This window comes from Colletes gigas, unplaced genomic scaffold, assembly GCF_013123115.1.
Source record: "Colletes gigas isolate AHSC1104 unplaced genomic scaffold, ASM1312311v1 Colletes_gigas_Sc00003, whole genome shotgun sequence".
Taxonomy (NCBI): domain Eukaryota; kingdom Metazoa; phylum Arthropoda; class Insecta; order Hymenoptera; family Colletidae; genus Colletes; species Colletes gigas.
The window spans coordinates 1,033,626-1,321,983 of NW_025106632.1; the positions used below are offsets into that span (position 1 = coordinate 1,033,626).

General features: G+C 41.1%; 1 protein-coding gene, 1 long non-coding RNA gene and 1 other non-coding gene across 5 annotated transcripts; 1 reads left to right on the forward strand and 2 right to left on the reverse strand.

Annotated features, from left to right (window-relative positions):
• Window positions 1-219: 219 nt before the first annotated feature.
• On the forward strand, window positions 220-164,645 carry LOC122404565. 2 transcript variants are annotated; one of them, XR_006259715.1, is made up of 5 exons: window positions 220-317; window positions 7,578-7,873; window positions 40,873-40,982; window positions 101,509-101,658; window positions 162,298-164,645. It is a non-coding gene; the product is annotated as an uncharacterized LOC122404565 (long non-coding RNA). The 2 variants fall into 2 exon arrangements; XR_006259716.1 differs by lacking the exons at window positions 220-317; window positions 7,578-7,873; window positions 40,873-40,982 and adding an exon at window positions 99,757-99,858.
• On the reverse strand, window positions 71,200-71,272 carry Trnav-cac. The gene has a single exon. It is a non-coding gene; the product is annotated as a tRNA-Val (tRNA).
• A 28,052-nt stretch (window positions 164,646-192,697) lies between the features above and the next one.
• LOC122404467 (nuclear hormone receptor E75-like) lies at window positions 192,698-210,018 on the reverse strand. Of its 2 annotated transcripts, XM_043408420.1 has the most exons (5): window positions 209,775-210,018; window positions 209,361-209,449; window positions 200,908-201,052; window positions 197,296-197,537; window positions 192,698-196,986 (listed from the first exon to the last, which is right to left on the reverse strand). In XM_043408420.1, the coding sequence occupies exons 1-5, from the start codon at window positions 210,016-210,018 to the stop codon at window positions 194,980-194,982; spliced, it is 2,727 nt and encodes a 908-aa protein (XP_043264355.1). In that variant the 3' UTR covers window positions 192,698-194,979. The 2 variants fall into 2 exon arrangements, with proteins under 2 accessions (XP_043264355.1, XP_043264356.1); XM_043408421.1 differs by lacking the exons at window positions 200,908-201,052; window positions 209,361-209,449; window positions 209,775-210,018 and adding an exon at window positions 198,062-198,509.
• Window positions 210,019-288,358: the final 78,340 nt, after the last annotated feature.

A 288,358-nucleotide genomic window follows, 5' to 3' on the forward strand; every position in this document is an offset into this window, starting at 1 on the left:
GCAATAAAGTTTCTTTATTGCATTAGGTTTTCAAGAGATAAAGAGATATTCATGTTCATTATTGACTATTTTTTATTTTCTATGCAATGAAACAATTTGAAATCATTTTTGTATTATTGTACGTTACTTTTTTACAATTTTTTTTTACAGAACTTGAATCTTCGATGCTGGAACATGTGGGTGTTAGTCCCATCGCTACTTTTAAGTTGCCGGTCGAGACTGATGCGAGGTCGTCGACGATTGTTTCTGGATAAGCTGTATCTACTATTAACGTCTGCCCCCACCGAACAACTGTTTGCCGCCTACGCTGTGGCACGGTAAGATGAATTTCATCGGATTATTGAAAAAATAACGATATTAATTAACACAAAAAAGTTACGATTCGTTAATTTAATGGTTTCACATAGCACGATTAAAGTAGCCTTTCATCAGTGTTGTGCATTCATTGTATTTAATTGGGTTCTGAAACACCCTCAGAGTTAAACATTTGGTCTTCGTCTGTAAGTTACCTTCACGAATTATCAGTCTTTTAAAAGTTTTCTCGCGAAGTGGAATCCACCTCCATCTCCGGGCAATATTAGTCTTGAGAATACTACGATCTCTTTTCTGATGTAACCTACTTATATCCTTGCTATAGAATGTATTTTCCAATGCATTCGCTGCTCGAGTACCTATCAGGGGAATTTACACAAATCTCGCGTCAATAGAGCGCTGGATATTGTACTCGGTTCTTTATCCTATAGAAAACTGGAATGAAGGAATATTGATGCTGTATTGGCGTGCTCGTATAACTTAATCTGATAATCTGATTGCAGCTTGGAGCTATTATAACACTCAACGATATTCGATCATTGCGTAAGCCCTGTTTGTCGATTTCTACGCGACGCAATGTAAGGATCTTTTCCGTTTATAAGAAACTTTTGCCACGAGTACTATTTACGGAATATAAAAAACGAAGACTAAAAGTGTTTTCGTTAGTCCATCGTTAATAAGATATTAGGAAATTTTAAATATCTTAATAACTAGCTCAAAGCAGATAAATTTAGATAGCTTTGGGTAAACCTATTCATATAATTAAAATAAATCAAATCAAAAACTATTAATTGCGGCATTTAACATTATAGCTCACATTTTACGTTTACCAGAGGGCATAACTTTTGCAGTTAACTCCCAGTAAAGTGTTAGTATTCAGAAAAATTTAATATGCAAATTAAACGTCGAGCGAAAATGCACAGTATTCGTTTTTGTGTTTGTTTTTTCATTGCGAAATTACATTGCTCCGAGCATTATACCAATAAAACGCCACGATATGCGACACTGTGACCTGCAAATAATAATTAATAAATAGCTCCGGTAGAAGCTTTCTTCGTAACTCGTGTTTGTTTTTTTTTTTTCCTCTTAAATTATGGCTTGGAGATAGGTTCATAAAAGGAGCAAATGCGCGCAACGCGGCGCCTGCGTCACGACACCCGGTGTACATCCATGGCCAAGGTCTTTCCCGGTCACGGGCAACCCGTTATACGTGGCCGGGAGCCGACACTTGCTCGAGGTCGTTCATGATTGTCTTGTTCGTCCCAAGGCTCGAGAAAGGTTGATCTGGAGGTAAATCCACCTAGGGCATTATGAAAAGATACTAGGCTTATAAAGATAAGCGTTATTTTCATAGGTCGACACCGATAGGTAGCAGTTGTCCTATGTACAAACAAATCATTTAGATAGGGAGAGCTGTCCATTTAAACGAACGTGTTCCGTAAACAATTTTAATTAATATTTCCATATACGAAGAGAAGTATTATACATTCCATTTGTTTCTCCGTCGTTCATGTTTTTAATTTTTAATTTTTCGTGAAACGTAAATTCTTTGGTTTCTAGGAAAAATTTGAATGGAGGATTCTAGAGCACAAAATAAGACGAAAATCAAGAATACCAATTTGTTGATGGAGGCTTCGTTAAAAAGTTATTAACAATTAAATTCAAAAATTTCAAATCGTTATGGAAAAATTATTTTCGGTTGCGGGGATCGATTACGATCATTTTTGGTGAATACACATACCTTCGAAATCCTATCCACTTTCGAGAAAAAAAATCGGTTAGGTGCTGAAATTTTTCGGCGAAAAGAAAATTTTTCAAATCGTTCCGGAAAAATTATTTTTGGTTGCGGTGATGAATTGCAATCATTTTTGGTCATTAGACATACCCTCGAAATCCTACTCACTTTCGAGACAAAAATTCGAGAAGGTGTGAAATTTTTCGATAGAATTCAAAAATTTCAAATCGTTTTGAAAAAATTATTTTCAGTTGCGGGGATGAATTGCAATCATTTTTGGTCATTAGACATGCCCTCGAAATCCTACCCACTTTCGAGAAAAAAATTCGAGAAGGTGTGAAATTTTTAGACGGAAAAAAAAAATTTCAAATCGTTCTGGAAAAATTATTTTTGGTTGCGGGGGTCAATTGCAATCATTTTTGGTGAATAGACATATCCTCGAAATCCTACCCACTTTCGAGACAAAAATTCGAGAAGGTTTGAAATTTTTCGATAGAATTCAAAAATTTCAAATCGTTTTGAAAAAATTATTTTCAGTTGCGGGGATGAATTGCAATCATTTTTGGTGAATAGACATGCCCTCGAAATCCTACCCACTTTCGAGACAAAAATTCGAGAAGGTGTGAAATTTTTCGATAGAATTCCAAAATTTCAAATCGTTTTGAAAAAATTATTTTCAGTTGCGGGGATGAATTGCAATCATTTTTGGTGAATAGACATGCCCTCGAAATCCTACCCACTTTCGAGAAAAAAATTCGAGAAGGTGTGAAATTTTTAGACGGAAAAAAAAAATTTCAAATCGTTCTGGAAAAATTATTTTTGGTTGCGGGGGTCAATTGCAATCATTTTTGGTGAATAGACATACCCTCGAAATCCTACCCACTTTCGAGACAAAAATTCGAGAAGGTGTGAAATTTTTCGATAGAATTCAAAAATTTCAAATCGTTTTGAAAAAATTATTTTCAGTTGCGGGGTTCAATTGCAATCATTTTTGGTGAATAGACATATCCTCGAAATCTTGCGCATTTTCGAGAAAAAAATTCAGTACGTGCGGAATTTTAAACGTTAATAACTTTTTAACGAAGCTTCCATCAACAAATTGGTATTCTTGATTTTCGAGTTATTTTGGCCTCTAAAATCTCCCATTAAAATTTTTGCCAGGGTTGGCCGAACACCCTGTATGTTGAGATCCAATAATCAGCGACTGTTAGAAATTGAGTCGAGGTCGGGTCATTGTATAACACCGAAGGATCTTCCTTCAGAGTAGCTTTTCTTCGACTTATTGTTTTCAGCGCAGGTTATTAGTTTACGCTACGGAATTGCATTGAGCATAATTATATCCACGATTCGCCAAACACAAACACATTTAAAATTGATTACTTATTTCAGAGTAAAGTAGATGTAATTTGCGAAGCCAGGAAAGTTAACTCCACAATACTATATTATTTACTTTATAGTCTATTAACAATCAGGACATAAATATCTACGTTTTATAGATATAAATCGGGGAATGCAGTATAATATTCCAGGGTTAAAAATGTTCCAAGCTTCTAAGCTATTCCACGAATTCTCCGACACAGAAGCACCTTCAACAGGTGACAACGCTATTATTATATTTTTATCTTGCCGCTATCTCGTTGGATCGTGACCAATTTTTAATTCAATTCATCCCGGCCCCTAGATACGTGTTTTCATCGATGTTTTCGCGTAGGTCAGTTCTGGATTTTGGCTGGGATACTTTCCTCGTACCATTTCCCATCTTTTATTCATTCTGAGCAAATGGTACTTGGTGTACAATATTTAGTAAATACGGTGAACGGATGAGATTCATCAATTTATATATTTAGTTATCCGTTTTCAAAATTCGAGATTACTGGTCAATCTAATACATTGTAATGCACGATAGGCTTAGGGAGGTTGAGTCTGTGTTAGTTTCCAAGGGGTGGGAAAGGAGAGAAACCTAACTTTGAAATTGAGGAGTAAACTCCCTCTGGTATCTTTAGATTTCCGGTTATTTTCCTCTCTTCCTGAAACGTATCTCCCGTATCCATACTTTCCCCGCGATGAAAGAGGGTTGGGGGTTGAGGTTGGGCCATCGGAGGGTGGCAAGTTCAAGGTCGGTACGCCTGGGCCACGTCCGGGCATGCTAACCCAAATACGATTACGGTCTGAGGACAGCGAAGAGTCGAGACAACAAACTCGAGATCTAGTTGGAGTATGCCGGGGCCAATAGTACAAGGATCTAACACCCAATTCTTCGTTCGAGATTCTACCGAGTGGATCCTCGATTAGGCTTGCTACCAATCATACTCTCCTAACAATAAGAGGTAGTAAACACGTATGTACTCAAAACAATACTCTCATTTTTCATGTGTCGAAAACGTTTGTAATTTTGTAATTATCGACTCCTTAGATCATCGCCCATCTTCGAAAGAGCGTTTTGAGTAGTTTTTTCTTATGATTCGAGAATAGTAACCACGTCTGTGGATTTTATATTTTTCACAATGATCGAATAGCTCGTGTGGTGTACCAGAGGGTGTAATTGGATCGTCGATATTGCTAATGACGCAAGAGATCTTAATTGAATGGGCGAACTAGACTACTTTTCGTAACAAGCAGGTCCATGAAGTATTCGTACGACTTGACCTGGTCTTCTTACCTCAACGTCACCTTGTTTTCGAATATTTATAACGGACATTTTTACACTAAGAAGCAGCCTAACCTATTCCTTTAAATCTGATTTCATGCTTAATCGCGATTCATGCAATTGCATCATGCTTGCGGAAGAACAATTCTACGTAGTAGCGAGCACTTCATGTCGATTACCTTGAACACAGAGTCCGTACATTGTGGATTTCAATATTTTAACGTTATGATCTGCCACGACACGTTAGTATTACTTATACCGTGTCGAAATTTACGAATGATTAGTTCCTTCAGTATTTATAACGAAGAAAACAATAATTATTTACCCCGTTGCGTAATGTGCTCGATTTGAAACCGAATAAAAGTTGGATGGATTGCGTGAAAATAAAATTTTGTTGCTGTTTTATCTTTTCACGTGATTGATAAATGATTGGGTGCATGATAGTTGAAAAATACAAAATAATTTCGAAGAAATATCTACCTTCTCTCGATGTAATAGCAAATTCCTGCGGATGATGGCTAATTTTTCTTCCGACGTTGATCCATAATGCAATTTCGTTCCAATGAACCAATTTGTTTAGAAACGGTGAGCAAGAAAAGATTTATTTAAGAATATTTCCCAAAATTGATTATTGGATATTAATTTCTGCATAAAAATGTAAACTAATATATCGAATAATAGGAATAGGCGGAAGACATAGATCGCAAATTGGGGTTAGAACATTTGTAAGACAGTTTACTTCGTAACTTAGCGGTTTATCATTTTTTTATTTAATAAATTCAACCTTTTGGCAACTACGCGTTTCGAGTTCATACACTCGCGTGTGCATCTAGACGCGTGTCTATGTGGGAGGATGCAGTGCGCTGCAAGTTGGCCGAGACATCGTCATTACGCTTAGTCACGAGGATTATCGCCTCGTAATAATGTCACCAGGACGTCTCATTACAAAACGCCCACCGAACATGCGACTCTCGGAAACGAGCGAATCAGGCGAGCAAATATTCTTGTTTATCACTTCCTTGAATTTACCGGTTGCTCGTGGCTTGCTCCAGGTGCACCATCATCGATGTCATCACCGACACGTAATCATAATTAATGGTCTTACGTGTCCGTAATTACTCAATGAAAACGAAAAACCTCTCAACATTTTACACGATTCACTCGATAACACAACAATTCAACGAATATTATTTGGTAGCTCGTACATCCGATTGAAAAAATTCTGAGATTTACACTTTGCATCCGTTTGTTAAGATTTTAGTACCCAATAAAATCGATAGATGTACTCTAAGTTAGATCGAAACGTTCAAATTATTAACGAAGATATTTAACTACGCACTCGCGTCGGGCAACGCCATTTCTTAAATCGACCTTACATAAACTTCCAGAAGCATCGAATCGCACGAGTCACGTTAATGTCGTAAGATGCAACTCGTTATCGCATCGAAAATACGGGTTTAATGCTTCTCTTCGAACCGAGAGAAAAAAAAATCGTGGATTCCATACTACCTGAAATACCGAACGAGCAATTTTATGCTAATGTCGATTATTATCTAAAAAGGAACTAGGAAAAAGGGTATCCTCGAGTGGGTTTCGTGTTCGATCGATGCACAATTGAAACGGTCGATTAAAATTCCGAACGGCTAATCGGAAAATTGTGGTGTCCCTCGGGGAATAAACTTTTAACTGCGGATTTCCTCGCGGAAATTATCCCGTTCGCCCACCATCCGGCCGGCGTTTTTCCACGGAGCTGGAAAATCCATTCGCTCTCTTTTCCTATTTTCCGCGTGGGACGTGCATTGAAACGCGGTAACCTTGAACTTCATCCCGACGTGGCCCCCTCCCCCCCACCCCCCTTCCGCGCCACCCGTCATCGTTCCGTCCTCTCTTTTTGTATCGTATCTTCTCTTCCCTCTTGTCATCGCTTTGTCTTCCTCTCTATAAACAACTTTTCCCTCTCTTATCGTTCCATCACATTCTTTCCTCTCTCTCTCTCTCTCTCTCTCTCTTCCGCTCTTTTCACTCGGCTCGTGTGATCCACTGACGTCACGGCTATCGACTCGAAATCCCGAGCTTGGGTACATCTATAAATACAGATTCTATTGCACGTGGAACGTTTGCACGTGTCGTGCGTTCTCTCGATACGTCCTCCCATTTCCCAACTGAAACGAGTAAAACTTCCCCAAATCGTACCTTGGACGCTCCGTTATTCGTGGCACAACATGTCAGAGGGTGATTTCTTACGAAATACACTGGACAAAAATAACAAAACAGTCAATTTTTAGCATCGGTAAAAAAAGGAAAATTTCCGTATATTTTTTCGTTCAACTTCGTTTCATCTTACTCTGTATAGGAATCTGTAGCGGAGAAAAGGAGAAAATAGTTTGGATAGGCGTGGTCGGAAAAGAATTCGTTACTGCCCGGGTTCCGTTTGTCCTTTCTTCTGTTTACAAGGTTTCACACGCACTCTGCTTCTCGTTGAGAGTCCGCGCTATTTACATACCGAGTTGTACATCTATCGCCACCAATATTATAACTTCGACCTGTATCGCCTACAAATCCATGTAACTCCATTCGCGGAGACCGATAAAGTGCATCGAAACTCGGAGTAATTTCTAAGATTGTACGTCAGAACTTTCTTCCCTGTACCGTACAAATCCGGAGCAATTTCGGCGATTGAACATGGAAACTCGCGCGCGCAATCTTCCGGATTGCGTCCGATATTCGTTCATTTTCTTTTTCGTCTGGTCCTTGAAACATCTGAAAAGAGGTTAACTCGTAATAAAGAGATATCCGGATATTTTGCGTACGGTTATGCTATGATCGTTGGAATTAACGCAATCACGATCTCCATTGCGTAACGATCGTTTTATCCAATTGCAGGTGGTTCATCGCGGCATCTTCAACCAGCCGACGACCAACGTTTCCGGGACAGTTTCTCCGTTGCGTTACGAGCGATTTTTGTTGACGCATGTGAAACCACGCGCTGTGTATTCATGCTCCAGCTAGACGTCATATCCTCGTGACCTGCGAGACCAGCGTGTGCGTACAGTGCACGTAAATGTGATCTTACATACGTGCCATGTCGGGACACATCAAGGGCACGGCCACAGAAGCGAGGATCCGCGATGGAAAATCACTATCGCGACGGCGGACAAGAAGCTCTCCGTGAAAATTAGGTAAGTAATCGCGCGTGCTCTTCGAAGTTACTAATCGCATTCGACAGAAGAGTGTTTGTCTTCTTTAGTTAGTTTTATCTTTTGCGTACACCCAACGCATTGTTGTTTCATGGAATGTAAAAACATCCCCGATCTTGAAATTCTTTAACCGAAGGTCACGTGTACGAGGTTTTATAACTCGTTCTTGTTCCTTTGTTTTATTGTTTGATCTACATAGGATACGGAACTGGTAAATTAATTATACATACGACCAGTTGCTAAAGCATTATTCTACGCACAGATAAATTACATATAGGATAGGTACAACTAAGTGGTAACTGTAACTGTTTATTCGCTATTATCGTGAAATAGACGGTGTTCTCAGAATAGAGACCTAGCAGATTTAATTCTCTACGAATTACCCATGTATTAGAAAATTGTTTGTGCATAAGTCACAAAGGAGAAGAAGAGTTTAAGATTTAAAGGATTCAAGAATCTCACCCTTAGAAATTATAAAAAGAAATAAAAATCAAATCAAAATCGAATCAAAAGATCGCTTTGTATGATAATGAAGTATAAAACTTGTAGTCAGCACGTTCGAGCGCGTAATACTGATGGTAATCGAGTAATTTTCCGGTAAATCGCCGCGATATCCGATCAAGTTATGTTTTCCTTTTTCCCCGCGTTTTATCCCGATAGGCTCAGGGAATTCCGATTTCAATTAGCATCGAAAGTGCTCCGGCGGACGTGGAATATGCTATGATGCATGGCGCGGGAGAACAAAGGAAGAATAACGAGCGACGGCGCTTCTGTTTGCGAAACGGGTGTCGTAGGAATGCAAAACTTCCGATCGCTAACAATGCTCGGGCGGAGAAAAGATGTGCATCGATTAAAACGAAAATCAACGATCAAAGGATACGTTTTTCAAATAAAAGTTCACCGGTGAAACCTGGACGAAACGACGATTAATGTTTGCAACGATAAATGTCCCAATTATCGACATAGTTTTGGGTCTTTGCAGCCGAGCTGTAGGATTTTCCTTGATTATATTAGAAAAGGGAACTATTTAATTACAAAAATATAGTACAATAATAGTAAATAGATATTAGATTGAAGTAAATGTTGGGTAAAAAGAAAATTATCGACGATCGGACTCTCTTACGCACGCAAGTCAGGTGGTAGAGCAATGCATGATGCATCCTTGACACCGACGGCCTTGTCAAGAATTTTTCTGCATTTGATTGTTGTTCCAAGCATGTTCCGCGAACTGCACTTGAGCAGATCTAGGAACGAAACATGCAAAGAGAGGGAGATGGAAACCGGAAAACCGAGGAAGATGAGGCGATAGCCTATCGAATGGTAGACGTGGCCCGACCTTCGGAGAATCGTAGGATAGACAATGAGGCAGATATAGTTGGTGGAACAAATATAGCGATCTCGTAAAAACTTCAGGGTGCCAAGGCGGTGGCGATCTTGACTGCTGGCTGCCAGCAACTCAGGGCCAGCTTCGAGGGATCTTTTTCGAACTTTAGAATTTTAAGGGCTTGAACGTTTCATAAACCGTTAAATGGGATCTGCTAGCCAACAGACCGCCATCGTCCAAGAAAACACGTATTTAATCGTTTAAATCAAACCACAGTATCGCTTAATCCACTAACACAAATTGGGCAAATTTTATTTCCTAGCAAAGAATACAAATTTTAGATTCATTCGTAAACTAGGATGTCTCCAGCGATTAAACTTGTAATCGTCACAGACATCATATTTGGTATTTACGTTTTTCTAGTCACGTGACATTTGTATCGAGTATGCTTTACGAGTAATCGTGATACACGGTTGCTTGATGAAATTTGTTGTACTTTTATTATAAATACAATGGCTGACGAAACGAAAGTGAAGGACAGATTATAATGAGTTCACATTTATGACTAAAAGATTTACAACGGAATTTGTTATTAAAATTTACGTTTAATTCGAACAGAAGGTACAGTTTCTAAGAACTATTTTTAGTTGGCCGGCCGACTGTTTGCCATTTCCGAAAGCGTCACAAAGGACCGTAGAACAGACCGGCAAACGTTTACGACCCCAACTTTTCTCTCATAATCGACTACACCTGAAACTGGGAAAACATCATGTCCTCCTCTTTTGACCGTTCGGAATTTACGACTCTTCGCGGACCGTTACGCCTTGAATACGCGCAAAGTTTCGGCCCTGAAATGTCGTAATGGATTTCGGGGAGAGGTCGAAGGGTAAGTGGAGATGATTTACAGCCACAGTTACTTCTTATTCTTCGTCGTATTTTCGCGCGTAAAACAAACTCTTCCGACGTAAAAATGAACATTTTCTTTTTAACGTCAAAGAGAAACCTTGAACCGCTATTTGTCGCGTCCGTTCCAATGCGCGAGAATCTTTTTCACTCTGAATCGTTCCAAAGAGTTCCAAACCGTTCCGTGGATGTTCAATCGTTGCAAACGGACAAATTCGCAGTTATTTTTGAACCTCTTACCTGTTTTGTTGTACTTAACACTGCAGAACGTAGATTATTGAAAATAGGGGTAGATCTATCATGAAATTAATACAATTTTTGCCTTCGATCTTCACGTAGAAAGAGTTCTTTGTCGATCTTTTAATGTAACTATTTGATACTTTTTCTTTATCGTTTTTCATTTTGCAATTTGTGGATCTCTTCGCGATCTAAGTAGGACATTTTCTAAGAAAAGGAGGACATAAGAGTACACGTGGTAGCTCTGGTCGTCGTATTAGCGATAAATAGTTGTAATAGGGGGATAAATATACTTTCAGGAAAAGAAAGAGATATGCAAAAAAAAAAAATTATTGAATGTGTACGTAAGTGCGTATAACGGGCATTAAAAACAAAAACAAAAATGTAATCTACGATAATCTACGTTATACTGAACTTGTTCCCATTCAAGCAATTGTTTCGCTCAAAAGGTCTTCCCAAAATAATTTTTCCTCCCCGAAAACGGATGATTTACGAACGAGTCGTAAAAATTGCTCGAGCGTGGCCTTCGACGTTACCTGTAAACGAAAATCATCGTTCCGTTCGGAGCTGTAGGGTCTTCTAATGTTTCTCGATTGACATCGAACAGATTGCTTTATAACTGGCATGATTTTTCGAACAATGGCTCGTAAAATGTTCGATGACTCCAGGCTCGTGTCACGGTCGCTTCGCCGCTGATATTTTACAACGACAATGAGACTGTAAGATTTATTCTCCAATGTTTATTCAGCGAAACAGTTATACAAATAAGGCTTTATTCGTTCGACTTGAAATATCAAATGAGACACATTCTATTGGAGTGGGTAAAAAATTCCTGCTTAAATCTTAAAAGCACATTTGATTATTAACATTTGACCGTATATTTCTGGTACGTGCAAGTATCGGTTAAAAAAAGGGACACGATCTCTGCGTTGTGCGGTACGTGAATCCTGAAATCGTTCTCGACCTCTGTTTCACACGTATATGCTCCTTCCTGGCGTTCGAATTGGTCGGCAGATATCGTCGTATTCAAGGTTAATCTGTTATGTGCTTGTTATTAATAACCGTGGTCACTAGCGAAAGTCACGCCATGTCGTACCGGGATACCCTTGCACCGGAAATAGTCAGCTTTCTGAATGAACCGTCGTCATCCAGACCCGATAGAACTTACGGAACTCCCACTGAAAACGTCTATTATTAAGCGTGACTTCAAGAAACTTGGTCGTTACTCGGAATGCTGGCCAATTGTTATAACATTCGTTGCGCTTACTTTCGATAGCGCCCAGGGTGGACGATGCAAGACAGCAATTTTGCAACCATTGCATTCTTTTTATATGTAACAACACAAGAACAAACCCAACATAAGAATAGTACAAATGTTTTTGTTGAGTTTCGTAGTTTGTTTAAACGGAACATGTTATTTCTGTGGCTTTACTTTTCTCTGCGAAAATGACACTTTGTTTCTCTATAAAAAATTCTTGGTACGAATTAGTAAGCAAGTTTAGTCGTTCGAATGAAATACGAATGATTATATTTAAAATCTAATTTTAAAGGGATGATCGTGGAATCTTAACATTTTTTTGAAATTATAACGCAATATGTGGTAATTTCTATTTCCTCATAAGATCAGAAGGTAAACAGGACGTTCAGATATCGCGGGTTAGGTTCGTGATTCTCAGAGCGGGCCGCGTGAGCGAAGAACTATGACGTGTTGTACCAATTATCAAAGTAGGTTCGATTTCCGTGTATGTACCGCAGATATTGTTAGAACAACGAAGTTACGTGCTCGTTTACTCAAGTGGTTGATGTGTACCGGTTTTAACGGTGTAAGCACGTGTGTGTAAAACAGAGGCCAAAGTGCACCTATGCCCGCGATTTCAGGCTAAAAACGGAGCCAAGGATATCGAGACAATAAGCAGGGCTAGAGTAATTCAACTCTAATACCGCGCTGGTTCTTTGTTGACCAAGGACTGTCATCAATTCTAAAATCGTTCCTCCAGTTTGTTCCACGGCTTCACACGCCAACAGTAAATACGTCATTGCAGTCTTTAACTTTTCTGTTATCAATGACTTCGAGAATGCTTTTAGCGAATGTTAAAAAGCACAATGTACGTACGAAGCGTTGGAAAAAGCTGGTTCTTGCTCGAGGAATGTACCTACTAGTTGAACAACATACTTTGAAAATTGGATTAGACTAATTAAAATTATTTGGTTCAGGGGAGATAAATTTTGTTCAAAATTGTCAAGGTTAATTTTTATTTTTCAACCTATAAAGAAAAGGGTTTAAAACAATATTTGTTAAACTGTGTCGAATGGATATAGAAAAAAGCGGTTAGTATGTTGGTTAGGTGATCATACAGTTGATAGATATTGCTACTGGAAAGGTATACCTCATTTTATGGGTCAATGTTGTGTCAGTAATAAAAATAATTGCAAAAGTAATTGTAGATGTGGCGAGAATAGGGGATATATCGAGCGAGAGCTCTTCGCTGGAAAGCACGTGCAATCATAATCGATCTGTAATGGCGACTGCAAGGAGAAACACAGGAAACGCGAGGAAAAACTTTTATCTTCGAAGCTGTACGTGGCTCGGTGCACATGTTTACCAAGACTTATTTCTTTCGACGAGTCCTAGCAATCACCAAAGCTCGCACCATCGGTCTATTTTTATTGTGTGTCTCCTCATTTTCTTGACAGAATCGATCGTAATTGCTTTTAAGGTCAAACCCCGTGGGACTTCCCTTCGCGCATTCATCTATTTACCTTTATTCTTCGGTCGTTTAAAATTACTTTTCCGCTTAAGCGTCCTCGGTTAAGGCGAGGGCCCGCCAAGGTAATCCGAACGATTCGTCAAGGGTCATCTTCGTTCCAGAGAAAGCGTGACTTTCTAGAGATGTTTACGAAAGTCATAAGGCTCCAAGGGCAACTTCTCGAAACCGAGTTTTCACCGCACGGGCTGCCAAACAGACCTCTCTGCGGTTTCGTACCTAAATCTCGGATGCATGCTGCGAACCAAGCACGATTTCACGGTTTCCGGGAACATTCGTCGCGTGAAAACGGCTGGAAAACGGCTGTTTCCAATCATTAACAGTTCCTTCGTGAATACTTTTTATTTGAAACAACCAGTACGAAAAATCAATTAAAAACCAAGTGCTGTTCAGAACACGCTCTAAATTCACGGTTGACTGAGTTCAGGAGTAACTACGATTTTCGTACGCAGAAATCGTGTTTCGTAGCGTTCGTCACGCGCTGGAAATCGACCGTTTCACGCTGCTCGTATAACGCGGTGTAATTGGATGAAATACAATTCGTCAGGTACCGACGGTCGTAAATCTCGGCACAGCTATAAACGGTCGATTCTTTTCACTTTCGTTGAGACGAGCGGGAAATGTGTGTCAGGAGGTCATCGTGCCACTGGCCGTGTTCCACTTTCGAGTCTCCTTTCCCTTTTCGAGAGCGAACGACATCGCGTTTACACGGTGTTCGCGTTTCGAGAAAGGAAACCAATAAGAAACAACTTCTTTTCCTTCCTACTTTTGCGTCACGCGAGCATCCCAGGAAGTGGCTCACAACTGGCTACGAAATATCCGCCATTTACGTCGGTTATTAAAAATTGTCGATTCAGTCATTTGCACTTCCAGGTTATTTTATCAATATTGTTAACAGTTTGGTAAATGCATTGTTTTTTAATTTTAATTATATAATCTTTCCCTTTGGAGCATTTTGAGATGATATATGTACTTCATAGAGATATTTCTTTTTTTTATATTGCAAAATATAGTACCTAGAATGTTCCATTACTTGTGACTTATTATAGTCGTAACAATATTTTGAGAACGTCGGTATAACATTTGCATCCTGTTCATTACCGTTTTCAGTCGCGTTTGAATACCATTGTACTTAAAATACTGAACACAGGCGGAGATAAATCCCGCAATAATCGAGCAGTCATTAATATCAGCCCACCTTTTCTGTGCGCAATTCTTTTCTCTCGCATAGTTACATAAATTCATCTCGATGCAACGTCGGTAAACTGGTAATGCAGGGTGTGTATTGTCACACTTTCTACCGTAATTACTCCATCGACCAGAAACCAGATTTATCTTCTCGTTAGAATCACAATGCGAGTAGAGTGTCTCTGAAATAGCAAAGCGTAGGCATTCGGTGGTTTGGTCGACCTGAAAAGTACATTGTTCGAAAAATCGTGAGCACCGCTCGGTAGGCGAGTATTTATTTATAGCGCGACGAAAATTATTAACAGTCGGATCAATTCTGACCCACGCTTTGAACTTTACCGAACTTTAACAGATTTCTATTATTCTATTATAATACCTATGTTGATAAATTTTTAGACTCCGGGAAAAAATAGCGTTCTTTTGAAATTAGTTAATTATTCGCGTAGCGACATGAATGAATTCTGGTTCGTACTGTCTCGTTTTCTTAGGCGGAACAAGTACTTGGGGGCCAGTCTCGAAACTGGCGTAATCGGGTAGCTGTTAATACTGGTCTACCTACCGGGAATAATAAATTCCACGCCGGGACACGCACCGCCGTTATATAATATTAGTTTACGAACCCGTAATGACACCGTTAACACGGAGACACGGTGGTACGTGTCCTAATGCAGTTATCGTACGTTCCAGACGTCGTAAATACGATCGCGGATGGACAGGAATCGTGTAATCGGACGGTCATTAATATCAGTCCGCCTCCTCGATACAATTTCAAGCTCCGCCCGCCACGGTTATCCCGGAAACGGCTTTCACTTTCTCCCCCTCCCGTTCCGCCCAAGGTAACTTTCACTAACGAGAGGCTCGTGCGCGCACCTACGATCGCGGATCGAGAAAAATGAGAGGAAGAAAGAATCGGGTTTCTGGGTCGACGGGGAGACAAAGAATTCCCGTCTTTTCTTTACTCCGGACGACCTCGTGAACTTGTTTTGTACCTGAAACGCCGTCTGCTAGGGAACCGCTCAACTTGTCCCCCTTCGATTCTAATACGTCGGGTTTCCCATCGGGAACGATCAAACTTTCAGTCACCGCGGCCGCCATATTTGTTTTTCGGTTTTTTTTGATCGAAAGCGCTCGAGGATCTGCAGAAACGTAAGAACGCAAATATTTGTAATAAATCTCTTATTACGAAGATCAGATTAGTCTAAATATTAAATTGTTCCTAACATAGCAACTATTTGAATAGTGTACGAGGATCAAGGAGAGCAAAAACCAACCCTCGTTTCTATCAACCCCTTGTCGTACAATTAGTCTGACTTGTTACAAGTTCTCGATGTCAAGTTTCACAATTATAAGGCTACTCATATTCAAATCAACATATTCTTACATTCACGAGGTATTCGTAAAAAAAATTCACACAAAATTAAATAGTATACGTTGAAAAAATTATTTGGAATTAAATCGTACGTTAAGGGGTTTAAGTATAATAACTGTGGAACTAGTGTATATTATTTTATTTTCGTTGGAAAAGGTTGTGCATCGCTGGTGTAAGGGATGCCGGGTAGCTCGCGCGAGGAAATTGATATTTGAAATGGCGGAGGGGGGAGAAGCGTGGAGCGTGTTTCCCAGTGTTGTGCAGGTCCGTGGGCTACGACGAACGGTTGTAAAATCAAATGTACTCCGCGTCAGTGACAGACGGTCGCAATTATGGCCGGCAATCGAGGCCCGTGTCAATAATCGTAAATGCATAAAGCCGTAAATGACGGGCACGAGGAGGCACGCGAGGGCCACGCTCTAGTCGGCCTCGCAAAAGCGGGAAACGTTCCGCGTGCCTTTCGGTCAGTTTGCGAAGAGACGTCAGTCGGTATCGATCGGCGCGACCTTTGCTTCTTTCCTTTTTCGGGGTCTGACGCTTTTACGGCCGATAGGAACGTTCGCTTTTAAATTTCATTTTCAGACCTGCGAGCACGACAGATGTTTCCCTCACCGACCCGGCCCATTAACGACATTCGTATTCTGACGTTTGTCGCGCGACAATCGAGCGTGGTATCATAGTAGACGGTAGCTTGGTAGATGTATCATAGATACGATCATCGATTGTCAAATTTTCATACCAGCGATGTTAATCTTTATTTCACGTTTGAAAAATTCGTGTATAATGAGAAATAAAAATTGTTGTAAATCATACGAATCGTGACATCTCTTAGGAATGTATATAAACTCTATGTAATGTGTCACGTGACCTTTGCTCTGTACTCTTCCTCGCTCACTCTTTCGTCTCGTCAGCCGAGCTGTAAACACAACAGCGACTCTTTGTACAACAGTGTCCATAAATATATTTACTTATAATAAACGAAAAACTACAACAAAAATTAATCGTGTCGATGAGAATGAAAAATTCGAAACAACTAAATTTTAAATTTCTAAATTTGTACGCCACTACGCTTACCTTCGATACACATATAGAGCGTATTTTGTCGCAGAAATGTAATCGGGTCGGTCGAATGAACCGCGGCAGAAGACGGCTAGGCGAGCATAGCGGAGGTCGATGCTCGTGAAATACAAAGACTGTATTATGCGAGGCCGGAGCTGGAGTCGAATCTAGCACGCGTATCAAGATGTATTATTCGGACTAATATCGGAGGTATTATTCCGGCGGTTCGTGGCCTTCGTAAGGGATCGAACAGGGACATGGTAGCACGCCTCGAAGAGCCAAGTGGGTCACGACCCCGAAATATATACCACCGAACTGTCTACTCGCACGAGTTCTATAACACTCTGGTTTTAGGCCGTCTGCCTTTCGAGGTTAAAGGTCAACCGGCTTCTACGTCTCACGGAAAATATATTTATAGAGGTAGGATTGTTTCCTATCGGAACGATCTTTCGTCCACGAGGGGATGGCTTCCAATTCGAATTTATTACCTACACGGAGGGTGTCTTCGATCGTGACTCGAACAATAATTTTCGTTGAACTTAGAAAATCAAAAGCAAGATGGCGGCCATGACAATCGAAAGTTCTATCGTTCTAATTACAGAAACTATACATCGTGGATGTCGTTGATTATTGAATTTCTGTAATGAGCGAACACGTGGCGAGGATTTATCGATCATCCAAGACCACTCTGTCTCGCAGCAGACAACAGTCGCCTTCCACGACCAAGTTCAATTCACTTTCTACACAGTTCCATAAATAGTTTTATGGTCGTTCCCCGTGCAAATGGGATTGATGCATGCCCCGGTGTCTCGTCAGCGAGGAAAACGATCCCTCGACCTTGTTTCCGATCGTCGAAAGTAGAATCCGCGCGGGTCGCGGGACGAATTCCTTCGGGCGCATTGTCTGTCCGCGAACAATGGTAGGGGGAATAAGCTAAACGCGAAGTGGGTGAATAGGTCAGAGAAGCTACGGTAGAAGCGGAGCACATCGTCTTTCTCCTCGGGCGGAGAGGACTCGCGAGACACGGGGCTAAATCGAAAGTCGACGTGTGGGAAAGCTTATGGAATGATACACTATTGAAATTCGTCGTCGATTGCTCGCTCGCTCGCTTTCGCCCGTGATACTTAACTGAATGTAAAAGTTTTCGTCACCGTTTCGACGACCTCCTCTGGAAGGGCGTACAGGTTCGAACAGAATTCGAAAATTACTCGTCGATCACTCACAGACACGATGCTCAAAATAATTACTATATACGCCACTATATAAGGTGATTTTATTTGGGTGAATATGATCATGGTTTAACTTTGGTTAAATTCAAAGTTTTATAGAATATTTGGTCCCAACAAGAAGTCGAGAAAGGGTCATTTCCATCCATTTCTCTCCAACTCGATTTTCAATTTTATTTACATATTTTTAACATTCTTTGAATCGTCCACTCTTCCTCTGATTGTTAAACAACTTTTTGTTGTACGTACCTTGGTCCGTTTGATACTCTGTAAAGAGGTGCTGCCCTCTGGACGGCGTTCGCCGAGTGAGAAGTCGCGGTAGATCCCGATCCACGAGATCACTCGAACCAAGCAGCTGCATCGCGATCGCAGGAGGTTCGTCGATCGTACTCTCACTTTCTCTGCGATATTCCCGACGACCCGGTTTCAGGCGACACAGTTTGCTCCGTGAAACGAGAAAGTGAACGCGAGTCCTCCTTCTTGTTTTCAGTCTCCTTTCCGCCGGGAGAAATCCTTTCGCGTAGGTGAGACCGTCCGCGAAAGCTTTTGTCCACGCGGTGCAGCGCGGTAATAAGTGACTCGGGGGAATTATTACTTTGGAGAAACGACGGTGATAAATCTGTTTTAGCGACTTCCTAGTAAAACGATAGACCCCGTTACGGAGAAAGCTCCGAGCCCCGGCTGCAAGCAGCTTTTCTCGCGTGGGTATTTGCTTTGATATATTATTCGAATGCTGCGCATACTCTGTTACTCTCTCTTGTTACATTCAATAATGATATCCTTCGGTATGCCAGCCTACCACGCGTGTTAACCATCCATTAAATTATGTTTACCGATTGGAAACCTAACGAAACAATTCCATTTTCTTGTAGAGCCATTTAGTACTGCTTTTCGTTACTGTATTTTCGAGCGTAGAAAAGTGTAAACAAAAGACGAAGGGGATGTGCTTGGTTACGGGTCAGAATTTGAAGCAGAAATTTCAGAGCGTAAAAATACGATTCCTCCGGGCAACAATACGCTGGCGTAAGCTGGTATTTTCAGCGGGATGACAAATGCAAAGACAGTCTGACGTCAGGGATCACAAAGGACGCTGCATTGTCACGGAGGTCGACGGTTCGTTCCGTCGTACGAGGAAAGCACGAAAGTCATAGAGGAAGTAGTTTATTAGGGAGGTCGCTGGAACAATGTGCATTCGATACGTGGTGCCTATATTTAGATTCTACCGAACGTTACGACAGAAAGGACGATCTCTAACGACAATTTATTTTGGAGCACAAACGTTAGGGTAAATTAAGTTTGTTACAAACCAGTCTAAACCTTCTATTCGTTATTCGTTGTTCGTGAATAATATTTTAAAAAATTTCTCGATGTACACCGTTCTTGAAGGATTAAATCTGCATTTCCGGAGGGACATCGCTACATATGTGTTAAACGCGGAAGACTCGCGTCGACAGGTTTTGTCGCATCGTTCAAATCGTGTCACCTAATTAATATAACGATGACAAATGATTGTTTGATCAAATGACTCGTAAATAATATGACAACATTGCTCTGCAAGCATAGTTAATCATTATTAATGCCACGTTTCGTTACGGATAGTTTATACCGTTCAATATTGTTGTCTTTATGTTACATCTATTTTACTTTTTTTGTTTGCCCCATAATTATTTGGGTCATTGCTAAATCTGAGATAAGGACATTTAATATTATTATATGTTGTGCTCGTGTATGTATTGTCTAATTGATACTATGTATCAGACACGTTTCCTTCGTTTCAACGAATGCACTTTCGTTCGGTGACGATAAAAAAGTTGATATTTATTCTGTTCTCACTACACGCTTCTGGAAACGCTCATAACACGCGCGTGTGAGATCATCCACACATTAAGCGTCTTTCCTACGTGAGTCAAGGTCGGTTTCCAAGGTTTATCGAAGCGTTTCCTAGTTGATTACGTCCAATGGAACGTATTATGTATGTGCGTTCGACTGGATGTCAACTGATAGCTGGCTGTCCTTAAGCGCTTCAATTGGGCCCGTCGGTAATGCCAAATGCAAGTAAACATACCTCGCGTATCGTTTCGTAAACGTGTCTCTAATCGAATCGAACCAAAAATTCACGTCACTTTTGCCAAGCCAGTTGAATTTTGTTTAGTAAATTATCCTACACTTAGCAACTGGTCTTGTCAAAACCTTTGTGTTCTATATGCATGCAGCAGAAACCACTGAATTTCCTGAACACTGTACTTAGTAGTAACCACTAGATGTCTTGAATACTGCATTCAGGAAATCCAGTGGTTAGTACTGAATAACAACTAGGATATGGTAAAACGTGATAACTTAAAAAATTTCAACCACATATTACATATCTCGTAAACGAAGAGAAGCGTGGATACAGGGTGTTCGACCACACCTGGGAAAAATTTTAATGGGAGATGTTAAAGGCCAAAATAAGACGAAAATCTTGATTGAGGTTTAAAAAGCTATTAAAAAATTAAATTAAAAAAGTACAAATGATTCTGGAAAAATTATTTTCGGTTGCGGGGGCCAATTACAATCATTTTTGGTGAATAGACATACCCACGAATTCCTAACCATTTTCGAGGAAAAAAATCGTGTAGGTGGACAAAGTCGACAAAATTAAAAAATTTCAAATGGGCCTAAAAAAATTATTTTTAGTTGCAGGTGTCAATTACAATCATTTTTGGTGAATAGACATACCCACAAAATCCTACCCAGTTTCGAGAAAAAAATACGAGTAGGTGTGAAATTTTTCGACAAAATTGACAAATTTCAAATCGTCCTAAAAAAATTATTTCTAGTTTTGGGGGTTAATTACAATCATTTTTGGTCAATAGAAACACCCCCGAAATCTTAACCATTTTCGAGAAAAAAATTCCTTACCGAAAATCTAATGTGAGGCCAGAAATGCACCCCAGAAATTTCTTGCGAATCTTTAAAATGTCATAACTTCTGAACGGATTGGACGATTTTAATGTTTCAAAATGGAAACTACGCGTATTTTGATGGAGAATATGTAGAAATTCCAAAAATATTCGAAATGTTAGTCCTTCACCCTGTAAAATGATAAAAAACTCCACAAAAATGATTCAATTTCCAAACAGCCATAACTCCTACAATAGTGAATATATCTCAATGAAACTTTTTTCTGAAGTGGAGTTTATGGGTACCTACAAAAAAGTATTAGACAACTTTTCTGTAGAGTGTCAGACAAAATTATTAAAAATCAGAAACGAATTGTTAAGAAAAATCGGCAGGGGGTAGGTGCCGAAATTTTTCGGCGAAAAAAAAACTTTCAAATCATTCTGAAAAAATTATTTTCGGCTGCGGGGGTCAATTACAATTATTTTTGGTAAATACACATACCCACGAAATCCTAACCATTTTCGAGGAAAAAATTCGTATATGTGGACAAAGTCGACAAAATTAAAAAATTTCAAATCGTTCTAAAAAAATTATTTTTATTTGCAGATGTCAATTACATTCATTTTTGGTCAATAGACATACCCCCGAAATCCTACGTACTTTCGAGAAAAAAAATTCTTTATCGAAAATATATTGTGTTGTCAGAAAATAAAAACTTCTGGATGAATTGAAGGATTTTAATGATTCAAAATTCGAACAATGCGTATTAATGAGGCTCCAGAGCCCCAGAATAATGGGCCAAAAAAAATAAGGTTTACTCGTATACTTCGCCTGTGGTGAGACCTACTATCTTTAAACGTTAATAACTTTTTAACGAAGTCTCTATCAACAAATTAGTATTCTTGATTTTCGTCCTATTTTGGCTACTAAAATCTCCCATTAAAATTTTTCCAGCGGTAGCCAAATAATTGAGTCTGTCAATTCTACGTTTGAATATCTATTCGTTGTCGCTCATAACGCATAACGAGCTCCAAAAATGTAGTATTCGCAGCAAGAGAACCTACCAGACTGATTTACAGAACAGAATAGTTAACAAAGTTGACTGACATTAAGAATATTGTTAGCAAACAGTTTAGTAAACCTACCAGAGTACAAACGAGGCTCTAACTTGGGAACAAGGCCAAATAGGGCACATGTTCGCAGGAACTTTTTTCATGTCGTCTGTCCCCAATTCAACATTAAAGTGGGTCCCACGTGCCACGATATATCCTGGATAAAATTGACGGCAATAATCTTTCTCTTAAAAATCTAAGAATTTGCTTTCTATTTGCGTACAAATAGAACGCGACACGTTACTTTTGGTCCGATCAGTTGGTCGGTCGGGATTGAATTCCAGATACGCGAAGAATACACGATATCGACCCGAAGAGTCGCGTCGAACAAGTAAAATGCAACGGAATGCCCGCGCTCACCGATTGCAATGGTATACGGATGTGTAATGGCGACAAGGTCTACGGCTCGAGCCGTTGAACGAAACGCGTAGACAAAGGAGTCGCGATCGAGGCCTTCGTAGCACGTGTGTAACTGCCTTTGACGTTATGGGGAAACATAAATAAAGTCAGGGTCGAGTGACCGCGCGTCATCGTCCCTTCGTGGCACATTGCCGACCCGTTCCGCCCAGTAAATGATGGTTATTTACTATCAGCCTCAAAGAAAGTTTTACAACACGGACGAACTTCCTCTAGAATACGGAGTCGAGCCGCTGCTATCGATTATCGTCAAGTTATCGATATCTTAACGATATTATTGACAATTATGGATGACTATTCCAGAGCCTCCAATACAGAGCATATCACGAGTGCCAAAGAGGAGGGTTCAGGACGTATTAACACGTTCACTGCCAGATGAAAACCGTGTAATATTCTGCACAAGTAAAATTTTGATTTTAGACCATTGTAAGCTTCAAAACTTAAAATTTGCTTCAGTACTTATTTTTGTAACCTTGTTGAAGTTCACAAATTTTATTATTTCCCTTAACGTCTTAACTTGAGAATTAATTTTTCTAGTATCATAATGGTAAATCCTGTCACCCATATATGGGTGACGTAGCAGTCAAAGTGTTAATAAAAAATAATGCATCGTACATTTCTTACTCGGTGAATCATCGAAGCGAATTTGACCTGTTATTCGTGAACCGATCTTCACGAAATCGACTCGGTTTCTCCGGCAATTAAACGTATCGTAGTAATTCGAATTAGAGTCGGGATCGCGTAATGGACGGGTTAGCAAAGTTTGCAGGGAGTTACGCGACTAACTAGGACAAAGACAATTTGCGGCGTCGGAGGACATCTGCTCGTTTGTATAGACCGAAGGTCCTACGAGGCTTTTGTTGCACACAATGCCGTAGTTGTTCGGTTAGTTAGACGAAGGGGAGAGACGCGCGATATTTGCTTTAGCCTTTGCGACGCGATGATCGGCCGTGGATCGGGCCGTGCCATTAAGGTGATTGTTACAGGTAGATAAACAGGTGTGGTAAGGCCGTGAGCGAGTCAAATCTTACATGGAAGTTGACCCCGATCGTTTTCAATACGCCTTATTAATTATGTGCCTGAGATATTTATTCGCCGAAGAAAAACCAATCGATTGTTATCTCGATACCGAGTATCGTTTACAGCCTCGTTAAAAGCTCGAAGGTGTCGGGTGATAATTACTGCTCCCTATACTTCGTTAGTTTCCTCGGCAATGTTCTCAAAATATATACGTTTAACTTCTAATTTGAGCTATGGATAATTTCTTTTTAACTTTTCTGAACCAACAGTGGCGAATTTTAGGGAACGGAATTTCAGAAAATTTTGTAACACGCATTCTTGGATTTGCTTCGAGTAGCCAAAATAAAAACACCGTAAAAACTTAAGAGATTCAAGAAAGAGGAAAAGAATGTCGTTCCTGCTCGAAAGCTACCGAGTCAAGTAATTCTGGTATTTTCAACGATCGGCACCTGTCGAACGCTATTATTAGTTAGAAGCTGCGAACGACAGCGACCGTCAAATAATTATCGGTGTGTTGGTATCGATATGTATACGTAAGGACGCCTTGGGCAAGGATTGTTCCCGGTTTCTCTTTGAGGCCACTTTTGCCCCAAGGACGCGTGCGTCGACCGATTAAGTCGGCGCAATTATCACACGGGGACCAGTTCCCGCTATTCCAGTTCTACTCTTCGTTACGTAATCCCGATTGTCGGATCGCATAAATATTCTCGCGGGATCCGTTATGCCGTTGCACGCGTGAATGAGCCAACGCAGCCTTTATGCAACGACCTTCTTCTGATTTCAAACCGCGCATTCACGACTGCATTCTTCCACGACGATTGCTCGGCTTCGAAGAGGAAACGGTGATTTCATCCGCTCAAGTCTTCTTCTTTCACTCGGTTCTACAGCCCGCGGAAACGTTCGTCAAAACGCTTCCGACTTTTCTGTCCCATCCTTGACGATTACCAAAATTTCGAGACTTTTTTTACATCTCGATCACTAACACTGGGAAATCCTGAACTGTACCTAAAGTATTTCATTTATTTTTTTATGTAGATCTAGAGGATAGGTTGTATGAAAACTAGCAAGGAGCACGTCTCTTCCGGGTTCGAGAAATAAATTCTTAAAAATGTTTTGGTAAAAGTTTTAGAAGAAAAAATTGAATCCTGATAGTTTCTATGAAAACTAGCAAGGAGCACGTCTCTTCCGGTTTCGAGAAATAAATTTTTAAAAATGTTTTGGTGGAAGCTTCAGAAGAAAAAATTGATCCATTTGTAAGAAAATTACGTGGAAAACGATCACGCGTTTCACCTAGAATTTCCGAGTATTCGGTACTGTGATAGATCATGTTTCGATCGTTCTCGAACCGGATGCTAGATAGAAATATCGAAAATTGAAGTGTCTCTATAGTGCGGAATTTGGGTTAAGTATTTTTTAAAAAATGACAATTCATTAATGGTTACTGGTGTGTGCTATTGAGATTCGTTGTGAAATTTCTTGACACGTGACACGTATGAGTAGTGCCTGCAACACATGTGGTTTCAACAGAACGTGTGAAAGACATAATCCTAGCACGTTTGATGATGTCCAAAAATTATGACATCGATCCGCTGAACCAAGCATAAGTAGAAAGAACGAGTAAAGAACAGACACGTTATAAAATTTCATTGCACATTTCGATTAACGTTATGTAAAAACAAAATAAAGAGATTCTTTTTTGAGAAACACTAGACGCGAGGTACGCGACTTTGGTGCATTTTCTTTGTCGTACGGGTTATGTCTGAAAGATAAACCGTCGATCGTCGCACAAAAACGTTCTTACGTAATTGCGCTAATCGTTAATTGCGGTATTGGAAACTGCATCGCTGGTAATGTTTTGTTTATGGTAGGTGGGTAGAAACAAAGGTGGCGTCGAGACGGTGAGTAACGTTAGTTCCAGTTTTTCGCGAAAAAAAATCTCGATATAGGAATCAGGAGGTCGTGGTGACGTGTTGCGAGTACCGCTATCCTCTCACCTCCGTGAGAGGTGTCCTTCATCGGCCTTGGAGTCTTGTCCGTTTTCTTCAATGACAGCCGTGAGTTAATTATTCATCCGTGATTGTTCTACATTTCTCTCGTTTCCATTTCCATTTCATTGGCTCCGTTATCGTTGTCGATTCCCGTACACTTTCGTCCGCGATTTCGCGGCTCAGCCTCTTGCTCCGTTTCACGTTGAGCGACGTCTTGCTTATTAACGCGTTGGACAAGAGCAAATCAGTTTAGATCCACCGTATCGTGAGTAACGCGCCACGAATACACACGGTCAGCGGAAAGTATATGTTTGAGTAACCTGTGGTCAGAACTGACCATGGTCTACATTCCCAATGACGTGCGCGATCTTGAAAATTGTTTCAGCGTGGCTCGGAGGAAAAAGGCGGATGCTTTTTGCGATTAGAAGTAATTTTTATTTTGTAACTGTTTCCATGTTGCAAATTCGCGTTAGTCGCGCATGGAATGGTACAATTGAAAAAATTTAGTAGACACACGTCGCATAAACTATTAGAATTTAATCCTGTAACCTTATTTTGGTTATGATAGTTAGGGGCCTTGAAAAGCGTTCCTCGCAAAGGAGACAGATTGTTACGTATGTTGAAGCTTGTTTGGCTAGAAATATAGGTTTACGATTAAGCAACAGCGTCGAGGATATTTTAGTAATGTTTATCTCCATCTACATCTCGAAGGACACTGCATAGAGAATGACACGATCGATATCTTGGAATTGTGCTTCGTATTGTGTGCAGTTTGCTATAACGGACCTCCAGCCAACAATCATGCTGACCTTTGTCACGTTACATTCTTTTCATCGTAATTGAAAGATATTTACTCGGCAGTTCTCTATCGTGGATTTCGCGAGTATCGCTTGGCATTGAAAAAGATCGTTTTCCTCAAATATTTCGTGCCACGGACTTTGAAAGTTTACTGTCATTGTTCTTAAATTGCAAACTTCACGCATTGGTGGAACCACTCGATAGAAACTTGAAATTTACGTGTTGAAAATTGGGTTACGCCGTCGAATCGATGGAGTCGTGTGCATGTCCTTTCGACTCGTCAAAGTGTCAAGGATATCTTAACAATTAATTGCCCGCAACGTCCAGATTGTCGGCTTTAAGGAAGTGTTCGCGACTCGTCTAGACGGAAATGTTGGTAAAAGGAAGGTATCTATCAACCGCAACGTCCTGTGTCGCATTACAAACTTTCAGGGTCGTCGCGAACGCGAAAGAAAGCCATTATACTTGCCAGTTACCGATCATAGTTGCTCGCGTACTTTTAACGAAAGCATTTAATATCCGCTGTGTTCCCCAGCGAAGCAAAGTTTAACAAAGACGCCTCGTAACGAGACATTTGATACTCGCGAGCAGAACTTCCGTTTAAATTATCCTATTTATAACGATCACTTTGATATCTAGCAACTCCATCCGCTATTAACGATCGAAACCTTGCAACGAGACGTAAACATTTACCAGTGGAATATTTAAATAGCGCCGAAAGACTGAAAAATGTAATTTCAGACATATTTTTTTTGTATTCTCGAACGCACCAATCATTTACTATAGCAAAAGAAATTCAAACATCACACTTCCAGCGCGAATAGGACGTGTGTGTCGACGCGAATAAACATTTAACCGTTCTGTTGGATATTACGTAATGAAATTTGAGGTTCAACAGTTTTTGCGAGCAAATATTAGGTTGCTGCATTTGCGAAATAAGAATTTTTGCCGTTTCTAGGAAGCTCGTGGTACAAATATTAACTACAAAGAGTAAAGAAACTGATTGCAATGGTGTCGAATTCGGTTGACCACGCAAGGCTATCCAGAGATTAATTCTACAATTTTCTTCACGTTTTCGCGCAAAACATCGACCGTGCTCTTTTTGTCTTTGACTCGGTTTCTTAGCAATCTACCGCTAATCTTTTCTTTTATACGTTCAAAGTGACGAAAGAAGTCTTACATCTATCTTGGAGCAAGATACCTTGCTATCAAACTTTCGGAATTATTTACACGACTCTGTATTAAAAACCTGTTAAGAAAAAGTATTATGGACCGACACTTTTGATTCCACGTTGAAAGAGGGAAAGTACGGTGTCCCCGAATTCGCTAGCTGCAGGAAGCTGCGGTTTTTAAACGCAATTGTCGTTCCCACCGTCGATGGGACTCGACACTGAACGGCCGTTGGTGAAATGTGACACAGGACATTGTGGCCATACTCGACAATGTTTACTCCCTGCATAAATGTAATTCTCACCGCCATTGTATCGATCGAGGGTTTTCAGACTGCATTGTAACTGGTACTTTTCGATATTTGAAAAAATGGAAGATGAGGGGCTACAGTCGTCACCTTAATCTGCGTCTACCGGTAACGCACGATTAGTGTGGCAATGCTTGAGATTTATTGTTTTATATATCAATATTTATTCACACAGACTTACACGACTTACATTCAATTATTTTCTACGGCTAACTCTTTCTATACTAATTGTTCTTCGTACAATTGGCACGCGCTGTCGCTAATTATCGCAACCATCCCTAACAATTAGAATTTTGGACAAATTTTTATTCACTGCTCCAGAAATTGCTTCATAATTCTTATTCTCGGAGTGAAATTTTTTGGTAGGAAACTTACATTGCTTGGACGTTATAGATTCGTGTCCGTTTCAATTGGATCCGCTCCTATTGATCGCGGGGGTTCAACAAACTCGGCGAGCCGCGGCGATAGGAAAATAAAAGAAGAGGAAGCTTTATCTCGGTGATGAATTATCAGCGAGCGAGCGATTCGAAGTGATCTCGGTCACCCTTCAAGATCTGACCTGACCTCGGATCAGAATTGAACGTCGGGACTTAAAGCGCGCGAAGTAGCGCTGCAATCCTAACCAATCAGCGAACAAACAGACACGCCGGGAATAAAGGTGAGCCTAATTGGCGCAATTTATATTCAAACGAGGTCCACGTCCTTGACTGTTCATCGCGCGCCAGTAAAATTGATAACCGTTCACGTAAGGGTTCAGGGTACGTCCAGACTCGAGTCGAGCGCTGAACCGAGTCGCTTAAAGTCACGTTTCTACTGAAATATACACGTAAAATTTCTTTTAATATTATACAAATAATAGTCGTATATTAAAAGCAAAATTTAATTAAATTCAGCGGCGATTCTATAAGAGAAATTCATTTTAGCGGATTCCGTCTGTTTTGTTCAGCGTAGAAACGCAATCTGGAAGATACTGGTTTAACCAACACCGAGAGTCTTTCTTGCTCGGTCTTCTATTCGCTCCCACGCTGGCTTTTATCGAAAGAATAGCAAGCATAGCTGGGAATGTGGCTTTAGTTGGTTGGGTCGGGTCTGTGTGCGCCCTGTAGCGGCGACAAATTCTGACGAGGCATTCTCGGTTGTCGACGACGACGACGACGCGACGTCGGGGTCATTCTACGCCATTATCAGCCTTTTATTTTACTTTCGCGGGGACGTTGCACCCTGAGGAAGGTCAGGCTGCGGCATCGCTGTTCTCCTCGCGAGGAAAACAAGCCTCGAAGAAACCGCGATCCATTATCGGAAATTTCAAACGCATACTTGGAATTGCACAGCCGTGATCCCTCGTTGTGCAACCATTTTCATGGTTGTGGTGGTAGATCATTGGGGCTAGCGGGGAATTTGGATTAAAAATAAAAATAAAGAACACCGAGAATAATACTCCTGCAACTTTCGTCTTAATTTGTTTATTAGCACGATAGCGCGATTCAGGGTAAACAAATTAGCAAATTACGCGGGCAGCAGACCGGAGAAACGCTGTATCGGAAATTTGGCCTTGCTTGAGTCACGAGTTACAGTATCTAATTTACAAATATCACCGTTAACGCCGCCTTTGTAGTTATCGCGCCAGCTATTATTGTCTCTTTATTCGACGCGTTCTGATAACACACGGAGGGGTCACCCTGCGAGGCTGTTAGCATTTATTTCGCACCTATCAGTAGGATATCGCCCCCTGAGAAAGGTCAGTCATGGACTTTGATCGAGTTCTCACAAAGAGGTGGTTAACATTGTTGTTTATAAACCGAAACCGCTTTATCTCTCTCCTTATTGTCGTACGAAGACACCGTAGATTTCATTTCTTTTCGGTTTTGTTTACAATGATATTTGCACATTCAGACTTGCACGGAGCGGCTAAAATAAATGTAATGTACGTATAATATTGTCGAGGGCACCCTTCTTGAACAAAAACGTTGAAAAAAAGGTTGATTCATCTAAAGTATAGAGTTTATTATTAATTATATATTATACAATTATTGCACATGTTTAATTTCCTAACCTAAAGTATAGAGAATCAACAATTAAATGTTCGTGTTTCCTTATCTTCTCCATATTATCGAAATTTGTACTCTTAGAAATTTATACTTAGAAATCTTTGTTCCTCCGTCACTCTGTCTATCTGCTTATCTATATTTAACTTCTCAACTACAAAGCTTACGTACATTTCTCGAAATCAGAATTTTATTTCTGCTGGACAAGCATACTATTTCGGTGAAATATTCGAAGACCTCGTTTTGACGTAATTTTCATTGAAAAGAGACAAAGAGAACGACGTCTGACTACATAAACGATTAAGAGGAGTATGGTCAGGGAAGAATCGAGTTTGTCGATTTAAATTCGCTAAACTTAGATCGGCCGGTGGTCGTTCAGACGTGAAACAAGTTTTGAAATTCATGGATATTCGGTTGTCATCCGCAGACCGGTCATTTCAGTCAAATATTTGAAGATCTTGTTTCGACGTAATTTTCATTCAGAACGGGACAAAGAGTCCTTGTCTCGCGATTCCCTATGAAAGACGTGTTTTTCATCGCGGAAGGTGAAGTTACAGCGCGGAAAATGGGATTACAGAAGACGTCCCCGAATAGCTCACGGGTACATCGTGAACTCGAAAACGGTCCAAGGTCCGAGTATCCGACCTTCGTTTGATTATTTGAAAATGGTCGCCGTGCCGAGTAGCGCGTGGACACACGATGAAGATGTCCTTCGACCGTGTTCTTTCAGCATTCCATGTACTCGTAAGTATGTACACGCGCACGTGTTTGTTCCGCGCATGCACGAACACGCGTTTGCGTCTCTAACAATTATGGGATCGAGTAACGCGTACAGTGGACGAAATTAAAATCAGGTGTATTTAAAATAAGAAAGCAATACTAATTCGTTACTAAGATCGGATGTTTGTTATATGTATATTTTGGAATTTAATTCTGTCACTGCAAAAATTATTCGTGGCTTGCTGTGCACGGTGGGAACACGTAAGCAGCTCGGTTTACTTGTAAATAATAAACAGCTTCGATAACCTTTGGTATCGGGGCTTGCGTATGACACTCGTTTGCATTTCAGATTTGGTCCATTCAATCAGGGCTAATTAAGAAATTGAAAAAGTCGGTCGAAAATTAATAGAGGTCGTTACAAATTCTGTTAAGATACTTGTCAATGGATAACCAATGCTATATTTTGATCGTTTACCAAATGGTGGTACTACACTCATGTATAAAATAAATTAAGCGTATCAATTTGGCATTGGCGATGAGTAAGGATCAAATGCTCCAAAGATATCTTTGAATAGTTGGCTTCAAACAAAATTCAAAATATAAGTAAGCTAATTAGAAATGATCGAACAAGAAGTTTTCGACATTGATGACACTGATCCCATCATTGTCCTCCCGGCGGTGACTAAGTTAATGGAAAGATTCCAACATTCAATTAAACGGACGAGCATTTAAATATTATCTGACATTGCTCGGACACGATAGTGGAATGTAAACAGTCATAGTTACACACCGAGCGACGATAAGATTGATGGTTGGCACTTGGCGTCGATATCGCCTGCGTAAATAGTACAGCGTAGCAGTTTTAGTTAACAGATAACAATAACAGTAACTGTACTTTCGTAAGCTAGCTTTTATTGAGTGTTTGGGACACTGAAACAACCCATATCTGTTAGCATTTTTATTTCTAAAGGGACCCCTGAAAAATTGGTCGAAGTTCGTAGAATATTAACAAAGGTCAAACAGTTCATCGACACAGTTTCGTCCATTTACAATGGAAATGTCGGACAGTTTCAATGAAATTTGGAGCAACGGTATATCTACATCTGCAATGTAAGCTGATGGTAATTTAACGAGAAAATTAACTGTAATAAAGTTATAGCTGTGTTAATTTTTTTTGTTATCGACTAATCATCTTATCGAAGATAAAGTGGTGTAAATTCGAGGTTTCTCTTGTCTGGTGTCGTTGTCCGTTGAAGAGCAACGTACAACGTTCGCGTTTCGTCCTACAGGGTGTGCCCATTGCAATCCCCTCGACCTACTTTCGACCGTGTCTAGTGGAAATCGAAGAGGGTCAGGCTCGATGACAGGATATCCTGGGATCGTTATACGCGTCGCGAACGAGCGAGAACGTAATTTGCCGCAATATAATTTGCCGCCATTCGTGAGCGTTTGTTGCGCCCGTTGTTAGGCGGAGTCAAGTTCACGGGTGGAAAAGACAATGGCCAGTTTCTTATCATATCGTACGGTCGATGCCACTGCATTCTTCTCCATTCGCGATAACAAATTCCCCGAATGTGCTCTCATAGCATACTTTCGAGAAAACTTGACGTTTGTTTAAAAAAAATTTGTTTAAATTCGTCTAATCGCTTAATTATCAGATCATTCCATGTAGGTAATTATCGACAGAAATTGTATTGTTTTATATACGTATGTTAACAACAATAGATGGCGAATAAGTTTGTTTATCATAGTAAAAAATGAATCCTAGCAAAAAGCATTGTCTTGTTTTTCTTCAAATATACTTAAAAATATGGGTGGTGCTATAGTTATAGCAGAGTAGAAACTAACTTCTAACATGAATCATGCGATTTTGAATGCATCGAAGTATGTCAAGAGTCAAACTCATCCAAATCTATGCAAATAGATTCATTTATTAACGAGCAACCTTTGTAATTTAGCCATTTTGAGAAAGTCGAAACGTGTTGTTAAATTGTTACAGTCCAGACCATCCAATAACATCAACTGGCAGCTATTGTTTCGAATGAATAATAGAATGAATAAAGTTATTTATTTCATAAAGGTTTTAACTCGAAAACGAGGTCTATCTATCTATTAACAAAAAAAATCGTTAAAGCCTGCGTTCAAAATAATAGTATCGACGTTAACGAATTTGTAATTAGTTACAATTAACACTTTGACCGCCAGTAGCCGTAAATTTTTTTATAATAAGCTCTACCTTCAGCCTTCTTCGCCATTTTCTACCAGACCGAAAGTACGAGCACTTAGAGAAAGAAATTCAGCAGAGAGGAGGTTAATTGCACACCGGTTACAGGTTAATCGAGCGATACTTGGTCGATATCTACGCGTCTACTTGCATAATGGATTTTCTCAGTGTCAAGGTAACGCGGTACCAAGCGCGTGAATAAGCTTACATTACACGGCGAAGTGTCTCGCTACCAGAAACGATTGACCTTACGATACCGAGAACTTTGGTACTCGTATTACGCGAATAATACGAACGTACACACGTAGATGCGTACCAGTTGGCTGTTCAATAAGATTCACGTGCACGTCGAACATGTGACCGAAGAAGCTTCGCGTGTCGTAAGCAAGTTATCGCGATGGCCGCGTCTACTATAGTCGACGAAGGCCCGATTTCAGCAAACGGAAAGAATAAATGGGGAAAATGTTTAGGAATCGCCATCTTGGAAAACAGTAGAACTTTATTCTTCATTTATGATCCCACGTACGTTTCGAAAAATCTTCAGCTATCTTTAACGTAAAAATTCTTCGAATCGAGCCTCGTTTCACGCGATAAATTAGCTTCTCCGAGTTAATCGTTTCTTTGTGTCGCTTTTATTTTTTTATTGCGACCGTTTTCTTTTTCTTTTTTGGTACGGATAAGCCGATTAATTTATATCGGTCTTAATTCGAGCGGTAAGATTCCCTTATCGTCATTGTTCGTTCTTGCATCGGATTAACGCGACGCGCATCCAGGCGCCCGGTTTTTCATCTCGAGTTCTTTTTTTTTTGCTCGTCTCAGATAAACGGTCACGTATATACGCTCCTCGTTGAAAAACGTTAATCGCTGAGTAATGTATCTTTGTACACAGGCGTCCGCAATTATGATTTCTGCGTACATGTGTCGCGACGCGCCGTACTCGATGACTTTTTACTTTCTTCGTCGCCAATGTCACTGAGGCCTTGAGTTAGTCGACGATTAAAAACTTGATAGCGTCGATTCAGTTTCCTTGAATCAGATACTGATCAACGAATTATTTTAACACTTTATTCCAACGATTTCACACAGTGTCGTTGATTGAAAAACTTTGTAGATAAATTGGTTCCGTTTTCAATATTAATATTTGGAAAATATTGTTACTCGATAGTTGATTTGGAATTCAATACCTATTGTTGGGTGATATTTTGGTCAAATTCACATTGTGTTAATCAGCAATTAAACGCCAGAGAGTTAAGTATGTAGTTGAAAATGGGCCAGGAGTGCTGAATCGATGCGTTGTAATAAAGGTACAAAAGGCCTTTCTACGCGAGCAATTGCAACGAGGATTGGATGCAATCAATTGTGTCAAGGTTATTAACAAAAATTAACAAAGACTTAGCTGGAAATTATTTGGATTAGAGTAGCCAGTGATCTTGCCTGACATTAATCCGACCGAAGACGTATGGGGGGATCAACGGCGCGAAGAATTTACGACGATGAACGCCAATATTCGAACAATTCGAAAAAATTGAGTCAGTATCGAAACGTGTAAAATGTGACAAAATACATGTGTTTGAATATTTCAATGACAAAACTGAAAAATTGCATGACAGACAGCAGAAGGTAATTGAATAAAATGATACGTACATCGTTAAATATAAAAAAATAGTCGAAAGTCAATTCAGGAAAAATAATTCCAAGTTGAAATTTTTCGCGGTTAAAGGTTCGAAAGAAAATAGTTGTAAATCGGTGACAAAATGGCCGATTTTTGTAATTTTCGACTTGCTATCTTTTTCGATGGATTTCATACCATTGTGCAATGGAAAAAAAAAAGGTGAACGAATAAGCGACGAGTTTCGCGTGTCAAAAGACAAGACCACGTTGTTTACCATCTTGTTTTCATCGAAATTGTCATTTCCTTGAATAATTCGAGCGCGAAGATAGACGCGATCACGTGTCCGCGTATCCTTGAACTTGGCGTCGGTGACGCACCAGCTCTTAACTCTATCGCGACTATTTGCGCGACACGGCTGATAACGCACGATTGTCATTCACGTGCCGTTTTTCTCTGTCCTTCAGCGACGAATCTATATTTTTCCGTTCAATCTCGGCATTACGTGCCAGTACGCGGCTAAAGTTGCACAAGCCGAAACGCCGGTAAACAAACGTGGCGCGCGGGACACGCTGAAGGGACCAGCGAAATTTCGTCGAACATTTGCACGTAAACCACCTGTCTGGTACTGTTTATCGTTAACCTAGAAAATAGATAACACAAAACGAATGCAAATATGAAATATTACGCAAGGCCTTTGTTTTTGCATTATCTAGAACCGGACATCGCAAGGTAATCTTTAATGTCTCGGCCGCATAGCTTATAATCGACCGATGTTTTCGTAAAAACAATGTTTTATTCACCGTTAAGAAGAACGAATAGACCTGCGAAATAGACTAGACAATCTTCGAATTGTAATCCTTAATCTTCCGTGGGACGAGCAACTTTTGTTAAAACGTTTTCGATCCCATGATTTTGGATCCACTTAAGTGTACGAAGATAAGATAAAGTATCCTAATTAAAAAGGAAGTGTTGTGGACGTTTCGTGACTTTGTTTTCTTCGGTTTAAATTACACATAATTGAAATTTACATATGATGTATATAAAATTATGTGTAATTTAAACCGAAGAAAACAAAGCCACAAAACGTCCACAACAAGAAGGAAACACTTTTCTCCGAAAATTTGCTATATTAATATAATTCTTCGTGCTACAAAAATTAAGAAAAGTTTGTCACATGGAAATAACAAACGAACGCGATCATTCTCGCGATATTACATTAATTAACGCCACGGGAACGCATTCGTTGATATACCGATAGATTCCCTCTCCGTTTGTTTGAAATTATTTGCGAAAGAATTCGACTTTCCTGTAATTAAGATACGATTCTTAATAGGACGCGCCGAAGCGATGGGAATTAATTAATCGGATTACACGATCCACGAGGTGTAAATTTTGTACGCTCGATGTATTCGCGATAATCTGCATTGATTAAACCTGTCCATCGATGGGGAATAACAATTCTGACGATTACTCAAATTAAACGAAGGTGCGTGGAGTAGATATCTGCGTGTTCCAAGGACGTGGAACGAAAATCAATAAAAGGTGGGATTGCACAATGTCGTTGAAGAATTAAGACGTCACACGTGTACTGTCCGCGACTCATTCAGACTTTATCGTAGTCACGTGGAACGTGAAACATCGAATTTTTGGACTGTTTAATAAATTAATGCGATCTCATCAACTTTGTCGATTTATAAATTATTATTTATTTGGCTCCATGGAGATATTCATCATGCAAGAATAACAGTTTCTCGTGACTTTTTTATTAATAGAATTTTAGATAAACCGATTTCATTAGTCTTTGTTTAACTTTGGCGAAATAATAACGATCCTCGTTAAATTAGTTCCCCTTCCGTATTTTTATGTACAGTTTATTTCTATACTATTATGCTGAAATAGCTCTCCAGGTGGTGAGAGTGGTGTTAAGAAGTCGTGAAGTCGTAGAAAAGATTCCGAATGAATACGCGGTACTCCCCCGACGAATTTCTTTGGCCTTGACCTCCGACCTGTCTCTCCCAACCACGTTCCTCTCGATCCTAATTCGAGTCCAGCTTTTATTCCCATTTCGTTTTTCCCCGCTAGACAGCACTGTATCGTGTCATGGCGAGCAAAAGACTTTCAGGATCAGAAACTCGGGAAATACCTTTGTACATACACACGTAATTCATCGGTATTTTTCGCTTGATTTATTCTCAAAGCATTTGGGAATTAAAGCAAAATTAATGACATTGATTTCTTTCTAGTTTTAACGCGTATGGACGACTTTTTATCGTTTAATCGGTTTCAGAGAATTTTTATTTTAGCGCGAGGTTTGCTTAATTTGATGTTATTATTAAAATTTTGGCGTTTAATCATCCAGAAGAATTTCTTTGTTACTTTACCGTAATAAAATTGATGCGGTGGTTCCATTACCTAAAATTACGTCCGCGCCCTATTATTATCGTTGTCCCCAACGCCATCGTGAATCTGCCAGAAACAAATCGTATTTCAACTGCTCCCCCACACACCTTCCATTTCTGTTGCTACACATCATCTTTTCGAGTTGGAAATATTTCTCGAATTTCGGAGCAGATGCAATCTCGTCAGTTATTTTGATTTCTTTAAGTAATTCCTCTAGAATAAAATTTTATCGTAGAAAATGGATTGAAAAGACTTAGAATAACACAAATAAATTCTATCATATTTAGTCTTTGGAACAAAAAACTATAACGCATTATGATATACAGAGGCCAAAATAAGATGAAAATCAAGGATACTAATTTGTTGATTGAGGCTTCGTTAAAAAGTTATAGAAACATCTCCGGCCACACGGTATATGTTCGGTAAAGAATTTTTTTTCTCGAAACTGGGTAGGATTTCGGGGTTGTATCTATTCACCAAAAATTATTGTAATTGACCCCTGAAACTAAAAATAATTTTTTTAGAATGATTTGAAATTTTTTAATTTTGTCGAAAAATTTCACACCTACTCGATTTTTTTTCTCGAAAATGGGTAGGATTTAAGGGGTGTGTCTATTCACCAAAAATTATTGTAATTGACCCCTGAAACTAAAAATAATTTTTTTAGAATGATTTGAAATTTTTTAATTTTGTCGAAAAATTTCACACCTACTCGATTTTTTTTCTCGAAACTGGATAGGATTTCGGGGGTGTGTCTATTCACCAAAAATTATTGTAATTGACCCCTGCAACTAAAAATAATTTTTTTAGAACGATTTGAAATTTTTTAATTTTGCCGAAAAATTTAGGCACCTACCCCCTTCGATTTTTCTTAGAAATTCGTTTTTGATTTTTAATAAATTTGTTTGACGTTGTACGGAAATGTCGTGTAATACTTTTTTGTAGGTATCTATGAGCTCTACTTCAGAAATAAATTTCATTAAAATATATTCACTATTGTAGGAGTTATGGCTGTTTGAAATTTGAACCACTTTGATGGGGTTTTTCCTCATTTTACGGGGTTAAGGAATAACTTTTCGAACATTCTTGGAATTTCCACATATTCTCCGTCAAAATACGCGTAGTTTGCCTTTTGAAACATTAAAATCCTTCAATCCGTTCGGAAGTTATAACGTTTTAAAGATACGCACGAGATTTTCGAGTGACATTTCTGGTCTGAAATTATATTTTCGGTAAGGAATTTTTTTCCCGAAAGCGCGTAGGAATTCGAAGATATGTCTATTCACCAAAAATGATTGTAATTGATCTCTGCACCCAAAAATAATTTTTTTAGAACGATTTGAAATTTTTTAATTTTGCCGAAAAATTTCAGCACCTACCCCCTGTCGATTTTTCTTACAAATTAGTTTCTGATTTTTAATAGTTTTGTCTGACACCCTACAGAAAAGTTGTCTAATACTTTTTTGTAGGTACCCATGAGCTCCACTTCAGAAAAAAGTTTCATTGAGATATATTCACTATTGTAGGAGTTATGGCTGTTTGAAAATTGGATAATTTTTGTGGGGATTTTTCTCATTTTACAGGGGTGAAGGAGTAACATTTCGAGTATTTTTGGAATTTCTACACATTCTTCATCAAAATACGCGTAGTTTGCACTTTGAAACATTAAAATCCTTCAATCCGTTCAGAAGTTATGATATTTTAAAGATTCGCATGAAATTTTGGGCAAACATTTCTGGCCAGAAATGATATTTTCGGTAAGAAATTTTTAATCTCGAAAGTACGTATTACAAAAATGATTCTAATTGACTCCCGCAATCGAAAGTAATCTTTCCGTGAATTAATTAATTTTTTAATAACTTTTTAACGAAGCATCAATCAACAAATTGATATTCTTGATTTTCGTCCTATTATTGCCTCTAGAATCTCCCATTAAAATGTTTTCCAGGGGTGGCTGAACACCCTGTAATATCGAATCGAGTGAAATTATTTTTCCAAACAAGAACCGTGTAATTGAAACGTTTCTCGAAAACGCCTGAGCTCGCATCCTTGGACCAAACCTTTCCACCTTCGTCATCAGTTCATTCCCAGTTTGTTTTCCAGCTAACCGTGATTAATAAACCCTTCTGTCCCTTTCATGCCGGGGATTCCAGATTTCAATCTCTGGAACCCTCCTCGAACGACTACGCTGTCATTGTAGGCGACGAAAATGTTTCGTCCTTGGAAAGGAAGAAGTTGGAGCGTACAGGGCCACGCACGTGTTCTTGGGGTATTTGGAGGTCGTTCAGGAGTGAAAACGACGCTAGCCACCCTTCTCCGCTAGGCTGCCTTCTGGGTATATCCTCGTCCCTTTTCTATTTACACGCAACGTCGTCGCTCTTGCTCGTGCCTGGAAAACTCGGGACCTTGAATTTTCGGGACCTTGACTCTCTTTCCACGGCTGTCCCTCCGTTTCCCCAGAGCCGTTTTACACCGAAACCCAGCCCCTCGGATTCGTCTTAACGATTTAAACCAAGGCTGATCTCTGATTAAGCTTCGCTGCGCCCTCGAACCTTCCCCGAGGCTAATAAAATCGCCCGGCTCTCTGTTTCCGATTTTTTCGTCGCGATTCGGAGACCACCCTTCGCGCAAAAACACGCCCGAGAGGTGTTTAGTTCTCGTTACCAGGCAAACTGTACCTCCCACTCGAGCTTTCTTGTCACGTTACCGGCAATAAACACGGGGAAGAGTGTGCTCGATAATTTATTGCGAGGGTGGTCCCGTCGGGAGTGTTTAGGGATGAACGCTGATGAAGACACATAGCGGGCGTATTTTTAGAGGCAACATCTCCTCGTTCGCGAGGAAACTTTTCCTCTTTGAGACCGGGGGACGATCCCGCCACTTTCTCTTTGTAAAGGTAAATAGTTTACAATCCACCCACGCGCAGGATGCTCTTCGGAGCTAACATTTCTGCGAATCGGGCTCTCGGATCTCCCACGATTTCGATAAGCTCGAGCTCCATTGAAACTACGTTTACCAGAAAATGTTGAACGTAAGAATCGTGGTTTATTATTTAAAAACACTATTATAAAACTTAATTTCATGCTTTATCAATACTTTAACAAAGCAACCAAAGGGTGAAGGAAAGACACTTTGTTTATAGTGGGTTCTTATCGCGAACATTTATTAGACTCTATATAATTTTATTACCATGGAACTATTCCTCACTAAAGCTTTGGTAATCACTAGACTGCGGATCTTTATGCAAATTCACATTTTTATTAATTGAATTAATAAAATGGGAGCTTTGTAGATGATTGTCTCAACCCTTAAATATAATAATTCGTATTTCTTATATTTTTGCATATTAAATGCATTCTGTAGTTTTTTGAGGATTCAAATTTCCCATAAATGCATAAACATCCGCAGTCTAGTAATCACAGATCATGCATGACTTTATTCATGACTGATTCTAATCGTTGTGATACGAAAGCATTAGACTCTGAGGCTCCCTTGGCTGTTTTTTTTAATTATTTTTATCGTTACAATACCATCTATGTTTGGGAGTCAATAAAAATAAAGAATAGTCTCGGAACCCCTCATTGCAATTAACTAAAACAAGTTTCTAGGGTTGGAACTTTCCCAAAGTTTCTAATGTACGTCTGAACGTGACATACGAATTTGATGTGATATTTTCGTCGGTCCACGACTCCCTTAATAACTCCCACGTCAGTACGAACACCTCTAATGGAAAATGTAGTTTAAATTCAAGAAGGGGAGCTGGCTGTCCAATAAATACATTTTCATAAATAGTATCATTACGTATCCGTTTCACGTTTCATCGAGCATTTAACGTTGTCTGGTCGAAATTTACGTACTCTGACGTTTTCGAACGTTTCTCGTTAAAGAAGTCTGCGAAAAGGTGACATTTGATTCGATTTCAAATACTTTTCCTGGGTCGCGAACTCTTGTTCCTTTCGCACAAATCGAATTATTGAACACCTCAAAAAGTCAGTTTAAATATAGAGATACGTCGAGTGAGTTTCTGCTATCGAAACAGTGAAATCGATTTTTGCTAAAAAAGCGAATTTCAAACCACCGCGAGCAAAATTTGAAAATTCTGTACAGTTTGCATGCAACATATGTCCTTTTTTTAGGAAACTATACAATTATCGCTTACTTTTGAAGAGTAAGTGTAATTAAAATTCTATTTGAACGATTAATTTGTGTTCCAGCTGCTTCGAGATCAAAGCACCCCCCAAGAAAGCTCTCTTCACATGAAAACTGGCAGTGATTTGATTGCAAGATTGGAAGCAAAGGTGCACCAAAGGAATAACGTCGAGACGTGAGTGCATTCAAAAATTATTAAATAGAAAAGTAACTCTTAATTTACACTTCTCGTGTACATAAGCTTGTACAATGATATGCTGAGAAGATCAAGCTTGATACATTTTCCATTTAGGCGTGATTCAATTAGTATCACGAAAAATGAAGTGTACCCTTGCACACGGGTTGACATCGCGGCGAGGAAATGAAAAATTAAAAGGAAAAAATCGTCGAACGTTAAAGGGGAAAGCTGCTACTGACATTGAACGCTCTTTTAATATTTTGCGTTTTAACGAAACTCTTAATTACCTTGATGTTTGTACCGCCTTGGGAAGCTCGAGGGCTTTCTTATTTAAACATCAAATTAGCCACTCTGTTCTGTTCGACCATGGAAACAGATCTAGCATGCATGTTCACGGAGGAATAGGAGCTAATTAGGAATGAAAGTCGAATATTAATTAAAACTCTGACAATGGAAATCAGCTAAAAAGAAAATATATTTATCTAAATTCATTCTTATTTATATTTCTCAAAGTTTCGCGCAAACTTTACTCCAAATCTTTATAATTTCAAACGAAGAACAAACGCATGTTTAGGATTGCAATCGTTTGAGAAACGAAGGAATGAAAAAAAAAAAGTGAATTGTTTTCTCAGAAGAATCCCTTAAATCGGTAAGTCTGAGATCCGATTTCTCCGTGAACCGGAGACGCGTAAATAGCTGCCTGTTGCTATGGTTGTGGGGGTGGAAAGTGACGGGTCGTTGCTAGCCGGGTTGTGCACCCCACTGCAAGCTGCATCGATCCGTCGTTCTAGCCGGTGCAACAACCCACGCGTACTGACCCCACACGTCCTTGTAGCTCGCGGAAGGACCGCTGGCACATGGTGTTTTTGAACCTCGACATTTTCCCCGATGAGAACGCGATTGGCATCGATAAAGCTGACGCTGCTGATAAAGGCAATAGGGCGGTTAATTCGTTGAATAAATTTACTTTACCTTCGGTGTGTCTGTTTAACCCTCTGACACTTTTAGGGGACGAGTTGCTCGCTCAGAAACTCTTTTACTTCCGATTTAAGGAAAAAATTTGTTTGACAAAGAAACACGAGTGTGTTTCAAACGAAATTGTGGGCAACAGTGTCGTAAATAGATGGTTTAACCCTTTCGAATTTGATGGAAACATATGTGCACGTTGTACTTTGTTCTCAAGTTAGAGCCATGTTTGTGTTTTGGTAATTCTTAGATTCGGCTGCACGATAGTATTTAGGCCAACGGCCACTGAGTATGGCACACTGTCGGAGAGCTTACGAGTGGAGTAATGTAAAATGTGTGGTCACAGCTACCGCAAATTCAGACAGTATACATACGGTTTTCCAATAAGAGCGGCAGAACTTTTAATTGCCAAAGTCGCCGGTATTTGTTTCATTCCTGGTCTGGTACGTTAGTGTAAACTAATTTCATTAATTTTTTTTTCAAATTGATCGATTAATTATTGTTTGCCTATACGCCACCGATTCTACTAAACTTTTTGCATACAATGCTCGATAACTTGATGTCTCTTAAGCTTGTTGACTGTGTTTTGTTTTTTAAACCAATCTAGGTCGATTTCTTCTCACGAGAACTTGATGTTTCCGCAACTTGTTGTGTGTTTAAGTTGGTAACGAATAAATATTCAAATCAGGAAATGACAGACACTCTTATTCGATGTAAATGCAGTTGAATTTAATATTTATCCTCCACTGTTTTAATCCGCTTATTAAGAGCGAATATGTAGTGTGTAAATTAAGTATCTATATCACGGCGACCGCAGGCTACCATTCGGACCAAAGGTGGCCATTTTGAGCAGTTTTTGTAAAGGTAAGCAGCTGCATATACCGAATTACAAAAATGGCTGTAGCTTGAAAACACGTTTAAACAGGACTCAGGTTTATATCAACATTCTCCATTGTTTTTCGTGCCCCTAATCGTTGATGTGCACCCCATATGTTACATCGTTTATTTTTCAGTTTACTCAAAACTGAACAAAGATTCGAAAGGGTTAATTTCGAGATAAGATTCGAGATATCGAGACGATAAACGAAATTTTAATTACAATTTTGTGTTACATTTCGAAATGACTTTCTATCAGATTTTTTAATACTATTTTCTGCTGTCGAATTTATCCCGGAAGTTGACACACTTTATCGAAATGTTTCTTGTATATCGTAATTAATTTTATGGAATTAATTCGCTCCAATATACAAGCTGTTATTTGGAATTTATTCTCTTAATTAATTATTAATTATTTTCACACAAGAGTTAACAATTACGTACTATGTCGTTCAAATATCGACATCATTTTCTTTTTTAAATTAAACGGTTCGAGATGGCTGTCTCTGCAAGTCAATTTTCTTTTAGAAACTTTCGCGATTAACCATTTTTACATTTTTTAACTGTAGAATTCGATAAAAGTATCAAGATTTTTTTTTTTGAAAAGGTAATATGTTTTATAAATATTGAACGAGACGTTGCCGGAAGTTAATTTAATTCTGTTCGTTATTAAGGGCGTTTTCTCGACGCCCACATCGCACCTGCCTGATAACGGTCTTGTTTACAGTTCTGTTAGAGATAAATGTAGAATTAATTCCTGAAATTGTATAAATTGCATCGTTAAAAAAGTTGCGCGTTAATTGCTCGCGAGTTTATTCGAATTGTTTTTCAATATTGCCTGTTTCGAAATGGGGAAATGAGTAAACAGTATTGTACTCGGTAATAACGTTGTTGAAGCGTACGACGGGGGTGATGTGAAAATTTGTTTTTGGGATGCACTTAGTGGCATCGATGGTAGCGACTACGCGTCTGTAATTACATCGAGTGTTTGAGTATATTAACAGTGAACGTGCAATTAAGAAACATTGACAGTAAGAGAACAGCTGTTTTGGTCGTTCTGGCCTGAAGTTTGCTTTGATCAAATTTGACCTCTTGTTATCGAACATGCGAAACTTATATAACGAACTCCTGAATATGTCAAAGGTTATTCCGCGTGAACGCTGAAGCAAGGATATGTGAGAACGATCAGGAAGTATTTATATTTATACATATGTGGGCATGTTACATTTTATCGATTACATTTCACGACACTGTTTAACCATCATCGTGTTTAGATTCTAAGAAAATAGTCCTTAATTTATGTATTTTAGTACCAAATATATACAAAAAAGAAACAAATATTTTTTAATTAACGTTGCGATCTCTATGTGAATTTTTTTCAAAATTTAATGGATTATAGTAAATTTGTAAGAGCATATAATTTATCATTCCTGATCATAATATTTTATAATATTTGTTTCTTTTTTGTATATATTTGGTACTAAAATACATAAATTATTTGGTACTTAATTTATTAAATAAAAAAATTTATTAAATAATAAATTAAGTACCAAATATATACAAAAAAGAAACAAATATTTTTTAATTAACGTTGCGATCTCTATGTGAATTTTTTTCAAAATTTAATGGATTATATTAAATTTGTAAGAGCATATAATTTATCATTCCTAATCATAATATTTTATAATATTTTATTTCCTGATAGAAACGATTTGAAACACTGTTTAGTGCAGTAATATCAGAGTTCTTCCAGCACTTCCAGACTTTGGTATTTTGAAGGAACGCGTGACATTGTTACTTATTCGAGGTCCTTATGCAACTTGCTTAGAAATTCCTTTGATCACAAATGACCCCTCAGGTGTAATCACTTACGTCTTAGCTTCTGATAGCATATCCTAGGATACGTCAAAGGGGAACATTGTATCGAAAGCTTCTCGAGCCAAGGTTATCCAATACAAAATCCAATTTTTACGCGTTAATAATGCTTAACGATACTTTCGTGTATTCTATGGATAAGTCATTTAATTTTTGTATCGATTTGAATTAATTCTTATTAAAATGTTTCAGAGACACGATCGTGCCACTTGATATTGTGTTAAACATTTTTAACGATATTAGATGTATTATACGATTTGAACATCCGTTAATTGTGTTTATCAGAATTACTTGCAAACAGCATTTCAGGTTTGATAAACACATGGTGCGTTTGTATTCACGTTTCTGGAGGACGGTATATTTCGATCGACTCGTTACTCTCGTTTCGCCGGAAGCTGAATATTAACCTCAATTAACACCGATATTCCTATGCCATGGCGCTTTGCCATGAATAATGTGCGGGTGACTAAGAATCCTTCTTCCTCTTTCTACCACTGATTCCTAAGTGATTTCATCGCGTCGACCCAGCGAGACCTCGAATTTGTATCGCACGTCATGCTGCTCCATTTACTCCTAACTAACTGAAACTTTGGTTATAATCGTAATGTCTCGATGTGTATTGATGCACGAATAAATAATCCTTGGGTTCAACACATAATAGCGAGTTTTTAAATCTTATTTAAGTAGCTTCGAGTCTAGTCTCTCTAGATTGACGTGGAGTTGCTTCGAGCAAAATTCTCGAATCTTCATTTTCCACTTTGTCGTTTCTAGCATTGGCAACGACAACAGAAAACTTGGGAATTAATATTTAGCACTATCGATTTGCATCTCTTTACCTGTTGAAGGTTTTGTATAAATAACGTTGCCTGGTGACTATGCATTTATGACGCTGTTGCATGATTCTCGGCGATTGGAGAATAATACGAACTGTGAAAACAGAAGTACGAAAGGGAGTAAGTATTTTTCGTTTAAACAATCAAACTGTATCAATACGAATAAAACTAAGAAAGAAATGTTGCATACTGATCGTTAACTACAACAGTCGACATTTTGAAACAAAATATTAACAGTAAAACGATTAATAGAAGTTATATGAATCATCTTCAGCGATCTCAATTAGCAAACAATGGTCGCATGAGAAATTAGATAAGTATCTACAGCATGCTTGTTACTGTTTTGTTTGTGTTACGACTTTTAATAAAACATTACTCGATCCATATTCACGTAACATTTTCTTCTTATTTCTATTCGTGGGGTTGCATTAAACGCTTAGGAAAGTGTAGAATAATTAGAACCAAAGGTGGTGGATGTTACTTTTGAATACAGTAACGACACGTGCTATCAAATCGCGACTGCTGACAATAAGCAAGGGGTTGAATTCATCGTTCCTCTTTAATATTTGCGCAACAAACACGTTAACGTGCACGTGTAAATTTACTCGGAGTGATACGTATCGCGAATAACGTACGGCGTAATTATCGTCCGCTTCCCGAAATTCTGTACGATCGTGTCAACAAATTTCGCGTGAAAAATTTATCTTTCTTTCCAGCTGGCTAGCCACCCTTCGTTTTGCTTCTACGCGATGTTGTCCATTAGCACGCCCGCGTTCTCTGCTACGTATGTGTGTGTCTCCTGGATATATACATACATATAATATCGAAGTTTAGTCCAGCGAGAGGCCTTGGCACCGTTTCTCGTTGGTCAGGGTAGCGAGGTGAAACAGCGGCCAACAAGAATGCCGCGTAAGGTCTTACAATTAGTTAATAATTCTTGGTCGACCGTAATTTCGTATCAACACGAACACGGGGCTGTTCACTTAATTAAACGAACCCGATCGAAACAAAAACTGCTCGGCTACTTATCCACGGTTTCGAGAACACGCTCCAATGGAAATATTACGATCGTTATTTTTATTGTTTTTATATACGGAATATTACCTGACGATTGATTTCGCTCCAGGTAAGGGTTTTCCACCATTTTCCAGTTTAACCCTTCGACTACGGTCGATTTTGACGCGTAAAACTTATCACTAGACTGCGGATCTTTATGCAAATTCGTAGAATTAATAAAATGGGAGCTTTGTAGATGATTGTCTCAACCCATAAATATAATAATTCGTATCTTTAAGTATTTCTTATATTTTTGTATATTAAGTGCATTCTGTAGTTTCTTGAAAATTTAAATTTCCCATAAATGCATAAACATCCGCTGTCTACTTATCACGCTTTGACTGACTGAGCATCTATAGGCGTTTTTAGTAGTCAACTTTGTTTTTATAATGCAAAATATATTCTGTTAAATGGTGCAGAACGCGTAGTTGGACGTTAATCATGTTTTACTTTTTTAGATTGAAATAGATCTAACGATCTCAGTACTCTTAATACGTGAATTTCTTTTCTTACTTGTTTCAAGATTTATGCATTAATTATTATAATGGAATACTACCTGACGCTTGATTTCGCTCCAATCAGGGTTTTCCACCACTTTCCAGTTTAACCCTTTAACTACGGTCGATTTTGACGCTTATCTTATCACGCTTTGACTGACTGAGCGTCTATAGGCCTTTGTAGCAGTCAACTTTGTTTTTATAATGCAAAATATATTTTCTCAAATGATGTAGAACGCATACTTGGACGTTCGTCATGTTTTACTTTTTTAAATTGAAATAGATTGAACGATCTCAGTACTTTTAATACGTGAATTTCTTTTCTCACTTCTTTTAAGATTTATGCATTAATTATTATAATAGAATATTACCTGACGCTTGATTTCGCTCCAATAAAGGTTTTCCACCACTTTCCAGTTTAACCCTTTGACTACGGTCGATTTTGACCTGTAAAACTTATCACGCTTTGACTGACTGAGCGTCCATAGGCCTTTTTAGTAGTCAACTTTGTTTTTATAATGCAAAATATATTCTGTTAAATGGTGCAGAACGCGTAGTTGGACGTTCGTCATGTTTTACTTTTTTTAAATTGAAATAGATTGAACGATCTCAGTACTTTTAATACGTGAATTTCTTTTCTCACTTCTTTTAAGATTTATGCATTAATTATTATAATAGAATATTACCTGACGCTTGATTTCGCTCCAATAAAGGTTTTCCACCACTTTCCAGTTTAACCCTTTGACTACGGTCGATTTTGACCTGTAAAACTTATCACGCTTTGACTGACTGAGCGTCCATAGGCCTTTTTAGTAGTCAACTTTGTTTTTATAATGCAAAATATATTCTGTTAAATGGTGCAGAACGCGTAGTTGGACGTTCGTCATGTTTTACTTTTTTTAAATTGAAATAGATTGAACGATCTCAGTACGTTTAATACGTGAATTTCTTTTCTTACTTGTTTCAAGATTTATGCATTAATTATTATAGTTTCACGATAGGTGTCTTTCACTTTTTCTTATTTCTGTTTTATTCTCCCCGCTGTGTCTAGACGCGGTAATGTAATGTCACGCATCGCGGGGTTGAGAAAGTGATGTTATAACAGTAACCGGCGCGAAGTAGCGCGTCTAAAATTTCTACTTTCCGTTTCATTCTACAAACCGATTTGAACCGTTCGATACGCTGAAATTTCAAACGATTTTTGCCGGGAGCAAAATCGAACTGCAAAACGTCTGCAACGGGGTGTCGAGTTCTAGGGGAGAAAATCGCAGGATCGATCGGTAGTAAACGATTCCCGATTGCGTCGTGGCTCATTGTAAGTCGCTTTAAAGGGTATTCCATCCCCATAAAGTGCAACCTTGGCTGGGAATTACCGTTCAATGCGGTATAGCTTTTAGGTATATTCGCTGGCTGGCTGGAAGGGTTAATGGTTTAATTAATTTTGCGCCGCTTTCGCTCCGTAAGTCAATTAAGCACAGCACTTTCGTCTTCCTCGGATAGAAGAGCTAAATGACGAAGAAACAGCTGGCACGAAAAATTCCGCGTAACCGTCAATCGAACGCGTAATGACGATTTTCTAGTACTGTTCCTGGCTTCGTTGCCTCAATAATGTCTTAACCCCACAGATAAGTCAAAACGATCGTTTCTAACGTTGATTTTTTCCGCCTGTAATCTTCTTGATTAAAATAAGTAAAATTGAAGTTAAAAGCGAGGCAATCGCTCATTTTTTTTGACGAGGCGTTCGCGTTATCGGCGCAAAAAATGCTTGAAAACAGAGTTTATATATAGAATGAAAATTATTATATTATCTTCCACTGATATTAAATACAAAATTTGGCCAAATGTCCTCTCACTGGTATAGTTGTTCTGTAGCGTTGAAACAACGTTCTTAACTTCTATCGTTCCGCGAAATCTCCCTCGCTCGATAAGACCAGTTGACAAATGAAAGGCAGCGGCGTACAACATTTGTGCTTTCGTTGCAAGATTCTGTCAACAGGTTTTATCTGGGTTCGTTCATCTCCACGAGTGTGCATAAGGCGGTACGACCGCCGTACTCTCTACATTAAATTTCACTCACCTTTCCAAATCATTTACATTTACTTTCAGCCGCCAAATGCCTCCAATTAATTACTGTCAGATACGGATCCATCATCGCCGCCATCGGTATAAATATGTAACAAAACTTAAAGAATATGCACCAAGTGGATCTCTCCCTTCCTCGTGCATCCCTCTTTTTATCATAAAGCACCTTTGCACGCGTTAAGAGTTTTGTTTAGTTAAAAGTTCGAGTAACCGTCAGTTTCTGTACTTTATAACTCGATAATATACAAAACACGGTTGCATAAATTTACAAAGTTAATCCTCGACAGGATTAGGATCAAACGTAATTATACACGTACGTGTACAAGTTGACGATACCAAATTTAGTCAGTGTCTTCTTATCCTACATTATTTAGATTCCTATCTTATTTTTAGAAAGTATAAAGGCAAAAGTTCGTGGCGGAGGGGCTTATTTATAACGTAGCGAGCCTTGTACGTTTTACAAGGTGCAGATAACGAATGTTTTTTTCCCCCCAAAAGCGTCACCTGTTTGCTTCGGATGACGATCATCTGGTATGCGAGAGATCGAATGGTTCGTTTCAAACGCGAAGGACGATTTCTCCTCCTTTCGTCACCCGAAAGAGTCTGGGCGCAGAAAGTATCAGGACCTTGAAAAGGGGGTCGCACCTGCGACCGGACTCTGGTCTTCAGGGTCTTTTGGTGCCTTCCACCTGAGATAGACGAACTCGAATGTTCTTTAGCCGATTAACATAACGAGGCGGCTCTTGCGCAACAATCCTTTATTTATCGTGGCTGTAAAAAGTTTTTTCGATGCCTTTGACAGAATTCTGAAAGCCTGAACGCGATAATTCGATCGAACCAGATGATACGTTTCATTTTTTAACTGGGTTTCAGAACACGTGGTGTCTTAATCTCATTGTTTTTAAGTTTCATTTGGATATCTTAGAATTTATGAGAATTTTGAGGTTCCTTTGTTTGCCAGCGACGAATAAAGAGGCAAATCAGAGTTCCTTTCATCCTGTAGCTATTTTTAGACGATTTCGGCCCTAAGGATTACACGTTCGAACCGAACAACGGTAAAGTAAGGCCCGTGACTGGTGGCACGTGGAGGGCAAACTAGGACCCCGAAGTGTGAATACAACGTGTGGAATACATTCAATAAAAAATGGGCAGGTGGTTGGGAGCACGGACAACAGCGGTTGCCCCGTAACACCTGCCAGAGTGAAATGCTTTTTATGAGGTATCAAACTCGTGCCTGACATCTTGCCTCCGCGGGATCTCGGTCATCATCGATCCACTTTATTACCCCGCGCGAAAACAAAAAGCAAAGTACGGGTAATTAAAGAAAACATTTTTATTCAACGGCGTTATCGTGCATCGAAATCTATCAGTAATTTCCATTCGAGCTGAAATTTATCCCATCGCGTTTCCGACCTTGCAAACAATTTTTGTACATAATTGTCTTTCCACAAAGGTTTCTTTTAAACGAAATTTATCGTTTACATAATAAAAATAGTCGGAATTGTCAGGAGTACCAAGATAAAGCCTAATTGTAAGTTTCACTTATGTCGATAATATTGGATCTCGTATTGATCTATAGATCTGTCTCAGAATGTACTAACTGTAACACGTGTCATACCGCTTTGTCCTTCTCGTTAGTTAATTAAATACTATATATTAATTATTAATAAACGTTAATTAAAATAATATACTGTGCAATAAAGTTTCAACAGGAATAGCAGAGAGTGTTTCAAAAAGGACTTTTTTACTTATACGGACAGTATTATTCTGGTTATTATATTTGAAGAGTTACTCTTAAAAATACAAGGCTATTATTTTCCTTTACTAGTAGAGTTTATATTTGTAGTGAATGTGAATAGAAGCGTGAAAAAACTGGTTGCCATTTGATCGAAAGCGTTAGAATTCTCGTTCATTGTATCCCCGCGTGAAATTAACAGAGTGGTACAATTCAGTCGAATCTGTTGTTGACCTATTATTTATGGTCTGAAATTTCAATCAACGGGATATGTCCGATTTCTCGAGCTGCGCGAATAATTGGGATCTGATAGTACTCGCAGTATGCGCATAACGTGCACACAAGCGTATAATGTACGTGCATGTTCGTGCAAGCTAAAGTGACCCCGGAGCTCTTTCAACTACAACTACGTTCTAACCCCATACAAGATTTATGACCTACATAACAATATAAATACTCTGCTACAAATCATCCGCCAACGCATCGATTATCCCGCCACTATTTGTTTCGTCGTAGATTTTATTCCACGGGCGGTTCAAATTCGAATTTTAATCGTTTAGTTTTTATTCGTTGAGGGATATTTTGATGATCGAAGCTTAAAATTTGATAACTTTTATTATCGAATTATCCGGAGATCGGCGGAATGCTTCAATCAAACCGTACATCATAGGTCCACTCGCGGCGCGTGTGACCTACATCGGGGGGGCAGTAAAATGTGTTCCCGACAGTCATTTGCCAAACGCAGGATTCGGTGTGTCCGTCTGGCGTGACGACCCAGAAAATCGGGCGTTGTTGCGTTGCCTGCCTGAAACACCTGGCCGCCTTCCTGGCGCTGGTGCGTTTACGTGATCCCCGACAGTCGGGCCAGGCCTTGACCAAATACGAGAATTATTAAAAATGAAATACTTAATCTGCCCCTGATAATAGCCGGCTGGCGCATCCGCTTCAGAAATTGTCTTTCCTTTCCGTCGATCCAATTATTCGTTTCCGTCGTAGGACTCGTCCTTTCCTTTCGTTAGCCTTCGTTCGCCCGTCGAAGAGTTCGTTTACTTCTTCCGATGGCGTCGGTTCCTTTTCTTTACGAGATCGGTATTTATTTATTCATTTATAAAAAAAAAAGAAACTTCATTTACCTCTTTCTTGTATCTCGATCCTCAGTTTTCCCCAACGTTACTCGAAGTCACAGAAATTATTTTCTTGTTTCATCTTATTATTCGGAGTAACGGGTATTTCAATTTAAAAATTATACAGGGTGTTCGGCCAACCCTGGGAAAAATTTTAATGAGGGACTCTAGAGGCCAAAATAAGACGAAAATCAAGAATACAAATTTGTTGATGGAGGCTTCGTTAAAAAGTTATTAACAATTAAATTCAAAAATTTCAAATCATTCTGGAAAAATTATTTTCGGTTGCGGGGATCGATTACAATCAGTTTTGGTCATTAGACATACCCTCGAAATCCTACCCACTTCCGAGAAAAAAATTCGAGAAGGTGTGAAATTTTTCGATAGAATTCAAAAATTTCAAATCGTTTTGAAAAAATTATTTTCAGTTGCGGGGGTCGATTACAATCATTTTTGGTCATTAGACATACCTTCGTAATCCCACCCACTTTCGAGAAAAAAATTCGAGAAGATGTGAAATTTTTCGATAGAATTCAAAAATAATAACTTTTTAACAAAGCCTCCATGAACAAATTGGTATTCTTGATTTTCATCTTATTTTGGCCTCTAGAATCTATTAATTTTTGGCCATTAAAATTTTTCCCAGGGGTGGCCGAACACATATAAATATGTAAATATTATAAATATAAATATTATTGAGACATTTTCCTAAATTGAAGTTTTATTTATAATTGCTTGTACACGGAATAAAATTTGAATTATTCCAAAACAAACAGACAATAGAAAATAGTATAATTATAATTATTGTCTCGGTTATTATTTTTACAGGCTATGTCTTCAAAGAACGCTTTAAAATTAACCATATGAAAATTAATTGAAGCCATACTTTCCGCTATTATGTAACTTTATATGCCATGGGTTAAGGTCAAATAACGATACCGTAGAAATTGTTCGATTGGACGACTGTTAATGTTGAAAAAATTAATTTGTGAATTCAGCTCGGTGGAAGAATATAACGAGCGTTCAAAAATATCAGGAGAAAGGCGCGTTGTTGTTAAAACAATTCGTGGAACACGAAATTTTCATTCATTTACGTGTTCCAGGTTTGTCAAATCCATTTTTTGCCCTGGGCGCAATTTGCACTTTGCTGTCATTAATCATCATTTCATCAGTCATTACACGTTTAAATGGCAAATAAATAATCGTAGAATTGAAAAGGAAACGATAATTATCGCAGATATAACCAAAATTTACTTGTAGGAAGACGTTTATTGATGAAGTAACTATCTTTCTTAAATAATATTATTTAATTTTTGTCTTATACTTGTCACTATATTACAGATACCGAGATATTAATTTCTGTTATTAGATTGTTCAAAAGTAAATCAAATTTGAGGGAAAGTAATCGAATTATAAGATTAATGAACACTATTTGGCAAACTGTTCTCTTGTTTATACAACATTGTGTGAATATTATCTGAGAAAATGAATTCTGAATGTGATCGTGCAATTGAATGGTCACAGAATTGCAATTAAATGGAACAGATTTACTTATGCTCCAAAGAGTGCAATTCTTGGGATTCGATATTAAAAGAATTTTATAGTTTCTTCATCGAAAACTCATTAAATACTCCAACAGAAGGACCTTTAAGTGTAATCGATGAAATCTCTACAAAAATTGTATAGTTCGTTCAACGAAACCTTCCCCGAGCATTTGAATACAAGGAACCTTTGAGCGCGATCGATGAATTGGTTCTCGAATCCCCGCGAGAATCGTACAGTTTATTAATCGAAAGTTCACCGATAATTTAAGTAGAGGACACCTTTGAGCGCGATCGATGAATGCTCCTCGAGTCTCGAGTTTGGATCTCCTTAAACTCCTCTCGTCTTTGAAACCGAGCAACGACCTCGAAACAGCAGGATCGTGGGGCAGGTGGTCGACCTGGAGTGTCCCGAAAAACGAGGATGGCCAATCGCTACTTTAATCGGTGCTATTCAGCTCGATCTGGTCCATACTTTCGCTTTCGACTCCAAAACTATGGAACCGATTGAAATAAAACATGCCTAAGTTTCTATCAGAAATTCAAGGTTTATATCATACTTGACAAAAAGAAAAACAGATTTTTTAAATAAAATTCACCAATATTTTAAGGATAATTCCTTCAATTTCGAAACGCGAACTGTATCCGTTTCTCAGGCTCCGAGTTCCATTCGGTAAGGAGATATCGATCGCTCGATCATACGTTCGTTGCAGACGTAACCCTCTCCACACTTTCGAACTCTTCTTCCTTTTTCGTGATTGGACCACCCGAAAGCGGTGCATCCATCCGGGTGGACGAGGGTAACTCGAGATTCTGAGATGCTCGTGCTGGTACCCAATGTCAGGGCTCTTCCGTTGCTCTTTGTTTCACGGAGGAAGCTTCGACGATCGCTGAAGAGGGAGGGCTTCGTTCGGTCCTGCCAGCGTATCCTGCGGGATCCTCAATACATTCTCCATCTTGTTTTGGACTTTTCCCTTTTACTTTCTCACCTGCCATGTACAACCCCTGGCAGAAAGTTTCCGATCATGCAACATTAATGTCGAAAAACTGTCGTGTTTCTCAGCTACCCCAAGTACAAAACCTTTGTGTTTTATTCTATATTCGTGGTTTATCAAAATTCTCCCAAAAGTTCGACTTAATAGGATTTTTCACTTTGCTATAGAGTTCGTTATTAAAGTGCAATCAACGAGGAAGTGATCACGAAAATTGCAACCGGGGTTACACTTTCCAGGCCCCCCCCCGTTATTTTTCGCGTCGACATACTTTTTCCTCGAATCTCGTGCATTTCCCCGAACGAGGTCTGAAGATCGAGGCCGATTCAAAGGCGACGCCGACGACTCTGTTTTGTATTCGGTGCGCGAAGCCAATTATCGGAAGAGCTTCCACGGTGTTCCTCGAGCTTCGACCTTGGACGAATGAATAGTCGATCGGAGCCTCCCCGGGGCAGATACGATTAGAACGTTTCAATGGCGTTGCTTCCCTCCCAGGCGAGAACCAATTTGCCGATGCCACATTCTGCGAAAGACAATGGCTTTGGTTTAAACTGGGATAAGCGATATCGCTCTGCTCGAAATCTGCTTCTTGATTCTCTCCCCCCGCGCGTTTTATTTCAAGGCCACCGTCTCGGTACCGTTCGTGCCAATAGAAATATGCTTCGCTCTCCGAAGGATAAATTTTCTTCGTCGACGATAGCTCGTTTAATTCGCACGGAAAGTTGCTATCGCGTTCATGTTCGCGAAATTGACGATACGACGCGAACGGTATAGCTTTTCCACGAACATTGAATATAGTTTGATGGAAATGTTCCGCGTGCTTGTCGGTGATAGCTGAATATCGAGAGCATCAATGTCTGTTTGAACATGCTCGAACGTGATTTAACCTACTTCGCGAAACGGCGTACGGAACACTCCTTTCCGCGTCTACGTTCCATTTAGCGAACTTTGATTGCCTCTTATTATCCAATTAATATTGAGATTTATGCGTTACTCGCGCGTCGTAAACAATTTGGAAGTGCCAATTGTCCGTGTGTTTTTTTTAAACTGCAGTTCGCGACAAAGCTATAAGACTTCTTGTGTTCTCGATTTCTTTCAAAAATATACAATAAATTTATCAAATAAGACTTCTTGTGTTCTCGATTTCTTTTAAAAATATACAATAAATTTATAAAATAAGACTTCTTGTGTTCTCGATTTCTTTCAAAAATATACAATCAATTTATCAAATAAGAGTTTAAATTCTCAATGAATTTTTGTATATCAAGTATTTCTGAACGCGTTCGTTAATTAATGAGACAAAGTTGGGGAACTGTAGGATCTAGACTATATCCAGGCTATACCAAGAAACTATAGACTAATGAAGATAATTGGCTAAAAAGTGTTGCAATGAACTTGACACTGCACGTCATAAATTAGTATAAACTAGCTGACTTTGATAAGTAAAAGGTCAGTTTTAGATCTTCGTAATGCAAAAATTGAATATCTTCTTTATCCTGTCCATTCACAACTTTGCCAATTGACAAAGTTTAAATAACGATAGTAAAGCACAGAAAAATCAGGAGTAAAATACAATAATAGCTTTTCGGTATTGTTGACACTCGACAGCGCCTGGGTTCGTTTCGACCCCACTCTAAACGTAAACGCTCGCTTCTTCGATGCTCGACGTACCTTGTGTTTACGTTACATCGATAACAGGACGAACACGGCTCAGAGGACGCATTTCTCGACAGTATTCTGCGAGACCTCTAAATATCAAGTCGTATTCTAGGCTCTGTACAAATTTAAATCGTCGTTATTTGAACGTGTTTCAACGTTTTGCATTTATTCATAACTAGACTGCGGATCTTTATGCAAATTCACATTTTTATTAATAGAATTAATGAAACGGAAGCTTCGCAGAGGGCTGTCTCAACCCCTAAATATAATAATTCGTATCTTACTTTAAGTATTTCTTATATTTTTGCATATTAAATGCATTCTGTAGTTTGTTGAGGATTAAAATTTCCCATAAATGCATAAACATCCGCAGTCTATTCATAACATCACGGTGTCTAAGAACAATCGTCAGAGAATAAAGAAGTTTCTCACAAGCTGATAGCGAAGGTAAGAGTAACAGTGATATTTCATCGCTGATTCTAACCCAGAATCAGAAGATTATCAAAGTGACTAACTCAAAAACAGATGGTTTTTTTAGGTATCGCGGAGGATATTCGCGTATCCGAGTCTCGGATCTACCAATACCAAGAATTATAACGGATAGCGGTTTAAATAGGGGCGTGGGACGAAGAGCTCGATAGAGTTAATTTTTCCCCAATCCGTTCGAAACCTCAGGCTTGATAGAGTTTCTAGTTTCCGGTCCCCTGATATGGCTGCTGAGGTTGGGCCGTCATGGTGGTAGTACGTAGCCTCCTATCGCGGGGCAAAAGTTTCGACTTGTCGTGTCAGTTGCGGTTAATCAACTCGCGTATCGACCGGCATGGAGGGTAAGGTTTAGAAAGGACACCAATCAGTGTCGATGCATGGGGTTTGCAACCCGGTATTATACTGGTTCCGTTTCCTCCATGTGCATGCATCGATTGCGTGTATTCCAATCGCAGATCTACAGATACCATCCTATAACTAGACAATAATAAGCACATAAAACGTTGCACAAAGGATCCACTCGAGAAATTGACGGAGAATCTCTTGTGTGAGAATTTGGCAGTTTCAAATAGATAGGACATATTTCGTAACTCTCACATCAGTCGATCAGTCATTCGACATTATGTAATGTTTGTTTTTTAACGCAACCAAATTGTATACTACGTTATTTACGTGTTACCAACATGGCGGCCATGACGATTGAAAGTTCCATCGTTGGGGAATCGTATTGGGTTGTAACGTAAGTTCGTGCCGCTCTAGTTGCTTGGTGGCGTGACATTGTTTATTCGACTCGTTATAACTTCACGCAGTCAAGTGAAAAGGCGTTGCATTTTTACATGATAACACTAGACCACATGTTTCATTAAACACAATTGTGAAAAAATTATTGGAGTTTGGCTGGGATGTTTTGGTGCATTCACCGTATAGTCCAGATCGAGCTCTGGTTTCCACTTATTCCAGGAATTGCAGAATGCACCAAACGATAACAATTTCACGGATCCAAATATGTGTAAAACGTTCTTGGATGCATTTCTTGCAAAGAAGACCAACGAGTTTCACGAGAAAGGAATCCTTCAGCCGTCAGAAAGCCGGAAAAAGGTCATTAATCAGAATGAAAGATACGCGAAATAAATGATTGCACAAAACTTACGTTACAGCTCGGTATAAATAGATAAAAAATGCAGGTGCTGTCGCGTAGGGTGTCAGTGGGAGTGCGAATAGATAAGTTATTGACATTTAAAATTGTTATGGGTGTAACACACCCGGTCGACCGCGGCTGGAGGGTTAAGGCCGCCACCCAACGACCCTCGGCGTCGCGTCCATCGATCGCGGTGCACTCTCGGCTCTAGGGATCCCGGTATTTTCCATAATGAGGGCTTGTGTTTATTCTCGTCTAGATCAACAGGTTGGGCCGCCTCGGTGGGAAAGCAGGAGGACGAGGCGCGGCGGTCGGAAAAGGCCAGCGCGGTCTGCTCGGGTGTCCCGCGAGCTGGGGAATGAAGGAGCAGAGGCAGGTCGTGCAAGGGCAAACCCGACTCGAAGGAAGCGTACACCGAAGGGGTTGCTCTGACGTCACGATGACGCAATGCCGATGCAACCCCTCTCGCCTCTGCGCTCACCTCCGCCCTACGACTGACATTGACACTGCTCGAGGCATCGATCTGTCCTCGAACGAGGTGAGAGTCGACCGACGAGGGTCGCCGCGACCGTTCCGCCAGCGTTGTTTCATCGGAGGTCAACAGAGTGATTTACCTCCACGGTTCTATTGCTCGTAACGCTATCGACCTCCTAGACGTACCTCGCGACTCGATTACCATTACATTTCAACGCTTCCCCTATCGCCATTCAAATGATTTTCGAATCTCTACGTTTGCCTTAAGGGTGTACACCATTACCCAAAAATCAGGCATTTTTCAGGAATTTTTTTTATCGTAATTATCAACATTTTATTACCGTGTTAGGGTACAAAAGAAATTTTTTTATTTTAAAAAATGACGGCTTTATTTTACAGTCTTGTAGGCGTGCTATCTCGTGACTTATCATTTTGCGTAATTTCCTTAATTTTTTCTATGGATCTGAAACAGAAGAGACATGAAAGTATATTTTCTGCCCAGAACCTAAATTTCTCGTTAAGATCGATCGTATCGAAGCATTTCTGTCGGATCAAAAGTTGACGTTTATAGAATCGCATTTGAACTGTCAGTCATCGTTTTCTTTGTTCTCGTCGAGGACTCTTGAAATGTTTTGCCTCTCGCGATTCTATTGCGGGAACACGATCGATTCGTTGACGATAATGACGAGAATATAAAATGACCGATTGTATTTAACGCGTTACCGTCACGTCAATTTTCCTCGTCCGCGCTTATCCCCGGCCATTTTTCAAATTATAGCGTGATAAATAGAAATACTTAATAAATTAATAGGGTGTACTTGTTGCTCTGCAACACTCGTAATGTCAGTGACGCTGTTCCAAAGATTATAAATATCAATCACCGTTTTTCAAATTGCAACGTGACAAATAGAAGTACATAGTAGACTAATAGCGTATGTATTTGTTACTTTGTAATATTTCTAATGTCAGTGTTCAGTGACGCTATTCAAAAGTCTACAGTGACACGCGGAAGATTGCATATCTCGTGTTACTCTATTTCGTTTAAATCTTAGTATTTAACAAGTTTCGATGCAATTATATTTTCCAGTTTTCGATCATCGAATGATACGAATATGTGCACTCTACGATTTAAGTCCTTGGTATTATAGTTCAATGCTTTTCCTTCGGCGTGAAGTTAATTATAACGAGTTCAAGGCTCGTCTGCGCCACAACTCGCGCCGCTTTTGTTAACATTAGAAACACCGTTAATTTTATGTGCATTTCATTATGCAAATACTTTTCTCCGACTGTGCAATTTCCCTTGATACGTCGCACATACATTAGCAATCATTCTAGCCGAGATTTATCGCTTATGCTCGCGTCCGCTTTCCCCCAAAACCACAAAATCGAATTGCACGACTTGAAGGTTTGGTAAAATTCTTATCACGTGAGAATACTCTCCAAGAGGAACGGCCAATCTTAAATACTTAATTCCAGTAAAATAATAAATCTGACAGTTGATTAAAAATTAATGAAACTTGTTAATTTGGACCGTAAAGTACGACAATATTTCATAATCGAGTCGCGTTTTCTACGTATTTATACATACGCTAACTTTAGTAATGTTACTCGTCGACGGAAATACGTCCGCTATAATTATGCAACCCAGATTTTACTATAGAATAATCGAGAAGACACTATTAATGGACAGCCGATAATTCTAACGATCGGATAAGCAAATTCTCTTGTTATTCTCCTTTGTTGCTAGGCCGAACCCTCCTATTTACGGATCGATTCCGAATCCGATTAGTCAAACCCGGTGAAATTTTCATCGAATGGTAATAAATGATAATGGAGGCGGCGTTCAGGAAAAGACGGAAACGGAGAAAAGCCCCTTTGTTTCCTCTGAGTCACGCAGCGTCGTCGTTTTTTCGCTGAACCGCGCGATCGCGTTTGAAATGCAAATCCACGAGACACGACTACGCAGTTCACTTTCTTCTCGTCGCACTTTTCTCGAAGCGGCCGTTTGACTTGGCGATAAAAGGAAAATACCGTCGAATCTTAGTCGCGTCTCGATCAAATATTTGTTTATAATCGTAACTGGTCACGCAATACGTTACAACAACGCGCGGGTAACGTAAACGAGGCGATTTTTTCGATTTCTTTTAAGCTACGCTCGTTCCAACGAGTGAACGTTCACGATACGGGGATGCAAAAGACGTTTCGAGGGGATGCAACGCACTGCATGGTAATCGCGAGCACGTGCCAAGGTCAACCTGCTCGAGGATGGGTTTAAGGTCAGAGGAGCGTCTCCTTTTCAAGGGTAGCGCGATGGAACTTGCGAGATCGTGAGCAGACGCTGCTATTATAATAACATGGTGTATACATAGTTGCGCCGTGCTCTTTGCATTTAAACATTCCCAAGTTGATCCTCTTCGTAAAGAAAATTATAACATTCACCTCTAGAAACGGTCGAAGCAATTCTACGCATTGTTTCTGCAAATTTACGTCAAAAAGTATATGCTATCTTGTCGACAATTTATTGGAAATTAAATTTGTCTATTTTGATCCATACGCGATAGAAAGAATCGTCGTACAATAATTGTTTCGTACTCTCAGGATATTTACTTTTAGAACTGTCGCGGGAGTCTTCCTGCAAAGTGGAAAACTGATCCTCTTCGTAAAGAAAATTATAATATTCACATTTGGAAACGATCGAAGCAATATTTATCTTGTCGACAATTTATTGGAAATTAAATTCCTGAAAATTTTTCTATTTTGATCCATACGTGATAGAAAGAATCATCGTACAATAATTGTTTCGTACTCTCAGGATATTTGCTTTTAGAACTGTCGCGGGAGTCTTCCTGTAAAGTGGAAAACTGATGATCCTCTTCGTAAAGAAAATTATGATATTCACGTCTAGAAACGATCGAAGCAATATTTATCTTGTCGACAATTTATTGGAAATTAAATTCCCAAAAATTTTTCTATTTTGATCCATCTTTTAGAACTGTCGCGGGAGTCTTCCTGTAAAGTGGAAAACTGATGATCCTCTTCGTAAAGAAAATTATGATATTCACGTCTAGAAACGATCGAAGCAATATTTATCTTGTCGACAATTTATTGGAAATTAAATTCCCAAAAATTTTTCTATTTTGATCCATCTTTTAGAACTGTCGCGGGAGTCTTCCTGTAAAGTGGAAAACTGATGATCCTCTTCGTAAAGAAAATTATGATATTCACATTTAGAAACGATCGAAGCAATATCTATCTTGTCGACAATTTATTGGAAATTAAATTCCCGAAAATTTTTCTATTTTGATCCATACGCGATAGAAAGAATCGTTGTAAAATAATTGTTTCTTATTTCTTGTCTTCCTGTAAAGTGGAATTGATCCGGAATCCCAGTTTCGATCAGAAGAAAACATCGGTATTTTTATATTAGATGCGTCACGCATAGTCGCGGATACGGGATTCTTTTTTTTTTTTTATAACAATCCGCGTGGGCGTCGAGGCATAGGGGAACATTAATTTAGCTATTGATAACCACTCACGACCTTGGCCTTGCTCGCTACAGCAAACTGCTCACATTCAATCAAGATGATTCACATGTGCGCTCGAGCGGACTCGTGCCCCCTGATATTTTTAGAGACGGCCACGCTCGTCGTTGTATTTTTCGATCGAGCCTTTTGATCCGCTTGATAGAATCCGGCATAAAGTAAAGCCAATTCGTTAATAACATTTAACCAATATCAATCTATTAGCTATTCTATAGAAAATTATATTTCCAACATTCTGGATCATCCCACAATTATTTGCTCTTAATCAGATTTTTAACGAAAATACGTAGAAACTTGTATCATTGTTGGCTCGCGAAAAGGAACATCGGAATAACTTGAATACGAAAGTCGACAAAGTCCGTCTGTTTAGAAAATTATACGAGCAAAGGTAAATGTCGAGTTGTTTCTTGGTCGATGACAAAGCGGTTCTTTCGCGAAAACTTTCTTCCGTACGCAAGGACTTATGATAAGGAGGAGCAAAGGAAGCTTCAGGACTGTTTCGGTAACACAATGACTCCGGAGGGGCAATTAACGTTAAGAATTTAACAGAAGTTTCTCAAGATTAAGTGCACGATCGTTCGGAGACGATGCTGTGTGGCTTCAAATGAAGAGAAATATGCTAATTATTGTGACTGACGGGCGAAAATTTTCTTGTACCTGGAAAGTGAAATTGCTAGATCCATAGAAATGATTCTTAAGAAATTCACAAGGTGCACGTACAATTCTCTACGCGTATATTTCTGAATAAATACGTTGTTTACTGTAGTTAGCGTTGACGATGATGATTACAATTGCGTTTATTTTTAATTCATGATAGTATTTTAATATTCTGCAGAACGTTATGTTGTAGTGATGGACTTTTGGGTGAAAATTACATTGACTGTTATCGAATAACAGTGTATTTTAGCAGCATTATAGTGACTGACGGACGAAAATTTTCTTGTACCTGGAAAGTGAAATTGCAAGATCCATAGAAATGATTCTTAAGAAATTCACAAGGTGCACATACAATTCAACAAATACGTTGTTTATTGTGGTTAGAGTTTTCTGTGGTAATCAGTGTGCACGTGTTGACGATGATATTTACAATTGCGTTTATTTTTAATTCATGATAGTATTTTAATATTCTGTAGTGATGGACTTTTGGGAGAAAATTGCATTGATTGTTATCGAATAACAGTGTATTTTAGCAGCTGTTAAAACAAGGCAATTTTAAGACGAGACCCTCACCGTAAAGTCTAAAGTTTAAAGTCTAGTAAGAAACTGACGAGTGAAAATTGTATTTTTCTAGCCGCGACGACGAGAAATCGCGAGATCCTTAAAAGCAAACGGCTCTTTGAAAATGGCCGGGTGTATATATTTCTAAAAATGGGCCGGCGAAAAGTATAAATTTCCGTGCAGACCGTCCGCGAAACGTTTAAGTAAACTCGGCTCGGGAATACGAAATAACACTCGCCGAAGATGGAAATACAGGGAAACGAGACATATGCGATTCATCTAGATGTTGATTTCTCCAGAAATAGTGACGAAGGAGTACCGTAAATGCAGGATGCCGGTACGCGTCCATATAGCGAAGTGCCATTGAATGCTCGCGTGAACCGCAACGTTTACCCGCTATCCTTTTAAAACCCGCTTTTAGTTTGACATTGAAAGCCAAAGGGAGCAAGGAACCCTCGGATCGCGGATAACGCTCCGCAGCTGGCGATCAAACTTCCTTCAATTTATCACGCTCCGATTAAGTGTGCCTTTCGCGGGGAAAGATGTCGCGATTACGACCATTAATATTCGAATAGCCGATAAGGGATATCGAATTTTTAAGCAGCTGACGTTTCCTACAACGAAAACTCAATCGACGAAATAAACTATTTTTCACCGACAGTCAAAAACAGAATTCTTTGAAAGATATTTATTAATTAATATTTTATTAATTTAAAGAATTCATTTTTACATTGTACAGCTTGGGTTGTTTAGAAAGTAATTTCGTTTTTCTTCTTATATAAATATTTTATTGAATTCTATACTGGTCCTTTTGGTCCAACACCTTTTGCCATCTTCCTGATTAATATAGTAGCATGATTCAATGCTCACAAAAATTTCTGATCTTTTTTTTTTTGGTCTCGATTTTTGTCATTTAGTAAATGGTTTACCGTTTAAGAAATTTTGTAAAGATTGGAACAAGTAATAATTGTAAAAATAGTGCCAGATTTTGGTTCCTGATTTTCCATATTTGACAGGATACAAAAAAGATACAATTGCACAGAGTGAAACAAAATTATTAACAAACAAGCTTCGAAGTTGTGAAAATATGAGAATACGGTTTGGAATAAAGTTGTAAACTACCGTTTAAAAATACAATTAACGTTTCTGTTGGTAAGAGAACGAAGCTACTTTCCAAACAACTCGATATAACCGGCGTTCGGAGCGGAAGGAGTCGAGTGTTGGATCAATTGATACTCGGATGTAAACGTTGAACTTGATCCCCGCCCACTCGTCGCGGTTTCGTAGGTAACCGTCCCGTCAATTCCCGAAGAATGCGTCGCCGGTTAACGAGCATCGTCCCCTTTGGTTATCCGACAATAAAAATAATTTGGCAATGAACGAGGGTAGACGGTGTTTAGGAGGGATCGACCGACGTAAGATATTTTTATTGGACGTCTGCAGTCTGGATGCACAGCCGGCCGTTCACCCGATGCACTCGTTGCTCCGTGGCGATCCATATGGGATCCCCCTGCACTCGATTCCTCTTCGTCGAGCTCCATCTTCTTCGGCTTCTCTGCACGCCCTCGCACTTCGTAACACTCGTGCAGAAGCTGCGCGTCGCGTGACTCCCAACACCCCGCTCTCCAGATATACATTTAGACAGAAGGCTGACATTGAAACCGAACGCAAAAAGTTCCAAAGCTCTCAAACTCGTGCGCGAGAAAAATGTTTCCTCTTTACGAAAATAAAAAATCTAGTCACTTTTATGCGTCACATTTATATATAATTGGGGATAATTGGGGTACCTGGCTATCTAAACCTAAATTACAAAGATTTTAGCAAAAAGATGTTTTGTAGGATTCGAGATCTTCGTAATATTTTTCAATTTGAGGTACTATAGCGTGCTTCAAGTTTATTATTAAGATTTTTTTTTATCCACATACACTGCGTGTCATAACTAAATTCAATTTTTATGTGTTGCTGTTAAAATAATAAAAAGTAAAGTGTACCAGGTTTGAAATTATGTTAAGAAACGATATTCTGATAAATATGGTATATTTCGTTTCTTTAAATATCAATAAAAATATATTTAAAATTGAAAATTTTAGGTTTTACAGTTGTGGCACGCAGTGTATACTTCTGAGTGCTAGCTCGATAATTACGAATAAAATCACAAGAAACCACAAAATGATACTTCATTACTTCGCTCTTCAGACACTCCTAAGATGAATTTGATTTACAATAAGATAAATAAACTCTGCAAAAGGGTTAATTTTTACACGAAATACAGAACTCGACAAAAGTTATTTTATCGTATAAAAAATAGCAATTACATCGTCGTAGCCCAGGGTGAGTCACCAACTCGCGAATGGGTTGGTCCCATCGCTAGCGAGTCGCCAGTTACGCTGTTCTTCGCGTCTGATTTGTCGGTCCCGTTATTACCACTGTTACGACCACGATGATGACGGAGAAAATATTAGGTAGTTCGGGTTCTTCAGGGAGGGGGTGAGGATTCGTCTCGAAACATTGAATCATCGTAGTCGTGCGTCTTACGCAACGGCGCGAAAATTACGGTCGCCGTTTAATTGCAACAGTCCGGAAGAATTATAGACGCCGGTCTCTACCCTTGTATCGTTCGTAACGACGCGAAATTTTAATTTACCGCCGACAGCGGGACCGCGAATTATCTCGAACGGTGCGAATCCGACGAGGCCCCCGTTCTCCTCGTCTTGTTCTTTGCGTTTCCCGTTTAAATTCGTCGTCGTTTTGCGAGAGGCGAGCCGAAAATCTCGCCCCGGGTGGTTTCGGATTCCCCTGCCACGTAATTCGTGTCCCGCTGTCACCCCGCGACTTGGCGCGCGATTTACGAACGCGACCGTAGTCGAACCGCGAACAACTTCGACGTTCCTCTTTTCTCTTTTCTCTTTCCTCTTTCTTGCGCGCGTGATTTAGCTGTAACATTGTCGGGACGCTGGTAAACAGGGAGTTGGCAATAGTACAAATGTCGGTGGGGGCCAGTGGCAGGCGATATCGTTACTCCCCGTAATTCGTTTCTCGAAACGTACGATAGCTGGGGGATCAGGATCGAGGAAGAGGAGGTCAAAGATGGCCGATTCTGCCATCGACTGGAGATGAAACATTCATATCGCATCTTTATGGGGATATTGTAGTCTGGAACTTTCGGAAAATCGATCTCCGAAACTCGGAATTCAGATGTTTGTGAACAGTCAAGATACATATGTATCGCCTTGTTCGAAGACGTTTATTTTGGAAAGAGGACTTAGAAATAGATTCCAAAAGAAATACGATTTAGTTGCAGAAAGAATTTGTGACTCATAGGTTTGATGTCTTTAATTTCGTTAAGAAGTTGGTATGAAGTTACCAACAAACAATTTGTACTCATTTTATTTCAGTCTGTCTTAAAACTGAGTGCTAATTTTTCTTTCCATTAGTTCGTATAACAGAGGCTCTGTTAATTTTATTCAAAATACTTCAGCGACTGATAATGCAAAGAAAAAGTTCCGACTACGAAAACCTAATACTCGGGGCATCTCGAATAACCACGAGAAACAAAAGTGAGCCCTTTTTCGAGGGGTTCCATATGTTTCCTAGCCTCCTTTCCGCTCAAATGCGTCGCGTCCACGTTCGAGGGAATGTATTCTTACTCAACTGCGTTTACTCAGTTCCATATAATGTTAACAAACGTTTGAAACCACCAGATCAACTAAGCGAGAAGAGTAACTCTTAAGATAACATTTATGGAGCACCTGATGATTTTTAGGATTTTCCTGCAACGAAAAGCTTTAATATTTTTGAAATTGTCAAAGTGTTCTAACCGTACAATTTTCAGGGAAGTATTCGATCAATTTCGGGAGTCACATGGTACTATACGAATCAAAATCTACCTCTGGCTAGGACCTAAATTGTCGCGATTGGTAGGGAGTCAGAAGACCGAGGTCACATGTTAAATAATTTAAGATCTATCAAGTATGCCATAGAATAATGTAACCGTGATCGAATATCAGATAATTAGGTAACTTTTTCATACAATGATTTTTATTCCAAGTGTAATACTTTTTGGAGTCATTGTATTCCAAAGTGAAAGTGTTACTATTGACCCCCCAGTTTCTGTCCTAGGCCTGTGCCCGCCAATTAGGGATGTCAGTTTTCCTCAACAAAGGGAATTGCATTCCCAGATTCGTTTTTCGTCTCCGGAGGCATCCTCGAGGCGGAGGTATAGCTCCTCGTATCCCTCAATCACGTCAGCCTCGTTGCGTCGGTGATTTCGGCCAATTGGAGGGGATAACTCACCGCGGTCGGAGGTGGTGGGGGTCGAGAGGGCGGGTCGAGAGACGGTCAACCGTGGTACGGGGTACCGATAGGGATGCACCGACCTTGAAGGGATTTTTGCGTCTACCGTCGTACGTTCACCCCGTCAGCAGCGGAGCGAACGTACCCGCGTTCTCCCGTGCCGAGAAACGCGACTCCCTCTTCCTTCGCTCTTTGTCTCCCCCTTTCCTTCGCGGCCCTTCACCCCACTCTCCTCTCTACTACTTCTGTAGCCGGCCCTTTTTTTTTTATACCGTCCTCGTTCCAGGCTTACTCGACGCTCAAACTCGCCGGGAATCGGTCGCCTCACCCTCGGACATCCTCCCCTGGCGATCCTCCAGGGGCGGAATTTTTCCACTCAAAGTTGCACCAACTTTTATCCTAGCCCTTTTATTCATCTTAGCAAAATAACAGGAAAACAGTAGGAAGTGTCTCGCTCAAAACTAATGATGATAAAGTTGATAAGTAGTTTTTAATTTACTTGGACTGAGAAATTAAGTTAACGTTGATTATAAAAGAAAAATGTAAATAGTCTTTTAATGCTATTACAAACTTTGATTTTGCGTATCGATCATTTTGCAAATATATGATCTACGAGATTTGGGTCTCTTGGAAAAATTATTTATTTTGAATCATTTAATGTCGTAGCTTTCAAATTTCTTTCTGATGTTTATTGATATTTTAATTAGAATTGATTGTCGATTTGTACGCGTGCATGGTGAGAAATATTTATGCATCGCGTTGGTGGCGCGTGGGTACCACGAGTCATCCCTGGAGTGGCGATGCATCCTGTAGATTAGGCTTGCACGTACTCACACGCACGTGCGTGGCGTGTGCCTAATAGTGCGTGCATCGCTCTCTGTACAAAGCCGGAGGTCGTGACCTTGATAGCAGCTGTAAAAGGGTCGGCGCTTAGGCTGGCGATTTACGTGATCTCGAGGCGAGATCTCGAAAATTAATTACGCTGCGTTTAATTGGCGATGCTTTTCGCGTGTCCTCGTATCGGTGTGTTCGTGGATTAAAATTGGACGAATTCTGGCTTATTAATTTCTCGAAGACGACGAATTTTTAATAACCAATTATAGAATCGAACGTTTGCTACTTTGTCTAACTTCCAACCAAAGACACTTCTATCAACAGGAAGACAAAGTTTATTTATTTTATTAAGCGTCCAGTCTCTTTGAGGAACTTCGAATCTTATCTTCCGACAGATTGAAGCGCGAACGTGAAGATAACAAATACTCTTGACGCGTTCCTTTCGCTATTCCTTTGTCAGTTGGCTGCGCAATATTGTAGCAAATTTAACTCGCGCATACCAAGTTGCTGCAATGTCGCGTGACGCGGAAGTACGATTGGTTCAAAATGGTCGAAAGTGAATAGACTTGGGAACGTTGGAGAAACCAAAATGAAATTTATTAGATTACCGTACGACTAATTTTTTTATACGATCGTTGTATTTGGCTCCGTATTAGCAAAATCGTTGAGGCACCGGGTGTGCCCTTGTTGGAAGACTCGTCACTGATTCCAGAGGTCAGACTTAATTAGTGCGAGAAGCACGACGACCATTGTCGTTGAATTAATCGGCCGTCGGGCGGAGCCAGATAAACCCGCGGGCGTATACCCCCCAAGAGCTTCGAATCGCTTCATAATCGTCCGGCACGCGATAGGGAACGACGAACGGATCAAGGTCCTGCCGGTTAAAGAAACGAGATTGGCTTCGAGAGCCGACTATTTTCAGTTTGCGAGCTCCGGAACGATCCAAAGTAATTTTTACCGTTCGGTGCGTCTTTTTCGTCGGGATTTTCGTCCACCACGAAGGAGACCGATCGATCAGCGAGTGTTTTTTGCTAATCGTTCCCACGATCGAGGAATTTTCTGACTCGTTAGGCAATTATCGTCGATCGCCTTCGCTACCTTTCTTCGACGAATATTGAATCACGAAGACTGGCCTTGTAATTATCCCGAAATTGTTCCGATTCCCAAGGCCTTTCGGCAGATAGCAAACGAACGAACGAACGAACGAACGAGCAGATAACAATGCCACGATGTAACATTTTCGTCAATATTTAACGTGTTCATTATCTACGATGAAGTAGAAGTCGTGAATATGGACGACTAATTGTAATAACTTCGCATATTTACGCGAGAAGATATTCGTATTATGTTAATTCGCTTCGGACAATCGTGTTCGATCATTCTCGATCTATCCGCCATGCGATTATTTAATATGGATCTCTCAGCGTTTTCCCATTAAATTATAGATCGTGATCGTGCACGTGTATTTTCTTTCTTTCATATTTTTCGCTACTCCATTTTAATATCGCGTTATTTCCATAAATATATGTAGCGCTGTTTTTTTGCCACGAAGGTAAGAAAAAAAATTAATCCTCAAGGTGAGATGTTAAACAAAATAAATCTCGATAAGATTCATGAATTTCGACGAGGTTAAAGAAACCATTACCATGACAAACGTCAGGCTGTGTAGTTTTCAATTGTCTGAATAGAAAATGTCGGCCTTGCGGGAAGCTTTATGGATATTAGACTGGCGTAGATTATGTTTATCTCCTCGGTCTGAAGTTTTTTTTTCCTTTAGAAAAATATTCCTCGCGTTATTTGGGATTCAATAAACATAATTAAAACGATTCCTACTAATTACGGTACTGTGTGAATAGTAGACTTTAAAAGGCTTCTACAATAAAAGTATTATTCACGAAGATACGAAGATACATAATGGAACGGAAGAGGAAAAATTTATATCGTACATTAGTTTTCTAGAAGTATTAAAATATTGCCAAAGGATGCATTCAAGGGTGAACAGAGTATGCTAGTTCGCGCTATACTTTCTGAACATTGAAACTTTGGATGAAACGTGCGAAAACACTGAACGCGTATGTATCATCAGCGGCGGATGAACGTTGCCCTCGCCATTTTTCGAACCCAAGAAACAAAGGGTTGAACGGTGGAATTAATTTCAATTGAAGCAGCAAGCTGCATAAGAAAACGACGACCGTTAACAGGCAATTAATAAAGCCGCGGACAGAAAAAGAAATAAAGCTGGACGTGTGGGAACGAGATGGCACGACCTCGAAGGGCGCGGTCGAGTTCAGGCTAGACTGAAGCTGCCCTTGTGCCTAACCGACCTTGAGACAGCCCGTTTCGCCATACCCTGACTCCACCGGGCCCCATGCCACGGACGCATCCTCTCTTGCAACACAAAGACTGTCCTCACCGGGAGTCACCTTCGTCCCTACGAGGAATTTTGCAAATGGAATTTCGTCGTTTTGCGAGGACCGTCCTCTAGGAATCTCTCGGACAGGTGTCCAACCAACCCCCTTCTTCCTTTTCTACACGCCAGTTTTAAGACCACTCGCTGGACCAACGCATAAGCTATCTCGCGTTTTCGATTCATTTTTATAACTTTTTTTTTTCATTTCTTTTCCATTCAATAGTCAATTCAGTGCATTTACAAATTATTTACAATTTTACGAGTATCAGGGCCCTTTCATTCTAAACAATATTACGTTGTGAATTCAATGTGCCTTTAATCCTTTCATCCTATTGTCACGTGTATTCTGCTTTTGCTTTGTTCCAATTGTAAATAGTTAATTGGGTCGTCAGCGAGCAGATTTAACGTTGCAATTTGGTTCTTAATCTCTACAAATTTGATCCCTTAAAAATTCATTGCATTCGCGTGGTCGGAGCATTTTGCTTCGAAAAATATATCTCTTCCGCAAGCTGTTATTTCGAAAAATGTAAAATTAATAAATGCTCGTATCATAGTGCTGTGATACGTAAAAAAAAAAGTTACATGTTTCCGCCCGGGATCGAACCGGGGACCTTGTGCGTGTGAAGCACACGTGATAACCACTACACTACGGAAACGTTGTTGATGGACTTTCTTCTCACGAGTGAAATGTCATTAATATTGCTCGAATATATATCACACGGCGATGAAGGCTCGCGATTATCAAGAATTCAGAAAAACGAATCGAATATCGTAAAAAAAATAGATACTAGATATTTAATATCACGATATTTCTAATAAATGGACTGCGGATGTTTATGCATTTATGGGAAATTTTAATCCTGAAAAAACTACAAAATGCATTTAATATGCAAAAATATAAGAAATACTTAAAGTAAGATAGGAATTATTATATTTAGGGGTTGAGACAGCCCTCTGCGAAGCTTCCGTTTCATTAATTTTATTAATAAAAATGTGAATTTGCATAAAGATCCACAGTCTACTAATAAATAACAAATTCAGGGCTTTACGAGTATTTGTTTACAATTATATATTTCATCGAGTAGAATTGTTTACAAAATTGTTCTATCCACTTTGATTGGTAAACGCACGCCTATACAGGGTGTCCCGTAAATAGTGTGAGAACCGGAAATGGGGGGTAGCTTAGACGATTCTGAACAATAATTTCTTTTGCAAAGATGTCGGATGGGGCTTCGTTTTTGAATTATTAACGAAAAACACTGTACCATGATTTCAGCGAACCTTTTCCAAAAGTTGCGATCAGTTCGAATTGATTTTTTCGGGCAAAATTCAAATTTATTCAAATTCGTTCGCTTTCTCTTTCTGATTACGTTGTTTTGCGCAAGCGATTTTTACGATTCGTCGGTCCCAGTTTCGCGGAAAAAGATGGAATTCGGACATAAATAGAACTGACCTGCGCTATTCGGGTCCGATGCGTTATCCTTTGTCCGAGGCTCTCCGGGAGCATCGTCATTGTTCTTTGCAGAATATTGATCGATTGGTTTTTGTCGTCCATGGAACCGCGAGTTCTCGGTTTATACGGGAAAATCGCGCGCCCTCGAGCAGGATTTAAAATGTTTTTTTTTTTGGAACGCTTTAAATTTCTAAAAGGAACGGGAAACCCGTACGAGTCGAAGCAGTGGATCGACTCACGGCTCGGAGAATTCGTTTTTCGTGTTCGTGTGATCGATTCTTTCGACGAAATTCCACCCGCGAAAGGAAACAAAACCGCAAGTTAAACCTCTCAGCGTCGAAATAAAAATTCTATCGCTGCACCTACATTTTTTACACCATCCGTTGCTTAGAATCGTTCCATGCAACGAAACCGCAATTCTTAGTCAACGGATCCGCTCCCCTCGCATTCTTGGATAAAAGATTTAGTTAAAAGACCCTGAAAATTCATGATTTTGAAAAGGGGGTAGATTCTCTGTGGGCATGTGCCTCCGAGCTGACTCAATTTTCGTATTCCTGAGAGTGTTCGCGTGCGAACGAGCAGCTTTCGAATACAGGTAATCCGATTTGAATAAACGATTCTGTCATTATCTCGATCAGTGTACTTTCCGTGTGCAGGTTCGAATTTGCAGAGCTGGCCTGTAATAAGTATCGTGGAAATCACGAGGCAATCGAGGGTTGCTTTAATATCGAGCCAACGCGGCGATCGAGGGAATCTTCGAGTTACGTTTCCGCATTAAAGTGACTCGAAATTGCTACATTGTCGGGTCGTTTGGACGCAAAGGATAGGTTACCGAAGGTAGGCTGCAACGTCGGTCCCGCGGATCGTTTGAATTTAGCATAATCGAAAGCCAGAGCGATTCTGGCCGGAATGAAAAGCTGCAGCGAGAGGTTGACGTTCTTGCAATAATAGAAAGCCGGTATTCCCCCGACTGCACGGCAAACTCGTTGTTGCACCGGGTTGTCGCCGTAGACGCTGGCGAAACTTTTACTTTTACCTAGGGAGAAAGTGCACTGTGTTGCTGCACCTATCGCGATTCCGCTTAGAATGCAACGTTCCGTATAATTCGAGCTGGTCTCGCGTTCCCGTCGAGCACACGTGCCGACCGTGTAACACCTACCGCGCGTTAAAATCACCTATTTTTACTTTCACGACTATTATTGGACACGATCGAAGTGTCTCTATACAACAAAATCTCGTTTCTTTGCGTTTCGTATATCGTTTCTAGAATCAATCTATACAGCGCTGGACACAAGTATTGGCTCAGCATGGCTGTTTCGGTATAAATGCTTATAACAACTAAACAAATTGATTTGAAGGAAAAACTTTTTGATGTATTCATTTATTATCTATTTTAGTTTATTACATAACAGAAGCAATAATATAAATACATTGATTCACAAAACAATAACAATCTTTGGTCACACATTACATTTTCGTTAAAGAATTTTTTTTCTCGAAAGTACGTAGGATTTCGAGGGTATGTCTATTGACCAAAAATGATTGTAATTGACACCTGAAACTAAAAATAATTTTTTTAGAACGATTTGAAATTTTTTAATTTTGTCGAAAAATTTCACAACTTTTCGAATTTTTTTCTTGAAAATGTGCAAGATTTCGGGGGTATGTCTAATGACAAAAAATGATTATAATTGACCCCTACAACCGAAAATAATTTTTTTAGGACGATTTGAAATTTTTTTTTTCGCCGAAAAATTTAGGCACCACAACCCTTGCGATTTTTCTTAGAAATTCGTTTTTGATTTTTAATAATTTTGTTTGACGCGCTACAGAAAAGTTGTCCAATACTTTTTTGTAGGTACCCATGAGCACTACTTCAGAACAAAATTTCATTTAACTATATTCACTATTGTAGGAATTATGGCTGTTTGAAAATTGGATCATTTTTGTAGGGTTTTTCTCATTTTACGGGGTGAAGGAGTAACATTTCGAATATTTTTGGAATTTCTACATATTTTCCATCAAAATATGCGTAGTTTGCTTTTTGAAACATTAAAATCGTCCAATCCGTTCAGAAGTTATGACATTTTAAAGATTCGCATGAAATTTCAGGGAAGCATGACATTAGTTTTTCGGTAAGGAATTTTTTTCTCGAAAATGGTTAGGATTTCGGGGGTGTTTCTATTCACCAAAAATTATTCTAATTGACCCCCGAAACTAAAAATAATTTTTTTAGAACGATTTGAAATTTTTTAATTATGTCGAAAAATTTTACACCTACTCGAATTTTTTTCTCGAAATTGGGTAGGATTTCGGGGGTATGTGTATTCACCAAAAATGATTATAAGTGACCCCTGCAACCGAAAATAATTTTTTCAGTACGATTTGAAATCTTATTTTTTCGCCGAAATCTTCACCATCTAATCGAATTTTTTTCTCGAAAGTGAGTTGAATTTAGCGGGTATGTCTATTCACAAAAAATGATTGCAATTGACCCCTGAAACTAAAAATAATTTTTTTAGAACAATTTGAAATTTTTTTTTTCACCGAAAAATTTCACACATACTCGAATTTTTTTCTTGGAATTGCATACAATTTCGGGGGTATACCTATTAACCAAAAATGATTGCAATTGACCCCTTCAACCGGAAATAATTTTTTCAGAACAATTTGAAATTTTATTTTTTCGCCGAAAAAGGCACCTACCCCCTGTCGATTTTCCTTGAAAAATTCGTTTTTAATTTTTAATAAATTTGTTTGACAGTGTACGGAAATGATGTCTAATACGGTTGGACGATATCACCAAACAGGATTCGTAAATCTGCTTTGGTACATTGTCGATAGCGGTTCTTCTTAAAATTCATTTCTCATCTTCAGTTGATGGTTCAGGAAATGTTTGCATTGCGTGCGAGAAGAAACATACATCCTGTCACACGATCATTGAGGTCCCGTAAGTTGGCGTGGAATCTATACTTTTTTCGAACTTTACCCTCGCGAGTCTGAAAAGGACAAATGACCTAATACATAAATTAAAAAATATACTCAAAATACTATTCTTCTATCTATGCCTCGTTAAAAATATACATATCAATACTGAAACGATATATAAAAAACGTTTAACGAATAATGAAATTAAATTAATTATGTTTTTTTGATTATTGGGGCAGAAAAATTAGACGAGAAGTGAGAACTCCGTTTATGACGCGTCGATAGAAATCTCGATCGATCCTCCATTAATCAGCGTGCACGATCCCGATCTCTGAGTCACTTTCGGTTTGACGTTAATGAGTCTCCCGGAACGTTAACGGCATTGTACTTTTCCCATTTAAGGGGCGACACACTTTCCGCAGCCACGATCGCGTGAAATACGTACAAACTTCACGGCGGTTCATTTCATTTCCTGGTTGGAGCAACGATCTGGCCGGTCGTTAGCCGCGGCACGTTGCATCGTGTACACTCTATTGCATATTGCATCGTCCGATTGTCTGGCTCGCGATCATACTGAAATATAGGAAAGCTGCGAATCAACCAGTCATCTCGTAACCGACTCCATTTTTATGGAGCAAAGGAGCCCCGTTAACGTTTCCTCGTACCGTCCCGGTCTTCGAACAAGGATGAAAGACGTCGTTGGACAGTGGACGTTACGAAATCCTTTCGTTCACGACCAAAGAGAAAACAACCAAAGCGAATAAACGGCTGAGTAACATTTGAACGATTTAAAATTTACAAATAACAACGCGTCTATTGAAAACAGCAAATTCAATGGCAACGCGTGCTTTCGAGAATCGAAAGTTTTTCGTTTCCGAGACTCGCCAAGCTGATATACACGTGAATTTAATTTTACGGTGGCCCTTTAGTACGGTTTATGCGTACAAATTGCTCACCACGCGTCCACGTCGAGACGGTATTTATCGTTTTGGCTCGCTTCGTTGCGTCCAAAGATCGCGGAGGTTTTCCTCGCCGGAATCGGAGTCGATCTGTTTCCCCGGGGCGACGAGAAAATTGAATAGCGACAAGGTAGACGTAATATTTACGGTGAACGCGACTCCGAATGACGCGAAATTCGATTTAATACGGGCTATAAATTGACACTCGGACCGCGTTTAATACGGGTCGATAATTCGATTTAGCCGGGGGTCGTAAATTGGCAACCGGGCCGCCATCGAGCGAGACAGATCGGGCAAACCTGCTGGAACGCGGGGCTAAAAACAATTCCCGGGTCACTGTATGAATGAAAATTATAAAAAATGAATGAAATATCGCGTTCCAACCCAGGCAACAGGTTTCGTAGCGGGGATTCTTGGTGTCCTTAGCATTTTTTTAACGAAGATACAAAGACGCGGGAAGCCACGCAAGATCCGCGTCTCGTCGGTCTGGTCGCTTTCTTGTCGGCAGTTACGATCGAATCGTCGGATTAGGTGAAATTCAGGTTATCCCGATGGCTTTTCACGCCGTGCTCCGATAGTCGTCGAGATCCAGGAAGATGAAGAGGGTCTGGATAGGCTCGGAGTTTCACAGGCTACTCTCTCCTGTTCGCTCGGGGTCATCGGGTCACCCACGCCTCAATTACTCGAGTTCTATCGATGCAGACGGTGCCCCGTCGCGGTTGCGACACCCCCCGCTTTACGATCGGCCTGGTTTTAGAAAACTTCGCAGATGCCACTGGGTCAGAGCGTCGTCGTCGTCGTCGTCGTCGTCGTCGTCGTCGTCGTCGTCGCTCGTGCACTTTCTTCGGGACTCTTACTTTTCTTCGCGACGCGGGCTCCTTGGATCAACGACACCGTCGATCCAGGAAGATGAGCGGCTAACTTTCTCCGCTCGAACGGGCCTCCAACGAGTTCGCTTCATTGTAACCGGGCCCCTTTGTCCCGTAGAGAAATCAAACGTTTGTTTACCAACCATTTATAACAACATCCCAAGTAACCGATATTTAGTAATTTTTTTATCGAAGAAACTATTCTCAACGCTAGATTTACGGAAGACGTCAATGTTACGGGTGTCTGAGTCCTTATTTAAAATTGCAGAACGCGTAAATATTATTTTTTAATATTGGAAAAGGTAGGGCTATTGGGACGTGTGATTCGAATGAAACGACAATAATTACTGGTAGAATGTACTTTTTATTAAATCATACGTAAAAAGGTATATCTAAGAGTTCAGTTCTGTTGAATTTGATCGATGCACTGGCATGAATACATATTCTAATTAAAAGAAAAATCGTAATGTAAGGTAATCGTCAACATGAAAGGTATCAATACATGGACCGTTTATTTTGTAAGTCTATTTTCTCTTGTTTCGAGAAAGTTAAAGGTTAACATATCTCTGTTGATTAAAAAATTTATGCAAATTATACGAAGTCTGGCAATGTTTCTACTGTTTTATCAATACGTAATTTGGTTATATAAATTTGTTTTATATGCAAATGGACTTACACCACTTTCAAAGTTAGACAATTGTAAAAATCGTTTAATTTCAATTTTTAAAAATGAAATGTCACTTAATATATACTTCATATTGATCCAATTTTGTTTACAAATAATGACACGACATGAAATAGAAGTAGTATTTTTAATTTTAGACGCTAATTACATTGTTAAAATTACAAGATATTGATAGTAGTTACTTATGCTCTGCATGTGGTATATAAGGTAATAACTGCTTGATGTCTTTATATTTTTCATAAGTAATAGGCCTGGCATCTTGGTACAAAGGCGCCAGCGCGATTTTTTCAAATTTTAGCGGTCTTCCAGGACGCGTAGGTAATAAATTTATAGTTTTAAATTCTGTGTCCTTCGATCGATGTTTTATATAAAATAGTGTATTGGTGCACTTTCGAGAAACCTCATCCAACATATTTGCAACCAATTTACTTGTTCTCCATTAGTGTATCTTGGGTACAAATAAACACACTATAATTTTTGGCAGTTCTAGTGTTAAAAAACACAAAATTGTTGAAGAAACAGCTCTGAACACAAAAAAATGATTTTTGCAATAAATTTCTAATTTAATTATTTAATAAATATAATAATTAGATTAAAAATCATTGAACAAGATGTTCATTTAGTTCCATTATTTTTGGCGTAATTTCTGGATTTTGGACAAATTTTCTCACTGTATATATTTCGATTATTTGTGGAATCGTAACCTGGTCGATGTTCATCAACTAAAATCCCTAATTCTTTTTCCGTTATTTTTGGCGTAATTTCTGGATTTTTGAAAAATTTTCTCACTGTATATATTTCGATTATTTGTGGAACCATAATTTGGTCGAGATTCATCAACTAATATCCCTAATTCTTTTTTCAAGTTGTCTATCATATCTTTCTTTCGATTTTGTACAAGAAGTTTATTATTTCCTGTCTTGATACACTTAAATATGTCGTCTGTAACTAATATACAAACGTACCGTACATTGGTGAACGCGATAACTCGAGAACGATTCGACCGAATTTACTGAAATTTAGTACACGTATTCCCAATCATAGTCTTAAAAAATATGAACAATTAAAGTTAAGTACCTCTCTCGACGCGCTGCAAGTACACATTTTACGGAAGTTGCAACAGGAAAGCGAGAGGATTGCGTGACTTGTAAATCGCAGTCCGATCGATTCTCGTTAAACGGAGTGTTTAATTTTTTGCAATTTTATTGTGGGAACATCGTTTAAGACGCAGCGTGGCAATTATCGTACTTGCGTCGGAAACGCAAAACAATCCTGCACCGGGTGAACTCGCGATCATGATTTGCTTATCGCACGAAACGGTATTAATTAGTTTTCGCTTCATTGGTCAAAAGCGAAGCAAACGTCGAGGAATTATTTTTTTAGCGGGAATTAATTCGAGCATGGGATCGTTCCGTGAATCGAATCGTTCGCGCGTTTAAAACTGTCGATGATCGATCGCGAGCCTTCGACGCGTGTTTGAATTACCTGTGCTCTCGCGGTGCTATAAATTCGTCCTCGTCTTTAATATATTTATAAACCTTAGATTTAAAAACGTCGCGACGTCCCGTTATCGCGAGCAATCAAAAGTCGCTGGCTAATTTTGGGCACGGATCTTTAAAATTACGCAATCGAGATAACGAGAGGATCGGTGACATTTCTACGGTTTCTTTTAAAAAGAAATTTTAATTTACAAGCTAGCTTCTCTTGCACACGTGCCCGTAAAAAACAGTTTAGCGTCGCGTTTCTCGCATCGACGAGAGACATTGTACGGGATCTGCCCGGTTTACGGTTTCTTGATTGCTCCATTTTATCGCGCGGCAGTCCTCGTTTTGCTTTGGTCGTGGAAGTTAACGAGGAAGATCGAAATCAGGTGTTGCGATCGCAGCCAGCGAGCAAATCGGCGAAAAAGTAGGGATTAATCGATTCGAAATGAATCACGAGGCAATTTCGAGAAAATAATTGTTGCCAGTTAATGGCGCCAAGGTCCCTCGCGAGTCGTAAATATGCGCAAGGCCGTGATACGTGAATTACAATTCTTATCAATTCTACGCACGGCAAGGTCATCACGTTTATTATCAACAGTTGTGTCGCTCCTAATATGCTTACGTACGTTCTTTGCGGCTAAGAAACGAAAATATTTATCTGACGAACCGAGACGGACTCCAATTCCTACCGTATTAATCCACGAAGATATGCATATGCATCGTCTCATCACAGTATTCGTATCAACTTGTTAGCCCTAAACTTTAAATGGATGGACAATGTAACATGTTAAATAATTTAAGTACATATATATCCATGTCTCAACGATACAGTTACTCGATAAACAAATATATCGAACGTAATGACTTTTGACTTAAAATTGTGATATAAATATTCCTCGTGCAAGCAAGTACTTCTTCTTTCTCTTAATCTTTGGTCTGATCCTTTAGAATGAAATATTGATCGTTAATTAGCACCTTTGATAACGTTCACTGCCAGACTAAACCCTTCAAATTGTCTACGAAAACGATACTCTTTTTTTGGACATTTGGAAACTAGCATATCCTCAATTTGTCGTGGAACTTATTTTTACAGCCTCTTTAAAATTTAAGTATCCTATCAAGATTTATTTTCTTTAAGATCTAATCTTGGGAAATAATTTTTTCAGCTCATCGGTGTAAATTCATGTCGCCCATATGTGGGTAAAGTCAAAGTGTTATTATTGACAAAATTTGCCTAGCATCGTCTTAAATAAAGTTCATTAATTATACACGGTACGTTGCTCCATAATAACAGTGATATTAATGTACTAGATTAATAAATGATCAGAGTTCTGATCGTATAACGATGCTCGGGTAACGCAAAAGGTCAAACGAGCCGCAAAATTAAATTGACCGTGTGTTTGGCGTGCCTGTTCTACAGCTTCTAATTAAAAATAACCGCGATTATAGTAATCCAGAATTCTAAAGATTCCAGCCGTGATAATTAATTTTAATTAAACGAAATTCAAGGATCGCACGCCGCGGTAGCTACCGAAATACACGTATCGTTTCTAATATCAATTTTCGGTCCCACGAATGGGACATTCTTATCGTGAAAATTCATCAGTGTCGACTCATCGGATACGAGCATCGTGTAAGCCCAATGAATTTCATTATATCTAGAGCTGTCTACTCGTTACACTAAGCTTGATATACGTTGCGCAAAGTAATTGGGTGTCATCGTCTATTCAGACTTTGTTGCTTACTAAAAAATTTGAATATCGACTATCCTTAAATTTTCCAATATTTTGTTGCTTTTTTAACTCTTTGACTGCCACGTTACCCATATATGGGTGACAAGACTAATATAATTATTAATCTATATTTTATTTTTTTTCTATAATATAATTAAAATAATTATATATTTTCCCACTATGGGATTAAAACAATTTATTCCGAAATTGAAATTGAAATCTTAAATAAATCTGTATAGGACGAAGTTTAAACAAATTTTAAGTTATGCAGTTTACAATTGTCTGAAATCCAAGTTTTGGACTAGAAAATTGTAGAAAATTGTACGGTTTTGATGTGGCAGTCTACGTGTTAATGCAGCAATTTAGAACGAAACACCATTTTTAGGACACGAATCCTTTCACGCCATCTTGGATTGTACTAGGTTAGAAGACGAACGTAGTATTGATTTTAAATATTCAGTAAAAATTCTTTGGGTATCCTATGCCTTTATGAATTATTTCTAAAATCATTTCTCCTTAAAGTTGCATCTTATTTGATAAATACAGCGTTGCTAATTAATAGAAATTAGAGGCTTTAATGGCAATAAAGATTGTTTAGGCGAAGGGTGAATAGTTTTTTTGGGGCATTAGCCCCGGCGTCGGGCGTTGACGTAATCAGTGTCGCGAGCCAGGGCGACAAATCGGGACAACTAGACGCGACCTACATATTGTTTCGACCGCGTTACACAACATGCAAACGAGCGTCGAGGAGGGTCAACGTCCGCGTTTGTCGCCATGTTGTGAAAGCGGGAGCCGGCACCACGTGTACCACGTGAGCGTCGCGTAACGTGGCGTCTCTGAAATTGTCTGACAGGTCTGACAGGGAGTGTCCATTGTCACTGTTTCGAGGTCGGACAATGAGCCGTCCAATTGGTGGGCAACGATCTATACAACGATCCGTTCAATGCCTCTGGGAACAACTCGTTCGTCGCATTGGCTAAAACAATTCTTTTTTTTTTATTTGCAACAACTTTTGCTCGATGACATTCTTTATTTTAATATCCTTTTCAAAAACTTTTACAAGCAGGTGTTTAAAATTAGATCAATTTTGAAAATTCGTTTTTCCTGTATAATAATCCTAGTTAAAAGTTTGCACACTCACCAGTGTTGTTAAATTTGAATTTTAATGATCGACGTTTCCAGTTTCGCGAGATTATTTTCCTCGAGCCTTTTCTATTAGCGATCAATCTTTGTCCGTATCGGTTAATCTCATTTCCTGATTCAGTTTGCGTACGAAGGTTGTAAAACTATAATACATTTAACTCCTTTGTGATTGCAATAAACAGGTGCTTCTGTACGGACCGAGTTGTGCATTCAGATGGACGCATAACGAAGAATTCCTGTGACTAACAGAGGTATATTTTACAAACGAAGTCTAGGTTAAATGGAACAAGGAATGCCAAGGAAAAGTTGCTCGCACAATGTATTAATCCATTTTACATTCGTCGAACGTGAAAGTAATCTTCCTTGATCACGGACGAAAGAACTTCCTGGAACCGGAGAAAACCATTATTTTTATTTAATTCCAACCGAGATAAATAATTATCGTCAGATTTAGCCTATCTACCAGTGACACATGACCTAGGAGGAAATTTTGTTTATATTTTTAACAGCAATGCGAAACCGTTGAAACCTTGTACCGATGATAAATGATATTGGGCAATTCCACGCGAAATTGAACTTTTTGCGGAGCAAGCTTTCAAATCATGTTCAACTTTGGATACGTTGTAATCCTTAGCGATGTTTAAACGTATCTCAAAGGATTTTTCAAAGGACTCCAAGTTCTATTATATTATAATTTGAAATGCAAAAATTGGAGGATATTGACCGAGCAGGAAAAAATATTTCTAAATATTTCTCGTTTGAATTGATATTTCTCCGACGAATTATTATGCAATATATTTTGAATAATAACAAAGAGTCCCTCCGTTGACGCGAACGGACTCGTAGAACGCATAACATATTCTCTCGACACCTTAATGGTCCGCTGTCTGTCATCGAGCAGGCGAGTGGCATGAATCGGGCATAATTTGTTCCTCCCGGTGTTGGATCAACTTGCCAGAAAAGAACAAAGTACGAAACCTTCGGCGATAAAGCGCGTAATCTTCGGGCGTTCGAAAAAGAAGTTGTTCGCTCTCGATGAATCGATTCGTTAATTTTCGTGTTGGCCGTGGACTTAACGGCGAATCGAGTTCAAGTGTTCGAGATAAAAAATAATTTGTTTGTCTCGCGTAAAAAGATATCTGTCTACGATCGACCGTGCGCCACTGTCGAAAGGCAGTGTTTCATTGGCAAATCTTTGGCCTCCGCTTTGGTTTCTCGTGCCAAACCTCGAAAGTCAGGATAATTGCAATGTTTCGGGAATAATCGGGAAGCAATTCGTCTCGTACTTCGAAACTGGAAATACCTTTCGATACGCGAGGACTTTTTATTAATTTTAAAAGTAATTTTTATAGACGACAGTCTTCTTGATCTTTACAACAACAAACTTCGTTATTCGACTTGTCTATAGTGAATCGAATCCAATTAGCTCTCTTTCGGAGATAACGGAGAAAGCTGATTCTCGCGAAGCGTACAAATTTTCAATGATCGACGAGCGTACGCGAATCGTTCGATCGTTTTTCAAGAGTTTCACCGAGAAACGACGAATGAATAAGCGCTTTATAATGGCACGTCGATGACGATTTCATTTCCGCCTCCATTAAGACCACAATATACTTTCGATAAATGTTATTAGAATACGTGTACGGTCGTCTGAGGCTGTTTCGCTCGTAAAACGAAGTCGAAAGTTACCCTTCTCCCGAGTGAAATCATAGTCCGTAATACTGATTAAATCGCTTTCAGTTGCCAGAGCACGCTATTCCTTTGCTCTGAGCGTCGAACGGTCGCGATTATCGATCGAATTTGTTGTTTTTCTTGCCGTGAAAAGATAAGTGACGTCTTGAATACGATACGAGGCTTTTCGAGCCAATAATTCCTACAATATATGAAATTTACTTACCGTCTTAGTCCATATACCGCCAAAAATTCAACTTTTAAAGTTTGCAAATCAAATTTTAATAACTCGGTAAAGTTTCGAAGTAGTAAGGAATATTTTCTGTGAATTTACAAGTGTTTCGAAGAATTACGAATATAGACACTTCTCAAGACACTTAGTTTCGAAAGAAAATTTGAATCTCGTTTTTCCAGAGTCCAGAGATAAATTAATTTGATAAGAAAACATTGACAGGTGGAGTATAAAATTTTTGAAAATATTTTTGTGAAAATGAATTTTGTTACGTGTAATCGGTTCGTAGGAATCCATTTGGTCGATGTGCCTTCCAGTCGGTAATTATTCTGGCATTGGTAATAAGACCACGTGTCAAGGACACGCATTAATTACGGTCACACGTGCTGGTTTTACGTTCTTTCGGCGTTCTTGTATTCCATAATCAAATCGGAAACAGTCTCGCCCACGACGTGGGTAGAAAGATGAAAAACAGAAGGCCTGGTCTCCGTGGGACATGGAATTGACTTTAATTAGCTTTATGGGCCTTGCTCCAATTAATGAGGTTAACCACTTGACCCTTTGTTTCAAACTCTCTATTATTTTGTGCTACATTTACTTTCAAACGATTCTCTGCTTTCGATACCTCGCGATCGGTTCTCACATAATTTTTCATCACAATATTTGTTAGCCAGACCGAGTACTCTGCTATTTTTGTACTAAAGGATTTTACAATGCAACGTGTTTTATCGTGAGATAGAATTCTAAACCTTTCTAAAAGAATTCAGAGCAATTCTAAAGAATTTTAACAGAAGAATTCTGAAATCTTTACCTTTTATGTGACTCAATAACGAGCCTCTTGCGTTATTGTATTCATAAAAATCTGTTTATCGAACCGTAAGGGACTCCAAGATTGAGTCGAAACGTATCAGAATTTATATAAATTTCATTGTGCAGAATTCTGAAATCTTTACTTTTTATGTGACTCTATTTCGAGCCTCTTGCGTTATTTTATTCATAAAAATCTGTTTATCGAATTGTAAGAGACTCCAACATCGAGTCGAAATGTACCAAAATTTATATAAATTTAATTGTGCAGAATTCTAAAATCTTTACTTTTTGTGTGACTCAATTTCGAGCCTCTTAGGTTATTTTATTCGTAAAAATCTGTTTATCGAGCCGTAAGAGACTCCAACATTAATTCGAAACGTATCAGAATTTATATAAATTTCATTGTGCAGAATTCTAAACCTTTCTATAAGAATTTAGAGTAATTCTAAAGAATTTTAACAGAAGAATTCTGAAATCTTTATTTTTTATGTGACTCAATTTCGAGCCTCTTGGGTTATTTTATTCATAAAAATCTGTTTATCGAATGGTAAGAGACTCTAAGATTGAGTCAAAACGTACCAGAATTTATATAAATTTCATTGTGCAGAATTCTAAACCTTTCTATAAGAATTTAGAGTAATTCTAAAGAATTTTAACAGAAGAATTCCGAAATCTTTATTTTTTATGTGACTCAATTTCGAGCCTCTTGCGTTATTTTATTCATAAAAATCTGTTTATCGAATTGTAAGAGACTCCAACATCGAGTCGAAATGTACCAAAATTTATATAAATTTAATTGTGCAGAATTCTAAAATCTTTACTTTTTGTGTGACTCAATTTCGAGCCTCTTGGGTTATTTTATTCATAAAAATCTGTTTATCGAATGGTAAGAGACTCTAAGATTGAGTCAAAACGTACCAGAATTTATATAAATTTCATTGTGCAGAATTCTAGATCTCCGATCGTTAGAAAAAATCGAACGAATCAAATTCGAAACCGAGAAGGGTATTCGAATATTGTGAACAACAAAAATCCACACGCTCGAATAGAAGATACACGAGAAAGTGTTCAACTTTCTAAAAATTACCATTTTTCTCTAAAATTCTAATGGTACCCCGTGTAAGTATATTTATATGCTTAGGTAGAAATTTTGCGATATCACAAGAACGTTCGACAGCATTTAGGATCAGTTTCACGAAGTTTGCACGCGATTTCGAGGTGGAATCGCGTCGCGAGCGGTCGGTTCGAAGAAAAAGCGAGAGCCACGCGTATTTGGGCTTTATTCGACGTATCCGAACGGCTGGTCGATCCTCGATCCTAATCCGTCTCGGGTAGGAGGGCAGATTTTCCTACGAGCGTCGAGAGTGGCCGCGAACGAGGCCAATTTGGGTCGCTCGAGGGGCACGAGGAGCACCGAACACGCTCTTTGTATCGTACGAAAGTGGATCGTGATTATCCTCGGAGGAAGAATCCTTGCTGGTCGTGGCGATAGTCCACTCTCACTGTCGGACGTTCGCGCGGTGACTCGGTGAAAGTAAAGAGATTACTTTTACCGGCGTCGCTCAGCCACCTCCGCGGTGACGACTTCGCGATTCGCTGGAAACCGTCGACAATGCGCCGGATGAACTTTCATTCTGTCCCGGGGAACGACAAATTTCTCTCCTGGAGGAGGGGGGATAAAAAGTTGACCGTACGGGGTCACCCTAATTGAGCGATACGAGTAAGGTTACATTACGAAACGAGCAAGACGAAAGAACGTCGTCTCTGGAGAAGAATACCAGTCTTTCCCATGATTTTCAAGCAATTCGAACACTCAATCCTTAAGTGGTCTCAATTTTAACTGAGTTGTTTTTCACTAAATTGGTAAATGGAAATACACTTTCTTTAAAGCATTCAAAAAATAATGAAGTAATAAAGGATTACATAAATTTTCAAATAATTACATTTACATACATTACACGATATTAATTTAAACCTGTGGAGGGCCATAATCCTCTTAACGCGCTACAGGACGCAGATACACGTCATCGTTTGGGGCTCTAAATTTTCAGCAAAAACATTGTTCCGACACTGAGACCTTTCGCATAATGTTTTTAAGGCTTCAAACTATTATTTAAGCCAAAAAAAAAAAATCGAATTTTTCAATATTCTAGAGTTACCAGACCTCTTAAGGGTTAAAGTGTGTATTATTATTAGACTGTGGATCTCTATGCAAGTGGAAGCTTTGTCAAGAGTCGTCTCGATAATAATTTTGCATATTAAGCGTATTTGTTACATTAATAACCCACAGCCGTTGATTCCGGGCAGCAATATTCCCGCGACATTTTTGTACGGTTTTATTAAAACGGGGATTAAGGAATCGACGGAGGCAATTACGCGAGGTCGAGAAAGCAAAGGGATAAAAAGGGGAAAGAATCGAAGGAGCGCGATGAAAGTTAACGTTGCGTGGAGAACCGGCGCTTTGGCGACCGACTAACTGTGGGAATAAAGGGAAATATGTTTTTACGACTTCGTATTCGAGCGTTTCATTCGAGAGAGGCGTACGTACGCGCGGCGCGATTATCTTTAACTCTTATACTATCAGAAAAACCAAAAAAAAAAAAAACTCTCGGGTTGTTTGCTCGGACGGGGTATTGGAGCGATTCCTTCCGTCTGTTTCCAAAGCATCGCCTTTCAATTTGATCGGCGACAGTAAAGGATTTCACGCGCGAATGAGCGAGAAATCGGCTGATCGTCCCCTGGAAACCTCCTCTATTTTCTACCCTCTTCATTCGCTGACAATGAGATAGCATCGTTCTTTGAACGTTCACTTTTCCACCCTTTTCAAACCCCGACAATGAACTTTCCTTCTTTCTCTCTGGATTATCGCGACTTCCTTTCCTCCCATCGTCGAATTCCCGTCTTTGCTTTCGTTTCATAGCAAACGTTACTATGGATAACGATAATATGGAATCCAAGAATTCAATGGCACTGGGGTTGCTTCTTTCAGAACGATCATCACCGTCCAAGTTTACTTTATTTATTGTTCTCGATGTCTCCATTTTCTTTCATTTAGATCACTTTAAATTGTTACCGAAAAATGTTCGAGATTTAAAGGCTATTTAGACTATTATAAAGATATAATAGAACGAAGACGGTTGCCTCTTTTCCTTTGATTCCATTAATTCATACTAATTAAGTTCGCGTCTTTCATTCAGATAGAAACGTTTGAACATTATTATAACAGCACAACACAAATTGAGAATTAATTAAAACAGAAAGATCGGTAAAAAACCAATTATACAAACAGAGGCAGAATTAAGGTTCGTTTCAGCGTAAAAAGTATTCTTTTCCAACCTTATACACACACGCAAACGTAATCGAGATAGCTTCTCTGGCAAATAGCAAACAAGACGCTCGCACAGGTGTCTTCCTTGAGATTCTCAAATTATCTTGGCCAATAAATTCATTTCCCACGTGGGCGTGCAAGTGGATCAAGAACGATGCTTTGAGGTCTCCAATTATATACAACATATTTTAAGTTAATACGACTCGGGTTGCTCATTGAAATTTACAATATTCGCGTACATTTCATACAATTTTGAAGACAACATGGGATTCAAATTGATACGAATTCGTGGCGTCCATCACGAGTACAGGGCTTCTCACCTTTTCAACAGAGAGCAGTTCTTATATTTCTTACAGTATTTAAAAAAGTCAGGTCGTTTCTTCGATGTCCAAGACCAAATTGTACATAACACAGTATTTACAACGTAATTTGAACAAAAATAGTTGCAAGAAACTTTCAAAAATAATGTGCACGAGAGAAAAATTTTTTCTTTCCTCGTGGCATGTGTTCAAGAAGCTTTCTCGATACGAACGTAAACTCGAATTCCACAACTCCTTCGAGAAAACAAGAACGACACTTCTCGGTAGCGAGCTTTTTATAAAGAAACCGAAAGTTCGAAACAGCTTCAAGGTTATATATCGTTAATTGGAAGGTACTCGAACGGAGTTTCTTTTTCGAGGATTCCGAAAAGTCGACGCTTTTGTTCCCTCGATCGTTTCCACGAAGCCGAGAAACGAAGAGAACGTCGTGGAGACACGCGGTGCGCGTATACTTTCGTTCACGAGCCCCGATAAAGTTGTCAGAAACATCACCGCGTGTTTACAGTTTAGCGATCGCGGGGCAACAATAAAGCCGTATCGCGATGTCGAATCGTAGTCGGGGGGTGCGTTAACGCGAACCCGTGGTCCGAAATTAGGCTGGTCGATATTTTCCGAACTTTCCCCGGCCGGTTGACTGTTCGCTTTTTCTCGATCGCGCTTTTTCCGTCGACGCTTTTTCACCGTCTCGCGCGTGGTCATCGCGACGCTGTTGGCAACGGGCGCGGGCGTTCCGCCGCTATCGTAAACCACCCACGAGTGGCCCATACTTTCGGGGAAATTACGTGGCCAGCACTCCGGCAAACAGGACAATCAAGTTCGTATGTTTACAGTCGACATCCAACCGGCGATGATGCGAGGGAATCCAGGAGGGCGTCGTTTTCTACTCCGACGTCCACCGAGACCACGGTCTTCGACTCCGTTTCTCCGCTGCTCCTTTATTTTTTAACCGCGTTTTTTTGGGGGTGATGCTGCGAACAGTGACTTTCTTATTGTTGGAATCCCAACACAATGCTTGTAGACTGCTACAGTGTTGATAATTTAATATATTTTATCAGAGGTACGCGACAGGAACGAGTCGATCGCGTACCCCTGTTCGTCATCTTGAAAGGGACCACGACAGAAATCTTTACTCTTGGTTACTTATCATAGATCCCTAGGTATTCTTATAATTACGATTACGTTGTAATTAAATTAAATTTCACCACGTTTGAACACCACGGGAAAGTAACTGACTTACTCTTTGTTAATGGGGTACTTAGTGGTTTGGTCTCATGTTCGAATATCATTGAAATATTTAGATTTAATGTTCCTCTATGGCCTTTATAACCCTTATAATCGTTTGATCGTTTACGCGAATACTGCACATGATCGATGTTTTTAATTATTCTATATTGATTCCATCATTTAAATGTTCTTTACTTGGCATGTCCCTGTAATTATTCGCAATCAGTCTCATAGTCCATATAACTCAATTTTGTGTTTCTGATTATCTTTGTTAGAGGTGTATGAAGAATCAAAATAGGTACAATGAGTAACTGCATCTTTGTCTAAGAATTAAAATTAACCATCTGTGGACAAATTAGGATAATCGACAGAAATGGACAATTGTTCGTTGACAAAAATGGCGACCATAGTGGGGTCTTAAGGGGATCATTGTGACGGATCGAAGAAAGATAAAATGCAAACCTCCATCTCAAGTAGTCTCTATCCATAGTCCTAAGAAAACTGATAACTCGAACGTCATCCATGTAGGACCACAAAATGGTTACCGTTCCATATACATGCATGCAATAAAAATTTGCATGCTATCCATGATTCTGAGTTTTCCAAGTAAATAAAAATATAAATACTCCCAGAAACACCATTTTGCAGAATCGTGAGATTGTTTTCCAAAAATTCCCGACTGCGAGCCACCTTTGACCAGTGACTGCTGCTGGAATAGAAAAATATGGCTCTGGTCCCTTTTGACTTCCGTTAAAATGTCACTTTCCGGGATCGTGGTGACGTTTGGATGATTTGGTAGCGTGGTGCGTCAGTTGGTTCTCCGTTTTCCGTTTCTGCGACGGGGGCAGCCCTGTTCGGCGTCGACCACTAAAAATATCGCGCGAAAATCACCTTCGAGCGACGGAACAATGAGCACCGTATTTATCCTACCCGTCTTATTATTATTGCCCGCTCGACCGTAGGAGGAGCGGTGAAGGGCACGCGTGGGCGTGGAATCGACGAAAAAGCTGCGTAAGCGGAGAAAGAGTGCGTGAGCGCGGTTTCGGTGCGTGCACACGCGACTCGTGGCTGCTGTCTACGTGCAAATGTCAATGACGTCTAAAAATAGGCGGGACGAGTCCGAACCGTCTCCTCCAGATATACTGGAACGGTTCGCTTGGCCACCAGTCACCGGGAGAGACGCTCTGGATACTGTCGTCGCGACGACCTTGACACGGGCCAAGGGGATGCCCACCTAGACGCCACGATCACAGGATACGCTTTTTCTCTCGCTAATTTCTCTGGTCTCTGGCGAAACTTGGCGAAATATAAAACTCGAAGCATGTACGAATCGGCTTAAGGTGGGTATTGCTGTCTAGACTGTCATTTATTCGGCCTTTTTTCTCATTTTTTTTTTCAGCGATAGGTAGACTGTTTTGCTCTGAGATTTTGCAGACACATTTATCCATCCTATAACCATGTACAGTATTTTTTTCATTCAAAAATATTAAAAATTCTGGGAGTTATAATTTCTTGTCTAAACGCGTTTTGGTAAATTGACTTTCATGATAATTGAGGATCCAGCAGACTGATTGGTTTCAAATTTGGAGAGAATATTCAGCAGATACGCTTTTATCACTGGAACTAGAGATTTTTGGAAACATTGAGTTTTACTATTTTTGTTTAGTATGCTAAAGACAAAAGAAAGGTTAACTCTTTACTAAAGGGACACAACGACATTATTAAAATACATAAGCGGAAAATTAAAGAAAAAGGATATGTTTGCTTAGAGTATTTACTATCGTATCATATTCATAAGAAATTTTGTTCGAGTTAGATGATCGAATAAAAGTCTTCGAGTGCAAAGGGTTAAAAAATCGCCATTCATTCATTTATCGAAATTTTGATTTCTCTCTAGTTTCTGCTATAACTACACTCTTCCTAACGAAGATACTTTAGCCCACTCTGCTTCAAATTGGCGGATCGGTAAGAATCGTGGAAACCAATAAACAAGAAATCATAACTCCCACATTCTTTAATATTTTTTTGTACAAAACAGCTTACCTACCATTAAAAAAAAGTCACAAAAAAGGCCGAAAAATGACAGTCTAAATAGCAATACCTCCTTAACCTTTTTTGATGCGTGCAAATCCTTATTTTTAAATCCCGTAATGGCGATATTTCGACGCTCCCCGATCGAATTTTAGCGTTATCATGTTTGTACACTTTTTATATATCGATTGATTTTACAAGTAAGCTTGTAAAATTATTTATCGAAAACCAAAATGTCGCGACTCTGAAAAGAACACTGTGTCCGCTGGACGAAGGTCGAGGGTAAACGTTTTTTTTAAGTGACCTGCATACAAATTTATTCAAATTGTCGGTCCTCCCGGCGTTGATGCAACTCCTTCGTTAGATAACCACTAGACCTGCTAATAATTTCCTAACCTTCGCTCGATAATCTTGGCCTTTTCCTTGACCCAATTTGGAGTTTCGAACATCATGTTCGAGGAGCTCCGGCGCGTCATCTTGTAATCTTTTAACAACATTGCAGGAGATCCCTCTGTTCTTCGTAATTTTGCCCGCTTTTGATTTATGCGACGTTGCGTATGGTCGATGTCTTCCCTTGCGTTTCGCTCTTTGTTTTCGTTTGTTTCGTAAATGCGGCTCGAATTTACAAGACGTTCTCAACACACTGGGCATCTTGTTCTTTTAACACTTTGACTGCCACGTCATCCACACACGAATGACAGGATTTTCCACTATGAAACTGGAAAAATGAATTCCCAAGTTCAGATGTAGAGAGAAATAAATTTAGGATTTGTGTATTTTAGCAAGATTACAAAAATAGGTTACGTAGTTTACAATAGCCTAAAATCAAAAGTTTAGTCTTCCAGAAATTTGCACGGTTTCCATTTAACAGTGAACGTGAACGTTCGATTTTTAATTTCATTTTTTCCCTGAAATAAATGAAAATTAAAGTCGATCATTTTGTAGCATATAAATAAATTCGTAAACCTGGGCGCGTTTGTAATTTCGTTTCCGCGAGTTCTTCACAGTTTCTTGTAACTTTGAGAGACCAGGCTACTTCGCATCAAGCTCTGATTGCGATGGAGTATTAAAAAGAAAGAGAAATTTACTGGATTTTTTTTCTTCAAACCGACATTCACGCGAGCGAAGCTGCGGTAAAAAGGTAGTTTGAAATAATTTAAAAAGCACACGTTTGTGCCAGTATCCTTGAGGTGGTTAACTCTTTTGCATCTGGCATACATATGTGCTCCCCCTATCCAGCTTTCATTTAAATACCATGCCCTTCATCTTTAATCACTCTTTCTAACCTTTTACGTCTAATTTAATTACTAGTTTTGAGATTCAGGTTTCGCTTCGTAAAAATTCGTATAACGATTACTCGAGAGTGAAACTCTGTCGAGGACTGAAATTTAGTCTTTAACAATCTATCCTTTCAAACCATATATTGAATTCGCTAAATAGTGTCAAAAAATAGTATTGGTAGGAATAGGACACTCGAAGCTTCTTGAAACTTAAATATTTTAAATTCTCAAAACTCGGGTAAATAATAATTTGTTCAGATAAATAAAAAATGAAGCATCGATGATCCAATCTCTAGTTGGGGTCTAGAACGTTAGAAGAATTGTATTTCAACGCATGGTGGTCACTGGTGACCGTCACTTTGAACTTCCAAGGCGTTCTTGAAACTTAAATATTTTAAATTCTCAAAACTCGGGTAAATAATAATTTGTTCAGATAAATAAAAAATGAAGCATCGATGATCCAATCTCTAGTTGGGATCTAGAACGTTGGAAGAATTGTATTTCAGCGCGTTGACTGGCATGGTGGTCACCGGTGACCGTCACTTTGAACTTCCAAGGCGTTGCAATATTGTTTACAAACATAAAAAAGTAAATAAAGCAACTTGCATCTGGCATGACCAGTGGTAGGGTGTCTATACAGTAATATTCGAGCGTAGGTTAGGTTATGGATGGACAGACCTTGCTGGTCGTCGACAGGATTATTAGCCGTCGAAAGGAATGTCGTTAGCGTTAATGAGATACCTTTTTCTATTCGTGGAGGGTCATCGCGATTACTTAACAGGACGGAGATGTTGGTAAATATAACCTTCTCCGCTCGATCGGAGGTGGCTGTGCAAAGGGCGATAGCGCGGCTCTTTAAAAAGAGCGATTACGGAACAACGGATGAACCTTGACCCACCTATTGAAAACTACGACGATGAGGAATCGGATAAACCTTGACCTGTCTATCCAAACGCATGATTGTGCGGAGACGAATGGCTCTCGACGCTTACGGACACACTGTGAAAAAACCGTTCTGTGTTTGCATGTTTCCGCGTTTTGGAAACGTCCATTAAAACGATAGGATATCGATATGTGGGAGAATCGAACAATTACAGGACTATAATATCGTCCAACCATCGATGTCACTTGGCAATGTTATTGCAGAATTATTTCGGTAGTAGTTCGAGTATTATTACCGAGGAAACAAATTTTGTACCAATTTTGTTTTTTAAATTCGTGACATAATAATCAAATGGAGTTTAATTCAATTAAGTGGGGCTTAAGTAGAAACAGTGGGCAGTGGTCAGACATATCGGAGCAAAAACAGGCAATGTTATTGCAGAATTATTTCGGTAGTAATTCGACTATTATTTCCTCCATTCCCGAGCAAACAAATTTTGTACCAATTTTGTTTTTTAAATTCATGACATAAAAATCAAATGGAGTTTAATGCAATTAAGTGGGGCTTAAGTAGAAACAGTGGGCAGTGGTCAGACATATCGGAGCAACTCGTGATCGATCGCGCGAGCGTCCGCCAAAACTTTTCAAATTGAATTATCTCAAAAACGGAGCCTCGAATTCAAAAATTTTATCCTTGATTTTCGATTTGTTTTTTCATGATATTATTATTTGTTTTGTTTTATATCGATTTCTGATATCGTTAAGTTATAAATAAATCGGTATAGAGGGTATAAAATATTTTTTTAACGACTTGAAAGAAACTTTAAATGTCAGGACTAGGGGATACCAACGACAAGGGTTAAGAATAAAGAAAATAAAGCATACGGCGCATTACCGCCGGGCTTTTGACCGGCAACAAGACGGCTCTTTAATTGAGATTCAACTCCTGGCACGGATAATCGAGTGAGTCAGCGTTCGCAGTTGCCTATCTGCCTCCCTTTCTGTCGGCTGGAATTCAAGCCTGACGAATCAATCGACGATGAAAGCGAGACGCATTCTCTCGATCGATCGAGTCACGTCGGGAAATCGAGCCACGGTGTCTTATCGTTCCTATTCGACGGCTAAAGGTTCCTCGTTAAAGACAAACGAAGCAATTTATTCCACGAAATAAAAGTACAAGCATATTAGATACAAAGATATTTGACACGATCCTAGATTTCTTATCAGTTTTAATTTGTTTGAAATATCTTTCTACGTGCATCTTTATTAACCCTTTGCACTCCGAATTATATTTCAATCTTGTTACCAGCTGCTCCCAATGCTTTTAAGTGTTTTATTTATTTACTGTATTTTGTAATTTTCAAGTGTATATATCTTTGGTTTGGACACAAAATGTCGACAAAGGAGTTCCTGAGATAAAAACTGATGACACATTCGACACAGGAGTGCAGAGGGTTAATTTGTAAGGTTCGAGAAATCCTATTCACTTAAAATTAAGCGGTAATTACTGCAAAATTCCGACCTCTGACTCTTCGTTTCGTCCAAATCGGCTTCTTGTCGCGCAAACTTCGAAGTATACGCGTTCTATTTATTTTATGACGAATGCATTTCTATATTTACGCTTCAATATCGTTTCGAATCTTTACAACTTCCTGCATGCCCACGTACGATGTTTCTTGTATTCGTCGTGGTTTCAATGGAATATGCAAATTCTACCTGTTTCTCTTGAAATCTGCACATAACTCTGACCTTAACAAAGTTTACTATGATTCGCAAACATCCTGCTCCACGGACTCTGTCGCTTTTAGTCTCTCCTACTCGCGAATAATTTCGTGATTTACGATAAAAAAAACTAAAAACTACGATAATTTGTAGAAAATCTTTTGAATTGGAAACTGTAAACGTTAAAAGTAAAATTCTGACTCTGGTCGTGGGGCGTATGTGGTCCACGCGACGCGAATCGAGAAGTCACCGAAAATTGGTTCGATATGGAACGCGTTAAATCGAAATTTAACGAAAGAGTTCGCTAATTCGAAACAATGGCTCCCGTGTATAGCAAACGAAACGAGTTCCACGATTCTGTCGCTTTTAGTCTTTTTTACTCGCGAATAATTTCGTGATTTACAATAAAATAAAAAAACTACGGTAATTTGTAGAAAATCGCTCGAGTTGGAAATTGTAAACGTTAAAAGTAAAATTCTGACTCTGGTCGTGGGGCGTATGTGGTCCACGCGACTCAAATGGAAAGTCACCGAGAATTGGTCCGATATGGAACGCGTTAAATCGAAATTTAGAGTTCGCCAATTGGAAACAATGGCTCGCGTGTATAGCAAACGAACCGAGTTCCACGATCGTATGGTCGCGAGGTGGACGCACGATGTGCATAACCTTGGTGGCTCGAAATCAATGCGAGCAGCATTGTTCTTGCTGGATCCGCCTTCGTTCGCGAAATTATCAGGGCAGCAAACGTCAAACAGTTGATTTTAATTGGTGGAATAACGCGATAAACCGAGCACGCGGCCATCGCCAAGGAAGAATTTTAATTGCTCCTTCAGTTTCAGAGGTACACGCCGAGGTCGACGGTCATTTAATCATTTTCTGTGTGCACGGACATCGTAATTTGCATCCGTTCATTACTCTTTCGTCTTTAATTGCGTTCGAACGAGCTTCGTTAACGAAAGACTGGCGGATGAAGTTTCTGGCGAAAATATTAACGAAAATAAAGTAGCTTTTGTATTAAAAATTTAGTCAGACGATGATACTAATTCGTTAGAATCGTGATAAATATGATTTCCTTGTAAATTGCACATAGTTTATAAGTCGTGTTCATCTTCAAGGATACTGGCTCGTATACGTGCGTTTAGTTTTTGTTTGAAATACTATAACACGAAGATAACCACTACAATCGTGAATAAATATTCATAATTATAGTTCTCAATGATATAACACGATCGTCGGAAGATTGATAGATGTCATGGGTCACATCACTTAAAGTTGTAATTAACTTTATACAAAGCAATTATCATCATTGAAAGAGAAACGTACTCTTACGATCGTCATATTCTGATGATCAATGGATCGTTACAAACAGATATTTTAGTGATCAGTGTCGACTGGAATCGAAATTCGTTCGATACATTTCCACTGAAATATCAATTTATATTTGATACTTGATGATAGTATTGGTTTCGATTGGCAGAAGACTCGGAGCGGCAGATCGGATATTGGCGAAAAAGGAGAGGCACTCGGAAAGATTCCAAGGAGGCTCGGTGCATTAGTTTTCAATTAGCCAGAGAAAACGTTGAGTGGAATTGAATTATGGTTCCTTTCATCGAACTCTTTTTGCCGTCCTCGAGACGCGATAGAGGATTTTAAAGGGTGCCCGGGAGACCATAAAGACAGATTTATGTCTCTGTCCCCGAAGGACGGGGCGGAGAAAAAAAAGCGCCGTCGAGCGCATCGGCGATACGTGGAAAAAAGAAGGAAACGTCGAATTTTGGAATATGTATGCGCGGATAAAGCAAGGGCGAGCATATTAAACATTCTGGAATTCGTCATCCGCAGTGCCGTCTTGTCTCGGTCCCCTTCGCGAACTCGTTGGCTCTCGATCGTTCGCACACGGAGGAAGTGGATACACAACCGAGAGCAATCCAAACAGTAAACAACAACGACAAGGTAAACTCGTTTGTAAATTTTTTTATTTACAACATTATTATCGCATCTCGAAGAATCTACGAAGAAGCCTCGAGAGGCTCCTGATTTTACGAAAATTTATTTCTTTTATTTCCTAGCCACGAAGGTCGACGTTGTACACTGTGCGTTGCAACTTCAGCATTTCAAATATACCATTTATTTTGTAGAATTTGGACAAATATCGGGGAACTTCGTCTGGTTTCATCTTCTCGATATATTTCTCAAGATTCATCCAAGTACTTTCATTAGTGCTGTCTTTAATTTTACGTTGCAGTCAGTATATGGCCTCTTGAGTCTCATAATTATGATAACTTACTTATTAATACTAATTTCCAAACACTGCATAGTAGAATAAGAATTGCAGATATCATGTTTGTAAGTAAGCTGATCAAAGGTCATATTTCGTGTTCAACAATTATTCAATCGTTTCCTTTGTATGTACCCATCCAGATATTTAAGAAATCACTTTTTATTTTACTCTGAAAGTAAATAGAATGATCAGCAATGCTTTAATGATTTAATCGAACGATCATTAGAAAGTCCAAGATTATCCTTGCAACATATCGTAAATTAATTTATTTTGTTACATTCACTAAGCGATACATTCACATCTGTAGTTCCTTGCACATTACATCTTCGTACCAAAGGGTTTAATACCAATTAATAAATGAATAAATAAATAAATAAATAAGTATAATCGTACGAAGAAGGGTGTTTACGCGATTGGCGAAATTTCAGAGAATGCAATCAACGAAGCAGTCGATTTTTCACCGCGAGAAGTGTCGAATCCACGCGATTCGCGGCCGTAGCAATTAATCGTCTTGGAGGGCTGATAAATTGCTCGCGCGACCGATCGAAACGGTTCAGCGATATTTAATTCATCGTTAAACCGCGCGTGCGACGAATAACGCCGAAGGACAAGCACGGATCCATTTACGCGGATGAACGTGTAATTCGGTTAGCGGCCATTTTGCCGCGTACTTTGACGACGAATCCTCGGCTTACTGGCGCGGTCCACTGCCGTTACCGTCGCGCTATTGTTGAAAACAATTATACAAATTAGCCAGAAGGAGTAGGAGCGCGATCCGGGGCAAGGTTAGCTATAACTGGAATTAGGCGAATCAACGAATTGCTCTCGTTAAATTGTCGTCGAGAATTTTTGTTTAGACACGGTCTCCGGCCTTTCCGCGTACGACACGACGGAGACACGTACACCGACCACGATTATGCTCTTCAACCGCCCCAGTTATGTCACACGGACCTCTGAACATCATTTTTGTAAATCAACTTAATTATTTATCCGCCACTTGGCGGGTAAGTTATAAGAAATACGCGTTAATTCTGGTCAGTTAGAAAATTGGCAGGTAATTTTTAATATTTCGGGAACAAGCAGGGACATTTTCTTGCAACGTTACTGTCGTGGTTTATGATTATTAAATGTTATTATATATAATTAAGAAACTTTTCTCCATGTAACATTTTGTTTTCCTTTTGTGTTATTTTGTAGTTAAATACTTCCTACAAAACTCTCTTCCATTTTCCATCAGTTTTAATTACATATAATAACATTTCATGATCATAAACCACGGCAGTTTTTCGTACAATTTGTATTAATGTGTATGGTCTCGTGGAAGAGATCCAGTCTCGGTTTGAAATTGCAAGGAAATTGCAAAACCCCCCAAGAAACTGTCTCGAAACAAATATTACAATTTTAATGGCCAGTGCTGTCGTAAATCCTGTTATTGAAAGGAAATCTTCAGGAAATGGAGATTGTTTCCATATTCCCGTAAGGGAATTTCGCTGCAAATGAAACGGTTGTCTCTGTTCGTGAAACAGTCCAATGAAATACCCGATATCTTTAATTTTTTAACGCGACTTTTTCTAAAAATCATAAGAATAAAAGAAATGCAAACGATGTCAAGTATCGTCGGTCCGAGGATAGACTTTTACGACAACGAGGAGAACAAACACTCCGGAGAGGTGTCGAAAAGTTACAAAACTGTGCTTAACGTCGCGACGTAATATGGATTTACGTTCTGCTTAAAAATTTAGGCGGACGCGTTACTCAATCCACCGTCGAAGGTGTTGAAAAACAGCCAAGCGACGAAGATGGAAGCTCGGGGACTCGGTTTTTTCTTTTTTCCCCCCCGTCAGTTTTTCTTTTCTTCGTGCACGACCTTCCGGGCTTTTTGCCGAGCGTAAATGCGTGCGTGGTCACGGAATGTAGATGCCGGTCCGTAAGGATCAAGGTTAGTCTCGACTTTCAGCCGCGTGTTTAACAGTTATCGCTCAGGTACTGTGGAGATCTCGTTATATCGGGAATTAACGTTTCAATCCCGACCACGTGTTTTCCCTTTCACGTCGAGCCTTCCCGCGCGGTCCTGCGCGCACATGCGCTTGCGCATCCGCGCAGAGTGAACGTTGATTCCCGTCAGTGACAGCGAATCGTTCGTGAACTCGACTTTGTTAGAAGAATGCAAAAGAGTTAATAGGTAAAAGGACCTCAAAAACTTACAGGTTAGTCTCCTAGAAACATTTCAACTTTTACGTACAACGTTTTCTGGTATCGTTAGGTTACTCTAAACACGTTTACATAATGAAAGTTAAGAGAACTTAGTAGCGTTGTTTGGAGGTTAAATATTTCTTTTTTAAAGAAGTTGATACAAGTATTTGTTGGTTATTAAACGCAGTTAAGGGAATATTTATTAAAAGCTCGATATAATATACGCCATAAATGCAGAACAGCTCGTCGGAGATGCGACATGTAACACAAACGGTTGAATAAAAAGTTGTTACCAACAGTAACAAGAACAGATGAGGCTAATGCCTATACGGGTACAAGTAGGCGCCGGAAGGACGCGTTCTTAAAATGTCCGTGCATCGTCGTGGGATCACACCCGATTGCTCACAGTATTTTTAATAGTTTCGAAGTTAATTTGCCTCGGATATAAAGTTGCATCGATAGAAGGAAACGGGATGGGATAAGTGGAACAGTGTCGAACAGTGGAACGTCGAAAGGGGAATAGAGAAAAAAACCATGACTCGAACGTCCTCTGAATAGAAGCCCAGTGGATCTTCGATTGTCCGACAGGAAATGTCGCGTGGCTGTCGTGAACTCTCAAGTTCGCCTCATTGCGATGGCATTCTTGTCCTCGCCGCTTGGTATTTGAAACGCAAATGGAACGGCCGCCTTTGCTCGGGTTAGACCGCCGCCACGGCTTTCTGTGTCAAGGATACGAACTTTCGGTCACAACCGAGTCAGTTCATCTTCGTCGTACTGGACCTAAATTCCCTCATTTGTCATCCGTTCGCGCGAGACATTGTTTCCTCGGGCACTTTCATCATTTGGCCCTAATTCGGCTCGAATCTGATAAACAATCGCTGTCGTTGATGCATCGAATCAACGCGACGGACGATCGGTTGTTAATTATTCCAATAAAGTTATTCTTTTACGAAAACCTATCGAAGAATATTTAATTGGATTAATTGCTCGATGAATGTCCAATTGATTTCAAAGACGCGACGGGCGTAACAATGAAACCAAATGTCCTTTCTGCGAAACGTTCTTGTCGCCCGAAGAAGCCATTTAGACGATTTGTCAGCGACGCAATGATAGCTTTATTTTGCGAACAGAGTTAGCGCTACTCTGCTTAGATAGAAGATAGCATTTAGAACGAACTTTGCTAGGTTTCCGCTCCTTGACTCGATAGCAGTCCTTGTAACCGTAAGTGATAACCCGTTTCTCGATACAAATTTATCTTCGATGAAAAAGAAGCCTCCAGTACGGAAAACAAAAATTGTACGAAACAGTTGCTTTAGACAGGACTCATAGACCTAGTTATTTACTTATTTATTTATTTAAGGAAGGGGGTGACCACTTTAGCATATGGCGGATTGAGAATCATTATGATACAAGTCTAAATTCTTTAAATTTTAGTTAACACTGGATTTGAAACCTTCAAGCTTCTATTTATCATAAAAATCGATTTACTTCTAAATTTATATTTTATCGAGAAACTGAGCACTGAACAGAAAAGTCAGAAAAGCATTTCGAACCATAATGGTGTAAGTCAATAAGTCAAACCGCCATATACAATTACAAAAAATGCTTTAATTTGTAAAAACATGTGTAGGTCTAATGGACCTGGTTATATTGTTGATTTATAGATTCAACCAGAACGAGACCCACGAGTCCTTACATGCAACTGTACTTAGAGTCGAGATGTGATATGGAAAAGGTTAAAATGCTGGGTCAAGGCTTCCTGGTGTGGTGCAGCCAGAGGGTGGATTCCCTGCTCATGTGATCTATGGATCTTGGTGAGTACAGACCTCTGATACTTATTGCTTTCGTCGAAGAACGTCTTTAAAATTTTCTAAGACGATTGTTCACTGTTATCGATTATGATATCACTGTCGTTTGATATCTTCTCTGGATTTTAAGCGCGCCGCGACCAACCCTATAGCTTTGCGTTGCGCCAGCAAACACCTGGAATTAGTGCACTCGACAAAGTAGTTCTCAATAGTCTAATGGAGTGCCGCTGTGGCTTATATTTGCGGCAAATTGCATTATCTAGTGACGGAATCGATAAATCGATTCTCCTAGATACCGGGGAGCTAACCATCGATCGTCGTTACTCGAATTACGTGACGTCAATCGACCGGGAACGTTTGGCGATGTCGTCGGGATACGAATCACTCGATCGCCCCCAAAATCGAGGATTTTAACAGACATCTGCTGGGTTGAGAGACACAGTGGTTTCACATAATTCAACTGTTTCGCATAAAATAATGTTTTGCAGTCGTTGATTAAAAAGATCCTAGATAAATATTAACGTTACAAAAGCACATCTAAAGGTGTAGAAAACTGTTAAAAAATATCTCTGCGTGAAAATAATTGAAGCATGTTTAAATTCTGGAGTGAAATTTCGGAAACATATCGATTAGTAAAAATTTAATAACGAATACATTTTTAATGAATAATAATTTTTAACGTACAATATAATATGTTCTTTAATTTGTATGTAGAACTATTAATAACAGAGATCAGAATGCTTTGTTAAAAGTGTAAGAAAATAAATTTTTATGATAAATGGAAATCAGCTTGAAGGTTTCAAATTCAGTGTTAACTCAAATTTGAAGAATTCAGACTTGCACCACTATGACTCTCAATCCGCCAGTTAATTCCATTAAATTCGTTTCGAAATAACTCTCGAAATGTTTTAAATCCAATGCAATGACCTCTGATAGAAAAAGAAAAGTGCCTCAGTTTGCAGAATTTCTTTGAACCAGGAGTTCTTTCATCGGTAACACAGAGCAAAGATGTTAACAAAAGTTGCTATCGAAGTGTCTATTGAGAGTTTTCATTAAAAAATTCAAGATCGTTCTTTCTGTTATGGCAACAATGCAGGGCACGTACATACGTATCAACCGGAAAACAAACAGGCGCCAAAATAACTTGGCAACGCCTCTTTTTTCAATGACAGAACACTTTCCGTCTCGTAATATATTCACAGGAACTGTTACATTCGTTTCTGGCTGTTCGAGACTCGAAATGCAAAACACATAAATTATTTCACGGGACGATCAAGGATTTACATCGACTTCGGATAATTATCGGGATCGACGTACGTTTTTCTAAATTGTAACGCCACGCGGCAAGTGTTTCGTTTAATTGGCATCGGGGATATGTTAATGAATATTTTGACGATTCCTCCAATCACGAGCCGTGACGGAAAAGCAGACGGCGATGCATATTTATTTGATACCGTATCGACTAATGGCTTATCATTCATGATATGCGCGCGTTGCCGATGACACCGCGTCAATCGGGACAAACCAATTGAAAATTTGCGTGAATTTGTTCCGGATGGGCGAGACAGATATCCCGGAATCGCTGAACGTGTGCCAGTTTCTGCGGGGAAAACACATTTTCGAGGGTCTATTAAAATTATCGCGCGGTCATCGTTTGTTCCGAATTAGAATTTCATTCTTGAGGACGCTTCGTGGCTCCGAAATGGACGTGTTTACATTATACTTCTTTCTCACCCTCTTAACGCATTACATAGTATTTCTAAGCTGTCTTAAATTGCCAAAAATTAAATAAATTACTAGATTTAAATTTAATAATTTAGCTTTCGATGTATCATTAAGGTATATTTCTAATGGCGCGTTATTCGTATAAATAACGAACCATCGAAGACCTACGTATTGATTTGAATAATTCAGGTCTGGGGGATGAAGATCCCACGTGGTAGCTTACGTATTTAACACATTCTACGTCGGTTCGAGCAAGCAAAATGATGAATTATGGCGGATAAATCAAGCAGACGCGTGTAATTTTTAATTACTCATTTACGCGGTTCTATTTCGCAAATATTTTCGTCCGGGTAATTCGACGTCATCGTGGAATCGAAAAGTTGACCACTTCGAAGGTTGCATGCTCGATGTCGTCCATGATCGAACGGCGCCCAAGCCGAAAATAATTAACTCTGGCAGTTAATGACGCACGCAGGCCAGCGTACACGCGCGCGTGTGATATCGACCTGGCTAAATACTCCCGATATTAGCATACGGAATTAATCTCCCGGCGACGCAACGCACGGTGTCAAGAAACTTCCAAAGCCACCTCGATTCCTTCTGATACCGTAAACTCAATCCCGTAGAAACTTGTGTCATTAACGTTTAACAAGTGTTAACGGTGAACCTAACTTCGTTAATTTCATTAACGGCTACGTCGTATACTCTGACGCGGTGGTACGTCGATTATCCGAAATAACACGGTGACAAATTCGTTTCGATAATCGGTATATGAAAAGCAAAGTTGATAAAATAATTTTATTCGAAGAAGCAATAAAAAGAAAAGAATTCGAGAATAATTTTGTAATGTGATCGAAAAGAAACTCAACGAGTTAAAGAGGGTGGCTAACAAGAAAAACGCAAAGTTTCGAGAATTCCACCGCTAGGAATTATAAACAGAAATGGAAATATTAAAGAAGATTGTTCAATGTTTGTAAATGGATGGAGAACCGATTTGTAGGGATTAAAATTGAGACAGATTTTTTAGGGAGGATTTGACCCCTCTATACCATTTATATCGTGTACGACAGGTCGTACGTTAGAATTGACGAGTGTAAATCTCTGGTAATTATTGCTGGGTGGAGATCGATCGATCGTGATTTATCGAGGCAGCGTTTGCCCGTATTTAGGCGGTGATTAAACGTCGTCGGAGTGATCGAATCGGTGAAGGATTGCGCGTTTCCGGCTCGAGGCAAGAATGAAGGCTGTCTTTGATACCAGACTGCCAACAGAAACTACGAAACATAAGACTAAAATATTTCAGTACGCGGCGTACATGAATTGCACACAATCGACTGGGTGAATTATTGACCGTGTGCCAAACGGGCTTTGATATGTACAAAATCATGTGTTCGATATATTCGAGCCGATTCCAGCCTCTTCGAAGGTAGATCTATCGATAGATGCATACGAATTGCGTAACAGGCGACACGACTACTCGTAAAACGGAGTTTTTCATAAAAACAACGCTCGTCTTAACGCGAAACAGAACACGTTTCGTAACAGAGATTAACGAAACAATTTAGAATTAATGCTGCACCTTTTCGTCGCGGTGTCGTTATTATGTTTAAATTATCATAAGAAATACTTTGGAACGTTGTAATTTTTCGACGGGGAAAAAATTCTACAACGTGCTCTTTACTTTCGCGCGAATAAAGAACAATATCGAGACCTTTGATTTTTACGAAGCTTTAAGTGGATTTATAGAACTATCGGTGGTATAAAAAAAATCTTGTTGGCCTTAAAAATTGTAAAAAATCTCGTCGACCTTAGAAGTTCTGGAGATTCGACACGATCGAAGCAGGATGACTTCTCCTGTCTTCGAACGAAACGAAAAAAAAAACTCGAAACAGCCTTGCTTTTTGGACAATCTCAGAGGATAGGCTGACAAAATCAGTAGAACAGATTTCAGGTAAAAAGATTCGTTCGTGTTTAATATGAATTGTCAACGAAGTTGCATTAAATTTAATTTGATAAATAAAATGTTTTAAAGATTCAGATAAACGAATCGAGTAATCGGGAGATGAACCAATTATAAAAATGGCCAGGTCTTGCATTACGGACCGATTAGGCGCAAGCCAGCTTCGACTAGCTCTAACAACACCTTCGCTCACGTTGCTTCTTTTCACGTAACCTTGCCGCCATTATCTAACCAGGAAACGTCCTATTGACTAATATTGTTTGCAATACCATTATTATGTCATCGCCGAGGTGGTCATCATTGCGCAACTCCGCTGTTATTCCTGATACCTAAACAATACGAGGACATGCTCCGAACATGATCCCTCAACGTTTTGCCTATTTCGGTGTCAGACTTCAAAAATGCATCGAATTCGTACACTCGTATTGCAAAAGTGCCGAGGGAATCGCGAAGCACAGAACTCAGCGTTTCCCAGCAATTTTACATAAAAAATTGGGAGCCTTTCGAAACGTTTTTTAGAGCACAGAAAGATTCGAAACCGGATCTCGTTGATAATTAAATTAAATTTGTTTTTCCTGCTCGTTGGCTGTGATTAATATTGTTCGAAGAAAGTATATCCTTGGGGCGAGATGAACAAGATCGTTTTGTATACTGAGCAGATCGTGACGGACGCAACTATTTTGAGAAAGGTTAAAGTGTATCTGTCGATGGCTCAAGTGGTCGTTTAGTGGACTATTTTTTCGTCGGTACGTTCGCTAGATACAGCTTAATTTATGGGTACACGAATTTGGTATTGCTATACGAGCCAAGATACGATTGAGCAAAGTGTCGTAACCGAGGCTTTTCAGAGACTCCAAATCTTTTAGAGGCTATCCATTTAGAGGCCCTCCGTATGTTAAAAAAGAACTCTTTTTCATCTGATAATATTTTTAATCACGCAGAGAGTAATATTTCTTTTGTCTCAGATTTTGTTTTTGACGTAACACAATTAATTTTTGCTGGTCTATCAGTACACAGCTAATTCGAACAGATTTATCAAATAATTAGTGGTATCTGAGATGAGATCTGTTAGATGAGTCTTGCTAATAAGTCTAATTAAATGGCTATTACTCTTTGGGGACCAAAACTATTAATATTATCAAATCACAAATTTCTTAATTACCTTTTTTGTGAACATTCAGAGAAGGAGGTTACATTCTACTAGAAGGGAGATTTTTTAATTTTCTTTTTGTTAGCCTCCTTAGCAGAATTTTATTTGAATAATAAATGACGAAAAAATCTGTATTGTTATCCAAGTGTAACATCTATTTAATATGAAAAATAATATTTTTTTAAAATCAAAATCGTTTGAAATTGTTATTAACAAAGTTCGTAATAGTGGACGATATTGATACCAACAGGTGTACGAGTTTATTAAAATAATATCGATCGGTTACCCTTCACCTTCCACGTGCGCAAACTTTTGAAGGTAGAACGACGTCCGAGCGGTTAAGTTAACATCCAGGGTCCATCGACAAACATTTGTGATAAAAATTTTCATACGCTTTATTAGCCGTGGCCTAAATTCTAAAAACGGGTCGAAGAAAGCGGGAATCGATGGATCTAAAAATGCATCGGTGACTAGACAGCATTTAATCGCTCGAACCCAGACGCTGGGCGTCTCATCGCGTGTACATTTTTCGCTCATTAGTCTCGGAAGGTTGATTAGCGCGTGACGTGTAGGTCATTGCAGCCTACGCAACACCAGATAATTGCTCGACGCTGTGACGATCGATCGTCGATGAGTGTCCTTTTAAAACTTGTAAAACACATGGAAACGTGACCTCGTACGAAATTGAAAATCTATCCACTTTCGACTTACATATGTTTGTTACAACGAATTCGATAACAGTAAGCTCCTTCGCACTTCGGTAGTTTTTCAAATTTCAATTTAATATTTGGTAGATACATTTTCGAGACTACATGCTAAAAGAAAATGCAAAAAAAAATTCGATTTTTTAAATCCCACAAGATAGAAAGGCCCCTTGATGCATGCTTCATAAAATTCAATTTTTTATTTCTGTTTATCTTTATCTTCTATACTTGTATCTCTCTCTATATTCGTGGGTATTTAATCCCGTGAATAAATAAATAAATAAAGAATTAAGAATATAGGAAATATTTTGTTCTATAATAATACTTCTATTACATTTAATTTACATAACAGAGTATAAATAAAAAAATCTATATCTCTTTGAAACTACTAAAAACTCATATTTTTCCAGAAATGAACTCGATCACACAAGCAACAGGAATCATCTCGCTATAAGTCCCCCCATAGGTGCTCCATATAGGGGAGACCGAGGTCAATAATAACACTTTGACTTTGGAATCCACAATAACTCAAAAAGTATTACACTTTGAATTAATTAGCGTTATGAATGTATGTGCATCAATAACAGTATTGTATCATAGATTAAAAATTTACGAGAATCGATACGATAGATCGCGTTACAATTGTCTGGTGTTACTATTGACCCCGAGTGTCCCCCAAATCTCTGATGGTTTCGTCGATCGTGTAGGAGATGGTTATTGCGAGGAGAATTTGAAGTTTCGCGGATCGCGAATGCCAAGAATGCGCTACGATCACGAGGATCGCCGTGACCCCGGCTGCACTTTCCGCAAGCGCAACCCCCGGTGCGAGAAACGGCGAGCCTCACCTTCGCTCGCTGGCAATGCCAGCCAACGACCTTGGCCTTGCCCGAATAAGACGCGGCCTTGGCGACCGATCGATGCGACCACCAGCCGGTGCAACTGCAACGGGTCGAGCAACGGGTGGAGGGGGATGGGGTAGGGGGTGGGGGAGACTGGATCGCGGAGCTCGTTCTCACGTGTTCCCCGTTTAGATGGATCGCGTGCGTCGTAACGCGACCGGGCATCATCGCGCCTCGGAAACCGCGCCGCGGCCGACTCCTTCCTCGGAGACGGACGAGAGACGCGTCGGGACGCGGTTTTCGATGCTTTATGCAATTCCCAGCGCGACGTCCTGTGACTCAGCGGCGAGCCGCGAACGGATTGTTGCCACGCTGGCAGCGACACCGCTTATTGGCGCTATACGTGACGGATAACGTTCATCCTTTTTCGCTGATTGCGTCTTTCGTTCGCACACCGATCCCTCGACGTTTTCGTGGCGCAAATGCAATTTTTCACAATTTAAAAATTTAAAACGACCCATTTTTCTCCGACGAAACGACGGGCCTTGAAAGTTTCGAAATTGAAATGCATCCCACCTTTCGGGTAATCGAAAATTATCTGTAGACGGAAATTAGATGTTTTAATCTTATTCACTTTATCAAACAGCAAAAAATCGCTGCAAAACAAAAGAAAATATAAAAACGCTACGAACTTATTCCCCAACCCAATAGAATGTCGGAACGAAAGATTATATTATATTTTCATTATTTAACACGTTCACTGCCAGATGAAAACCGTGTAATACTCCGCACAAGTAAAATTTTGATTTTACACCATTGTAAGCTACATAACCTAAAATTTGCTCCACTGCTTATTTTCGTAACCTTATTAAAATTCACAAATTCTATTCAAATTTATTTCTCTTAACGTCTTAACTTGAGAATTAATTTTTCTAGTATCATAATGGTAAATCCTGTCACCCATATATAGGTGGCGTGGCAGTTAAAGTGTTAATTGCGTGGTATGTGTTTTTTGGTCTATACAGACATAATGCAATGGTTATAATAATTCTACCTTTGGGAAGGTTTTATCTATTTAATATTATAAATATCCAAATATTAGCTCTGCTTTCGACATTTATCAAACACACAAATATCGATTGTATCAATTCTGATGCATTGTCGGTGTCGTCGTAAATATTGAGAGCATCTTCGTATATTACTTCATTCTGATTAACTTTTAGGTACAAACTATTTCTGAATTATGAATTTATGGAGATTGAAATTTCCGGTTAACTCGGTAAACTATTCACTGCTCTAGACAGCTTTCGGCGCGCGAGGATGCTCGGAACATTATTATAAGGAGTTATAAATTTAGAGATACCGTAATGAGCATATAAGATAAAACTTGAACTTGAGCAAACATAATAAGTTGACGATACGGGGACGGAAACGGTAAACACGCGTACACGTGACAGCGGCCGGTGACGGCTGGCGTCGCTCGAGCATTAATAAGTTGCAACAAACGTGTTTAATAATGATATTTTAGAAATAATTCTTATCATTCCTTTATTAATAATTATTAAACGTCTATTAGTTTCTTTATAACATATATTTACTATATAAAATAATCCAGATGAATAATTGCTCATAAACCATGAGCAATTATTATTAAATAACATCCATATAAACTTAAATTTTTTAATGTTATTAATCTAGAAATTAAAATTCTTATACGAACTACCGAAGAATATGCAACTAAAATTTTTCTATCAATTTGTCGTAAACATAAAATACTTAAAATAGTACCACCAATTAAACAAATAATTATTACATAAATTTCAATTATTATTATATTATTATAAAAAATTAAAATAAAACGTAATAATCCATAAGTTCCTAATTTCAATATAATTGAAGCTAAAATTATAGAACAAAAAATAGAAAATGATATTGTTCTACTTGACTAATTTGACTTGATTAATTTGAGAAGTAAAAATAATTGCGTATCTTAGAGATTCGTATTTCAAGATCATTCCCAATATAAAATCGTAAACGATGACCAGTATTTGCTATAGAGAACAGTATTATAGGAAGGTTGTCGTACCTGTATCGAAAATAAACGAATCGTTTAAGGTGCCAATTGTGAACTACACTACTTTCGTCTCTTTTGTTTCATTGGCGTTGCTCAATCAGTCGCATTCTTAATTTATACATTCGCGAGATTCCATTGGTTTATATTAAGTTGTTGCGTATAAAATGGCCGATTTCACAAACGCGTAATACTTTTCACAATTTGATTACCCAAACTCGTTGCCAGATTTATCGCGTATCTATTTAAAGCACGAAGCTAAACACGACAGTTTAATCAATCGATTTAGTACAAAATGACAGATCGCGAAGCAATGTTTAATAAAATAATTTCTGCCTCGAAAGAGAACGCGAAATATCGATGTGGAAGTATTTAAAAATTACCAAACGAAATCGTTTAAAATAGCTACTTCCGCAGAGAAGTTTCTTTGTTCCAAACTTTAGAAACTTGAATATACAGGGTGTTTAATAGGCAAATTGTTTGCGCAAAAATAAATGGAAAAGTCATTTACCATTTTACAATTTGAGGCTTCGTTTTCGAGATACGAGCATTTAAAATTTTTACGTGTCGGAACACGGACACGTGTTTCTTGTGTGTATAAGCGTTGATACGTGTGTCGTGCGATCAGCTGACTGTGATATAACCAACGCGTGCCAAACATTACGTTACCAAACTTTAACTGTTTATATCTCGAATACGAAGACTCCGATCGTAAGAATTCAATATCGAATAAAAACGATTTTCTCTCGTCGAAAAACGCAAATAGCTTCTATCTTAGGGTATTAATGTCTCTAGGCGTAAATAACGTGCATTTTAAAGTTTTTAAGATTGCAAGTTTTCCTCCAAAGTCTCCGAACGTTTTAAAATTGTTTTATCGAGAAAAGGCGATGGAAATCTCGTTAAAAAAATTTCGAAAATTCTTAGACACGACTCGGTTCTGACGTTGAATGAAGAAGCTCGAGAATCAGTAGATCTTTACGAAGTTTGAGAAGAGAAGAGGAGCATGCGCGACTAGATCTTCCATGCTGGAAGATCCGTGGCTTTGGTTAGCCGGATTGCATAACGTTGCGCGAGATACGAAACGAAGACGGCAGTTTTCATCGTTTGCATATGATCTGCTGTGTCATCGGTGGAAAATACTGCAGAAATCCGAAAGCCGCGAACGGCGCGAAATACGAAGCGCCGGGCAGAAATCTACGCAGATCGCTCGCTCGCGTTTAAAACGTAACTCTAACTGCGAGCGTTTATCGAGTGTCAGCTTCGTGGTAGCGAAACGCTTTGTCCGATAAACTTGATAGTAATGTCGCGATAATTGGCTCTGTTCGCGGTAGGACGACTCACCGAGAATCTCTCGACTGAATCACGAAACAGGCAGCTCAATAAATTGTATTTTATCTGCGTACGGTAGATATGATATTTTAATGTAAGTCGAAATTCTTCAAATTTTAGCCCTGGATTTAACACTGGATTTGAAACCTTCAAGGTGGCTTCTAGTTGTCATAAAAATTGATTTACTTGTTCGTACTTTGCCGAGAAATGGTGATACTTTTGTTTGTCACAAAGTTAGCAAAGCATTTTGAACCATAATGGTGCAAGTCCACCTCACGTCATTCATCTTGTCTCGTAAAGTATATCAAGGAGTTTAAAAAACGTGTGATTATCTATAGCGATGCATGCAAGGACAAAATCGTGATTTCAAAGATACTCTGGTTTTTTACCAATTTGTTGGGTAATAAACGAAAATAAATCGCTTCTAAGTGACTTGGTACTGACAATCGATGTGTAAAAGTATACTGTTATTTTACCTGGAATTTAAGTATCAGGCATATTTTTTGTTTTTAAGAAAAGTACTACATTTCGAGACATCTGACGCTTAATTTTGACTACATCGAGACGTTTGATGGGTTTAGTTTGACGCTAGAACTACCGAAAATTGCGGTGTATTTGTTTGTGGGGTCAGTTGCCTTAATTTAGTGTGAAAACTCTGCTTTTTTTTGCAACGCGGAATACGGAAACTCGGAAAACGCTGAATCAAGTCGTCACGCGATCGAACAGACCTGAAACAAATGAAATAGCCGGTGCACCTAACTACACAAAAACGACGGGAACGGGCAGAAAGTGAGTCAACCTCTGAGTCAACTCCCCGCGCATTAATACGATCGACCTCTGTCAACCTCTGAGTCAACCGCGGTTCGTTATATAATAAACTCTGCGAAACGTCGCTACTTTCCGGCCAATCTCGCGAATTTATCCATTCGTCGACGTTCGTTCCCCGCGAGCATCACGCCATCGAGCAGCTCAGGCAACCGAACGGCCAAAACAATCGTAAGAAAGATGTTATTCGGGTGTTTTAATAAAGAGGTGGACTTTCTGAAACTGTATTTTAAAAGTCGATACAATTTTGTATGACAGAAAACTAGGCTCGTGAGGGTAACTTTGGTAGGACGGTCCTTCGTTTTCCAAGTGTCCTGATCGATCCTCCTTTAACCCTTTGACTGCTAAAGGCGTCTATATACGCTTTCACAAGTCTATCAATATATACGAAAAGCGTAAATTTACGCCCTCTGCATTTTTTTTACTATAACACTGTTTACTGTTTTACCAATTGATTCGACATGAAATTGGATATTTTAATTTATTTGCATTTATTATTTTTTTAAACCGTAAGAATGATCTCCTAAATCTCCTGGTACTTTTTTGGTCACCAGTCGCAGCGACAGGCATATGACGATCGCGCCATCTATGTTGATGGATCCTTCCTAGGACGCGCCGCAGTCAAAAGGTTAAGAGGGGCACATGGCCTGCTTGGGGCATTTATTTGTTTCTACGTTTCTAACACAATCGCCAAGGTCTTTCCCTCAAGGTCCGCGAGCGTTCCGTTTCGAACGTGTGACCGGTGTCCATTGCGTAATTGCCAGTTCCATTACGGTCCACCCAATCGATAGGTACAAGATTTACAGTTAGGATGACGCAGTTCCCTGTTGGCGAGACGGATTACTCGCTCGTAATTCCGAGTTAAACGGCGCCTTCGCGGAACACGAACACGAACACGTACACGAGCACGAACACGAGCACGTAGAAGCGAGCATCTCTTTCCTCTCCGCCGCGGCTACGTGTAGGAAGGTTCCACGACGGCCGACGACGGGTGTCGGTGGCACAGAGTGCTCGACGTCAACGTCGTGCAAGGACAAGGCCACGTGGTCACGGGCAGCCGGGCCGGGCAAATAGATATATCGGCTGGCAGTCATGTTCTACCACTACCTCTGCTGCCTATAATCGGCGCCGTTTACCACCGCTGACCTGTCCCGCGAGCCGCTCCACTATTCTCGAGCATCCTAACCGCTCCGGAGATGAGAACGAGCCACTGTCGTTCGCAAGGGTGAATCGCTGGACAGTGGTTATTCTTGGATCATTTTTTTTTTAACGTTACGAACCGAAGGATGATCGTTTCGAGACGATTGACAGCCCGTCTTCGCGATCGATTTTCTCGTCGAAAGCGAACGGAATCGTTTTGGCGGGAATTTATTTCTGAACGACTCTCGGATCGGTAAATAAATTTTGTTCGATAGACAGATTGAAACGTGGCTATTTTAGAACGGTCTTAAAATTGTATTTTTACCGATTTTTAATTTGTTCAGATAGACAATATCGTGGCTATTTTAATTTGAAATATTATAGACAGTATTGGTCTTAAAATTGTATTTTTACCTATTTTTAATTTGTTTGATAAATGGACTAAAATGTGGCTATTTTAATTTGAAATATTATAGAGCCTATTGATCTTAAAATTGTATTTTTAAATTGTAATTTCAAGTCGACAGTCGCACAGTGCGTCGAAGAGGGACAAAAGTAAAAAAATCAACTTGCTTATCGGTAATAATCCAATTCATAGACATGTTATTAGATAGTATTAGTAAAACGAATGAACAAGTCGTCAATTGTTTTGGAAATTTCTTGACTACCACAAATTTTAGTTGTCGCATATCGTATAAATAAGATAAAGATTCTCTATCAAAAAAAGAATATTACTTTATTATTTCCAATGAATTATATTGTTCAAGGTAAATATTCTTTATTTTGAATTTTCGTTTTTTTGATCCCTTCACATTTCCTCTAAATTCCATTAACAATTGCAAGTAATTTTTCCTACCTTTGATTAGACTTTTCTAAAATACTCCTCGATACTCCTCCATAATTCTGGCTGAAAATCTTTGTAAAAATTAGAATCAGCTACTCCCATTTGTCACTTAATCTTTATACACGATGGTTTATTTCCCTGAAGATAGAAAAATATTAATAGCCTTGTAAGCCTTCCGATCGCATCAATATTTAATTTTAAAATAACTTTCGGGCCTGTGGGAAGTCAACTGGCAATTTTAGTTCGGAAAAATTTGCAATATTTTCTTTTATCTCTCTTCGTAAAGTTGATATTTTTTTTTTTTAGTCGTGTCATTTTTCTTCCCCTGACGAATATCAATGTGTCTAAGAGTAATTGTTCATCGACCTAAAAAAAAACATTCACGCACCGGCACACGTGCGCGTTTCGACTTACGATTGGAGGCGCATGATTGATGGCGCCTCCCAAGCGTTCGTGTTATTACGGAAAAGTTTCGTTAAAACCACCGTACGCGTCGTGGAAAGGGAAACTGGAACAAGAAAAATAGCTTCGTAATTCAATAATTACGCGCCGTTTTCATTAAAACATTTCACTTTTATTCCCATTGTCTCTCAAATTTTTTTTTGTTTCTCAAAAAGTGAAAAAGTACAGCGAGGATAATTCGTTTAACTCGACAATTAATTTTGTTCTCCAATAACCAAATCGAATACATATTATCGAATACAGTACTAGAAATTCGTAGTATCTGCTCGAAATTAAAATTGCTCTGAAAATATACGTGTACAGTAAACATTGTTCGTAAACAACATAAAAATGTTTATTTTTTTGTCTCTTATCGTTAACCTTTCATACCGAAGAGTACCATAATCCAATAATTGAATCGTTCGTGCATATAATTCGTGCTCTATCACGAACATAATATTATAATCGAAATGCAATTAATTATATTGTTTTCACACGGTGCACGAGTTTAATTTTAATGAATTAACGCGTAATCTTTGGAGGTTTCTGTCGAATTCTGACGTCTGTGCCTGTGTCTGTGTCTGACCAGTTCCCCTTGCGTCCGATCTTAACACACTTATTTCACTTACGCAGCAATTACACGGTCGTCGATGAAGTTTAAATATTTGTCGCACGGTCTGACGCAAAGGAACGATAACGTCGAGCGTAACACCGGTAGAACTGTTTTTCACCGTCGCACAATAGTGGTACACACTACACGTAAACGTTCTGTACGTAATTCGAACACACGGTACTATAATAAAACATCCAAAAATATCTTGCGCGCAAGTAATCGATACTATCGTGCCGCAACGATATATGTACTATGTTCTACGAGAATACACTTAATTTATATGTGTACTATGAAAAAAAAAACATTGTTAAGCTATGCATATTCCGGTTATGTAACTCGTTAAATTTATCATCGTTTCTATTCTATGATAATAGGTATCGTTTGTTCGTCGATTCCGGAGCTCTGTACGTTTTCCTTTAATTTTTCTAGGACGGCATACGCGACAGAAGCATATGTCGTAAAACGATATTAAAGCTTATCGCATCGCGTAATTTTTCGTCGTTAACCTCCACGTTATTGAATATAGATAAAATATTCAGAAGCTTCTCGAGTTGTTTTATATATTTCATCACTTTAATTACAGTGGAACTGTTATTTGGTGTCATTTTCGAGAAAAGTGCCTTTTAAATATTGGGTACTTGACAACGTTTCTTAATAAAATATTGTTTGCGTTATTCAAAAGGCACTCAAATTTGTTGTTTTTTCTATTATATTGGGAAAAGCATTTTTTTTAAATATTGGCTGTTGAATTGAGACGATTTCTCATTGTAATATTGAGTATCTTTTTAAAGGGTGTCCTAAAACGTATCCTCTGTAAAAAGATCAGCCATTTTTCCAATTTTTAATTTTCTTTCAATATCTTCGGTTCATCCATTTACTATCGTTATATACTAATCATATTTCACTAGAGTGTACACCGTTTTAGAAGACGTCTTGCGACACTTTTATCAAATCATGCTGTATCTCCACCATTTTGCATTTTATTTGACCAAAAAAAATTGCAAAATGAAATCGAAGTATATTCCAAACAGTCCTCAAAGCCTTAAAAATATTTATTAATTCTTTATCCTTCGAAATAATTCTTGAAAATCGGCTTAATTTCGGATTTCTACACAGAGGTCCTCCCCCCTTAAAGAATCAGAATATCGAGAATGCACAAAAATTGTTTGTCGTACGTGTTACCAACCGTTTACATCTTCGATACTAACCAGTTTATGTCGGAGGAATCCTATTGCAATAGAAGAAGACTCCCACGTAGCGCGTGGTTTGTCTTACGTCGCCCTTCCCGCGCCTATTTCGTCCGCGTTCCAAGGACCCCGGGCAAAGGAACACGAAGATCGTACGGCGGCTGTCCTTGGTGAAGACGCACGTGTTCCCGTGCGACGTGGCGTGGCCTTGAAATTTGTACGGATCGACAAGTTTCGGCGCGCCGCCGCGCGGTCACCCGAGACGCCTCCATTACGAAGATAATCTCCGCTTACGGGAGCAGGAAAACCGCACGCGCGGACTCGCGATAATAATGCACGTTTTCCCCGGCCTCGTTACGTCACTGGAATCGTACGGTACGATCGTCGATCGACCGTTCAAATTTCGATTTTTCGATCGTTCCTCCCCTCGGAGGTCAATCACGTCTCTCAAGCTTCTCGAGATCGAAAAAAAATAAAAAATCCGCTTGAAATTAACCACACGATTTAATTACCAAATAATTTTATAACCACGAACTATTTAATTTTGTTGAAATTTGTTAAATTTAAAAGAACCTCTTGAAGTACAATTTAATCTCAAATAATTTTTTGAACGTATACTATTTCATTTTGTATAAATTTGTTTCACGAATATAGACCTCGTGAATGTAAAAATGTGTGGATTTTAATATATGAAACTTGACATCAAGAACTTGCGACATGTCAAAGTTATCATTGTATAGCAAAGAGTTAAAGATTAATGCATTTTTATGGAGGGATATTGGATCATCAAATTATTAGTTACGCGTGGGAAAAATTATAATGGAAGATTCTAGAGGCCAAAATAATTCGACGAAATTAAAAAATTTCAAATAATTCTGAAAAAATTATTTTCAGTTGCGTGGGTCAATTACATTCATTTTTGGTGAATAGACATATCCCCGAAATCCTACCCAGTTTCGAGAAAAGAATTCGAGTAAGTGCTGAAAGTTTTGGGTGAAAAAAAAGAATTTCGAATCGTCTTGGAAAAATTATATTTAGTTGCAGGAATCAATTACATGCATTTTTGGTTAACAGAAACACCCCCGAAATCCTACTCAGTTTCTAGAAAAAAATTCCTTACCAAAAATTTTCATGCGAATCTTTAAAACGTCATAACTCCTGAACGGATCAAAGGATTTCAATGTTTCAAAAGGCAAACGACGCGTACTTTGATGGAGAATATGTAGAAATTCTAACAATAATGAAAAAGTTGTTCCTTGACCCCGTAAAGTGAGAAAAAACCCATAAAAATGGGTCAATTTTCAAACAGTCATAATTCCTACAATAGTGGATATATTTCAATGAAACTTTTTTCTGAAGTAGAGCTCATGGATATCTACAAAAAGGTATTAAACAACTTTTCTGTACAGCGTCAAAGAAATTTATTAAAAATGGAAAACGAATTTTTTAGAAAAATCAACAGGGGGTGCATCTTTCGGTGAAAAAAAATTTTAAATCGTTCTAAAAAAATTATTTTCGGCCGCGAGAGTTAATTGCAAGCATTTTTTGTGAATACACATATCCCCGAAATCCTACTCAGTTTCCAGAAAAAAATTCAAGAAACTGCTGAAACTTTATGGTGAAATTAAAAAATATTTTCAGTTGCAGGGGTCAATTACAAGCATCTTTGGTCAAAAGACATACCCCCGAAATCCTACGGAGTTTCGAGAAAAAAATTCGAGTAGGTGGACAAATTTTAATAATAATTTTGTTAATATCTTTTTAACGAAGCCTCAATCAACAAATTGGTATTCTTGATTTTCGTCTTATTTTGGCCTCTAGAATCTCCCATTAAAATTTTTCCCAAGAGTGGTTGAACACCCTGTATGTCAGTGTTTTTCGTTAATAATTCAAAAACGAAGCCCCATCCGACATTTTTGCAAAGGAAATTGTTGTTCAGAATCGTCTCAACTACCCTCTATTTCCGGTTCTTACACTATTTACGGGACACCCTGTATATTCTCGTCGATTCGAAGCTACCTTACGTGTCAAGATAGCGAATGTACGAACTGTATATTTTCTTAAATAAATTCGGTATTGTTCTGCAATTAAAAAGTGAACGTTTCGAACGAAATTTATTTGAGAATAGACAGAATTTAAATATTTTTAGAAAAATCTGTTAGCATTTACGAGAACCTTGGCGTGAATCACAGCATGAATTCTTCTTGGCATAGTTTGAATATACAGAGTGTCTCTGAAATACACGGTACTTCAGAAGATTAAACTCTGTACTGGAATATGTAAAAGGTATCGACGTAGCTTGCTTTTCGAGTTATGTATAGTCAAAAAGAATGGTCTCAGAACTGAATTCGTGGGAATGAACTTTCAGAAAAACACGACTTAGAAATGTCTAATTTACTTCAGCCACCGAAAGTGATCGGTTATGTGCAATTCTAGTATTTGATCTAAAACCGAAAAACCTGGCGATGCAACATATTTAAGAATTCTATTCTCAACTTGTTGAATTTTCACCGGAATACGCGTGCAAAGTTCTCCGAAGAAGTGTACGACTACGTGAAAGACCAAGGCGCGGCGGCCATATTGGCAGCCAGAAGCTTCGATTTTGAACTTCGAAGAAGATGGAATCGACGGCGGAATTTGTCGCGCGGGAAATTACGCTTTCCGGTTTACGCGTTGGCGCGTGTACTCGAGTTTTTTTTATCAGTCCCAGCGATTTATCGCGAAATCATAAAGATCGCGTGCGTTCGACGAAGGCTGAAAGTCGCGCATGAAAACGCGATAATGCGCTTTTTTACGACTTCGCGTCACGCTGTCGACACCGAACGCTACGCAAATATGCTCCTTTTTCTCTTTTTTCCTGCAATTAATTTTCTATCGTCGCCTTTTTTTTTAACCCCCGAACGGGTTACCGTTGCTTTCGAGTCTGAAACGTCAGCACACGTGTTCGCAACATTGTTGATTTAATTCTGGACGCGTGTTATCTAGCGCTGTCGGACGGGTTGTTAATTACATAATAGTTTAGATTACGTTTCGCTCAGAGGTCGCGCGCGAACCATAAAAAATATTAAGAATTTCGATAAATAAGTAATCGTGCAACTGCACTATCTGTCGAGAGAGAATCACATTTATTGATTGCTAATAATAACGTATTTTTTTCTTTAGAGGAGTACTTTTTATACACGTCCACAAGTATGAATAATATTCGATACCATATCGAAGGAATACTTTATTAAAATTACTGCATCTTGTACCCCATTGATAATCCGCCTTACTGCAAAGCTATTTCATTACAATTTCAGTTGGATTATAGATACAGGTGTTTCAGGAAAATTCTTAGACAAAAATTTCGACCAACAAATCACAGATGAACTATAAGTCGATCAAGTTCTGTTTCGCGTTGAACGAACGAATGCTTCGAGTAACTGTTTGTTGGAATAAAATTCTGGTAATCTCTGACTATCGCTGATCGAGCCAGAGTTCTATGGAACGAGCACTGGATGACCGTTTTAACTTTTTTTCCGCGCGATCTCTGACGTTGTCGCGATTACATAAAGCGCCTCTGCCCTTGTCCTCTCAGAATGATCGATTGCTCTCGCATTTTCTGTCGGCGGATTACCGCGAACGCAGGCCTCTAAACGGATTCTTCGGCTGCCAGCCGGAAAGGAAGGTTATCTATCGTGTGCGCGATGGTGTTATCGGCCGCTTATGATCGCGATATCAGCGTGATTCAGCGCAAGACGAGTTCAAGTACAAAACCCGGAGGATCGTCGGATCTTAACCTCGAACAACTTCACGACCGTTTCATTCACAGATCCAACACCCATACGTTTTTAGCTATTTTTTTAGATACGTTTTTAGGTATTTTAACCCTCTTTTGAAACCTTCTTTTACTCCAAGACTTGTATTTCCTCCTTTTCATTTGTTTCATTGAGGTTTGGTTATTGGCAACTACACTATTTCTATTTCACACATTTCTTGGACAGAAATTTGGATTTTTTTAGAAACATGGTCATTCATTTTCTTTTTGCGATTGCGTGAAAGTGTGATTGTTACCGTTCGATGATTTCATCTTTTCATTGGCACGAATTTCGTGGATTTGATTTGTCTGAGATATGGTTTTAACAAAATGGATCCATGTGTCACCCTTCTGTTGAAACTGTCGCTTTACTAACTAACTAACTAAGTGCAGTGATAAGATTATTTTGCAAAATGCAGCCAACAAGATTTTGGGATTTGACGCCATTAGTGTCTTGTTTATTCTAACAAACTATACTACTCTAAAATTACCAGAAAACATAGAATAAAAGTCAAAGGATTGAAATAATCTTTATTGTATTTCAATTTGATTTCTATGCTTAAACCTAATGAGGTTAATATATAATTTGGTTCTGAAATCGAGTCTACCAAATTGACTAAAGAACGTTTCATTCCTTTGAATCATTTTTTATATAAATATATCAAATTGAGAAAGAGTTATTAATCTCATTGGAGATACCGTTCCGCGGAACCATCATGGTCATTCCGACCTTGATTTTGAGGCTGTTTGGACGCAGTCTCGCTGCTGCTTTGATTTCGATTATTCGTCAGGGTATCGTGGTTTTTTGGACGTGGTGTTTATTATCGTATCATTTCTTATTTCGGTGCTTTTGGCGTCGGATCTCAAGAATCCACACTCCTCTCTTTTCCGCGACGAAGCCTTTGTTTTCGTTCGAATTCGCGAATATTTTATCGTCTTCAAACGCTTCCACGAAACGAATTTGTTTACGAATATTCGATTACCAATACGCGTAACCGTGCCATTTATACCTTCGTTTTCTTTTTTTACGGACAACGGCGCAGGAGTGATGTTCATCTTTCGATTATTTCGAATCGTGACTTGTACGTCTAATTTTATCTACTTTTTATTTTTACCAGTCCCTTTCTCGTTTTGTCCACTTCTTTTTCGTTAGATCAACGAGCACACGAAAGTCCAGAAGTTCGATCGCGTTATCGCGATAAATGGCGGGGCGTCGAGTGTAGATCCGGATGATCGTTCGATCGTAACCTCGAACAACGCGATCGCGACCACGCGTGTGTCGGAATCGCTTCGTGAAAAGGAGTTGATTGGACGGATCGAGAGTCACAATTCGATCATTTCTACGATCGATATTACCAGCAAAAAATTGCGTTCGATTGCGTGACGTTACAATAGAATACTACCAACGCTCATGGATAAGATATCGATAACTCGTCGACGTGGTTGTACACTTAATATTTTTAAAATACAGAATTCAGTTGAAATTGTTCACAAGGAAGTATCAAGACACTCGTAACCCAAACCTAATAGTTATAAACTATTTTTCTGACACGGTACACTGTAGTAAAAATACAATTGCACGTGTCATGTAATTTTTGCTTAGTCGTAGGCCTCGTGGAATCTGACGTTTAATTCAATATTACTTGCGATTGTCTGCTGTCTGGGTCTGATCTTTCTTCGCACAATACACACGTTGAACCTGCAGGAGTAAAATTCAATCTCTACTTCCTGATATAATACAATTCGTCTGAACTTTTAAAGAAGCTTCTGTAACGCCAATAGAAACGATAGACGCCTAGATAACAATGACGTGGACGTCACTGGAGGTTCAATCGTTGACACCTTAAGTTACAAACATTTTTACGTATCTGAACCTCCGCGGTTCCAAACAATTCTTTTATCGTTTTATGGTAATCTATTTTTCTGTACGTACGAATATCGATCATTGTCCGTACGTCCATGTATTATTCCCCAATGTTCGCGTATCTTTTATACGGAACGAGTCCCGTTTCCTGGCTTACCGATAATCATCGACAGAAATTCTATGACGGATCCACGAATCGGATCTTTGTGCCCGCCAAGGCTATCGGGGCCGTGGAATTTTCTTTTTTAACCTACGCCAGGATGTTATGTCAGCATTATGTATAGACACGGTGCGTACAGGCCCGATGGTTCGATCTTTCCGACCAGAAATCACGTCGAAGGCCGTGCACACGACCGACACGACGAACGCCGGTTTTAAAACGAACGGAACCGTTCCGTTCGTCGTCCTTGCGACAGTTTTAGTTCGCGGGTAGTTTCGACGCGTGGAAGCCGCTCTTACAGCGTTACGGTTGCGCGGTTTAATCGCCCGATTCCCCGATGGCATGTGGCCATTCAGATTTACATAAGCGAAGACGCCACCCCGCTTTGCGTCATTCGACGTTACATCGGTGTAATTAATCGAGGAACTAATTGTTTGCCACGAAAAAAAAAAGAAACTAAACGGGCGGTCGACGCACAGGGTGTTTGGCCTCGAAAAGCTTGGACATACCTATTATAAAATTTGCTCGATCTTCGAACTCCCATAATTTCGTTAATATTCATTGAAATTTGACGAGGAAAAAAGCATTTTAAAGTTTGAGCTTTCTACTTTTGGACACTCTGCATGTTGAAAAATTATTTTCGATCGCGGGGGTCAATTACAATCATTTTTGGTGAATAATCATACCCTCGAAATCCTACGCACTTTCGAGAAAAAAATTCGAGTAGGTGGACAAAGTTGATAAAATTAAAAAAATCTCAAATCGTTTTGGAAAAATTATTTTAGGTTGCGGGGGTCAAGTACAATCATTTTTGGTCAATAGACATACCCCTGAAATCCTACCCAGTTTCGAGAAAAAAATTCGAGTAGGTGTGAAATTTTTCAACAAAATTAAAAAATTTCAAATCATTCCAAAAAAATTATTTTTAGATTCAGGGGTCAATAACAATCATTTTTGGTGAATACACATACCCCTGAAATCCTACCCAGTTTCGAGAAAAAAATTCGAATAGGTGTGAAATTTTTCAACAAAATTAAAAAATTTCAAATCATTCCAAAAAAATTATTTTTAGATTCAGGGGTCAATAACAATCATTTTTGGTGAATACACATACCCTCGAATTCCTACGTATTTTGGAGAAAAAAATTCTTTACTGATAATATACTGTGTGGCCGGAAATGTTTGTATAACTTTTTAGCGAAGCCTCAATCAACAAATTACTATCCTTGATTTTCGTGTTATTTTGGCCTCTAGAAGCTCACATTAAAATTTTTTCCAGGGGTGGCCGAACACCCTGTACATGAATTTATTGTCACTAATTTTATTACTAATATCTATTATTATATAACACATGCATTAAATGTATTTTAATATTGGCACGATAGGTATCGACTAAAACCGAAATAACACTTAAACTTTATACAATGAAGAAAAACGACGTAATTAGTAATTACTATGAGTAATTATTACTATCACGTTGGACTTTGAACTGGTACAATGGACATTGGTGGTGTGTATTCTACCAATTAGAAGACCCAATGCTCGTATAGCGGCGTTTGTGATAGTTTGGTACACGTGCATGCTTGATGTCTTTCGAAATATTCATGAAAATGTACTAAACATATAAAAAAAATACAAAAAAAATGTATTAATTAACTCTTTCCTATGCTGACGATCTGAAATTCGACATAGTTTCACGGCTCGTCATTTAAAAAATGCGAGGGAGGACGACTCGTTTTACAAAATGGCCGAGAATCCCTTGAAATCACTTAGGAATACTCGAATCCATCGTGAGCGCAGCGTAACACTTTTCTTCGAGGTTATTCACGTTTTTATGATCGACGAGCTTAAGGTCGATGGGTCTCTGCTCGGAATGGTTTTAACACTTTAATCGAACCTTGGCCTGGTGTGGCAATGACCAGCGGTGTCAAACACGGTTCAAGGATCGTTACGAAAGCCAATATAGGTTTCGACGACGATCCGAGGAAAATATTCATCGGGGGATTCACATTTCGAAGGGGTGATTTTCAAACTTCTTGGAAAACGCTCTGAAAAGGATAAGAAAATTTCCACGCTCGACAGAAGTGGTTTAAAGCGATAGAAAAACAATTCACGAGCTTCGATAATTAATTAATGCATTAATACGTTGATTGTCGCGGTGGTCACCGGTGACCGACTCTTTGAACTTACAATGCATTTCAATATTATTTATAATGGAAGATACTTAATACTTGTAAAATTATAAATAACGCTAGTTTAATTTGGAATGTTGTAAAATGACACTTGGGATATTGAGCTTGTTAACACGTTGTTTGCCACGGTGATCACCGGTGACCGGCACTTTCAACTTACAATGCATTCCAATATTATTTATAATGGAAGATCCCTAATACTTGTAAAATTATAAATAACGCTAGTTTAATTTGGAATATTGTAAAATGTTACTTGAGCTTGATAACGCGTTGTTTGCCACGGTGGTCACCGGTGACCGGCACTTTCAACTTACAATATGTTGCAATATTGTTTAGAATGGTAGAACTCTAATGTACAAGTATAAATAACGTTACTTTAATTTAGAAAAGCTTCGTCATTAACACGTTTGCCACGGTGGTCACCGGTGACCGACACTTTGAACTTCCAAGTCATTGCAATATTAATTACAATCGAAAAACCCTACAATTGTAAATATTGCAATATTGTAAAATAACAAATTCACCACTGAATAATCGAATATCTCTATATTTCACGGTATAATTTAAACAAATACATTAACAAGTCATTAACATTTTTCTACGTTAAAATTCCCCTGCAAGTCCTCCCTAAAATAAAGAACAAATCATTTACTTAGATTGAAATTGAAAGAAATAAAGTATTATACGAAGCTTCGTGAAAATCCTTGTTCCACGAAGGACTCGATTTATGTTTGTGCCTGTGGTTATCCGTCGAAGTAAAATGAAACGTAAGTAGTTAAAAAATTCGCAAAGTGGCGTGATCTTTGAGTCGTAGATAATATTGGCTCGCTAATTGTTCATTGATACGCCTGTATCAAATATGTCGTACCCGTGACTCGGTTCTACTACTTGCGATATCGCGTGGAGCGATTCAACCGTTCGAGGACGCGGGCACTCGACGCGAGCGTGCGCTAGCCGAAACGAAATACCACGAATAATCGATTTCTAACGTAATGATTAATTTATTCGTCGAATGGAATCGGGCCACGATCGCGAGGCACGCATTGCCGCGAAAGGCGGAACACAGAAACCGAACGTACCGTGACGTAACGCGGTGCACGTAAAAAAAAACAGGACGAGGCGTAGATAATCAAAGGAAACGGCCATCCACTTACGTACAAATCGTATTTTAACCTCTCGACTGTGTATATCGTTTTGGGAAGCTTGGGAAAGTATCTAAACTAGTTTTCTTATTTCAAAAATTTGACATTTATGTTTACTTCTCGATTACTGCTTTTGGACATTTGCTCGCGTAGATAACGATCGTATAAATCGAAATATCAATGTTGAATACAACCTTTTTTAGTATTCAACGAAGTTGAAATTTGGAAGTTCATTGTAAGTGATTGGAATTGGAAAATTCATTACAAATTGTTGGTAATATTAAAATCTTCCTTTATCAGTATTTTGAGATATAACAAACTATAAATTTTTTACTTTCGTCCACAGCTTCGTTTGGTCCGAAAGGACGTGTTGAAAGAATACAAGTAAACCGTATAATCAAAACGTTTACAATGCACGACTAAATAATAAATAATAAATAATAAATTTGAAAAATCGAGGCAAATAGTGGGGCAGTGTGGAGCTGGTAACGCGAGATTCGAAAAATGTTCCTCGCGAGAGAGTCGTTCGGGGAATCGAGAGGAGAAAAAAGGAACGCGGAGTGGCGAAGCGACCGGAGAGGAAACAAAACAGCGAACGCATTATTATTCGCGAATATAAAAGGAAGGCTGACGCGCGAGCGGGAGTCGCGCTAATCGCTGGTAGTCCGACGCGACCGCAACCTCGGCGTCGTCCGATAACGAGGAAAGATTATGCCCAAGGACAAGGCCGCCGCCGACTCTGGCAGCGTACGGAGCGATCGTTCGCGAGACATTGCGACGAAATCGCGAACGCGAGATACACACGTTCGCGTGCTGCTCGCTTCCACGCGCCCCGACGTCTGCGCGTGCGCGTGCGCGCTCGATGACCTTGCGTCGTCGCCAGAACTTGTCAACAAGAACAAAGTGTCAGTCCCACCTGGGGATGTTCGATCCTCTCAAGAATCATCGATTCTAACCTTAAACGATCAGAGGAGAACACGTTCGCGAACACGTAGATTCGCCTTTTCCTGTTCGATCACTTCTACGAAACGATTTTAATAATATTATTCAAGGAACACGTATTCGTGAATAATTAGAGGGAGTTCCCCTAGTATGTACCACGTAACGTTCTTTTTTAAATCATTAAAAGATTTATTTACAATTTAACAATATTAGAAATCAATATAAAGCAACGAAACAAGTAATAATTAGACTGCGGATGTTTATGCATTTATGGGGAATTTTAATCCTCAAAAAACTACAGAATTTAATATGCAAAAATATAAGAAATACTTAAAGTAAGATACGAATCATTATATTTACGGGTTGAGACAATCATCTACAAAACACCCATTTCATTAATTCTATTAATAAAAATATGAATTTGCATAAAGATCCGCAGTCTAGTAATAATATTATGAAAAAAAGAAATCGAAAATGAAGGACAAAATTTTTTAGTTCGGGGCTTCCTTTTTGAGATAATTTAATTTGAAAAGTTGTGGCGGACGCGATCGATCACGAGCTCCAGGTATGTCTGACCACTGCCCACTGTTTCTACTTACGCTAAAATCATAGTTCCACTTAATTGCACGCGTAGGAAATACATTTTTAAAACTCCATTTGATTTTGATGTCACGAATTTAGAAAATAAAATTGTTACAAGATTTGTTTACTTAAAAATTAAGGAAATAATACTCGAAATACTACCGAAATAATTCTACAGTAGCATTACCTTAACGCACGTAATGCTGGATATTGTGAGAAATAGATATATTATAGCACTCGCTCTTTTTCTTAGTGTTGTTTTGAGTAAACAAATGAATCGTTAATTATTCACAACAAAATTTTTAATCCAAAACCAACCTCGTTTCAACATAAATTTTGACAGACATAAAAATAAATAGGCTTTTTACATTTCCACTAATAGCGATATAAGTATAATAATATTCGATAAAAGTCTTTCGAAAATGTGCGTACGTTTTTGTTCGATTTTCCAAATCGTGTCAAGAAATCGACATACGCTGGCGATCGAGAACGAGATGTCTCGTATATGAGCACGAGCACGATCGTTTTCCAGATAACAATATTTTTGTTTGCTTTCGAACATTATCGATCCTGTTGGAATTGCTCGTATCAAAATGAAATATTTTAAGTATGTATTTATTTGACAAAATAGTAGCATATAAAACGAAATTCGAAGAAAAAATATAACTTTTACCAAAATTGATATTTTGAAACATCATTTCACAGTAATCCTGCTTACTATAAGAACATAGGCAAAATTTCAGCTTAATCTATCCATTTCCTCCCGAGTTCTATCGAAATATGTGTTGCTACCTTGTTAAAACGTCGCGAGCAGTCTCGAATTCGAACGTTTTATCGAGGAGTTACCATATTCCCATGAAAATCGATAGTATGTGCCCAGTTTCATCGTTCATCCAGGCTTTCCTTAATTCCGAGCGATCCTGATGGGCAAATCGATCTCTTTTTAAAAATTTTTATTTATAAACCAACGTTTGCGTTTCACTGAAAGATTCATTGATAAACTTTGCTTAACTCCGCGTGACGCGTTGGTCGTTGGCGATAACGCGCGAACGACTTTTGAGTTTGATGTTGTTTTCGAGCGATTTTGCTCCGTAATCGATATTTCGGGCATAACGTTCGAATCGTTTTGTCCTTGAGTAAGATAGCGGAAAGAGGTATCTTTTTCCAGCGCGCGATGATATTATTTTTACAGGTCGATGTTACCAGTGACTTTCAGACGGCTGTTTTTTAACCGATTTCGCGGATTGTTGTGAATTCCGATCGAAATATTCTCGCCAGAATGTGTTTGCCCTTCTTCTCACCTTTTCTGTTATAAAAAATTAGAGGAAACTTTGCAACGTCTACGAACAGATTCTTCAAATCGTTTTCCATTTTTCCTGTTGCTCCATAGCTGATCGTAGCCAATATTTTAATTATATATGATGTTACTAAAATTATAAACAATTTTAGATTCGTCGACTCCATTCTGCCTCCATGTATATCATTTAATTTTGTATAAATTTGTTCGTACAAGGAATGGCCACGAAAATGAATAGATTTGTTTTATGAATACTTCGTAAATGTAAATATGTGTTGATTTTAATAACGAGTCAGACTTGCCATTGCACGGGAAGTGGTTAAACGATTCCAATTTTCGAGCAAATATTACCTCCTCTCGTCATTTTATTTGCCAACATTTCCAATGATTCTCCAATCAGCATTAACGTTGACTTTGTAATTAATCGATACATACGTACCACACTATAAGCCAGCGAAATATCTGTGAAAAGAAGGAAGAAACGTGGCACCGAAAGTCTCTCGTGGATTACAAGGTATGCAATATTGCACCACATCGATCAAGAGGCAAAATCACTTCGAACTTGAACTTTGACCCACAATTTAGGTAGGAACCGTTACGAGAGATCGATACGCGATGGCCCGCGGTGTTTGCGCGCTTCAAACGATTGCGACGTAGCGAACAATGCGCGGAACAACACCATTTCTGACGTCACGCGTATTTACCGGCCAGTTATATTTCATTAAACGTTACAAAAAAACCGCGGTGCCGCTTATGCAATCGGGATAACGAAGATCCTCGATCTACCGATCGGTCGGCGCACAGAAACTGAAAAAAACGTGTACGCCGAGCGTCGTAAATTAAAAAAGGACTCCAGAATCACGACGGTTACGTTCAAGGTCCTCGTCAGTTTTTTTCACAACGAATATAGTATTCAAATTTGATAAATATAATGTGTTTTTTGTTGATATCCGCACGGACTTTCAAGTCGCGTCGGCAAAAAACTGCGCGCGTTCGAAGACTCATTTTTATGATCTTCTTGAAGAAACCAGATGCCCGCAAAACATTTTTTTTTTTCTCTAGATTGCTAAAGACCGCTTATAAAAGTCTCTTAATCGAGGTACAAGATTCTTTCAGCTTCTTTCTTGAAATATATATTTTCACGTTACAGAGACAAACGTTCTTTAAAAAAAACAGTTATTCTACCAGCACGAACGAATTTAAAAATATTTAATCGAAGTAGTATTTTTCCTTTACGAATTCTCAAAGATATTCTTTGTTTCGTGAAATCTAAGTAGAATCCCCCGGTGTTTCGTCAGACTGGTGAATTTATCAGGGATCGGGCGAAAACGTATTTATTTATTTATTAAACGTTTTTAGCGTTAATCCAGATAAAAACGAATGAAAGGTAAACAGAATTTTTATCCGTATCTCGTTGAATAAAGGTTAGCGTTTTAATTGCAGGATGGTGTTATATTGTTTACCGAGCGGATAAAAACTTATTTAAATAATTGCTCGATCGACCAGTTTGAATAAATTTCTCTACACTGTTTTTATTCGTGTATTATTCAACTCTGTCTCTCGCGTTGCACTATGTATGTATTCGTTTCCGTACATCATCGAAATTCTTTTTGCATGGTAAAATTTAATATCCAACAAGGAAACAATTTTTTCTCTTTCGCGTATCCTCGACTGGAATAAAAAGTCTTCCTATAAATTCTATAAAATCCTTTACATTATTCTTAATTTAATTTGGACAAACCAAAGCACCCAAAAATAAAGTTTGTAATATCTATTCTCTATTTATTATTTGCAAGACTGCTTCTGGATATTCTTTTATTTAAGTACCACAGTTTTAAAGGAAGAATACGAGCCGTGTAAAAATGGAAATAAAAGTTTTAATCGTTCCCTCGGATCCCTGGTTACGCAAGCGCCGATCGAGACGTCGCCTTTTTCTTCCGAAAATCGCGCAGACCTTCGGGGATCGTACGCGGCCGGTTAGAAACAAGCTAATTTAGGGACTGGATATCCTCGAGGCTGTTTAATCATCGACTGGCTACTAATCGGAACGTTCGGTCAGGTGAGTCATCGTTTTGCATTCGTTCCAGCGGTCAATCCGAGGTGACCCTGCCCCGGGGAAAGATCTCGCGAGGAATGACCCACGAAAAAAAGGCCGGAAGTCGAGCACGTAATCCGGTTGGGCACGCCAAGGTCTCCGAAACCGACGAGTCTCCTAACAGGCGCCAATTATCGCTACGAACCGGGGCCACGAGGCTGTTTTTACGAGCTTCTCGCCGTCAGAATCGACGAGCTTTCGAGAGCAACGCCCTGCAAACGTTCAAAGTGTTTGTCATTTCGCCATCCCGTCGTCCTAAAAATACTATCGTTGGCCCGATCGGAAGCTCCCCGAGCAAACTCGCGATAAACTCATTATCGACGATCGTTATCGTCCGTTTGTCCTTATTTTCTCCATAAATTTCCACGATACCGGGCGTTCTTTAATTCGCGAAGCAAAGGTGACACGTCGAGAACAATCGTGGAAGCGCATCTGCTTCGTTAAACGCTCGAGGACTTTACGACGCGGATCCTTATCTCGTTGAACACGTTTAAACTTTACACACGAATTTCAGGGTCGATTTAATCGCGTGTAGCGATCGTGGTGCCGCGCGAGGCGCGATACGGGGGCGACGTACACGCGCGGCCGAATATTCAATTCTCGAGCATTCGTCATCGCTTTTAGCGCCCATGAAAAGGTCGTTCCCGCTCGCTTCGGCTTGTCTTTACGATCGTGACGATGATACCAGAACAGAGGAGGGGGATGAGGGAGAGGGGGGGGGGGAAGGGGGATAACGCGACCTTGCGCGATTCCAACGATCCGACTAATAATAATACCAAATCGTTTTGCAAATACCGCAGCACGCGTCGCGTAGTTCCATCTCTTTTTCTTCTTCCTCCTCTCCTTCCGTGTCTTTTCCGTCTGCCTCCTTCGACCCGCGTTTCCCTCGACGCTTCGTTTTTTTCTAAAAAAAAAATATTAACATTCATCCCGAGTGTCGCGTGTTTTGTTTAACCTTTCGATTAAATCTCGATTCGACCTGTTCCATGTTTTATTCGTTCCCATCGAGTTTGCCCCGACGATACGTTAAAGTTCACTTCTCTCGACGATGCTTAGAAGTTGTTAAAACGGAGTTCCTTGAGCTAATTCGGAGTAATGTGCTTAATACGAAGGACGCGATTAAAATTTGGGTGTAAAAAGTATTCGTATGGTGACTAATTACGACTGAAGTGCTGAATAATAGTTACATGCACTCTTCAAAGTCTGTAGATCGACGATATCAAATAAATATCAAGAAAAATGAACAAAATTACAGAAACGAATGCTTAATATAATAAGTGTTCGAGCAGTTACAGTTTATTACATCTATGATTCAAATTTAGTTGCGTAAATACAACGTAATTAGTTTCAAATATCGCTTGCTTGTACTAGTCGGCTTAGAAACGTTGTCTGGAATTGTAGCGCAGACACGCAGAGCAGTATTTATCATTGCTGAAGCAACATGGGTCGAAAAAGTAAGGAAACTACCGTAGAAGAGCGAAAGATAATTATTAATTTGAATGACCAGTGGAAAAGTTTATTCAAAATATCGCGTATTGTAAAAAAACCAAGATCTATGATACAAGGAATCATTGATAGATACGGATTAAGAGACATTTTGCTACTGATTACTAGACCACGGATCTTTATGCAAATACATATTTTTATTAATAGAATTAATAAAATGGGAGCTTTGTAGATGATTGTCTCAACCCTTAAATATAATAATTCGTATCTTACTTTAAGTATTTCTTATATTTTTGCATATCAAGTGCATTCTGTAGTTTCTTGAGAATTAAAATTCCCCATAAATGCATAAACATCCGCAGTCTACTGATTACTATTGAGCATTTCTAGGATTATCTGAAACTAGCAATTCGAAAACGTACAATTTCATCTAAAACAGACTTATTAAACAATGCTTTAATCAACGAATTATTACTAATAAAATCACATCTAATTTAGTTAATTCAATACCTGGAAGGCTAGCCGCAATAATATAATCAAGAGGAACCTCTACTAAATGCTAATTATAAATATTAATTTTACAATTATGTTTCCGAAGTGTTTTAAAGATATGTAAAATAAATTCAGTATTGTTTTTTTTCAATTTGAAGCATCTTAAATTATGTTGAATGGACCTGGGCACCTTCAAATTTTATAATGAATCTAGTTGTTCATTTTGAAAGTGGCCTAACTCCATTCTTGATAAGAAAACGCATATTATTCGGTTAATAATTGCCACTATTTTAATAGGTACTATAAATTTATAATTTATATTTTTAAATTCATTGAAACGCAAACCCTTAAATGTCTCGATTTGAAGATAAATGGACTTAGGCCACTTTCAAAATAAACATTTGTAGTTTCTATAACAAATGTTTAAATTATTTGTACACTTGATAATGTCAATAGAACTATACGAATACTTATTACTTTGGAGAATAGGTTAACATGTTTGTTCAAAAGAATATTGTTTAATATTATTATTCAGCATTCTAATCGTAATTAGTCACTGTACGAATATTTTTTACACCTATTGTATAGGGTTATTTGGAAGGAAATTTAATTTTTCCTCGTGGAAGGGAACAATTTTCTTATAATATATAAATATTTTATTAAATTATACAGGGGGTCCCGTAATTAGTGTAAGAACCAGAAATTGGGGGTAGCTGAGAAGATTCTGAACAACAATTTCCTTTGCAAAAATGTCGGGTGGGGCTTCGTTTTTGAATTATTAACGAAAAACACTGACCAATCACTGGTCATTTTGATCCAACACCTTTTGCCATCTTCCTGATAGTAGCATGATTACTTAATACGTCATTTATTTATTAAAATTTTAATATAATTAATTGAAATATATATAAGTATTTAAATTAATTGATATTGAATGAATTATTTCGCTTCATTAATAAATTTACAATTTATTCCCTTTAATCAGCCACAATATTACATTATTTATCTATTATTAATTGATATAAATCAATAAAAATTTTAAGTTAATAAAATTGAAACTATTAAATTTCAAATTTAAAAATATAAATAAATTACAATATGATGAAGTGGTTTTATTCAACTAATCATACAAATATTGGAATATTATATTTTATTTTCCATGCTCATAAAATTTCTAATCTTTATTTAGAAAAAACTGATAAAAATATATAGTGAGACTGGTTTGGAACAAAGTTGGTTAAAAATACAATTAACCTATCCATTGGTAAAAAATGAAACTACTTTCCAAACAACCCAACATTTCCCCTAAAGAAATACATAATGAGACTGGTTTGGAACAAAGTAGGTTAAAAATACAATTAACCTATCCATTGGTAAAAAACGAAACTACTTTCCGAACAATCCAACATTTCCATCATTTTTCTTAAACTTATCCGTCATCTATCACGTTATCTTCCATTTCAAATTTCATAACAATTAGTTTGAAACCTGTAAACGTACAATATTTTTCGCGAGAGTGCACTCTCTAATTATTTGCAAAATAATCGAAATTAAATCGCAGTCGACTCCGTTCCGATTCGTCGCCGTTTCGTCGCAATTATCGTCGTTTGTTTACGGCTGGCGGAGCGCGTGAATATTAAACATTAAATAAATAATTGTGTATTTCCACCCGTATCGATCGCGCGTCCTCGCGCGTCGTCGTTATTCCGTGTCGAGACGCGAAACAAATATTTTCTGACTAATCATTATCTCCGGCCATGAAACTGGCAACCAGTTGCTCCCTCGTATTCCGTATTTCAGCGGCGTCCCGACGCCTCCAAAGTTCGCTGGTCCCCGGGGAAAAGAAACCGCGCAAAGATCGGCAATCTTATTTCGCGCTCTTTGTTATCCGCGGCCGCGTTATCCCTGCACTTTACGAACCTAACGTTCTATTCTCTTATTCCTCGTCCGCGCGTTACCATCCGTTTCCACTTAACTCGCGCGTCGGAATTATTCTCTCGTCCGTTTGCTTATTTCACTCACCGCGTCCCTTGCTTGCTCTTTAGTCCCGTGCTCTTTTTTTCTTCCTCCTTTTGCTTCGAGCGTTTCTTTCTCACCCGGTACAATCCCTGGCAAAAAGTATTTCGAAAAATTTCTAAGCACGAAAATCAGGAGAAAGATTATCTTCGAACATTAGATGATAAATGGTGTTATTACAAAGCTGATAGTGCTAGTATAAAATAGAAATAGAAATAGATCTTCGAATGTCCTCTGTAGAGTGCAATAATTTTCTTAAAACCCGATTACTTTGAATCTTGACAAAATTAGTTTCCATTCGGGAAAGAAACGGGAACTCAAAACAGATAAGGTCGACATGTTAAAAACCTAATAAACATTCACGTTTAATTACAGTTCTGTTTGTCTCTGTTATCGCCGGGAAAACTGCTGAAGCAGTTATGATGAAACTTAGAGCGTATCTGGAGAGTGGTCCGACTTAAAATCGGAGTTTCGTGAACTTTCTTGAAAATTTCGAAACTCTTTTCTTCTATAAAAACTTCTGATAAGATCGATAGCAACGAAGATATCAAAATGAAGGCCCTATTCACGTCGATGTCGTATACGAACATTACTATGATGTGCAATGGTAATCGAAGGACGTAAACAAACAGTCGATCGCGTTGTAGACTTCGTGTTTATCCGTGTCGATGAATACTATTAGTGCGTGGTATGACAGTGACCAAAGTGCGGCTCCATTTTATCGAAGCTTTCATAACGTAGCGTAAGAAAGCGGCGAAAGTTGATACGGTTGTTATTTATGACGAATTGCTGCTTAAAGTACGAGATAAGCAGAACGTTTGTACGTTGAGAGATTTTTTAGTCATCAGATTTGTCAATATGGACAACGATATTGACACTGATCAACTCGTTCAAACTATTTCTCAAAGTTTTATATTTCCATTTGTGATCTACCTTATAACTAATTTTCAAACATTTTATTAGATACTACAGGCCCTTCGAAATCAAGTATATCAATTTTGTCCATCACCAAAAACGAGATTTGTCAATATGGACAACGATATTGACACTGATCAACTCGTTCAAACTATTTCTCAAAGTTTTATATTTCCATTTGTGATCTACCTTATAACTAATTTTCAAACATTCTATTAGATACTACAGGCCCTTCGAAATCAAGTATATCAATTTTGTCCACCAAAAACAAACGAGATTTGTCGTTTCTGGTCCATTTTACCCAGTTTATCTACGATCACGTTCTGATCCAGCACACGAAACTAAATGGTGAGCCACTCCCAATTCTCAAAAACACATTCTTGGAATCCAGTGTCTCGTCATTGATCAGTCATTCGACGAAACATGCTCAAATTTCACATTATCGTGTTGAACAAGTAAAATCAGACGTATCTCGATTCTCTCATCGAAACGCTCGACGACCGTAAACGCGATCCGTTCGAAGACATGGATGGACGTCTGGCACTCGGTGTGCACGAAATCGTCACAACCGGGTAAGAACCGTAACATGTACGAACTCTCGCGTGGCTTTTAAACAAAGTTTACGACGTATACCGGTAAAAATAGGATTGATAACGAGCGGTCGCAGCGGAACGTTGACGGGATCCGTTTCGATCGCGGACGGGAACGGCCGTGCAGACGCTTTCCGCGAACGAAACCGATAAACGCTGCCATCTCGATGCGAATCGTCGTCTCGAAACGTGTTCTGTCCCGTTATCAGCGATACCCCCCTTGTTCTAGGAAGCGAAATCGCTATCGCTGTCCTTGGAGAGCGAAACGCTCCACGCAACGGCACGTGTGAACCTCCAACCGGAGAAAAGACCAAAAATCGATGATAAAAAAAATCACACCAAATCATGGCCCATGTGTCCCATTATTAGTGAATCATTATTTCATTGTGGGTATATTTGTATAAAACCACTTTTTGCCGCGTTTGGCATGCAATGGCCCCACTGTACCTCGACGAACCCCATCTCGTGCTAAAACACCGTTTCTCGCGTATGCAAAAACGCTCATAATCACTTCATAACGTTAATCGTGGAACACAATGTCGTTCGAATGATCGCCTCGATTTTTTATCCCTTTGTTTTACCCAATTTTCTATTAGAATATTACATAATTGGGGTTTTATACCATTAATGGCGGCTATAAGTTGCGAGATTAAGAACAACACTTTAGTAAAGAGACTGGTGGGTTTATTAGATCGTTATGGCAAGTTCTGCACGTTGGTACAAACTTCAGAGATCTGAGTCCAAAAATGTGCGTTGTTTATATATTTGAGGGTAGCAATGGTGGCGTACGGAATGAGTAACCGGGTACAGGAGGCTAGAAAGTCTGGAATTTGGAAGCTATGACCAGGATGTTTGTGTAAGGATGATTCTGATGCGGTGTCTATGTTGGCTTATGAGTTAGTCATGCAACAATTGCTTATAGTTTGTCGACATAAATTTTACTTTTTAAAAAACACCATAGAAAAAGAGTCTAACGGAGTCAGATCGCGTGATCTTGGGAGCCTCCTCCTCGAGAAATTAGGCGTCGAAAACAAGCTCTAACAGAACAGAACTTGAGTGTTTCTAATAACTTTCAACGATTTGTACACGTTATTGCACAGTGTGTAGCGTTCCATAACGATTTGTTTACGTTTAGCGAAATATAACAAAGAACAATCGAACCAAAGATGTGATGCTCAATTTGGATAACCCTATAATTCTTTATTCGTCCAATTACACTAATTCTAATATTTTTGTAACCGCGTTTAAATTCGCGTGGTTAGCCACCCCTATTACGCTCTAGATCAAATCCACGGATCTACGATTCGAAACGCTGTAGAAGCTCGTGGTTCTCAGAGGGACGTTATCGATAAACATTATTGCTTTCGTGACGTAACGCGTTGCTCGGTGCAACAGGTTAACGCAGTCCTTTACAGTTACGCGGCGCAGTTCGTTGCATCGTAACGGAACCACTGCTGCTCCGGAAACACCGCGAAGGATCCGCATCCGATCGCCATAATTGAATAACTGCCTTCTGCCAGCGCAGAATGCTCGAAACACGGGTTTCGACTTCCGTGTTATATCGAATGTCGTTCAAAGAGACGAAACACCGACAGCTGTACAACGCTGATTCGCGTTTAAACGAAACTTCAACCCGGTCGGATTTTTAACGATCGGAGCTCCCTCACCCCTGGCCTCGAAACTTTACATATTCTGTGAGACTTGATAAGCGTTCGACACGATCCGCGATAACCGCGATAACGATAAGAGACACGCGCGTGTATTACAGGTTGTTGGATCTAATTTCTAATAATCTCTTCCACGCACGGGGGAAGATACGCGAGTTCGATCGAAACAAATATCAACGACCTCGGAGTTTACCGCGAACAAAAATCATTCGTACGTTAATAATATATTTATTATACCATACAAAGTTCAAGAATTCTTGTTGGATGACCACTCCGTCACCTCGCAAACATTACTCATTCAAAACATCCTAGTCCAGATTTCTAATCCTTGCTCATCCTGAACCTCGTACCCTTCCTGAGTCACACTATCCCTTGACCATCTTCCTTACCTCTACCCATCTCTACCAATAACATATAAACGCTTGTAATACCGAAAAACACACAGAAAGAATCTGGTCTTCGGTCGACGTAATGGTTGTACGAGTTTCCTTTGCTTAAATAAAGTGTTGGAATCCAACATTCTTATTTTTACCAACCTCCTTATCAACGTATATTCTGGCTCATCGCCTCTTAGTCGCCTAGATGACAAGCTCATTTTGACAACAAGGGTAAAGTTCACCTAGGTTCGTCATACCCCCTATTTCCTTTCTTTAGTTTCACTATATAAGATTTAAAAAGTATGCAAGAAGCTGCATTACATTCTTGACTCTCTGTCAGGCTTTAATAAATTTTAATATCCGCCATTGCTCGCTTAAAATATATATATGTATATTCATATTAATTTAATATGATTAATTTCATATAATTTCTTCACCCTGGACTTCAACATTTGTTTCGAAATACTTTGCACCAGATAAACCGGTACATTTTTTAAAAGCTACCAGACATTCTTCCTGGTCGCGTTGGTTAAATTGGTAAATTAGAAAATAAATGAAATTTTCTCACGAGCTCGACGAACGACAAGTATTTCAAACGGTGGTCGTAGGGGAAATATTTGGCGCGTCGAACAAATGATTTCCGTGTACACGGAATCGTGTAACGCGACAATGTGGAGGAATTTGTTTCTTTAATGAGAGTGTCGAGGTACGCAGAACTATCGTTCGAATAATTTCTGCGGGTCGTCCGCATATTCATGAGGGCGCGATCGCGTGTAAACGTTTCCCACGTAAATCTCATTTCTTGATTGGCTCTCGCACTCGCTAGTTCTATTCCCACTGTACGAGGGTTCGGGTTATCTCATCGTCGGGATAAAAACGGTAACCTGTAAATCCATTACGTTGAAATTCCTACCGACAGCTCGATCCAAACGTTTAGTTTCCGAGCTAATAAAGTGCAACTTACTGCACACGCGATACTCGTTCTGTTTCTCGCATCTCGAGCGAAAGAAACAAAAATACAGAATAAAAATAGGCAAATATTTATTTTTCAGTTCGGTTGTCTATAGTCTGAGAAATCATGTTTTTGTTCGTTCGTTCGAGATTAATCATAGTCATAATTGTTACGAAACTTTAACGTTCAGCATATCTGATTACGATAAAATCGTTCGTCATTCGATCCTACGACCACCCAAATCGTTCTTTCATTCCTGCGTTTCATGTATCCCCTTTCTGTAACAGTTAAATTTTATTCCTATAACAATGTAATACGAAACGGAGTCAAAAAAATGGTTATAGACTAATTAAAAAATCAGTCGAGTACTTTAGGAGAAATTTAACAAATCTCTTCTGAAAAACTTCACTCTGTCTCGGACCATTTAATCAGAAAAAAAGGAAATAAACTCGATATCTTCTCTGGCTTTTGAGAAAACAATTTGCAATAATTTATTTGGTAATGTGGTACGTACGATCGTAGCGGATCGCTTCGTTAAATATAAATTAAGAAAACATGTTTGTCGCGTAATTTCGTTCAATATGATCCCTGCTCGAGGGAATGAGCGAGTTCCAGATTTCGTGAAAACGCGTATCTGCGTATCGAGCGACCTTGAACTTCGCGTAGGTGACCCGGTGAGCCTCGGACTCGGGCACCGAGAAGTCTTATCCGTTCTGCATAGAAATTACGTTATTTTTGCCGCTTTCCGTCTGAGGTCGTCGTAAGACGATTACGCGGGACCCGGGGGGGACGCGATGCGCCGCGACGCGTGCGGCCAGACGGACGTGAAAATAATTAATTTTATCGCGTATGACGAACTTTACATGTGTACCTGCGACATGGACGCCTCGACCTCGAACCGGGACCAGCCTATCATGCATGGCTTCCGTCCTCGTTATTCTCTTTCCCGATAATTTCGTAGGAATTCAATTTTCTAGGGGAAACTTTTTAAATTACATGACTACGTTCAATGTTAGACTAATGCTTGAAACTACTAAACAAGTTGATACGAAGGAAAAACTTCTCGACATATTCACTTATTATTTATGCTATGTTTATTACATAATAGAAGCAATAATACATATACAGGGTGTTCGACCACCAAACGGTTTATCTCAGCTTACTCAACAATAGTAAAAAATTAATTTATCATCGATATTTAATAATGTTGCCTTCCTGACTATGTTATTTCCTGGGGAAAATTTTAATGGGAGATTCTAGAGGCCAAAATGAGACGAAAATCAAGGATACAAATTTATTGATGGAGGCTTCGTTAAAAAGTTATTAACAATTAAATTCAAAAATTTCAAATCGTTCTGAAAAAATTATTTTCGGTTGCGGGGATCAATTACAATCAGTTTTGGTCATTAGACATACCCTCGAATTCCTACCCACTTTCGAGAAAAAAATTCGAGAAGGTGTGAAATTTTTCGATAGAATTCAAAAATTTCAAATCGTTTTGAAAAAATTATTTTCGGTTGCGGGGATCAATTACAATCAGTTTTGGTCATTAGACATACCCTCGAAATCCTACCCACTTTCGAGAAAAAAATTCGAGAAGGTGTGAAATTTTTCGATAGAATACAAAAATTTCAAATCGTTTTGAAAAAATTATTTTCGGTTGCGGGGATCAATTACAATCAGTTTTGGTCATTAGACATACCCTCGAAATCCTACCCACTTTCGAGAAAAAAATTCGAGAAGGTGTGAAATTTTTCGATAGAATTCAAAAATTTCAAATCGTTTTGAAAAAATTATTTTCAGTTTCGGGGGTCGATTACAATCATTTTTGGTGAACAAACATACCTAAAAAATCCTGCGCGTTTTCGAGAAAAAAATTCGAGAAGGTGTGAAATTTTTCGATAGAATTCAAAAATTTCAAATCGTTTTGAAAAAATTATTTTCAGTTTCGGGGGTCGATTACAATCATTTTTGGTGAACAAACATACCTAAAAAATCCTGCGCGTTTTCGAGAAAAAAATTCGAGAAGGTGTGAAATTTTTCGATAGAATTAAAAAATTTCAAATCGTTTTGAAAAAATTATTTTCAGTTTCGGGGGACGATTACAATCATTTTTGGTGAACAAACATACCCCCAAAATCCTGCGCGTTTTCGAGAAAAAAATTCGAGAAGGTGTGAAATTTTTCGATAGAATTCAAAAATTTCAAATCGTTTTGAAAAAATTATTTTCAGTTTCGGGGGACGATTACAATCATTTTTGGTGAACAAACATACCCCCAAAATCCTGCGCGTTTTCGGGACAAAAATTCGAGAAGGTGTGAAATTTTTCGATAGAATTCAAAAATTTCAAATCTTTTTGAAAAAATTATTTTCAGTTTCGGGGGTCGATTACAATCATTTTTGGTGAATAAACATACCCCCAAAATCCTGCTATGTCATCCACCTATTTTTTATTTGTGTTATAGTTCACTTTTGTTTTGGGAGGGAGGGGGGATGAAATTAAATTAATCTTTCTCGTCGAGCATTTCAAGAAGGATAAGAGATATTAGGAAAGCTGTGTTTTACGGATAACGAGACACCGTGAAAATTGTTTTTTTTTTTAATCCATAGTTTTTTAACGCACGTGTCCATCGGTCTGGTGAAATTGTCGGTTCGCACGGGAACAGAGCTCGATTGTTCGCGAGGTTAACGATCGAGTCTCGCGGAGGTGGAAAGAGAGAGGATGTTGACCGCAAACAACGGATGTATAAAGACACTCGATATTCGTAATCACCTGTCGGCCGCGTTATCGTCCGGTCGGTGTCGCAATTACCAAACTGAAGACTCGGTAACGTCGATACCGACTCGCAGGGGTGTCCGATTTCGTGTTATTCCGAACGATCCCCCTGACACCGTGTGTCACCGACGATGATATCCGACTCGCGAGCACCGGTTGCGCGAATGCAAGCACGCACGATCCTACGATCGATCCGATCGATCGGAAATTTTTATCCTCGGGACGCAACATCATGTCGCTCGCGATCGTTCAAACGTTCTGGAGTTCTTTTGTGGAAAATCGTGGACTCGTTCGTAATTTCCGTTGCATTCTTAATTATAATAAAGTAATATATTTGATAGACTTTAGATTGTTCGATGTGTGTTTACTTCTTGGCGAAACAAAAGTGAAGGAGAGTACTAAAAACCGGATATCGAAATCTCCGTACTATTTAGAGATCATGTGAGAGATTATATCGAGTTTACATTTATGATTAAAAGGTGTCACGATTAGTCTGATTTACAACAATTTTTACAAATTTACTCGACTGGATTTTTCCAAATTTACCGCGATTTTCTATAAGAGAATGAATAAACGTTTCTTTTCATTGCATTATACGTTTCTTCGAGTATCCATCGTTTTAATTTCTTTGATGCAAATAAATACACTATAATTGTCGATGGTTCTAGAAGATCATATGGGGACAACAGATATATTAAAAAAAAATTAAAAAACCAATAGTCACCGTGACCATAACGTTTGAGACACTTAAATCGTATTCAAAAAATCTTCAAAATAAATTTTATTAATTGGACATCGCGCAAGTATTTTTACATCAAAAAGTACGCCTACCAACGATTTACTAATTCAATATTTTCCAACCTTGTGATCGTCAGACAACCGAGCTTTCGTCCTGTAATCTGTTACTCGATAACCTAGTCCCAACAGTTATTTATCTAAATCGTTGCTCGTCCCCGTCCATACTTTCTCTTCCAGAGTCAACATTCCTGCAAACTCTGCATTACTCATCTAGTTACCGAGGGCTAAGATCATCCTCCCTCCACTAAACAATCTTACATACATCATCGGGAACACTGTTCTTTAACTCGAAAACTACCGGAGTCGCTGAATGTCTGTACACACACGGCACTCGTCACGATTTTCCATTTAACCTTTAACGGCGTGTTGCAATTCCGCTCGCAAGAAACTATTACCGAAATACATTTATATTGTTACGTATTTCTCGTACAGATTTCGACATAAAACATTTGTAGCTTCACGAAAACTGCAAGGGATAAATAGTACGTGAGATTCAGTGTTTATAATTCACATAAAATTGAATGTTAAAGTGTTTTTACAATTTATAAAAACAGAAACAACGGAGGGAGGAAGATAAAGCAATATAAGGGATGAATCTACGCGATAAAAAAGAGATACAGAGCTGAATCGATGTCGTTTTAAGCTTAGGGAATTAGTCTTCTTATATTTCTTATTTCTCTCGGACGTAGGACTGTCCCCATTTAGGTTTTAGTATTGCTTTATTGCTTTTTACACCGTGTATTCAGTTTAACAATTTCTTTTTCACTCTAATTTACATTGTACGTTGTTTCTTCTCTTGTCTTAAACTAAATATCCACACATATACAATTATAAAACTGTCCCTTTCCGCTTTGCTTTTGTTCAATTTCATAGATACTAAATAAGCTTCTCGTAGTATATATTTTCACTTCCTGTCTCTGTCTTGGTTCTAGGAACCAAGTGTTTATTAGGGATTCGGCTAATTGTAAGAGTCGTTAAGGCGAACAGCGATGTCATTTTCAATCTCTTCGATGGATGTTGAGACTACTTAGTGTAGAAATCTCGTAGAGATGTACCTTCCTCGTCTAATATAAGAAAATACATAATAGATTAACCCTTAACAACTATAATGAGGCTACTCATTCGTTATCAAGACTTATTATTGGATATTATGGGATATATGGACAAACATTTATTAACAATCACGCCTCGCTGTAGCGGTTGTTAGAACGTTGTCTATTGTTTTTAAACATATACGTATCTAGATTCCGGATATTCCTGAATCTATCGGGTGAATTCTTTTTTACATTAGTCGTTTCAGTTTTGTATTTTATTTTTAGGATTTCCAACATTTATATATTAAAATTAACAAATAAAACAAATCTATTCTTTTTCGCGGCCATTGCTTGTACGAATAAATCTCAACAAAATTAAATAGTACACGTTTGAAAAATAACATTAAATCGTACGTGAAGGGGTTAATCGAAGTCTACTTCAGAATCATTCCCCCGTTTACAAATCCAATTTATTCGTTTTCTGTTGGTCGAGACGCAAGAAACTTGGGGACCGGATTATAGTTGCGTGAACTGTGACCGGTGGAAAAGAAATTCCCCATTTCCTATCGAAGGATTAGGCGATCGAGGAACACGTGTCGTCGCGGGGTCTAAGAAAGGATTGACCTCGATGCTGGCCCCTGAGTAATCACGGCCGTCTCAAAGGAACTTTTTCAGTGGCGGTGCAGAGTGTTCTGGGAGCACGGCTCGTATACGAGGACGGGCTGTGTCAACGGCCTGGCCGCCATTCCGCGCAAGTGCGGGACGTTGGTCAGCCGCCGGCGCGGGCGTCGCGACGAGAGAGTGCCAGAGGTCGTTGCCTCTCCGCAGCTTCTTCTTCGTGCCCCCTTCGTCCTCCCCTCCGACCCTCCTACCCCCGGGCCAAGCTGGATAACGTATTGTTTCGAGTTCTTTCGAACACTGTGCCGCGTTTTAACCCCTTCTGCTTGAAATTCACGATGCCTGAACTCCACGTGTCCTTGGTAAACGCAGGAAATCCAATTTTTCACGGTTGGTACCAGCCTAAAATCAGCTTTTAGCAAACTCTATTTGTAAGAATACAAATCTCAGATTTGTAAAGTTCTAAATTCAAATTTCTGACGAACTTTTTTGAGAATATTTTACCCACTGTGATACCAGTTACTTTCGGGACATTTTTGTCGACCCTTTTGTGGACTATAGAGGTTGCTCCATACACTTTAATAGACAAATATATGTTTCTTTTAACAATCACAACACAATCTTGAGCAAACTTTTCTTTTTTAATTCATCTTTTACGTTACATCGGTCTTCGGGCCATTAGCTTGTTTGCTTTTGTGGTAGATGTTTTTTTTTTTAGATATTTCAGGACATTTTCTATACGTTTCTGCGACATCAAGTCTATAAATGACGTTATCATGTATTTTTGTCTTTGGACATAGTATTTCCTGCATTCTATAGTAGATGGTTGATCGTTATGATTTTGTTGCATAGCTTACAGGTTGGAGGTTCGGTTTTTTTCCATTAGGTACTCGTCCGTTTATCCGTCGCGTTATCGTTGCACAAAACTTCCGATGCTCTTGGGAATTTTCATCTCCATTATTCCTGCAATTATCGAGACTTCTACGGTGCATTAAACATCGCGAAAACGTCGACATCGTAGAGTAATTAAACTAGGTCAACGCAAAAAACGATATCAAGTTCTACTTTTACTAGCAACGATATCGAACTCGTCGTCAACGGAGCACTGACAGAGTCCCCATTGAATATGTATTTGGTCCACTTCGATAGTGTTGGAATCTGGGGAAACGAAGCAAACAACAAGTCGTGCAGTACCGACCTGATATATTCCAGTAACAATTTATCGCGATACCATCTGTCGAATTATCGAATAGCAACTAACCGTCAAAAGCGTTTTTCATAGCACGTTGGCGGTACTCGAGGGTTGAAACTGCGCGTCTCAGCCCTCCGCGTTGCTCGAGACTCTTTCGAGGAGTCTGTTTCCTTTGCCCGGTCCGCCGCCTGGCTCTGTTTAGAAAGCGGTGAAATTAAAACGCCGCCGAGACGAATAACACTGGAAACGTTTAATTAATCTGTGAAAAGCGACGGAAAAGAAGCGAGGCGATACGTTAACCGGGGCCCCGTGGCCGACGAGGGAGAGCGAAAGAGGCTGAAGAGAGTCGAGTGGAGGCGCCGTGGCAACGACCTCTGTTACTCTCGCGTTTTTCTCGACGAGCGAGTTACGTAGCTACCAAGACTTTTTCCTTGCGCCGTTCCAATGCTCACCGATAATAACGCGAACGTGAGAATTGCGTCACCGACTCCCTCGCCAGCCTCTGGACAACCACCTCTGCAAACCCACTTGACGCGTTCACTGCCACCATCGAATCCCCTCCATCCACGAAATACTTCGCTTTTAGACAATTGGAAACTAGCCACGATCTTTTTACAGCCTCTGTAAAACTCTAGAGCCTCGTCCAGATTTATTTTCTTTCGAAAATTTAAAAATCTGGTCCATGGAACGTGGTTTGATGGTTCTGACATTAGAGGAAACGCAAGTAGAAGGTTCAGTCTGATTTAGTTTATTTTTCGAACGTAATGATCGATCATTTTCAAGATGAGTATATCTATGTATAAACCAAGTCTGAAATATCGCTCGAAAAAGAGTCTACGCGGCATAAATAACCTTGCTGTTGGCTCCATGGCTCTCTACTCTCCAAGAAAGTATGTTATCATCGGTCGTTTCCGGAGTAACACGGAACGGGAACATTTTGTATAGTGGATTGATAAGGAAATTGTAACAGTTGCTGATAATTACAACACGCCACGCGTCTCCGAGTGTTCCACTGGAACGAATACGAGCGTAAGTTTGTGGAAACGTCTGCTCCATAAAATTGGGGACGATCGTTTCGTGGAGACTGTAGCAAACAGAGTCGCTTAAATCGAAGCAAATAAAAGTTCTTCAACGACTGGAACAACGGATGTGCCAGCAAATGCACGGTTACTTTCACTTCACATCGAACAAATTAAAATGCAAATGTCTTGAACGCGATGGTTCATCCGACATAAAAGTAGGAAACGTTTGCATACCCCTAATATAATAGTTAAATGGTACGGTTTCCGAACAATACGTGAGAAGAAATGGCTACTTTCTAACGCATCCCGCGAACGAAAGAAAGCAGCGAAACTCGTTTCGCCGTTGCATTTTTCCTTTCTTGCGTGGTTGGATTTGCACGTGAGGCGTTGGCCAATAATAGCAGGGGAAGAACCCGTGCAGCGAATACGGTCGAAGGGAGAGGAGCAAGTAGATTCGTGAGCGCGATGGTTCGCTCTGGTGTCGTCGAAACGGCCGTTCGGAAGTAACGAGATACAAATAGAACCCCCTCGCGATTGCGGTAGTATGGAGCGAGCCAGAGGTGACTGCCCCCGTATTAGGTCACATTTGCGCCTGCTCGAACACTGCTGCACGCCGACGACCACGATTACGCCACGTTCACAGAATCGTCCAACCTTTGACCCGTGGCCACCGATCGCTGATCCGAATTAACCGACTCGCCGACACGTTCGTCGATCGGGACATTGATCGAGCTTCGGTTTCGAGGTTCCAAAAATCGATCGTTTGTTTGCCTATTTAGTGGGTTTAGTAGGTCATCCCCCACGCAATGCTGGGTTTACGGAGCGCGTCAATTTGATGGATTTCAGGCTCCGAACTTATGGTTGGACTCGATCGAGGTAACGTATATCTTGGCTAAAAGAAACATTTAGTATGAGATGGAACGTTTCTATCGTGGAAATTGAAGAACAGCCACTTGGTGCTAGTTACGTAATCGTAAGGGCTGGTGTCATGTAAATAGAGGTGTCAAGTTAAAAGAAAATGAAATTTATTATTGGGGACCTCTGTAAGCTTAAACTAACAATTATTTGATATATTCTAATTATTTGAAAATTTATGTAATCCTCCATTAGTTTATTATTTTTTGAATACTTTAACCCATATATGGGTGACATGATTTTTCACCGAGGATCTGAAACAATTCTTAAGCTTAGATGTTAAAGAAAATAAATCTAGACAGGACTCTTGAACTTAACGAGTCTGTAAAAATAAGTGCAATAAGAAATGCTAGTTTCCAGTCGTTTAAAAACAAAGTCTCGTTTTCGTGGAGAATTTGAGGGGTTTGAAAAGTTGATTTCCATTTACCAATTTGGTAAAAATCGCGATTAAGTGAAACAATTCACTAGGGATTGAGAGTCCACTTAAGAATTAAAATGTCTCGAAAAATTCGAAACGATGATTAACCACGCTGTTTTGTAATATCCGTTGAAAAAGTCGGAAGGGGAAAAGTGGATGCGCGCGAGGCGTGCTGGTAAAGTACGTTTCGCGAGTACGCCTAAAAATGTATCGAGACCAGTATGTTAAGCGCTCCATAGTGGCGGAGGAATCGCGGGGAGGGGTGGGGAGACCCTCGAAGAGGAAATAGGAGGACCATAGAGCGCGGTGAACGAACCGCCAACTCGTTTTCGAACGGCAGACCGTATAATTGCGAGTGCTCGTCGCGGTTCAATCGACAAATGGGTCTCGGCGGAAAAATCACGTGATATCTGGAATCGTGTCGCGGACGACTTCCACGATATAGCCTCTTTACCTATCCGCGTTAATTGAAACCACAAGTGTATCGAGTGCCGCGCTGATCGCCTGAAAATTGACAGGGGCCCCGGATACGTGCACGCAACGCGTGCTCCACTTACGCTCGACCCAATTCCGGTACGCGCCTGTGGCGACCGCCATTTTACAGGCCTCGTGATCTAGGATAAAAGACCCTAATTACTCTCACCGCGACGATCAAACAGCTATTTTTTTCCTTCTTATTCGATATTATTTGACTTTAATTTGTTCTGCAAAACTAATAACTTCGAATACCATCTCTCTTCATTCGCTCAGAATTATCATTTATTTTGATCTCTAGAAATTTCTTCAAATGCAGGAAAATTCAATATCGACTATGTATATACACAGGTGTCCATTCGAACGTTTTTTACGTCGAAATATAGGAGATTTATATTATAAATTTGTGCTGCAAAACTAATAGTTTCGAATCCATCTCTCTTCATTCGCTCAGAATTATCATTTATTTCGATTTCTAGAAATTTCTTCAAATGCAGAAAAATTCAATAACGACTATGGATGTACACAGGTGTCCATTCGAACGATTTTTACGTCGAAATATAGGAGATTTACATTATAAATTTGTGCTGCAAAACTAATAGTTTCGAATACCATCTCTTTTCATTCGCTCAGAATTATCATTTATTTCGATTTCTAGAAATTTCTTCAAATGCAGGAAAATTCAATAACGACTATGTATATACACAGGAGATTCCATTCGAACGTTTTTTACGTCGAAATATAGGAGATTTATATTATTTTGTTTGATGTTTACAATTTAATTTCAAAAGGATTGAATGTGATCAGAAAATAAGTAGTCACGAAGAACAAAATGTAATTGGTATATGTTACAAATTTCTGTTAAAAATTTTAAATATAATTCTCTTCGTTAATTCTATAAAACTAAGCTAATTATCAAGCTACCAAATAAATCGTAAAATGTTATACGTAGCGACAGAGAATTCATTTTACACGAGGTTGTTTCATAATTCCTTTAAAATGGAAGAGAATTTATTACAAAAAACCAGCAATCACGTTGTGACTCGACTCGATAAAATCGAAAAGTAATTTTACTTTAAAAGACAACGTTCAATTTCGATTATTGAAAAATAGCAATTTTTACGTTTTATTTATTATTTTTCGACACGTGGCGAAGGCATACCGTGAGCTGGATGCGCGAAACTCGCGACTCGCTCGAAATCCGCGGACAATCCGTCGGTCGTTGCACCCTGAGGAACACGTACACATTCTCGTTGTTCGTCGTTCGTTTGACGCCTGGCTGGCTCACTCTCTTTTTCTCTTCTCCTCTCTTCGCTTCGACGTTATCGCGAGAGGTTCTCTCTCTCCATTCTCTCGCCCCATCCGATGCGTTGTAATTATTTATTCCGTTGGCCATTTTTCTCCGCCGGTGTGAGCATTCTTAATCCGTCTAATTGCGCCATCCCCTGTCCGCCCACCCTCGAGCACCAAGAGCCTCGTAAATCCACCACTGACGCGAATTTACGTCCACGCGCTACCGGGTGACTTCCCCGTACGATTTTTCCACTCTTTACCCCCTTTCGTCGGGGCCTTACGATTCTAATACGGCGATGCACCAGCTTCCAAGCGTATAAGCTAATCGATACGTCACGGAACCTTCCTACGAATTTTTTTCAGTTTGGTTTTTTACCTATTCGCGGTTATTTTAGTTTTACTTGGGATCTGTCGCCAAATTTTGTTAAAATCAGAGTGGACACGTGTCTTGAATATAATATATTGTACTATATTGAGCTAAGAAAATGAAAGGAGAAGGGTAGCATGTTTTTTTGACCTTCTAATGGGATTCATTCAATGGTCGATCGAGCACTTGCGAGAGAGACAGGTTGAACGTAGCCCTCTGGCGGCGAGCGCGGAAGGTGTCGTCGCATACTCATGAAATGGAAGGTAAGACGAAGATAAAATAACTGAGAATACAGGTCTAATATGTAGCAATACAAAAAACCAATCTTATTACACCGAGGAGGAAATCATGTTGTACAACTATCGTAAAAATATCCCCAACCAGACTATTTTTTCTTTATTGTAGATTTAAATGAATCGTCCATGTCTTGTAGACACGCATTATACTTATAACATGCACGGATCCAAAATTGAGTGAAAATATAAAGAAAGAGTACAATTTTGAGAAAACCGAGTTCAACTTTGCCATCGTTAGAAGTAAAAATCAATGATTAATGGATAAATATGAACCTGACTCGTTTCCAAATACAATTATCTCAAGAAACGATGCGTTATTACGAACAAAATGTATTCTTCATTTATTTCCAGAAGATCTTTATGGAAATTCATATTTTTATTAATAGAATTAATGAAACGAGAGCTTTCTAAATGGTAGTTTTAACCCCTAAATATAATAATTCGTAGCTTACTTGAACTATTTCCTATATTTTTGCATATTAAGTGCATTCTGTAGTCTTTTGAGGCACAAAATTTCCCCCAAATCCATAGTCTACTTACCACTTACATTTTAAACAGTCTGGACAATGAAATATTCCAAAATATAACCAACAAAAAATTATTCCTCGACTTGAAACGGACGAGCAGTGTCTTCGACGAACTTTCGTTTCCATTTTCGCGAACAAACAACCGGGAAGAATCGAGAATATTCCGACGCGATAAAATCCTTGGGCGTAAAAAGGTTGTGTCGCGGGGGGAAAAAAAGAAGAGGAAAAAAGAGGAGGCAAGAGTGAAAGAGTCGCGGAGTATGAACCAGATTCGCGGGCTGCGGCCCACTCGCGATTCTTTTTTTTTTCTCCGTAAAACGCGGAAGAGGAGGAGCGCCGACGAGCGGTTTTAAGTCCGACGACGGGGGCTGCAGCGGATAAAATTCATAGAGAACTCTCACCGTGAAGCGTCGATGGATACCGAAGCGTATAGTTTACATCGCGGCGGTGCCGTGGGGTTCAACGACCGACACGGTTTCGCTCGCGTTCGAATCTGCGGGACCGACTTTACTCGGCCAGCGAAACGTCGGCTCGCGATTACTCTCGCGATACTACGGCCTACGAGAAACTGCCGTGCATCTATTAACCCTTTGACGTACAAGCTGTTACACCAGTGCTTCTTAACCTTTTACAGCCTGCTAACCGTTTGGAAAATCATTGATGCTTGAAAGAAATCAAATGAATCTTCAATGATCGAGATAGTTTGTGATTTAACCCTTAACTCGGGGTCCAAGTGTCGATTAAAATTCATTTTATTCGTAATATTGGCTTTTATTTATTTTTTAACCCTTTGCACTCCTATGTCGAGTCCCATTTGTCCTTTTTTCAAGTCCAAACCAAAGAGATACACTTGAAAATTACAAAATACAGCAATACTGTAAATAAAACAGATATTCAATTGAATTTATTTGTTTAAATTGCTCTATTTTTTAGTTAACGTAAAATTTCAAATAAATCAAAATTGAAATATAATTCGGAGTGCAAAGGGTTAATGGTATATTTAGGGATGTAGAAGTCTCCCCACGATATCAGTTAAAAAGTTCTGTTCCAATGCAGTAATCCTGGACATTTTACACCCATTGATTCCAGCAGCTGTTTTAATCGACCGCGGGTATATAGGACGGAATAGTTTCGCTAATTGGCCACAATTCACATCACGAAACGCTTTGATGATCTTTACGAGGATGTAAATTTGGCTCGGGACATCTTTCAGGCTCCTCTTAAGAGTCGCAGCAGCTTAACGCGGCTCGTTTTCGTTGAAGGCTGTCGTATAAAATCTATTTCTCATCCTCGATTATCAAATGCTTCGAGAAACTTTCGTTCTCGAACCGAGAGACGCAACGTTTTCGAAACAATTCCACAACAACGACAATTGTGGAAGATATTCTAGAATTCTCGAGCAACGAACGCGTTTGTCTAACATTTTTTTTTTTCGAAATAGAATCCCCGTGACCTGCGATCCCGGTGCGAAACGGAGCACTAAAGCGAGCAGAGTTCCCCCGCCGCGAAGAACGTTTCGAGATGACGAAAATATACCAGTTAAGGAGCACGGTCAACGACCCCTGCTTGGCTGCTTCCTACGTCGTGCCACGGAACGTCGTGATGTATTTCCGGGAACCGAGGCCGATTAATTAGGCGGCGGACCACTCCATAAATTAGGCCACCTTACCCTCGATAACTCTATTGCCTCGGCTTGTAAATCGACTCGTGTCTCATCGTTCGAATTGATCGTGATATCGATGCATCGTCCAACACTGATAACTCAACGTTTACAATCCGCAAACAAAATGATCCAAGAAAATTTTTCAGTAAATCGAATTAATTTCTATAACTCTTCTTTGCCATAAAAATTCGCTAGTTCGACGGTAATAATTTATCGAAAACATAGCAGCACTATACTTCGAGCAGCTGTAAATGGATACCTTAACAAATTTTGAGAAATTCTTCCAAATAAATTAAATACGATGTTATAAAATTCATCAGGTCAGAATGTAACGTGTAATAATTCTTACGTGGATCATCACTATTTTAAATAATTTTATTCTTCGCGACGTTCAATTTTTATGGACGTTTTCTCACTTTACAGGGTTTAAGCAACAAGTTTTCGAACACTCTTGGAATTTCTACATATACTCCTCTAAAATACGCGTCGTTTGCCTCTTGAAACATTAAAATCTTCCAATCCGTTTAGGAGTTATGATTTTTTAAACGTTACGCATGAAATTTCAGGGGAATCGGAATGTCAGGATCAGACATTGTATTTTCCGGTAAAGAAATTTTTTCTCGTAACTGCGTAGGATTTCGGGGGTATATCTATTCACCAAAAATGATTGTAATTGATTCCTGCAACCGACAATAATTTTTCCAGAACGATTTGAAATATTTTAATTTCGCCGCAAAAATATTACACATACTCGAATTTTTTTCTCGAAACTGGGTAGGATTTCGGAGGTATATCTATTCACCAAAAACGATTGTAATTGACTCCTGCAACCGACAATAATTTTTCCAGAACGATTTGAAATATTTTAAGTTCGCCGAAAAATTCGTTCACCTATTCGAATTTTTTTCTCGAAACTAGGTAAGATTTCGGGGGTATGTGTATTCACCAAAAATGATTGTTATTGCCCCCTGAACCTAAATATAATTTTTTCAGAACGATTTGAAATTTTGTAATTTTGTCGAAAAATTTCACACCTACTCGAATTTTTTTCTCGAAACTGGGTAGGATTTTGAGGGTATGTGTATTCACCAAAAATGATTGTTATTGACCCCTGAACCTAAAAATAATTTTTTCAGAAAGATTTGAAATTTTTTTTTTCACCGAAAAATTTAGGTACCTACTCCCTTTCGATTTTTCTTAGAAGTTCGTTTTTGATTTTTAATAATTTTGTTTGACGCGCTACAGGAAAGTTGTCTAATACTTTTTTGTAGGTAACCATGAGCTCCACTTCAGAAAAAAGTTTCATTGAGATATATTAACTATTGTAAGAGCTATGACTGTTTGAAAATTGGATCATTTTTGTGGGGTTTTTCTCACTTTACAGGGTGAAGGTGTAACATTTCAAATATTTTTGGAATTTCTACATATTCTTCACCAAAATACGCGTCGTTTGCCTCTTGAAACATTAAAATCTTCCAATCCGTTCAGGAGTTATCGGAATGTCAAGGTCAGACATTGTATTTTCCGGTAAAGAATTTTTTTCTCGTAACTGCGTAGGATTTCGGGGGTATGTCTATTCACCAAAAACGATTGTAATTGATCCCCGCAACTGACAATAATTTTTCCAGAACGATTTGAAATATTTTAATTTCGCCGAAAAATTGGTCCGCCTATTCGAATTTTTTTCTCGAAACTAGGCAAGATTTCGGGGGTATATCTATTCACCATAAACGATTGTAATTGACTCCTGCAACCGACAATAATTTTTTTAGAACGATTTGAAATTTTTTTTTCACCAAAAAATTTAGGCACCTCATCCCTTGTCAATTTTTCTTAAAAATTCGTTTTTGATGTTTAATAAACACAATCCTGTGTAATGTAGTAGTACAATTTATTAATAAATAATAAAATATATAAAATCCCTACGCTTTATTCAACCGTTTATTAGCGACTTCACTGCTAGATGCATGCGGCTGTGACTTCTTTGTTTGCGTGAAATATAATCCGTAACATTTACCGAAGAATAGTCGGGGTAAACATGTCGGCTATTCGGATAATCGAAACTCTACTGTACGTCGATGGTTATAGAGTTACGGGTTCCTCCATCGGTCCCGTCATCCCTTTTCTCGCTTTTTCCAGTTCGAGGTCATGGGTGCCGCTTGACCTTGAATATTCCACGCCGAAACGATCGTCGCCGCACAGTCGCCATTGTTCGATTTCCACGAAGGCTCCCGTCGACATAAAAAGAACAATTTATTCCGTGCATTTTCGCCGCGGCATTAAAATATCGACACGATATCGCGTACGGTCGATAAAAAGGCGTTTTACACTCTACCGTTCGCTTAATCGCTATTTATTCGACAGCCCGCGTATCTTACATTCAATATTTTAATCCAACGTGTTAATTGCACGCCGTGGAAACGCGAAAGCTGCCTTGCGAAAAAAGGAACAACGCCCAATCGACGTAATTTGTAGGGTCAGAAGGGCGACCATAGCGATCGAACCGATTCGAATTCGACGCGTACCGAAAAGGTTACCTGCGCCGTTTGACGAGGTCTGTTGTGTTGTGAACGTGAAATGCAAATCGGCTTGCCCACTTTTGAGGTGCTCCGTGAGCTGGGTTCAACGCTCTCCTTTATTTATGCCGGGGTATAAAGAATACCATAGCTCGACACGCGCATGTCGAAGGTGAAGCATGATACTTTTCACTGTTGGTTTCAACGTTTCCCACGAACATCGTTTCGTCGTAATCCGAGTACCCGAGGCGGGGTTGATTAAAAATTATATGAAGCTTATGCAGCTCGTTCTCCCCTCCTATCAATATGAACGAAGCTTTAGGGACCCAAGTTTATAAAATTGACAAATTTCGAAAGTGGGAAATCTTGAAATTAAACTATATTAAATTAAATAAATTTTTTATTCTATAAGTGAGACTTGAAAAGTTAAATATTTCGAAATTCCTCTGCAAATACACTTATATTAAATAAGCGACAATCTGAATTCCTAAATTGATTTTCTTTTAAATATAATAAACATCGAAGAATAAATTAATTTTTGAAAATAAATAATCAGATAAGTGAACTTGTGTCACAAATAAATTTCTTAATCGATCTTCGCCAAAGCTCCAAAGCAAAACGAATTGAGAGGAGAGAGACCAAAATTACGCAAAATTGTTCTATTTAAAGTACCCATTATTTGTCGAGCGGTAAGGAATAAACTGCATTAGCCGGTTTCAAAATCGCAACTGTCGAAGCCGAAAGTCGCAATACAAAATTAGAACATGAATTCTTCATTCGATCTCGCGAACGACGCGAGCTAAGAACACAGCGCTAATTATATGCGACTGACAGATATCGACCAAGTCTCGATTTAGTTGTGCAGTTATCGAGGTTCATCGCCTCCTTATCGCTGTAAACGTTTGCAGCTGGACGCCGCGAACCTTCGACTTTATCAATTTCACGTTCCATTTGACACAAACGAAGTTCTAATTTCGAGAGAAGAAATACTTAAACTCGTCCGTTTATCGAAATTTCTGCGCAGAGTGAATCACCCCGATCTGCTGGAAATTTGTTTCGCTGATACTCTTCTCAACGATATCACCGCGACAACGAATAATCGAAGGTCGTCGAGTGGAATTGACTCTTCCGTTGTTATTGCGGTGTTCGCGAAAGGAAGTTAAAAACCTCAAACCTCAGACAAACAACAGGAATTAATCCCACGACGCCCAGACTTCCTCTCCCGTTATCTTCTTTTATTCTTTTCGCAGTCAACAAGTCGCCGGGGGGACCTTGAAAGAGATTTTCTCACATTTGTAGCCTTATTCCTCTCGTAACGACCCAATTGGATTCAGGCCCCAAGAAACAGATGGCCAGCATAGTTAAAATTATTTTATTTTACATCATCGTATGTACGGTTTTTTATTTCAAAAGATATTCGACGTTTTTCTGTTTCTATTCAGAATTTCCAAGGGTGAGATTCTCGAATTTTTAAAGTAGACTTTGGCAAGTAACGCGTTTGGAACCTGAGTCATCCAATTCTTGCAAATATTTATTATAAAGAGAGACCAATGTCAACTAGATTGACAGTGTTACGCAAACAATGATAAATTGCTTTTCACGCCAACTTTGCCTTCTTCTTCGACACTCGTGATCGCGTTAACCTCGAAGCAACACGCTCGCGATAAAGTGATTTTTAAAATGGCCGTTTTCGCGGTAAATTTTTAAGTGGCTTCCCAGTGCCGGAAGACCCGTCGGTGTTCTAATCGACGAGCACATATTTACCTCGGTTCTCGGGTTGTGGCGATAATTAACAACGCGGAGATAATGTCGGGGGCGTAATTCTATCGGGCGTTTCGCTAAAACGATAAGACCACGGCTCGAGCGGCTCCGGCTAAGGCGAGTTAAGCGACCCTGAAAGTTCAAGAACGCCCGGGTGAACGTCCGGAGCTCCAACGATTTCGCCCTTCGCGGTTTACCGCTGCTCCATCTCGGATATCGGAAGGTGGGTCACCGACAGAAACATCAAATAAACTATTTTTCGACACGCCACGCACGCATATCTATCGATGGTCGACACTGCTCCGCGAATAAATGCTTCAAACTGTTGCAAAGATCAGCCCAGGAGCGATGGCGAAGAATTTTTTTAATTCCAAGCTTCGTTTTTTTAGAAAATCGACTGCGAACATTTCTTAATGCATTTTCATATGCAATAGAGTACAAGTGTAGGATGAGTAGACTTATTTAATCTTTTAAATTATCTATTTTAAATACGAAGCCTCGAATGACAAAATTCTATCCTTTATTTTTGATTTGTTTGAATTAATGTTGCAAGTATAGCTCAACAATACAGCTATTTATTGGCTAAGATATAAGACATTTTATTTTCTTCCGCGAAAGTAGAAATAGAGAATACTGAACAGACATACTAGATCAACTCTTATTTAATCTTTTAAATTATCTATCTTAAAAACGAAGCTTCGAATGACAAAATTTTATCCTTGATCTTTGATTTCTTATTTGAATAAATGTTGCAAATATAGCCCAATAATACAGCCATTTATTGTCTAAGATATAAGACATGAAATTTATTTTTTTCTGCGAAAGTAGAAACAGAGGATGCTGAACAGACATACTAGATCAACTCTTATTTAATCTTTTAAATTATCTATCTTAAAAACGAAGCTTCGAATGACAAAATTTTGTCCTTAATTTTTGATTTCTTATTTGAATTAATATTGCAAGTATAGCTCAACAATACAGCCATTTATTATCTATGATATAAGACATGAAATTTATTTTCTTCTGCGAAAATTACATCATTCCACTGCTAGCTTTTTTGTTTTGCGCAGATAAAATCCCAAAGTCGTCAAACGGAATAAGAAATGACGCCTGGAGCTGTATTTCGAGCACCGTACTTGGAAAACGAGTTTTTATCGATACTATTAGTATATTTCAAGCACGACAGATGACCGAGGGTTGGAATAAGGTATAGTTTTTAGAGAAATTAACGCATCAGGTGCACAGGACAGGTGTTGCTTGATAGAGAACCTCGTAGCCTGCTTATAGGTAATATTTCCTCAAATTATACACAAAAAGCAACTAAAAAAAATTTCATTTGAACGAGACAAGAATACTAAACGATATAATCACCATTAAAACACAGGGTTTTAACGTTAAAAAAGATTTACAGAAACGTTTCATCGTTTCTTGAACCGTAATATTTTTGTTTCCAAGGAAAATTAAATTTTTCTTTTCATAAATTTTTTCCCCCAAGACCCCAACCAAGGTTTTCTCTCCAAGGAACCGGGGGGATCTTCTTTTAAACTGCTACGTGAATTTAAAAAGGTTAAGAACCTCCCGGGTTAACTACTTCCACGCGAAGTAATTCTCGGCAGCTGGTCCAAAGAACGCAAGGTGTTCTTGTTTCACTTTTTAAATATTTCGAGGCAGTTACGGAATTGTAGTTAAAAGCTTTTCACATTCCTCCTTTCGTTTTACTCTTCATTATTTTAATCGGTACGCGCGGTTTCACTTGTATCACTGTTGCGCCATTGCTGTATTAAATATTGAACCGGTGCATAAGTTTCGTGCAATTCGATTTTAACGCTTTTTCGATCTTCAAGATAATCCTTATTTGCATAAAATGATATTTTCGTAAGTACAGTCAATTAAAACATTTATGACGTACATACGTTATTAACGCGATTTAAATATTCGTTCAATGTTCTCTTTGTCACAAATGATACAGAAAATTTTTATTTAATTTACTTCACGTGGAATGTCTTTAGAAGTTTTGACAAAAATATGTTTCAGTTTTTTTAACAATCCATCGATTAATTTTGCTCGAAATGAAATACAAAGTTCGAACGTTTAAAATAAATGCTCGTTCGCCACCGATGCGAGCGGCAGCGTGTATTTGTTTTTAATTTTGTTTGGAAACACAGCGTTATCGCTAATTGCACGTTACGTGACGTCACGTTTACTATGCCGATCAGCTGACGTTTCACGCGTCATTCATTTTCTGTCGAAACACGCTTTCGTGAACCTTGGAGCCGTCGAGTCGCGTGAGTTGTAAATGATGTAAGAATCGGGCGCAGAAAAAGTGCGCACATAATGATACGGGGCAGAAAATCTTCCGATAACGGAGATCAAAATATTCGGGCGACCAGCCTCAAGATATATGTGTCGATGATTGTGAAAGTGGCTTGGGTCAATATTTCTTAATTTACTTCTCTTTTTTTTAATATTATTAGAACATAGCTATCGACAGAAAACAAGCGATAAATTCAATTTTTCATAATCATCGACACACACACACACTCACGTTACATCACGTGTCCTGAATATTTTCACGTGTTAGGATACTCGATGTCACGAGTTCACGTGATATGGAAATTCACTTCAAAGCGTTCGATGTTTTTAATTTATTCTCAATAATTTCTCCAAACGATATTATTTAGATGATCGGTTAGGTCTGGGTTAGGTCTGGGTTAGACCTGGGTTAGGTCTGGGTTAGGTCTGAGTTAAATCTGGATTAGGTCTGGGTTAGGTCTGTCTATAGATTTGCTAAAAATTATTCGAACGTGTGAAAATAAAAATTAGACATCCGAATATCACGCGTTCGTAAAGGTTCGATAATTACGATTAGGATTCGAATCACGAAGCAACGACGCTCCGGCGTACAGAGCGTCGTTTCGAGACATTTTTTCTCCCGTTGACTGCGAGTCATCGCCCTTGATCTAACAGTAAGCCACGGACGCTCCATCGCACGAGGCTGTGGGACGAACGAACACTCGAAATTCGCGATATCATTATCCCGGTGTCGTTGTTCACGATAAAATCTGACCTACATGCGGTTCACTGAACCCGCCGCGAACGTGTAATCTCTATTGTCGCGTCGTTCTTTCGACGTACGATATTATCTAACGTTTTCGATACCAGTCGCTCTCGAGGACCTTTCTACGCTATGACGATCTCTTGCACTTTGACTTGCAACGCGACCTCGTTCAATTTATACCCCGTCCCCACGGGATCGATAATGCACCGCCATCGTCGAACCGTTTGTTGCACCGTTTTTCCAAAATCTTCCACTTTCCACAAACGACTGGGAAAGTTTAACCACTGGAGTTTGGGAAACGATTCGACGGAGCAATTTTTCACTCCTAAATCAACAACAGACCATGAATACCATGCTTCAGGACATTTTAAGGCAGGTCACGTGAAGGGACAGTTCCTCAAATTGTCCGTAAAAACGATACTTTGTATTTAGACGATTGGAAACTAGTAATAATTAGATATAGAGCATATTCTTAAGATTACCATTTAGATTTATTTTCTTTAAGATCTAATCCGGGGAATTAATTTTGTTAGCTCCTCGATGATAATTCAAATTAATGGAAGAATATAATAACGTATAAAAGTCGGAAGAAATGTGAAAACAATTAATTTTAACCCCATGGTAGAGGTACATAGCGTTAAAAATGGCACCGAGCATTGGTCAACGAGAGAATGCTAATAGATGCACGTGTAACCTCGCCGACGACGCGATAACTATGCCATTTCTGGAATCCCTGGGATGGTTCGTTCGCGGAGGACGAAACTGGAGCAACGACCTTCGAATTCGGCCCCGGTCGACGGAGTTCGTGAACCCTGAAAAGAGCCTGCCAGACCACGGGGATAGATGGTACAGTTATGCTCTCTTCCTCCACCTGCTCCCTCCTTCTTTTCCCTCCATCTTGTTCTCTTTCCTATTCTCCTTCCTCGACCTTCCCCTCCCTCCCTCGCGGCTGTTTCTCTCGCACACGACCGTTTCCTCCTCCTTCAACAATGAGTTCGCGCGCGCCTGCACTCCCGCGCTCTTGCCCGCGGTAGAAGGAAATACCGTATGGTCACCTCGTCACCGACGCCAAGAGGAAATCCCGCCGGTTCGACGACCTGGCAAAGGTGACTCCGATTGTCTGGAAACCGACGCGTCGCGACGACTCACCGGGACGTTAGATCGATACCCGGGAAAACTGCTTTCCTTTTCTTATATTCTATCGTCGTCGCTCCTCGATCAATCTGGACATTCCGACGGAACGCTCCACGATTCCTGAATTTTTTATCGCCGGTAGATTATTCGAAATCGAATGAAAAACAGTCCCTTTTTACTATCTCTCTATCAAACATTCGAGATTCATCAATTCACTAAAACGGTTTCTGGCAGATAGTTAAGGTTGAGTCTAACTTTTAAACTGGAAATAATAATAATCGGTCGGTCTCTTTGTGTAGAATAAGTTTCTAAACTCGACTTGAAACATTCTAGATTCATCAATTTACTAAAACGTTTCTGGTAGATAGTTGAGGTTGAGTCTAACTTTTAAACTAGAAACGATAAATATCAGTGAGTCTCTTTTTACTATCGCATATCAAACGATGTATTCCTACTTTTCCGACCCATTTCCCACAAATTTTCAGCAAGACTGACAAATATTCGACATATAACATACTTTCTACATAGTATGAATGATATGTCTACAAACATTGTTTCAGTCAGTTCTTGGAACCTGGAAACTTGAGAAGTACAGCAAGTGTCCGAATATTTCTGTGACATGAAAATGACCGTACTTTCTGTTTTTCTTTTATTATTTATGTAATCACGTATCATAAATAAATAGTTCTTACGTTTTTGTAAACTACACACTGCATATTAACGTACATGAAACCTTCTTTTGTTCTCATTGTTTACATTTCTGAAGTACGGAATATAATAGTCAAAGCTATAGTGGTGTCCGAATATTTTCGTGACCGACTGTACGTCGATGGGTGTAACTTAATTTTCTAAAATTTACCCCAAACATTCGAAATTCCCCAATTCATTAAAATGTTCCTCACAGATAGTTGAGGTTGAGTTCAATTTTTTAAACTAGAAATGATAAATATCAGTGAGCGTCTTTTTATTACGTCGGTGGATGTAGCTTAATTTTCTAAAATCTACCCCAAACGAAATTCGAAATTCCTCAATTCACTAAAACGTTCCTCATAAATAGTTAAGGTTGAGTCTAATTTTACAACCGTAAATAATAAATAAATTTTTAACCCAGGAATGATGAATACCAGTGAATTTGAGTGTAGCAAAAGTACCTCCATCTTGGATTTTCTTCTATACACGATGCTCCAATGTCTGTTCTAGGTTAAAAGCACTCGGAGGCGAGATTTTTCTTAAACAAACAATCATTGGAAGGAAAACAACATTCGAAATTCCCGAATTCACTAAAACGTTCCCTTGAGTCTAATTTCTAAACTGTAAATAATAAATAAATTTTAAACCCAGAAATGATGAACACCAGTGAATTTGTGTGTAGCAAAAGTACCTCCATCTTGGATTTTCTTCTATACACGATGCTCCGATGTCTGTTCTAGGTTAAAAGCACTCGGAGGCGAGATTTTTCTTAAACAAACAATCGTTCGGAGGGAAAAACGCGACGCGAGTTTCTCGCGTTGGGTAAACGGGAAGACGGAGGAGGTCGTTGACCCGTCCGTGGTCAGCGAGGACGAGTACGGATCGATGATGGCGGGCGAAGAGCAGGGGCAAGCAGAGAGGAAGAAGACGTTTACCGGTAATGACACGCGAAACTTGAGTGGTACACGGGAAACGCGTGGAATTCTTACGCAAAGAGGAGGCTCGAGGTAAGTCGGTCGCTGATTCAGACTAGTCGGGGCCACTCCGAGCTGATATCAACGGGTTTTAACGGGATCGTGAGTAATCGACTCGCGCCGTCAAGGTGCAGGCCACCAATTCGAACCGAAACGAGGCAGGAAATGCTCGGCCTTCCGACCGGTAGTTCGATACAACCTAAGTCACGCGTTTATTCAAATACATCCACATATTAACTTCTACGAATTACACCTGTACGCGTATTCTTAGCTTTTCTTCTTTTTGTTTACCACAGTTAGGAAAATTTCAATAATCTCTCGCGAGAAGAATACAAATTTCTTACAAATTTCTCTAGCAAAGTATATTTTATTCGATATTCGAGAGCAAATTAAAAGGTGATTTTTCGTTATTCAAGGACGTTGGAAGATCAATCGTAGTTGAATTTGATTTTTTGATCTCGTTAAAAAAGAGGCTACTTGATAGTATTTAACATTTGCGTATCTTCGAATTTCTAACGTAATAATCGACAATCCGTGAATGCGGACAATGTTTCGAGACAGCAAAGTAATATATTAGCAATATTTACACGCATGATGTCAGTCAGTATTAGGTAATCAAATTACGTTCGCCAGGATTAATTCTACAAAGTAAATGCATCGCAATTACACGGTTCAATGATTTACGATTATGACTGCGCTGCAATTACGCGATATTAACAGTCCCCTTACTATGTACAGATAATAAATATGACTACTTTACGTTTCGACTATCGTTGGTGTCCGCGAAAATTACAGAATCAGTTATGGGATTCTCTCCAAGTTCGATGCTTGGAGCAATAGAATAAAATAAAATGAACAGAAACTGATATTAAATATCGTTTAAAATTATTCTCCACCGTCCAAATGTCTCGTGCAACGGAAGTAACGAATTTAAGGCTGTTTGCAAAAGTACGTTTAAAGATGTCCGTCACGACACGACCGCCAGTTTTCGCGGTTCGTGTGCCAGCGACTTTCGAAAACGTGCTTTAATCCGAACGATTCCATTATACGATCGTATTAACGCGCACGACACATGTTTTCACTCCTCCGTTGCTTTCACTTTCGCGTACGACGCGTAAAGATAACCAACAATCGGCCGATGACTTTTTATCAGGAGAGGAGAGGCTGTTGTCGTCATTGAACTTGGCTCTTACGAGGCCAGTGCTAACGAACGGATAATTGAGCCTTTTAATTGAACAAGTGCGCGCTGCCAACAGAGATTGGCAGAATTCTTATCTAAATTTGAATTTCGAACAATTCGTTAGCTATAAATAATAATTGCTATTACAAAATCGAAGATTTTACAACCGAGAGGTCAACGTTTGTTCGTTTATCGCAACACTGTTTCGCTAGAATAATCTTTATTATTTTAATCTGGGGAAAAAAGGAAAATATAGAGAAAGAGGTTTTCTCAGAGCAGCGGGGCCATTTTTGCGAGCAACGAAGGTCGATTTCTCGCGTTGAAACGCACAGTCGTTCGACGGCGCGGAAACAGTTCCTTCGATCGGCCGGAATAATCGCGGTTTCGCTGTAATTTAACTGCGAATTGGCAATTATTTACTGAGCCCCTCGCTAACAACGCACGAGAGAAATAATAATACTAATTGGCCTCCATCGCGAGTGTGCGCGAGTTATTTTAGACGATTGATATAAGTGCATACCCGAACGGAGTGAAATTGCATGTAATCACGGAAAACGAACGTCAAGAGCGGGGGGGATCATTAATCGTGGAAAGCAGTGATTTTCCTTTCTATCTATTTTGCTCGCGGCCGCGCCGGTCGACGACCTTTTTAACCCGGTAACCACTTGCTCGCGCTTTAACCGCGCTTTCTTTCGTCACGAGTTCCCATTTCACTCTCGCGCTTTTCCGTTCGTTTTCTCTACGAATCTCCACCTCCTTTCCTGCCGCCCATTTGCGTGAATTATGGCGCTCCGAAGTGCAACGACGCCCGAATTTTACTCGCGACGAACATTTTTAATTCGTTAACCCTTTGCACTCCTACGTCGAGCGTGATTCGACGTCAATTTTTATCTCAGGAGCTCACTTTTCCAAGTGAGACTTTTTCAAGTCCAAACCAAAGAGATATCGTACACTTGAGGGTTACAAAATGCAACAGTGTAAATAAAACAGATATTTTAACAGGTAAATTTCAAATAAAACACTTGAAGGCGTTTGGGAGCTGCTGGTAACAAAATTCAAATATAATTCGAAGTGCAAAGGGTTAACTTGACACTTTAATGGCCGCACGTATCACGCGAGGACCGTTGTTCGCCATCACTGATATTGCAGACCAAAGTGAGGTACATGAAGATGCTAGGAATATTATTATAAGGAATTATAAATGTAACAAACGTAATAAGATGAGTGTATGATGAAATGGTGACTGATACAGTAGATCACGCACACGTGACAGTGGCCAAAGTCTGCTAGCTCGCGAAGTCACGTATACGTGACAGCGGCCGTCAAAGTGTTAAGAGAGGAAACCATTGTGACGGATTGAAAAAATCGAAATTTTATTTTCATCTCTTTTCGATGCTTGGAGTTTTAAGAATGACCCCCCTTAAAATAATAAAAATACACGTGTGCCCGTTTTTAGTAAATTTTTGGAGGCCTCTAATGCTCCCTAGAGGTCCCTATTATGGCTAGAATAATTTATATTTTTATACGAAATTTTTCCAAGAAGTAGTTCAAGAAATGTACTTTCGGAAAACATTAAACATTTATCAGAAAAAGTTTCATAGTTACGGCCAAAAAATTCTTGAAAATTGCCTTTATTTTCAGCCGTTGCAGTGATTTCCTCCCTTAAATTAAAATACATCGATAAAAATTCCTTGTTAGAATGTCGATGCAATTTTAGTATTGAAACACTTGGAAGATATTGGAAAAATTATTTAAATCATACCACGATGTGACTCTCGGTCATTTATGAGAATCATGGGAATAATTAAAATGTTATTGCATTTGTTTATAGTTCAAATTCATTTATTTATGCAACCAAGCTATATATAAACATAAAATATTATACACAGGCCATATATTTTTTGATTTCGAATTATATAAAAGGATTTAAGGATAGTTCCAAAGTTCAAATGTGACTCAGAGTCATATCATGGTACGATTAGGGTTAATTGTGAGAAGAGTTCTCTAAAAAAACTGCGTATGAATATAATACAGACTGTGGTGTAGTATTATAAATCCTGTATGGTATGAAAAGAATTTTGATAATGGTTAACCATGTATTCTGTGAGTTTTTTATGTAAAACAAGTTGAATCGATTAAATACGTTCGACAAGAAATAATCTTCTACCATTTTTGCACCGAATTTTACGATTTAATTAATAAAGCAGAAACAACATCGACAATTCATAAACATTTGGAGAAAATGGAGGTTGTGTCTGAGCTCAAATAAATATTTTATACTATATTTCAGTGAAAAGGAAATAATTTTTCTGTACACTTGCTGGGATCGAATAATATTTCTTAATTCTTTGTTAAATTCTTTGTTAATCCTGACAAGCTATTCATTGTTATTTATCATTTTGATAAATCTTTCTATTTCTCTCGCTGTTTCTTATTATGCACAAAGATCATTCTGCTCGTCAGAAATATTGTCCAAAGAGTTAAACAATAACACTTGTTATCACTAACAAACAACTTTAACATTCAACTATAAGGATTTCTCATGTTTTTACAAATTTCTTTATAATTTTATATTCAATCATACACGTTGGAATTGTCTGTTGTATGTTATTGAATTTATATGCTTATTTAAGTATTTAGTAACATTGAATATCGGATTAACGAGTTTACGCAGCGATTAAACGGAGCATTAAGTTTATGATTTCGAAGCAGAACCGTACCCATGTTGTTTGAAACTTCGATCGTAACATTTAATCTTGCATGTATCGAAGTTTTTATCTTTACAACTTCATTCTGGTTTACTCCGTTTATCGTTCCATATTGCACAAAGAATGCAGCCTTGAATAAAATCTTTGTTAAACACGACAATAATATTCGCTCGGTTTGTTTCTCAGCTTTAACATATAAATGCATCGTAACGAACAGATACGTCGATATAACATGTATTAATTCTTAAATTGTTTTCGTGATCACTCCAAATAATAAAAACAATACATTCACGATACATTTAATCCTACAATTCAAGCACTATATCTGTGATCCAAAAAAGGAAAAAGGAAAAAGGAATCGTACCTTTCCCATTAGCAAAGTTAATTCGTAATATAATTCGAAATCTATTCTAAACTTAACGATTTAAACTATTCTGTATCTTTGAAAAAACGTTAAATTTATTCTCGCGTTAATGTCTTTAAGTTATCTGTTCGAAATCCAAAATAGCATATTTTCCTTTTCAAACGATATAATTCGAAACGTAATATAATTCGAAATCTATTCTAAACTTGAGGTATCGATTAAAACTATTCTGTATCTTTGAAAGAACGTCAAACTTATGTTCGCGTTAATGTCTTCGAATTATCTGTTCAAAATCTAAAATAGCATATTTTCCTTTTCGAACGATCCTCGTAAACGGTGGTCAAACTAAGAGTATTGGACTAAAATTGTTTAACTTGAAGAGTTGAAAACTCAGGAAAAAAGTAAAAACAAGAAGATGGATGCCCCCGATAAAATCTTAAAACCCAAAATAGCATATTTTCCTTTTCAAACGATCCTGGTAAATGGTGGTCAAACTAAGAGTATTGGACTAAAATTGTTTAAGAGTTGAAAAATCAGGAGAAAAGTTAAAACAAGAAGATGGATGCCCCCGATAAAACCTTAAAACCCAAAATAGCATATTTTCTTTTTCGAACGATCCTCGTAAAAGGTGGTTAAACTTATTGGACTAAAATTGTTTAACTTAAGAGTTGAAAAATCAGGAGAAAAATTAAAACAAGAAGATGGATGCCCCCGATAAAATCTTAAAACCCAAAATAGCATACTTTCCTTTTCAAACGACCCCCGTAAATGGTAGTCAAACTTATTGGACTAAAATTTATTAACTTAGGAGTTGAAAAATCAGGAGAAAAGTTAAAACAAGAAGATGGACCTTAAAAATGAATAACCCTGAGGATTTGTTCGGCTCGTTTAAAGCGATCCTGTAAATCCTAACCGCGTGGAGACCCATTAATGGATCCCAAGGAGCTCGTCTCTTGTTTGTTTCGCGCGATAAACGGCGATAATCCGCCTGGCGTTTCCGCGCGTTTCTATGGGAAAACACGCGGGCGTAGAAATAGGAGCACGCGCGACGTAAATGCGTAGAAAATCGATCGACCGATAATCCGGCGATAGAACGACCTCGTTCCTGGTCGAATCATCGGCCACACCGGGACCTCTCGCCGTCCTGTGTAGTTAAATATTTGATCTGCTAGACCACCGATAACCCTTATCGCGGTTCACACGGTAGGCAAACGCGCGCTACGTGGCCAGGATAAGTATGCTCGAAAGGGTGGCGAAAGAGAGCCCCCCGGAACAGCCATGTCAATCTTATTTTTACCCTGGGGTCAATTTACCCATGAGCTCGTTACTATTTTACAGCGTTAAAAATGTTTTATACCATTTTCATGGAACTTGGATTTCTCAGCAATTTTAAATAATAATTTCTGTGGAAACGAGCACATTAAACAGACAAAAAGTTTAGGGTGGAAAAATCCTTTATTCTACTTGTGTTTGATTCAATTTTGCTCGAATCCTACATTATTCAAAGATTAGTGCTTCAGAAAATTTCAAACAAACGTGAGAATAGGGGCCCCCAATTTTCTTCAACCCTGATCGAACTCAAACGAGTCGTATAATTTAATTTATGATTATAATTATTCGTAATTATTAGCATTGAACCCAATTTCAGACCTAACTCGACCTATTATTTTTTTTAATGGGAAATTCTGACTCTTTGACACACTTTAACACTTTGACTGCCACATCACCTACATATAGGTGACAGAACTTTTAACAGTGGAACTAAAACAATGAATCCTCAAGTTGAAATGTTAGAGAAAATAAATTTTAACAGGCTTCGTAAATTTTAACGAGGTTACTAAAGTAACTACTAGGACAGATTTTAAATCAAAGTTTTGTGGTCTTGTAAACAATTTTCAGATTTTCGACTGGCAGTAAACGTGTTATACGCGTCGAAACGAATGAGGTCGATACTAGTGTAAATAGTTGTTGTTAATGTTAAACTAGGTGGACGCGTGCCCCGGAGCGTAATACGTGGTAACGTTTAATTTAGATCTGGGTTAGGTCTGGGCTAGATCTGGGTTAGTACTTCGATACGTGAGCAAAGTGTAAACACAACCGAATGCCAAACACTACAAGCCCTTGTTGTACCATATTCCAATGAAGTATACTCGATTGATACGACTCCATCGAAGGCCACTTCATGGTCGTGTTGTGTATGGTTCGATTTGTCTTGATATCAGCTAGAATATACAACCGATAAGAATGTGGAATTCTATACCTGAATGTTCTTTCACGCGTTTGAATATCCATTTAGTTTATGTCACATTAATTCGTTCAACGAATTTCGGATTACGTATATACATATGTCTAACTTCCAATCGTAATTAGATATCAAAATACTCGTAATACTAATGAGACACTCTGAAATATAATATGACTTATACTTTGTGAAATAACGCGAGAAACAACGATGCAATATTACATAATTCCCAAGTATACGTAGTTTTGTGGATATTTCAAAATATCCAACCATTTGTAAATCTCAAGTTCTAGGCCAGGGACAGCTTGGACAAACGCAATAGATAATTCTGACGATATATATTGTTGATTAAACTTAATTGCTATACACGTTGCACGGTTTTCCTAGTAAGCTAATAAATTTGAGAAAATTTCATGCTCCGTTGACATGCATCGACGGAACAAAAAAAAAATTACTTACATATCGTGCTTGGCAGTCGTCGCGTTGGCCGGCACGTGCCGCCAGCCTTGAAGCTCGAAAACAAACATATGAAAATATGTTTTCCCACGAGGAACTGCCACCTTGTCGAATTATAAATTCTTAGATCGTTATTCTATACATTGGCTGACCCGTTACTCCGTTACCGGCCAGTTCCAACGCGTCAGACCTCGACCTGTCAGTCGGGGGGGGGGGTCAATTGCATGACCCGATCGGAGCCGATCGATCTTCCTAGTTACCCGCCGAGTCGAGCAAATTTTTCGCGATCGACAAATACAAATTTTAAACAAATTTCCATCGGTTCGTTTCAACGAACTCGTGTGTCTTGAACTGACAATCCAGGCTAATTTTAGAACGTTCAATTTTTATTTGTCGATCCGTGAATAAAAATTGCCCAACTATGATCAGGAATAGTCTCCAGGATGAAGAAAACGACGAATCGGTACGCGAACGACGAGGTGAAAGACGTCCGGTCCCCCTCCCACCGATAGGCAAGTTGCTCGTTACGGATTCGTCGAGCAGTCCCTCGTTGAACAGAAAGTGAGAGGAGAGAGAGAGAGAGACGGTCGCTTGACATTGCTCCTCGCTGATGAGTGTTTGCTCTTTGTCGGCTGAAGGCCTCTCGGCCCCCACCAAGCGTCCTGCCTCCCTCGATCGTTGACGAACCACGGAATCGGTCATCTATCGAAGCAGCGGAGACAATAATCCCCCGCTTTCGACGCGGAGTGACGGCCAAGGATGACGGGTCAAGGTACACGCGCGAGCTGCTCCGCTTCGTTCCGCGTCTTCCTCATCCACCTCTCCCTGCGCTCTCAGAAATTCCGCGAGCGCGCAACTGCGGCCGTGAAACGTATTTGCGATGCGAGTGCCTCCCACCGGTACAGCAACGTCTCGAAAAGCTGCTCAAAGGTCTCTTTTCTTGGGTGAATCTTAAAATATGGCGTTAGAAATGGGAGATACTGGCTCTCGTTTGACCAAATACACCATTTGATCGAATACACCGCTCACAACCCAATATAGATTTGATCAAATACACCGTTTGACCGAATACACCGCTCATACCCCAATTCACATGTGGTCAAATACACCATTTGACCGAATACACCGCTCATAACCCAATACACATTTGCTCAAATACTCGTTTGACCGAATACTCCGCTCACAACGCAATACACATGTGGTGAAATACACCATTTGACCGAATACACCGCTCACGATCCTATATACATTTGATCAAATACACCATTTGACCGAATACACCACTCATAACCCAATACACATTTGATCAAATATACTCGTTTGGCCGAATACACCGAGTCACAACCCAATACACGTTTGATCAAATACACCATTTGACAGAATACACCACTCATAACCCAATACACATTTGATCAAATATACTCGTTTGGCCGAATACACCGAGTCACAACCCAATACACGTTTGATCAAATACACCATTTGACAGAATACACCACTCATAACCCAATACACATTTGACTTGACACACTTGACTCGTTTGACGAGTCGACAAAACCATATCAGACCTCGCCTTAAACGCCCCGTGGCATTCAGTGGTCACTCGAGGAGCGTATACATATATAGGAACGGAAGGGTTGGTCGAGCGCTTGCGAGAGGGACGAGAGCGTAGCCCTCTGGTGGTGAGTACAGGAAGCGTCGCCACAGAATAAAAATTGGTATCGTTGTAAATCTCTGACCTACATTAACACGTTTCATAGAAGAATTAGTTAAAAATATTGTACGAGACTTGAATGAAAACAAACCAAACAGTAGTTCCTAACCCTTAAGTGGATTATCAGGTGCAGGTTTAAACTCATAATTAATTAATATGTCTACTAATCTTCCATTAGTTCTCTATTTTTTACATGCTTTAAAGGAAACTTGATTTCCATTTACCAATTTGGTAAATATCGCCATTAAGTAAAATAATTCAATCGAGATTGAGAATTCACTTGAAAGGGTTAAACATATCGACATGTCCTTCATTTTCAAGCAACCCGATTGCCATTTTGCTACTGTTCCATCGAGACAAATGTTTTAAATAAAACAACGTTAGTTTCATTCGTTTTAACCGATCGAACGAAGAAAATAGATGCCTTTTATTTTAGCTCAAATGACCAATTTTATTGAAACAGTTTATCCCGTTAGGATAAAAGGGATTAAGTTTCGATCACACTTGGGGAAATCTGTTCTATCGTGGATCGTGGCGGGCAGATGACTCGTGCCGTCTGACACGCACGAGCAGGGAAAAAAAAGAAGATGTCTTTACGATGTCGGCCAGAATACGCTCTTATCCCCGGCGGACCCGATGGACCGTAAACATCCGATTTTATTGGGTCTTGGAGCGACGAGTGGGCACTTCTTTCTCGCTTCGGAATGATTAGAGGGAGATGTATTCCTGCATGGGGTCGACGGAAGGACGCTTTTTTTATAGCCTCGCGTGGATGCTCGTTCCGCGGAGACGTTGATTCTTCTCTCGAGCTTTTCGGGAGGATCAATGGCGGCTACGTGTCTGCCTCGTTCGTACAGCTCAGCTTTTGTCCCGATAATGTAGGCTTTTCCGATAAAAGCGGCACCACTTTCAATCGTCACGGTCCTTGTCTTCGTTATTTATTCATAGTATCGCTTTACGAGAGGTACAAATAATTATTGAAATGTGTTGGTCGATTTATGGTCAACAATACTAAGCATCAATACTGATTCGGTGAATAGTTGTCAACTGACCGCCATCCATGAGAAGAGGCTACTAAAATCACCTCTGAATTTTCAGATATGGCAGTCAAATTGGACCACGAAACTCCATAAGGTGAAAGGTCTATTCGTATACATATACAGGGTGTCCCGTAAACAGTGTAAGAACCGAAAATGGGGGGTAGCTCAGACGATTCTGAAGAACAATTTCCTTTGCAAAAATGTCGGATGGGGCTTCATTTTTTAATTATACCTTGTCTATGGTATTATCCAGGGGATTCGATGGAGCGTCGACGCGGATTCCGTTAACGATAAAATCGATTTACACGCGTCGTTTCGAATCGCTCGACAAACAGTCCGGTAGCCGTGAAATCAATAGAGCCACGTATCCGATAGTGTTTCGCGATAATATCGATCGCGTTATCGCCGTGACGTTTCGTCCTTGATCGTCGTCGACTTTCCTCTCGGGCGATCGATGCAGATAAGCAAAAGAGATCACAGATTTCCGTCGCGCGAGAGAAAAATGCTCGCTGAGCATGGTATTCCGGTGCGTTTTCGATTTGTTCTCGTCTCACCACGTGTCAGGTCGCAACGAGGGAGCGAAACAGACGCTATTTATACGCGATATCGCGGCGCCCGGGACACGTGGAACGCGAAAGGAAGAAATTTCCAGTATTCACGGAGAAAGTTTTCCAGTGGCAGTTCAATTTCAGCTCGTTCGATCCGCTCCTTACCCCCGGCGTTCGGGGTTGATTCGCTGGATCCTTGGGGAGAAGCAATCGGACGTACGGTCTGCACCCTCTATTAACGTTCTTCCGGGTCGTATCGAGAACATTCTTCATTTTATTCCTCGCTCAAACCGCGCAATATATGCTCCCATATCGAGCAACTTAAAACGATGGAAATAGACAAAATTCTTATTAAATTTTACTCAAAAACACGGTAAACGATAATATTATAATTTGAAGTAATATTTGTATGTTAATCTCGAAGAATCCTCTCGTAGCATCGACTTGGTTCTTTCTCGCGATACCGTTTCGATTCAAGGTTCCGATTAATCGATCGGTTTCACCGATCCAGGTCGTAAAACGATCACGATTCGTTGGATCGAACGCACGACGAAGGTCCCCCTTCGATCGCGCTTCGCACCCTTGGACGTTTCAACGACCTTACCTTCTTGGCTCTCCTGATACACTTTCCTGTAACCCTGATCGCGATATTCCATTCCGGCTTACCTCAACATTCTATCTGCTCGGTCTAGATAAGTCAAGTAAATCGAACGCCTTGCCCCTTATTGTCCTTGTCGATCGCGCTGCCCCCGATAAAATCCTCGCAAACGATACAGAGGCTATCTACACCCAAGCAAATATTTTTATTTCCTCTCTTTAAAAGTAATTTCCTACGGATGGATTTCAATTCCTCGAGCAACACGTTGTAAAAGTATCAAATCATAACAGAATTCTCGTGGGCCTTGCGCAAAATCCGGGGTCCACATCCACGGCCTCCGTCGTCTCCATATTGTATCTTTAATACGTCGAAAATTAAGATTAAAATTAAGATTCTGCGATATAAACAGCAGCTAACAAGTAAACATCTTTAGACAAGAACATATGGCTTATGGAAATTTAAGTGTTATAAATGATATTTACGTCAGTGGTCATTTTTCTAGAAATAATGAAATCTTGATCCATGAATATGATTTCTTTTCCTATGGTCGATTACCACATACATAAGTAACATTTATATAGTGGCTTTAAATTTTGTAATATGTTTTTATTTTTATGTTTATAGAGGGCGAGTCATTTAACTCTTTCACCTCAATTTTTCTTGCAAACTATATATCGTATAAGAACATGTTTGCTATTTTCCTTTTTCATCAAATTTTTCTGCGTACAAACGTTTTCCTCTGGCAGAGTTTCCCTCGGAGGTACCATAAGCGAAGATCATATTCCGCTTTTCGATATTACTAAATTTCATTACGATCGCGATATTTGCCACGTTCGGCGTCTGATCGAGATCGTACATGTTTGTAAACATTGAAATCTTAAGAATTTTGTATTCCATATTCGATAGACTTTCGATCGACATGTTGCACAACCTCAAAGTGTCCTTTATGTTTTGATAAAAAAGAAAAATAGCAAAAAATTATCTCTTCATACCAAACAATAATCGCCTCAAAATAAGGGACGATTGTAACACTTTCTCTGGCTTTCATTTTCTCCTAACAACTTGAGTATCGCTTGGCATACGATAAAGTAACCGTGAGAATAAAATTTTTATTCCAAGTGTAATACTTTTTGAGTTATTCCAAAGTCAAAGTGATTTTACTATCGATCTCTGTCTCCCCTATTCGTGATCAAAGTCAAGAACGAATCGGTTTGAATTTCTTCGATCTCGTGAAACGATGCGGCGCGAGAGGAACAAAAGAACCGTCTGGTGGGGACGCTTATACATACGATCTCTAAATCGGTATACATTACGTCGCAAACATCGGAGACATGCACGTCTGGAGACTGTTTTGCGCAGATTGCGCGACGACACGCAGGAATCAGATTCGATCGGGTGTCAAGGTCACGTCGTCGCTTATTTTTACATCCAGATCTCGAGAACACGAGGACTCCCGCCATGGCGATAAGGTAAATCAGAGGAAGAACCGTCGTCTGACGCTCCGGAGTGTCGCGCGATTTGGCACGATGCGACTGCGTCGATCTTTTCTCCGTCTCGATCGACGATTTCGGGGGTTCGTCGAGACGAGTGACTCACGCTTTCCGCCTCGCGACTCCGTCTATCGTCATTTTCGACGTAAATTATTTTTTTTGCTTCATTTTTTCAAAGTATATATATTTAAGAATGTACTGTTGAATTTTGAGAGATAAATGTCAAGTATCGTGGATCGTAGAACATTTTTTGTATAGCCCTCGCGGTAATTACCGGAGTCATTATTGACATTACTGTTTCGAAAGGTTTACGACAGGATCAAGAGACATCTGCTGTTATTAAAAGTTGAAATTCGAGCGTTTTTGTCATCTAAATGCCAATATTCTGGAAGGAATTCTATATGGAGCTGATATTGATCAATATGATCTTGCAGACTTTAAACGCGTTTCTTAATTGGCGTAGATAAAATCTCAAAAACTATACGTCCGATTGCTTTGAAATTTTTATACGTTGTTCCACATACTAACAGCTCCCGCCCGTACCAAAATCAAATTATTATAACGAGTTTATCATATCTTTTTTATTAAAAAGTTGCAAAGAAAACGACGAAATTTTGCAATTTTTACTTTAAGCTTTCACCATTTTGTCAATTTGCAACATAAATTAATTATTTTGGTAAACCTACCGAATAAAAATATTTTTCATTCATCCTTGAAAGCTGCGATCACCTACGCCAGTCTTTAAACACGTGTTTACTGCGGACGTGATAACAACATTAAAAGTTAATAAAAATTAATAAAAAAATTATCTTGTATTCCCAAAGGATAGCCAAGTGAACTGCGAAAAAGAATCATAACGTTGGATGTAACATTACCTTAAAAAAAATTAAGGAAAATGGTTCAATTTTCTATCATTTACACGAGACTCCCCCTTAAGTATTATGCAAATCGTTTGTCATATAAAAAATATTTTAATCGTAGGGACGAAGAAAAATAAACCACGTAATCGTTTTTTAAACCGATATCCTTCCATTTGCAAGAATTATATCTTGAATAAGATGCACCAAGGGGATTCATATTTAAAAGCATCGTTTACGTGCAGGTCGCCGTACCTCTATTCTGAAACTCTATTTAAAAAGTTGCAGATGTCGCGGTATTTCCGTTCCGTCCATCCACCTGCATTTTCGTATCCAGAGACGGGATCGGAATTAACCCGAGGCTGGTGATACACTCATTTCCGGGGGACGCGCGACGCTTTCCGGTATTTTTGTACCAAGATATTTCCGTGGAAATGATTCTGATATAATACCGGTGTCCATGTTGAAACGACAAATTTCGTTCGGGATGGGATCGCGTAAAAATATCGCTGAATATTCGTCGTGTTGCTTCCGACAAAGAAAATATCAATTTACTCGGTTTTCGGGATTGGAAATGCAGGAATCTCCGTGGCAACATACCGTTTTTCCTGTTTCCCGATTACGAAGCAATTTCCATAACACGGAGTCCCGTACAATTTGCGTTAAGAGCAAGTTTCTATTGGTAGATCGTTGTCACGCACGCGATATGATTAGCGCGATCGAGGAAACAATCGCGCCTGCCACGGTCCGTACAGCCGTGAATTTGTAATTGTAATTTCGCGCAAGCACGCGGTACGGTTTACTTGCTCCGCGGAACATCACCATCGCGGTGTTACGTAAAACGCGTAACTTAGAAGAATTAGATCGTAAAGTTACTTGCGTCATCGTGAATCACTTGAAAACTGTCTGACACGGATCGTCGGGAGAAATTGAATTGCAACGAAGAAAGTAGCTTACCCGGGGGGAATCGGGAAATCAGTTATTGTTGTTATTCTTTGCTAGACGGAAAATAAAAGATCGTGGGAATAATTACGGGAACCGGAAAATTTCAGCCATTGTTCGACCGTCTTTAAAACGAAACTTTACATTAGCTAACATTTTGTACTACTGTCGATGATTTTATTACCGTGGCAATCGACGTGCTCAGGTGCTCAGAAATTATGGTTCGGAGAGTGATTTGAAGAAATCTTAATTTTATTGTACAATATTTATCTGGATAGAAATGTCGAATATCGAGCGAGAAATTTTACTTGATCTTGAGTTTTAAGGAAGAAAAATTTTCCTGGCGATGTTTAATATTGCTGGCTAATTTTTTTGTTCGTGATATATTATTATGACTGGGGCAATGACGTCCGTCTTAACATCGTCGTTTCAATGGTCGTGTAAACCAATCGTTCGTAGATTATTTACGCAATCGAGGTCGTCGTTAACGGGTTTCGTGCAGAAAACGTCATCGAGTAACAGGAATTCCTCCACAAGTGGTCACGATCAGAATTATTATTTCGAGAGATTTGTATAAAAATAAATAGAATAATATGGAAACACATGGAGAATATTCGAAGAAAGTGACGCGTTTAAATAATAAAAATCGAGGAACCGTCTCGACGCGATGTGAAACTTAATTAACAAATAAAACAGTAATATTTTAAATCATTCTATGCACTTGTGTTATGTCTGACAAAGAAGTATATCATCTGAATTTATTTGTTCAACAATTACATTAAAAGAATGGAGCACAAGGTCGACGTGGACGGCCAAGGAAATGGCGAAGTGATTTATTTCAATCGGGGGATTCCACGATAATGAACTCCATTTGTTGATTGATATCCAGCAAGAGAGTATCTGCCCCTCCCAGGACAGATTTCCGGGAAGATGACGGGAGGCAGGTGTCATTAATCGGGGAAGGAACGCGGAAGACGCGTCGAACAAAAAGGAAATAAATGACAGGGACGTAAAGAGAGTAGGCATCTAATTGTCAGTATGACGAACACCCCTCATGAATTTTTCAGAGTATTCAGAAATTGGGGGGATTCTCAGTCCCGCTGATGTTGCAAAAAGTTTTCATCGAACGCTTCTTAATTAACACTAGAACTACCAACAGTTATAGCGTGTTTATTTGTACCAAGCAAAATGTATAATGCAATGGAAATAAGTGTTTGTTCATTCTCTCATAGAAAATTACGGTAAATTTTCAAAAATTCGGTCGAGTAAATTTTTTACAGGTTTTATTAGAAATTACGAATGGGTCATTTTGACTGGTTTGGTAGTTCTAGTGTTAATATTATGTACGAACGTTAAATTTCACGATTTATTTTTTTCTTTTCAATTATTAACAAGTTCACTGTCCGTGGCCCGTATATGGGTCACACCACCGTGCTATTGGATACGACGCTGAGACATTGGACAGCGAACGTTATCAATATTATGTACGAGCGTTAAATTTCACGATTTATTTTTTTTTTTTCAATTATTAACAAGTCCACTGTCCGTGGCCCGTATATGGGTCACACCACCGTGCTATTGGATACGACGCTGAGACATTGGACAGTGAACGTATCAATATTATGCACGAGCGTTAAATTTCACGATTTATTTGTTTCTTTTCAATTATTAACACACACGTTCACTGTCCGTGGCCCGTGTATGGGTCACACCGCCGTGCTATTGGATACGACGCTGAGAGATTGGACAGTGAACGGTATTAACACTAGAACTACCGACAGTTATAGTGTGTTTATTTGTGCCAAGGAAATTTAAACGATAGGTGCGTGAAGAAATGTATAATGCAATGGAAATAAGTGTTTGTTCATTCTCTTATAGAAAATTATGGTAAATTTCCAAAAAATTCGGTTGAGTAAATTTTTTATAGGTTTTATTAGAAATTATGAATGGGTCATTTTGACTGGTTTGGTAGTTCCAGTGTTAGATATAAATGATAAAATATTTCGAAACGTATCGAACGTCTTTCGTGAATTTTGTTGGGTGTTCCGAAATTTATGGGAGTTTTTGACGTTACGAATAATTATTATCGATGTTAAACAGAGAATTATAGTGGATTGCAAAGATTGCAAGATGGCGGACTAAGAGTTGTACGGAATGATTAAACGGAACAAGAATGAATGATGGAGATAGGGGTTGCTTATAAGGAGGAAGCATTTGAGATAAGGAAAAGAGGGAAAATTCTATGAATTTTCCATGGTATTCGGAAATTGATGAGAGTTAAAGGAGTAAACAAGCCTTTGATATATTGCAATGACTCAATTTTAGATAAAAAAATTTATTACAAATTATTCTGATAAACTTGTGTGTCAGGAAAAAGGAATAGAAACAATCAAATCAACAATAAGTAAAATAAGATAGAGAAATGAGAGTTGATGAACGAAATAAAAAAAAAAATTATATGGTAAAATAGAATTGATATAGATAGTAAAGATTGGGTTTGATCATAAGTAGGAACTATTTAAAATTTTTCAAAAATTGAGTGACACAACCGAGTGACCAAATAAAATGAAAATACATTTTAAAGGGCCACGTGGATCAAGGCATTTAAGATACGGTAAAAACCAGTCGATATCAAGAAATAAAGAAAAGTGGAAATTCCTTTGTGAAATTTCATCCCCTTTCGTAGTGGATAAGTGAAAAAATATGGGGAAGCGGATGGCACAGGATGATACAATGCTATTGGAACGGAATAGAGAGGGTGGAATCGAGAAAGGAACCTTTCAAGGGTGCTGCAACAAATAAAGCTCCAAGCTGCCGTCGCAAACTGTTCCTGAGAAACGAGCGCGTAAAATAAATTATAATAATCCGACGATTTACGAGACGTACAACTGTCTCTAAGAAAATATGTACAAAACATAATTAATATTGTAGAACACATTCTATTACTGATAGGAATTATTAGTATATTTATCCTATTATGTATGTGGTAAACATAAAATAGTTTCACAGCTTAATACAGAAATTAAAAATCAATGAAAAGGGAAGAAGTATAGATTTCACTTTGCATAAAAGCGTTCGTTAATCCATGGAAAATTGTCTATAAACGTTACCGTAAACAAAACTGACAAAGCCCCACTTTCAGTGTACTCTGTTCTTTCATAATTCATGAAATGGCCATAAAAACGTGTGCCTAGATACTCTCACACTGATACCCTGGATAAGGAATTCAAACATCGATTGCTAGCTATAATCTCAAGCTTTCGTTTCGTAAAGCGATGCTGTCCATTTTGAAACTATTAAAATACTAATTTGCCTGAGTCGCCTCAATCATTTTTAATCTTTCTAACAAAACTATGAAAGCAAGTATACCATAATTTTCATCCTACCACGATCTTTAACTCTCCAAAATATTAATTATTTAAATTCAAATAATTCGTGTCGAGGTAACATTAGATTCCAACTTGAGATTTCAATCAATTTTTTTATCTTTATTGTATACTATGATTTAGTTAAAAAATAACTCGATTTCTTTAAGGATAAAAGTATGGTAATATTGACCTTATGCCGTGTTAGAATTGTCTTAGGGTAAGGGATGGTTGTAACACTTTCTCTGTCATCCATTTTTTCCTAACTACTTGAGTATCACTTAGCATATAATAAAGTAACCGGGATCAAATATTGTTACATAAATTAACTAACATTTTCATACCAAAATTTTTATTTGAAGTGTAATAGTTTTTGTCTTATTGTGTTCCAAAGTGTTGAATATTTATTTGTTAAATAAATACAACAGAGTTTCGATCTAAGATATATTTTGTGGCGTCGCCTCCCATGCTCGCCACCAGAGGGGTCGCGCTCTCACAAGCGCTCGACCGACCCCTCGAACGACTTCCCAATATCCCAGTCGTCTAAGGCAGGGCCTGCTAGAAAGCCTTACTGATGAGTCCACTAGCGCCCCCTACTTTCCTTTTCTGTCCTCCTACGAATTCTCACGAAATCTACCCGCAGCGAAGCAGCGCCACAATTTAATTAGGGTATAATGTTTATTTCAAGTGTAATACTTTTTGACTTATCGTATTCCAAAGTGTTGAACATTCATTTGTTAAATAAATACCACAGAGTTTCGATCTGAGATATATTTAATTAGGGTATAATAGTTTTACAAGCCTGAAATGCTGTTCACAGTTTAACGGTTTTCTGCTAACTTTGAGGCTTGGAAAAAGTCGAGACGCTTAGGGGTTGCAATAAATGAGAGTCCTCCTCAGGTAGTACTGACTTTTGCAAGGGTGGGGACTACACCACTGGATAAAAATTTCAATTAAAAATATACGGATGCAATGCTTATTCTCAGTACAAAGTCAAAGTGTTATGGACTCTGGTCTCCCCTACTTTGGTATCCCACGAAATCGCCGGTGAAAAATAAAATCGTGAGGTCGAGATGAAAACATGGAAAGCAATTTGAGAGGTTGGCCTATTAATAGATAAACTGGAATGGTTCTTAGGTTACTGGCGCGGTGAAGTTGACAGCACGTGAACTCCCCCGTTGAGGGTTTCGGGCGTAGAATCAGGCGCGCGTGCCGGCGCGAGTAGGCGTAGGGTCGTAAATTCTCCCTTCGACGAGGGGTAAAAAGATCCGGGCGAGCTTGCCTTTTCGCGGGGATCGTGACCTTGCCACGTGGAGGCCTCCGGGAGCTGGGTGGGAGGCCTCGAAGGACGAGGGAATGTTAACCCGGAAGAACGGCACGAGTCTAATAAAGGGGATCGCCGGCTTCGGGCACCCTTCGACTGCGCAGTTCCACGCGGTGAACGAAACAAAAAAGAAAAAATAATCCTAGGATCCATGATCTCCATCAGTCTTACTCGACCATTATCAAACGGGTGTAAACAGCACGATTGGGGCTAGATGAGGGTATAATTAGTTCTACTCGAGTTCTGAAACGAAAAAGTTCCGAATTACGTCGATGTTTCAAAAAAAGAAAACTGATCTGATCATTTTAGTTGAAATATCTCTTTCCTTTGATTCTTCGCAATTTTCATTTGTCCATCGATTTATTAGTCTTAATTAATTATTTCTGAGAAGCTTCCATACTCTGTGGTGAAAACTCAGATAGCAGTAACAGTTGAACAAGTCCATTGATCGAAATTCATTACAAAATATCAATATATTATTTTGAGGACTTATCAAGTTCGATTATCGTCATATTCATACTTTGAACTCATTTTTGACAACTTTCCCATCGTTTCTCAGAAAAGTGATAAGGACATTCTTTGTTCCTTGGGAAACACTCTAAACGACCCTGCATGAATTTTTCATTTCCCCCTCTCGTGTACCGTATTTCTTTGGAACCAACTTCTTGCCACGCAGCAAGGAGTCTGAGAGAAATTTGAACAAGATTAGAATACGTCTGAAAAATCATACGTCAAGAGGTTAAATATTAAACATCGAGTTTTACAGCTTCTGTAGACATCTTGCGATTTATTTTCTCGTGTGCTCCAAACGAAAGGGATTTCTGCTCGCTTTATGGATCACGACCTCGCGTGCGTTAGAGAGAATTACAAACAGGGATCTGTTGCTGGCCCGGTGGATCGAATTTTGGTTAACGAGCAACATCCGCAATGTTTACCGAGTAGAATTAAGGGACGCATAGTCCTTTTCAACGACGAAGGTCGAGACCAACGGTGAAAGCTGTCGAGGGTGCACGCCTCCTGAACCATACTGGAGGAATAGCAAGAAAATTTCGAGCAAAAACTGGTTTTTAATTATGGGAAATTGCATCCTTAAGCCTTAAGATAGCTATTTGACGAAGACCAAGCATTAATAATAATTCATTCTAGTGAGAAGAGGGAGGATTCGACGTACAAATCACAATTAGAGGTCAACGTTGAGAAAGTGTGAGCATCTCGGTACGAACTGACGTAATCTCGTCACAGACCGTATCTCTCTTATTTGTTGTTACAAATAGCACCAATGCCACGCGTAATCTTTTCTATCAGTCTTCACGTACTATTATAAACTTGGGCTGGGTTTGTGAATGAAGATAAAACATGCAGCTCTCACAGTTACATTTATATTCACCTCATTCGACTCGAGAATAGTTAGTCAATATGTCTGAAAGTTATTTTACCACCGAGTTAATATTTGGTTATCGAACAAAATTTAATCCTTCGGTATTGTGGAACCGATTGAAATTGCAATAATTTTAATATAATTCGATGAGAGTCAAATTGAATAATTTTTCGAGTAATTGGCTCTTCTACCTTAATTACACCAACTATAAAAGATTTGGATCTATCGAATCAAAATAAAACCATAAATTTTAAATCGTGAAACTAAATTCAAAAAGTACCATAATATAAAATTAAAATGTAATAAAATTTTTATTTATGGTATGAATATAAGTTTGAATTGAAATGTTCAAAAGCAGCCTTTGTGGACTCTCTTTTGAACATTATATAACGCCATGCACACTGTGCAAACACGGACAATAGAAACGTTTAATAATAATAATTAAAATGATACAATTTTTGCAAAAATTTATTCCCAGATATTCGTCGACTTTTTCGTTGTTATAAATTTCGCGGTATTCATCGGGAACAGAGAATAATTTTCAATTTCCTTTCGCGAGTATCAACGAAACGATTGCACACGATCGTGAAATAATTTTGTTTCGATCGAAACATAATATTCTCCCCAAACCGATCCCATTAATCTATGCTTTCAGCGATATCTTACCCACGTGTAATATAAATAGGTATTTCGGTATCCCAGGCTATAGTTATGCAAATGAACGACCTTCGTCGAGTCTTTTCTGTCCAATAACGCGTCCTGTTTAATGTTTGTTCACGAGCGTGGTCCCTTTTGTCACCCTTTTCCCTCTGTTCCCTTTTCCCCGTCGTATATTGCTCTTCGTTTTGTGTCAATATCATTGTCAGGTTCTTAAAATGGACTTTTAGCAACTTCGTACTTACACTTTTAAACCGAATTTACATTCACCTCGTAAAGTCGATGCTCGTTTACTTTAATAATATTTAAATTTATACCAAATTATGTGTACAATGTATTTATGTTAGACTAAATATCCTTTTTGGCCATTGCTGTTTACGTATATTTATTAAAAGGAATTGTTCTAACAATAAGAATTTGAAACGTATCCTTTACTAGCCAACGTTTATCTTCTATCATAACTTTAATAACAATTCTGGTTATGTTATAAATAATAACACTTTGTTATTGTTAGAATAGAATAGAATCGATACAACCTTTCAAATTAAAGTTGTGTTTTAAATTTTGTCAATGGACAAACATGGTAAATTTTTCTTTCCAGTTCACTGAGATCAATAACTATTATTTGGAGTTAAAAATTGATTAACCAGGTCTGTATCGAGTGTTTACAAATTTGTCGATCCTTTATATTCAAAATCAAATATCTAATATGTAATCAAGCAACAGGATTAATTGAAATAAAATTGAGAATCGTTGTATATTAAATCTGTTGTATTCAGTGAGTAAAATATTTGTTAAATCAATACGAATAGCGGATGTTTCTCGACAAATATAAAGTCCTAAGAACAGGAAGCGAAGCAAGAGTTGCCCGAAGAAGACGAAGCAAAAGCTGCGATTAATTCTTCGGAAATCACGGGAAAGTTGTCATTTTAATCCGCGTCTTGGCAATTTGACATTTGTTTTAAATCCATCGGGATACAAGGGGGCGCGTTGTTATCTGGGAATTATCACGGATTAACAGAGCGTCGCGAGGCGTCGTGATGTTATTGACGTCTGTTCGCGCGAACAGATTATTGGATTTTCGAGGAACATCGCGTTAGAGTGACTTATTCTAACGTCGCCTCTCGAATCGCAAGCCTAACAAATTCTGAACAAATAAATAATGATTTCTTCCGCTATTAAAAATGGTATTTGTCTCAATTTCTAGTATAAATTATGTTTTATCGATAACAAAATTGAGTAAATCTTGTTGTCTATACTATTTTCGAATTTACCACTCGGTTGCAAAGTGTAAAATATTTATTACCCGGCCTTTCTCGGAAGCAATTTGCTGACCCTTGCCCTACACCGTAGTTCCTCGTCGATAGACCTAATTTTTTATGTCTTAACATTGTTAAAATGTTAACAGCTTTTATCGATTTATCAATCGTTCCATAATTGGCGCGTTGTCAGATTTCTAATTTTATCAGTGGACGGAGTTTGGGAAAATCTAGCTAAAAAATTGTCTGCTCTTTTATAGATTTATAAAAAGACATTTTTGATACCGCTATATATTTTTGTTAATAATATTGCATACTCGTTACTTTGCAATTTGATATTCTCATATTTCGTGCTTTCTTTTTATATTTAGCCCTATTGAGTTCCGATTTAACATCGTTATCGAGTGTATCAACACTCTCGTTAATTCTGTGTAACGTATTTAGCCTAATCTACGCGTGATTCGTCTTTTAGTCAATACTCCAGCGATTCAATCTGTATTCGTATCCGTAAATATCACGTCATTCGTGTCCTTCGAACCCTGTGTCATCTAGGTCTTCGGTGGCCTCCATTCAAATCTACTAAACTTTGCCTCTATCCCCCCTTGTTTCTATTTTCAGAGTCCTTAAAAATCCATTTCCCTCGGAATATCGCTCAAAGTTAAAAAAAAAACCAGTCAGTCTTAAAACAAACGATAAGCAACTCTTTATTGCACGCATTAGTGATCATTGTCCACGATTAATAGAAAATTGTTCGTCGCGTGGTAAGAATAACATCGCATTGTTGCATTTCATTTACAGACTTGCCAATAGAAATTGTGCAGAAACAAAAGTAGGACGAGTAAAACACTTACTGCAACCAAGAAAGAAAGACACGATCGGACGATACATTGTTTCTTTGCATTACAACAGCTTTAAGGGAAAGAAAACATCATTTATGTCTTTGCAAATATTAATTTATCAAAACTTTTCTACTGCATTTAGCTAATACAGTACTGGTTTCCCTAAAAGTTATGAACCCTTTCTTTTACTAGGGTTAAGTGTCCTAATGTGGAGTACGTTCCTAATTTGGAACACAAGCTATAAGGAAAAGAAAACGTCATTTATGACTTTGCAAATATTAATTTATTAAAATTTTTCTACTCCATTTGGCTAGTACTGGTTTCCCTAAAAGTTGGGAACCCTTTCTTTTACTAGGGTTAAGTGCCCTAATGTGGAATATGTTCCCAATTTGGAACACCGTGATATTAAAAAATCGTGATTTTGCAATTAGCAAAATATGCAAAGCAACGTTCGTAAAAGAATATTGCAGAAAATATTGCAGAGTTTTTACAAGGTGGTCTTTGACTTAACCTTTTGCACACCTATGTCGAATCCCACTCGACATTTTTTCAAGTCCAAACCAAGGAAATATCATTCTTGGATTTCCTAACCGTCTCACGTTGTTACAAAAATCATCTCCAGTGACTCCAGACATACACAATCGTCACTGAAATTGACGAACTTAAATTGAAATCCAACAAATTCAATGCATCGCCAAAGAAGGAATTTTCCAAGTATCTCGAAAACCAAGGCCATCGCGAAAATATTGTTCAGAATCTAATCTTCCAGGACATATTTAAAAATGATGAAAATCGGAGTCGAGGCCCCCCAAAAGTAAATAATGACCGCGCGAGGGGTTAAATGGGATAACGTTTCCGTTCGAGTGGCAGAGCGGTCGAATCGCGTCGTTTTTCTTTTCATTGGTCGCAGAGAAAGGGGGAAAAAGGCAGGGGGTGGGGGGGGGGTATAGGGGACAAAGTGGCGAGGCTCCGTGGTCCGTGTCCCGTAGGAGACGCGGCGCAGAACGGAAAGAGCGATGCCGGGAGTCTCATTGAGGTCTACATCCGCCGCCTCGTTGTCTCGCGCGGTTGATAAGGGGGGAGGGTTTCTGTTACAAGGGGGGATGCTGCCCGGTCTCGAATGTGTCTGCGACCTCGCTCGGACCTTGAACGCTGCTCCTTGGCCGAGGCGTTGCGAGCGGAACGGCCGTTTTAAGGCCGATTCACACTTCGCGCCGTTTGTTTGCCCGACGCGTCGCGTAGAGTTAACCTCGAGCGTGAAAAAGAGGCGCGAATGGATCCACGTTTTTCCCTCCTTTCCCCGCCCGTTTCTCTCTTTCTCTCTGTTTGCCCAGCCCCCCGGGAATTTATTCTTTTTGTCACGGGTCCTGTTTGTCGAGCAGCCGAACTCCGTTCGCGGATATATTTATTTATAGTTAAATGCGAAACTTGTACCGTGAACGCACGGAACACGTTAGTTTTGTATTAAATTCCTTTGTTTCGGATCGAGCACGTCGGAGCGAATGATGGAAAAAGAGGAACGTTTCGGTATCAAAGGCGAAACGAACAAAGTGCTTTGTCCGGTGGTGGGGCCCCGGTTAAGTGTGAATCGAGCTTTACGCGCATTCTGTGCTTCAAAGGGGAGGAGGAGGCCTGGTTACTCATCGCCGTGGTGTGCGCGTCCGTGAGGGCGTCCTGGAGGCTAAATCCCAGTCTGGGAATGTAGTGCGTTTGCCCAGGGACAGCACACACGGGCCGAATGGCAGTCAAGGGTGGCCTCGAGTCGGTCCGCGTCCGCTGGAACGATTCCTTTGAGAAGACAATGGCCGACATCGGGCCGGCCGATAATTGAATTCCGAGTATGAACGAGATTCGCGTGTCGTTTTATGTCGCGCGGCGGCTGTCGATCTCCGCGCGAGAGACCCTTGGCTGTTTCGAACGCTTCGATCCCCGGGGCGGTGCATCTGTCTGGAAAATGACAGATGCCGTACGATAATAGTCGGGGTTCGTTAGGGCGCGATCTCGCGTATCAATAACCGTTACAATCGCCGGGGAAATGGCGACGAATCTGTCGTCGACGATAACCGACCGCATATGGCGTTATACCTCCACCTTGGGGATTCTATAATTGCTAGGGTAGCAATTAATCTTTCCTGTGGCTAAGCACGTTCGTTTAACATTGTCTCTGGATGCATCGACTCTCTTCGTAGGGACGCACAGTGGGGTGTTTGCCCCGAAAAGTTAGACATAAGACGATTATACTAATTTGATGTATATGCTATAATATTTTTACTGCCTGAGGTAGTCGAATATGTGAGGAACATTGTATCAACATTCATCAACTGCTGTGCTTCTACCTTAACCATTCTCTGAAACACTGTTCACTTATTAGCAATTTTTACATGTTTCAAAGAAGTTGTATAAACTTTTCCATTATGGAAGCTTTTAAGTATACGCCTCTGAACAGGTATTACTTTTTCATCGTATGTGTTTGTATAGTTATTAATATTTGAAGATAGTCAATAATTCAGTGATGTTCTTTACGATTGTTCGACTTCGTTGACGATTTTGTTATACTTCAGGGTGAGTCCCAGTGATCGTTTTTGTGTCATTACATTTTCTAAAGGTTTGTGATCACGATCTAAGAAAAATTGGTTCCGGATTCGCTCGATTTCAAGTTTCATAGCGAATTTAGTAACGCGGAAGTCGAAAGTAGTGGCATTCACCGGGCTTTCATAAGGTATTAAGGAACTCTTCGAAGAAATAGTTTAGATTATAGCTGAAAAAGATGCTTATATTATGCTGTAGCTAAGCCTTAGACTAAATCCTCTACCCTAATTTTTCGACGAAATTAAGAAGTTCCAAACCGTTCTGAAAAAATTATTTCTAGTTGTGGGAGTCCATTACAATCATTTTTGGTGAATAGACAAACCCCCGAAATCCTACCCATTTTCGAGAAAAAAATTCGTGAGTTGTGAAATTTTTCGACGAAAAAAAAAAATTTCAAATCGTTCTAAAAAAATTATCTTTAATTGCAGGGGTCAATTACAATCATTTTTGGTGAATAGACATACCCTCAAAATCCTACCCACTTTCGAGAAAAAAAATTCGAAAGGTGTGGAATTTTTTGATGAAATTAAAAAATTTCAAATCGTTCTGAAAAAATTATTTCTAATTGTGGGAGATCATTACAATCATTTTTGGTGAATAGATATACCCCTGAAATCCTACCCACTTTTGAGAAAAAAATTCGAAAGGTGTGAAATTTTGTGATGAAATTAAAAAATTTCAAATCGTTCTAAAAAAATTATCTTTAATTACGGGGGTCAATAACAATCATTTTTGGTGAATAGACATACCCCCGAAATCCTACCCACTTTCGACACAAAAATTCGAGAGGTATGAAATTTTTCGGCGAAATTAAAAAATTTCAAATCGATCTAAAAAAATTATTTCTAGTTGTGGGAGTCCATTACAATCATTTTTGGTGAATAGACACACCCCTGAAAGCCTAACCATTTTCGAGAAAAAAATTCTTTATCGAAAATATACTGTGTGGGCAAAAATGTTTCGCCGAAATTTCATGCGTATGTTTAAAAAATCATAATAATTAAATTGACACGATATAGTTTCTATCCAGAATATTTTATTGCGAAATTTTTCTGTAATTAGTAACTATGCGTTTACATTTCCTAGCCGTTTTAGAGGTTACTCCGTATCTATGGTCAGTTTCCCTATGAGTCTAAAAACGTTGCAGGAACATCATTCGAAAGTCAAATAGCGAATGGATAAACTAGTCCACAGCGCTTGAAACATGAATGTAAATCGGTGGACGCGTAAACATGTCCACTGCGTTGAAAGGTTAAACCGATATGTAGTTCACGACGGTCGTCGATAACCGATACAGTTAAGTATAACCAAGTCGATGCAAAATCAATTGGCCGTTCAAGGTCTCTCCCCTCCCTCGTAAATCCTGCTACGAACGTATCGCGATCCCCATTTTAGGGGTATGGTCTGGCGAATCGACGCGTTAAGTAGGAAAAATCTAGATCCGGATGCAAAAATAGAAATGACGATAACAATCGAACGCGTCGAAATAATCCCAGCGCACCGTCAAGATAATTATGACGTTCGCTCCGCCTACGTTCAAATTTCCCACCCCCCCCAATTTTCCCTGGATGCGCGTGGAAGCTTAATACCGGAATGCACCATATAATGCAACGGTAGCAGAGGAGCCAGACGTGGGCGAGGGGAATCAAAGAGGGAAAGTTCACGATAGGGGACGGAGAGGTGAGACAGGTTGCGTGGCAACCAACGCCCACGAAATGCCACGCGCCACCATCCGCCGCACGAATTTTCTCCTGGTTGTTAAATAGCATCGCCTTGTCGGATTCTATGAACGCGAAGTAAGGCAACCCTTCGCGGGCCAATTATGCAACCGTGGATGCGCTTCTGCGTCGCGCCCGCGCGATCCACCTGCTCCCTCGGTATTACGAAGCCCCTGTTTACTCGTTCGGTTTCGAACATTTTTCATCGAGTTTCTCAAATTTACAATACTCTGCTCGGTACGATATATTCACGAGATGCAATATTTCAATTTTTATACAAATTGGGCGAATAAGGTGTCATCGAGCATCTTGGTTAGGGACATATTTTCAAATTCAAGTACTCAAGTATTTTTAACACTTTGACTGCCACGTCATCCATATACGAGCGACAGAGGATTTTCCACTGTGAAACTAGAAAAATTAATTCTCAAGCAGACACGTCGAGGGGGAAAATTTGGATAGGATTTATGAATTTTACCGAACTTGCAAAAATAAGGTTATGCAGTTTATAATGGTTTAAAATCAAAATTTTGGTCTTGCAGAGAATTGCACGGTTTTCATCTGGCAGTGAACGTGTTAAAAAGAGTCTTGTATTTTAGAAATGTTTGTAAAAATTCTTTGTCGATTGACTTTGATTGCTACTCTAAACCTCATTATGCTGCAATCAATTAACTCCCATGACTCATTTATTTGCGGTATTAATACGAAAGTTACCTTCGCCGCTTTCACGCGATTCGAATAAAAGGGTTGACTTTGCAATCACGCGAATATGTGCAAATTCATTCGATTTCACTACAATATTTCTGCATATTTAACGACTGTTCTTGCATCTATTAAAACCTGACTGCTTTATCAATATTTCTGGACTTTCATAAAAATATTATACACTTTGTTTATCCTGATATCTGACGATAGTTTTTAATTGACCATCTCTGAGATCAAGACACACGTACAACTTTAAATCACTATTAACCCCTTAAGTCTCCTGAGTCTGACTGCTTTGAAAAAGGATATTTGTTTAATCTAACGGTTTAAGGGATGATAATATTTGTTTTCTTTCAAATTATGGATACAACATTGTAATTAACAAAAACCGCATTTTTAGAAACGAATCCAATAAAGAAAACTGATCATTCTTGGTTAACTCGAAAAATATGATCGTTAAGGGGTCAAGTAAATATTTGATGCGGGAGAAAAATTAATCTAATCAACGCTACAACTATTTCTCCCAATACTTACCAATATTTCCAGAATATTTATCAATCTTCGGGCAGTAGTTTTTCTATGATTGGAAAACAAAAAATCGTTTTCAGCGGTTCGAAGCTCGTTCATTAGCGAGTCGAGTTTAAACCAATTTTCGAAATGCAATCGCCTCGCCGTGCTCGAGGAGCATGAAAGGACGACACTGCAGCGTTTCCTGGCTGCCCTCGACTGTTAATCATCGGGCAATGGAACTTTACCGCGAACCGATTACACGTTCCTTCGCGCAATCTTCGCTCTGTTTAATTGCACGCGTTAATCGAGTTTCTTTCTGCCCGGTTTACGTTCTTTCATCTAACGAATCGCGAGACACCCTTGCGGGGCGAACAGCGAATCAATTAACTGCAACGACTTTGTTCCCGTAGACAATGGGAGAGGCTGAATTCGTTCGACGGTTCCGAACGTTAACCACGACGCTTCGATCAATTTCTTTCCCCGCTGCATTCTTTATTTTGCGCAAAACCAGTTCCCAGCACCACTTTCGATCGAACTTTCAATTTTTCTCGTTTCTTCCCTCGATACCATCACTTACGACGCCTTTTCTCTGCTTCGACGCCGAAGATTAACACTGGAGTCCGCGTAAAAAGAAGCAGACGATTTTCTAATAAAAAATTTCGATCTATCGATACTCAGAAAAAGAGTGATACTTTTCAAAATTTTCTTCGCTACTTCGAGACATTTACTTTCCAATATTATTTATGGTAGATCGATAGGTTTGTAGAAGATTACGCTTCTTCTATCGAGGGGGATGGATCGGGGGAACGCATAAATAAGAGACATGTTTTATTTTCTGTATAATTCACCAGACAATGTTTATTCAGACGACCTCACAACTCCCAAGCGTACAAAATGACGTGCTCACTGGGCAATATGCGGGGCTGCGTGTTTGTATTCTTGCAATGTAATAGAGTACACTTTCGATATTTTGTTTTTTTTCCATCAATATTATTACTTTTTTTGTCTGCTTGTGTCCTCCTTCTTAATGGATAGAGAAATATATCATACTTTATGTATCGTTTACTATAATAATCATTATGTGTAGTTTATGCATAACAAGTATTACGAATATCAACGCTAGTTCGCTTGCGGGGGGCATCGGGGAAGGGGGGGCGGGCGGGGGGCTTTCGGTTGGGGGGATGTCCTGGGTGGATGAGCGACGGGAAAACTGGACGAATTAGGGGGTTCGAGGGTGGGGGCGAGGTGAGACAAAAGGACGTTTCTGTATTAGCTGATTGTGAACATCGGACTCCGGGGGTTGCACGTATTGATAAACACGTGCAACTTGGAAAGTTCGGGTTAATCTCTATCAGGGGGGGGTGATTGGCTAAATGGCGGAGGAACAGAGGGGACTTTGACTTTGCGGCTGGTGGGACAGCAAGAAGGATTCTACACGGAGTCGGGAGCGATGAAACGAGTCGAGGGAGAACGGTGATACACAGAGCGTAAAAGGGAATGACTTTTTTTTTCCTCGAGTACAATAAATACACAGAGTGTTCCACTACAAGCTTTGTTCGGGATGTGTTTTCCGAGGGGGTTGGGGATCCGACGGAGCTGCGCTCAAAGTAGCGAGACAACGGTTTTCTGGGTGCCCATTGAGCAATTCTGTTTACATATCTTTTTTTTCTTTTTCTCTCTTTTTCATCGCCATCGCCCTACCGAGTTTTATCCTTTTTGTTCAGCCGTCGAACAGTGATTCTCGGCTCGCTGGGTATCGCAATGCCACACGCGTTTTCGTCCTCTAGTCGCACGTGCGCGCGCACTCGTGTACGCGTGTGTGTGTGTGTGTGTGTGTGCGCGTGTGTGTTTGTTTCTCGCGTTCGAGGGTGGGGAGCGGGGTCGTTACATATCTTTTTTTTTTTCATTTTTATCTTCCACGGATTGTATTTTGCGTTTCTCTCCCGGCTGTACTACGGGGAGCGAAAAGGGGGGGGGGGCGGGGCGGGCGTCTCAACAACACGTCGGCGGCGGCCCGCCGCGTTATCTTCGTTTCCTGTTTTTTCCTTTCTCTCGTTACCTCTTTCTCGCCGAGTGTATCTTTTCTCGTCAGCAAACCAAGACAAAAAAAAACCAGAAGAAAAAAAATCTCGTCCACTCGCGCGGCTTCTACGACCTAGTCTTACGAATTTACTATTTACATTTCTGCGCCGTACGCCGATTCTAACGAAGTTGCACGCGACTCCTCTCTCTCTCTCTCTCTCTCTCTCAATATCCTTTTCTCTTTCTCTTTCACTCGCACGCGCACGCTCTCTCACACACCGTTGACTCTAGTCTCGTACTTTTTTCTTTCTCTCATCCGTTACGCCACACGCGACGTGTCTGTGTTGTCGCGGTGTTTTGGCTAAAAAAAAAAAAGAGAAGAAAAGAACAGACAAACACGGGGTCTCTGTGTCTGTACAATACCTAAGGTTCTTTTCGCGACGCGAATCAGAATAATCGGATAGACCGTGTTTTGGTTCTCGGGTCGTTCGCCCGAAGACGAGAAGCACGACACCGCGGGTTTACGTGATAAAAGGTACGGTTGATTGCAAACTCTCGGAGGCCGCGGCGGGCCGGGTCAGTCTCATTATTATTAAAATATCGCGATCGTTCTCGCTGGCTCTGACTCTGTGCTTTTCGTTCGAACGTGATCGATCGAAAAGCCGGGTTTTTTTTCTTTTTCGTCATTTTCGTACATACATACAGGGTATTCGATCACCTCTGGGGAAAATTTTTATAGAAAATTCTAGAGGCCAAAACGAGACGAAAATCAAGAATACTTCGCCTGTGGAATAGTGGTTCTCACTCAACATGAGAAAATCTACTTACTGACTCATCGACAGCCTTACAGTTTTCTGAGCGAGAACCACTATCAGCTTTAAAACGTTGATAACTTGTTAACGAAGCCTCCATCAAAAAATTGGTATTCTTGATTTTCCTCTTATTTTGGTCCCTACAAGCTCCCATTAAAATGTTTCCCAGGTGTGGACGAACATCCTGTATATATATGTTTTTTGCTTTTTTTCTCTCTGTAGCTCGTTTGCTGCGATTTTTCCCCGACTCACTTGCACAAGCACGCTCACGCGTTTTCCATTCGTTCTTGTTCCTGGTCGATCGTCACGCACACCCACTCGCACTCTCTCACTCGTGTTTTCTTTCCCTACGCGCACATACACAAGATGATAACTTTTACGATTATTATACCTTACACATGTTACAATAATATTAATTACTTTTTTATTATATTCAATAATTATAGTAGAGTAAGATGATCGATGAATGAGGTGGAGACTGTACAGGATGCGCGATTTCCATGATTATCACATGTAGATAGATTATTAATTTCTGTAACATTCAATCATTCTTGTCTTACTGTTTCCTCCTTGTTTACCCTTGATCGATAACGTTATCTTTCTAGATCGTCCAAACACCCCAGACGGATCTCCGTCACGTGTTATCGTCGATGCTCTGGTGGTAGACGGGTAATCGGGCAGGTAGATCCCTTTCGGTGAACAGGTAAATCCCTACACGGCACTCGTTTGCTACCGGAACGGCACTTACTCGTCTCAAAGAGTCCCGGTTCCCGTTCGATCCGTCCTTCGGTTTCACCACACCATTTTGGAGAACAGAAATATATTCTTCATAAATACGACACGGAGCGGTGTCCGCGAAGGAGGTCTGGACGTTCGGTTTTTTTTCCGCCACCTCCCACCGTCTCTCCGATAGTGTCTCGCGCAATTATCGATTAATAGTTTAAATTAATAAATTATTTGGTTTATCACGCGCTCAGAGCGTCCTGGCACTTTCATACTTGTTCCTTCGTCGAAATGAAGTGTCCTCCCCAACCGCGCGGTTACGCGACACGCGGATCGCGGACGTTACTCGCGCCGTACGGCGTCCCCGACGCGTCCCGCGTCGCGGTGATCGTTGCCAGCCGCGCGAGACCACTACGCCTCGAGGGACAGGGCTTTGCACGGTCCTACCAGCGGCCTCGGCGACGGGGACGGCGACTTCTTCGACAGATTCAACGGCTGCTGGCTGTCGGCGATGTCCACCTGCAGCTCCATCATGTTGCTGGGGCAGCCGGACAGCATCAACGTCGCTGCCGCCGTACTCGAGGTGGGCCTTGGACTCGTGCTCGTACTACTCGTCGCCGCCGCGGACAGGTACCTGGGTGACGAGGCGGGCGAGTTCCCGAGCATGAGGTAGTCCGAGGAAGACTGCTGTTGCTGTTGCTGCTGCTGCTGCTGCTGTTGCTGTTGCTGTTGTTGCTGCCGGGCGCCGGTCGTCGTCGTGATCACGGACGTGGCCGGCCACCGGGTCGTCGAGTAGCTGCTGGTGGCGCACTGCAAGAGGCCCTGGGTACCCTGGGGCGAGCGCGCGGTGATGGTGGTCGTCGAGGCGCACTGCTCCGCGGGCGACGGCGAGACCGCCGGCGACCTGGGGCTGCCCTCGCCGCGCATTATGTAATTGTGGATGATGTCCGTGCGCTTCATCTGCTCGGCGGTCATCCGCGGACCCTCCATCAGGCTCCTGGCCAGGGTGGAGTGGGTGCTGCTCAGCAGACTGGCCGTCTGCGGGCACTGGGGCGCCATCTGGTTCGAGGGACTTCTAGCCGGCGGCGAGGTCAGGTGCAGGTGGAGCTGGGATTGCGCGTGCTGCACGATCACGGCCGGCTCGGCCTCCGCGCTGTCCTTTTGACGGAGAGCGCGGAACTTCTTGTGAGGCTTGTACGCCTCGTCCATCAGTGAGTTCGCGTCGTAAAGCGGCGGCGCTTGCAGCACCCGTTTCAGCACCGGCATGTCCTCGACTTCCTTGTCCTCCGAGCGGGGGCTCGAGCAGACGGAGGTCGGCGCGCTGCTGGCGCTGCTGCTCGCCGGCTTGTCCGGCTTCTCCGTGCCGGACTCGATCCCGCTGTCGCTGGGCGAGTCCAGTTTACGGAACCGCGGGCACTGGGGCGGCTGGGACGTCTTGGAGAGGGACGCGCGATGAAGCTCGTCGTCGCCAGAGCTCGTGCTGCCGGAGTTCGCCCGCCGACGATGGGGACAGAGACCGCCGGCCAGAGTGGCGGCAAGCAGGGGCGCGCTCGTCGCGTGATGTCCGCTAGGGGGAGCCACCAGGTGGTACTCGGTCAGTGAGGCGACCTCGCCGCTGCAGGTGCTCTCGGTGCTCGAAACGCTGCCCAACGGGCTCTTTACGGCCTCGTCCAGGGTAACGTCCGAGGCGGAGCCCCAGGACGCCGGTGGTTCCTCTTCCATCGGCCAATGCTGCTGCTGCTGCGGTTGCTGGGCGTTCATCGCGTGTTGCGTTTGCTGCTGCTGTTGCTGCTGCTGTTGCTGCTGCTGGGCCTGCATCTGCTGCTGTTGCTCGGTCATCTTGAACGCCAGCAGCTTCTCCGAATGGAGGGTGTTCAGGGTCCTCAGGTCGGGTATCTTCTTCAGAAGCTCCCTCAGGATGTCCGGATGCTGGGGATGGTTCTGTGCCAGCACTGTCTGAAGAGCGTTTCGCAGCTTGTTGTGCATACGCTCGACCAGCTCGGTGTTGCGCAGCCCCGGCCTGTCCGCGGCGATCACCACCACCGAACAGAACAGACCCAGCTCGGCGTCCGACAGTCGCAGGGAGTTCACCCTCTCGGCGAAATCGAACATCGAGTCCATCAGGAATCTCGCGTTGCTGCTATTGTGGATGGATTCCCGTTTGAGCACTTGGCCGTTCAAGCATATCATGCTGTTCGTCTGGGCGTCGAACATGCAGGCCAGTCGGACGAGCAGCACCTCGAACACGCCGGCCTTGAGCAGCGTGACCTGGTCGTCCTGAGCCAGCAGGCTGAATCCAGGAATGCGTTTCGCGAATTCCACCACGCCGCGGATCGCCGGCGAGAACCTCTTCGAGAAATCTTGGAGCAGCTCTTGCTGGCCAGTCAACGGTTGAGGGTTAGGGTTCAGGGGGCATGCCTGCAACAGAAGGAAGAGAACGTCGCGTTGAGAACGAGTGGCGTCGAAGGTCGTCGACGTCGTCGTCTCGCAACGCCGTGTGCCAGACGCACTCTCGGCTTCCTCGTTTCGCGGCTTCTCGAGGACGACTGGTCTCGATTTCCGCGTAAAACCGACGATTCTCCAAGGCCCGGTTCGCGCTGACGCAAGCGAGCGTAAAAATGAACTTTCAAAATAACGGCGACGGACGCGAGCAAAAAAATAAAGGAAAAAAAAGAAAAGAAAAGGCGTAAATGTAAGATAAATACGCATCGTGTGTGCGATACTCACCAAGGTTGGCGGACACGCGGTGTAGTTAGGAGTCTCTCGGGCTCGTACGAGGATCGGAGCCACTTTGTCTCTGGTGAAATCGCATGTGTCGAGGTGGGCTTGCACAACGGTGGCCAAGAGCCGTTGCTCGTCCTCCAGCTCGGCGGCTACTGCCTTCTCTTGAGAACGGCTGTGGGAGCTTTGCTGCATGGCAGCCAGAATCCTGGCCTTCTCGCGCTTGGGCACACGGCCGAATCGCACCGCTATAAGCAGAAACGGATGTCCGATGGTTAGACGGGAAGAGCAAGTTCGGTCAGTGGTAAGCAGAACGAAGGACGCGTCGATGAATAGTTAATGCGATCAATGGATGAATCATGCAACGGACACGGCGGCGTATCGCTCGGGGGCGACCTTCGGGCGCATCGGTACTCGCGTGCGTCGCTTCGATCCGTGGACGCGGAAAAAGAAGGCACGCGTCCGCGGGACTCGGGTCTCCACGGTCGTCGAGCACCTCCCGTTCAAACTTATCACCGCACCAGATACGCGCCGTCGTTCGTTCGTTCGTTCGTTCGGGCCAGGGAAAAAAAATCGAGAGGGGAAAGCGCACGACTTTCTCGCGCGAGAAATGAAAGTGCGGCTTGGCTGGCCGGCCTCCTCGTGCTACGAATCCACCGATAGAAAGTCAACCGCGCAGCGCGGAGGGTGAAAAAGGGAACGCGTGCCACGGAACACCACCGTAAAAAAAAACGCGAACGAAGGGTTGCTTTTATCCCCACTGGACACCTACGTGCATTATGATAGTTGACAACTCCGTTGAGGATTCCCTTCAGTATAGGTAACTCGTCTCCCATGACGGTCGAGGAAAACGCGCGGTTCTTAACTGCGCTCCCCTGTGCGGTGCGTGTCTTCGAATCGAACTGCACAGCGCACGAAAACTATTTTCCCATAGGCACAATCACTACCGGTCGTCGTAGCCCGGAACCTCGTATGGCGCACCATACGCGACCGATCTCTCGTAACCCGGTCTGATTATTTTTTTTTTTTTTATTATCTGTCTTCTCGCTCGGTGGTATCCTCGCGACGGATTCTGCTTCCGTTTCACGGCTGACTCGTTGTCCCGCAAGTCACTCCAGATCGTATAGTGCGGCGTGCACGGCGCGCCGCCAGACACACGGCTGCTTCGCGAGTTCAAGAAAGGAGCGCGACAGTACGACGCGTGCAGACGCGAGACAGCATCACCGCCGACTGAGTGATGTTCCGCGGGTTGCGTTCAACAGCCCCTCCACTTATTCAGCCATCAACGACTCCCACCACCGGCCACGATTGTGGCCTTTGCCGAGCCTTTGGCCTTGAACTTGGTTTCAGCGACAGCCGCACGAGGCGTACCGCCGACCTATATATACTATATAGCGAGCGAATGTACGCGCCGAGCGTGGCGACCAGCGCGCACACGGGAAGAGAGGGTGTGCGTACCTGTGTGGAACACTGTCGCGCGTGTGTGCGCGCGCGCGCGCTCGTCACTCTGTGTGTTCGTGCTTGAATACGACAGAGAAAAAGGAAAGAGACCGAGAACGAGCGCGCAAGAGAGAGAGAGAGAGAGAGAGAGAGATATGACAGAGATCTCGTTGCCAGAGGTGACTCTCCTGTGCGCAGATGCAAACTTCCTTTGCCGGGGGTAAGTTACCCTCGACGACCTTGAGCAACCCCTCGCTCTGGCTATTTGCCCTGTCGCCAGCTGCCGTCGAACGACTTATCCGTTCACGGACGATCGATCTCTCCGTCGCCGGATATCGTATTCTCTCTCTCGATGGGATTAACTCTGTCGACTGCACGGCATTCGATTCTTTGCTCGAGTGTGTGGTCTGGGTCATCGTAACGCGAGCTACTCGAATCAAATACAAACGTTGTCGTTAAAGACATACTACTTTTAGGATGCATATCATCGAATCTCTGATTCTATTCTTCTAACGCTAATATCCCTGGTTCGTTTCTAATCGTATCGTGAAACGACTCGAATCAGCTCGATCGACGATCGTAGACGGAACGAAGTCGCAACCGTGGCAGCAGGTACCTCGCGGGTGTCCAGCCGCAAATTGCGTGGCGGCCAAGTGAGGCGCATCGGTTTGGCGGGACGGCTGGAGAGGAGCATGCGCCCGAGAGCCAGGTGGCTCGACGCGAGAAAGGGGAAGCCTCGCGCGCGGCGGAGAGGCTCGCGGGGAACCGGAGTGGGGGCTCGAATGCGATCGCGAAGGGAACGAAGTTCGCGAGGTCTCCGCGCGTAACGTAGCGCCACGCGACGGCGCGTTGTCGCTCCGCGCGCACTGGTGGGGGAAGCTTCTCGACGAGGAGATCGAGCGACACGGAGTGGGGGCGCGAGGGAGATGATCGCGACAGTGTACTCGGCTGGGAAAGGAGGGGGGAGCGTGGAAGGAGGTGGAAGGGTCACCGGCTACGTAGCGGCGAGTAGCGGTACTCTTTCTACGGACGTCGAGCCGCATGCAAGTCGAGCAATGCCCGACTATTGACCCCGTGGAGTCCACGTTGCCATCGTAGGGACTTGCTTCGCGAACTTTTACTATATTTGTCCGAACGGGACACGCTCGATTCTTAATTAATCGGCTCGTTATCTTTCGAATGGTACAAACAAACGTAACGGATACTTGAAATGTAACAAAATTTTGTTTTTAATATTTTAATCGAAATTAAATCTTTGATGCAAGAATTCCGTCGAGAGGGAACGTATCGCAAAAAGAGCGACCAAGCAAGATCGGAAGGAGTAACGCGTCGTATTAGGTCAGACGTTTTAGTCAGCCTCCGTAAGGTCGCGACTACGCGAAAAAGGCTCGTCGCTGTCCACATTCTACTTGCTCGCAGCGTTACATTCCCCTTAACATAGGATATCTCTCTCTCTCTGTCTCTCTTTCTGTCTGCGATACGTTACGGCCGATTTAGCATCGCAAGTGGATAGGGACGTTTATAGATCAGACCGAAGTAGTCGCATCCAAGGCGAACGTAGACCAGCCGATGCGGCCGGGTCGTTGACCCCGGGAGGTCCGCGCGTCGATCGAATCACCTCTCGCGGGTTTCGCGGCGAAAGAGGTCAACGGGAGGGATCGGGCCGATGTTTCGAAAAGAAAGCAAGCTCGTCGAGGCTCGATCGGGGGATAATCGTGGCTGCTTTCTCAAACGGCGAACTGGCCACTTTCGCCCATTGCGACACTCTTGCCGTGTCGCGGGGAGCAGCGTTACGCAAACGGTCAATGACCTGGCACTCTAGATTTTAGAAACTACTCTTTCGGAGAAATGTGTTACACGGCGATCGTGTGTCCCAGGGAAAGCGCGGCTACGCGGTGCGGTAATAAGTTTTTTCGCTCGCGAATTTTTTTGCGCGACTTTGACTCCGCGCGGAAACAACAAGATGTAGAGTGAAAAATGTAGCGAGGTGGAAAAATCGTGCCGAACGATCGGGCAAAGCGCAGAGAGCTCGCAAGAACGAATCTAGAAAGTACCATGCGTTTAAGTAAATACTTCTCGACTCTGGTCAATGGATGACGTCGCGTAACGTACTCTTGACGAGCTCCCGACTGCGCCTCCGCGTAAGAGAGGAAAATAGTAAACGTCGAAAAGACTCACCATCACGACTCATGCCGACGGCGATGCACTTCTTGAGGCGACAATACTGGCAACGGTTCCTGTTGATTCGCAGGATGCTGCACTGCTGGTTCTTGGTGCAAGGCCGATACTGAATCTTCTGCTGAATGCTCCGCCGGAAGAATCCCTGCGAATCACCAACGAAACCCTCGTCAGTCTGACCGTCACTGTCTGATGAGGACCCCGACGAGCAATTGGTCCCCGTGCGCGGGGTGGCCAGGTCACATTCGCACAAACACCCCATTAATTCACCTGGGCCAATAATTGTGTGTCGCGGTTGCCAATGACGGGTGTTGATCGTAAAACGAGGGTCGCGTGCCTCTCGCACGCCGCACTGGGCCTTTGGTTCTCCGACCGATCGGTCCGGCGGAACGATCTCTGTGCGTCGAACAAACACGGGAAACGACGCGGCGCCCGATACGAAACGAACCTTGTCACAGTTTCTCGAACCTCACTGATAAAGTTCCACGCTCGTCCCGGAACCATCAAACTCACCAACGAACCGACCGTAACTGTTCCTCCGTAGGATCGTGCAAGTCGAGAAACGCGAGTTTCGTCCAGAGGGGGGTAGAGGGAGGCAAAGAAGCGACCGTTTGTATCGGAGCTTGGCTGTGGACTGGCTCTTTCTAGCACAGAGAGCATAGAGCATCGGCACATTGCCTCTGGCTCGTCGAGGTGGGGGACACTCTGACCCAATTCCCGGACGTTCACCCGCAGTTCACCGCGTGAAAGTGAGAGTCCCCCTTGCGCGCACTGGCGGTCCGCGTCTCGCTCTCTCGCTCTGTCCGTCTCCGTTCCGCCGCCTGACCCGTTCGCGCGCGCTGGCAAACCCTCTGTATCGCGGTCTTCGTCGGGCGAACGGACCGCGCGACCATAGAGGCTCGCGCGCGCTTCGAGCGCTCTACTAACGGGTTCCTTCCCTCCTCCCCCCCCGACGCGTTCTGCAAGGAACCACCCTCCCGGAGTGTCCCGCCCTACCCTCGCCTCCTATTCTCGATACCTCGACCCCTCTGACAGCCACGAATAAACGCGGGAAGCGGGAAACCCCCCTTTCGCCACTTTCGTGCCACGGACCGACAGTTTTTTGGGGCTTGTTTGCTTTTCGAGAACGACGATTCCTCTTTGCTGTTCCAGGTGAACGACCTCCGTCCTCGACCGATGGTTGCTTAACCCGAATCGAGTGCCCGTAGTTCCATTTTCTCGCCCACTTCTACGCCCCGAACTAAAAAACAATGACCGATCGATCGAAGAGTACGAAACACCGTCGAATCCGTTTATCGTCACGCGTACGTTTCTCGCCGTCGGGGTGTTTTTTTTTTCACGCGGTAGCGCCGCTAATTGAGAATGGCAAAGGAGGTAGGTCAGGGCGGAGGAACTTCCCGGCCCCGTATCGGTCAACGACCTCGCGGCTCGGTTACGTAACGAACGACGCGTGGAACGTCGTCGTTCGTGCCGTTCGTTCGTCGTCGTCGTCGTGCTCGTCGTCGCGTATCTTCACCGCGATGTCAGCGGGCGCAGGCGCGCGCGTGTATGCACGTATGCGTACGGAATTGGCGACACTCGTCGTCAAGTGACTCTCTCGTGACGTCAGACACGCGACCTCGCCTACCTCAACTTCGTGCACAGCCCGAGACGAGAGAACGATGTACCGTTGCACCTCCGCGCCCGGCCTGTCAATCGGTGCACGCGTTCGATGCAAGTCAATGAACTGTCAGCGTTGCCAATGTTAAGCTCTCCTATCGCCGTCCGTTTCCGTTTCTAATTCTTTCTTACGATCCTGCCCGCCACGGGGTTTCTTTTCAAAAACTGACACCCACGACTTTACTATTTCCAAACGAAGTTTAGTTAAGTTTCGAGAATAAAATTTCGAGTTTCGTAAATATATTCTGGTTATGACTTTGAAGTACTTAAAATTCCTACAGTGAACTACTGGAACTGGAGGTCAACGGAAAATATACGTTTAATATTAAAATTATTCGATGAACCCCTATTCGTTGTTGTTGTTTCAAATTAAGTGGTCTAGTCGCGTCTAAGGAAAGATTACGGAAACTATACGAAAGAACTAAGTATACCCATATTAAAATTATTCGATAAACTTCGTTGTTGATGTTTTAAATTAAGTAGTAGTTTAGTCTCGTCTAAAGAAAGATTAGCCACCAACGACTGCACCGGGACGCGTTATTAATTTTTTATTAATCGAGGAGCAATGGAATTCATCAACCGTGTATTTATATCGTATATTTTCGGCGGACCATTAATAATTTCGCGTCGACGAACTGTAATTAAAGATCGAAATCTTACGATGATTTTATTATCCCGTCTCTGGCTGCGATTATTTCCCGCTGCACGACGACTACCGTGAAAATCACGCAAGCCGCTAAATCACGGACGACAAATTGTTATCGGCCGCGAGCTGGTGTCGCGGATGCCCGGACGAGGCCAGCAACCCCTGTTGAACCCTTTGGTTGGCGGGAATCGGGCAGAGGTGGGACTGGGCTGGTGGGAGGAGGGGGGGGGTAGGATTGTGGGAGAATGCGGTGCATCGATCTCTCAAACCGTGCATTCGCCCTGACGGGCCAGGGGGCGACCACCTTCGCGTGCTGCCTCGACTTACGTTCGCTGGCGCACGCGCCTCCATTGGGTCACATCCACGGAAAGTGCAAACGGATTGCTATCGGAGCCTACGATCCGCCGTGGGAATCGACGGTTCGCCGAAAAATACCGCCCCGGAAAGAACGTTTGAGACCGTGGCGATTGATCCGATTGTACTTTTCAAGAAAACTCTCCGTTCGAACTTCTCTGTTCGTTCTATCGAAGAAGAAATTCTAGCTCACGGATTCTATGATCGTCTGAATTCCCAAATTCTATCGAAATAATCAGAGTCTTTGTAAATACTTCAAATTTTACAGTGGTGATAATTTCCCATTCAAACTACGGTGAATACGTTTTACGTTTGGTAGGGCAAGCCAAAATAAATTTACAGTAAAATCGAGAAGGGGGTGATTCTACCTGAAAAAAACAAATCGAAACTCAAGGAAACATTTTTTCATTCGAGGCTTCGTTTTCGAGATAACCGAGTGTGAAAATTTGTAGCTCTGGTGCGTCTGTCCACGACCCACTGTTTCTACTTACGCTGAACTCTAAATCGTAATCTGTTCCACGCATACTCGATGAGTCTTTAAAGTCGACTTACTGGAAAAGGAGTCCTCGAATGAAAAAATTTTATTCTTATTTTATCTACCTCCACTATCATAACAATTGGCCTATCGAAGACTATTCAAATTTCTGTCGCCGATGGGTACGGTAGAGAGGCAGAAAAGTTCTTGCAAGTAACTGTGACTCGTATCGGGTCAGACGCGTTAATCAGCCTTCGTAAACCTTGTCTACATTCTACTTACTGATGGTGTCGCGTTCCCCTTAAGCCCGGTCTTTCTCGAGTAGTTCTGGCGGATCGATCCGAAAACGGGACCTTCCGGCGCGCGTCTTTGGTCGAAAATTTCGAGTGGTACGAGGCGGACGTCGGAATCGCGGGACACTGGGCGACCGTCATCCCTTTTAACGCGCAGATTCCACGCGTCCAACAACCCCGGGCGGCGATGCTTGCCGCGAGTCACGTTCACCGGTTCGCTTTTATTTTCCGCGAAAGGAGCGAGTTCGGCGACGGTGCGGGTTTCGCGTGCATGTGTATCGGTGTGGCACTTACACGCGCGACGGGAGCCACACACGGGGCAAACGTGTACACGAGAGCGCGTACAGAGATGTAGGTAAGGAGAGTGTGGGATATACACACGACGTGGTCGCGGGGCCAACGACCGGAGCGCGCGATTGCATCGATGGTGGGGGGTTGTCGAGCGGTCCGGAGGGGGCGGTAGGGGAAGGTGAATGTATCTGCTCCCACGGGCGTTGGGCGAGAGGGGAGGGGGAACGAAGACGGAATACGAACGAGCGAGAAGGAGAGCACGGGAGGCGACAAAGAGGGACCGAAAGGCGAAGAGCGAGAAAGAGAAAGAGAGGGATCCGTCGAGCAATACCGACGGGGGTTGAGGGAGGGAAACAAGAGGGGGAGGAGAGGACAGGACACGAAACGGAGTAACGGTGACGTACATAATGCGCGCGCCCGTCCCGGCGCATGCGCCACGATAGCTCTACGCTCCGCTCGGGGGCATTAACCGCTCGCGCGTACTCGCTCGCTCCGACGCGCACCTACGACCCCAAGAATTCGCTGCTCGCTCTGCTCCCCGGACGCCGATGTATCGGTCAAGTCGATCGCCGAGGTCAGAGATGCTGATCGCCCGCGCCCGTTTAATCCGCGCGACGCGCGAAAACCACACACACCCGCCCGCCAATCTTATCTAGGTGCGAATTTTTTACGAAAAAATGACGGACAACGAATTTTTATCGATATTTACTAGGTGACTCTTTTACACGAAATTCTACTACGCTCAAAATGATTGTACTTTCTTGTTTTGGGGAGCTTATCTTTTACGTAATCTGGTGTACCAAATTAAATTACGTTTCACGTTGAATTTGTTATGTTTCAATAAAATTTTTGTTTTTTGGTAGCTTATTTTTTATGTAATCTAGCGTATCAAATTAAATTACGATTCACGTTGGACTTGTAATGTTTCAATAAAATTTTTATTTTTTTTGGCAGCTTATTTTTTATGTAATCTAGCGTATCAAATTACATTACGATTCACGTTGAATTTCTAATGTTTGAATATAATTTTCAAAATACTTAAGGACGCAATAGAAGTGTAGTATTTATGAACACGAGATTCTGGCAAACTGGCAAACTTGCATAATTAAAAACTTGAAAAGTAATGTTTGTACAAATTTGCACGCAAGAAAATGTGCATATGTAATCGTTTGAGATTCCAACGAAATCGTAATTTTTGAAACCGCGAGAATATATAAAAATGCAGAAAAAACGAGAGTAAGGGATTCTGTAAGCGTGGAGAGGATTTCGAAAATGTACGATAAAACTGAGCGAGTAACTGGGTAAATTCAACAGAAACGAGGAGAAGAAATGGTGCCGTTGGCCGACCAGCTTTAATACTCTCGTTTGACCTCGAACAGTTCGCTGCTCTATTCCCCGGGCATCGATACCAGGGAAGTCGACCGCCGAGGTCACCACTCGAACTATTTTCTATTTCCATCCATACTCGGTATCTCTTACGGATCTCTGATTAGATCTATTAACACCATGCCCGATCAGCGAGACAACGGTTATTTGCGAGACGGTTGGAAATAGTCGATGCAAAAAATACACCATCAACGGAATTCCGACTTTTGAGAATCGAATCGATCGGGTTCACCATTATTCCCTAATTTGTAACAAATACGGTTCCCGGGGAAATCTCCTGGCGGAGTGATTAGATTCGAAACGGTGATTCCGTCGGGTCGGCCCGAAGACGACCGAGCACGACCCAGAGAGAGGATCGTTTCACCCAGTTTCCCGAAAGCGGAGCGAACTCTACGTAGACCAGGGACGGGGGCGAGCGATCATCCACGGAGCCGGGGTGTCGTATTTCACGGGGTGGGTTTATCGGGGCGGCACAGAAGCGTGACGTTCGATTCGGCGCGGCGGGGGCAGTAGCGTTATCTTGAAGCGCTCCCGCTCTGGCCGGCCGGAGATACCGCGTCGAGCGAACACCTACCACGATAATAAGCGGCTGACCCGATTCTAAAGTAGATGCACCGGGGTCAGTAACCCCAACCGAGCACCGAAATACCCGCGCAATCAAATGAAAATGAGATCACGACTCGTTACGACATCAAAAATGACGGTTAGCCGGGAGGGAGGCGGAGGAGGAGAGTCCACGGCGATAGGGGAGGTGGGGAGGTGGGGGGGAAGTGAGAGACGCGGAGGATGCGACGGAGGTGGAGGAACGAGCTAGATGGAGCGGGGGGACAGAGGGGAGGGGAAGGGGTCTAACCCGCGGCGGAAGGGGCACCAGGAGGAGGAGGTAACGTCGTGTGACGTAACTGGCTCGGGGGTCGACGACCGGAGGGTTAATGCACCGGTCGCCTGGTTTCAACCCTCCGGAAAAAGAGTCGACGCGCACCTCCACCGTTGATTGTCCCCGCCCGGGAGATTTACAGAGAGGAACGTCGACGCGAAAATAAAGAGAAAAATCCCTGTTTTTCGTTTCGCGACGCGGTGCTCCTCCACCGAAATTTCAAGGGACCCGTAACCGACGGTTTCGCGCGCGAATCTCGACCCGGAGAACGTTGACCCTGCTCGAACGGTCGACGGAGATTCGGCCGGGATCCCCTTTCGTGGATCCAGCCGCTTATTTAAACGCGACCGGAATATGCCGTGGCTTTTATCGCGCCTTTATCGCGGCCACGCGATCCCGCCAACGAGAATCTCTCGTGCCCGTAAAACTGAGCCCAGGTCAGTGACGCGTGCACGAAAAGTGTCGCGGGGTGCAACGTACCGACGAAATCCGGGCCAACGGTCGAGAGAACCTACTCCTCCCTACGATTCCCGCCATTTTCTAGAGTTACTCGTTCGAAGCAAAGTTAACCCAAAGTTGGAACGTTCACGGAGGACGTGGTATCGTAATTCCTTGAACCTGCGCGAGGGAACGGGGAAAAGTAGCTTGCGAACGGTCGCGGGAGTCGCCATGGCGAAATAGTGCAACAGCAGCGCGACCGAGCGACCCAGTCTTAAAGATACCCAACACTCTTCCGCGTTCTCTTCCCTTTCCACGGTTGCCTCTTCCAGCACCATAAGACGGTCTCTACCGCTAGCGGCTAGGTCACTCGGCGACTACTCGTTCGGCATAGCGCCTGTTACGGCGCTGCGGCCATAAGTTACTAACCCAGTCAACCGGCCCGGGGCTGAGTGGGGGAGCCTAGACGGAAAGCTCGTCGTTTGGTCTCCGTCCAGTTCCTTCTTTCGCGGGGGGGATCGTAAAATAGGACCAGCCAGTCGGGGGTTGAACGCCAGGAAGATCGAGATACTTTCTCTTTCCCGCGGTCGGCCGTCATCATCTCTTTGGGGCTTTTCGGGGATCCCCGCCGGTCCACTCTCTCTTTCCTTTCGTTCTTCTTTCGAGAAACGACCGCCGGGTGCCCGAGAGACCCTTTCGGGGGAAAGTAATTGTCGAAACTGTTGCAACCGTGGCCATCGATCACCGTTTCGATTCGTTTCGAGGAACCGTCAAAAGGAAAGAGAGATCATCGAGTCTCGACGGTCGAGGAGGGTCTGCGAGCGGAGCGGCGATTCACAACATCTGGCAGCGCGGTTCCCCCCACCCACGATCCCTAGTGGAGGCAGTGGAGGTGGCAAAGCGGCCAGGAGTGGGGGCAACATTCTACCACTACTTCGAATTCGCGGCCTGCGGTGTCCCCTACCGTTCGCCTCCTTGAAGTCGCACAATGACGATCACGAGGACGTTGGCCTTCGCGGGACGTAATTATCGGTCTCGAGGAAAACAATTTAAATTCGGTTCGGAGACTTCGCGGGGATTTTCGTCGGCGATCGACGAACACGTTCGGCGAGAACTGGAGCAAATCGATCGTAAAGAATATTTATGGCGAGAGGTTTATTTTCGAGCGGCGAGAGAATAGAGAAACGAGGGAACCTGGACACAGGAAGTCCAACGGACGGATGTGCAGTCTCTGTTACGCGTACCTGTGCAATTTCAAACGCCCCGTGGCGCGGCCACACGAAAACCACCGGACACAAAGCGAAAGGTCCGAGCGTCTACCTGTCCCGGACCCTTCTCACGCGTTTTCCCAATGCCCCGAAGTTTATCGCTCGTCAAAGAATTCCGCCACATTTCTACCTTTCCCGCTACCTTTGCGTAACCGCCCGCGAGGCTATTGTCCCGAGATCGATCATCCTCCACGATTTCCACGAAAAATAAACGAGCTGACCCCGTCGTATCCTGTTCCGTCCGATGCTTCTCGTAAATATTCGCTAATTCGTGGCGCAAATACACGAGTCTCCGGGTATATCACGTGCGTCAGCGGTCGATAAAGATCGACGAAAGAAAAGAGACCTTGGCGAGATTTTTCGTCTACCGGGAGAGGCTGGTCGAGGAGGTAACGTCAAGGATCAGTTGGAAACGTCTCGCGATTTCCGTGTAGACAAGGTCGAGCCCGTGCTCGGTCGATAGCTTCTCCCCCGTAGCCTTGATCGCATCGTACATTCGTATTCAAGCTCCGTTCACTTCCTGGCCACATGGCGTCACGGTTCAACATTTTTTCGATACTTTTCGTCGACGCGTCCCGTTCTTCTTCTCTAATTTCTCCGACGACTACGACGACGAGCGATGAAAAATATCGAAAACGTCGCGGTTACTCGTAACGCGACTCCGTGTGCATAGCAGTCGAGGAAGCAAGAATTGAAAACAGGATCCGTCGAATGTTAAAACGGAGTCGCGTTCGTGCGGATTATCGAGTGGCGAATTTCGACTCACCTTGCATCCCTCGCAGGAGTGTACCCCATAGTGAAAACCGGACGCCTTGTCCCCGCATACGCGACACAACACGGTGGTCCCGTCGAATTCTGCAACACAAGAGAGAAAAAAAAACGTATTACACTTCACTTCGCGGCGGACCGCGAACGTGTTCGCTCTCCACGTGGACGGAGAGCGCGCGTCAGGGAGAAAGGTGGGAGAGAAAGAAGAACACTTTCTCCTCTCTCGCGGCGAGTTACAGCATCGCTGTGTTACAACTTTCTGCTTTCACTCGGCTGTCACGCAGCGCGATCGTTTTTCAGTTCGACGCGGGAATATCCCCCCGGATCGCGATCGTAAATTTAATTCCCCCCCCTCCCCCCCCTCACCTCCCCTTCCCCACGAGAAACCAGTTTTCGATCGGTCGAGTCGTACCTATGTTCAATTCGGGTTCGGGTTTCGCCGACGAGACGGTGGAGTCCATGGTGGGCATGTTCGGGCTGAGATGATGAGGCAACTGGGCCACGTGATAAGCACCGGACATGCTCTGTGAGACGCAAGACATGCGCGAGGCGCCAAACGCGCGCGAACCATGCGACGAGATGCCAGAGATCGGCGATTCCGGTGCCGGTGACGTAGCCGCTGTCGCCTGTGCACTGCTATCCGGCGTCAGAATCATGTTTAACGCGATCGTCGACGCTAAGAAGGAATCCAGGATTTTCTACGATCTTTGATCTACTATCCACTTGGCACGGCACTGCACTGACTGCGAGTCGAGGACCGACATCGGTCCACCGTGTTCCCTTCGATCACTGGACCAAATCACTAACTCACTTGTTCACGTAAAATCGATAAATCCTTCTCTCTCTCTATCAGTCTGTACCGGCTTGGTCGAGCACCAAAGGTTAACCACGTGATAACCAAGGAATTCGAATATCACTGAACGGGAGTCGAGATCCTACCGAAGGCAAGGGCAGGTGCGTTCTGTGGCGAGCGATGGACACCTCCTCCGTGTTATACGCGAGGACGACAACCGGGTGCACACGAGGCGCGAGAGAGGAAGGAACGAACGAAAGAGCGCGGATGGAAGGCAGAAGAGAGAGTGAAAGTAAGTGTTCGCTCGAGGGAGGTTCGCGTTGGTCTGGCTGGAGTTCGGCGCTGCCGAGTGTTGGTTACCTGGGGGCCGTGCAGCCCTTACTCGGAGCGACGCCGGTGGTGGGGAGGGATTGATGTGGCTGCCTGCTTGCCAGGCTGCCTCGACCATCTACAATGTCTACGCCCTGGCTACCTAGTATGTAGTAGAGGACACACAGCGCACCGGTGTGCTCTTACAGAGCCCCCCGAGAGAGTTCATCGTATTTTCAATGCTGGAGGTCACTGACAACCGGCTGCGGGCCCGGGCACTGGCGTCACGGGCCCAACCAATCGCGACGACGCTCGCTGGGCCGCGTGCCGCCGCGATTGGCCCTCCCGTATCCCCACCGCTGCCGCGGACCTCTACCGGCCGGCTCTCCTTCCTCCCATCGGAGGAAGTTCATCGGCCGAAACCTTGACTGAATTACCCCGCAGCAGCGGCCAAGGCCATGCGCCCTCTCGCTCGAGCCAACCGCGAGACCGTACCTTGTCGTTTCGCCTTCTGCCTTTCGTTCCTCTCCCTCTAACCTTGCCGGCTTCCTCCCGGCCTCTCTTCTGCCTCGTTCCTCTGTCTTTGTTCCCTCGGAACGATCCTCTGCAACGCGACTCTGTCCCGTTCTCGCGGATTCCCCTTACGCTTACGCTTTACGCTTCTGTTCTTCTTTCGTCTACGTCCAATTGTCACACTCGTCGAACGTTCGATTTTGGAACCTTTCACAGGGGATGCCCGTCGACGGTGAAAGGTGCTCCAACGATTTTCCACCCTTGTTTCGTACGTCGATTGAAATGTAATTTGTGTCAGATATTCGGGTGGATATTGACTGTGGCAAATGATCTTTTACTTTTGCACGTTTACCGAGAGAGTGTAATCAGTGACATGAAATCGCGTGAACAGTGGTCCTCGGTGGCCCCGCCATAATCGTCCTTGTTGCTTTAGAGATGGATAGATGGCGACGTTGCCAAAAATCGCGGATCCTCAACAATTTGTTAGAAACGTATATGTGTATATGTCTTAACCCTTTGCACTCCGAATTATATTTCAATCTTGTTATCAGTTGCTCCCAATGCTTTTAAGTGCTTTATTTGAAATTTACGTTGATTAAAAAATATCGTATTTTGTAATTTTCAAATGTATATCTCTTTGGTTTGGACTTGATAAAATGTCGAGTGGGACTCGAAAAAGGAGTTCCTCGGATAAAAACTGATGTCGACACAGGAGTGCAGAGGGTTAACGTTATCGTTGGTGTCGATGATGGAAATTTTTAGGCTAACATCAAATGCGTATCGACGATGGAAGTATCTAGGTTTAGGATGAAAGGCGTTCGAGGGTCCTCCGTGTCGATGACTCTTTTGTTTATGATGCGTAGACTTCGAGAGCAGAGAGACACTCTGGTCGAGAGAAGTCGCTTATGTCTTTCATGTATTTTGTGTCGAATAGTCGTAGGAATAATAAATAATACAGTTGACATCGTTAATCGACATCCTTATAAATTCATATTTTTCCATTTAATTCATCTCGAAATAAAAATATTGATTCCTTCATGTCTACGCGAGTTGGTAAAGTTATTTTTATTATTTATTTAAGTCGTTTTGGTTTTCGTATTGGACGAGCAGAGTTCATTTCGCTAACCTTGCGGATTTTATGTCCCCGTCCGTAGCAAATGCCACATTGAAACCACTCGGTGTCCTTGGGAACACTAGAGGTAGGCCATATTAGGCACACGCACACTCGGAGAAGAATAACTCTAGTTTCATTAAGAAAAATGCTCGCACGGATTAAATTTCTCAAGCACGTCATTAATTATTGCTTGTGCTTACGTAGAATTTTTGGTCCTACTGCAATCACGGTATGTTTAAGATCTAATTCGATCAACGACACATTTTGGTAGCCAACGCAACAGTAATTTAATTCCACTGTAACGTGGAGTTTGAAAATCACCAAACTAAATACCTGACCGCTGGATATATTCAAATGAAGGATCAAACTCTATACTTCCATCGAGAAAAGAACAGTTTGCAAACTTTTCCTCCCGAAGAATACTCGCCACGTACAATTTACCCTATATCGTAGCAATGCCCTTTCCGTACGAAAGATTAAAATTTTCAACGAAGCGCAACAAGTATTTCTATAAAGAGTGTTCCACAAAGTTTCGAGCGCCTGCAGAGGCTAACAATTCCAAAGACTTCTTCTTCGCTAAGAACACCTCTATCGCAGGAATTTCTCGTCATTTTACAAGTTCGTGAAAAATTTCGAGGATGAACGTTGTATGGAATAAAAATTCCAATTTTAATCGGAGAGTAACATAAAAAAAATGTATAAATTCCTGCGGTTAGCCGTTGCTCGAATGTTCTTTGGTCGCGCGAAATTCGATGGTACCGATAACAATTCCGATTCGAAGGACGAATAGGCACGTGCATGCTCGCGGGCAGAAAACGTGATGGCGGTTCGATGAACTTGCCTGTCAGGCTTCTTCGGTTACGCGGTGCTCGCGCGAAACTGTCTCAAGATTTCGGATTGTGTTTGCCGTTTTCTTTAGCGTCCTCCGCTACTAGGCCACCGCTGGTGGAATTTTACGGCTGCAGGCGTATCGTTTTACCGCTGATCGAGTCACTCGCGGCACGATTCGCCCGAGAAACGATTTTAACAACCTTCAAAATCTGTCGATAAACGATAACCAAAATACCAAGTAAAAAGACTAAACGCACGATTATTCTTTTTCGGGAGTTTTTAAATGTTTCAAGATTTATGGCGGACGGTGGACGGTGTCCTTAAAATAATTCTAGTCCATAAACGCGAAATTTGCTTCGAACGCCCCCGCCTCGTTTGCTCGTTACCGCCCGATCGTTTCTCGAGGATCAATAACGTCACGATTAATTGCCAGTCGTGTACTTCCGTGTGATTTATTGCGCTCGGATTGCTGGCTGCCTTCTGGTCCCATTGTGAGGTACTCCTACGCGGGCTGGTGCGTCGCCGCCACCTGTCGGATCACGATCGCCTACGCGTTCTGTAACACACTTACCTTTGGGACTTTCCTTTCCCTCGAACGATCACAAAGAGATTGCTCGGTTGTGTACCAAATGGACAATTTCATAGAAAAATTTTACATCCCTTGTAGATGTCATTCTTCGACTAGTCTCGATTCATTTTTCATCGAACTGTATATTTTTATTGTGTAAATCTATGTATATGTTGGCCATAATATATAGTTTGTAGCATCAAAGGAGTTAATAAAAAATAAAAAAACAAATATCTCACGGAAGTCGAATGTGAGAAACATAATTTTTCAAACCCACCATGAATTTGCATACATAGACTTGTGTTTAATAACAAAGTAGGGACGAGTCTTAAAAATGAACGTTTCCTACGCAACGAGCTAATGGAGGGGGTGAAAAAGCATCGTCGAGAAGAAAACTGCTCACAGTGGAGAGATTCCTCATTCTGGATAACCCGTCCCGAGAGATGAAAAGGGGGAACACGAGTGTCTTCCGGGTGGAACCGGAAGTATCTCTCATTGTCGAGACGAAATCCTCCCGACGAGGGGAGATTGAGCGCGGAAACTCGATATTTCGCTGAAAAACCTCGAACGAGATCCTCGAGTAGGGAAAGGGTCGTCCACAATAAACTGGAAACCCAAACGCGAGCCCCTTCTCAACCCTTGCCTGGTCGCAACCCTTTTGGCCGGTCTCGTAAACGTCGTCGTGGTTTTGTTTTTTTTTTCTTCTCGTTTTGGCCGGGGCGTCGTCGGTTTATTGCTGCTTCGTAAACGCATAAACGTAAACTTTCTCCGGTGTGTGTGGACAGGGGACCGAAGGTGTCCGGGACCAGCTTAACGGTCGTCGCGACGGCCGTGGTGTCACGAGACCAGCCTGGAAGTTAACGTCCGCCATCATCTACGCAATAATTTATTTTCATGATTTTATGGCAGCGCTATTACGAGCACTGACCCTGTCCCTCGCCTCCGGCCGTGGCGACCTTCTTCGTCGGTCGATTGCTTTTTTCTCCGTCCTCGCTCGTTTATTCCTTTGTCCTCGTGTCGGTGCGTCGAGCAGCAGCTTTCAATTAGAATACACACCGGCGAGGCTAGGCTGCTTTTGCCGATCGTCGACCGATTTTCGTTTCTGGAGCGCGCGCGCCAGCCGCTCGTAAATCGATTCAACGCAATTTTTCCGCGCGACAGGACGATCGTAAAACGATAGCAAATCGTCACGTTCGATTCGCCTGGGCTTCGTTCAATTTTTATACGAGCAAATAGCGTCGAAACAATCTTTCTTTACAAAAGTTCATCACCCAAATTTGTTACTGTATTGCACTTTTGAGTTGGAGCGCAAGAATATCAATCGTATGAATTCGAAAAGTATGTTAAACAACTGAAAAAGCAATTCTCAGCTGTTGCATAAGAATAGCACCAAACAGTAAGCGTGAAATATAATAATTACGATGATAGAATTGAGACATTTTTTAGACTTTATATAAGAGTATCTTTACCGATATTTACACGAAAGTCATTATATAGTCAACTTTTTTACAACTCACAAGTCCGAAACCGCACTGTAGTGTTTACAGTTTTCTAGAAAAATATTTACCAAAATAAAACAAGAAAGAAACCAGATAATAAGAAATAAAATCGGGGTCCAAATAATTGCATAAATCGTAAAGGTAAAGGATCGACCTGGTGCGAATCTGCAAGCAAAGTTGTACGGGCCACGAGCATAATGGCCGGCGACTCACGGAGGTCAGACGGAGTCGTTTCCTTGAAATCGGCTAGCGACCTGCAGCGATACCCATTTATATGCAACGAATACACCGTGGCCCTCGCGTGGCATCTAATTTTAATCGAGCAAGTGTAAAGCGATCGCACGTGTCGGCATTATCGGACTCCGGACGAGGAATCCGGGGAAAACGTGCCGGAAGAAACGCGGAGGGCTTCAGTCTCGAATCCGTATGCCCAAAGATTAGCAACGATTCTTCTATACCTCGCGAGAATCTTCCCAAACCGTCAATTAGTCGGCTTCCCATATTAATCAAACGGATTCCTCCTTCGTTTAATATATACGCGGTCGTTATCAGGACTAATTGCAACGCGTATCGTCGGTTTCGCCATTGCAACCGTTATTGCTCGAGTAAATTAATTAAAATAATCACCGTAATTATCCGTCTCTCGCAGATTTGATCGGGGCTCGGAACGTTCGGAAAGCAAAATCAGAAACGTTCGACGACTGTTCGCCGCGAACGTTCGAGGAATGGCTGCGTCAGATCCAACAATAAGGACATCGCGTCGGACGCGGCTGCGTGCCGCATCGGCATAATCTATCGCGCTTCCTGAGAAATTTATACAAACGGCTATTCGCCCGATGGTCGACGACCTCCGCCAGGAAAGAGTATTACTGAATCGTCATCGTATCGCCGTATCGTTTCTTCCACGAATTTTCGAGGTTCGTCACATTTCCTTGCATCGCGCGCTGGCTTATGCTAATCGTACGTTTTGTTTGTTTCGTCGAAGGAATGCGGCTGGTAACGGTATAATTCGATTTTCAGCGAACTCATCGGACAATAGACAAAAATATATATAATTCGATGTCAAAACTTTTCGAATCAATTTTATCTCTTGGGTTTAAAATATTAGATTATCGACTGTTTCCAATTCAAATATAATAAATTACCCGTTGTTTGCCAACGATTGATCGATCGTTATGTAGGTCACCGTCGCGTCTCGACGAAACGTTTTTGATCGTGTTATGGAACACGGCGCAAAGAAACTGACCAATTAACAGCATCGCCGTAATTCGCTGGTAGCGAGATAAAGAAACTCCCGTCGGTGTTCGGAGAGTGCTAGAACAATTCTAGCTCTACGCCCGCCTAAACTTTTTCCACCGAGTATCGTAATAGCGGAACCAGCGACGCGTGGAGAGGCGAAGATAAAAATGTAACGAGCCGGAGCATAATTAGAAGCTATTTTCACGCGGCAATGGAGGCTTCATTGTCTACCTTGCCGTGTCCTTGGCACTGAACGTCCGGTCGCCGACCGACGTTTTGCCTCCGTCGACAGCTTCCTAGATCGTCGACGCTTGGTAACTGGAGTGGCCACGTTCCGTCATATCGTCGAAATCGTGAAAAACATATCGAATCGATCTAAAGAAACGCAACGTTGAACCCTCTTGAACACTTCTTTCGATATATACGAAGACAACTCCTTATATCGACTGTGGTTCTACTAATCAATTGCATTCTTCGGGTTCTAAAGCCCTAACGAACGATTTGATACGACTATTGTAATATTTTGTTACTGTTAATAATTCATTTTCGTCGAAATTGGAATGCAACGAAGACTGTGTGTGTCTTGACCTACTTGTTCGATACTTAAACGATTTGGTACGACTATTGTAATATTTTGTTACTGTTAATAATTAGTTTTCGTCGAAATTGGAATGCAACGAAGACTGTGTGCGTCTTGACCTACTTGTTCTACTGAATCTACGATATGTAATCTTTTAAGAAGCAGGAGGCCTAAAGTGTGGACCATGACATAATTTAATGAGGCTAGTGCCTCGCGTTTCAAGTTCTTGGTACCCATAAAAACTCACGAGTTTCGACGGAGAACACAAACGTTACTGTGTGACTCGAGTGCCTCGGTTAATTACACCGAACTTCCTCGAGATCAAAGTTGAGGACCCGAAAGTGGAAAGTTGATGAAACAAATAATTTAAATATTCTTTTGTACCAACTGTGATATTGAACCACGAATTTTAATAGTCGTTATCAAAGAAGACCGAGTTTAGGGTACAAATTTCTTCGAACGACGTTTTTAAAGACATCTCTAGCCTGGCCAGAGGAAGTATTGCAAGATGCCGTTGCATGTTGCAAACTTTATTATGGTTTATTATCGGCGCAATCGCGAGGTTGAGCAGTTATTAGAGTTCGAGTCAAACGCGACGACCTGGCTGGGTTTGGTCGTTAGAGAGCCTATCACTGATAACTTCCTGGTGTTTTCTCGACTATTAGGTGATCAGATTGACGATTATGGCAGCGGGTACGGTAGCTGGTGTAGAATTATAGGCTCGTATCTTCGCACTCTGCGATTATGCAATATCGTAACGTTACATAGTAGACGGATACGGTTTATCGGTTTTAGCAGGATAGCTGAAATTTTTTTATTTGTCGGACAATTTTAGTTAAATATCGTCTATTTTGAATTTTGTTCGATCACCTTGATGGGAGATTTCAAATTTAATCTTTGATCGTTTCCAGCGGCGAAAGTATTCTATGCCCTTTCCCGGTGATTTCAACGCCCAGATTTCTGCACAAGCGAGATCGAGACGCTTCGACCGAACGCATTCCGTAATCTATTCCCTCCGTTCTTTCGTAAGACTTGTATGAATTTCGATACACAGGATGTTATCGAAAATGTGGAGAGATAATTTTTTGTACGGAAGTTCGTGTCAATGGTTCGTACAACACGTCAACACTTGACTGTATTTTAACCCTTTGAAGGGTCATCTATCAAAGAATTTGAATGTACACTCCAAGGAAACACAACGATATTATTGTTTTAACGTGATTATATAAAAAGAAATGTGTTTACTTGGATATTTACTATATATTTCGTAAGAAAGTGCGCGCTGAGTTAGTAGTAGGTGGTCGAAGAAAAATCTCCGAGTGCAAAGGGTTAACATTTCCAACAATTTTTGAATTTATAAAAAACTTCTTGATCGAAAAGTAGTTTTATTTCAATGTTTATACCTTAGAATTTTAACTGAGCGATCGAAATGATTCATCGTTCAGACATAAACGTAAGTACGTAATACGTAAGACGAACACTTAATATCGACTTATTTTTTCGCGTAGATTCAACCACTTTCACATATCAGCCTGTATACTCCCCAATTTTACAAAATGCTTCAATTTAAATAAAATCAAAATAAAACACCTTGACGTCAGCCATATATGGATGACAAGGATTCGCCCACTATGCAACAAGAAAAACTAATTCCCAATTATAGATGCCGTCGAGAAATAAATATAGACAACTCCAGTGAACTTTGCCAAGGTTTCAGAAACAAGTACAGAAAGAAATTTCAGGTTAGGAGAGTATCGTAAGGTTTTGATCAGGCAGTGGATGCGTTAAGCAACGTCCTTGAGACCCAATCGATCGCGCGTAGGCTTGCAGGAGTCAACGACCAGCGGAATCCTCGAGGAACCATCGAACTAGGAGCTTCCCGATAGAAACGTTCCTCCTTCGATCCGTTAACGCGACGTATCGTGCGGTTCTTCGGAACGCAATTACAAGACGGCGGTGGTGGCAGAGGGAGGTGGGGAGGGGCTGCGAGCCCCTAGCGGGGCCCCATTGTCCCGCGGTCCGTTCTTTCGTGAGAAAGAACGAAGAAAGATTACATATCGCGATAATAAGGTGGTAATCTCGTGAAGGTGCACAGAGGCGTGCAGAAAAGAGAACGGTGCCGCGATGTTCTTACGGGCTACGAGCGCACCCGCTGCGTTGCTGCTACCACCGTTGCTGTTGCTGGTGCTGGTGCTGGTGCAGGTTCAGTGACATCAACGCACGCATGTGCGTGACGCGACGTGCGCACCGTTATACCCATAGCCTGCCCTATAGCGCCCACTGCGGAAGTATAACCATATACTTGCTGGCACGCCGTGTGCGCGACGATCGACGACCGATCTACCTGGACGATCGCTCGTTAGGCTCCCAGTTTTCATCGTTTAAGATCGAATCCGCGACCTCCGCGACCCCTACGCTGGGAATCGTACCTTTATTCCCGAATCGATCGTTCCCTGGGCGGAATCGCTATCGTTGCGACGATCCATGTATTATAGATTTCAGCCTAGGGGAGACTGGGGGGTCAATAGTAACACTGACTTTGGAATACAATGACTCGGAAAGTATTACACTTGGAATACAAATTTTTCTATGAAAATGGTACCTAATTATATGATAATACTCATATTATTAGTCAAAAATGGAAGACTTCGATTATAGTGTTGTATCATATATGCAAAATTTGCGATAATCGGTAGGATAGATCTTAAGTTGTTACAATTGCCCCGTGCTACTATTAACGTAATTTTAATGTAGTCTTGAAATTTCAAAAATCGAGTGGAGCTATCTATTCTTGGCTTCGTTGATAACTCGCGGCCATGGAATATGTTATATTTGCTAGGGGGACTGAAAGCTGGAGAGAAATCGGAGGAAACCTGTTCTAAAATTTCATACGTTCACTGGTTAGATATATATTGAGATAATTTGACGTACATGCGCGAATGGAGACTGAAATTTACTCGTCCAAATGGGTAATTTATGCGGGCTTGTTAATCACGCGATGGTAGACTCATCTATTGACTTCCATCTTTTGTATAATGAGGGATGGAATTAGATGGAGGCACTTACGATCAGAATGGAAAGGGCAAATATTTTCGAGATTAGAAACTCGTGAGTATTTTTTTTTAATACGATTATGAGCGTTCGAGGGTTCAAATGAGCATAACCTCCGGATGATCTTCAGCGTGGAAATTTGTATTGCCAGAACGTAACGATTTAAATGGGTACCGGCGGATTATCTATTCGGAACGTTACGTTCTGGCAATACAAATGTTCCCACTCAAGGTCATTTAAAGGTCATGTTTCACGTCTCCGTATTCTAGCGCGCCGTTCATGGGAAAATAATACCTGCCTCATTCTAAACGTCATAGACGATTTTGAAACGTTCCAAAATACAAACCTGACCAAACAACTGCTTTTTTCAAGATCGATCAGATTTTCAACACCCTTGCAATTTTTGTATTGAACCTCAAAGAATATTTCAAAAAACTCTTAAATAGAATTAAACGTTACAGAGAAGTTAAACAAACATATCCTCCATTTTAACACATATATGGATGATATTCTTCACTGAGGAGCTAAAAAATGTAATTTTCAAGATTACATGTTAAAGAAAATAAATCTGGATAGGTCTCTTGAATTTCAACGAGGCTATAAAAATAAGTTCTACTGCACATTTCTTGTTTCCAATTGTCCAAAAACAAGGTTTCGTTTTCGTGGACAATTTGAGGGGTCTGGTCTGGCAGACAACGTGTTAATCTACTTCAGAATTCCACTAAAATGGAAGACGATACCTTCTCGAGCAAATAAATCGTTCATGGATCACACGATACAACTACGTCGAATCATAAAAATCTTCTTTCAGAATTTTGTTACGTAACAGAGACGGTTTTTCGAAGGCAACGAAGGGGGGTAGCGGTTCGAAAGCGAGGCGAGAGAGCTCTCGATTTCGGAGCTCCCGATGATTTAATTCCGCGGGCAAACCGAGCGGCCGCGAGCTTACCGAACCCGTTCGGTGCCGTTGACACAGATTCCGGGGGCCAGTGTGGTTCTCGGGCGAGATATGATCGGGGACACGCGTCGCATGAAAAGAATTACGCCAGCGGAGTGCAGCGTGCATCCTAATGCGTGTGCAGCGGCCGCGAGCACGTTGCCCGGGCAGCTGCTCTTTCACGCCCACCGAAACCTTCCCTCTTCCTTCCTTTTTCACTCATCTTTCCCCCCCTTCTCGTTCCCCGATGTCGGATTTTTTTACTTCCTTTATCATGCGGGCAGCCGACTTCCTCGTGGTCGATTCGAGCCCCCTTGGAAAAACGTTCCTTCTCGTTTTGTTGGATATTTCTGCTATAGCGTGGATTTGCACGCGGAGATCTATCTGCTCGATCAATTCCATTCGTTGGACAATTTTCATCGATGGAAGAGAAGCCCCTGGATCCAGATTTAGGTTTAGAAGTTATGTCTTTGAGAAGCTGAGACATCTTTGTCTCTCCAACCGTGCAACGAAATGCGATTCTAAATATATTTTTTGCAAATGACAAGATTCTTCGTTGTCGTGAGATCTAGTATACAGGGTATCGTTGTAGTTATTAAAAAAAATTGTTCGTATAAAAGTTGTTTGATAAAGTGGGCTACATCACGTAATACTGATTGTTTTCTAGTGTGTAGAGGAAATCTGAAAGAAAATCTAGTTTTCTCAAATGAAATGCTATATTTTTTCTTCAGAAAGTAACAGCAGGCACCGAGACAGATCCAAAGAGGTGCTAATACGATATTGTAGGAGATTTGTATTGAATATTTGTGCCACGCTGTAGTTTTTTTTAATGTTAATTCATGTGCAAAAGGGTTGAAAGTGTTTTGTTGAAGAAAGAACGGGTTACTAGGGACAGCGAGGTCCTTGTGAAAGACGGACGTGATTTTAATTTGTGTTGTCAATTAATGTGATTTTAATTTTTGTTGCTAATTATTAATTTGTGTGTTACAAATTCGTTTATTATAATTCTATGATTTGTACATTTGTTCCTCAAATAAATCCTGCAAATTTGGGGGCTCGTCCGAGTCGATCGAGAAGAAGAATTTGTGAAGGAACATTTTACCATATATATAATTCTTAAAGAATTCTGAAAAGTACTTTCAGTATGGAAACTTTAGCTAAAATAGTATATTATTATAATTATATGATTTGTACATTTGTTCCTCAAATAAATCCTCTTCGTTAAATCCTACGATATTATTTTGAATAAAGGTAAATTGTTTCCTGCTATTTAGGAACTTGACACTGATGCAGATGTTTATATTTCCCGCCAAATTATGTTGAACAGAGTATAGACGTTGATTATCAATTAACTGTAACAGAGTATCGACGACGTCGTCTCTATTTAACGTTTGACGAGTCCGTACACACAGGATGTGTCACGCAAGTTTTATTTTTACGTGGGCGATCGTTGCACTTTTATCTTGCTAAATTTGAAGTGCAATCCGTCCCATTGGAGCGACTCGGCCTGTACAATTAGATCTAGAGGCTTGATTTATAAATAGATCAGGTTCAGCAGTTTCATAAGGCTTGTCAATTGAACTAGTTCTAGAAAAAATCGGGTACATCGGTCAATTAGCAATTAGATAACGTAGATCCAGAGATAGAACAGGTATCCCAGACCGCTCATCCCTCGATTATAAGTTACGGCTAATCGTAGACGCTATTTCGATTGCTGTTTTTATTCCCGTCTCGCTTCTATATTTGCTCGCGACACGCTGCAGTTTCCTTTTCGCGTTCGTCGAGGGAAAATCGTTCGTTCGACGATTCTTTGCACATGTTAGAACACAGAAATTCTAGTACTAATCATGAAATCTATTATGTTCGTCTATTAATACGAATTGTCATACTTAGTTCCTTGTCCACTTCTGATCACACGTGTTTATATATCTTGTCCAAGTGTTCAAGTATTGCATTTCAATTACCTACACAACAATTATTACAATTACCTACACAGCCACCATTTTACAAACGTTAAAATTACTCGCTGTTCCGGAGATCGAATTAATTACAAAAAATTAATAATGTAAATACTCGAATGCAGCTTTGTAAATTACAAGACACTCTTTCGACCTAATCTCGTGGAAAATAATCTAATTTTATTACCTAATAGTAGTATCTAGTATAATATTTAATAGTATTTATATTAATACATTAACGACGGGTGATTTTAATGATATTCGTCCAACATGTGTATAGCAAAAATGTGACAAGTATTTTTCTAATTAATATATTTCATTGAAATTAATATTTTTCAGGAGTTATAATACTCGGTTCCTGTCAGTAATGTGTTAGCATTCCGAATCAGAAATATTCCACTGTTCGTACGAGATGGTCACTCGTCGGCTGTTGACAAGGTTTTGTAAGAGTCGTTCTCGATACTTTAAAGGAAGTAAACGTGTTTTCATTAATCGTATACCTTTCCCCGTAAACCCAGTTCGATCGTGTCTCATCGTGGCCGCGATTGTACCCGTCGCCCTTTTGCAATATTTTCTTTCGTTTCGATGATCAAGTCTTCCTTTAGGTTCGAACATATACTACTTTAATTGCTCTAGACTCTAGACTCTTTGTACAATTTTCAATAATTGTAATTTACCAGAGATCGAGCACCGCCATACAAGTAATGTGTGATTTAAATTTTTTTGACAGAAAAATCGCAGTAGATTTCGAAGGTGGAGGGCGCGTGAATAACAATCCTTTGCACTGTATAGATTTATATTTTGAACTTTGATAATACATTTGGTGTCACGCTCAATAACGATCAAAAGAAACAAAAATCACATTCCTCCTAACATAAAGCGAGGAGACCAATATCGATCTCACCGATCTCACCGATCTAACAATTTTTCTATTCCAGTTTTCGATTCGATGGAACCACACGATAGGAGTGGAGGACGAAGACCGATACGATGGGAAGGATCGCGATTAAAATAATTTAGCGGTCGCTGGGGGCTGGTGGGGGGTCGATGATTCGCGAATGGAGATCGCTGGAGCGACACAGGCCGCGACGAAAGAAAAACGGAAAAAGTAATTTCTCTGGTGGCGCCTCTCGTTGCGGGTCGGACGATGGACGACTTGCGCCGCGACCTGCAAACCGAGGCAAGGAGGCCGTTCGATCACCTTGTTGCACGCGTTGCACATGCATCTCCGACTAGTTTCTCCATTACAGTTTCATTTGGTAATGCATAGTCATGCGAGCGCCTCTCTACCGTGAAACCGGGCATAATTGAAATGGAACGGCCACGGTCGTTGCTCCAAATCTCACGGAACGGACGAACCAAAAATAATTCTCCTACGTATCGCTCAGAATTTTCTTTTCTCAAACTTACGTCACTTTCCTACGAAACACCCAGTCAAAGTTCTGAACGCGAATCGTTAATTCGATTATTCGACGGCAAAAGTCGTGGATATTTGTTAATAAAAATTTATAGAAAATACAAATTCTAGTTCTATTCTATTATATAATAGTTCGCCTGCTCTATCAATGGATAGTTTAAAAATAAAAATAACGTAGAAACACAATAGATATACATCTCGTTTCCTTAATTCATACACCATCGCTTGCATTAGCACTATTACTAATATTAGGTCGTCCCAAGAGTTTGTACCGTTCGATGTTTTGAAATTGACGAGGATATAAATTTGTAATTTAATAGAAGAGAAGAGAAAATTTGTCTGTCCAGGGAATTCTTGAAATTTTAAACGTACTAACATCAAAGCTCGAAGTTTGGAATCCACGCTGGCTTTTCTCGATCGTGCTTGAACCCGATTGCATGAATATTTTAGTCGAACCTTGCAAGAAATAAAATACAATGATCTCCAGACTTATCAGTGGGTAAACAATTGAAAAGTGTCAGCGTTCAACTACAGTTTAATAAAAAAATCAAACAAGTTTTATAGCGATCTAATTTGGCTTTGCTAATCGAAGGGAAGATTTACTGTTTTACCAAAACTCGAACATACTCGACCTGATAGATAATCCGTATCTACCGATTTATTTCAGATTAACTATATCTTGCAATTTTTGATCTGAAGCACCATGTGTAATTATATGTAAATGAATGGGTTCGTTGCCCGTAAGATGAATAATAATAATTGGGCCATTGGTGACGAGTGCTCGATTGGACCAAGAAGAAGACCGATCTTCGTTCCGGATTTTCACTTTCACGTTCAGCGCGATTCCCCGCCGCGAACGACGAAGCGCCGAAATTTGATTCTCGATCCAAGATTCAACAAGTATCGAGAGGAGCCGCGTGGCCGGTCCGGCGTCACGTTTTTCCTCGTTTTTCGCGATTAATCGACGGAGGAAAAAGCGGTTTACCGCGAACGGTCGACGGGTGGGAGGTGGAATGAAGCGTACTCGGTGCAATCGACTCGAAGTGGCGATGCGAAGCAGGCCACTTCGGGGCCGCGGCTAGTGGCACACGTTCCTTCTTCACCGCCTCTTCTTCGCCGCCTCTTTCACCGTGGTCCCCTTTTCTGCCGGTCGAGCATCCAGCGCTAATCTCTTTTTGCGCCGTGTGTTTCGCGGCTATTCCAACAGCACGACGCTTTCGTTGAAACGCTACGGATAAGCTCGCCAGGGGGAATCGACCGTCCGCTATTTATCCTCGACGATCGCCCCGCGTTTTCGACCTTGCGATCGAGAGTGCAATGGAAACTCGAGGAAAACCACGCTCGAGACCGGGGACTTTTAAGTAATTACCACTTGGATAATTGAATAGTTGGAAAAAGGGCGCGCGTTACGAATGCTCCAATTACTTTTTATCGCGGAACCGTGGTTTCCACGATACGATTTGTAGTTAATCACTTTCTTCTCCGTGAAGCACTGTTTGCCTCTTGAAATGAAACACGAGCAGCTTAATTAAGATCGATGGGAAACGATTATTTTGAATTTTATTTTAAGTCACGTCGTACAGTGGGGTATTTGAAATATAATGAAATTTGCTCGATCTTCAAACTTCCATAATTTCGTTAATATTCATTGAAATTTTTGATACTTTATATTGGAATTGTAGGATTTCGAGGATATGTGTATTCACCAAAAATGATTGCAATTGACTCTTACAACCGAAAATAATTTTTCCAAAACGATTTGAAATTTCTTTTTTTACGAAAAATTTCCGCACCTATCCTGTCGATTTTTCTTAAAAATTCGTTTTTGATTTATCGAAGAATAGTGTCGGGGTAAATATGGGGTTATTCGGACATTCCGGACATTTACGGTTTATAGAGTTACCTAGTTCATTTTATTTGTTTCCTTTTTTTTTCGAGATTACCGACAGAAACCTTCCAACCTCACAATGCGGTGCACAATTCTCTTTCAAATTGGTCCTGAAACGGTTCTGAAGCGGACATTGCCACACTAGCAAGCATTATCGTCGAAAATTCCATCCCCCGACAGTGCAACAAAGCCAATTCCAGATAATATATTATTGGTCGTATATTAGTCCTAATCCCAGCGTGGTTTTCCACTTGAATTTCACGCCGTTCGCCGGTGGACATCGATCGTCTAACGGTTTCTCGCAGTGTTTCTTAACCTTCCCTTTTGGTAGACCCTAAATAGAACTAAATTATTCCCTCCTCGATAATATTCCCGAACCTCGTCAATGTCCAATATTTTAAAAATATACACTCGAACGTTTCACATTTTTTTACTAAATAATCCACCACCCCCAAACAAAAATACATTTTTCTCGCAGAACAGAATCTTTTAAAAAATTCTAAACATTCTCGTGTTAACCCCATGACGAGTCTGACTCGTTACAAGTTCTAGATGTCAAGTTCCACGATCATAAGACTACTCACTGGTCATCGAGTCTCTTTTACATTCACGAGGCAATCGTAAAATAAATTTATCCTTTTTCGTAGTCACTCCTCGTAAAAACAAATTTAAACAAAATGAAACAGTATACGTTTGAAAAATTGCATGAAATCGTACGTCGAGGGGTTAAGAGAAATTATGTCAGTATCAAAAAGCAAGGGAACTTGGCAATCTTGATAGGAAGGCGTGTCAAGCACCTGCAACGACGAAACAAAGTGTACTAGCTTGGAAACTCTCGAGGTCCAGACCGCTGTTTACCCAACACTCTGTTGCTTATTTTCGCGTGTACCGCGCGTATCGAGAGCTTAGAGCATCAATTTCTACCGCGTCCTTCTATTTTCCATGGTTTCGCATAATTTCCACCTGAAGGCTTTCATCGACCACGATCTGAGAAGCACTGGTTTATTACGAATAAGCCATTGTCCAGGGTCCCCGACGAATCGGGGCCCCTGGGTCCCAGAATCGGACGTGTACAGGTACCTGCACGTCGTACGGAACAGTAATGCGATTATAAGACGTTGTTTGTCAACGGTCGACGTGATTAGGCGACGTCTGTTTGCCTTCCACGGCGAGGATTATCCAAAACAAACGCCTCGACGATGGACCCGGGACCGGAAACGACGGGCCCCTTCGATCGAGACTACGATATCGTCGACATTGTCACGATGGGGAGGGGTGGCTGGCCGCGGTCTACGGAGATTTGAACGTAATTGGGAGACAATGGCGGACTCGTTACGTTGCGGGAATCCTCGTGGGCGTGGCGGGTTCCCCGGGAAAGGGTTAAGAAGTCAATCGGTCACGGAAGACACGCTCGTAAATTCGTTGCGAACGGGGGCCCCCACGGATTGACATTTCACGCCAAGTCAGCCTCCTTCTTACGAGTCCTTCTCGAAACTCCAAGGTTCGGTGCTTCCGGGGGCGGATACACGAACAATCGACCGTGAATAATTACCAGACGAAAGCTGGCTACCGTTTCCGTACGGTTCGGGGAAAGGTCAGGTCCCGAAATTTTACTTTCGCGCCAGAAGATTCGGGAATTTGTACACGTTGTAAACTACGTGTTGTGGAAAAACGTGTTTCGAACAATAGTTGTTTGGTGTAAGGAGAATTTTTTGCTATTTTCCTTTTTTATCGAATAGGATACAGTCTTTCTTCTAATTAGGGCATATATTAGTGTCATTACGTCAATTAAATTCAACATAAATTGCTAGCAAATAATATTTATGAGTAACCTAGTGTTGATAGAATATTATAATCCACGCGTAGCCATCGATCTCCCGGTTAATTCGAATCGTTAAGCAATTTCAACGGAGGACAATTATACGCGGAAGTCGTGAACGGCCTTGTATTTCGGCAACGACCGTCCCTAAGGTCGTTTAGGATCGTACGTGATGAATCGTTCGAAGCTACGGTCGATTTCACGGGCCACTCGTCCTCGGTTCCTCCCTTCGTCAAATCTATTTGGTCGTACGAGCACAATGCCACGACTAATTATTATGCGTCGATGATCACGTGTAATACTTTTAAAATTCAAAATATAGTGCCTTTCGACACGTTGGCTGCCAAGATCAAACCCCTCAAATTGTTCACGAATACGAAACCTTGTTTTTAGACAATTGGAAACGAGAAATGTGTCGTAGAACTTATTTTTATAGCCTCGTTGAAATTCAAGATTCAGATTTATTTTCTTTAACATGTAAGATTTGAGAGTCCTATTCAGATTTATTTTCTTTAACATGTAATTTTGAGAATTGTTTTAGCTAATCAATGAAGAATCATGTCACCCGTGTATGGTTTTAGTCCTGACACTTTCTCGTAGAGAACGGAAACGTATCTCGTACGTGGCTCACTTACACTTGGCGCACCGATAAAAAGTAATTAAGAGATCACCAATTAAAATCGGTTTATCACTAATTGTCAGTAAGGTGGCCAACACTGTGATCAATTCTCTGGAGATATTAGTAGATTTCAGTAGTTCCAAGTTGCTGCAAAATTTGCTCAAACTGATCGAGCGCGATAAAAAAGTAAAAGGAACGTGGATATCAGAGCAGACATTTTTACATCTCTCGACTATCTATCTAACAAATTTTTTACACCATCCACAAAAATTAATAAATTCTTTGGGAACTGTTGTACATTTTCCTCCCAAATATATTCGCGTAAACAAGGGAGTAGAGTTTCGAGCTAACGTTTTACGCACGTTCGACGTTAAAAAAATGTCCCGTTAATTTTTTTTTTTTGAAATTTTTCCGCGTCGCCCTCGTCGCGTGGGTCGTGGCGTCCGTGTATCCGCATAATTTCCACCCCTCGTTACCATAAAAATGCCCAACAGAAGACAGTTCGAGGAGCGAGGCGATTTCCGCGTTGCTTTGATCCGATCCCGAGCAGCTCCTTCCGAGGCCGGGCGAAGGGGGGGAAAAAAGTGGAAGGAAGAAGAGAGGAAAGAAGAGAGGCGATCTCCTCTGACGGTCATCGATCCCAGAACCGCGAGAAACCCTGAACGAAGCTCGGTCCTTGAGCCGAAGCCGGAGACAATGAACGCCGACCGAGTCACCGTCCTCGGAGCGTTGACCCAGAGAACGAGTCCGCGAACGATTAACGAGGCCTTTGCATAACCGGCCTCGGTCGATCGATCTTCGATCCGTGGAATCGTAATTCCCCCGTTCGTACACGTTTCTCAAACGTCATAGGTGACGCTCCCGTCGCTGGCCAAACCAGATCCAAAATCAAATCAAATACAACCACCCAACGAACTTCTTTCAAATTTTTTTTTTAAAGCCTGTATATTTGTCATTTTCTTCTTCGAAAATATTTGTATTATATTTTTAGTAGCAAAGGTAACTCCAAGGTTGGCGTTCGAATTTCGAGTGTTTATAAATATATTTTTGTAATTTTTACAAGGTTGAGAAACGTATGTTGATTCAATTCGATGAATAATTCAGGGTATACGTACATATTATTAGTAGAATATTATATTTCGAAAAATTTGGTATAAAAGTTGTTTTGTTTAGAAGATAATAAACTCAACGATCATGATATTGTTACAATAATGAGATTTGCTTTCGTTTATTGTAATATTGTTTTTATGGTTAGAATTTTAATACTCAATCTATTAGTTTAGAGTCTTTTATTGACTCATAATGCTCGTAATATGGAATACTATATTAAATTTGAAGAAATAAACGAGCTAACGCAAAGCTGATGCACTTACTTTATTATGTATAATATTAGTCTTAGACTGCGATATTTTCTTGAATATTTTTTACAAACTGTTGCTAGTTGCAACAAATGATCATTGCAATCGATTGCATTCATCACCAGTGGATGATAAAATCACGATTCTTTATTATTAAATATTAGTATTCCATATTAGGTCAACCCTGTATAATGAATATATGCGTTCGATCCGCTGCATCCCCCACGTAGTTTAATTATTAAATCCTTTTCTTATTCTATTTACTAGACCCTCGAGTTCGTCTTAATGTATTTATATTTCTGCTAAAAATATTTTCACCTTGCGAACGAAACAAAAACGTTCGAACAGCGCAACAAAATAATGCCTCGTTCAAGAAGTGAAATACACCCTTGGTGCTCGGGACGTTTGCAAATGGAGAATCGTCGAAGGGCAGAGAAGAATAACGTACTCGGGGAAGAAGAAAAAAGTAAAAAACTATCGGTATAATTTAGTCCAGTTCGCAGACGCCGCTCCCCGAAAAATGGTACCGGGCGCGGAGCTCGTAAAAATTGCATCCCGACGGACCACATTCTCCCCTGATTTGCGTCCCGTGGAACGAGACACCGAATGGTCGTCGCCGGGGATCTTTCCCAAGCTGAAAAGCGTCAGCCCCGGATGGGTGTCGCGAGGCGGCCAGACAGAAAGGGCGAGAACGGTCTCCCCAGTAGCGAAGGAAAACGAGATCCTCCGGCTGGCAGACGCGCGAGAAGAGGGCAGCTGGAGGTGTACCGGAGCGGACGAGCGTCGAGGGTAAGGTCGGTCACGGGTGTATCGCGGTTGCCAAGTCAAAATCGGTCCATGCAGAGAGCGGCTCTATGCCATGAAACGGGCCAACAGGAGTATAGAACCTTCCGAGAGAGCTCGTCATCGGGGGGGAGGGGTGGAAATAAAGCGCGAGAAAGAGAGAGGGAGAGAGATAGAGAGGTGGCGGGAGGGGGAGAGACGGCTTCCGCGAATGTTACGGGACTGCATAGCGACGTGGGAGTGTAGCGACTGCACCAGCGCGCGTCTTGCACCGACATGCACGCACGTGCACACGCGCCGATCTTGGGAGTGCGCCGACCCCTACCAGCATGGAAAACGGTCACTGACCTCTCTCCCCTCCCAGCCACCACCACCGACACCCTGGGAGCTCGTCGTCGGACGCGGCACCTGCGACGTCGCGCGAGGGTTGCCGAGGGTGGCGCGGAAAAATCGCGATTCTGCTCTGGTAACGCGTTAACGAGAGCCCCCCCGGGATCCACGGATCCTACGATCATACGCGAGTCGATTGTTCCTAGTCCCCCCCTCCCCGAGATCGTTAACACGTTTCATGATGGGTCGATTGTTAGGTTAATTCACGTTGTACCCCACGCTATCGAGCTTGAGGGGACCAGACAGATTTCTTTCGAATACTATTCAGAAATGAAATCCCAAAGTTTCAGGACGTTATGATGAGAAATGAGGATTTGGGGGATGAAAATGTCGTGCAAAAGAGAAATTATTTATTCCTCGAACGAAGGATCTCGGTTTCGGGACGCAGGCGAATTTCGCGTGACGGACAAAGTCGGCGCAACACGCTGTTGCGCTACATGACTCTAATTGGTTCGTGGAGAAAGTCGCTCGGAAAAGTTGATTGTACGTTTTTTACCCTCTGCACTATATATAGCAACGTGAACGATCAATTGCCCTGTCATATATGTTTCTTTCGTGTTCTGTTTTATTATTTCACTTCGAGGGGTTTGCAAATTGTAGAAAGTTCGACAGAAAATTTTATGATATTCAATATAAATAAAAACATTTCGTCCTCTCTTTCATGCACTGGTTTTACCTCATTCAGAATATGCATCTATTATATGGTCTCCTAGATTAAGTATGAGCAACAATCAGTAAGGACTCCGCATAAATTTTTACATTTCTTAGCATATAAGCTTGGTCAATATGCCTTTTTTGGAATTTAGAAGAAAAATCCACGATCTCTGTTTCTTACATAAAGCCATTAATGGTTCAGGATTTAATCCTGAGGTTACGGCCTCCGTGAATTTTAACGATCCTGCTAGAAATTCGAGATTTTACCCACTTTTTAAACACGTACACGTTAGACTTCCAATTTCGATTTTACTGACTTGAATTTTTTTAATTAATCCTCTGATAGTTTTAAGGAGGTGGCAATCAAATTGTTAGTGCTTTGAATATTTAGTTACGAGCACTATACTAACTTCGTAGTCTCTTTTTGCGTATTTAAGTAGGTAGAGAACAATGTATCTCCTTTTAAAGGATGTTTACCAGTTAAAAAAATTGATTTAAAAAATTCTTTATACCCAAAACTATGAGAAGACAACGTACCTATACACACACATATATATCATAGATTAATAATAATGTGTTGGAAAAATTTTTTGACGTTGCCTTTGATGTAGATCTGTTTTACTTTTTGGCTGAAGCAAGTCTCAAGATTATTTCAGTTCACGCATGGGGGATACGTAAAACACTGCCGTTTCCGCGTCGAGCAATTTATCTCCGTTTCCCAGAGACGCGCGCGCGGCGAACGATTCAGCGAACGGCGATAAAGTATCGCGGGGTTGTCAACCCGTGAAAGAGCTACACGGCAACCGATCGACCGTTAGTTGTCAAATAACGCCGACTAATTTCTCGCGCGACGCCATTTTTCTAAGCCCCAACGCGCTCTCCGGACGCATCGGTCCGCGAACGAAATTCGTTTCCGTCGCGAATTCGACGTTCGATTATCTGGCCCGCCAAGTTTACAACGTTGGTCCCGTGCAACGTTTAACAATAAGTTCATAAGTATTTAAATATAGAAACACGTCTCGTATTTGTATAATCCTCGAGACAAGACTTGAGTGAATTTTTAGCAATGTTAAAAAAATGAAAAATGACGGGGTATATTGTGGGTATAATATTATAATTTATCTAGTATTTAAAATTCTGATATCTTTGGTAGCTTCTCATACGTTCATCTTGCTTGGTGTGCTTCCTCTATGTAAATCATTTTATTTTACGAACAAAATCGTTGGATAAAAAATATTCAGCTACGCGAGGTTCCTCTGCAAGAATTTCGATACGTTTTTTATCACGTTCCGACAAACGAGGTCTCGTTAACGCGTTTGAAATCGAACCGATCGAGCCTAGACTCGCGGCCATTGAAATTCCCAAAGAACAAGTACAAAATTGAGAAAGTTACAACAAACGCTACGTCACATTTTGCATTAATAAAGACTCAAACTTCATCGTCGCGTTCAAAGAATAAAAGCACGGCGAGCAACCGTTGGAAGGGGAGGGGGTCGAGTGGTCGAAAGGGGATCAAAGGAACAAAGGAGCCCATTTCCTCGATAGGTAACCCAGAGACCATTGGCCGCGTATTCCGAGGTCAATCGCATTTCGCGCGTATCTTTGTCGGAATAGAGGCGAGGAAGAAGATGTAGATGCCCCGGTACACCCAACGTCGTCCTTCCCCCGCCTCAGCGAGGCGTTAGGTGGACGCGGTTTTCGCTTCCCGGTGCATACGAACGTTCGAGACGCGTCGTGGAATCGCGCGAACCCGCGAGAGGATCGCGGGAGCAGACGTCCAAGAGCGAGAAGAGAAACGTGAGAGGGGTGGGGGGTGGGGGGGGGACGTGGAGGAGGTGTAACAGGAGCGAAGAAGAAAGAGGGAGAAGAACGCGAAGAAAGAAGGCGACGGGGGAGAAGAAAGAAGGCGAGGGAGAAGAAAAAGAAGTGGAAAGAAGACGAAGAAGAAGAAGTAAAAGAGGGGAACGCATCCTCGGGGCCGTCCTAACGGTAGGGCGGGTCACTGCACGCGGCTACGCGAATGCAACTCTTTGCAGTTGCACCGCGAGCGTCGGCCAAAGACTTCGGACTGCAGCGTCGCACCGGTGCAATGCCCTACCTAGGTGTAACGCTCTCGGCTACCCTTGCACATTCTCGCGTCCTGCCTCGTCTGGCTTCTTCCTCGGCCTCCTCTTCCTCTTTTTCGTTCCTCCACCCCTTCCTCCCCTCCCCTTACCACTGCTGACGCTCTGTGTAACCGAGTCCTTGAACTCGCTCGCAGGGAGGGTGACGTCTGAGAGGAGGAAGAGACCTCTCTTCCTTCGGGGTTATTCTTTGCACCTGGTTGTCGCGCGCCGAGAATCCTCTGCAAAGGGCTTTGATCTCTCGCTGCAAGCTGCCCCCTGTCTCCTCACGTCTCTCTTCGTCTCGATTTTTCTCTTTTTTTTCCACAACGCGTTCACGATTAAACTGAATTTCAAACTCGGAGCCTCGGGAACGTTCAAAGACGCTCTTCTAATTGGGTTGATGTCTCTTCTTTCTTTTTGACAATTGGCTACTGTTTCATCGACGACCTCAAAACTAGATTCTGTAGATCGTATACGATAATACGTAGGATGAACGTTTGTCGAACAATGGTGGCTTGAATGGTCAGACAGTATCGATCTATGGTGTCGATTGGCCATGGTACGCTTTTCGAGGAAATGCAATGTGGTCAACGCACAAAGCTATCTTTTCATAGGTACTTATTTCTACTTATTTTTCTTCTTAAATAATAAATAGTAGTACCATGTATCGCGAGAATAAAGAATATTCATCGTTGCGCGAAATGATATAAAAGCCGCGGTTCAAGCACGTACGTATGGTTGTCATTCCGCGCGCGTCGATCGATTAAAAATAGACGAAACGCATTCCTAACAAGCATGCTCTATATTCTCCGCGTAAGGATCATCCGCAGTCGCGTCCTACGGGGCTCGTAACGCTCTGGAAAAGTGATTCCCACAGGGGTGAAGTGGTGAAATGTTAAAAGGCTAGTATCTAAAGAAATTATAATATAATAAAATTGTTGAGTATCTATATGTTCCGTGGAGATTCTCGTGGCGATCGCCATCTATGATATGTAATTAACAGATATTGGTGGCAGTTCTTAGAAGCGTGCGTGATTTGGGTTTAACAACAAAAGGTAAAAATAGGAATCTCTCCCTCTAAGGAAAGCCAAGTTCTAAATAAGTAGTATTAATGTTAAAATATGAAGACATCAAAAGTAAAAGGAACCGAGTTAATTAATTTCTACAAAAAAATATAAATATAAAGTGTTAATTACGGGTGAGGAGACAAAGTTGAATAAGAAGGGTACGAACCTAGAAATGTAGCGTCTTCACCTCTGTTATCGGTGAAACGAAAAGAGATACTCAGGTAAATAGCAATATTAAAAATGTAAAATGGAGAATGTGAATTAACATAAACAGGATTAAGTGACAGAAAAGCTGGTCTAGGGATCGTAAAATTAACACGAACGCGAACGCTCTGGAAAAGTTCGGCTGGTGGTCGACCTACAATCACGCGGTACGAAATTCGTCGTATTCCGCGACGGTGCACGATGCGTAACAGTACTCCTACGTCTCTGCGCATAGAACGCATGCACACGTTCACACGCTTGCGTAGCGAGAGGTTACGTGCGTGCGTAAGAGCATGAATGACATAACGATCGTAGAGTCGTCGGGCGTCGACCCTGGGCCAGTGCACTACCAGTGCATCGCCGTTCCCGCCAGTAGAGCCTTTCTTACCAAAGAGACGATAATACCGCCGCTTCCTACTTCTAACCTATCATCGTATCAAAAATATCCCTCCCCCTTCCGCAAGATCACGCATACGCGAACACGAAACTAAGCTGCTTAACTCGATCGAATATTTCTCGAAACTTTTCACGTGCTCGCGTTACCTGTCTCGATTCATCGTCAATTGCTTAACACGCTTCTGCGCTAATTATTAATCCTTTGGTCGAAATTATTTGTCTAGTTAGGCTTAAACACAATTTGCAAAATATTATTTCGAATTCTATGTAAGATAAAATCGGTATGGTGGGAGCAGACGTACGAATATCATTGGATGAGCAAAGAGATGGACGACTTTTGTTTTAATATGTTTTAGTTGACGTGTACTAGCTTCCTTAACACGTTGACTGCCAGTCTAAAATCCTAAAATTGTCAACGAGACCAAAACTTTGATTTTAGACAATTGTAAATTACACAACTTAAAAGTTGTCCTAGTAGTTACTTTAGTAACCTCATTAAAATTTATTTTCTTTAACATTTTAACTTGAGAATTAATTGTTTTAGTTTCACTGTTAAAAGTTCTGTCACCCACATATGAGTGACGTGGCAGACAAAATGTTAATCGCGAAGAATTCTTTGTCTCGAAGTTTGAGACACTTTTCTTCTCGTTTCCTTGCTAAGGAACTTGACCACAGAAGCTAGAGCAAATCTCTCGAAGACTCTCGAAACAGGAAATCCGTCGTCGTCGAACAGAGGCTCCGTCACCGCGTAGAAATAATATAACGTTAGGGACGACGTAGAAGACGAATTTCGCGGCTAGCGAGGGGCTCTTAAGAAATTCTGACAGTGAACCTGCATAACAGTACTCTCGCGTTTCTCCGCTTACGCACGCTTGCGTAAGAGTATGAATGACAAAGTCGTCGACCCGGGTCACCGCGTCACCGATACGTTCTCTTCTGAAAACGGCTCGTTCGCGAACGTTGTTTTGACTCGATCGTTTCGGTATTCGTCGCGTTCCACCGTGGGCGAGATGTCATCGACAGGAATAATTAACCGCGATTATGAGACACGACCATCCACGTATCGGATCGATACGAAAACTTTCAACGCGATCGAGGTATTCGCCATTTTCCCCATTCGCGTTCATGGCGTCGGTGTTAATTTTCAAGCGGCTAATCGCGCGCTAATTCCTCCCGGCGTTCGCGATCCTGACGTCCCGTTAATTAATACCCCGAGCTTGATCCGCCAGGCGAGAAACTTGCCGGCTCGTTTTCGTTCGTTCGGTCGTTTCTTCAGCGCCGGATCTGCCGGCTTTTGTTTTTCTGACCCACATCGCCGAAAGTTCGTTGCCCAAGTCCCGTGGCCCCGAGTAGCTGCGCAGTTTTGCTAGGTGAACGATCTTCGGCGTCATTGACCATATCCTGTGTGTACGCTGATGTAACCTCTTTCGAGGACTCGTTGGCGCCACGTGTCCAACAAAATAAAATCCTACATTTTTCACATTTCTCGAAATACGTGGATTAAACTGCACCCAATCTCGACACCGACAAGTTCGATTTATTTTATAAGCAAGATCGGTGTTTTTTGAGATATTAACCAATCGTAATTACTATTTTAAACACGGCAATGCGGTCAAATTACAATAAATAATTGAATATAATTTTTGCCTAATTCCTATATTATATTTTAAATTATTTAATATATTAATATTTTTAAATTTAATTTATTTATAATGATAAAATTTTATTTTATTATTTTATATTTAAAAATTAAATTATTAATAAAAATATTATGAATTATTAAATTTTTTTTAATTTTAGAATTATATTTTTGTTTGCACTGTTGAAAATCGATTTTGTGATTGTGTCCTTGTATCCACAAAATAATACATATCAATTATGAATGCTGTTTAAATATTAAAATTCGAGTTGCTATCGAACTCTGAACATCCCCATGTTAGCTATAACTCAGAAATTTTTTTATTTAGTTTGGAATAGAATTTCGACATGCATCTTTCCCTTCACAGAAAGTATATAATTGCTCGATATTCGTCGATCCGGAAATCAACCGGGTATTTCCACCGAAACCGTGAACAGCGTTTTCGGGAACCTTGGACTCCTTGAACCTAAACAGCACTTCCGAGGAATCTCGATTTGGAAGCGCCGATCACGAACAACGAACCGCGGGTGCTATTAATACACGGCGGTTTAATTCACCGCTCCGGTTATAAATAAAAGGAACCCCCGGCGGGAGGGGCGCAAGAGATTCTGCCAACTCTGGTTTCCGGCGTCTCGGCCCATTTAAAGAAGATTCGCGTCCAGAAATTTTGAGAAAGAAGAGACTTCACGATTTTCAGAAAAACCTGGCACGGGGCGCGCAGAAATAAACGTACGATCCAGAAATAGTCGTAGAAGCGGATCTATAAAGGACGTTGAACAGGTTACTGAACCGCGATCCCAGGAATCCACTTGTTTTTTATTCGCTAAATCCGCTGGGGAGGTTCTCGCACCTACTCGCGGCGGCGCGCAGCACGTGCGTGCGTATTGCGTGAGCGTAAACGGCCAACCGGCGCGTATCATCCTGTGCGTCACTCGGCCAATCGGACGAGCTAGATTAGTCAGGCTCTCGTTGCGCCGCTTCTGACTCATCGGTCATCTTTCAGCCAGCATCTGACGCCACGAGGATTCCCCGACGTTTTCGACGGACTTCTCCAACGCAGCGAGGCCAACGACCCCCGCGGGGGGGACGCACCACTCGCGTCCCCCGACGATCGACCCGGACCGGACGGGGGTTTGATGAACCCTCCGCGGGGACGCGAAGAAAGTGTTCCACACCGTGGAAGGGAAAACGGTCGAACGTTGCCCGTTGGTAGGTCGATCTTTGGACCTACTAGTTTCGAGACGAGAAATCGCTGGATCGTGAAAGGTGGACCATTTGGTCGAGGAGTTGGTTCCTAGAGGAGCCATTTGTACACTTTTCACTACCTGAATCCCGATTAATCCGTTAAATAACCTGACGATGTGCTGCACTTGAATTTGCGACAGTTTTGAGCCAATTTGACCCTTTGTCTACGGACGATTTGGATGCAAACACAAATTGCGTGCGAAAAACTGTTTCATGCCTCGAGCAACGCACACGTTTAACGCTCATAGGCGTTTAACGCACACAGCCAACCGATTGACCGGGCAAATTAGCAGTCAAAGGGTTAAATTTGATCCCTCGACGCGACCAGCGACATCGATTCGCTGTTCGAGGTTTTGGAGATTACTCCAGCGAACCGTGGTTCTCGACCGCAAGTTAAATTTCGAATTCCTCCGAGGAGCGATTCCCATGGCGAAAATCGTCTCGTTCCCCGGGGTGTCCCGTTCCAGACACCCTCCAGGAGGACGGCAATTAGTCGACGCGGAGTCTCCGGGCTCGCCTCTACGCCAGGTTCTCATCGTTCGAACGCGACAGCGGGGAAAACAAGACCAGTAGCGATTCCCTGTTCTCATGCTCGTTTATCTATTAATAAACGTGTCCTTAACTGTTCCACCGGGTGGCTGGCTGAAACGCCGGGGCGCGGAGAGTCACGAAGGGAATTTCTCATTAAAAAGAAGCAAAACGACCGAGCAGGAAGAAGCGTGGAGGCGCTGGCGGGCGGGTGGCCGGGCGTACGGCTGGGTACGGGGTCGAGGAGGGGGGAGGGAGCAGGCGTTCTCCGTTCGTCGCGAGATTAGCCAACCTGGAAGAGGGCCGATGCCAGTGAACTCGGTTGGCCGGTCACTAACCAGGTAACCCACACTAGCAACAACGTCAACGTGCTATGCAGCGACCGGCAGCAGGCATCGGGTACCACCACCAGCGCCAGCAACGGTTACTATAGGCGGCTATAGGCTTTTTCAGCGTTGCTCGCGATGGTCCCCCGGCGTTCACCACCATGGAACCTAGATGTACCCGCGGGTAATTGCGCGCGAGAGATTCCTACTTGGCCTCCGCCGTTCGATCCAGCCTTTTGCCCGACCGTCGCGCCCTTTCTTCCGGGAAAGATAGCGCAATAAGCCTTACAACCCGTTCACAAGGGCCCCGGAGGGCAATTAACGCTTACAGGGCGCGAGGGATGCTCCGTCAACCGGACACCAAGACAAGGTTCATATTTTCTTCCGAGATTTCCATCAGAATCGACGGGAGTGGATTTTTCTGCTGAAACAGACCCTTTGAACTGATCCTGGAACCGTTCGAAGGTTACCTCTTAGCTAATGGGATTACTATTAACCCTTTAATATTTCAATTTTGCTACCAGCTGCTCCCAACGCTTTTAAGTGTTTTATTTGAAATTTATATTAATTACAAAATAGGACAATCAAATGTCTGTTTTATTTGCACTATTGTTGCATTTTTGTCATTTTCAAGTGTATGATATCTCTTGAAACAATTTCGAGGATGCTATCCTGGTTTTCTTTCGCAAAAAATTCCCCTTCGGAATGCACGAAAATGAAATGAAGTTTTCTATCTAATCGACCATATTTATCACTTGTTATCTATTAGTTTGGACTTGAAAATTTGGAAAAGAACTTAAAAGGTCGAATCACACTCGTCATAGGAGTGCAAAGGGTTAATATATTCGCAACCTTGTAGGTTTAATTCACTGCTACGCCCCGGTTATAAATAAGGCTGCTGGAGCCACGAAGAAATTCTGCCAGATCTCTGGTAAATGGATGATTTTATTTTCTATAGTAGCTAATACACTATCAGACGACCTGTATTTCGTCTAAAATTTCTGCTAAATGCGAATACATTGTGACCTACCACCTTTCCGTACACTGCACGTACCATTTACCCTTTTCTTTTAACCCTTTGGGTCACACTTTCTTACGAAATAAATAGTAAATACTCCAAAGCAAACATGTTTTTTTTTTTACATTCTTTGCTTATGTATTCTGCCCCATATAATCACTTCAAAACAATAATATCGGTTCCTTAGAAGGTATATTTAGATTCTTTGCTCAAAACAACTTCAAGAAGTCTTAACAAACGATTCCAACGACCTCGCCACGTTACCTGTTGGACGAGACTGAACCTTCCAGAGTGTTTCACGTCGTTCAAAGGTTGGCTCGAACGTTCGATATCAGCCCGACGTAGGGGAAATAAAGCAAAGGAGCACGGACGGCGAACGATCGTGGCGCAAAACGAAAAGTTCGCCACGGACACTCTTAACCCTGTTTCCCCCTACGTGCACGGGATTCTAGCTCACGGCGTGGAACGTAATATTAACGGCCTGTTGGGATATGCTGATAACGGTTACGAGGAAAAACAAGAGAACGTCGATCCCCGTGCGTGTCTTCCAACTCGATTATCCGGAACTTTCGATCGTGATCGCGGGAGCCGATAGCTACCAGCGTTTGGTGGCCCATTTACGGCCACGAAGGCTTTTCCATCGTTCCACGTAGGACGAAACGGAGGAGTTTGTGCAGGCGAATATGATGGATGGCCACGACGACGAGGAAGCTTCGAGACGTCGTTACAGTGCGCAAGAGGAACCGCTATTCCGTACGGGCGTTCACGTACGATCCAACGCGTGACGAGGATCGCTCGCCTCGCGAGAGGGAGAAACAGAACGGAGGGTGGGGGCAATGGAGAAGTCACGTTTCGTCACCGAATTACCTAATGCCGCTGCCCGAATCGTGTCGTTGGGTCACCGATGTCGAACTCCTAGCGACCGACCAACGGAAACTGGTCTTCGATACCTCTAGCCGCCATCTTTCGTCCAAACGATCGACTGAAAGCGTATAATTCACCTTCGAGTATGAAATTTACTGATTCCTAACATTAGATATCCCTTTCGTCGCCTCGAATCTAATATTTCACCAGAGTTTACTAAACTTTAAACGATCCTCGCCGAATGGGCTGATAAGAATTTCTCTGCTGGAATCGGCGCTACTTTAAAGCCCAAGTTCCGTAAATTCATTACCAAAGTTTCCGGGTAAACTTTCCGTCCCCCCCGAAAGTAACAGAAATTCTATAACATTAAAGGGAATTCAATTTTATGGCTCTCGAGTAACAGAGCGACAATTTGGTATATTACGCGCACGTACGATTTGTTATTCTCCCTTAACTTTCGCGCGATAAAAAGCTTGATCGCTAACCTCTTAAGATTTTCCACCGTGAAACTAGAAAAATTAATTCTAACAAGCTTACAAAAATAAGGTTATGCAATTTACAGTGGTTTAAAAATTTTTTAGTCTTTTGAAAATTGTACGAACGCGTTAAAAGTAAAAAATATTTTCGTAAGGTGTCGAGAAACTAAATTTCCGGACCGAAGTATACAAAGAACCGATTAACCCAGATCTTCGACCGACCATCGATAATTACAGAATTTAACAACTCCAACAAAGCGAAAATTAACAGCCGATATGTTTTATTCAATGGTTTCGTTACGTGCGTAATCCATTTCGAATTGATGAAATTTTAATCGGCGTCCAAGCCCATTCAGAAAGATACGCGCCTTTCGATTCGAGGCCCGTATCGTATCGGCTTATGATTCTCACTATCCAATTAATCTCCTCGGCCACTCGTAGAATTTTGTAAGTTCCTTTTCTAGCTCGTTAACGTCCCACAAACCTAATCTAGATTCAGCGCTAATGTTCAATGTAAACGTTCGCGTTCGCGTCCCTCTAACCATACCCCATCTTTTTCCGATCTCTGTCGCCCTACAATTAACTTCCAAACTACGTTCCCGTCAAGTACATTCACTTCAAATTTAAAATAAATAAGGTCATTTTCCAATTTAAAATCAAATTACGCAAATTGAAAATTTTCACAATTGGACCAAACGTTATTTTCTTCAAATTGTCGATGCCTACGACCGTCCAAAAAATTTCGATCAGCGGAAAATAATTTTTTCCGTGCCACTGCCGTGACAGTGAGTAATAATGATAATGGTGTACCGGGGCGGGTCCACCGAATATTTCCTGGTCGTGGCAGGAATTCGAGAACGTGTTCAGAAGTTCACGGTCACCTTGGAAAGCACCATGAAGGTGTATTACGAAACGGTGGCGTGGCTCGCGTGTGCACGGACCTTCTCCGTCGGACGAGGATGCAACGATACGTTTTACCAGGGGCGAGAAAGAGGCGGACAGAGGCAATGGCAGCGTTGGTGGGGCCTGCAGTTTGTTGCCCGGTGACCGAGTTCATCGCCTCCTCGTTGCCGATGCCCCGAAATCGAGAATCTTCGAGAAGCGCCGTAGCCGCTCGACGAGACTCACTTTTTCATCGAAAGCTGTCCGCGCGAAGGAAATCGAAAAAAAAAGAAACAAGAAAAGAGCGGTGAAAAATAAGGAACCGATCGTGGCAGAGGGGCGAGAGGGGGGGGGGCACGCGTCGGGCAAGAATGCCCACGGAAGCAAAATGGGCGATCGCGAAGGCACACCGGCGTTACCATTTCGTAACGGTACACACAGCTGCGCCTTGCACTTGGCGCTTCGTGAACCACGGTGCATTTGGAAAATTCGAGATCAGAAATGGCCGGGCGTGTGCCATTCCTCCGCCACGCTGCAACGACCGTTCCGGAAACTGATCCTCGCGAGGACCGCGTGGGTGGTCGGAGCTTCGCTTGTTTGACCGGGTTAGCCACGAACTAGTCGCGAAACCGTCTTTAACCGAATTCTTTTGCCGAACCTGTTGAAATCTGGAACGCCCGGGAACGTTCGTCCGGCGTGATTCGAAGTTTTTGTCCCGGGCAGCTCGCGTTATAAAAGTTCAGACGCCTCCGAGCGTCGAGAATAACTCCGCGTAGTTACAGTTATGGACTATAAATTTATAGGCGATAACTTTGAGGAATCTGTCTCTACTGGGAACCGAGCATGAAACTTGTAATCCAACGTATTAACAATATAATGTATTTCAACGGTAGTTTCTAAGTATTACGCGGCTCGCGACGAGAGCTCTGAGACTCATGGGAGAAACGGCGCCAGGCGAGACCGTTTTCCAAAACGATAATAAATTAATAAAGGAATCGTCCTGTGTTCGAGGTTGAAAGAGAGTGTTAAAGATTATGATTAGCGTACTGTTTTAACATTACAAGTGTAACGTACAGAATTCTTGCATAAATATAAGGCGACCTTAGTAAGTAGGTAAAACGAGAAGTGATATTTGACAATTTTTTTACAGCATAAGGGTTTGACCGGAACCTTTCGCCACTTTCCACATGTATTCTCTAACATTTCAAGATACAAAAATATATTTTTTTCGTTACGTTTTATCGACCTTGGATGAAATGATAAATGTTACTCCTTATGTGCAGTCTAGCATTCTTTTATATAATAGTAACTATTTAAACTATGTTTACTGCATAATTAAATTAGAAGTTTATTGCTAGAATCATTCTTCTGTGTTCAAAATATTCGACAATTTTGCATTTTTTATTATAAACAAAATACACGCCGACCAACGCCATCGACATAAAGAATAACATTAATAGACGTAACGGAAAAAGAAATATTTGTATATTGAAATGTTAAAAAATATATGTATGGGAAGTGGTAAAAGGTTCCATCGAACCCACATGCTGTAAAAAAATCTGTTTTACCATTTTACATGAGTGTCTTCTCTTATTCGGTACAAACACGTACGCAAATTTGGTCGGTAAAAGGCGCTACTCGCGACAGAAAGGAAAGAATTTTTCTGGCCACATCGAAATCGCTTGAATCGAACACGAAATGCACGGTTTAACGATCCATCCGCCAATCGCGCGTCCCGTTGGCGTCGAAGATCAAACGGCCATCAGACAACGACCGTGAACTCTCTTCTCCGCCTGGCCTTTACAATTTTTGTCTGTCGATCCTTGGACACGTCCGTCTTGCTAGTTAGCGATCGCCTAAGAGGAAGTCGATCTCGTCCAGAAAAGAAGAAAAAATATTCTAAATGTAACCGAACACGGCCATCACTGTCTTATTCCACTTCGATCCCATTCACGCCTACCCAGTAATTACACGCGTTAAAAATAAATTCGACGTTGATTTTGCAACGATTCGAAACGATTTCTTTATCGAGAATTTCATTCGACCATTAACAATTTTTATATCGAGTATCGTCGGTTCGTTCGCGTGAATATTCAATATGGATATTTTCCGATGGCTCTGCATAAATTCGATTTGTCGATTCTTTACGTTTATTCTGATTTACCGTGTAAATTTATTCCGTTGAACCGTTCCGTCCATCTTTTCGCCCTCTGTTACAAAATTAATTACGTGAAACAAACGCATACTACCGTCGATGTAATAAATATTGTATGGGGATCCATCTTTTTACTCGACGCGTTGTGTCTCCGCGAATTTGAACTTCGTTTCGTTATGGGGAACGTTATGGACGCCTCGTTCCTCGAGAAATTTCTTTAAATCGACGCTACCGTATTTTTCGCGCGTCGGATTATTTACATTTACGTACTCCGTCGATAGAGGGAGACAGACCGAGTGTCAGTGTCCTCGATGCCGTCACCGAGTAGGTGGTGAACTTCTTCGTGTCCCACCTTACGTCGCACGTACGTAAGAACACGTCATCCTTTCCACAACCTGCGTGTCGTTTACCGACTCGCTGCACGTTGCGCTCTTTGACTGCAACCAGCCACGATTGAATCACTGCTTAACAAAAACAGGTAAGTGCATCGACACCGTGATCACCGAGCTGTCACGTCTACAATGTTGCTACGATCAAACCATCCATATTCCTGGATAAAAAACAGATTCACTCGCTGGAAGACCAAACATCGAAATCGTAACATCTTAATATAAATAGCAAAGGACGAAGGTTTCTTTAAAAATTTAATTTTAGAAAATGTTGAATCGCAACCCTCGTATACGTTGTTTGAAATTTCACCAACCCGGTTGGTCCTGGAGATTAAATTCCCTTTCGGTAAATACACCAGCGTCACGATATTCGAGCGTATCGCGGCCGGTGATCGAACAATATTAATATTAACAGGCGTGTTCGAACCTGGCCTCTCAGTCCGGGACATTAAGCAAATGATAATTACCATTCGGGTGTAACTCGGCGTAATTTCCATGAATAACGAGCCCGGGCACGCGCGATCGCGATCAAATTTGAGCAAAACCATAACGAAACTACCTTTCGTTATCGCGATCGATCGAAACTCCGGGGCAAACAATGCGGTAATAATACGTAATTATTTATTATTACCACTTGCATCATTCGAAATACAAAAGAAAAGGAATAAAAAGGTTCTTACTCCAATCCTATTATCACTTTGTCTGCCACCTCAAGTTGAAATGTTAAATAAAATCAATTTTAATAGGCTTCGTAAATTTTAATGAGGTTAGAAAAGTAATTATTGCGACAACTTTTAAGTCGTGTAGTTTACAATTGCCTAAAATCAGAGTTTTGATCTCGTAAACAATTTTAGGATTTTAGACTGACAGTCAACGTGTTAATATTCTTAAAATATTCGTATTTTTAAGCGAAGACGTAGATTCATAAATATTATAAAAAAGAGGCTAGTTATTTTTCAATTTCCAAACGGAAGTTTGAATGCATAGACTAAAGAATTGTTTAAAAATCGCTATCAAGTACCAAATGAAAAGAAAAAAACTTATTTCTTGGATATTGTTCTGGATGCAGCGCGATGGTTTCGTGGATAATTTTTCGCGTCTGGATCTTTCGTTATCTAGATCCCCGCTAGTTTCACGGGTTCACTGGACCCCAGCAATGGGCAAGATAACTGAATCTGCATCCCACTTTTCACGTCGCGCCACGATACTCGAGTAACCGCATTTGGACGGGTTGCATCCCAGGAAAGTTTCGAGCGAACGCTATTTTAATGCTCGACCAGTCTTACCGGTCAACGAGAAATATGAACTGTATCGCTATAGTTCAGTGAACCGCGGCCCGAACCACCGCGGCGTAGATCCCCGGGTGTACCTGGGTAAATCGCGATCGCGAGCAACGCGGCAAAACGTTTCCTCCCGTTGCAAACGCGATTTATGGCCGAGCGTTAACCGAGTCGAATATAATAATCGAATAAGTTATGGTCGGTCCATGGCTGCGCCCGTAAACCAAAGCGCGAACCTAACGTTCCCGGTAGAGGAGACGCGAGTTGTGCGTGGCTTCGCGACTTATCACGATCGCGATCGCCATTAACAACTACGATTCGTTATTTGCAATGCACTAACTTGCTCTCTCATCTTTTTTACGATGTCTCGGATGTGATTAAAGCTTCGTCGCGACGCGTCTGCTTTGGTTGGAAGCATTTCTTAAATCGTAAGAGTTTAGTAAGTTGGGTGGAGGGACTATTTTTTGGATACTTAAACACTTTGGAACTTTCTAACCACTACTAAACCTAGCAGAGACCATACGTTAGGTCATAGAGGGTTAATAGGTACTTTCAAAGGCGGAGTTTCCTTTTAATCCTGCAGAATTTTCTTGAGAAGTGAAATATCTTGCAATTTGCTAGACGCGATCCAACTTTCTAAAGGACAAATATAAGTCGACTCAAGTGGGGTTAATTCTAAGCAAAAGGTACTTTCAAAAATGGAATTCCAAGTTTCTTTGTATATATAGTTGAACAGCTTGAAATTTAGTAGCAACGACCCATTCTTGCAGAAGTAAAATATAACTTCAATTATAGGAGTTCAATTGCAAACATAGAGCACCTTTGTGAAATGGAGTTTTAGAAGCGTTACCAAACTTTGATAGCAATCCAAAAATTTTCTTGAGATCTGAAATATCTTGCAATTTGCTAGCCTCGACCTTCCAGAAGACAAATACAAATTGACTCAAAGGGGGTTAATTCTAAATGTAACTCTTGAACACCTTGAAGTTTCCCACTAATGACTCACCCTTGCATAGGGGGTTAATTGTAAACAGAGAACACAGAAAATATCTCTGTTGTTTGTCATCCACGACTTAACCACGACATTGAGGGTTCCAAAAGCGTGGCCAAAGAGGCGCAACCGTAAGGCGTTAGGCGTCGGTTCTGTATCGCGGGTCTGCAAGGACAATGCACGGGTTGAGTCGGTACAGCGTCGGTCAGTGGCCGTGTGCCTTGGACGGTTACGTATCACGTATTCACAACGCGAACTTCTCTTTGATCGGTCATCGGCACGACCCTCGGCCAGCAGCGTGCACACACGCAAAGTGCTTGTCTCTAGGTGCACGCACGCGCGCTCGCGCGGGTAGTTAGAGGAAACAGGGGGGGAACGCCTGCACACGTATATCGACGGCACGCTTGTTCCCCGTGCATTAGACGATCCTCGTTGTACCCGGGGAACGAAAACCCGACCAGGATCGCTATCCTGGCTACGGATGCTTCCCTGGATCGATGTCTGATCGATGGTGGCTCGATGAATCGTATCAGTGGCGAACGATCGGGGTCTACGAACGCTGATGGCACTCGACGATCTCTATCTACGGGCAGAGATTAATTTTAGAAACGATCGTCGTGTCTTCGAGGCGTCTGCCCCGGTAATTAGTCACGAGTCGACCGAAGTAGATCACGGTCAAAAGTAACGAGTCGAATGTTCTTGGATCTATCATAGTGGTTTATGGGACGAACACATCGATCCTCTAGCAACGTTGTAACTCATGTTGCAAAGGAATATTTTCTGACTCGACAAACTTCCTTTTTGGTTCGAATAGTAAGCGGTTGAAGACGCTACTCTCAATCTCGACAGAATTATTTTACTTAATTTAAAAATTAAAAATAGAAGATAAATGGTGTTACTACGAAGCCGATAGTGCCAGTATCGCACCGAAAAAAAAGTAGAAGAAGAATGTTAATTTTTACCAAATTGGTGAATGGGAATCAATTTTACTTCAAAGCATTTAAAAAGTAATGACCTAATGGGAGATTACATAAATTCTCAAATAATTACATTGTTAATTACTATTTTTGATCACGGGTTCTACGAACTCATGGTGTTTATTATACAAAGATAAGAGTTCGTTGCCAGGGAGAACTGCTCTTCTCGACTTTTTTCGAATCGTATAGTTCAGAAACCGATCTCTGAGATGGATCTTCGCGCTTGGAACAAAGATTAAATATTGAAGTTTGATTTAAATTTCTCCGTAGAAGGAATGGCCTCGAAAAAGAATAGATTTACTTTACGAATACCTCGTGAATTTTAATACATAAGACTCGACGACCAGTAGCCTGACGATCGTGAAACTTGTCATGAAGAATTGCAACGAGTCAGACACGTTATTACACGACAAGGGGTTGATCATAGAATTCCAATAGTTCCAACCCCGAAATGCAAAACCCGATGGATCGATACGATGGTTTACAATGGTAGTCGAATGTCAAGCATGGCGGAACGCGAATAAAGGAGCTCGGGGGGCCCCCTCCGATTGGGAGTAACGTCGATTGCCGAAAGTAAGTTTCGTTCGAGTAAAAGTGAGGCGATAAACGCGTGGCCCCGCGGAGCGAAAGATCGACCGGGGATCGCGCGTCCACGGTGGCCGCCGGATAGAACCGGAAACGGTAAACGGCTCCCCCATCGGCATTCTTCCGCGAGCGTAATTGTTCGTCCCATTACGTTTAACTGTGAAACGCTAGACCCCAATTGGGCCAATCGTACGGGCCACCGAACACGCGGAACAACGGGGCCCGTCCTCGATAAGATCGAACAACCGGCGTCGTGCCCCGGCTCCGGTGGATCTTTCGTATCGCGGCTCGAAAGTGGTTCTACCGGGGACTACTTTCGTTCTTAGGGAAACGGATGAAAGAGATTTCGACCACGCGGACGGGGGGCGATCCCAGCACCTGTCGAATCGGTATCTCTCTAGTTCCGACGATTAAATTCGGCATGGTCGTCGAGATCTTCGTATCATCGATGTTGTCAAAAATAACGGTGTACAATAATGGTTTAATCTTAAACTAAATGTCTATTGTGAACACAGGGTATTACACGTATTTAATGATATAGTGGATAGACAAAATACAACGATGGTGCCACGTGCACTGTTCTTTTGACTGACGTACAGTGGAGTACATTCGAGTGGAAAAGCTGGCCAAGATACAATTTTTCAAATTTCGTGTCGTGTGAGCTAATGGAATATATCAACAACATCGTATCAGTATTATTTTTTTGATTGTAGAAGACCTCCTTGAATATAAGGATTAGACCGTTTCAACAGGCATAACTTGACCGAGCAATGCGTATACCTTCGTTAATTTTACGCACAAAAAACAAAAACAAAGAATCGAATTTTTTGGTGATTTACGGTAGAAGACTTCTTCTCATCGTTTCGAAAGAAAAGAGTAATGATCGTGACGAATTCGTATGTAGGCGTGTTGGAAGTTTGGCGTATATCGGGGGGCTGAGAATGGCGAGGCGTCGAGTGGGAACGATCGACGTGCTAAGCGCCAGAAGCAACAAAGCCAACGGCCGAGGCTAGGTGAATCGCAACGCGGCGAACCTCGGCCGCTCCAGATCCGTCGCTCTAAATTCATAAGTACCGACAGCGTAATCGAGTCCAATCCGTGGATCGAATGGCCGGTCGGGGCTCGCGTGCCTGGAGTTCTACAACGAGCGTGAAAGGGGAAGAAGGCGCGGCGCGGCACCGCGGTAAACGTGTAACAGAGACGAACGGGCTCGAAGGGGAATACCAGTCCGCGAGGAGGAGTGGGGGGACGCGAGATTCCCCGCTGCTGGAAGGGGGGAGGGAGGTTAGTGAACGCAACTGGACGTCGGTCACTCACCTCCAACCATATTGCTCCACATCCACGGAAGATAAAGGAGCGGAGGGGCGAGGCGGGGAGGGAGGTTTAACCGATGGAGGGAGGCACAGAGTTATGCATCGGCTGCGAGTGATCCGACTTATGTAATTGCGCGAAATTTCACTCGTCCTCCCTCCCATCCGCGTACCGAGCAATTAGAAGCCCGATGTACCGGCGAGTTAATTATTCACGCGATGGGGATCGACGACGCGACGATATTAATCTCTGCGTTTCGGGGTTGATGGCGCTTACGCGATCATAGAGGGTAATCGACGATCTACGGACCGGCGAATCTGGGTGAGATTTTAGATAGACGGATTTATTGTGCCAGCAAAAACTCCCGTATACCGTTATTATCGTAATTTTCTTTCCGTCTGAAAAAAAAGGCGATATCGGATCTTTTACGCGTCGACGGTTTGTTTAACTTTTCCCCGGCTCTTTCATCCTACTTTTCCATCAGCGACGTCGTCGATGTTACGTTTAAAGCCGGCTGGTACTTTACTTTCGCGCGCACCGTGTAATTACTCTCTGTTGGGATACGTACGCTTTAATACGATTTACGTAACGCGGACGTAATAATTGTTAACGCACGATAATACGACGTGGATGACGATTCCCAACTCTGACGAAAAAATGTTTTCTATCGAGACTAATCGGTGTTTCACAAGAAATTGCAGTTGCTTAACCCTATCCATTCTGGAGACATTTCTTTGATCTACTATTAACTCAAATACACTTCTTTACGAAATAGATAGTAAATATCCAAATAAACATATATTTATTTACATTCTTTGCTTATGTATTTTGCCTCGTATAATCACTTTAAAACAATAATATTTGCTGTGTGTCCCTTCAGAGGGGGCAGTCGAATGCAGATGGTTAAATTTAAGGGTTTACGTCTAAATAATATTTTGGCAATTTTTCTTTCAATGTCATCCGAAAAGTCATCGTATGGCAGGTCGTTGAACTCCTCTAGGCATCGCCTACAATATTATGAAATTAAAAATGTCTAATTCCATTTAAAAATATAACAGTGACCCCAATTTTTGATCGAAAATCAATTTGTTTTTAAATTTAAAAAGGAACTGAAAAATCGTGCCTAATTCGTGCCTCTCCCTCTATATATATAAACATTTGTATCAGGACGCTCAGATTCTACGACGAAGTTGAGCACCAGAAATCGGATTAGATTAAATCTCACAGTCGACACTTGCACTGCTCGATTCGCCGCGTCTCTATAAGCGAACAGCAAGTGGATCTGGGTCGATACGATTCTCGTCGAAATTTCGTTGTACGATCGTGTTTCCACGAAGACGACGATGATCGTTGCGTACCCCGGGGGCCCACGACCGGCGAGAGTGTCGCGAAACAATACACAATGTGTGCATTTCTCCGCGGAGAAAGTATTCGCGTGTATCTGGAAAAGTCAGTCGTCGTTGCGTGACGAATATACCCGTAATATCGGGAACGGGGACTGTCTTTCGAGAACCGAGCGCGGAAAAGAAACTTTGTCCTTTGTTCCTTGGGTGGACGATTCTCTGGTAGCTCATTTTGAAAATGGTCGTTCGATCGCGACGCGAAGCAACACATTTACGGATCCATTCGACGACTTGGAATTTCCCGCGACGATCGATCCCTTTGTAACCCGAAATCGTCGGCTACGTCTTATATAAATTGACCCAACTTTCTTCGTGCCACTTCGTCGCTCGGGTTCGCGACGCAACGAATTTCGCAACTACCGTAACAGAAGTTCGCTCGACTTTCCATCGCGACTCCTACGAGCAGAATGAAGACCGACGCCGGGGAATAATGGCGCGCGGGGTCCGCTCGAACTGGGTCCCCGGGGCACAAGAGCTCGAACGGACCGTTTCGTTACATAACGACGAAAGTAGGCAACCATGAATTTGGTTATTCGGTCAGCGGCGCAGCCCGGGGACCGATCGACGCAGCCTCGGGGCCCCGCGGCGTCGACGACTGGGTGTCGCGAAAGTCGTTAAAAATAAACGAAAGAAAGGCGACCACGGCGGAATTTTCTTTTTATCGATCGAAACTGAGAAAGGCGTGCTCGACGTTTCTCTTTTACGACCCACTTTCTTCGATCGCGTACCTATCATCGACGACTGTTAACAATCAAGGAAACGGGCTAAATAACTCAATAATATTTCAGGGGCACGGTGAAAATATACGCTTCGAGTTTAAAAGTTACGAAACATTCTCGTGAGTGTTGTCTAATGGTAATTTCGAAATTATTTCTTTTGTGGACGGAGAGTGGAATTGAAAGCTGTTGCTATCGATAAAGATCTAGGAAGAGTGTATTCTTTGAAGAACGAATACTGAATGTGAAACTTGAATTATCAATAAAACAGCTGACAATTTGTTATGCTACTCGTTAGTATCAAAGTCTCTGTTGTAGATTTTATTTTATTGTAAGTAAATTTTATTTATGGACACGATTGTACAAAGAGTATGTATACAACTCGGCTGACGAGACGAAAGTGGCCTAAGGACGATACATAGCCGGAAATCGGAATCGAGTATGAAGGCAAAAGGTCACGTGACATATTACTCAGAGACGTCACGATTAATATGATACAACAGTCTCAACTTCATCCACGAACTTCGATCGTCGACCATCGATCTCAAGTCTCTCCGTAGAAGGAGTTCAAATCGTATCTTGGGAATAACAGTTCAATCTAGCGATCTGAAAGTCAAATTACCCTGGAAATCAGGACTTTCCAGGATCCAGCATCTTCGAGTACCATCCAATAGCCACCCGTTATCTCTGCTCGATCGGAATCGCACCGCCTACGTGCAATTCGAGAGTATTTCGTGTTAGAACGAGTCCAAATACTCGCAGTATCGCGTACTGTACTATCGTATATAGGATTCAAACTCCTCGCGATGAATTCCAATCGCGGAAATACCAGATTTCAGACTCGAATTCCTAACACAACAGGACACATCTGATTTTCATATATGTAGAGGGTGAGGCACGAACTAGCTTCCACGATTTTTCAGTCGTGTTTCTTCAAAATTGCTTCCTAACGAAACTAATCAGTATTTCAACGACAAGAAATTGCAGTTGCTTAAATTTAAAAACTGATGATCTATTTTATTAACTATTTTTGCATTTTTAATTTCATAATATTGTAAGTGACATCGAGACGATTTCAACGACCTGCTACACGATGACTTTTCAGACGATATTGAAAGAAAAATTGCCACGAATCGATTGCTAGAATATTTGAAATCAGACGCACTGAGTCGTAAACATTACGAATGCTTTATTAATAGCATAACATTTATTCAATTTCGGAATTTAACACACAAAAGAAGAGAAATATTTATAGGAAATCAAACTGAAAACACGCATGTTAACAAGATGCATGTAATTAGTAATTAAATTGAATATTTGAACAGCCCTCCACCTTCTGCAACGCAAAGTTCTAGTCTTTGTAATGAACTCTTATGTGTAGCTTCGATTAGAGAACTTCTTTGTACATTTCTACACATTGTGCGCTTGTAAAATATATTAAATGTAATTTTGTAGCACGTATTATGTTTTCGAGCATGAAACTCGAGCACTATGATCTCAAGTATCAAAATTTGAAATCGAGTCTCAAAAATAACGGTTGAGTCTGGGTCAGGTCTACGTTACATTTTCAAAAATATCAAAACTTAAATTAGAATCTCAAAAATAACGATTGGATCTACGAAAAAGTAAAATTCCAAAGAAAAAGGTGCCTTCCCAGGATGGTTGTTGATGGAACTCATTATTCGTATCAAAATTCGAATTCGAATCTCAAAAATGACGGTCGAGTCTAGGTCAGGTCTACGTTACATTTTCAAAAATATCAAAACTTAAATTCGAATCTCAAAAATAACGATTGGATCTACAGGAAAGCAAAATTCCCAAGCGAAAGGTGCTTTCTCAGGATGGCTGTCGATGAAACTCATTATTCCTATCAAAATTCGAATTCGAATCTCAAAAATAATGGTTGAGTTTTGGTCAAATCTACGTTACATTTTCAAATATCAAAACATAAATTCGAATCTCAAAAATAACCATAAATTGAATCTACGAAAAAACAAAATTCCCAAGCGAATGAAGTTCTCAGGTTGCTCTTTCGCATTATTCGTATCAAAATTTGAATTCGAATCTCAAAAATAACACTCGAGTCTAGGTCAGGTCTACTAAATATCAAAACTGAAATTCGAATCTCAAAAATAACAATAGGATCTACAGGAAAGCAAAATTCCCAAGCGAAGGGAGTTCCCAGACTGGTCTTTGGTGGGGCTCGAAAACCGCATGATCCAGGGTAAAACTCGCGATCCTCCGCGGTACGAACGATCGTAACCGAACGATCCTAGAGGCGAGGATCGTCGGAAACGGGTATCGAGGCGTTCGAACGCCCCGGTGGAGCCACTTTTCATTCTTCGCTCGTTCCTCGCGATGCACCGGCGCACCGCGCGATGCATCGGGGTTCGTTGAACCCGACCTGACCCTCGCTATATCGATGCTAATGCGGGACCACGCCAACGCAGCACGGGGACCAACGGTGGACGGCCTATTGGCTCGTTACCGCAACCGGGCCGCACGCGGTCCCTCGATCGTCGTGTTCCAGGCCTAACTGCCCCGGAAGGGACCGACGCGCCATCCTTTCGTCGCGTCCGAACGGGAATGGCCAAAGGCTGTAAATCTGCGAACCGAAGTGGCACTCACCGCGCGCCGGCTAGAAACGAAGACGTTCGCTCGGGACGCCTCGAGATTACGGGGCCCCGTTCCGCCTGGAATTTTCGAGACAGTTTGACCGCCGCGTTTGACAGTTTGACTGCCGCGCAGCGCGTTCCGGCTCGTGAGAAACTCACCGGCTGACCCCCACGCGCTGGCTACACCGGGGATCGATTCTTCTTCGGGGCGTGTACGGGTGTTCCGAGCTAACGGAATCTCGCCGGTGAAATATTTCGTTTCGCCGCGTTATTAAAACCGGGGAGGTCGTTGGTCAACCACCGGGGGCCCGTAACGACCGCGAGAAACTGTCTCGGGAGGCAAATTAATCGCGATTCGGTACGAAGGAATCCGTTTATAATTAGTTGTTGCTTGTCAATGGGTATACCCGTGCAGAATCCTACGGAGAAACCTGATACCCGGGCCCCTCGGGCTAGGAAAATCGTTTACGGGCCTTGGGAAAAATCTATTCCGCCGCGGAGTATCTCTAAACGTCTCGTTTTTTTTCAGCTTTATTTTCAGAATCGAAGAAAAATTTATATCGCTGGAAACCAAATCAATTTAATGGTGTCGTTAAAATATTGAAAGTAGATTTTAAAAAATCAGGAACGAGCCGTCAGATATTTATTAATCAGCATAATCAGCTTCTATTTCTATCGAATATCTGGGACGCGGTACAATGAAAAATATATGCATGCTCGAAGGACTAATTTTGGAAGTATTTTCCCCTCTGATATCGACAGCCGTGGACCAATGGCCGATCTTAGCTTCGGTCTCTGTCTATTAAAAGAACAATTTTGAAACATGGAAAATAGATACTCGGGGAAACAATAGAAACAGTTATTGGTTTCGTATACGTTGCGTGGTTCGCAACTAACTTCTTGGTATCAGGTTGGCTCGCGAACGATGGGAATCTAGATCGTATCTTTAAAACGTATATATTACTTAAGCGACTCGTATAGTTTTATTTATTCGCGAACCTCCCGTGTTTTATACGTTTCCAGCGATGGGATCAACGTCCGTAGACCTAGTGCCGAACGTTTGAGATCTCAATTCAGAATTATTTCCTCCCGGGGATATCTGAACACGCAACACGGTCGTTTAGGGTCTTGCACGTATCGAAACGATCAATCTGCGCCGGATAAAAAGGAAATTTATCCAGGAAAATTTTTAGAAAGAAGACCACGTGACGCTGTTTATCTAATCCGACGATAAACAAAGATTGTTAACTGTTTTGGAAAAGAATATTTTAACTAATATATGGCACTACCGAGAACGTAAGATTAACACTAGATTTACGGAAGCCGTGATGTCTGATTCCATATTTAAAATTGGAGAACGCGTGAATATTATTTTTTAACAACTTACGTTGAATTTGGTCGATGCACATATTCTAATTAAAAGAAAAATCGTAGTTTAAGGTAATCGTTTAAACAAAATCTAATCTGGTGTTAATTACATCGAAATACTAAAATCAACTACAATTTTTCACGTCCACTTACATAGCAGAAACGTAATTAAAGTAATAATTTTATCAGATTCGTATCGTTCTTAAAATTTACATTGATTTTCTATTCATGGCTTCCTGTATTAAAACATATGAGGAATAAATAAATAAATTTCTTCGCGAGCGATTTCAGGAGTAATTTATGGCCGAGTCGCGCGGTATTTCGATGTTTACGAAAGAATATAGGAATGTGTATCGCGAAGCGCAACGGTCCTCCGCAGTTCTCCCAGCGGCGTAGCTCGCTTCGCCTCTAACGATGCATCGACCTCTCTCCGGTCGTGGCATGTGCATCGGCTAGTGCAACCGACGGATCTACAGTTAGGCGAACCGAATTCGCGACAATGAACGAGGAAGTCAGCCGCCGCGCGGCTCACCGTCCGACCTATTTTTAGGACCGCGAGGCGTGCAGCCCCGCGTAAATTTAAATGGCCCACCTTCTCGTTCCTTCCGCGCTCCGAGCCGTGATTCATCGACTTTTTGGAGAACGGAAATCGATCCCCTATTTTCGCCCGCCCCGGGTCAACGCCCTCAAAATCACGCGCCAGCCTCGAACATTCCGAACGATGCACCAAGCTCTCCTTCGAATTCGAATTTCGGAATTTCGGGTCACTATTTTGGATTTTTACACGAGTTTAAATTAGAAAATAACTCTCGACTCGACTTTTGTTGTAATCTATAGGACGAGATTTGTTTATTCGCGTTGGAAAGATGCTCTCAAAATAATTAATTCAAAATATGTAAATATCTTCAAAGACGATATTCTGGAAAACGAATCCTCGAATGAAAAATTTCTATTTTTCATTTCCATTTTATTATTTCACATAGAATCATCATCGATACTAAGATTGGTATAAAATTGGGGAAGAAAAACGAGAGCAAGAGGAATTTCAATATTATTACACCCCCATAGATGTAACACGAAGTAATCGATAAAATTAATTTTTCAAAATAATTTAAAGTGAAAATATCTTTTAGAACCAGTCAACTGGTTTTTTACGAGATTCTAAATAAATTTTCTTATCGATTTCTACGAAAATTTGTTGCAAACCAAGACGCATCGTTTCTCCCCCCGTTCTCGCGTTTCTAATTCGGTTTCGTCTCGTTCCCGTCGATTCAGCCCAGGCCAAGTAGCCGCGAGCGTTTCGATCGGCTTCGTTACGTGTCCGTTGCTCGGCGGTGCTCTCGATTCCGATTAACCCGCTTCGATCGATCCAGCACGACCGGTGTTCGATCTCGCCGATCCCACCCACGCGATCTGCTCGACTTCTCCTTTAAAGGGCACCTGCCGCTGCGATGAAAGCGAGTTTACGCAGATAACGCGAACAATATCGAGCAGCCAGAGATCATTGTATGCAAATCGCCCGTTCCTTTTCCTGCACGGAATTTCGCAATACCATTTTCCACGTGTAAAAACGCGTCTTAATTAGACCGCGGTACACGTCGATCGCGGATCAACAATCTCATACTCGCTTCGCCGTTAATATCAACCAAATGTTCGCCAGACAATTAAATTTATAAAACGATAAACACGATAAAAAAAAGAAAACAATGTAATGGAAATTAAAGATAAATATTTCACTTGTTCATTAAATTTAGTCGATTCTAATATAACAGAAACAAATACACAAAAAATAATTCTAGTTTTTAAGGGGTCTGGTAACTCTAGAATATTGAAAAATTCGATTTTTTTTTCTTTTGCTTAAATAATAGTTTGAAGCCTTAAAAACATTATGCGAAAGGTCTCAGTGTCGGAACAATGTTTTTGCTGAAAATTTAGAGCCCCAAATGATGACGTGTATCTGCGTCCTGTAGCGCGTTAAGTTAATCCTTAAGTGGACTCTCAATCTCAACAGAATTATTTTAATCTCGATTTTTACCAAATTGGTAAATGGAAATAAACTTTTCTTTAGACCATTTAACAAATAATGGACTAACGAAGGATTAGATAAATTTTCAAATAACTACATATATTGTATAGTATTGGTTTAACCTCGCGGAGGACCCCAATAATCCACTTAAGGACCCCAATAACACTTAATATTCAACATTCTTTTCATTTTCGCGAAAATGTACCTTCATCGAAGAAAAGCATTTGTTCCAGAAGAAGTTGAGAGAGATCTGAATCTTCTTGGTCCACGAGAGCTTTCCCGGCGATTTAATTTTCCATTAAAGTGAGAGATCTCGGGAGGACTTTCTCGATACTGCGGACAATGCTCGATCCGGTCGATCGTGTAAAGTCAAAGGCAATCGCTTTCGAGCGTTCCGGACGCCAAAGGAAACTTAAACGTAGCTATTACGTTCGAAGACGACTGCCGTAACGTCGTTAACTGAAGCCAGGAACGATCCAAAGTACAGGGCCACCATATTCTCCGACCTCGTTCGGTCATCGGCACCATGGACGCTTCGACGTTCCCCCGAATTTTTTATGGTACCAGGCGGAAGCTGTTACAATGTTTCTCGGCTCATTCGGCGCGACATTCACGTACGGAATAATCTATGAGACGAAACGTTGGGAACGAATTGTCCAATTGTGCTCGTAATTTTTCAAAATATTCCCCTTAGATCGATCTTACAATTTCTTCGAGCACGCGTTACGATTTATCATTAAAATTCACCTTTCCAAGGTAATTTATTACTATTATTGCTAATAGCTATCCCGCGTAATCTTCCTCGCGGCCAAACGTAATTGGGGTTGGGAAGGGTTAATTACTTCCAAACCACAGTCTTCGGCTAAGATCGCCATCAATCTCCGTTACCGACACTTTGATCGCGGCCAGCCCCGAAATAACGAATATAAAACGACCAGGGAAGAGCACGCGTTTCATCTAGTCCTAATTGCGGCCTCCTAGACGCGGACTAGACGACCGTAGTCGACGTTTGAATATTCATTACCCCGTCAATGAACCGTCGACTGCACTTTGTCGTCACGCCCAGGCTCTTTATGACGATCGACGCTCCGTACACACCCTAACGCTCGATTACTTTCAGTCGACGAAGCCAACGTAAAGACAATCCAGCCTGATGTTTTCATCCCGCGCTAAATATCGTTCCATTAATTCTAATTTAAATTCGATTAACCCCGCAACATTATACCTCGATCGTGCAAATGAGCGAAAGTAAACGATTGGGGGAAAAAACATTTCATTCGAAATTATTATTAATACTATTAACTGGAGAATATAGTAATACGTAATCCAGTGTATCAGCGACAAATATGATTCAACGGACAAAATTTTTCTTCTGTTTTTCAACTCAAGATTTTAAAATTATGTAAGAGATCTTGGAGATACATTCACTTGAGACTTTTCAATCGCTGATCATATCAACACACATTACTTTATCAGCTTCCAGGTCTTGTTGACTTCATTAACCCCTTCCCGTGGCAGTTAATTCGACGAAATCCGGGCCAAAAAGATCACAAGAATCGTGACCAACTCTTGTGACGTACCGATAGTAACTAAAACTCGATCACGATCGTGATTTGTTGTCCGTGAGCCTGGCTCGTGATGTTTATGTTTTGGGTCGACCTTCTGTTCGCGAGTCTGGCTCGTGATATTCAGGTTTGGGCCAAAATCTTCATCAGGAATCAGACTCGTTAAAGTACAGGAAGGGATTAAAAGATTTCAATAACCCTAACACATTAAATATCCTTTTTAACGCTCCAATTCTTTCAAACCTTGAATATTGTTCCCCTATCACCATACCCACATAGACTTTCACACACGTTATGCAACCGTATCGTATCAAAGGGTGTAAAAACCCGGTAAACAAGTAAATTATTATGCACGTATGTCACCGTTGCTAAATTACTTTTGCAAACGTTGAAAAGACATAATTTGCAGCAGGTTGCAATGTTCGTGAGGGATCCAGATACCGATAGACGGACACACCCGCTGAAGAGGCACGCGCGGGCCCCATACGAATCGTAACGAAACCATTCGACGGTCCTTCCGGTTCGAAAGACCTTGACCAGCGTTCACCTACGTTGGCCCGGTATTTTCGACGCGATACACGCTCCCGACGGCGAACAACAACCGGGTGCGTTGACCCGTCGTCGAACATGGCGTCGTTCATGGCGTCGCGGAGGCGCGCGAAATAATTTGCGAATGATTCCGCGAAGCGGACAACGACTTGGACTCCGGTGGCACCGTTTCGCCGAATACTGATACGGGCGACGGAAAAGAGGTCGACGACCAACGCGTTCCGTTCAGGGTCTCTTATCGTCGATCTGCGTCGTAGGTCTCGTCCGCGTCGAAATTTCTGGGCCCCCGAACTGGACCCAACGAGTCACTAACCTCACCGGGATCGACCAATCGAAATCACACGCAAACAACTCGAAATAATTAATTTCGTATATGAGTTTTACGTCTCAAATGGTTCGCTATAAACGTTAAACGAATCGAGCAAAAATATATCAAAATTTGTCGATTTCTTTAACGTATCTTTCGCGAATTTCAGGGGTCCAATTAACAATCTCTTGTAATCTTTTATTTTGAACACTATGCACAATTTACAGGGTTGTTTAAGTGTGTATTCGTACAAAAGTTGTTTGATAGGTTAGGCTACATCATGCAGTACTAATTGTTTTCTTATGGGTCAAGTGGTGGAGGTGCTATTCGATATTATTTTAAATTCAATAAACGTGAATTGTTGTATGAGTTCATTGCCCGTAAATTAAATAATAAATGAATAAATTAACGATGGCTACAGTTGCTTCAACCCATTTATCAAAAACAGTATATCTCTATCTATAATATCTGGGAATAGAATTTTCGTATTCTTTGCAATCTTGCTTTTTAATAACAATATTCTTCATCGCCCTCAGCATCGCGTTTTCACGATCGCTATAAATTAATTTCGAAGGAGAATGGTCGAAATTATTCGTGCCATTCACGCTTCGTTTGGAGTCGTTCCAAAGCGGCGCTTCAGCTTCGCCAAAAATCCACGAGCAATTTAAAACCCTTGATCTCGAGACACTGGATCGCGCGATTAATTGAATTTAGACTCGCGTCGAAAATTTTCCAAACTACTCCGCCAGAGAATCGAAGACCATTATCGCGTGTCTGACTCTGCGCGGACTAATGTTACCGAGGAAGTTGGTTTAATTTCCGGTTATAAAGTAGACATTCCTGCGTGTTCAGTTTCTACGATTAGAGCTGTCAGGAATCAGCATTCTAATCAGGGGTTAGAGTGGGAATTGTCTCCTGTACAAATCGCGGATTCGCGTGTCAGAGGCGTACAGTGAAATGACAAATGCCAAGAACGATATTACTTGTTGGTGGAGAGTGGGCTCTCTTGAATCATAATCCAGCTTGTTGAAACAACGTTCGTGTGATGGAGAATTAAAAAAAAACAATTATTTAACTCTTTGAACTCGGAAACTACTCACTCTTCGATTACTTTCTTACGAAATAGATAGTAAATATTTAAGTAAATGTTAATTCGTTTATGAATTTAGCCCTATATAATCACTTTGAAACAATAATATTCAAACAATAAAATTCTTTGCTGGATGTTCCTTCAGAAGATACGTCCCACACAGTATATTTTCGATAAATATTTTTTTTCTCGAAAGTGCGTAGGATTTCGGGGGTATGTATATTCACCAAAAATGATTGTAATTCACTCTCGCAACCAAAAATAATTTTTCCAGAACGATTAGAAATCTTTTAATTTTGTCGAAAAATTTCACATCTTCTCGAATTTTTTTCTCGCAAGTGCGTAGGATTTCAGGGGTATGCCTATTCACAAAAAATAATTGTAATTGACTCCCGCAACCAAAAATAATTTTTCCAGAACGATTTGAAATTTTTTAATTTTGCCGAAAATTTTAGCTCCTACTCGAATTTTTTTCTCGAAAGTGCGTAGGAATTTGGGGGTATACCTATTCACCAAAAATGATTGTAGTCGACCTCTGTAACCAAAAATAATTTTTTTAGAACGATTTGAAATTTTTTTATTTAATCGAAAAATTTCACACCTTCTTGAATTTTTTTCTAGAAAGCGGATAGGATTTCGGGGGTATGCTTATTCACCAAAAATGATTGTAATCGACCTCTGTAACCAAAAATAATTTTTTTAGAACGATTTGAAATTTTTTTATTTAATCGAAAAATTGTCCGATCGGTATAGCAATCAGATTGGGCCACGAAAGTTCCATAAGTTGTAAGGCCTACTTAAATGGATTATTGTGATCACTGCATTACTCTGCAACTTTAAACTAACAATTATTTAATATATTTCAATGTAATAATTTGGAAATTTATGTAATCCTCCGTTACTTCATTATTCTTTAAAGTTGATCTCCATTCGCCAATTTGGTAAAAATCAACAATTCAGTCGAGATTGAGGGTTAAATCTAAACATTTCAATGACACTCGAACACGAAATCTAATTTAATTCGATTGAGGAAGCTTCGTGGAAGGCATGAAGTCCAGGATGACGCAGAGTTCATAGTACCAGCGGATGACACAGAGTGTACGGTAACGAGTGACGCGGTTCGCGAGAAATCGCGCGTAGATCAGAGTACAACGTACACCCAAAACACTGACCTTGCGAGTCCCCGCGCGCGTCGCGAAAGCTTCTAGCGAGCGTTCTGGCCGCGTTAGGCTTTCACGAACTTTGACGCCTTCGACGTGGGCCAGTCATTCACGAAGGCGGTCCCGACATTGACGAGGTTTGGGGGCCCCGGTTCTACGACGACGAGAGGAACAGGGGGGGGGGCGTCCATCGATAGGAAGGAAGAAATGGAAAAAAAAAAAATATGTCCTCGCCCGAAGGTGTCACTGACTCCCGTACGTAGGTGATCGACCTCCATAGTCCCCACCTTGCCACGCTCCGCTGAGAACCTCCGTCCCTTGCCTTCTCCTCTTCTTCCTCTTTCTCTGGTTGGCACTGTTGCCCCCCTTTCCTTCAGGCGTCTGTGAACGCGTGCGGCAGTGACGTAACGCCGGTTATTCAACCTGGTTGGCTGACCAGTGACGAAATGCCAATACCCACGCTCGGCTTCGCGAAAGTTCCTTTTTTGCCCGGATCGACCGCCATTGTTCGCCTCGAGGATCCACGGACGCCCGGAAATCGACGACAACGCGTGCTCCTCGCACTCGTTTCCGCGGCACGGGTCACGACAGAGGTCACCGAATCACCGAATCACCGAATCACCGAATTTTTCGAATCACCCGATGGAAAGTACTCGCGAAACGTCCTTGCGCGATAAATCCATCGATACGATCGAGGAGGATCACCGAACTCGCCTCCACGCGTGGGTTCGTTCGGTTTTTTTCCTGAATTCGAATGAGATTTGGATCGGGGCTACCTCGATCGAGACGATTTTCCATATGCAAATTTTTCGAGAGTCTACGGGTGACGTAACGAGACAGCTGGGTTTCAGTAATGGAGGAGAGAAAGTCGCGCGGCGTCGACCGCCGTCTAATTCGAATCTAACGCGACAGAGGGGGCCAGGAGGTAAGGGGGTCAGCCTAAATCTACGGGGGGTTTAGCCCGAGCAACGAAAGTGTTTACTGTTTACAGACGTTACTTTCGGGCTTTGCCACCGCGTCACCGTGGCCTCGATCGCGGACGTTAGAAACGGCGAGTTAGAAAAAGTTGGGCCTACACTTCCGCGTCGAATCTTTTTTTCCTCACGATCTCTAGCTCTGGACTATCTTTGTTCGTTTGGATTAGATTCAATAGCATTTTTATTAGGTACTTTCTGAAACTGCCATTTTTAATGCAAACTGAAGCTTCTTAATTAATCAACCAGCTTCGTATTAACTTTTACCAAGTTTGTTTTTTAGCTTTTCTGTACGAGACGATACTACCTAAATCGTATTCTCACTCGTTGTATTTTATTAATATGAATATTCCAAAATTTTTTATTCCTGCGCGCTGAGGTTTCCTATGTCCATTAATTGGAATGTTGTATATTGTAATGTTTTGACGTCTTTATAAAATAAATCACTTGTTATTTATAAAAAAAATATCCTCATTCGATCGAAGGTCATATACAGATTGACATAACAGACATAGAAATTAATTCTAGGATCACAATGGTACACGTTACCAAGGAAGACTACAAAAAATATCGAGGGGACATCGTTTACGTGGAATTTTGTATTCGTTGAAAGCAAGTTGCGTTTGTTACATATCATTCATGCATGGGGCTGAAACGTTTGGTGACTTGGGCGTTGGCTCGAGCATCTAGCGAGCAACCCTTTGAACGGGGTTGACTCATGCCGTATGCGCACACCCGGCCCAATTTTCATTGCCTTTTATGGTAATGCCCCGCCTTAGTACTGGGCATTTTCAACTATATAAGGGCCGCGGTTTCTTACTCGGGGAGCTCAGTTTTACCTAAACTCTTGGCACGACGTTACTGTGACACTCAGGGCAAGATCGGGCTATAATCCCCTTCAAGCAACTATCTACGACTATCTACCTTAGCGGTTTATCAGTGAGTGTCCATTAATCGAGTAGAGTTCCCGCGAACGCGCCGCGTTAAAAGCCGATAACGAATCTTTCGCCTTCGAGGCAATTTAGCAATTGTACAACTTCTTGTAAATCCATAGCTGTACTTGAGCATCGTCAAAAATATATATTCAAGTTATTATTCCTTACGTGTGTTATTCACTCAAAGCAACCCTGAACCATATTAACCGTAAGGCTAGTGGTATCTCACGAACCCGGTACACCTTTACCGCTCGAGGTGTACCATCACGACAGAGAGCAAGATCCTAAAACATCCTAAAACCCTACGTGGCTCCCAGGGTATAAAGCCCCTGGTTCGTCCACTCCTACTAGCGGCTCCCAGGGTATAGAGCCCCTGGTTCGTCCGTGAAACCATTCATTTTCCCTATAAATCTAACCCCGTGGCTCCCAGGGTATAGAGCCCCTGGTTCGTCCACGTAACCTCCACCTACGGCTCCCAGGGTATAGAGCCCCTGGTTCGTCCGGACCTCCTTTCTTTTCCTAACCATACCCAAAACCACCGGTCGATTACTGCCCCTCGACCGAATCCAGGATCTCGCGCTCCCGCTCGTAACACGTTTATCATTCGTATCAAAATTTTTATTTGAATCAACAGTCCTCGTCAGGAAAGTAAATATAATAAATTTTTTAAATTGTATTATTTCATCCTGAATATTAAATTGATTCACAGCCTGTGCACAAGTTTCGTAAGCAATTAACTGTACAATTTATATGAAAAGAATATCTTGATACAGATGAACAGAGCATCGAAATGAAATCTGGGAACACAGCGGTCCACGAACGACGAGTGAAACGTCGAAGGTGCTCGAAGTAATACGATTTTACGAAGCCTTCGAAAAGACCAGTTACCACTCCGTAATTAATTAATAGAGTGCGCGAACGTTCGATACCCGTGCTCCGTTTTCGATGACTCAGAAACGAGTCCGGGGGCCATTATCGCCCGACCGGCGCTAATAACATCGCGAATCTAGTCCCGGCAATCATTTTCCAGCGCTCGACGGTAGCCTTCCGCGATCTCGCTTAAGGATTCACCGTTACGCTAATCAACGGCAAAAAGCACCATCGCCAGAGGTCTAGCAGGGAACTCCACTCACACGGTTTCCCCCTCTGTAGTTGCCCCACCCCCCTCCCATTCCTCTGTCCCGCGTTTCTCGCCTCCCAGCGGGACCCTGAGAGATCGTAAACAATTTTCGTCCATCTGCTTTGCCGGAACCCAACACGCCTACGTCACTCGAGTTACACGCGTCGCGACGTGGGCTGATCATCGACGAAGAATGTTCGCGAAAATACCGCCACATTTACTTTGATGAAAGTCTGCAAGATTTGGGGAGCAGTCGAAAAATGAGGATAAAATTTAATGAAGTATTTGTAGTCTTCTATTGGTTTTAACGAAACATTGCAGAGCTACAATTGCTTATTTTGTGATGAAACCACCTTTGATAGGCTCGAAGATGGCAGCCTTAGAATTATTTCTAAAGTGACCACCCTCTCTATCAATTTTAATGATATAAACAAACATAATTTTTCTTAGCTACAGTAACCCAAGCGCGAGGAATGAAACTACCCCTTCGATAATCAGATCCATCAAAATTATTTTTAAAATTACTCCTGAAGCGACAACCCCCTCGATTTTAATAAAAATCTCTCAACACGTGGAACGAACCTGCTTAAAAGATTTTAGAATTCAATCATACTGATTTTAAGATCGATCCTCAAAGCACTACTGCACCAGTGTACCATTTGCTGATTGAATCAACAAAACTTTTGTTGGGTCAGTAGCTAGATAAAATTCTCTATGAAACCTCAGCCATCCCGATGTTCGACGAAAGAACTATTTCAGGGGGTAGTTTTATCCTTCAAGCTTCAATCGCCATAATACTAGTAAAAAAAATAAATAACTCCTCAGTTTCGACCGCTGTGCAGATCCACAGGTTTAATAAGTGTCGAGAAGGGTTCTCCATGAAACCTCAGCCATCCCGATATTCAACGGAAGAATTATTTCAGGGGGTGGCTTTATCCTCGAAACTTCAATCGCCATAATACTAGTAAAAAAAATAATTGACCCCTCAGTTTGGACCGTTCTGCAGATTCAGAGGTTTGATAAGTGTCGAGAAGGGGGTTGTTTCTGGAAGGTTCCACCGGGTTTCGGGGGCTTGGAGGGCGACGTTCGAAAACCGGTCCCGTTTTCGCGAGGACGTTGCTCGTGCACGTGCTCCGGCACGAGGACACTCGGCTCCGGTAAAGCGAAGTGCGTTGACACGGAATGTCCTCCGCGGAGGGCAGGGATGAGAGGAGCCATAGGTCACTCACCGCGGCGTGTGCAGCGTGTCGCTGTCTTCTGCCCTGTTGTGCGCGTGCGCGCACGCTACGGTCTCGCATCCTTGACGCGTACACCGGCAGGATCCTAACGGAATCGCGGTTCGGGCCACACGTGCCAGGACCCATCCAGCAACCGATCGAACTTTTCGCAACTCGGTTGCGTCACCGGCAGAATTTTTATGAGACCTCGACCGACACGACGTTTCTTTCCACGCGAAATTTTCGACAGGTCGACTTCTCGGACAAATCCTCTCGAAATCCTCCTCCGCGATTTCGCGATCCGTCACTTTCCCTCTTGTTTAAACAAATAGTATCTTCTTTCGGGCGAAATTGCGTATAAAATAATTTGCTTTTCATTTGACATTAAAGGGAAAAAATTTGTGATACAGAGGGAAATTTTCGTAGTATTTTCACCGTATTGTAATTATAGCTTGAGCTAGAGAAATATATTTAAATTATATTTGGTCTCCGATGATTGAGAGAATCTCTGAATTTCGAGTATCGTTTTTCCATCTTTTTCAATTTAATTTATTATCTAATAATATCCTCATATTTCCATAATATTCTTTACTTGAGGGGAGGGGGGCACTGTGACTGCTGAGGATAAGGGCAATTTTCAAGAATTTTTCCGGGGGTAACTTTAAAACTTTTTCTAATCAATCTTAAACGTCTTCGAAAGTACCCATTTTGAACTGCTTCTTATAAAAATTTCATGTAGAAATATTAATTATCATAGACGTAACAAGAACCAACGTGAGAGGCCTCCAAAAATTAGTTGCAAACGAACGTTTAATAGAAACTCTGTATTTCTGATATCCAATTTCTGTAAAAGATGCTCTGCCCACCTGATTCAGGCTCGTGTATGAATATTGAATATTCGCAACCCGCGATTACGGACGTTTCTAAGAGCAAAAAATGATTTTAACGTTATTTCAACTTGTTTTCAGTTGTACGCGTCAGTTCGTAAATCGTGGAGCTGTCTGTGCGTGACTCTATAATTTAGTCTTAATAACAGCCGTATCCGAGCCTTGCCTTTCACGCGGTTTCATGCACGTATTTTCTTTTGAATCGTGTAATAAAGTAGTCCGAACGGTGCGATGCGCGCGAAAGTCCACACCGTGGAGATCGCTGCACGTAGATTCGGACGGTGAGGTGTCAGACGTTATAATTGGCGCGTAAAGTCGGTCGCGAGTACTGTCGCGACAGATTTTCCTTGGAAGGATCTTACGACCAAGTCAAAAATCCCTAGGTTCGAGTCTGACTGGCCAAATGAGATTTTCCGTAACGATAAATAAACTGCTTCGGTTTTGCGGGGAACACGATTCACTTGGGATATTTAATATTAACGTTTTCGTGATCATTTATCTCCTGAAATGCAAAGTCCCCGTTATTTACAGTGAGTTTTTTTTACTTTCGAATTAACGAAGAAAGTGTGCAATTGCAAGTACAGAGCCAACTGCAACGCTATATTTTTACTTTTGTTTGAAAGTTGACAAGTTTGAAGGTTTCAAAATCCTGTTTGAAATGGTAATCTATAAGTTTCCCGATCATAAATTCTAATTAAAACCTAAACAGCTGAGTTTGAATAAACGTTACCGTGTATTAGACGTATCGACGCCCACGCAATATTAAATTGGAGCAAACGCGTTGGGTGGATATCCTGATATTGACTAAATAAAATACTCGCATAAATTCCAGTGTAAATTGGTAATATCGTCCCACGCGAAGCATTGATACAGAACGGCTGTACCACGACGAGAACATTGCCGATCATAACTGGACACTGTCTATTTCTATGAGTTCTATTTAATCCGCTACAATATCGTACGATTCTGAGATCACGCACCCGTGTAATCCCCGTTTCAAAGGCTCGTTTCATCGTCTTATCGATGTACGGGCATTATGGCTCTAAATCAATACTGCTACTTAACATTGCTCGCGTCGGGAAACGTTAGGCTACTAAAACTTACCTATCGATTCGTGCTTCGTCAATCTCTATCCAAATTTGTTCAAGCATCCTGTATAATCGTTCGTTTCTTGACTGTGACTGATTGAAAAAATCGAAATTTTTTATCTCTTCTCAATGCTTGGAGCTTTAAAAATGACTCAATAAAATATTAAAGTAAAATTCGCAAACATGACAAAGTTACAGAAGATTTGGTAGACTATCTCTACCACAGCAGAAATAATAAAAGACCTCTCGCGCAGGATCCTATTACGGTTATAATAATGAATATTTCTATACGAAATTTTTCCAAAAAGTAGTTCAAGAAACGTACTTTCAGACAACGTTAAACATTTATGAGGAAAAGTTTCATAATTAGGGCTAAAAAATTCTTGAAAATTGCCTTTATTTTCCGCCGTTGGTTCAAGAGACCCCCAGGAAGGGTCGTTTCGCGAATGTTTCTCGAGGGGAATGTCGAACCAAAAAAGCAGATATCGCGAGAGTACGGATCGAGGGTAATCGCAGATTAAACGAAGTGATTCTCGCTAGTCCGGAGACCGCATATCGTCGTGTTTGTGGGTCAGCCGCGTCGATCAGCGTCTCGCCAAAACAACCGCGCCGAAAGCGAGCCGCGGAACGAAACCAGGAAACAGAGCCCGGCAAAGTGGAACGTAAACGAGTCGGGGGCAACGACCGTGGGGCTCCTCTCGTCACCGTCGACCTGAAATTTCATTAAGGGCGTCGAGCCATTGCGCAAGCGATTAGGATCGTCACGGTGTTTACCGACAAGCAGCGCGCGCCCGGTGAACGGGACAGAATTCTACCGATCGGTATGCCGGGCCCACGGAGCCAATGGAAAATTTCCAACGCGCCAAACGAACTCTTCGACGTCGACTCCTCCTTCGATACTTCCTCGGTTAACCGTCGACGATCGACGACCAAAGAAATCTCGACCGATCGAAGCGATTCTTTGACTACGGTGAAAACAGTCCAACGATTGACTGAGCGTCCATAGGCGCTTTTCGTAGTCAAAGGGTTAAATAATTTAGATTATTAGTTTAAACTTGCAGAGTAATCCCACTTTTAAGGATCAAGAGTAGACTAAACCTATTCAATATCCCACTCAAGGATTAAGAGACTCTATTTTTCCTGCTCTAGAACTCTAAACCCTTGATAGGCACCATGGGTGAAAAGGTTCAACAGAAATTTTGATGTATCGTGTTTTACTAGTTAAATTTTACTCTATTCAATATTTTTCTAAATCAAGAATATCTAATTCAACCAAAACATAGACTTTGGGGGTCCTTTGGAAGAGATACTAAGATCCTAGCAGACCCTGCCTCCAGAGACCAACTCTTCGACGTCGACTCCTCTTTCGATACTTTCTTGGTTAGCCGTCGATGATCGAAGATCGAAGAAATCTCGACCGATCGAAGCGATCCTCGACGTCTCGCGAGGATACATATATGTATGTCGGAGAAGCCGAGTCGTGAACCATTTCCCTAGGGCGGTTGGTATTTGGTCCTCTCGGGCGACCAAGCCTTTGTCCTGTTACTCTATGCATTTTTTAAATCTTTGAACTAAATAAACTTTAACTAATAATTAACAGAAACACTTAAACGAAACGAAAGAATGCTCAACGTAAACTAACGAGTCCTTTGCAAGGATTTCTTTTTAGATTTTCTCGCACGTCACCCTATTTATTTTTTTCTTTTTTTTTTTTTTAAAGTTCCGGTAACCAGACAACCAACTCGATTACCTTCAAAGGCCACGCCAACCAAACGTACGTTTGCGTTCCCGATGACATTCTTTGCATCGATTAAATTTAAGAATCGATAAGGGGCGATATAACTTTATCACCACAACCTGAAGTAACATTCAATTAGAACAACAAGTGTTTAATGGATTCCGACATATACGTACAATGGATTTATACGAATTGAAACCGGACAGATTCGAAGTTGATCGAATGGATCAACGATCGAAAATAATCCGGGTTTCGTAAGACGTTTCGAATTCGACGCGAAAAGCAAGGCCATCCGGGTTCGTAGCCATCGATGTTTCGCCGGGGAAGAAGATGGACGCAATATCGGTTCGTCGACAGCAGTATTGTTGGCACAGTTTATTGTGAAGTATCGTCGTATCATCCTGGTTGTAAAGCCGAGTCTTTTTTGATCGATTTTCCTTGAGCTTGTGAGTTTGGATCGGGCTTGGCCTGGACCGGGAATCATTGTACTCCGATGTCTATTGGATACCCGTGCTTACGTTTCTTATTATTCGTTTTTGAATAATAGTAGAAAAGTGATTTTATTAATCGCTGGGGTTCCTATTGTTTTGAGAAAAATATACGCATGGCGAAAGTAACTTTTACGTTCAACAGAACGTTCGAAAGTCTCTTTTACGCCATTGTCGACGAAACAATCGAGAAGTTTCATTTTAGGTATTCTAGGTAAGACAAAGTATAGATTATCTCTTTCGAAAGACACTAACGTTCCCTTGAACCGTTTCAAATATGCAACAGATATTGAAACTATCCTACCTTTGCACGAATTTCACAAATCTGATGACCATATTATAGTATATTATAGTCATGCATGGAATTCATAGGGTATCCAACATGAAAGAGCTCGTTATTTCCAACAAAATTAGACCAAGTGTAGACAATTGTTTATGGTGCACAAAATGATTCTAAAAATTCTATAATATCTACCTGCACCGTGTTAAAATTAACAAATTCGAAGACCTCTCACGCTGGTTCCCATTGTGTCTATAATAATTAATATTTTTAAACAACATTTCTACAAGAACTAGTTCAAGAAATATACTTTCGGAAAACTTGAAACATTTGCCAGAAAAAATTTCACAATTACCCCCAAAAAATTCTTGAAAATTGCCTTTATTTCCAGCCATTGCTGTGGTTTCTCCCCTTAACCCCTTGACATACGATTTAAAATAATTTTTCAAACTTACACTATTAAATTTTGGAATGGCCACGAACAAGAATAGATTTGTTTTACGAATATCTCGCGAATGTAAAAATGAATTGATTTTAATTTATCGATGACGAGTGAGTGACCTCGTAATGGTGAAACTTGACATCAAGAACTTGCGAGGAGTCAGACGCGTAATTGTATGGTAGGGGGTTAAGTCGATCGGGTGAAAACAGCGTGGAGAGGATGGTTGTACGCGTGGGCAGGCGAGGAGGAGCTTCGAAGGTCCCCCGAATGGTCCACGTAACATTCTGTCGCTGATATAAGCGAGCATAAGCGCCGTCTCTAACGCGTGAAAGTAAGAGCCGTCGATGTGCGCCGGCCTTGATTCGGCTTGGGGTTACCGTCCGACATCCAGGACGGCCGAGGCCCGTTTGACGTTGCTCAACAACACGCTGGATATCGTAAAAGCGGCCGCCTCGCGAGCCACCGTGACGAAATTCCTGTTACTGACTCTGTTAGCGCCAGCCTTCGGAACCTTTAGAAGGGGACTGGTCGATATTCCCGCCGATCGTACGCTTTCCTTTCTTTCTAGCCTCGCTTGGTGACAGTTCTCGACATCCTTCGTGATCCTTTTCGATCAACAATGCCACCTGACGAACGAGCCGGGGTGTGAACAGCTTCGAAGACGGACGTCTTCGTTGGCCTCTGACGGCAGAGTTGTGTCACCTTCGGTACTTAAAACCCCGGATGAAAGTACCGGGTGTAATTTCATAGCTCCTAAAGCCGCGGTTGCACAGTCCTTTTCGAGCATGCAAAGTATCCGTACGAAATCGGGGACAGCATAGACGGTTCCGTTTTGCAATCGAGTAATCAGTTGTATTTGGAACTCCCGGGTGAAAGTACGAATCGCGATTCCACGACACGCTTCGATCGACTTACGATAGCAACAGTTTTTGGGCATCTCGCTCGGTCCCCGGATGATTCTCGTAATAAATGTTTTTTAGATGTGAATTACGATAAGTTAGGATGTGACTGGTTCCGTTTAAGCGATCGCTGGGCACTCTGGGCTCCGGGGTGAAAGTGCAAGGTGCGATTGCTCAGCTTCCCGGGCAAAGTGTCGACTTCCAGCGCCAAGATTTCGGTCAGCTTCGAAGGGCAACATCGGAGAATGTTTCGAACCGTGTTGTAATTATTCAGGAATGTTTCCCACCTGCGACCGCAAGCAGCCAGACCGCAATCTCTGGTGAAACATCGACGAGTGTACAACGATTAGGAAACAGTGCACGAGTTACTCGATCGCGGATGATTCATTCACGCGATAGATAGATCGTGGATGGTGGGTGGGGGGAAAAAAATGGGTCAGTCAAGGACCTACTTCGCGGCCGAGCTGGGTTTCTTTCATCGAGTCTGCTTTCGCGAGAATCTAAAAGGCTTCCTACGTACGCGGACCAGATTTGATATCCTAAGCCCGCTTAAGATGTAAAGAAGACTCTGAAATTCCAATCCTCGGTTTGCTCGGAAGCTACGGGAAAGACTATTCGTCCACTTCACAAAGAATCACACCCCTTTGACCTCGCTGTTGTAAAATGATCCATCGATCTATTTCTACGTTTACCAAGATATGATAATTGTTGTAAATCGTACTAATCGTGACATCTCTTAGCAGAGTTGTAAACACAACAGCGACTCTTTGTGCAAACTGTGTTAAATAAACTAAAAACTACAACAGTAATATTTTATGTTGACCAAAAGGGATCGTTATCACTCTGCAAGAGCACGTTAACCTTTGTTTGTATAAACAGCGATTTCGTAATAGGAATTGTTTTGGACCACGACAGATAGGATATCACATTTCGTTAATAGTATAGGAGAAAGTAGTTGAGGATCTTATTTCCCATAACATATTTCACGATCATCAAAACCGAAGTTGAGGTACCCTAAAAAGTAAGTAATTACCACGTTAATTTCTATCCTCTACCGTGTGGATAAAACAATGTCGAGCAAACGAACCTGTATGGCTGTCGATAAGGCGCGAAGCAAGCCACCATGCGTTTCGCCCCGTTACGAGAAACTACGATATGACATAACTCACCGGGTTGAGTCAGCGCGAGGCGAAACGCCAAGGGAATTTCGAGGAGGGAGAGAAAGAAATGTCGCCGTGAAGACGACGAGGTCGGAGCTGCTTTCTCCGTGGAGGAGCAGCCGGGCAGCAGGTAGCGGCGATCGAGAGTAAAAGCGGCCGACGAGCGAGGAGGAGAGCCGCGCGAGCGAGAAGACAACGTCAGGGAGAAAGGTGAAAGCACTCTCACCTCGACACGTTAGCCAACGAGGATCTTTTCGGTTTTTATATCGTACTCCGGCGAGAATACGATTCGGACGGCGCCTCGGGGACTTCGTCCCGGTTACGTCGTCGCCCGGGCGTCCCGGCGCGATTCATCATCCACGTCGTGGACCCAGGATCGTCCACGCGCCGACACGCGACACGTCTTTTACGCTCCACGTTACCCTAACGCGACTTCGACCCATAGTGCCTATCCATATTTTATATTTGCGTCCAATAGACGTTCTATCGAGGACGAATTGGAACCAAAAGTTTAGTAGAATTCAAACTAAAAATGTTTCTGAGGATTCCTGACGCCTTCCTGAGAACTATCCGTTGCACGATCGACGACCCAATGAACCTGTAACGGGACGAATTAGAACCAAAAGTTTGGTAGAATTCAAACTAAAAATGTTTCTGAGGATTCCTGATGTCTTCCTGAGAACTATCCGTTGCACGATCGACGCGAGACCCAATCAACCTCTAACGGGACGAATTGGAACCAAAAGTTTGGTAGAATTCAAACGAAAAATGTTTCTGAGGATTCCTGATGTTTTCCTGAGAACTATCCGTTGCAACGATGGTTTAGTTTGCAGCGTTCTGGATCGAGAACAGCTTTGGAGACGACTCCATTTCGTCCATTTGGCGAGGAGCTGTTAGGCGATTCGTTGACCTTCGAGTTCCGGGCCAGGATGCGAAATCCAGTCGGTGAACCTCGATAAATAAAAGTTCCACGGTCCCCGGAACGACTGGATGATAGGTGACTGTCGTAATTGCGTCATCGTTCGCGATGGCTACCGGTGATCGTAACGAGTACGCGGCGATCGAGTCCCGGAAGTCGCGTCATTTCGGGCGCGTTATGTGGGACGCGAGTCTTGAATAGCGGGCGAAGGGATAAAGAGACCTCGATAGCGGGCGTAGACCCCGCAGAGCGGTTGTTGTGTAGTCATAGAACAACGGCCCTGAGCCTTTGTGAAGCGTTGCGAAACGCAAGAGGCAGGCTGCCGCTGGTGCACGCTCGTATCTATTATTACGTGATTTTTTTTATTTTCGCCCAGGCTCAGGGCCGCGGCGAGTGTAGCCTTCCATCGGGATCAGGTGTCCGGCTCGCGCCCACACGCCTCAGCGGCTCGATTAAAATGGGATTACGCGGCGAGAGGTGCAACGATATTTCTCGACGCTCGCCAACGGGACGGCAAAAGGATCTACCGACATCCTGGAACGGAGACTGGACGAGCAAAAAACGATCCAGAGTGTTCTGTACCATTGTTAACAGCACCAGAGATGACTCGAGGGAATTCCTTCGATCTAATCCCGATCATTCGGAACACGATCGTTGGGCGGAATAATTCCTGAGACACGACGATCTTATCGAACCGTATACTAAATTCTACGAATATCTTAAGTGGACTCTCGATCTTAACTGAATTGTTGATTGCTACCAAATTGGTAAATGGAAATCAACTTTCCCTTGAAGCATGTAAAAAATAGCGAACTAATTGGAGGATTACATAAATTTTCAAATAATTATGTTAATATGTATTAAGCCTTTGACTACGGTCGAAAGCCCGTAGGCGTTTAATAGGCGCTTTTCGTAGTTAAAGGGTTAAATAATTAATTATTCAAGGATTAAAAGACTCTCTATTTTCCTGCTCCAGAACCCTAAACCCTTGATGGGTTTCACCTAAGAGAAATTTTGATGTATCGTATTTTACTAGTTAAATTTTACTATATTCAATATTTTTCTAAATCGAGAATATCTAATCTAACCTAACTCACTCAAAACATAGACTTTTGGAGGGTCCTTTTGGAAGAGATACTAAGATCCTAGCAGACTCTGCCTCAGAGACCAGAATATTGAGAGTCGATCGAGGAGCGTATATATGCAGATGGAAGATCAATCGAGCGCTTGTGAGAGAAACGATCCCTCTAGCGGCGAGTACGAGAGACAATGGACCCCACAGAGTCGAGTCTTCTTGGCCCATCACCTATCACACTGTGAAACGCTACTACCAATTGTGTCGAGTCTACAAGAATCATTAATATTATATTTCTTCACACTTTTTGAAAGCTACGTTTCTCAAACGTCACGCATACGTATATCGAAAAGACCGCGAGAGGAGAACTCTGACGGACGAAGAGGTAAACTAAATTTAAATGGCTTCCAAAATAACGGGGTTGTGTGTCGTAGCACCGACATTTAGTTTGCAAGATAATAGAAGCGGAGGAACGAATCGACAGTAATTGCCGCTCAACAGGACACGACGCTCTGCTCCTGACAGATAAATGCCTTTATGTAACGCTGCCGGAGCTCTAGTCTGGATAAAGAGAAGTAAACCGTTGCGCAATGACCCCGTTGCGCGTTTCGGCCAGGCCGGCGTTGGGAAACCCATCGAGTCGTTAAAAAATGTGGGCCATCGTTGCGTTCGTTTACTAACGAAAACAAGCCAATACGCGAACCGACGACCCATTTGCCTTACACGAATCAGGATATCGTCGTTGGACTCCAGTCTCGCGACGACCGGCTAGCCACAGAAGTGGGGGGACCTTTTGGCATTGAAAAGCCACGTGTCGCTACGCGTAGTCAATTATGCCAAAATTATACACGGGAAGTCTTCTTGAGAACCCATCGCTTCCGCGTCTTGTCCAACAAGGAGTGTCAATAACAAGATAACGAATTCGTTTGAAAATGTATATATAAAAATCTAGTTCTAGAGAAAAGATCAAAAATAACGGCCTGGACTTTATATTTTTAATAATTGAACAAACACTTGCAAACAATTGCAGTGAAACATGTAAATATCACTTTAGATTTCGTCATCGTTCAAAGAAGAAAAAAAGTAATTCTTATATACTTCGTTCGAGCCTCCGTTTCTGCTCTATTATGGCGACCAACGGTACCTTTACCTCTGCTTCGATATTCCCAATCTAACCTACTCGTTTAAAAAAAGTTATTGCAGCAGCGAAACGACGCAAATGGGAGAATCCCTCCGGGATTAATTCGAGGAGTCCGAGTAATCTCGGAACAAGTTTCCGTCGAGCCGGGAAAGTTCATTCCGGGGAATCCCGAGGAAGGCGTGGGACGCGACGCATCGCTTCGCCAGGCCGTTTTCCTGCGCAAAGGCGCTGAACTTGGGAAACACCGAGGTAGACGCGCCGAACGGTGAATCGTTGAACGCTCGCAGCGCCATCGGGCAACGGTCCGCGGAAGTTCGTCGACGGGCGCGCATCGGTTCGCGAACGCTAGGTGGCAGGTTGGCTGACCGTGGCAGCGGGCAATGTCAATGTCAACGAGCACGTGAGCCCCGCTCGAGGAAAAATCGATACGCCTCAGTGTCAAAGCTTTTCCCGGCGAAAAGGGGGTAGCTGCATCCGCGAAACGATCCCGGGAATATCCGAGGGATCGCCGACGATGCGATAAAATGTTTATTTACATCCTCTTCGCTCCTTCGACCTTAAACGGTGGCTCGTTCAGCCTTCCTCCGTGTTTCTTCGCCGACCTCGTCCGTGAACGTACGTTTCCTTAACGGCGTGGTCGAAACCGTGTACTGTTTCGATAGAAATATTAATCAATTATCCTATAATGCTGGGATAGCTACTCGCTAAAAATTCCATTATTTTCTTCGATGAAAATGACCTCTCGAAGGATCAGCGATCTCGAATCGCGCGTGAGATACTCACTGTCACACCCCTGTCGGCCCGGATCGTTCCAATACGCCTTTAAAGGTGGATAGGATCAAACGGCACGCAAATTCGAACAAAGTAACCCCAAAAATCTGTACGAAAAGTTGCAACGTCGACTGAATCTCGTCTCCTCGTACCTCGATGTACCCGGGGGCGTGTGTATTCGTTCGTATTTCCCAACGTCGTTCAATCTCGAACGCCAGTCTGCGATCGTGTCGACGTATCCGGGGTTAAAGGACACAGAGAAACCATTGAAAGGAATTGTGAAACGAACCTTTGATGCGCTGTTGGTGGCTCTGGGTGTTTTCCGTCTCAGCTACCGCTATGGTGGCCTCGCAGACGTCTATGGGGTTCAGGCCTCCGACGTGGTCCATGTTCCGATCGACGATCTCGCTTTCGACCGGATCATCGGACGCCACGAACGCTGACATACCCGCACTAATGGCAACGCGTCGGACACTGTTGGCGCTAATGGTAGGCAGCGCGTACTCGAGGGTTGATGTCCATGAATGGGGAGGAGGGGTCGTTCGGGGGGTGAGCAGGCGGCTGTTTGCGCAAGCGCCGATATACCCACGCGATTCGGACTGTTCTAAGTGACCCTTCTCGGATGGATACGCGTTCTCTTTTGTGTCCGCTTCCTGCGTAGGACTAATGACGCACGGGCTCTGTTTACCCTGCCATTTTTATGATCCAGGCCCTCAGAAGAGGTGCAAATCGACGGAATTATTCTAATCTCCGGGGTACGTTCCCCGACAGCTAATGTTCCAGAGACTCGTAAAACGCGTCGCGACGATGAGCACTACGAGCTCCGAGTCCCTATACTCCGTCCAGACGGGGCAGAACAAATTAAAGAAAAACTCATTTATAACGTAACCTTATCATCGAAATTTGGTTTGAATCGAAGTCAACTAGAAATACTTGAAAAAGTAGTACGAATTTAGTATTTTTAATTCAGCTATTTTTAAGTTAGTTCAGCTAACTTCGAAAGGTATGAGCGTCTCTGTTCGACAAAGTTCGATACAGCTAATATGGACTCAAAAATTACGGTTGCAATAAAAAAATCTTACTTTTAAATTCGTATGTAAATACAACGATCGTTGAAAATTGGATGAAACGTCAAACTGCTATATTTATTACTACTTACACAATATTATTAATAACTGCGTAAAATTATTCGCGGTCTGCCTCGTCTCGCCGAACGAAGTGTAGAGTCCCAGACTCTAGACGGCGTTTTACAAACTTTTCCACGTTAAGATTTACGGTGGACGTCGTAAACTTCAACCTGGAACTTGACTTTGACACAAAGCCGCCTATTTATACGTCGAGCCAACCTGATTTTGCGTGAGATTCGCGTTAATCGTTTAATCTGCGATTAATATTCAAATTACTTGCGGGGGTTCGCGGGGCCACGGCATAAAGATCACCATCGACTTACCTGGAACAGAAAAAACATTACAGGCTGTTAACGACAGTGTACTGTGTATCGAAGATAGAATACGATTGTCGCGTTATTAATAAGCAATCGACGCATGGAAATCTTCCCGCATTCGCGAACGTTTGTCTGCCCCCTTCGCGCGTATATCTACACGTCACATGAGTTATTGATATTTTTGTTTCGTTCGCCATTGTACCCGCCGACTATGCTTTTATATTCGCGTATACGAGCGGGGCGGATGACGTTGATACGACCGAGAATAGATTCCGCGAGGAACGAAATTTAGCGACAACGTGTACCGCGTGGAATAATTAAGATCAAAAACAATAATATCGTGCCACGTTTCGCCCTACCGAAATTCAATTTTACCGGTTATTTCCGGAAACAGTTCCAGCTGAGCAGTAAATAACAGTCGAAACGAAAGGCTTGAATTGCTGGTCGTTTCCTCGTGAAATTCCACGCGATAACATAAATATCTATTCGATTCTCCAAAGACATCGTAGCGAGTACCGCTTACCTGGCAATTTGAATTTTAAGCACCCCATTACGAAATTAAGTATACAGCTTCGAACGAGGGTTGCTCGCCGTTTACGAGGCTTAAGCCCCGTTCGTTTACCTTTACATCGCCCCTTGTACCTGACCTTTCCCCCGTACCAGGTAGCCGGCGAACCCTTTCGTCGTTTACGTTTCCCGCGCGCACCTGCAATTCGAAGATCCCGCGTAAATCCGGCCGCTCGAAATTGGTCCTTCTGGTATCTATTAGACGATAACGTTATCGGGAGGAATTCGCGCCACCCGATACCGACCCACGAGTCGCGAATTTCCTGTTGTACCGACTCGCGGGACGGGATTCGCGAAAGGACAGTGGCGCCTCGCGGCGGAGCGTGCTGCAACCATTTCGCGATTCTCGCTCGCGTGCAAACGCACCCGTACGTTTATGGATTTACGCGTGCAATTATAGGGACCCTACGATTTTATTCCCCATCCCACGTCGTGTCTATTCGTCTCCATCGTATCATAATTGATACGAGCTTTTATGGAATCACAAAATTAATATTAATCTAGGGGCGTTCGTTGACCCGTGATGCAACTCGAAAGACATCACCTAGGACCACAAGTTTTAAAATTTCAAAAAGGACACTGTACATTTCAAGATCAGGGATTCTAATTACAGAACGAAAATAATGTCTTTAATGAAATCTCGTCACTTTTGTCTAGCGTGAAGCTCTGTGTGAAAGGAAGTCGGATCGCGTCAAAGTCTCACAGAATTCTTGAGAAAGGAAATCAGTTGCAGAACTCTAGATTATAGGATTTCAGGGAACCCCTGTTACAAAACTGTTAAACCGGTTTACGCCGAATCATAGTTTCCGACTATCGTCACTTCCCTCTAACAACGATTTTCCTGCGAAAAGATGTTAACTCGAATCGAGTCAAGTTCCACGAAACGTTAACAGTGGATAGTAGTGGCGTAGAGGCGAAATTAGGCTATTGGATATGTCCACAAAAAAAAACCATCTGCGAATCCCATAAAAATGGCCTGAGCGAATATTACTTGGAATTGTTTTTATTGGATTTCCAATTAGGCACACAGTAGTAGGTTAATACCAATGAAAGTATGTTTTCCCGAATGGTCTCTAAATTAGACACTAATGGGTTATTAAGTAGCTCTTATAGCAGTTCTTGCAGCAGTTCTTACAGCACCTAACTTTTTTCTTACCTGACAACTATTCGTATCCAAACACTGTTATTCTATTGCTGATTTTAATGGACGATATTTAGTACATCTGCCTATTATATTGAGGATGGAAGGTTCAACTGTTCATACTTCTTACACGATACAAAGAAACGTCGACCCATACCTCCACGAGCCTCTACTCATTAAACAGTTAAAGGGTCAAGAGTTCTTGATGCATGGAGCGAGGGTGACAAAACAAGGAAGGTTTAAAAAGAAGTGTTTCAACGAAACAGCTAAAACGACACCGAGAATGTTATTAACCCTGTTTCAATTGTGTTCGATAATCGGGATCGATATAAAGGGCTGACTAATTGGGAAATTACGAAAGAAACGAGTCCGTAGGACTTCCAGATCGAAGGGATTTCAAGGTACCTCGATTCTCAAGCCTAAATAACCCGAAGAAAAAGGATTCTCCGCCATTAGCAATTAAATTCCATTATTAATTTTAAGTCACACATTTTTCCTAACTTTGATCAGACTTTTTTAAAATACTCCTCGATACTCGTCCGTAATTCTGGCTGGAAATCGATAACTGCATACTAAAATTGACTCTTTTCGATTGCCTGTATCTAAAATTATAATGAATTTTGATCGACTGTTTTTATTCTAAAATAAAGCGTGTCGTTTCCTGTGCAATATTCGTACAGTACAAAGTGAAATTATTGTAGTATGATTGGAAGGAGAAATATGAACAACAAAATCAGATTTACAAGAAAAAATAAACCTGTTTAACAGTAGAACTATCGACAATTATAATGTGTTTATTTGTACCAAAGAAACTGAAACAATAAATACGCAAAAAATTATATAATGCAATGGAAATAAATGTGTATATATTCTCTTATAGAAAATTACGATAAATTTTCAAAAATTCAGTCGAGTAAATTTTTTCCAAGTTTTATTAGAAATTACGATCATTTTGACTGGTTTGATAGTTCTAGTGTTAAACAATTTCTATGGATGGATAATGTTTCAAACAAAGATCCTCCAGTATTTAGAAACTTAATGACCCAAAGTAAAGTGGTCGTAAATGGTAAAAAGTTGGACTTTTTCGTGTGTAAATCGCCGTTTTCAGGTGTCGTTTGTCAGGAGAAAAGAGGCGAGAAAAGTCTGGGTGTCCCAACGGGATCGACCGTCGATGGAAACGGAAAATAGCCGCGCTTGAGAGACACTGCGGCAATGTATTCTCGTATGGAATAGAATCGTGATACGCGCGTGTTGGTGCACCTTGGAAACTCATCTACCTACCGGGTCGTTGACCGGGCGGTAAGGAAAGTGGGACGAAGCAAACAGCATTCAGCGTTAATGCGCGAAGGCCTTGAGGGATCACTGACGCATGCGTCCGCGCGTAAAGATCGAGGAGGACCGCCATATTGGCGAGACGAAGATCACAGCGAGCGGCAAAACCGAGAGAGAGACGATATATCGAACGCGTCCTTTCCCTAAGAATACGCGAGCCCGAGGAAACTAGGAAAAATCGCGAATCGCCGCTGAACGAACGACCTCCTCCCACCCCTCCCCCCGTCTCTTGTGAATTTCTTCGCTCTCGTTATCCTTTCGAGAATCTCTCTCGCGTCCATGAAAGTCCTTTTCCACGACAAACCTCGTTGCTCGACTATTTTTCTGATCAAATTTCACCGTCTCGACTCTTCATCGGCCATTTTGGATCACGTTGGACGGGACTTGGAGCCAAATAGTGAGAAATGTAATCGTTTTGGTTTCACTGTTACTGAGATTCTTAGTTTTGTTTTATCGAAGCTAAATAGTGAGAAAGAGAACAGATGTAAACATTTTGTAATAGTTTTGGTTTCACTACTAAAGTTGTTGAGAATTTTAAGCATTTTTTATTTAGACCAGTGCTCTTCAAAGCGAGGTTTTACAATTCGAAGAGGAACCAAGAAGATAATTTGAGTATTTTTTGTTACTCTTATAATTGCACCTGTGGTTAATAAGTTCGTGTTCGATTTGGAACCGAAAATCGATCTCTGTTCTTCGCGTGTACATGCTTGCTACGTTCGAACAGCATATACGGTCAATTATGAGTTGTGTTCCGCATGTTTCACAATTGGGTGGGTTCGACCTTTCCGTGAAGTGATTATGTGTTACTCTTGTGTGGCCTATTACGAGTCATGCTCGTGCGTATTGTACTTTTCCACGATTATTAAACGGTCGAGGCTATCCGTGATTTCATCTCTACGTATTCGCTACTTTCGTGGATTTCTAAATTCTATTCCATTTTTTCGGCGAACGACGACGAACCAAGTTTCACGTGCACAATATAGACGATGAATGTTAAGAATAACTGAAATCGATAAAGCAGTACGCGATCTACGTACGAAATAAACAGACGCGTGACATCTATTGTCCAAATATATCTACCATGTATGTTTGTATAAATAAATATGTATCGCGTCGCGAGGAATGCTCTCGAAATAAAATACGAGTCATTGTAACTGTAACAAAGTCATTTGCTTGTCGTCTAAAATAATAAAAAAAATAATAAATATCCTAATATGGAAAATGAAGATCTAGGTATAAAAAGTAAACATTTCCTAAACCGTTATTATATTTTAAGTTTGACTGCTGCCAGTCAAAAGAGCATAAAATTTCCCATAAATTCATAATGTTTAAGTTTTTATAAAAGTCCTGCAAGCAAGTGAAACATATCTAATGTCATTAAATTTTATGAATAACTTGTACAAAACTGTGTTTGAAAATATGAAAATGTTACTTTTTCTGTCAACAACGTATGGAAAAGAAATGTATTATGCCAATATCAAAATGAGCATGAAGTTGTAATAGGTAATAATGAAAATGACAACTTCATATTAGAGCAACTGATCCTAGTAAATATTTCTTGCAATTCCACGTGTCTCCGCCAATTCGCTATTTTGATAAAGTTCGATCGACCGGGAGGCGAAAAGAAATCGTCCGTGGGCCAGCTCCAAGACGATCGAGAGAAAAAAAAAGAAACAAGCACACGGCGTGGTTTCGTCACGAACGAATTTGTGTACGTTGGTTGGTTTACATAAGGCCTCGTGGCGCGTCAGTTTCCGCAATTCGCTCCGACCGATTTAACCGCGTTGACGTAACGACGTCAACGCACTTTTAATCTCCGCGGGGCTGAAATTTATCGCGCGCGACCTTAAAATCGAATCGGCGTGCGCCGTGCGTCACGTTTCGCGATTAAAAGCTTCGCCCCGTTCGCTCTAATTCCGTGCGATCGACTCCGAATGCCCCATTTCCTCGGCAACGATTCGATCGTGTTCGACGCCGTGGATCCGATCCGGAAACTGGTCCGCGACCGCTGGGACGCGCCAAAGCGTTCTTCAAAAATGCACGCGGGAATTTTGAACGAGCTTCGTTCCGGTAACAATTTTCAATGTTTCTTTATGGCGAGTATCCGTTTGCGTTTGCATATTCTGTGGGGATTCCCGTGGGGATCTATAGTGTACGATTAGCGGATAAGGTGGTAGCCCTTTGTAGCGTCTGTGAATTGGATTTAGCATTAAAAGGGTTGAGAGTTGTGTAAGTCAAGTTTTAGTCGTTTAAAACAAATCTCGATATATATTAAAATTACATAAAAGCACTTATACAAGTTCAGAAACGTGTTGTAAAATGTCTCAATATAAAAATTGAAGGATGTTTAAATTCTGGAGTGAAATTATATGAAATATATAAAAAATAAAATGAATATAAATATAAAAAGATGATGGTCCATAATCTTGGACTTGCTTGGAGCTCTTAATAGCGTTGAAAAATTGATAATGTATAGGTGCCCTTTTTCTTTAATAGTTAATTTCACATTGTCCATTTTTATATAATTTCTCCTGAACAACTTTGTCTAGAGTCACTGATCGACCAATCTGTTAGATTTTATATTAAGTTCGAAGCCATTCGAAAGTCTATTGAATACAGAAAAAAGAACTATTAAATTGCAAGGGGTTAGAAATTTGTTTTTTAGTTGAATTCTCAATATAAACACGAGTACAACGAGTCAACCCTTCCGAATGGCGGACTTCAAAGGTCTCCGGTTGTATATTCGTAAATTCTTCGTTTATTAATTTCGTCAAATTTTGAAGCTCGCTTGACATTACTATTATTACTCTCAGTTACTAAAAACCTACAACTTTACGACTCTGAAATAAATTAAAAGGTACAATTAAAATGAAAAAAGACGGAATTTAAAAAATTATGCGATGACGCGTTACCCAGGTATGTTTCTAAATTTTTTACCCCCGAAGAGGGTTAAAACCAGCAGTTGACCGAAAGGATAACAAAGCTTTTACGTCCTAAAATACCAAAGAACGTATTACCCCTTCGACCGTTGCTTATCTTTCATTTCATTCGTTATTCAACACTTCGTACCCGGATGAGAAATTTTAGCCATCCGTCTGTTTGAGTTCGACCCGTTTCGAGAACAAAGTCTCGTCCAAACCTCTTTGCACGTAATTTAGAGGTCTCAATTTGATCGCAAGAGAGACAATACTCTGCACAGTTCGTTCGAAAAGTAGCCAAACTTCTTTTATTCTCATATAATACGATATCTCGAGGTTACTCCATCGATAAAAAGAACTTTCTTTGGCTGCAGGACTCGCGTTACGCCTCGTACGAAGCTATCCTTTTCGATAAATCCTCGTAGCTACGGTTATTCCGACCCAGATACGAAGTGAATGTCATTAATCACGATATCACGAGTGACAGTACTACTTTCTTGACGTTCATCGAGAAATTATAACCGGGCAAAAAAAGTTAAGCCATCGGTACGTGCCACTTTTTAGCTTGAAAAGGTGTCGTAGCGCCCGGCCAACCGTGGTATCCGTGTGATTTATCATACCACTCTGCGACCATTTTTTATTTCCCGTGCCGCAAGAAACGTAGTTCGACAGGATATCGAACATTCCAAAGCGGGACATCCTGAGATCACAGAAGGGGAACGAAAGAAAATTGCTATCAATATATTTTCACGCGATCAAAATGCAACAAGCCTCTCAAAAAAAATTTAACAAGTATCAGAGACCTTTTTAAAGCTTCGACAGCTTTCGTGAGAGTCGCGTACTCCTTTGGATGTGTTTTCGATAACCGGTAGTGAAAGTTAAAGTTGCTGGGCGAGACGGTGGTTGTTTTGATCGAAGTTCGGAAACTTTTGGAACAGAGCGTGTAAATTCGGTTGCGAAACCGGAAGTCGAACGGATCCGCGGCGGCAATCCAGGACGGCGACGACGACACGGCGTGTGGCTGGTGATGTCAATCGGTGCGCCTCTCGGAAAGTGAAAGCACGAGACTACGTCGTGTTGTAAACTTCATGGTTACACGACGCCGCGGGCTACGTTTCGGTACGCTCTTTCTCGCTCTCTTCTCCGCCACGTTAAAAATATGTGTCCCGAAATACTAGGGTTCGCCAAACCCTGCAAACTCTATTGCTCAACAACCAAATCAAAAATCAAGAAAAATCTAGATATACATACATCTCGAATAGACCACTACTTATCCGTTGGTTACAGAAAAATAATGGAAAAATTTTGATAAACAACACAGCATGAGTAAATTAACGACGAGAATCTTTCGCTGAAAATTCTTATGGACCTGAAACGGGATGATTGCAAGGTAGTACTTAGGTATTTTTACTCTCAGGGTAATCATTTGGCTCAGGCTAACATCAGAACGAGAAGATATAAAATTAGGAAATTTAACGCTTAAATTGTGAACTTTGATCTTTTAATATCGACCATTATCAAGAGTTTCGTATAATCGCCTATTAAAAATCAGTATTATTTGTTCGAGTGCTCGTAAAATGGCGCCCAGAGGCATGTGCTCCTTTTGCCCCTGCACCTTGCCACGATCCTGGTCGTTCGTATCAAGAACACTTTCCTTGAATACAGAGCGCATACAAAATGGGTTTAAGGCTATTCACAGAATACCTAGCACTTGCGAGCGAGTGCAGAACTGAATGCTAAGGCGCGTGTAACGTGTGTCGAGGCACAAGGCGATACGAGAAGTTTGTTGACTTAGTCTCTAAAGCATCACGTATGCGACACGCACCTTGGAATTTGAAATTTTAATTACGAAAAACTATCCGGTAGACAAAGTCGCCTTTAATTACTCGTTCCTAGAACAACATCATTTCGATCTGTTAAACAAATGTTTTCGATGCCTTTTTTAATTTATTAGAAAGTGCAAGTAGAATATTCAATGAAACAGGTTTAACTATCGAAGATTCTCCCATTAAAACTTTTACTCTATTAAAAATTTGAAGAGTGAACTAACAACGTCGCCATAATTCGCAGCGGTTTTCTATGTTTGAAAAGAATTCTGTTGCTCGAGTGAAATCGGTTTTGGTACACCGTGTAGATGGTGCGTGGCGTATGCACGGGCCGGTGCAGCACGCAATCGCGTGGCGTTACGCAAGGGAAGGAAGGCGAAACGGGTGCACGGAATCGAGGGTGTGCGAGCGAGTTGCGCTCGAGCGAAATGCCGGATCGATCGACGGATAACGGCGCCCCCTCCGCGAATAGAGAAAGCTCCCTGCAATTTCGACGCTATTCTTTCCCTCCTTTTATACCGGTCGCTCTATTCCTGGCCCACCGGGTCGGAGACCCTGCGCGCGTTAATGAAATAGTTGCATAATGCGACGACTGATGAAACTCTTGCGTCTGAACTGATTCTGCTGACCGAGTGCATGCGTGCCCCGATTGTGCAAAGTGAAAACTGCACACGAGCGGCTTCTGCATATTGACGCCGATCGTGCAATGTTATTATTTTTCCCCCTTCAATTCGCCCCCATAAATCGCGAAAATTAATTCACATCATTTCTAATTGATCATCTCGCGAATCAAGCTTCTCCACAGACTTCTGTCCTCGAGTCATCGTTAACAAAAATTAATATTATTCCAAAATAAAAATACTCATTCGACGCTAAAGGGTTGATATACAGTACAGAAACGTAAAAAATAGTTGAGATATTTTTATCGCGCTACGAATTAACTCTGGCTAGCTGTACGCCAAGATCCTGGGACTTTTACTTTCTTCGGGCGTTTGTTCGTGTTTTCTCTTTGCCCGGACTGCTCGCGGGATTGTTGTCGATGGGAAATTTGCGGTTTCTCCGCCGTTTAAGTAACGC

What these genes read in the sequence shown, in the direction of transcription:
- LOC122404467 (XM_043408420.1), bottom strand. Translation starts at nt 210,018, where the DNA reads ATGATTCTGACGCCGGATAGCAGTGCACAGGCGACAGCGGCTACGTCA. An exon ending in ACTCCTGCGAGGGATGCAAG is followed by an intron (nt 201,053 to 209,360) that starts GTGAGTCGAAAT and finishes GGTGATTCGCAG; the next exon opens with GGATTCTTCCGGCGGAGCAT. An exon ending in CGTCGGCATGAGTCGTGATG is followed by an intron (nt 197,538 to 200,907) that starts GTGAGTCTTTTC and finishes TTCTGCTTATAG; the next exon opens with CGGTGCGATTCGGCCGTGTG.